Source organism: Rhinopithecus roxellana, chromosome 13, assembly GCF_007565055.1.
Source record: "Rhinopithecus roxellana isolate Shanxi Qingling chromosome 13, ASM756505v1, whole genome shotgun sequence".
Classification (NCBI taxonomy): domain Eukaryota; kingdom Metazoa; phylum Chordata; class Mammalia; order Primates; family Cercopithecidae; genus Rhinopithecus; species Rhinopithecus roxellana.
Window position 1 is genome coordinate 78,297,301 of NC_044561.1, and position 288,358 is coordinate 78,585,658.

The following is a 288,358-nucleotide window of genomic DNA, read 5'->3' on the forward strand; positions in this document are numbered from 1 at the left end:
CTGAGAGAGACTGTGCTGTTGTTGTACAGATGACAGTGGGTATATCATGTGCAGGGCTGTAAACCCAACATAGTTTTTGATATCAATTAAAAGATGTAATTCTTCCATATTACATTGTTACGGCTTTTTTACATTCCACATTACAAAATTACAAACCGAATACTGACCCTATGCCGTTTTCACTTTGTGCTCTTCGGAAACTACTTCCTGGCTGAGATGCATCTCCAGAGCATGACCCGAGACCTGATGACACCCAGATATGATCTTCTTCCTCACCTGCATGGTCAATTATTGCTATCAGCTCTGGCATCTGTCACTGTGCTGGTGTGGCGACCTGAACTCATGGTCAGCCATCAGCCCAGCCATCCTAAATTCCACGTCTCATCTCCACAAGGCCCATGCAGCCTCTGCTGGCAGTCTCCAAAAGAGGAATGTGGGCAGTGGGTTCTGGCCATGACTTTGCCAGGCACCTGGGAGGGGTGCCAGCCAGCACGTGAGTGTCCTGAGTAGCAAACCTTTGGGCTGGCTTTAGGCACATCTGGGTGATAGACCAGAGCCTAAGCCTCTCATCTTTCCAGGGCTTTTGTGTCAATGGCAACTGAGTTGGCTTGGGGACATCTAAAGTCACCCCCTGACCATCTCCAGTGGCACCTCCAAGCCTGGTGGCACCCATTCCCTTGCTGCCTGTCTCTTTGAGTCCTCCCATTCTCTGTGGTTGCTGGCCTGTCTGTTGGTTTGCCTGGTCGTTGTCTTCCCCCATGGAAGGAGCCTTGCCCTTACTGACACCGTAACCTCTGAGCTCAGAGCAGCTGGATCACTGGGCAGGTCTGCAACCACAATGCATGTGATAAGTGGTTAGCAGTCAACCCTGCATGGCCCTCTGCTGGGACTGAGTGGCCAGTGGGGCCTGATGCTAGAGGCTCTGGAATTTGGATTGGTCCTGGTTCCTGCAGGCTGGGGAAGTGTCAAAGAAGGCTTTCTGGAGCAGGTGGGTATCAGCTGGCCTTGAAATATAGGCAGGGTGTGGTCATGGGTCATGTATGGGCTGAGAAGGGGCTCCCACTACATCAGAGGCCAAGGTGCTTGGTCTGCCAGATGTCCATCTCCTGGCAGGGTGCTACTGGGAGGATTCAGAGTTGACCTTTGGCATTCCAGGGCAGCGGTACCCAGGGCGCTCCTCAGGGGTAGAAAACCTTAGTCTTATCAGATATGAGCCAGAAGAATGTGAGCCCTCTACTGGAAAGTTGAGTCTGGAAGGCCCTGAATGAATGCAAGAAAAGCCTCAGCTTGTGGGGGTGGGTGGGCAGAAACTATGGGAGCTGCACCGCTGTAGCCTTCTCTGCACCTGGGATCACGGCAGGAGGGCACCAAAAACACCCCTGGGCTGTGGAGAGAGCAGAAGCTGACCCCGAGAGCAGTCCAATTGCTCGAGACTTCTTTGTCATTTCATATTCTCCAGGGCCATTCTTCAGGAGCTGTGGCTTCAGTGTGAGTGGGAGATCTGGCCTGGTTCATCTTCCAAGAAGTTAAATTTGTTTCTGTAATATTCAAGCTAAGAAGTGTTTATTTTTCTCTTTGGTGCATAACTTAGAAGCAGCAAGTATTTTCTAGCTGCACTATCACAGTTCAGTTCTGCTCCTAGAACAACTGAGATGAGTCTTAGTTCCGAGGAGATCTGTTTCACAGGTGAGAGGCAAGTGAAGATTAAGAGAGTTTAATTGCACAGGAAATCACAGAATGAAAAACAGTATCACCTACCGTGGTGCTGTTCAAATGACGGTTCTGCAAACATTTACCCCAAACATTCACTATGACCTTCCTTGGAGGTTCTGCTAACAGGGGCCTTCTATAGACAAACACAGGCCACCTCTTTTTTGCAGAGGAGACAAAAGTTTGCACTGTGCTGAGAATTCCGAGTAAATTTTCTAAGCCTGTCAGACTTGTCTCCATCAAAATGAGTCCGTGTGGGCTGAAAACAGAGCTGCAGCTGCCACAGAGCAAAGTGTGCTTCTTTCCTTGCACCCTGCTTCATGAGCGCAGGGGCCTCTATGTCGGGAGGGATGAAGAGGATAGATGGATGCTGTGGAAGAATATGGTGGGTCCAGCAGGCAGGAGCCTAAGGGAACGCAAGGGCCCCGAGCCATGGAGCCAGTCACTGAAAAAGGCTGAGTCCGTCATATGGGAGAAGGGCTCAAAGTGAGCTGTGGCAAGGGGCTTCTCCAATTGAAAGATGGATTGTTGGTTTCAATGGTGCGGGAGTCACATGGGTTAGGCTGCAGCTGCTCATGGTTATCTTTTCATCTTTTCAAGATTGGGCTTCACCTTCCTAACACCTGAGTCCTAATCTCCCTGGACCTCACCCGGGGGAGGCAGGTGCAGGCAGGCTCTCCAGGGAGCAGCACCAAGGTGTGCAGTGGAGAGGCTTGTGGTGGGAGTGATGCCTGTGAACCAGCCGTGGAGACTGTGGGCTTGGGCAGGAGGAGCCTTCAGGATGCAGGGCAACCTCTGGGCACCTCTAAGCCCAGGGTGCTGGTGGGAAGAACTGGTCTGGGTGGGAAAGGCCAGACCTGTGCCTCTGATTGGCCTGGTTACTAGCTACAGGCCGCCCCAGGGAGAGCAGGCCGTGGCTCTAGCACCAAAGGCTGTCAGTGGTCATGCTTCTCACAGTGGGGCAGCCAGTCTAAGTGGGCTGCTTGTGGGACATGGGACTGTGGTAGCAGAAGCTGCACACACTTGGTTGACTCTTACCCTCAGGTAGGTTCAGGCAGGACTTCATCAGTCTGAAAATCTGCCTGTCAAATATCCCTGGCAGTTCCCTAGGGGCACCCCCCCAGTGTGTGTGAGCACATTCACCAATGCCATCCTTTCCAATGATCCTCTTTGCTCCCACCTTGGGGTCCCCCGTGTCCAGCCAGGCATCTTCACCTGGTCTAAGGTCCTTGTCCTGGCAGGCCCCACTGACTCCCACTTGACCGGTGCATGCCGGTTCCCAAGGAGTTCCTCGACACAGGGAAAGAGCCCCGGGGCTGAGTGGCGAAGCCTCTCTGGGTCTCTCTCACAACTCAGTCATGGCTGGGCTGCAGACAGGCAGGGTGGGGGGCGCACAGCCCCCAGCTGGGGAGCTCCTCATCGTAGAGGTCCTCTTGCCCTCTGCCTGCAGGATCCTGGCTGTGGGCAGTATCCCCAGCTCAGCCGACACTGCCAAGTCTGAATTCTGTGCAGATGCCAGCTGGGCTCTCTGTAGCCTTGGGAAGAAGGGGTCCACATACTGAACACCCACTGACCATATATGCACAGCTTGAACCCTTCATGGATCAAACACAGCACTGATGTGGGGCCCACAGATGTGGGCGGACAAACAGACAGACAGATGTGGGCGTGGCTGAGGGCAGCTCTCCTGGGTGGTGGTAAGGGGCTTGGCGGCATATCTGCACAAGAGAGTGGGAGGCCACAGGGATGGGAGATGCACTAGCTTGGACAGTGACTTGGGCTCTGTTGTGTCCCCTCAAAACTCATATGTTGGAGTCCTAATCCCCAGGCCTCAGAATGTGACTATTTGGAGACAGAATCCTTAAAGAGGTAGTTAAAATGAGGTCACTAGGGGTGGGCCTGATCCTAGATGGCTATGTCCTTATTAGAAGATTGGCATGTGTACGTGGGAAACTCAGGAAGAGGGCAGCTGCCCGCGAGCCAAGGAGAGACCTCGGAAGAACCCATCCTGCTGACATCTGATTTGGGACTTCCAGGCTCCAGAACAGTGGGAAGTACATTTCTGTTGTTTAAGCCACCCAGTCTGTGATGTTTGTTACGGCAGCCCGGGCAAAAAAATACAGGCAACTCCTCAAGAGGCCACTCTCCAGATGGGTGTGTTTTGGGTATTTGTCCTCTTGGGGAGCCACTTGGACCTGAACTTTGACTCTGGCCTGTTGTGGACCAGCTCTGTCATCAGGCAAAGTACTGGTTCTCTGAGCCTCAGTTTCCCCATCTGTAGAATGGGAAGGTTAGAGCCTATATCCCCCTTGAGGACTGTGGTGGGGCTTCAGAGGGAGGGCTTGTGACAGTGTCTGCTACATACTGGCAGTGTAGGGGCCTCCAGACACACGGGCTGCCCTCCCGTTCTTTTCTAGGACCAATCACCTTCCCCTCCAGAGAGAAGACCTGAGTTTCATTTTCCCAAGACCAAAATACAATCTGATTGATGTACCCAGGTGAGTGGTAGGTACCAGGAATCTCAATCAAGGGCAGTGGAGAGGGTGGACAAGGCCTTCTCAGTCCCAGAACCTCACACCTGGAAAACTGGGAAGGCTACACCTCCATTTCCTTTTCAGACTAGCAGCCAGCAAAGCTAATTATGCCAGAAGGCGCATGTTGAGAGTGGAGTGTGTAGCAGTTGAGACCACCAACCTGGGATTTGGGCGGAGCTGGAGCATAACTGAGATTTGTACCAGCTGTGTGACCTGGGATGATTTATTTCCTAACCTCTTTGAGCCTTGGCCTTCCCTCTGGGACATGGGGATCACAAGGATACAGAACCCTGAGACCATGGTACGGATGAAGATGACATCATAGAATGCTCCATGATTGGCAGAAGCCTCCCTCCGTGCCACACCGCTCTATCAGTGCCCCTCATCCTCAGTGTGAGGAAGGGGCATAACTGGGGACTGAAAAGGGAGAACCCCAGAATGAATCTTCTGCTGCCAGCACCCTATGGTCAAGATGACCTTCTCGGCCCATTAGAAACAAGGCCCTGCCTTACGTACCCTGCCACAGGCAATACTCAGCAGTGGCCATCTGAGTGACTGAAGGAGAGCACTGTGGCCGTTCACTGATCCCCTTTAGGAAGGGAGACCACCACCCAGGTGTGAGGGTCCTGGGGAGCACCACCTCCATCTCTCCCAAAGCTGACAGAGCTGGGCGGGTGGGAACCTGCCACCCACGCAAGCACCAGGGATATGTGCACATGGGGCCAGATGCAGCTTTTGTGAAGGGTTGATGGAAGCCTAAGAACTGGAAGAGTGTCCCAAGAAGCTGGAAGAATGAATGAAGCTCCCAGGAGAGTTGGAGTGGAAACCGAGTCTCCCTCGAGGTTGCTACTCCAGCCTGAGCAGCCTCTCCCACCACAAACGCATGCTGTTGGACTTGGGCGGTCTATGGCCTTGGTCCCTTCCCTAGGCCCCTGGCCTGTAGCCTTGGTTCTACCCCTGCACTGTCTCCAGTGAGGCTGTGTACTTCTCCAGCTCTGCCCCTTTCCTCGTCTTTGTTTCCCAAGGGCCCACTCTAACCCTTGTACACAGCAGGTGCTCAGCAGTGCTTGTCAAACTTCCCTGGCATTCGCGAGGGGGCATGGAATGCCTGCTCCATGCATTGCACCTCTGGCTTTATTCCACAGTGATGCTGAGTGACTGAGAATGAATAAACCTGCAGATAACTAAATTAAAGCCCAAACCTCCCCTGCAGACTCTGATAGGCCTTGTCCAACCTCTTTTCAAATGCAGTCCTCTCCTAATTCATGGGGAAGGAGTGGAAGGAACCATACTTTTTCTGTGAGCAGCCCTGCCCCATGGGTCTGATTTCTTGCCCAGAGCTTACACAGTGGAGAGCATGTGGTCCCCAGCCTCATCTAGACCACCATTCTGGAAAGGATGGCAAGGCTGCTGGTGATGCCTGTGCCCCACCTGGTTAGACCCTGATCCTCACACACAGTGGAATAGCTGGGGAAGGAGGCTCGGCCACCACCCAGCAGACTTGAGTCCCCACCTACCATGACCTGGCTGACTTGGGCTCATGCCCCTCCTGTGGGGCCCTGTCTCTGTCCTCTGTGGATGAAATCCACAGCCCTTTCTGGATCAGAGGATTTCTGGGAGTCAGTGATTGAGCGACACTGAAAGCTTTCTCTACAAAGCCCCAGGCCACCTCCAGTGGGCAGCTCTGGCTATTTCACTGCTCCCGTTTGACTGGAATTGGCGCACTGCTGATGACGGCAGGTGGAGGTGTGCACAGGGCAGCTGAAGCGATATTCGACTCCACAGGCTTCTTGCAGGGCTCAGAGGAGGGGTGGCTCCCTCGTTCCCTCTCTCTGCTTTCCCTTCCTCTCTTCAGCTAAACTATGATGGGGGCGTTCAGGGAAGCCCTTTCATAGGTCTGTGAGTGGATTCCAAGCGTACTTGGCAGGCTCCACCTGGGTGGTTCCTAATTCAGAGCCACTTTTCAAAATGTGAATGTTCGTGTTGCGAGTAACCAAGCCAGGTGGCATAGTGCAGGGTTTCTTAGCATTGCTGATGTTTGGGGTCGTCTAGCATTCTGTTGTGGGGGGTTGTCCTGGGCATTGTAGGATGTTGAGCAGCATCCCTGACTCTATCCATAAGAGGGGTAGTTGTGATAACCAAAAATGTCTCCCCAAACCTTCACAAGTATCTCCTGTGAGTGGGTACAAAGCTGACACCGGTTGCTGATTCCATTTGCTGTCAGACCTCGGTTATCCCTGACCGCAGGTGGCTCACCCAGGCCCCCGGCTTCATGTTCTCCTAGCCTGTGCCTTCCACATCAACCACTGCAATCATCACTTTCTTGTGAACTGGACTCAGATGAAGCCTTGGGGAGGGGGTTGTGGGGAGGTTCCTTTCATGTCTGAAAGGCTGCGCCTACTCCAGGGGAAGCCACACATTAGGGGAGGGCATTTGGAAGAAGCCTGACATTCCCAGCTTCTCTCCTGGTGCAAATCATCCTGGTGACACATATTCCCCAAAGAGGATGCTCAGTGCAAGGGGGAACAAAGCCAGGCACCCTCTGTGCTGGGGTCTCAGTGGGGTGAGACTCAGGGAGTGCTGTGGCCATCTTGCAACCGTGATTGTGGGGCACTGGCCTCACTGCCCCTTGGCTGAGCCCAAGGCAGGGTTTGTCACCCAGGGGTGTTGAGGAAAGCAGCCTTTTGAGTTGCATTTCAGATGCGGCACAGGACTGCTGAGAATATGAAGCAGACCAGTTTCCAATGCACTCTTCAAATTTAAGGTATGTATTATTTTTAAAGCACCTATTGTTTGAGAATCCACACACACCAGATGGAGAGTTGGTTTAGAACACCTGAACAGCTGGATTCTTCTCTTGGAGTAATAACAAAGCTTTACATTTAATTCCTTCCCATTATTCCATTGTGAACTAAAAGGAAGGGCAAGTGAGCCTAGTCTCTTTTCTACATTAAAGATTGTGGCGGGACAGTGACCATCCCTCATCGCTAATGACAGAAGAACGTCTTGAGAGAATAATGGAAGACTCACTCACTCACTGTGCTAAGCAGGAGAGGTCTCCCAGCTCCTCATCGGCCCTTTCGCCAACTCAGCCCTCAGCAAGTCGGAGCCCACCTTAGCAGATTCTTTCTACTTAGCAGGAACACTTCATCAGCCAATTCAGTAGAAAAACAGATGCTGCTTAAAATGTGCCAACTCTATCCAGGGAATGAAGACACTAGCTCAGGTGAGTTAGGGGAACTGAGACCATCTTGTTCCACCTGCAAATCTTGAACAGTTGGAACCCAAATATGGATGCTCTGGCATATATAGACAACAGATCCAAATCATTGTCCATTTTTTGGCTGAGTCATGAGTTGGACTCAGGTGTCCTAAGGTGTCATAAGCAAAGGTCGATGAGAATGGAGAGCGCTGGCTTAGAGCTGGAGGAGATGGTTCATATACCGTGATTTTGTGTCACCTCCCTGTCTCTTAAATGTCTTATTGCCATCTCTATGTATATTCAAATTTGCCCCCGAATGACCTGGTTTCAGTAAAAAGCAAAGCTCAGTCCCCTAGACGCAGTAGGAGGTGCAGGGGATATGCCCTCCAGGACCTATCTGGCACCTCCCAGAGCACCTCGTTTTCACTCAGCCTTGACTGACTTGAGTGTAGGCCCGGGTGCTGAATTCTCTCTGTCTGGGGCAAGCGCAGCCCTGGGCTCATTCTGTACTAGAGCAAAGGACATGAGGGTGATGGAGGAGACTGACAACATGCTCAGCTGAGGGGACACTTGTCTCGCAGTCTGGAGCCCAGATCCGCCACGTTGGCCCCTGCATTTTTGGGACGGGTGCAGTGGCACTGAGAAGCCAGGTCTGATGCCAGGGCAGCCACAGCACTTGTCTTGGATTGGAGCAGAGGCAGAAATCTCAAGAAGAGGTCAAGGCAAATATTCAGATCTAATCTGGGAACTGTGTGCCTGTGGCTCCTCGTTGTGATATTTGGACACAGCATGGTGACTGTAGGCACACATTAGGCAATGGAGTTGCCTGCAATGCAAGTCAGAGAGGGCCTTGGTCAGAATCAGGACAAAGACATTGTCCTTGTTGCTCCTAATGGCTTTAGCGCTGTGATGGAAAGGCCTGGAAGCGATGCTCCAGTTGTGCTGGAGTATGTGAGGAGCACACGAGCCTGCCCCAAGAGCCCTGGGAACCAGTCCGCCTTGGGAGCCCTGCACACCAGCCCGTCCTGGGACCCCACCCTGGGAACTCTGCACACTAGCCCACCCTCGCAGAAGCCCTGCGCAGGAGCCCACCCTGGGAGCTCTGCCCATGAACCCGCCCTGGGACCCCACCCTGGGAACCCTGTGCACGAGCCCGCCCTGGGACCCCACCCTGGGAGCCCTGTACACGAGCCTGCCCTGGGAACCCTGGGTACGAGCCTGCCCTGGGAGCCCAGCGAAGCTCTCCTGGATTCAGCCCTCAGCATTCCTCATTCTCTCCTGTGGAGCCTCTAGCATGTGCAGCTGTAGGCCCTGCGGTTGGTCTGTGGCCTCTGCTGGACAGAAGCGACCAGAGGCAGCTGTCAACAGTGCCTACAGGCCCTTCAGGTCGCCCTCGGGCCAGTGTGAGAGGCTCACAGTGGGCATCCTGGAGCGGGTGGGGGTCAGTGTCCTCAGTGTGAAGGCCAGGACTCAGCCCTGACTGCATGCTGTCGTCCTTGGGCCTTGAAAGCTTTCCTGAAGAAAGCTGTCCTACCCCATGGGCTTTCAAAACCAAACCAAACCAAACCAAACCAAACCAAACCAAACCAAACCAAACCAAACAGCAGCAGCAGGACCAGCAACAAAACCCAAAGGAACAAGCCCTTGACCTTTCTTCTAGAGTAGAGGCTGGTTTCGGCTCAAGCAAATACAGGTTTCCCTGCAGCATGAACTGGCCCTCTCCTGTTGTTTGGGTTTGGAAAGCCAAGCCCAGCCCCACCCACTGGGAATGTCTCCAGTCTGGTGCTTCTGCGTGGAGTCACCCACATTCACACCCATCTGCTTCTTTTCCACCTGGTAGATTTGGGCAAATCCTTAGAGCCCTCAGGGTCTTCCCCTGCCCGGTGGGGAGGGGTCATCCCGTTATGCATACCTGCCTGGAACTCCATCCCAGCCATCCCCATCTCCTCGTGCATGGGGCAGCTGTACTCAGTCTTCTCATTTCCCGGGACCCTGTTCTGGGGACCTTGTTCTGGGGACCCTGTTCTGAGGCCCCAGGCCATGCCCATCCCTCACTCCTGTGGGAAGGTGAAGTTGCCCCTGCGATCCTGAGTCCTGCTGCGCCTTAAATGCAGGGTCAGCAGATCCTGCCCCTTCTGCCCTCTCCCCACAGGGAGCTTTGACTCTTTCCTGTGAGGCTCAGGCGGTTGACAAATTCTTTACTCAGTGGACATGCTTGTTTGGCAGGGAGCCCACAGTCTGAAGACCTCCTGTGTCTTGGTCTAGCATCCACCGTTACTTTCAAAGATGAGCAGACTATTCAGACAACAGCATCAGGGGAGCAAAGCCCCCATCCCTTGGACAGCCAAGCTCACTCTGAAGAGCAGGGAAGAACTTCCAAGAGGTCATGGGGGTGGGGACAGCACAGCCACAGCCTGATGCCATTGATCCCAGTGTTATCAGCACAAAGCAGAGGCAGGGAGGCATCCCTAGATCGGAGGTGGGGTGGCTGTGATTTCCGAGGGTTCAGCCTCAGCTCAGGCTATGGAGGGACAGTTAATGGCCTATTGGCAAATTGGATCAACAGGTGTCAGCACGGATGGCAACTAATGCAGGTAGACTTTGAGCGGAAGAGGGAAGCACAAAAATGTCCTCATAAGGATAGGCGTTTCAGCCGGTCCACTAGGAGCCTCTGAGGGATGCTATAAACCTCAGGGGTCAGATCCTGAACTCAGGCCACGGCTCTGGAGGGCGGCTTTGGCCATGATCTCAGTGCAGGCTCCACTTGACATTGGTATCCAGGGCATGGGAGCGGCAATTGGTAAGCAGGAAGATTGCTCCACTGGTCATTTTAAATCCATAGGCTACTGCAGAGGGCAGGGCCATCTGTAGAGCTGGCTGAGTTTGAGGGAAGCCCTCTTCCAGCTCTGGAGGGGCTGGTCCTGGTGTCAGGGGGCCTGGTTCCTGGTTAGTTGTGTGGTCTGTCTGTGGCAGCTGCAGATGGCATGGTGACCAATGATGGGTCCTCCCCTACCATGTTCTCCTCAGAACTCATTGTAGTTCCCTGGGAATAGTTGGGGTATGACACCTGGTCAAGTCAGTTGGGACACTTGCTGAAGCTGGGGACGCCTGGGGAGGTGGGGGTACCTGGGGAAGTGGGGATGCCTTGGGAGGTGGGGTTACCTAGGGGAGTGGGGGTAGCTGGGGAGGTGGGGATGCCTGGGGAGGTGGGGACACCCAGGAAGGTGGAGGTACCTGGGGAGGTGAGGATGCCTGGGGAGGTGGGGGTACTTGGGGAGGCAGGGGTACTGGGGGAGGTGGGGATGCCTGGGGAGGCAGGGGTACCTGGGGAGGTTGGGATGCCTCGGGAGGTGGGGGTACCTGGGGAGGTGGGGGTACCTTGGGAGATGGGGATGCCTGGGGAAGGTGGGGGTACCTGGGAGGTGGGGGATGCCTGGGGAGGCAGGGCTACCTGGGGAAGGTGGGGGTACCTAGGGAGGTGGGGGTACCTGGGGAGATGGGGATGCCTGGGGAAGGTGGGGGTACCTGGGAGGTGGGGGATGCCTGGGGAGGCAGGGCTTCCTGGGGAAGGTGGGGGTACCTAGGGAGGTGGGGGTACCTGGGGAGATGGGGATGCCTGGGGAAGGTGTGGGTACCTGGGAGGCGGGGGATGCCTGGGGAGGCAGGGCTACCTGGGGAGGTGGGGATGCCTGGGGAGGTGTGGCTACCTGGAGAGGTGGGAGTACCTGGGATATAGGGATGCCTTGGGAGGTGGGGGGATGCCTGGGAAGGCAGGGACACCTGGGGAGGAGGTGGGGACACCTCCCTGCTGGGACTATTGGGAGGATGAGGCTAGGTCATGTGTGCCTGGCATAGCTGTGCTTAGTGGATGCCACGTGGGCCTAACAACAATGATGCAGGTTTAGGGAGGTGCAGGTTGCTCCAACACACTCGGAAGATGGCTCAGCTGACAGCAGTCACTAACACAGCCACTGAAGATGACCTTCAGTCACTTTCCCTGCCACCAAGGCCAAGCCAGTCGCAGGGCTGTCACACACTATGCCTAGCTGCCAGGTGAGCTGCTGGGCCCCATGGCTGCCTTCAGCTGGCCCTGTCCCCTGTGCCCACTATGACCATTTACACCCATAGGTAAAGCCCTTGAGAAAGACTCGGCAGAGCTTGACAACTTAGATAGGGCCAAACCCCTGGGAACTGAGGCTTTTCCATCTGGAAATACAGAGGCTGGAATAAGATGGGCAGTTGGTCTAGCAGAGGTAAAGTATCTGGCACTAAGGGCCTGGCTTAGGGTGACTGTGACAGTATAGACAGAAATGATGGGTGTGGATATACAGACAGGTTCTACTTCTTTACCACATCCAAAGGTATGCACCTTTAGGGAGCCTTTGAACTTAAAATGGATCATTTCAGGACAAGTACAAAGAAGCCCATTTGACACAATGGCTTGTGATAAATGAACCCTGAGAGATGGAGGGACACAGACCAGCCATGGGATAGCCCATCAAGGACATGATAGTAACTATGACCACCTGCTCCTGCCAGGAGCCATGGTCTGTGCCTAGTGCCTTCCCCAGCAACCCCACAAAATGGGCCTTATTGATTATCCTCTCCTAGAGACGTAGAGACGAAGCTCAGAGAGGTGTAGACTTTTTTTTTTTTTTTTTTTTTTTTTTACGAAGTCTTGCTCTGTCGGGCCCAGGTTGGAGTGCAGAGGTGCAATCTCGGCTCACTGTAACCTCCACCTCCCAGGTTCAAGTGATTCTCCTGCCTCAGCCTCCCGAGCAGCTGGGATTATAGGCATGCACCACCATGCCCGGCTAATTTTTTGTATATTTAGTAGAAACAGGGGTTTCACCATGCTGGTCAGGCTGGTCTCGAACTCCTGACCTCGTGATTCACCCAACTTGGCCTCCCAAAGTGCTGGGATTACAGGCGTGAGCCACTGTGCCCGACCGAGGTGAAAACCTTTACCCAAGATCACAGAGCTAGAAAGTAGCACAGCTGGATTCAATTCCAGGTTGGTTTGAACCTAAACCTATGCCCTCCATGGCAGGTGACTCTAACTCCTACAGGGGTGTGGGCTGGCTTCCCTATCTACTTCTTAGGGTTAAAATCCTATAGTCCCTGTGAACCATCCAGTGGAGACACATGCTAGATGGATCTCAAATTTGACCTGGGAAGACAGTGCTAATAATTTTCAGAATATTAAATGTTCAAGGTCAAGGAGGACAGTGTCAGGAAGAAGGATCAAACCCGTAGTCCTTATTCCAGGGCAGTGGTTCTCAACCTTGGCTTCACGTTGCAGTTACTAGGCCACATCTTGACCAATCTAGTCAGCCTGGGACTGACCCAGGCCTCAGGAATTTGCCAAGTGCTGCAGGCGGAGCCACTGTCCTGGAGAGGGGGGTCTCTGCGTCCACTGAGGGGATTAGGACGATCATATTTATTGGTGGAAACTGAAGCGGCAGGGACTTCGGTTCTCCTGGAGACCCCCCTACTATTTCATAGTGGAGGCCTGGGTGGCTCTGCAGTTCCTTAAACCACAGGGGAAAGTATAAATGAAACCCAACGACAGCTATTCATCAGAAAGAAAAGTCTTAAGCGAAAAAGCTAAAAGATAATTTTTTGTTAAGTAATGAACACTCGTAAAACAGCAATGAAATGGTATTAAAATGTCTGTGATTACTTATTTCTCAGCATTCGTCTGGTAACTTAAGCAGCATGAAGCAAGAGTTGCACTTTAAAAAATGACAAGAAAATAGCTATTCATTTAGTCGACAGAGTAAGGCCCATCTCGTTTCCAGGATCACTAGTTTCTGCTTATGACGGGGTGAGCATCCGCCAGCGCGGTGATTGGGAGGCGCCCCTGTGTCTTTACGCTGAGGCAGTGCCCACGGCTGCAGTGCCTCAAGTTTCTGGAGCAACCGCGGGGCTCTTTCTTGAGGAGTCTTGGGAGGGGCGGTGGCCTGCCTCCCCATCCTAGATCAGTGAGGTCCCAAGAGTGCGTATTGCTGCGGGGTAGCTGTGGAGTGTAGACACGTTCTGGAGTGGCTCGACATCTTGAGGCTGGGGTGGTGTGTAGGGAAAGGAACAGGGGCAGGTCCCGGGCTAGCTCTGCTTCCAGGGTCAGACCAATGGATCTGCAGAGCAGTGCAGCGGGGCTCCTGCCAGCCATGGTGTCACCTCTTTCTTCCCAGCCCCATTCTCATCTTGCAGGGAAGGCGTGTGGACTCAGAAGGGGCACAAAGGACTCCAGCAGGGCCACAGACAGAAGAGTGATGTGTCCCTTGTCCTCTGCCTATTGCACCGTGTTCCATAAAAAATAAACACTTTTTTGGACTGTTTGTATATTGCTCATGCGGTGGCACTCTGGGCACTGGCAGGCTGCAGAGAGCCACGTTGCCATTCATCCACCAGAATCCATCCAGAGACAGCCTTGCGGGCTGGGATCTTTGGAGCTTTCCTTTGGAAGCATTAGCAGTGCCCGTCTGTCTGGTGCTCTACACAGTGCTGTGAACATGAAATTAAAGGATAAAAACAAAAGAAATTCACGGGTAGGAAATCCCAGGGCTTCGCGGCGTCTTTTGGCAATCATTTGTACTGTACAGCGTCATGCGGTATGTCTGCTTCCTCCACGTCCACACAGACCTGGCCCCGGGCGCTCCCCCTCTGTTTGGAGGAAGCTCACAGGTGGTTGTTCTTGGAGAGGTAGGCGATAAGGGCCACGGCCACGCCCACATAGACGCCAGTCCCAATGGTGATGGACAGCACTGCCAGGAACAGGGCCCGCCGGGAGCTGGTGCTGGCCTGGTGCAAGTCCCCCTTGGCCACGGCTTTGTTGGTCTGCAGAGTTGGAGAAGAAAAAGGAAGTCATGGTAAGCAAGTTGGAACAAGCAGTGAATGGAGGGCTCATCTATGGCTGCTGATTCAGAAAAAGGCATTGTCGATGCAGAGAAGGCTGAGGGGGAAACTGTGCTCACACCTGCTATGACCAGGGCAGTTCTCTAACGGCAAGAAACGAATGTGGGGCTGGGATCTGCTGCTGTTCCCCCACAACTGCAGGGAAGACAGACTTCTTTTCTACTTGGCCCCAAGGGAATAAGAGAAAGCTGGGAGTAGCCCAACTGAGTTCCACCAGTGTGGGGTCTGGGATCTCCAGCACCAGTATTGAGGGATGGGCTAGATATGACTCCTCCAGTGCCGTTCTTTCTACCCAAGAATGGTGTGCTCATTTATTTGAATAACTCGTAATTTTCTAAAGCATATTTCTACCTATCTTGTTGAATCTCTGCTACCCACTGGAGGTGTGCAGAAGGCAATGACAGCTCTCATTTCCCCTAGAGAAACTCCGGCATAAGATCATGAAACCCACTGGAGAACGCCTGAGACCTTCCTCTTCAGCTGCCTTGCCTGCCGTGGCCATGAGTCATTCACTTCCTGACCGTCCCCACCCTGGACATGGCTGGCGTTAGTAAAATTCATCCATCAATAAAATCATTTGATATAAAACTAACAGCTATATTCCTTAGTGCTCAATGACATAACCAGGTGTTGGTGTAATCAAATTCATGATTCTTGGGGTCACGAGGAGATAGAAACATAGAGGTTTTGGAGGCCACCATGGAGGCACCACCGGAGTAAAATGGCTCATTTGGCAGATGGGGTGGGATGCTACCAAGGCACTGAGCCCTGGGAGCCCACGTGATGCTGAGGAGGGTTGACCCCAAGCCACCGGCGGGCCCCCTGTGGTCAGGACTACCCTGGCAGAATGTCCTAGCTCACTCTCATGGCTGTCTCCACAAAGCCAGATTTCTACCGGGTCCCATTTCCACCTAAGGTCAGTGACATTCCCAGGTTTTATAGGTGAGTATGGGAGTCTGCATGTCGTTCGTTCAAACACACCAGCTGAAACATACCAACACTTCTTCAGTGGACCAGAAAGGCTCACACTCAGAGATGACTCATGACATGAGCCTGCATCTTCCACGGTCTCTGAGCTCTGGAAGTCTGTGCCACGTGGGGAAGGGATGCCTGGCTTCCTTCTCACTCCCCTCGCTTTTGGATCCTAAAAGCTAGTTTTTGGTTTTTTTCCTCCCCAACTTTTTATCTTGGAACTGAGCTTGAGAGCTCACTGTGGACAATGCTGGAGGGAGCAGAGGTAAAGGGATGCAAAATGGAAGCCTCTCAGGACAATGAATGAATACATGAATGAATGAATGAACTTGCGATGAGCCCAGTCTGTTTCATGCAGCAGCGCTCCCACACAGGCCCACATCTTAGAACACAATTTCCTCTAATTGCCTTTCCTTAGCGCTAACTCAAAGAGCCATCGCTCATTAGGGTCATGGCTTTGTGTCCCTGCCATAATCACCAGCCTTAGTGCTATCTCCATGGCTACGCAAAGGGGTGTGGAGAGGAAGGCGGAGTCACTACAGCTGCCCGGGCACCTGCCAGCAGCATTCCCTGACCCCTGTGGGAACACCCATGCTGGGCTTCCTGAGCTCATGAGGGCTCACACATCTGAGTACCCACTTGTGGAATAGTTGCCTTCCTGCTCACTGGTAAGCTCCCCGAGGTAGAGCCCATGTCTCTCTTGTGTGTTGTGGTCTCCCTGGGGCCTGGGCTGGGCTCTGGGGGGATGGGAGGAATACGATACTTCTCTAACTGGGGCACAGTCCCAGTCTCTCTGGTGGTGTTGAGGAGGAAGGCAGTGGCATAGGGCTACCTGTTGACCTCAGTTCTGGCCCAACTCTGCAGGTTCTGCACACACACGCACCAGAGCTCTCATGCCCAAGCTGGCGTGTCTGCTTGAGAATCACATTTGTTCTTTATTCTCATTCTCCATGCTGGGGGAACTCAATCCACAGGTTTATATGTTTGGCTCTAACAAGAAACCTAGGGAATGTGGTGTGTTAGGGGCCGGATCGCTGGAGATGTCAGAAACAGCAAACAGATGCAGCCTTAGCAAGCAGGCTGCCTTCAGCAATGTCACTCGGCATCTGCGTGTCATAGAAGCCAGAGTTCCTGGGGTGCCCAATCCCACAAGGCAGAGACATCATTTACATCACAAAACACACAGCATGGTCTAATGAAGGTGATTACCTGACGTGAACCTTTTGTTTCAGAAAATGGATAACTGTGGCTGCGAAACAGCGTGCTCATTCCTTTGACAGGGTGCAAATGGGAAGACATGTTTCCATCCTGACGGCTGCTGGATGAAAGCTCCCGGCTCTTTGACAAGGGTTTTTGCTGTGCATGAGGGCAGGGCAACTTGACCTGAGTCCAAGAGTCTCTGAGCTGAAGGCAAGGCTTTGTGTGTAGGTGCAAAAAAGTTTGTCAAGATTGTTATTTCTTGTGGCTGGGCTTTTCCCTCCCTGCCCTCTTGCCGACAGGCTGCAAGTGAAGTTTGTGACTTTCTTTATTGGCCTTTCGTTGGAAAATAAGTGCAGGTGGTTAGAAAATGCAGGTGGTTGGGGAAGCCCCAAGTAGTGCCTGGTGCCTGCACCTTGTGCCAGCGGTGGGCTGGGGGTAGGGGCTCAGCAGGACCCAAAGACACTATTTCTGCACCATGAGGGCTCTTCAGAGAAAGCGTTTCAGCTCACAGCAGAGGCAGAGCCTTAACAGCCCAGGGCACAAGGGCTCATCATTGGGAACGCAGGAAGCAGCCAGGCTCCATCAGCAGGGCTGGCTGCAGGGCATCAGACACAGCCCCCAAGGGAGATGTCCTGCAACCTGAAACCCTCCAGGTGCTGAGCTCCTGCACAGCCTACATTGGAGCGTGATGTGTGCACTGCGGTTCTGGAATTGAAAGACCTGCTTTCTCTTCCCTAGTTGCAAAGATATGTAGAAGACCTGAATTTTAAATTGAAGAGCAAAAGGAAACATGTGCCATAGCAATGACAGTTACGGAAGCACCCCCTTCCAGTCCCTCAAGTGCAGTGCTGTTCACACTGAGGAAATAAAAGTTACAGAAGCAGAGGACAGACAGCCAGAACAAATGTGCTTTGGCTGAAGTTGTCACCATCTGAACTGAGGTCCAGCCACCTTGTACCACCTCTGGGTCACACATCCTTAGGTAGAATGGTCACTACCAAGTGGCCAAGTCAAAGGAACTGGTTGTCAAAGGACCAAGAGCTGTTGATCTACATGTAAAGGTCATGCTGCTCATGGTTTCGTGATGAGAAATGACCAGTTTGTGGAGGGACAAAGTCAATTTACGTTCCATAGGTGTTAGTGTTTAGTGCTGAAACCCCCTAGCAATTCTCTCTGGTGGAACCCCTGCCCTGCAGATTGGCCACATTTTGGGGAATGGTTTTATCTGAAGGGAGTGGCTTCTTGTGGAGGTGGCAGAGAGGTCTGGGAGTGGGTTCTAGGCCCTGCTTCCTTCTGATGCACCTGGTGGATCCAGGTCTTGCTCTAGTTGGGGGAGTGGCCAAGTTCCCTCGTGTCTCCCCTTCTCACGCCTACCTGAGGTCCCTGGTTTATCGAAGAATGTATCTTAGCACATGCTGGCATGCTGAAGGCCTGTCCCTCCCTCCCTCCTCCCTTCCTTCCTTTTTCCTCCTCTCCCTCCTTCCTCCCTCCCTCCTTCCTCCTTTTTTCCCTCCCTCCCTCTTTCCTCCCTTTTTTCTCCCTTCCTCCCTCTTCCCTCCCTCCTCCCTCCCTCCTTTCTACCTCCTCCCTTTCCTATCTCCTTCACTCTTTCCTCCCTCCTTCCTACCTCCTCTCTCTTTCCTCCCTCCTCCCTCCCTCTTCCCTCCCTCCTTCCTACCTCCCTTCCCTCCCTCCTTCCTCCATCTTTCCTCTCTCCTCCCTCCCTCTTCTCTCCCTCCTTCCTCCATCTTTCCTCCCTCCTTCCTCCCTCTTCCCTCACTCCTTCCTACTTCTTCCCTCTTTCCTCCTGCCTTCCTCCCTGTTCCCTCCCTCTTTCCTAACTCCTCCTTCTTTTCTCCCTCCTCCCTCCTTCCTTCCTACCTCTTCCCTCCCTCCCCCTTCCCTCCCTCCCTCCTTCCTCCATCTTCCCTCTCTCCTTCCTACTTCCTCCCTCTTTCCTCTCTTCTTCCTTCCTCTTCCCTCCCTCCTTCCTACCTCCTCCCTCTTTCCTCTCTCCCTCCTCGTTCGGTCTTCCCTCCCTCCTCTCTCCCTCCTTCCTCCCCTTTTCTTCCCTCCCTCCCCCTTCCTCCCTCCCTCCTTCTTTCTTCTGCTCACTTTCTCTGTAACAGGAGGTCCAGCTGGAAGCTCCACCCCAGGCTCCACATCAAAAGAGACACACCCTAGGATGGTGACAGGGACCTCCCCGCCCCCAACCCAGCAGCCTTTGCCTGTTTTCTAAATAAGAGAGCAGAACCAGCTTAGATGCCTCAAAGCCTGTGCCTTCACAAAGGGTTTGGAGGCTGAGAAGCATCTGGAAGGACTGACAGTTGCTCAGCCTGGGTTCCGTCCACAGAAGGCAGGCATTTGTTTTTCACTCAGCCTGCGGGGGTGCAGCTGCCACGGGACACTGTGGGCTCCATGCATGTCCAGCACTGCGGGCGGATGGCCAGCCGGTTCCTGCCTGGAGAGTCTGCAAGGCGAATGGCTGGCCAGCAGTCTCAGGGGTGGGGCCAGGAGGGTGCGGCTCTGTGGAGATGGCCAGGCCCTGGCTGGTCCAGGAACAAAGGCTGACGCGGTCCCTAGAGACCAGACATGGTCTTAGGTCCCGTCCAGTAGAGCCCAACTGAGGGGCAAGTGGAGGGACACACAGGGCCTGTGCAGCAGGCTGAAGCTGGGCATGTGAAGGTGAGTGTGGGCCTGAGAAGAACCTGCCAAATGCCCAGATGAGAAAGCAAGCTGTGTACGAGAGTACGAGCCTCCTGTGACAATCTGAGTTGGGGGCGACTGTGACGTCTCTGTCCCCTATCTGCTCCTGCCAACCACACCTTGTCCACAGGGCAGACACTGTGGCTGACAAGTGAGAAGGAGGAGGGGAAGAGAGGAGGCCCCTCCTCCTGAGGCCAGGCATGCTGTGTGTGCACACGTGCCCAACCCAGGATGCTTAGAACATGCATGGACCCTCCAGCAAGGCCAAGACACGGCCAACAGGCAATAGGAAGTGTCACGGAGAATGTGGGAAAACCAAAATTCCCCTGCACTTCTGGCGGGATGTAAATTCGTGCCATCACTTGGGGAAATGGTGAGCATTTCTTACAGCTGAACATATAGATACATTACACAACAACAATTCCACTCCAGTAAATGAGTGGACATTTATTTGTGTAAATACCCAACAACAATTATTCATGTGTTCACAAAACGCATCTGTAAGAATGTTCAAAGGAGTATGACTCATGGTTGCCCTGCCCTGGAAGCCCAATGAGTGCCAGTGATAGAAGGGCAAGCCGTCATGGCACCCAAATGGTCATGGAATAAATCTCAGAGTCACAGTGATGAACAAAAGAAGCCAGACTCGGCATCCTATTATCTACAGCACAAAACAGGCCCAAGTTGCATCTGTTGTTGGCGTGGAAACAGGTTCATGGATACTTCTGGGAAAGAACAGTAACTGGAAGAAAGCATAGTTGAAAAAAATCTACCTTACTTTAGAAATGAATTCTATCAATAATTAAATGAACAGATAAGAACCATCTACAGAGAATACAGAAACTCATTTTACAAAACTGGTAAAATCTTGATGCCAAAACCAGAGAAGAAAAGTCAGAGAAAGGGAAACGAGAGGCTGACTTCATCTCCAAACACAGATGCAAACGTAATTGTCAAGGGCAGGTGTTGCCCGGCTCCCTCTCCAGGCCTCTCCCCACCTCTCCCTGATTTTCACTTCGCTCTGGTTGTATTTGCAGTGGCCTTTTCATCACCCGTCACTGTTTTAACACTATTCATCTTCTGGGCCACAGCTTCTCCATGGTATCTTCCCAGCAGCCTTGCCAGGCAGCTGCTGAGGGAAAGGCTTCTGTCTGGGCCCTTGTGTCTCCACTCAGCACTCAGGCACTGCAGCGTTGATGCTAGCCTCTTTGCTGAATGCAGGACACATCACCCACACCTGGCAGTGCCCAGACAGGGCCCAGGGAGTGTCATTCATGACCACACGATGATGGGGACGGCAGGCTTTCCCCCTACCGTGTTCCCAAGGGTAACTCATGCTCTCCAGAAACATTTCCATGATGTGTAGAATCCCATGCAGGCAGGCCCCAAATCATGGCTGGCAGTCACTGGCTTTATGCAATCTACAAGCTACTAAGGAAGATAAAAATAGGCAAATCCAGAAAGGAATGAGTTATGTCCAATGCTTCTTTCTGTGGGCCGGTGACACCTATTAAAGGGAAGCCCTGTGGGCTCAACAGGGCATGGGGAGGACTTGGCTCCAGTTCTGGCAGTGTGTCACGCTCAGCAGGACAGCGTGGGAGGGATTGGCAGCTTCTTGGGTAACCCAGGAAAGGAGGGGGTGAGAGGAGCTGGAGACCGGGCAGTAGCTGGGGAGGGAAGGTCCACATCAGAGCCGTGCAGAGGCTCCTGGGGGACGGAGATGCTGCTTGACCGTGCCACCTGATAAGTCTACAGGGCTTGGCTCATGTTACTGCAGAACTGAATTTTAATATTATTTAATTTTAACTAATTTAAAAGTAAACAGTCGCCCGTGGCTGGGGGTCCCACACTGGACAGCATGGATCTGGGAGAAAGCAAGGCAGACAATCCCGCTGGGAGAAGAGCCTGTGGTGGTGCCCGAAATGAAGCTCCGGGCGTTTCCAGGCTGTGTGCTGGGCGGGCCTTCCCAGGCCCCTGGGAAACAGGCGTCACACCTGCATGCCTCGTGGGAATCTCTTTCACCTTCAGTGAGTCGCTGGGGTGGGGCCGGGGGGGTCATACTCCACACAGTTCAATGTCAGGGTGGACATAATGAAACAGCTGCAAGATGAAGGACATGGGGGTGACCGTGGGGGGGGGGAAGCCCCTTGAAACCTGCAGGTCACTGAGGGAGGGCTTTCGTCCTCGCAGGGCATGGCCAGAGCGCCTGTCCACTTCAGGGGTCCACAGTCTGCATGGAATCTGTCAAGGGAAGGGGCACCGGCCATGAGGGACCCAGTTCTCAGTGACCCCGCGGCAGAGTCCACTCCTCCAAGTTCCAGTCCCCTGCCACGTCACTACCTGCCTTTCCCTGAGACACCCTGGAGATGTCTGAAGTGCTGGACTCTGGGCTGTCTCAGACAGGCCAGGACCCACTGGCTGGCATTTCTCTTCCCTCTTCATGGAGTTTGCTTGTCCTTTGGCTAGAAATTATCCACTGTTGTTCGAGGTTTTGGAAAAATCATGATGTTTTCTGAGGGCTACCCAAGCTGCATTGTTTCTCCTGCAGTCAGTTTTTAGGAGCAAGGTCGATGTTTCCACAGTCTGCGTCGTCCATAGACCAGGGCCAGCACAGCTGGGGGTCCTCAGCAGTTACGCCCTCGCCAGACACCTGCCTCCCGAGATCTGGGACGGGCTTCTGCAAGACACTGGCTGGCTCCCGAACTATTTCTCTGGAAATGTATAGCATCACGGGTGTTTTATGGTTCATTTTCTTTCTAGTACCGACACCTGTCTGGCTGGATTACATTTCTTTGCATTATTGTAAAGGTTATTTCCATTATTTATCATCATCTAATGTTCGCCATGCAATGACAAAGTACTGAGAGCTGTACTCGACAAAGAGGCAGATTCAATATTCTTAATGCGGACAGTAAGAGAAACTGAACAGCAACTACAGGAATGGGAGGCTTCTCAGGCAAAGGGTCTTACACGCAGACCCCCCAACACACGTTTATTTCCTGCATGTTTTTAGGCCCAGGTCTATTTTTATGACCTCTCACCCTTGCCTTTTTAGTAACCCTTATATTTTAAGCCATAAAAAAATAAATCTTCTGATGTTAGTTAGGTCTAAATGGCAGGGAGGCGATGGACTGTGAAACCAAATGTACCGACTGTTGGTTACAACCCAACTCAAACACCAGAGGATGGCTGCGTCACCACCTGGGTGCTGGCACCGATCCTCTCCACCTCCTGCTGGTCTGAATCACTACATCCAAGGGAGGGGACTTCCTCACAGGGAGGCGTCTTGAGTGTCTTTGTCCTCAAGGCCAGTCCCTTCTGTGGATCTCAATTTAAAGACATCACCATATAACAACATCATAAACATAAACAGGAACTGCAGCCGCTGGGCCAGGCTGCTGCTGGACGGGGGAGCTGCTATCATTTACTCCATTTGCTGACTGTGTTCGGCCCTCCTTGCAATGCTATAAAGGAATACCTGAGGCTGATAACTTATAAAGAAAAGAGATTTAAGTAGCTCATCCTTCTGGAGGCTGTACAGGAAGCATGGCGCCAGCATCTACTCCGCTTCCGGGGAGGCCTCAGGGACTTTTCACTTATGGAGGAAGGAAAACTAGGAGCAAGCCTGTGACAGGGCCAGAGCAGGAGCATGACAGCAAGGGAGAGGAGGGGCCACACACTTTTACTCAACCAGATCTCAGAGCACTCAGTGTCTTGAGGACAGCACCAAGCCATGAGGGATCTGTCCCCGTGACCCAAACAGCCCCCACCAGGCCCCACCTCCAACACTGGGGGGTACATCTCAATATGAGATTCGGAGGGGATAAACATCCAAACGGTGTCACTGGCCTCTGGCCCTGGCCAGGGAGAAGCTGGCCTTCGTTTCTCACAGATTCAGGCTTAGTTTGCCTGAGAGGGAGGGGGCTGCGGGGCTGGCACTGCTCAAGTGAGAGCACGCAGAGCTCAGGAGGAAGCGAAGCAGAGATGGGAGCCCCTGAGGAGGGCGAGGGGCACTCGTGATCTGGTCCAAGAAGTGGATTTCTGTGTCTGGGTGGCTTCAGCTAGGTCCTACATCCTGGTGGCCTCTGAATGCTAACGGGGCTGCCCATGATGCTTCACCTTCCTCCAGGTGAGTAGCTGGATCCACCCCAGCAGCCCACCCTCTGCAAACGCCTCCTGGCCCTCCTCACCAGTGCCCCTCAGCACGCCTGCTTTCCTCAGGGCCCCACGGGGTCCAGCGTGCAGGCCGTTTAGGAATAGGAATGATCCTAAAATCATGAGATATTCTATTATTACATCAGAATTACAGCTAGAATCTGTGGGACTGACAACTGTCACTCTCCTTATTCGTCAGATCCAAATAGCAGTAAATGGTCACACACTTTATACTGGTTTTTCCTGTGCCCTTCATTCTTCTTTAAAATGTGATATGTATCTCCCATACGACTGTATACCATGTGGAACACTCATAGAGAAGTGCTCTGTGCATCAGTACACAGCTTGGGGAAGGCCCACCACATATGTAACCAGCATTGGCACTAAGAACAGCACCATATAACCCCCAAGGCCTTCCTGTGCCCCCTCACTGTCCCTCATCCTTAGCGGTTCCCACTTTGCTGAATTACAACAGTCCAGATTCTGTTTGTCTGCTTTGGTACGCCCTATAGGTCCCATAGTACACGCATGATGGTGTCTGACTCCTCTGCTCTGGGTGTGAGACTCACCCCTGTGCGTGCAGTGATGGACCATCCGTTCACTAGGCTCTTGTTGCAGGAATGCACTGCAGTCTATTCGTCCATTCCCCTGTGGAAAAGCATCTGAATAGTTTCTAGTTTTGGGCTATTATGGATAGCTCTGCTATGAACATTCTAGTCTTTTTTTTTTTTTTTTTTTGATGAGTATATAGATGTATTTCTGCTGGCTATATATAGCTAGGAGTAGAATTGCTGATAAGTGTATGTATATATTTAGTTTCTAAAATAATTTTTATTATCAAAGGAGTATGTTCACAGTGTTTGGTAAAATACATGGCACCAAAAGATGTACAAAATAAAACACCAGCAGCAATGTCTTTGGATACTTCTCTACCTCTGAGGCTCTTTCTCAAAGACACATTTTGAACTTTGTTAGTGGATCCATCTGGTATTTACTTCTTTCTTAAGGAGTTAAGCATATTTAATTTCTTGATTTATCAATTTGTCAGCTACCTATCACTGACCGACTATTGTGGTGGATGAAGAGTTCACTTTCTTGGAAACCTCTGTCCCCATCCCCTTTGTCACTTCTCCTTTCCTTCATCCCCTAATATGGTCATTATTTTGACTACGTACGTTATGTTCACTGCTAAGCCAAGTGCACTGGTTTATGCCTCTTTTCTTCTGGCTTCAGTTGCTGTGGTTTTTACCACATCCATTAACACCCTCTCAATACAATTTTTCAGGCTATAATCAAACATATCAGATGACCTATTAATTCCTTCTTATTTCCTGGGACCACACTCCTGGTGTTCTGCTCCATTGAAGTTGATTGCTCTTTAATGCCTCACCTTGGAAATTCCTTTTGCTTCCCTTTGACGTTACAGTTTTCATTTCCTAGATCTCAGGTCTTGTCTCAGGAAAACTTGTCCCTGCAACACACACCATGGAAGCTTTCGGAACATCAGTGCGTGGGAGGCAGTCTCTGCATGCCTGGAATGGCCATATTCTACTGCCACATTTGACTGACAGTTTGGAAAAGTATAGAATTCCACTTTGGAAATGATTTTTCCTTGGACTTCTGAAAGCCTTGCCCCATACTCTTCTCACTTCCAATACTGTCAACAGGTCTAGCATCATCTTTATATCCCTTCACTTCAACAGATCTAGCATCATCTTTATATCCCTTCACTGCTGCAGCTGCTGCTTCTCTCTAGAAGCTCTGATGGAGTCCCCTGCCACCTAGGTGTTCTAAAATGTTGATCTGAAGGGCTTTGATGTTCAATGAATTCTCTAACCCATGCTTGCTTCTCTCCTTCCTTCCTTCCTTCCTTCCTTCCTTCCTTCCTTCCTTCCTTCCTTCCTTCCTTCCTCCTTCGCTCCCTCCCTCCCTCCCTCCCTGTCTCCCTCCCTCCCTCCCTGTCCCTCTCCCTCCCTCTCTTCCTTCCCTTCTTTCTTTCTCTCTGTCTTCCCTTCTCTTGCTTGCTTTTGTCATTGTCCACCTCTTCCTTTTGTTGTACTTTATGGGACATTTCCTCAATCGTTCTCCAAGCCTTCTATGGGATAGTATTTGGGTATCATATTCCTTAATTTTCTTTTGTTTACTCTTTTTGTTTGTTTACTCTTTTTGTTCTCTCGCTTTTGCTTTTACACAACTTTCCTTTTTGGTTTCAGGAAGTTGATTTCATTCCTTATCTCTCTGAAAATATTAACTGTATAGATTTTTTGAAAGACACTTTCTACTTCCTGCATTGTCTCTCTATCAATCAGAATCCTTCCCTTGACCCTCACCCATTTGTTCAGGTCTCTCTCTCTTTTTTTTTTTTTTCATGGTACAGGTGTTCTCAAGTGTCAGGAAATCACTGGCTATTATTTAACATTGAGGATCACCAACAGGCTAATCAGATGCTCTGCATATATGGCACTGATTAACTGGTGAGATTTTCCATAGTATTGATTAGGCTGCAGGCTGTCTCTTAGATTTCTTTAGCTTCTGTACAACAGCATACATTGTACATTGGTCTTTTCTCTGGGGACTGTTATAGGCTGAATTTTGTTTCCCCAAAATTATATGGTGAAATCCTGGCCCCCAGTACCTCCGAATGTGACTGTATTTGGAGACAGGGTCTTTAAAGAGGTGATTAAGTGTAAATGGCATTGTTAGGAAATGGCATTGTTAGGACGGGCCCTCATCTGACATGCATGGTGTCCTTACAGGAAGAGATGACGTGGACACAGAGGGATGACCCCGTGAAGCCGTGACAAGAAGGCGGCCACGTGAAGAAGAGTGGCCTCAGGATAATACAGCCCTGCCAACCTCAGGCTTCCAGCCTCCAGAGGTGACAGAGTTAAATTTCTGTTGTTTAGTCACTCAGTCTGGCATTTTGTTATGGTGGCCCTAGAAGACTAACATAGAGACATTCACTTTCTCCAGGGATGAATCCCCCAGCCTCCTGCCTTGGGGAAAGACCCAGGGGGGCTAAGGAGCACTGTGGCCTGGGCATTGGAGTGGCCAGGCCCCACTGCTCACCACGCTGTGGACTGTGGTCTGCCTTCGCCCCCCTCGTGCCCCGAGTCACCGAGGCTGGAGGCATTCTGACTGGTCTCCTGCTGGGATGAAGAAATGTCTGCCACTGAGCCCTGAAGATGGGAGACAGGACTGGGTGCTTTACCAAGTACAACTTAGAAACGCACTGCTTTCAGGTGGATGTCTTCGCCACGTCTTGCCTCACACCTGGAGCTCCCCAGCCCTGCCTCCTCACGTTGATGGTGGAGTGGACTGGCTGATTCCTGCTGCTGTTGTCACAGGGGCTTGCAGACTCAGCCACACTGCACAATCACCACTCCTTTGTGAACTTTCGTCTTCCAAAATGTGCTTACATCTTTGTTTCCTGTTGCTCCACATCCTTTTTCTTTTCCTTCATGGTTTCACACCTTATTCTTTTACCGTAACTTAAGATTTTATGAAGGAGCTGACATAACACACATGTTCAAGTGCCACTAGAAACTGATCCCTTTGTTCTTAATGTCTTTCCAGCTTAAGCGGGGTCCAGAGGTGACTCTGAGACAAGGGTAGGAGGGCAAGCAGCTTCCTTGGAGGTGATCCCAGGAAGTGCCATTAAGAAGGTAGAGAGGTGAGATAGGGAGGCAGAGGAGCCGGTGCAGGGTGGGTGAATGAGCAGGGGGTGGCTGTGTCAGCCCCACTGCAGACATCTGGAAGAATATTCCCAGGGGCTCCCCTCTAGGAGCAAGGAGTCTGGAATACATAACCCTAGTCTCCTCCACCGTTGCTTGAGGGCTGCTCCCGTGTGTTCACCTCCCCACATTTTTGGCCCTCCCCTGCACATGGCCGGGCACCCTGGTGTGAGTGGAGAAAGCCTCCAACAGAGCCATGGTGGGTATTTGCAGTTAGAGCCATGAGTGCAAAGGGAATACGGGTACAGCGCGGGCGTCATCTGCTGTGTCTCAAACAATTGCTTTGTCATATTTCCATTTCTCCCATATCACAATCAGCTGAATGAAGAATCACATTGGGTCAGTTGGAAGCTGTTAAACTTACTGGAGTCACAGCCAACCACGAGCAGGCCAAGGGCTGGACCAGAGCCCGGGGTAGGACAGGCAGAAGCCTCTTCTGATGGTCCTTCTGACTTGGAGGTTACAGTGGAGGAGCTCATGTAAGTTTTGTGAATGTTCCTCAGTGAGGCATCCTGGGATAAGGGATGAATCCTGGTAGCTGAAAACAAAATTAGGAGGTTCCAGGAGGAAGAGAATTTTGAGCAGAGGCTAGAGACGGGTATGTCTTTGGCCGCACCTTGCATCTCACTTGTGGGGAGGAGCCTCAGCTTGTTAATGCTTCCCTTTCAATGCCTCTGCCTGGCTTTCCCATCAATCCCATTTCCAGGATGCAACCTGAGGGCTCATGCATCATTCCGCAAAGATGACCCCTCTGTGGGGGGCGGTGACTGTTCTAAATTATCTACTGCTGGAAACAAATGGTTCCAAAGCGTGGTGGCTTGAACAACAACATTTTCTTCTGTCTGATAATTTGTGGGTCAGAAATTCAGATCAGACCAGCTGGGTGACTCTTCTACTCCATAGGGCATTAACTGGGTCACCTGATGTAGGGTCACCGGTGTCTGGACTGCCCTGGGGTGCCTGAGACGGCTGCACTCACACCTGGTGCCTGGGCCTCTCCAGCACGGTGGCCACCGCTAGCTGAACTTGCTGTGTGGCAGCTCAGGGCTCTGGGTGAGTGTTGCAGGGGGAAGCTGCAAGTTTCTCCTGGTTATCAGCCACAGGAGACTCAGAACATCACTTCTGCTGTGTCCTACTGGTTATGAGTGACTCAGTGGGGTCAGCCCAGATTCAAGGGTCAAGGATGCAGGAAGCAGGTCAAGAAATGCGTGGTCATCTTTAGTGTACTGCAGTAACAGCCACTCTCCTCCAGTGACTCCTCTTTCACCTGGTGGCCTAGGATGGGAGGCTTTGCCTATGAAGAAGCGTCCTTAGCTCATTATGTATTAGACTTCTAATCTGCACAGCTAAGTAAATTTCCTTTGTTTTAAATATACGTCAAAACAACTGCAATGTGTGCTTTACTGATTCAATCACAAACTTGGCTCATATGTGGTCATTTATCTGCCTTTGCCACTCCTTCTGTAGCAGGACTGACTGCAACTTCAGGAAATTTGGATAGGCCCTTGGTGGGGAAGTTTATAGTGATTAACCCACAATCTCTTGCCTTATCCCCTTTTTGACCAAGAGATATCTTTGTGACTTTTTTGTGGCCTTTATCGGCAGTGAATGCAGTCTGTGGCCATGGTTCTAAGGCGATATTTGGGGAATGGTCCTGGTAAGGACCAATGCTTATAGTCAGTCTCTTTACAGGGAAGCAAAATAGATAAATTCAAGAGTGTTGGCCTTAAGAGTAAACACATGTGAACAAACACAAACAAGCTGAAGTGATAAGAAAACACAATAAAAACAAACACACATATGAATATAAGGAGGCCGAGGCAGATGGATTGCCTGAGCTCAGGAGTTTGAGACTACCCAGGGCGACATGGTGAAAACCCCATCTCCACTGAAAATACAAAAAATTAGAAGGACATGGTGGTGTACACCTGTAATCCCAGCTACTTGGGAAGCTGACTCAGGAGAATTGCTTGAGCCCCGGAGGTGGGGGTTGCAGTGAGCTGAGATCGCACCACTGCACTCCAGCCTGGGCTACAGAGTGAGACACTGTCTCAAAAAAAAAAAAAAAAAAAAAAAAAAGAAAGAAACAAGAAGAGTCATTGCGTGGTCCTTGGGAGCCCTTGGGAGCCAGAAGTGAGCTGTAAGAAGTACAAGATACATTGCATTTTCAAGAAACACACATTTGTTTTCATACGATGCAACAGTCCATTTCCACACATACTGCAGAACCATTACAGCTGGCAAGAGCACACAGGAAACGCTGTCCCAGTTGGGAGGCTGGGCTGGTGCACTGAATTTGGAGACCCAGTGCTTACGGTAAAGAGAGGGACATCTTTCTCACCTGGAGAATTTGTACAACATATAAGGTTGAATCTTCTTTAATTCAAGTGGGAAAAAAAAAAGGATGGAAGTGTTTCCACAATCGATTTGTTTCATTTGGCTCCATGGTGCTGCCCATGTACGTGATGCTGAGTGGGAGCACACAGGCAGATACACACCATGTGAACTGAGGATGGACAGCTCACTATGGTTGGAGGGCTCAGCACAAACTGGATGGACCATTTATTTCGAGCACAGCTGGCAAATTTGCAGATTTCTGTTTATAAACGTGGTGCCTCCTGGAAGGCAGACACAGCATTGTACAAATGCTACTTTCTAGCTGGGTCACTCTTTATGAGTTTGCTTTCACAACAGCCTTGGGGACTGGTCTAGATGACATGTTATAGATGAGACAATGAAGACTGAGAAAGTGTAAGCAACAGATGCACGCTCACAGAGTCGAACTTGCTTTCTGAACCACACCCAGTGCCCTGCTGCCTGCAAGCTACCCCTATTTTGGGTTAGTGGGTAACTGTGACCCAGGGCCTGGCTGACACAGGGGAGCTGTGTTTGTTGGCCCTCCCATGCCCATGCGATCCATCAGTTTGTTGCACAAAATGTATTAAAGATGAGTGTATGCCACAGGGAGCAATGGCTTCCTGCATTTTAATTCATTTTATTTGCATTTTCTATTTTAATATTTTCCTGTTTTAAATAAAGTCTTTTATATTTGGTACTGTCACTGGTGTTTATCTGTGAAGTATGACAGGTCTTGCATTCCAGCAAGATGGCCACCTGGGATGACATGGGTGACCCCTTTCACTGAGAAGGCGCAGAAACTATGTAGCCAATGGGTCAGGACTGGGGGTGTGTGGCTGAGTTTCTGATGCCCTGAGGGGAGAAAGGACATGGTGTTTGGTCCAGGGAGAACTCATGCATAAATCCCATAGCCTCAAAGAATTCTCTCCGTGACAGAGGACTAGAAATTCCCCAGTCTCCACCCCATGTTAATAAACCAGCGAGTAAGCTTTGTGTCTGTCCTGCACCGTAAGTGAGCAATCCAGACCTCAAGTCAGGATAACCATAGGCATGGGCCCTGAATTTATAGATACATATGTGCAAGAGCCCTGCTGAGAAGTTAAAACATAAATGGATCCAGCACTCAAGCCCAATAAAACACAAAGATTGTCTCTAAGGATGATGACAATTTCATAAATTAGAGCTCATAGATTTCTAGCAGGGGAAAAACAAATCCTAGATCTCAATGGAACCACCAAAGAAAATTATAAACTGAGTGAGGGGGGTAAACATAAAAATGATGGTCAGCTGATTGTCCACCCAAAGCAGAACTACTACTTCCAGGTGGCTCACCTTCAGCTGTAGGGCCCCCTGCCCACCACCTCAATAGGATGTCTCCAGATCTCACACAAACATTGAGTCCCTGGGGGAGGCTTTCTTGGTCCCTGGTTCAGGTCATGCTTCCCCGCACCATGCTTTCATACAACTTTGCATTCATGACACTTACTAAGTGAATGTTCATTTGCCCACTAGACTGTAAGCTCCAAGGGAGCATAGGTCGCCTTTTTGCCCACCTTTTTTCAACACTTAACATAGCACCTTGCACACGGATGACATGAATGAAGGATATATCCAGGATATAAGTGAATAATAAGAATCAGTACCTTTTCCAACAGAAACTCAAGCAGCATGCTGGTAACATGAATACAGCAATAGTGTCCTCTGCAGACGCTGGCCTCCACCAGCTGTTAGCATCCCAATGTTGACTGCTGAGATGGAATCTGGCTGCTGTGTCTTGGCCTCTATGTTGCTGCACCTGGCTTGGGCACTCATTTCTAACACTCAGCTCTTACTAAGAAGATGACTTGCTTAGCACAGTTGGATCTGAATTTCCGAAAACTGTTTGCCTCTGCAGCAGAGAAGCAGCCCTTGCCAGGCTGGTGCTGGTCTCATTGCTGGCCCTTCTGGCCTCTCCCTGGGGAGCCTCCCTGCTTTCAGACTGGATGCTAGCAACCAGGGATGTGCACTTCCTAGTTCCACTCCTTCAGGTTTTTATTTTCCTGCTGCAAGAGTTTCTGACATCCACTAACCCCAAATGTGTGATAATATAGTGAGACAAAGGAAATCAGACCTTGCAATTATTCTATAGTCAAGCGAAGTGAAGATTTGGTAGTCGGAGTGGACACACTGGGAAGGTGCCACATGCTCTGTATGTCCTCAGATCCTTGGTGACACCAAGACACACACTGTGGGGCAATGGCAGCAGATCATAAACCTCCACAAACCTCTTCTCTTAAAAGGAAAAGTGCCCACTTCAAGAGAGGGCCTTCAGTGAAGCTGAGTTTGTTTCTTCACTGCCCAGAGGCATGTCTGCGAGCCAAACTGCTATGGGCTGCATGTGTGTGTACCACCCCACCCCCCAACTTCATATATTGAAGCCCTAATTCCAACGAGATGGTATTAGAAGGTGGAGCCATTGGGAGGTGACTGGGTTTGGATGAGGTCATGAGGCTGAAACCCTCAGGATGGGATGGGTGCCTTTCTAAGAAGAGAAGACACAAGAGTTCTCTCTCTGCAAACCAGTGAGGACACAGGGAGAAGGTGGCCATCTGCAGCCTGGAAGACAGCCTTCCCCAGAACCTGACCACGCTAGTACCCTGATGTCAGATGTCCAGCCTCTAGAACTGTGAGAAACAGATGGCTGCTGTTTAAACCACTTAGTCCACCGTAACTTGTGACAGCAGCCCAGTCTGACTGATGTGCTGCTCAGTCTATCCCCAACTTTTCACAATACTCCCTTGCATGTATCTAATTGCTAGAAAAAAAATCCACCCATTTCCTGAGTTTTTTATCTCAAATGAAAAAGGGCACTTTCCTTTGGAAAACAGGTTCCAGCTTGGTGGGCCTTCTTAACTGGGATTATTCTCGGAATTGTGTTATGGTATCGCCTGCTCCATCTGGTTCCTTGCAAGCTGCCATTTCAGGGCTATCCTGATATTTCCATATGAAATTGACAAGTGCCTCTCCTTTTCCACAGATGCCTGTGAGCCCACATACCCTGCGCTGCACTTTGGGATATTCATCATCATTCCCCTTCCCAAAGAAAGTGTTTGGCTCAAAGAGGATGTTCATATCATACCGCTTTTTCTTTCCCTAGTGAGAAGAAACTTGCCTCTGAAGCGTGAATTGATGGCATATATACCCAAAACAGATTCCTCTGATTCTGTCGCATGCACTGCCCTGTGTCAACTCCAGGGAAGCAGATTTCAAGCCATCGAGAAAGTGCTGCCGTGTACCCTGCCCTGCCTGTGTGTTCATATGGCTCTCAACTGTTTAGTTCCTGGATTCTCTGATTGGGAGCAAGATGCAAAATTAAAAGTTTATCTACATCGACTTCTTTACTTAGACCTTCTAATGAAGTGCCAACTGTCAGGTGCAAGCTAACAAGAATCTGCTTCTTTGGAATGAATTCCAAAGGCAAGATAGGAAATTCTCTTGTACTGAACTCAAAAGAAAAAGATTCAAAAGACTACATGAGGGTCGCTGTCTTAGTCCATTTTGTGTTGCTATCACAGAATACCTGAGGCTGGATAGTTTATCAAGAAAACAGATTTCTTTGGCTCATAACTATGTAGGCTGGAAAATTCAAGACTGAGCATCAGCGGGGCGTGGTGGCTCATGCCTGCAATCTCAGCGGTCTGGGAGACTGAGGTGGGTGGATCACCTGAGGTCAGGAGTTTGAGGCTAGCCTGGCCAACATGGTGAAATTCCATCACTACCAAAAATACAAAAATTAGCCTGGAGTGTTGGTGCACACCTGTAGTCCCAGCTACTCAGGAGGCTGAGGCAGGAGAATCACTTAAACTCAGGAGGCAGACATTGCGGAGAGCCGAGATCATGCCACTGCACTCCAGCCTTGGCAACAGAGTGAGTGTGTCTCAAAAAACAAAACAAAACAAAACAAAACAAAACAAAAAACCAAGACTGAGCATCTGCATATGGTGAGGAGGACATCAGGCTGCTTCAACTCACTGCAAAAAGTGGAAGGAGAGCCTTGAAAGCAGTATGCACGCATAGAGATCATGTGGTGAGAGAGGAAGTGGGGTGTGCCAGACTCTTTCTAACAGGCAGCTATCGAAGGAGCTCATAGAGACAGAACTCCCTCACACCCAGGGGAGGGAATTCATCTACTCATGAGAGATCTGCCCCCTGGACCCAAACACTTTCCACCAGGTCCCATCTCCCAGTATTGCCACACTGGAGATCAAATTTTAGCATGAGGTTTGGAGGTGACAAACACCTAAGCCATAGCAGTCCCTGGAGCAGTCACTGGGAAATCACCGTTGTGTATAGGCAGTGTTGCTTACTGCAATGTGTGCACGTTCCCTGGTCTGTCCACAGTCCTCTAGGTATTGGAGGAACATGCATGGCTTCCTCAGAGCTGCATGTGGGGCTTCAAAATGAGATGCTGGACTTGAAAGGGCAGGTCTCTACCCTGACATAAAATCTGACTGAAGAGGGGCTCGTATGTGAACTGAGGACTTCCTGGGCAAGTGCATGCTCCAACTCTTCTCTCTCCAGGTGGATGGAGGCGGCTCTGTGTGGGACAAGGTTACATGACCACACTCCCATGGGAAGCACAAGCTTGGCTTCTATCCAGGTAAGAAGGGTGCCTTGACTCCTGCAAGCCATTGCTGGAGCTGGCCAGCACCAGGTGTTCTCTCTAGAGTCCACTATATGAGGGAGGAGACAACCAAGATTAGAATATTTTGGTTCTTAGGACTGTTGAGATGATATCAAATGAAGATTTGCTGAGCATTTTCAGCCTCTGAATAACCAGATGGTAGCCACATATACTGGTGGCATGAGGTTCCCCCTAGCCCAGCCTCTGCCTCTCTCAGCCCAGGTGTAGCCTGGGTGAAGACCTGCAGCTGGTGAAGTGAGGGGACAGCAGGATCATCTGCTGGTCCAGACAGTGTATTTGCCCAGAGGGCTCAAGGCTGAGAGCTCTCGGCACACACTGAGGCAGTCTCCCCCTCACTTCCCTCTTTCCCTCTCCATTGCCCTCTCTCCCTCTTTTCTCTGGAGCCCTGTGCCGGTTTTCTCTACTGAGCTGTTTCAGTGGGAGCCACAGCCACAGGAATAGATGGCACCAATATGGCCATCCGCATCCTACCTGGCAGTGTGGGCTCTCGTCTACTGGTTGGGAAACCAGCTATTTGGTCTGCTCATCGCGAGTTGTGGGTAAACGAGCTGCGTTCCTACTCAGATTATCTATGCCCAACTGGGTGCAGATGCTTCCCATTGAAATAATTATGAAAAAATTAATTAATGTGGGTGTTTTGCCTGGAATGTGGCAAGATCCTTAAAGACAGAATTAATGTGCAAAAATGACAAGCATTCTTATACACCAGTAGCAGACAAACAGAGAGCCAAATCAGGAATGAACTTCCATTCACAATTGCTTCAAAGAGAATAAAATACCTAGGAATCCAACTTACAAGGGATGTAAAGGACCTCTTCAAGGAGAACTACAAACCACTGCTCAGTGAAATAAAAGAGGACACAAACAAATGGAAGAACATACCATGCTCATGGATAGGAAGAATCAATATCGTGAAAATGGCCATACTGCCCAAGGTCATTTATAGATTCAATGCCATCCTCATCAAGCTACCAATGAGTTTCTTCACAGAATTCGAAAAAACTGCTTTAAAGTTCATATGGAACCAAAAAAGAGCCCGCATTGCCAAGACAATCCTAAGTCAAAAGAAGAAAGCTGGAGGCATCACGCTACCTGACTTCAAACTATACTACAAGGCTACAGTAACCAAAACAGCATGGTACTGGTACCAAAACAGAGATATAGACCAATGGAACAGAACAGAGTCCTCAGAAATAATACCACACATCTACAGCCATCTGATCTTTGATAAACATGAGAAAAACAAGAAATGGGGAAAGGATTCCCTATTTAATAAATGGTGCTGGGAAAATTGGCTAGCCATAAGTAGAAAGCTGAAACTGGATCCTTTCCTTACTCCTTATATGAAAATTAATTCAAGATGGATTAGAGACTTAAATGTTAGACCTAATACCATAAAAACCCTAGAAGAAAACCTAGGGAATACCATTCAGGACATAGGCATGGGCAAGGACTTCATGTCTAAAACACCAAAAGCAATGGCAACAAAAGCCAAAATTGACAAATGGGATCTAATTAAACTAAAGAGCTTCTGCACAGCAAAAGAAACTACCATCAGAGTGAACAGGCAACCTACAGAAAGGGAGAAAATTTTTGCAATCTACTCATCTGACAAAGGGCTAATATCCAGAACCTACAAAGAACTCAAACAAATTTACAAGAAAAAAAACAAACAACCCCATCAAAAAGTGGGCAAAGGATATGAACAGACATTTCTCAAAAGAAGACATTCATACAGCCAACAGACACATGAAAAAATGCTCATCATCACTGGCCATCAGAGAAATGCAAATCAAAACCACAGTGAGATACCATCTCACACCAGTTAGAATGGCAATCATTAAAAAGTCAGGAAACAAAAGGTGCTGGAGAGGATGTGGAGAAATAGGAACACTTTTACACTGTTGGTGGGATTGTAAACTAGTTCAACCATTATGGAAAACAGTATGGCGATTCCTCAAGGATCTAGAACTAGAAGTCCCATATGACCCAGCCATCCCATTACTGGGTATATACCCAAAGGATTACAAATCATGCTGCTATAAAGACACATGAACACGTATGTTTATTGCGGCACTATTCACAATAGCAAAGACTCGGAATCAACCCAAATGTCCATTAGTGACAGACTGGATTAAGAAAATGTGGCACATATACACCATGGAATACTATGCAGCCATAAAAAAGGATGAGTTTGAGTCCTTTGTAGGGACATGGATGCAGCTGGAAACCATCATTCTCAGCAAACTATCGCAAGAACAGAAAACCAGACACTGCATGTTCTCACTCATAGGTGGGAACTGAACAGTGAGATCACTGGGACTCGGGAAGGGGAACATCACACACCAGGGCCTATCACGGGGAGGGGGGAGGGGGGAGGGATTGCATTGGGAGTTATACCTGATGTAAATGACGAGTTGATGGGTGCTGACGAGTTGATGGGTGCAGCACACCCACATGGCACAAGTATACATATGTAACAAACCTGCACGTTATGCACATGTACCCTAGAACTTAAAGTATAATTAAAAAAAAAAAAAGACAGTTTGGCTTCCTCATTCTAACAGGAGGCTCATTTCACCACCAGGAGAGAACTGCATACCTCCACATCATTCATTTGGCTGCAGATGGATCCCAGAAGGCACGCTTGGTAACTTTAATTTCTCTAACAGTTCCTTCCCAAAGTGCCTCTCAAGCATTTTTGCTCATGTAAGAGCATTTTTTCAGGGTCAGACTGACCGGTTTCAAACCCATTGCTTCACTGTAGTGTGACTTTCTACGAGTTTCTTTCCTTCTCTGTGCTTCAATTTCCTCGTCTGTAAGCTGAAGATAATAAGTCACTGTGTCATGGGGTCTTTGAGAGTACTAGGGTGTTAACATACACCAGTCTTTAGAACAGTACCTAGGACACAGTAGTGAGTGTTCTGGTGATCTACTGCTCTGTGGCTAAGTACCCCAGTGGCTTAAGACAACCACCACTGGGTGCTTATGAATCCTAGGGTCAAGAATTCAGGCAGCACTCAGCTGGATAATGCGCTGGTCTGGAGGTCCAATGTAACTTCTCTTAGATATCTGGTTCTTGGGCTGAGATAACTCAGAGACTAAGCCTGTTGACCAGAACACCTACAAGTGGCCTTTCCATGTGACTTGGGCTTCCCCAAAGCATGGAGGTCTCAGGGAGGAAGACTTTTTACATTGCAGCTCAGGACTCCAAGAGCAAGTGTCCCAGTGAGTGAGGCAGAAGCAGCAAGGCTTTGATGATTCCTGGCTTCTGAGGTCACACACTGCACTCCACTGCGACAAGCAAGGCACTAAGTGCATCCCAGTGCTGTGCAAAGCACTAAGTCAAGAGGTGATTTGCCTTAATGGAGCAGGGGCAAGGCCACATTACAGAAGAGCATGTGTGCTAGGAAATGCTGTGGCCATCTTTGGGAGGTAAAATTTGCCACAGTGAACAAAACGTTTTAACTGTCATTTTAATTAACCTCTGCCTCATCATCTATGTGAGCAACAGAGGGCTGAAGATTAACAGTAGCGTTGCTCCATGGATGAGCACGTGGAGATTCAGTAGAGCAGACCAATTTGCTCGTAATCAGGCACCTAAATCAAAGTGTGTTTGGAAGCTGTCGTATCCTGGAATCCATTGATTTTCCTCCTTCCCTGGGAATAAGGTGTGGGTGTTTGCGTTAGCTAGTCTACATGATTCACTTTTTCTTCTTTGAAATAGAAAGTCTACTTCTTGCATTTCAAAATACATGAATCTGCAAGCTAATTTTTGCTAGGGCTCAGTTTTCTCTTTTTGATGATGTGCCTGTTTTTCTATTGAGAAATCTGGGGCCGAGTTGTGGGGCAAGAGGGAGAAGTCAGCATCACGTAAGTGGGTTGGAAATCACATATTTAAAGGCTCTTTCCACAAAGCTGTGTTTCTTCTTAGAGCATGTCTGAAACTATTCTGTATGACACTGTCATGGTAAATATGTGGCACTGTGCATTTGTCAAAACCCACAGGACTTTACAACACAAAGATGAAACCTTATTGTATTCAAATTAAAAAAATTGATTAGGAAGTCAGGGGATGCCAGGAGGGAATGCAGATTATGATGGATGAATCTAACTATATTACAAATTTATGCAACAACCTCACTGAAGGGGGTGAGGTGAGTGTTGACTGAAGTAACTCTGGAAATGAGACTATAGGACTAAAGGCAGAAAGAACTGCACATAAGCAAGGCACTCTAGCTGATAAAGTTACTTCCCATGAAGATACAGGTTGACAAATCTGACGCTATACACTTAGACTAGAAATGAACAACTAAGTAAGTGGATAGTGGATGGTTGGAGCCGGGTTTCTCATTGTTGGAGTAGGAGGGTACAGAGAAGTAAGGGAAGAAGGCTGCAGTGATGTGTGACAATGAGTTAGAGTTGGAGGCATCAGTATGAACTCACATTTAGCTTAATACAGATACAGATGGATGTATACATATATATGTACATAAATATACATATATAAATATTTCTACATTTTTAAAAAAATATTTCTACATATTTATACAAGTAGAAACACTCTACATATAGAAGTAATTAGATTGGTACAAAAGTAATTGCAGTTTTGCCATTAAAATGCAACTAACCTAATAGTGGGCATGAGGATACACACATTTATTTCCTAGCTTTGTCACTGAGATAGCCTAGATTCAATGACACCCCAGAAGCCACAAGCACACCCAGTGCCCAGATCTTGGTTTCAAACATCATTCTCTAATGAAGGAACCAGAGCTCCGTAGGAAAATAGTTGATTCTAGGACGTGGACAGGAAACATGCAAGATAAACCTGAAGCAGCATCTTGTAGTGCAAAAAAGTAAGAAAGTACTTCAAAAAACAAAAGGATGTCAAGTGGACACAGAAACCAATCTGAAAGAGCTCCCAAGGGTCAAAGCAGCAAATAAATTATGTAGTTTTGGATTAGAAACCAAAGTATAACATAAATATCCAAGGGTCCATACTGACACAAATAAATGGGTGAATGAATTAATGGAGAATAGACAAATCTCCTACATAGACAAATTCCAAAAAATTTGCCTAAGTGCTCCGCCCTTAAGGTGATAAAGCATTTTCCTCACTACCCTTCAAGTGTGGGCTGTGCGGTGAATTCCTATGACAGACGACAGCATGGGAAGGGGGAAAGAGTGACTCTGCAGTGGAGGCCCTGAGAATCGCTCTCTCACCAGGAGCAAGTTTAGCATCAATGGCAACAAATCACACCAATAGCAGGTGCCCCTGATGTGACCCCGTCTATAACCTCAGTCTAATCATGGTAAAGACATCAGACCAATCCCAACAGTGGGGCCTCTCATAATATATCTGACCAGTGCTCTGCAAAATTGCCAAGGCCATCAAAAACAAGGAAACTTATTTGAGAAACTGTCACAGCCAAGAAGAACTTAAGGAGACCTAACTACTAAATGCCATATGGTTTCTTGGATGGGACCTCGGAACAGAAAAAGGCCATTAGGTAAATCCTGAAGGAATCCATTATGGACTATGGTTCTTTTGTGTTTTGTTTTTGTTTGTTGTTCAACCATAGAACCTAGATAGTCCATGGAGTGTAGTTTTTGATAATGTGTTAATAGTGGCTGATTAATTGTGACAAATGTGTCACACCGTAAGATGTTAGGGAAAGGAGAAACCAGGTAAGGAATACATGGGAACTCTGTGTACTGTCTTAGTAAATTTTTTGTCAACCTAAAACTATTCTAAAATAAAAAGTTGACTTTAAAAACATCAGGGCATGGCATGGGACAAGGTGAGAGACCAGGAGCTGTGAGTCTGCAGACCCTGCTGCACACCCCATGCTCCATCCTTGGCTGCCTGGTGGCGAGGTTGGCAGGGCACAGCTTTGGGATAGGCTGGCCCGGCTCAAGTCTAGCATGAATGTTAACTAGTTTACGTCTTGTTACTATTTTATCTGAGTGTCTAGTTTCATTTTTCTCCCTAAAATAGAGTTATAACACCTATTTTGCTGGTTGTGACAAATATTAACAACAATAACACACTGACTTACAGCTTTATGTCGAACACCATACAGACAACACTTTACTTGCCTCATCTCGTTTCTTCCACTGCAAAACACCATCTAGTAGGTACCATTATCAATACTGTTTTCCTCAGCAATGTTTTATGTTAAGATATGGAAAAGTTAAAAGAAACTACAGTCAACACCCATATACTCACCACTTTGGTGTACCATTATCATTTTGCTATATTTATGTATCTACCCAACTCTCCATCCATCCATCCATCCATCCATCCATCCATCCATCCATCCATCCATCCATTATCATCTTTTTCAAAAATGTATTTCAACATAAGTTCTCCTAAACATGTCTGCATGTGAAACCATGCTACTTTAAAAATGGGGAGTTAAGGTTCAGGAAGGTGAACTTTATCCAAGATCACATTGCTAGTGAGTAACAGCTTCTAACTCTTGGATTGTAGTAAGTGCTCATGAATAGAAACTACTGTCATCAAAATCATTCTCTAAGCAAAAGTTCCTGGGAACAAATGAGGAGGTCTAAGGTTTTAAGAGCTATGAGAGGAAGGGCAGATCTTTCTTGTTAAACACCCATTGGGGATGAAGAGCAATTTTTAGCAACCAAAATGCATGGACATTGTGGAGTGACCAGCTGTGTGCATGCAGGCTGGCAGGCACCTGCCCATGTGCCCTCCGTGTGCACCCTCTCCCTGATACGTGGGTAGTGGCTGTTTTGTGCCTGTGAAATGCTATTGGGTTGCTAGTTTGGTGCCTCTAGAGGGTGTGTGGATCCATCCCATGCTATCTGCAGAAGCACCCCTAGGACTCCTGTGTTTTTGTGTCCAGCGAGCTTCTGCAAGTTTTGCTGTATTATGGGTGACATATTAGTCCTCTTGTTCTCATCTGAAATCTCCTCTTTCCAGTCAATTTCATAGAAAAGCAATTACATAGTAAAACAAAACACATTTGTTTACAAGGTCTTCCCACATTGGGGCCACTAGATAACCATGAAATCTAATGCTTTGATTATTTGAAGAGAAGCTCCTTCCTTCCTTCCTTTTTTTCTCCCTTCCTCTTTCTTTTCCTTCCCTCCTTCCTTCCTTCCTTCCTTCCTTCCTTCCTTCCTTCCTTCCTTCCTTCCTTCCTTCCTTCCTTCCTTCCTTCCTTCCTTCCTCTCTTTCTCTCTTTCTTTCTCTCTCTCCTCCTCTCCTCTCCTCTCCTCTCCTCTCCTTTCCTTTCCTTCATTCCTTCTTTCTTTTCTTTCTTTTTGAGACAGAGTTTCACTCTGTCACCCAGGCTGCAGAGCAGTGGCATGATCTCGGCTCACTACAAACTCTGCCTCCCAGATTCTCCTGCCTCAGCCTCCTGAGTAGCTGGTATTACAGGCGCTCCCCCACCACACCAAGCTAATTTTTGTATTTTCAGTAGAGATGGGGTTTTACTGTGTTGACCAGGCTAGTCTCCTGACCTCAAGTGATCCACCAACCTCGGCCTTCCAAAGTGCTGGGATTACAGACATGAGCCATTGCACCTGGCCAGAAAAGCTTATTTCTTAAGAAACAAGAATAAAGATTTAAGCAAAAAACTAAAAAAAATATGTAGTGTTGTTTATTAGAATGAAAATTAGGGGGGCAATCTAAATGCCTTAAAATTTATTTGTGAATAGTTAAATAATCATGTTGTGTCCATATGGTGAGATATCTGGTACTCACAGACAATTATGCTTATGAGACAGTGCTAATCACTTGGAAAATGCTCATGGTATTGATTACAAAAAGGCAGACTTTAAAATTTAATCTTACCTATATAGAGAATAATGTTTAGAAAACAGGGCCGGAAAGAAACAGGCTAAACTCGTTAGTGTAATTTCTTCTGATGTTTTTCCCGTTTTTTCATAGTTTATCACAATGTCCAAAATTTCCATTGTGTTAATGTTAACAACAACAACAAGCAAAACATACTGATACGGCAGGATGCCATTCTGTCCTGGTCAGCATCACGCTGACAACTCAATTTATTCCTCCAATTGAGCAGCCAGGGTGGTGGCAGTGTTCCCGTCACTCAGACTAGGGAGCTGAAGGGCAGGGACAGCAGGCTGTCTCCCAGCCCCAGAGATGCTGAGATGCCTTTTAGAATTCTGGGGCGCTGCTGTCAAAGCCTTCCTGTGTGGGGAACATGCCTTACCCTACTGTCCTCACTGGACTCTGATCTGCAGCAGCAGGGACTGCTGTCTCTGCAGGCTGATAAACCTTCATCATCACTGTCACATACGAAGCCCCCAGTAGCACTGGAGCCAGGGGGCACATGCATCTGGTCCATGCCCTGTTGAGATGTGTTTCCCCTATTGGCCATCTGACAACCCTTCCTTGAGCCTGTCACGTTCTCCCTGCCTGCGTCTTACCTCACCCTGGGTGCATTTCATGCCCTCTGTGTGCACCCCTCCAGTCTCCACATTTTAGGCTGCACACAGTGCTTTGTATTATAATAATGCGTGTGGCCTTTGTGGGTCTTGTCGTAGGGACAGCACCTCCTCAGCTCTGCTTCCTGGGCCCCCATGTCTGTCAGCTGCTGCTGATGTCAGCTGCACCCACCATGCTGGCAGGAAGGCCAAGCATGCTGCCTTCCAGTCCAGGCTGCCATCTCACCACAAGTCCTGCATGCCAGGCCTATGACCTTTGGCACCCCTGGGCTGCCCCTGTGTTTATTTCTTAAACAGTGCAGCGTGCTCACTCTTTAAGCCTGGAATCAGACGCCGTCACGTGCTCAAGCTGAGTCATGCACAGACTTTCAAATCAGAGCCCGAGCCTCTGCTTCCACATTTAATATGCCGTTTATCATGACAACGGCCATTCCCTTTTGTTTTCGGTAGCAATCACATTCACAGATATTCATCCAGTGACACATTTAAAAACATACAAATTCCAGGCTGAGTGTGGTGGTTCATGTAATCCCAGTCCTTTGGGAGGTCAAAGTGGGGGGATTGCTTGAGTCCGAGAGTTTGAGACCAGCCTAGGCAATGTTGTGAAACACTGTCTCTATTTTAAAAATACAAAAAATTCACCAGGCATGGTGGTACATGCTCGTAGTTCCAGCTGCTAGGGAAGGGGCTGGGATGAGGGGATCGCTTGAGCTCAGGAGGTGGAGGAGGCAGTTAGTCCTGATGGTGTCGCTGCCGTCCAGCCTGGGTGACAGAGTGAGACCCTCTGGAGACAGAGTCTCTAAATAAATAATAAATAAAACAATTTATATTTTTACCTGCCACCATATTGCTGTTCTTAATATATATGCAAACTTGTCAGTTTTAGTCTCTTCTTTCAAAAATCCAATTTTGTACCTGCAGCATCTGTCTTAGTTTTTCTATCCTTCTCAGCCCTGCACTGTCACTGGGGTGCCCAGCTTTGGTAGGAGTTGACAGTGCAGCTTTGTGCTGGCTGCTTTTCCTCTGTGAGTGACAGGTGATCAGTGCATGCTTTGCTTGGGTGACTCACTCACCTCCACTTTTTAGGACTGCGTGAGGCTAAGTGATGCAATGTTTGGAAGGAACACTCTCTCAGACACTGGATGACTGGATGTTAGTGCCAGCTTGGCCATTAACTAGCTGTGGTCTCGGTCAAGGCATTTAACCCCTCCAGGTCACAGCAGTTTCTAAGTTGCTTCTAAGACAGTCCTGGATTTCTTCCAAGAAGTCTCAACTACACAGAGGAGTCTACAGGTAGTTGAGGGGTGTTCTGGGGCTGGGGAGCCTCAAAGGGAGCCAGAGTGGTCTACGCCAGCCAGCTAGGTGGGTGCAGCCCACTGCCTCTACCCTGCTGTGGTGCCTGCGGCGCTTGGTGACACCTATACACCTTTTGCTGCTGGACCTTTGACCGGTGCCTGCTGGCAGAGCACCTGCTCTGCTCTTTGCCTGTTCTATTTCTGGCATTACCTGCCCCCTTCTCTTCTTGATTTGAATTTAGGACTTTAGTGACTTGCTCTGTATCACATCTAGGAATACCAGCATTTTAAAAGGGTCTTCTCTGTGGCAGAAGTCTGGAGAGCCCATATTTTGCTGGAGTTTTCTAGGTTAGCAAGAGGCTTCATGAAGAAGATCCGATGGCCAGGTGGGACCTCTGAGGGCTGACGTCTCTGAATGAGAGGGTTGTCTTTATGGGCCTATTCCTTTTGTCTCTCCGATGCCACTGCTTTTCACAGGGAAGAGGCTGTTAGAGTGGAGGGACGGAACGCAGAAGGGACTTGAGAAAAATGTTGCTCTGAAGGGAAGGAATCGTAAATTACCACGTGGCTTGTAATTACCACATGAGACACACCACAGAGTACTGGGTTTCTTGCTCATCGTTCACTTGTCTGTTCACTATGTAATTGGCATCTACGCTGCATGTAGCTCCATGTGGGATTCCGTAGGAGCTGTACCAAGACCCCTCTTCCTAGCCAGTGTCCCCTCCTCAGCTGCCGGGAGGGCAGGCTGCTGAGGATGCAGCAGCCCGCCCTCCCCGGGCCCTGCTTGTGGCTGCAGGGAACTGCCTTGCAGGATCCCCCACAGGGAAAGGGCCAAGCAGTGACTTCCCATGTGCAGGGGGAAATTCTTGCCCCTTGGATGGTCTGCAAGGCCTCAATTACAACTTGTGATTTCCTACTGCACCCCAGGCAGAACCTAGGTTTGTTTACATGATCAATATAGATTTTATCTTATAATAATGATATAGTAGTTAAAAAGAAATTCTTTAGGCAGATAGTGAGGGTAAGAGAGTCCTTGGTAAGGTTTTCCTTTTAATGAAAAGCAGCCCCCAAATCACTTCTTTTCTAACAAAGAGCAGACTGTAAAATTGAGCTGCAGACATAGATAAGCTGGAAGTTTGCATGAGTGAATGCCAGCAGCTGTGCCAACAGGAAAAGGCTACCTGGTGGCCAGGCAGGTTCAACATGGCACTCCATCATCTCCTTTCCTTGTCAACCATGTGCACAGTAAGGAGCAGACAACATGGCACTGGCCAGGTAGAGACCCCATCTGCATAGCAGAACATTAGGGAGAGGTGTCCAGCTTCGTGTGCTATGTAAATGGCACACCTGGTCCGACCAATCTTTGGGCCCTGTGTAAATCAGACACCGCTTCCTCAAACCAGTCTATAAAACCCCATGTACTCTGCCACACACCAGAAGACCCACTCAGGCACCCCTCTCTCTCTGCGGGAGAGAGAGCTATTCTCTTTTCTCTTTCTTTTGCCTATTAAACCTCCACTCTTTTTTTTTTTTTTTTTTTTTGAGACGGAGTCTCGCTCTGTCGCCCAGGCTGGAGTGCAGTGGCCGGATCTCAGCTCACTGCAAGCTCCGCCTCCCGGGTCTACACCATTCTCCTGCCTCAGCCTCCCGAGTAGCTGGGACTACAGGCGCCCGCCACCTCGCCCGGCTAGTTTTTTGTATTTTTTTTTTTTTTTTAGTAGAGATGGGGTTTCACAGTGTTAGCCAGGATGGTCTCGATCTTCTGACCTCGTGATCCGCCCGTCTCGGCCTCCCAAAGTGCTGGGATTACAGGCTTGAGCCACCGCGCCCGGCCTAAACCTCCACTCTTAAACACCCTTCTTGTGTGTCCATTTCCTGGATTCCCTTGGCATGAGACAATGAACCTCGGGTATTTACCCCAAACAACGATGCAGCTTCAATAATAGATGAAAATCACTTCCAAATGATGTATGATGAAAAGAAGTTAAGCTTTCTCATGAAAACTGAAGTATCCTATTTGCAGCCCAGTCTTATATACCAACAAACATGGATATAAACTTTCACCAAAAACTACATTTGATTAGAACATTGTTCATAGAACCCCTCAAAGCCCAGACAACAGTGAACATGCAGTGTTGGAAAGACAGCTGGGTCAACGACAGTCATCGTTATGCAGGTATTTCATGAATGCTAAAGACAATAACTACAAAATTTCCAGAATATTGGAAAGTATTGTCAGTGAAAACACTGAGATACAGAAAACGTGTTTAATCTCATGAGAATAAACCAGTGAGAGGGTCCCCCCAGTGGTAGGTGGCTTGGTGACCGGGTGCTAGATGTGTGTGCATATACAAATGGCTGAGTGTGGAGGAACCTGGAAGGGCAGTCGAGGTGGTTAACGTAGTTTACCTGTGTGGCCGTGAGATCCACCCTCAACACAGAGGGGGAGAACACGGTGCTCTGAAAAACAAGAGGCATGTGTGAATAACTGCGCTGCTGTAAAACCACGTGTTTTGTGATGTGAATGTAACAATAAAAAAAAGGTTATGAAAAGGTACTCCTTTAGTTGGCCTCCTCATCAAGAAAAGTCTCCAGTTTAGAAACTTAAGTATTTAATAAGAAAGATGAGAACTGGGGGCAAGACCCAAGCAGCACAGAGACCCGTGGTGTCCATGGGATAAGGTGCAATGTCCCTGAATCTGCAGAGCTTTTATCATAGGGACAGATTCTCTTCTTTAGAATCACGGGTGGGAAATTATGCAAGATGATCAGGAATGAAGAGCCTGTTCAGAAAGGCAGAAAGTTATAAAATCTGCAGATGATAAGAGGAAGCTGCCTTGGTCAGAGGCTCTGTGAAGCACGAGGAGATAGGTGTAGAAATAAAAGGTGAGCAGTGGATTTTGTGACAGGACGATGAGGCTCTTCACTGCACGATTTCTCCTCCTCTGCACACCCAATTCTTCGTGTGTTCATGAGTCACCACGGTGAAGCCAGCACCCGGGCCCACGGCCCAGCAGGAGACAAGTGAGGTCTTCACTGCCTTTCCTTCCCAAGTCTTGGAGGCTTCCCGCTAGCGGGGTGAGGAGTGGGCAGAAGCCCGTGCTGTCCCCAGCTGCGCCCCCTCAGAACAGGGGAGGAAAGCTGCTGAGTCACACAGCCAGGTTGCTCCTGGGACTACCGCGTGGGAGCTGCAGGATCCGATGGTGCCTGGGAGACACCAGCACAGGCTCTGTCTTCTGCTGAGTCACCGTGAGACGCCACAAGACCAATGCTCAGCAGCTGTAAAGAACTGGACCGTAGTGCCCTGGAAGCTTCCCCCCAGCAACCACTGAAGGTACTCCAGGACTCCTTTCTACAACAAATGGCACCACTGACAGCCAAGTCTGGCAGGAGGACATGTTTGCAATAAAGCTCACAAACAGCAGACTAAAAACTGTGTCAGAAAAATAAGGTCTACAAATTAATAAAATGTGAGAGCCCAATACAAAATGGTAAATGTAGAACTAGAAATTTATACAGGAAATAATAAAAACAGGAAAAAAATAGCACACATAAAGATGTTCAGCATTACAGTAACCAATGACATACAAACTGAAACTGACAGTATCTTTTATCTATCAGATTGTTGAAAATGGAACACTGAGCCCAGATGGGAAAGACAGGCATTGGCATTTTGTTAGTGGGAATGAAAACTGGTACAGACTTCTGGAGGAGAAGTTACAGTACGTAGCTACATTTACATGTGAACAACCTTTGACTTGCTGGAATTTCACTTGTGGATATTCTATATTTGCAAAAGGAGAAGTTGAAAACAATTGACATGTCCATTTTTAGGGAAAACATTCCTGTAATGAAATTATTGCAATTCCTACATCAAAACGCTACAAAATCATTAAAAATGTCAGTGCTGGTGTTTATATGCAGATATCAGAAGTATTTACATTATGTGAAAAAGCTGCAATGCACTTTGATGCTTTTCTATGTGTAAATCAAAACTGGCCACAAACACATTGATAAAGGCACAGAAAGACGGGGTCCCCCTGGAGGGGTGGCTTTGAGAAAGGGGCATGGAGGAGAGGTTCATTTTTTATGCTTTCTTTCTCCATTCTCTTCCTCCTCCTTCTGTTTTCCACACTGAGTACACTATATTTGAAAAGACAACGAATGAACAAATCCAGACGTATGCCTATGTGCTCCACTGATAATGAAGGGAACCCAGGCGGAGTTTGCCGGATGCAGGTGACCTGGGAGGGCAGGAGTGAAAAGGTGAGAGTGGCTGGTGAGGGTGTCATGTGCTGTGCCCACACCCCAACAACTCTGAACCATGGCCTCTTCTAGGTGCTGGGGTTCCTAACCAAGAGGAACATCAGGTCAGGCTGACTTCAGCATGTGCTAGCCCAGGAGTCTCCACAGCAACTTCAGAGGGGCATTCACACCCAGACTGCTAGCCCCGCCCCCAGAGCTTCTGAGCCAGCAGGCCTGGGGAGCTGAGGGGAGTTCACAATCTTAAAACGTTCCTAGATGACCCTCATGCTGCTTGTCCAGGGAACCAGCCCTTGAGAACTGGAGAAAAGGATGGAATAATTGAATGCTGTCATTCCTTCCAGGGTGATCAACTAGAATCAAAAGGGGGCCAAGTTAGAGGGGTTCTTCGGAACATTCCCCTCCGTGAACGTTACCGTTCATATTGATCTGTGTTTATTTCTGAGCTTCCCCTGCACCCATTCCCGTGCTGGGTCCTCTGCCAGGCACGTATAAACCAGGAGGGGCGCATCAGGGGCGTCACACACTCCACTGTGGGCCTTCCAGCTGGGTGGTGTCGGGGAGGAAGGCACGTGCCAGAGCGGTGGGCAGTGTGGCCCTGCAACCAGTGAGGGCTCAGACCCTACGTCTGTACTCAGGACAGTAACATGAGCCTGAACGATCCGGGCCAGGCCATTCTGGGTCTGGAGACACTCTGACCAGTGGGGCAGTTTCCAGGCAAGCCTCCTCACTCAGTGTTTAGCACGGCAGTAAGCTTGCCGCAGCAAGCCACGTCATATTCAGATTCGACACGGTCTGCCCATCGCCTCTGATTTTCCTCAGGGAAGGAGGTACAGAATGGAGCACAAAGAACCACTGGAAACTATGGGAAAGGTTATTCTGTGATATGAAAGCCTGTGGTAACTTTATTGACCAAAACGAAACAAAACAAAACAAAAAAAACTTCACATAATCCATGGCAGTATCCCTCTAGGGCCTTCATAAAATAAGTTCATTTCAAGTTCTGTTTCAGCTTCTTGCAAATTTATTCCAGAAGGGAGGAAAACAGCTTGTTATCCCTGTGTCTGGAAGCCCCTATGACTTTCCCTTGTTTCCTTGCAAAGCCACAATTGTTTACAGGTCTCTTTGTCCCTCCAGCTGGCACTAAATACCTGAAGGGAAGCAAGGCTTCCTGCTGTTTCCCTGCTCATGGCAGCAGGGCCATGTTATCATCTTGTTACCTGGACTCCTGACAAAGAACAAGAAAGGGGAACCCTGTGGTCCTGGGACCAGGAGTTTTGAAAAAATCTCATTGAAGTGAGGCAGCCTGCTTATTTTCACTGGTGTTATTATTATGTGTGAGATCTGGCCAGGCGTGGTGGCTCACGCCTGTAATCCCAGCACTTTTGGGAGGCCAAGATGGGCTGATCACCTAAGGTCAGGAGTTTGAGACCAGCCTGGCCAACATGGTGAAACCCCGTCTCTACTAAAAATACAAAATTTAGCCAGGCGTGATGGCACACACCTGTAATACCAGCTACTCAGGAGGCTGAGGCGCGAGAATCACTTGAACCTGAGAGGCAGAGTTTGAAGTGAGCTATGATCTCACCACTGCACTCCAGCCTGTGCAACAGAGTGAAACTCTGTTTAAAATAAAATAAATAAAATAAAATAAAATAAAATAAAATAAATAAGTGAATTAGGTGTGAAATCTAAGCAGCAGGGAATTCACAGAACTGGAAAGTTCTCAGATAGGCTGACTTCCAATTTCCTCCTTGCCCTCCCCTGGCACCGCCTTGGCCCACAGCCCCCACTTACACAGAAAGACATCTGGGAGATGCAGGAATCTAGTTCTGGTCTAGTCTGTGCCACCCTCTGAAGACAGGAGCAGAGGATGGAGCAGAGGATGAGGCTACAGGGATATGCCTAACTGGACAGAAGTGATGCTTTGCTCACATTTTTGAGTCTTGGTTGATGTAACTATAAGCAGTCTAAGCTCTTATCAAAATGTTGGATCCTTGGTTTCAAAAGTCACCAACACTGCAAATCTACTATTTAAAACAAAGCTAGGTGATAGTAGAGTATAGAACTAGCCACAGAAACTTATTTTATTGCAACTCTTTGAAAATAAAGCTAGCTTCATAGGATATGGTTCTGCATATAAGTGTATATACTTACTATATACACACACACATACCAAGAAGGGTGCTCTCAGCAGGAGCAATTTTTGCAATTTTTCCGCTGTGTTTGTTTCCAGGAGAGATTCCTCAATGCTCAGGTGCCTCAGCAGATTTTACGTGATAAAGCTCTGCTCCAGAAGTCCTTCCCAGTGTACCCCTAATAAACTACAAAGGTCCTCCTGATCCCAGATACAAAAATCTCACCTTTTTGTGAAAATAAAAGTTTTGGTAAATTGGTTCAAGAATGAGGAATGTTGAATTTGAGGCTGACAGTTCCTGATGTGTGGCTGACAGTATTGCTTTCTGGAGGAGATGACGAGGCTGCCGCGCCCACACATGGGGATGTGGTGGCTGACGAGGCCCTTCCACAGTCCTCAGAGGCCTCTGCTGCCTCCACCTGCCTGGAGCTCACCCTCATGCATGGTGATGCCCGCCGCAGGAACCAGCATTTCATCTTCTACTTCTACAGGTGGGCAGGGAAGATGCCAGGCCATGGTTTCCAACCTTGTCTGGGCCCACAGCTCCCAGGACATTCTATGAGCCTGTTCTCTAATTTCCTCAGACTTCACTTTGAAGCCTTCTAGGCCACAGCCTCTTCCTTGATTTCCATGGTTTCCCTTGTACGTCACAAAGTAGAGGCTCCCCAGCTGGGACTTTTGAGGCAGTGTTGATTTCTTGTCGTTGCCCTCCACAACAACACGCCCTGTGGACAATCCAAGGGCATCTATGACCACCTCAGTTAAATACCTTCTCCCTCATTTCCCATCAGCAGCCAAGCCAGCTCATCTTCCAGACCCAAATCATCACGTGACCCTGCTGTCCTCCTTTCTTTAGAGAGTGTTCTTTATTGCTCCGAACCCATTTGCCTTCACTTCTCTTTGTTCAGTATTAATCTCACCACTGACTACTTCAGTGTCACCTTCCCTCTGGACGGGACATTCTATAACTCGGGGTTCTTGTAGAGTGGCAGTGGCAGAGAGGCAGGGTTCCCAGCAGGGGCAGACCAAGGGTAGCCAGGTGACAATGGACCAAGCTCTGACGAGTCCTGAGGATGCAGCATGAGGGCTCCCAGGACCCAGGACCTCAGGAGTGTGGATGTTGCTGCAACCATGTAAGGGATTCTGCTGACTTTGAAACAGAGGGACTCAGGCCCGCCCCACCACATGGAGCTTCCTAGTGAACCATTCTGGATTCAAATGACCCTTGAGATAGACTCTGGCTGTTTCTCTACTCTCCTGGGTTGTTTTCAGTTTGGGGCCCTGATGAATAAAGTACCATGAACAATCCTGTATATCTCTTTTTGTGGACATTTCTGAGTTCGTTTCTCTTGGGAAAATAGCTAGGTGGGAATAAGGGAGATACATGTTTATGTTTCCAAGGAAACTTCAGATCATTTCCACAGTGTTTGGAGCATTTTACCCTCACACCAGCAGTGGGTGAGTGTCCCAGTCCCCTAGGTCCCAGCCAATCCCCAGGGGTCTCAGCATGTTGAATATGGACCACTCCGGTGGGTGTGTGCAGAGGCAGCTCATGAGGTTTCTGTTTGCACTCCTCTGATGATACACGATCATGGGTACCAACTCCTCTGATGATACACGAGCATGGGCACCATCTCTGTGCTTCTTGATTTTTGCGTGTCTGCTTTGTGAATTAACTATTCAGGTCTTTGTCTTTTTATCATCAAGTTCTGGCATTTTTCACCACCACCAGCAGAATCTCTCACTTTATAGATGACGCATCTCCTGTGCAGTCACATATGTGGTCCTTGCAGGGTTGGGCTTGGACTCGGCTCCTGACTCCAGGCACTTGTGCATGACCTCAAGGTATAGAATATCCTGAGTGGCAGCAGAAAGGCCACTTGGCAGTAGGAGGCAGAGACACACGACCACTTGACTGTCTTCAAGCAGTTATCTTGGCAGCTGATACTATCTCAGTTCTGGAAGCTGCCTGGGCTCCTCACTCTGGTCCACCCTCCCTGGCAATGGTGTTGTAAAATGATTTCACAAAACCTGCATTACATTTACTTCTCCTTGCTGGCGGTAAACCATGGCTAGCTTTGTAAATCACTTTCAGCTTTGAAGCCTCAGTGGTGTATAAACATGTGGAAGGGCCCCAATTCTCTGTGTTCGTACAGCACAGCATGGCACAGGCAGTGGTGGGCTTCCTTTCCTTGGTTTATTTATATGGTCTTGACACAACAGAGCTGCTGACTGCTGCGTGGGCTCAGGTGACTGCGAGTGCCTTTCTCTGTGGTCCTCATTTGGCTTCCTGTCAGTTTCCTTCCTCCTCTGCCTCCCTCCTTTCCTCTTCTTCCTGTCTTGATTTCTCTTTGGCATATTGTTTATTTAATTGCCATGACTCTTTGAAAGGCCCTGAAGTCAAAGCAGTCACTTTCGATTCTCTTGCGCAAGAATTTCCACCTAGGACCTTCCTCCATCCTAAGATGCTGCCGAGGAAGTCTCCCCAATGGCAGTAGTAAGATCAATCCGAGAACCCCAGAGGCACACTCGCCTCACTGTTGGGAGGCCACTCAGCATAAGCGGGGAGCCGACATGTTCACGTCTGTCACAGAGGAGTGTGTGGGTGGGCTCTGGGGCCTGCCCTTGGTGTGTCTTGTGTGTAGCAGGCCAGAGCCGGCCTTTCTGGCTTACATGTTCTATCTGCAGCCTCTCAGCTGAGCATCCATCTCCACTGTCCAAGCTCTGCATTCATTCTGCCTGAAACAAAGCCATTTGCATGGGGCTAACGTGGACAGATACAGAGTAGCTGTGGCTGCCTTTCTCATGAAGACCACTATGCCCTCAAAACCATCATCTTCCTGCCTTTCAGGGTCTAGATCTTAGAATCCATATGGGAGCTTTGGAAAGCCTACAGACTTGCTTGCCTTCCCTCCCACCCAACCTGCAAAGCGTGGAGACGGGAAAGCAAGGCTGACCTTCACTTCCTGTTCTGGAAGGATCAAGGGCAGGCAGAGGATGCAACTCCGGATAATGGTGACAGAGTCCTAGCGCGGTGTGTTTGGCAGAAGGGAAAGGGTGGAGCAGGGGTGTGTGCTTCCTGGGGACTGCCAGCTTGGCTGCAGCCAGACTCCCCTTCCCACGGGTCCTGCTGGCCCCGCTGCCATTCTCAATGTGTTTTGATTGGGTGAGGAGCAGAAAATACAAAAGAAATTTCAAGGTCCATCACTTAGAGGACAAACGTATATCATTATGCACTGATACAGCCTTTCCTGAAGTGGAAATTCTGCTCAGGGTCCATGCCAGGCCTTCTTCCAGTCAGTAATAATGACCTTCTTCACTTGGAAATCTTTTCATTTTCTCTGCTATGAAGCCCTTAGTGAGGCCACCTCAATTGATGGTCCACACACCAATAACTACATCAGAGGATGAATAAGCAGAGAGGCTGGCAGGATGGGGAGTACAGAGCTGTATAATGGAAGGTGTCAGAGCTGCTGACTGCAGAGAAGTGCTTTGCTGCAGATGTCCAAGTTCGCGGGGCTCCCCTGGTACTTGCTTCAGAAGAGTGTCGACTTAACGGACACGGGCTCTGGCAGTGCCAGGAAGCTTTCGACCTGCTTCCTGGCAGTGGTTACCAATTCTTTTCTTTTCTTCCCAGATAATTTTTACATAAGGAAGTAGGGGGCTGAGCATGCTGGGGATGCCCCGGAGAGCGAGCCGTGCCCGACAGCTTTCCAGTTTCCGCCTTCCTCTGTCCTAGCGGGGGACCATCCTTCTCTCCTCGAAGTGCCCTAATTACGAACGATCAAAAATGATTTAACACCCACGCTGCACACCAACGACATGAATAAAAGATGGAAAGATACTGCCACAGCTCAGAGAGCTTACTCTTCAGGTTTTCATCACCACGCTGCTCTCCGACCCGAGGATCTCCGCGGAGTGACTGAGCACTTGATTCTCCAACCTCGAGAGGCGACCCTGCTCCAGGGCAGCCTTAAGAAGTGCTGAAGAGGGGGCTGATTCTTAGGGTTCCCCCAGCCTTGTTCTCCACTTGACAGTGGGACCCTGTCGTCAAACAAGCTCAGAAAAGCGTTCCCTTTTATTTGGGTAGCAAAGCATTTTGTTGTTGCTGAGAATTGATTGAGGGGCATTTCTGAGACTGGGAATCCAACCAGTGCCAGTTCCAGTCCCGGGAACTGGGGAAGGCTTCATGTCTTTTAGCCTTTGAAAGAGGCACTATAGAGAATATTTTCTGAAGTGTAGGAAAAATATCCTTTTGTTCAAAGGACATCGGAATGCGGAGACTGCGGCATGATCCCTTTGGTAGGTCATCAGAATCAGGGGGGGAGTTCTCAAAACCAGAGCACCCAGGCCTCACCCCAGACCAATCACATAAAATTCACCAGCAGAAGGGCCCAGGCATCCAGGGTCCTTCAAGTTTTCCAGATTCCATAGGTAGATAAGACTGAGAACCATTGTTTTCATTGCGGTAGAGCAAACAGGTTATCCCCTTGCTCCTCAAGTGAGCTTTGTCATTTGTATTTTCAAGGGACTGGTCACTTTCATCTAAGTTACTGGATTTACAGGTACAGAGTTGTTCACAGCATTCTCTTAGTCTCCTTTCAATGTCCCAGGCATCAGGAGTGATGGCCCCTTTTGCATTCCTGATGTTGATAATTTGTGTTATCTTTATCTCCTGGTTAGCCTGGCTAGAGGTTTAATTGTGTTGATCTCTTCAAATTTTATGTTTTCTTTTCAAAGAACTAACATTTGGTTTTGTTGTTTTCTCTACATTTTTCCCGTTTATAATGTTATTCATTTCTTCTCTAATTGTAGTTATTTCCTTCCTTTTGTTTGATTTGTTATTTCTCTAGTGCCCTAAGATAGAAGTTTATAGATATTAAATCTTTCATTTTTTCTAAGACATGCATTTAATGCTATAAATTTCCCTTTAATCATTGCTTTAACTACATCTCCCAAATTTTAAATTATATTTCCATGTACACTTAGTTGAAATATTCTTAAGTTTTCCTTGAGATTTATTCTTTGACCACGCGTTATTGAGAAGGATTTTTTCCTAAGTTCCAAATATTTGACAAATAACCTGTATCTTTCTGTTATTTAGTTCTATCTTAATTATTTTGTTGTCTGTCACATACTTTTTATTTTTTCTACTGTTTTCAATCTTTTGAGGATTGTTTTGTGACCCAGAATATGGCCTATATTGTGACCACTTCATGTGCCCCTGAGAAGAATGTATATTATGCTGTTGTTGAATGAAATTTTCTTTTAGTGTTAATAAGGTCAAGCTGATTGACAGTGCTATTCAGGTCATCGTTTATGATTTATATCTTCACTAATTTTCTCTCTGCTTGATCTATCAATTACTGACAAATGGGCATGAAAATCTCTAACGACCATTGTATCTTCTTCTTCCATTTCTATCAGTTTTTTCCTCTCATATTTTGACTCTCTGTGGTTAGGAGCACACAGGTTTACGATTGTTGTATCTTCTTGGATACTTGAACCTTTCATCATATCCAATGAGCCTCTTTATCTATGATGATCTTTGTTGTTCTGAAGTCAGCTTTGTCTGAAATTAATATAGCCACTTCAGCTTTATTTTGATTAGTGTTAGCATAGTACATCTTTTTCCATTCCTTAATTTTTTTTTTTTTTTTTTTTTTTTTTTTTTTTTTTTTTTTTTTTTTTGAGATGGAGTCTCGCTCTGTCGCCCAGGCTGGAGTGCAGTGGCTGGATCTCAGCTCACTGCAAGCTCCGCCTCCCGGGTTCACGCCATTTTCCTGCCTCAGCCTCCCGAGTAGCTGGGACTACAGGCGCCCGCCACCTCCCCTGGCTAGTTTTTTGTACTTTTTTTTCAGTAGAGACGGGATTTCACCGTGTTAGCCAGGATGGTCTCGATCTCCTGACCGCATGATCCGCCCGTCTTGGCCTCCCAAAGTGCTGGGATTACAGGCTTGAGCCACCACGCCCGGCCCCATTCCTTAATTTTAATACATCTGTATCTTTATATTTAAAGTAGGTTTCGTATAAACAGCATTCAGTGGGGTCTCTTTTTTTTCCAGACAGAGTCTTGCTGTGTCGCCCAGGCTGGAGTGCAGTGGTGGGATCTCGGCTCATGGCAAGCTCCACCTCCCGGGTTCCCACCATTCTCCTGCCTCAGCCTCCCCGGTAGCTGGGACTACAGGCGCCCGCCACTACACACAGCTAATTTTTTTTGCATTTTTAGTAGAGACGAGATTTTACCGTGTTCACCAGGATGGTCTCCATCTCCTGACTTCGTGATCCGCCTGCCTCGGCCTCCCAAAGTGCTGGGATTACAGGTGTGAACCACCGCATCCTGCCAGTTGGGTCTCATTTTTAAAACTCCAGTTTGACAATCTGTCTTTTAACTGTCATATATAACTGATAATACAGTGAGATTAATGGCTGCCATCTTTGTATGGTTGTTGCATTTGTTCTGTTTTTTCCCCCCTCTTTTTCAGCCCCCTCTAGTTTCAACTGAACATTTTACATGATTCCATGTAAAATGGAATCTATTGACTTATTATTGACTTATATTATCCTCTATTGACTCATTATTTATACTTCTTTTTGAATGTATAGTTTAGTGCCCAGGGTTCAGAGTATACATCTTAAACGAATCTAAATTTACCCTTGAATAATACCTTACTGCTCCATGTGTCATGCGGGTACCTCACAACAGAGTTTTTGCGGATGCTATTCTCATTTCTTGGGATGCTGTTTTCATTTTTCACTTGAACACATGCTATAATCACCAAAGGCAGTGTCACTATTTTTGCTTTAAATGGATCTTTTAGATAAATTATGAACAAGTAAAACAAAATATTTTATTTCACTTCTAGTTATTCCTTTATTGCTGTACTTTTTTTCTTTATGTAGATCCAAATTTCTGACCTGTAACATTTTCCTTCTGTTTGAAGAATTTCCTTGCTATTTCTTATAGACTTCAGCCCTGCTGGCAATGAATTCCCTCAGCTATTTATCTGAGATAGTTTTTACTTTATCCTTGACTTCTGAGGGATACTCTTACTGGATATGCAATTCTAACTTGCCAGTATTTTTTCTTTATTTGTTTCTTCAAATCTTTAAAGATTGCAGTAAGCTGCATTCTTAGTTGCACAGTCTCTTTTTTCTTTTCTTTTCTTTTCTTTTTTTTTTGAGGGAGTCTTGCTCTGTTGCCCAAGCTGGAGTGCAGGGGCATGATCTCAGCCCACCATAACCTCTGCCTCCCGGGTTCAAGTGGTTCTCCTGCCTCAGCCTTCCGAGTAGCTGGGATTACAGAGTCACACAGTTTCTGATAAATCTGCTGTAGTTTTAATCTTTGTTTCTCTAAAGAGAATGTCTTCATTCTTTTCAGATGTATTCAAGATTTTCTCTTTGGTTTCAATTTTCCATGGTTTTAACAGGATATATCTCAGTTACTTTTGGTTGTTGTTGGTTTGTTTTTGTTTTTTGTTCTAATTCTGCTTGATGTTTTCTCAGCTTCTTAGGACTGTGGCTTCGTGTCTATGACTAATATTGGAATATTCTTGGCCATGATTTTAAAAAATATTTCTTGTGTCTTTTTCTGGTATTCCAATTTTCATATGTTACACTAGTGGCTGCCAACCTTTTTGGCACCAGGGACCAGTTTTGTGGAAAACTATTTTTCCACAGATCAGTGCAGAGGGGATGATTTCGGGATGAAACCGTTCCATCTCAGGTCATCAGGCATTAGATTCTTTTAAGGAGCGTGCAACCTAGATCCCTCACATGTGCAGTTCATAATACGGTTTGTACTCCTATGAGAATCTAATGCCACCAGTGATCTGACAGGAGGCAGAGCTCAGCTGGTAATGCTTGCTCACCAGCCACTTACCTCCTGCTGTGTGGCCCAGTTTCTAACAGGCCACAAACCAGTACTGGTCCACGGCCTGGGGGTTGGAGACCCCTGTGTTACACCATTTCATATTGTTCCACATTCTTGGACTTTCTGTCCTGCTCTGCTTCATTTTCCATTCTTTTTTCTCAATGTGTTTCAGTTTGGGTCATTTCTTTTCACCTACCCTCAAGGTCACTGATTCTTTCTTCAGCCATGTCAAATCTATGTATGAGCCCAATAAAAAAGTATTTGTTTGTCTTTTTTGTATTACTGGCATTTCTTTTCATATTTCTGCTGACATCCATTTTCTTATGTGTTGTCTACCTCTTCCATCAAAGTCTTTCACATATTGATCATAATTGTTTTAAATTACATGTCTGACAATTCCAACATCTGAGTCATATTTGAGTTTGGTTCTGATGATTATTTTGTTTCATCAGTGTTTTCTTGACTTTTGGCCTGCCTTGTAATATTTTGTTGAAATATAGACATATGGTATAGGGCAGAAGATACTGAGTTAAATAAGACTTTCAAGTGAGAATGGATGTTAATTTGGCCAAGAGTTGAAGTGTATTAGATATTTGGTATAGATTTATGTGTCAGAAACTTCTAATGTCCTTATTTTTGCCTCCTCTCTTGGCATTCGGGCTCCCCTATATGTGGCACCTAAGTCAGAATACATGTCTTGTGGTTTCTCAAGCTCAACTCATGGTTATTTTCATATGTTACACTAGTGGTTGCCAACCTTTTATGCTCATTCACATGGTCGTGGGGCACAGGGAAGGAAATGTTCTCTGATTTGATCAAGTATCATTCTTTGGAGTGCATAGTTGGCCTGGGGTGCACTCCAGAAGAAGGCATGACTTTAAAATCTTTCTGTTTCTTCAAAGGGTAGAGTTTCCCCCATAACAAAAGCATACCACTGCTTCAGGTACTAATACAGGGGAAGAAATGAGACCCGGCAGACATATCAGCACATGGGTTTGGGACTAAATGGCAAAAGAGTTATTTAAAAATATGAATAAGCAGAGTGTAAACTTAGAAATGCAGTATTACAGCAAATCTGAAATAAGACATTTTGCAAATGGCCACTTAACAAGAGAGAATGCCAAATTGTGCTAAGCCAACTAACTGAAACCTTCAAAGTGCTATGCACTTATGATGTGATAAATTATTTACTTAAGTAGCAAAAGTAAATAGAGAAGCTTTCCCAACACTTTTAGAATAACAAGTGAGATGCATGTGGAAAATTAGCAAATGCTTTAAGGTTGCTCTCTTTTGTTGAGACAGTTTCTATTCCTTTCTTGTACACATACAAAACATCAGGCTGCACATATTTGATGGAATATGCTAACTTAGCTTATTTTTTAACACTCTCAAAATATTTAATGCTATCATTCAGCGTTATCAACATAATGCTGTTTGCTTTGCTCATTGAAGATTCACAAGATTCTTAGCCCTTTTATCTCCATCAGGTAATGTGTTAATCATCATTGCTATGTATGCCAATGGGCATCTGCCATGTATAATAGCATCTCAGTCAAAATGCCTTTTACCTTTTACTGAAATAATGCCATGAACTTACAAGAACTGACAGAAGGCATTTTAGGTCAAAGATATTTTGTTAATTTGATATATTGTTTTTGAAAAAAGTATTTAGGAAAATAATTGTTCTGTCATTATTCATTTTCCTGTGGATGTATTAATACAAACACGTTATGTGTATAATTTTCTTTCATCCTTGGAAATACAGCTGTGGCGGACTATATAGTCCCAAAATAGCAGCTGCAATTTTCCCCATCCTTTATAATCTTCTGGAGCCTTGACATCTATGTCTTCTCCCATGAATGCCTTGACCAGTAGAGTCCAGCAGAAGTGATGCTGCCTGGCTTTGAAGGTTGGATGATAACCAGATCTTGTGTTCCACCTTGATGTAGGACGTTTGCTTGAGGAACCCAGCTGCTGTGTTGTGAGAAAGCTCAAATTAGCTCATGTGCAGAGACCACACGGAAAGGCACTGAGATGGGCCTCCTATGGATAGCTGGTTTAAAGTACGAGCCAACAGCCATCACTGATGACCAAATGTGGGAGTAAAGACATCTCCAGATGTTTGCAGACCGTAGCAGTCTGGTCACCCCCAGCTTTGGGTCTTCCTAGCTGAGGTCCCAGACATCATGTTGCAAAGACAAACCATCCTCATGGTGCCTCTTGAACTCTCAATCACAGGAATCATGAGCATAATGAAAAAGTTGTTTATGCCACCATGTATGGGTAGCAGCAATAAATATATCAGTGTCATAAATAAAATTTTGAGATTTATCAGAAAACGGGAAGCCAGAGTTGTGTATGAAATACTTTCCTTTGAAACCGATAAGAATCACATAGACTGTGGCTTGAAGGTTGCAGCAACTGATACAAGGTTATCCTGAAGAAGAATTTACCTTCTCCTGTAGATTCTTAGGGAAGCTCTCCAGGGCAGCCAGGATTTTGAACCTCTTTAGTTGAGTCCATATTTAAATTCCCAGGGCCTCAGTTTCCTCATGTGCAGAACTCCACAACATGCTTTGCTTCATGCAGGGTCTGAACCTGGAAGCCTCTGCTTCCCCCTTTCTCTCCCTCAATGCCACTCAAATGGAAGACACCGAATCCTGATTTTGCACATGAAAGTTAGGCTGGGTCATACCACATGGGGTCTGTGATACACTATGTTCTGGTCACTAAAAGATGACTTTTCTTTAATGGCTGGAGCTTTGTTGTCTAATAGCATCATGAAGATAATGTAGTCAGTCTGGGCTATGCTATTATATAGTGGCAACACGACATTTATCTTAATTATAAACGTTAAAAATAAATACAATGTAGAAGCAAGGTTCTTGAATTATGTGTGTGCGTGCACTTGCAAATGCATGCTCTTGTTTATGTCACATAAATACCAGCTCCCCTGACAGTCATCTACGAACAGGAACACGAAGATGGCAGACTTGTCTCTCTTATCACTTCGCAAATATTGAGAAGTGAAACAATACTGAATTAGTGTTGTACAAATAATTGGCTACCCTCCAGCTCCTTTCATAACAGCAACATTTAAAGAGAACAGACTTGATGATGACAATGACCACTGGGCCCAGGAGGAATGGCCCTGGGTCCCCACTCTTCAGAGCAGCTACAGCAAAGGCCTTAGGAGCTTATGTGTACACACTGCGCAGCCAGTCCAGACCCTCGTTACGCACTCGATTAAAGGATCCTTGAGGTGTAACACCAGCCAAGTTTGGCTGAGGGCTGAGGGTTCCACTAAGTCAGACTCACAGGCCTATCATAGGCATTTTCATTTTTCCAGCATTTAGAACAGTGAGATAGACCCAAGACCACAGCTTCTCTTTAACCCTTTTGGCAGTTTTAAATTCCAGGAGGCTTCAACACGTCCACCCTGCAAAGGAGACTGCAAACCTCAGTCTTCGCATATAAGAGCGGGAGGTTCTGCAGAGGCCATACCTGGAAGAAAACAGGTGCGTTTTGTCTCCCTGTATATTATTTGATGGTATCATTTGTTGTTGCAATTAAGGAAATACAAACCCTAATGCCCTGGTCACTTGGCTACAGTAGTTACATATCTGAAATAACAACCACCACCACAAAATAAATAAATTAAAAAACAAAGAAAGGAAAAAGGAAAAAGAGTCACATGGAGGGGAAGAAGTAAGAGAGGAAAAAAATAAGAGACTCAGCCAAAAGAAGAAAAGGTCACAGCGGCTATTCTCAGTGTGTAAAATATTCCATTAGCTTTAATATGTGGAGGACATTAGCATTATGCACAGTGGGAAGGAACATTTTTAACACAGAACCTCTTCTTCCAGCTTCAAAAGATGAGAGGAAAATATAAAGCGAATGAAGCTGCTGTTGGGATGATGTCTTTTTCTCCTCGGAGTGTAGAGGAGAATACTCCTCTGGGTTGGCAGAATAGCAGGCTCGTCAGGACCCAATTTGCCTGGTCAGAAATGACTCCACAAGAGAAGGAGAGGCTGAGCCCCATGGTGCCCAGGAGGACAGGTGCTCTGCCTCCCAGAGATGGTAAAGAACCCCCCTCCCTGGGTCCTTCCCAGCGACCCCCTTCCCCAGGCTCTCCCCCATCCCCGGGCTCTCCCTCCTCCCCGGGCTCTCCCCCTTCCCCAGGCTCTTCCTCAGGACACCCCTCCCCAGACTCTATCCACCTCCGGTCTCTCCCCCCTCCCCGGGCTCTCTCAGGATCCCCCTCCTTGGACTCTCTTCCGTCCCTGGGCTCTCCCCACTCCCCAGGCTCTCCCCCTTTCCCGGGCTCTTACCCCTCTCCAGGCTCTTCCCCTTCCCCAGGGTCTCCCCTTTCCCTGGGCACTCCCCACTCCCTGGGCTCTGCCTCAGGACCCCCTTCTCTGGGCTCTTCCTGCTTCCCAGGCTCTCCCCTCTCCCCAGGCTCTCTCTCAGCATCCCCCTTCCCCAGGCTCTCCCCACTCCCTGGGATTCCCCCTCCACCACGCCAGGGGTCTGCCCCTCCCCAGGCTCTCTCCCATCCCTGCGCTCTCCCTCTTCTCCAAGTTCTCCCTGCTCCCCGGGCTCTAACCCCTCCCCAGCCTCTCTCCCCTCCCAGACCCTCCCTCAGGACCCCCTTCCCAGTCTCTGCCCTCTCCCAGACCCTCCCCGCAGGATCCCCCTTCCTGAGCTCTCCCTCAGCCTCCTCTGGGCTCTCCTTGACCAGGAGCCCAGCGGGGAAGGTCTTGGGTTCGCCCGCCCTTTTGAGGGGCTTCCTTGTGGTAAATCTCAGAGGGCAAAATGCACCCCCGGGCCTTGCTGTGTTGGCCGGGGAGTCTGAGGGTAAAATGGGTTGCCTATGTCTGGGATCTTTTCGGAGAAGGAGGTGGCTCTTATAAAGTCGAGTTCTCAGGAGCACCAGGCAGGCAGTGTCTAGAAGCTCATTAAAGGTCTCGTCTTACAGGCATTGCTGCTGCACCTCCAAAGGGTGCAGCTGTGACTGTGAGGAAGGCATGCAAGTCCATTCCCAGCTTTCCTGGGTTCAGAGTAGTGCCATGTCCCCTTTTGTGCCCCAGTCAACCGGTTGGGAGGTGACAGGGCAGCAGAGAGGAGGGTGTCCTGATGGGGCAGTTGGTGACTGAGTTTAGGAGGTGAGGGAGAGGAAGGATGCGGGCCAGGAGCACGGAGGTTCGGTGGGGATGGCTGGAGGGTGAGCAGCCCCGTGCAGAGCCATGCGATGGGGTGCAGGCCCCGTGCTGCGGGAGAACCCTGGGGACAGCATCCAGGCGGCCACCTCTTCTCGGACCACCTATCACACCGGGTAAATTTTCTATGTCTGTTATGTAAACCTCCTGAGTGACCTAAGCAGCTACAGGAGGAGGGGGAGGCCTGAGAGTACATGGATGCCGCAGAGGGCCGTGGAAGGGGACAGATACCTCCAGAAGCCGCCAAAGCCACCTCTTTGGCCCACACTCTGAAGGTCAGCACCCTGAAGGTAGCAGGCTGGGGCTCTGCTACCTGACCTGGTATTTCAAACCCTACAAGGACGGGGCCTTGGTCCTGCTCTGTGCTGTGTCCCCAGTGCCAGCACCCTGTGTGGCGACAGTAGCTCAGTGAAGGGTTGGGAAGTGCACACCCTATGAGCAGCAGCTGGGCATCACAGCAGCAGCAAACAGCGAAGCTAGCAGGCGATTTTCTCTCCTCCAGGCTCAGCCAGTTGCTGTCCAGGTGTGAAGGTTGAAGCCCTGTCCAGCTGCCTCAGCCCTGTGCAGCTGCCTCACCCCCTGCACCTGCTCCTTTCTGCTCCGCCTTGCCGGGGCCTCCTTGCACCTTCTCCTGGGAGCTGCTGCTGCTCCCCACAAATCAGATTCTGCGCTTTCTCCTGGTGAACCCGGAAACCTGGGCCCTGAGGTGGCTGAGAGTGCAGAAGGCAGGCCTGAGGGAAGGCAGGTTGGCCCACCCTTGTACTGGCAACATGAACTCAGCCCTGTCTGGAATGGGAGCTTCAGTTTCCTTCGAATTAAAATCCCCAAAGGCGGAGCTGGGGGGATGTTGGTGGAGGAGGGGCGCGAGCCCCTGGAAAGGCTTTGGTGAAAGGCCTTGAGCTGGGTGGGGAGGAGGTGCTGGCCAGATGGACAATATGTCGCAATGCCAGGTAGGGAACCTCACCTTCTTAGAGCCACAGCCCCTGTCTCGGAATAGTGTTCTTAAATGTATACAATAAAATACAGAGGCTTAAAAGATGAACCAAATATATTGAAATAGAGCTTTGGAAATATTAAAAGTCATAATCAATATAGAAATATATGGGCTACTTTAAGACATTAAATAGTAACTAACATTTGGGTTTGCATTTTTAAAGTAGTGATGAGCATAAACAATATTTTAAGATACCATCAACAGCTGTTATGTGATGTGAAGACATCTGTGCTTTCTCCTGGTACAAAGTCACAACAAACTCTGCCGTGTGTTGCTTACACTCCTAATTGGAGGAAGTGCTAAATTTCAGCTAGAGGTTGATGAAAATGATGTAACTCATTTTCCACCCAGGCTCATGGATGTGCTAAATGACTTCCCTGGCCCTCTTAGGGGTCCTTCTTCTAGAGGGGAGAGGGGAAGAATCCCACGTTCTCTGAGCTGCAGAAGGACATTAAAAACTTTGGGCAGCAGCGAACTGAGAGGAGGTGGAAGATGAAAGACTCTGCAGACTTTCCACTGGGCGCCTGTTTCAGGGACAGCAGTGTGGGGTAAACTGAGTACCTGTGTCCCCTCTGAAAATGTGCCTGTGAGGAGAGACCACCTGGAGGGGAAACTGGGTGAGTTCTTGACCCTGAAAAAGCCTGCCTAGCCCTGGGGAGGATGAAGTGGGTGCAGCATGGGCTCCTTGTGCTCCCACAAAGCTCGACAGTCTTCACTGAGGGGCCTAGCAGTTAGAGAGAGGTGGCCTCTCTTGCTGGGTCAGGAGCTTGGTTCTGGAAGGGTGCTAAAGGAGCTGTAAGAGAGCAGAACCTGGGGTCGGAAGATCCAGGCTGAACCCAGGTCTTGCCCATCACCCCCTTAGGGATTTCAGGTGGCTGGTGCGGTTCTGATTCTCAGAGTCCCTGTTTCCTGCAACATTGGAGCAACACCCCTCCCTGGGTCCATTTCATTTCACATGGGTGTTGGGGTGTGAGGATCTTTAGAAGACCATCACACAAGGAAAGGCAAGCTATTAGGGTGGACAAAACGCTGTGTGGACCAACTACATGGATGTTCAAATGTTAGCAAGGAAGCTGCCTAACCTACTTAAGATACTAACGTCCTTAAGAATTTCAATAAACATGTACAAATTGGTTGTTAATTTCAAATATTAGCTTTCACTTATTGGCCCCTGAAATAACTCCTTTGAAACATAAACTTGTTAATTGCAAGGTAACAGAAGTGCTTGAAAGCAATAATGCTGCTTCAAAATATTTGACAAGTCAGACATTTGAGAACATTTCCCCACACCTGGTCCAAACTACAAGGTATTGTTAAGTTCTGTTCATTTCATTCTCCACTCACCAATTACATTAATTTATGCACATAAACATTCTAAGTATAGCCTAAGCATTTAAATAGGCGAAGCAGGACTTCTCCTTGACAACAATTTGTCAATAATTAGCACTTTAATAGTATTTGTGTTTTATTTATACCCTGACAACTTCCAAAAAGGATCTGTGTGGAGGGTTAGCTCATTCTTCCCATGTGACTCCCTCTCGCCCTCCTTCCCTCCCCTTCCCTCCCTCCCTCCCTGCCTCCCTCCCTTCCTTCCTTCTTTTGATTTTCCTAGTCCCAGTTTCTAAGATCTAATTTAATATATTGCTGTGATCACTCCAGAGTCTTAAATTAGCAACTTGAGGTTAGTTCCCCTCAGATTCTGTTTTCACTGGAGAGTGGGAGGTTTGGGGAAAGTGCTCTGATGAACCAGTTCCCTTTATTCTTGGTTGTTGCCTCCCTACTTCACTCTTTACAGCAACCAGTCAAACAAACAAACAAACAAGTATATTTATTATATTCCTTTACCAAGCCACAGATTACATGAATACTAAAAAGTCTAATCATGCACATTAATATCTCAGAGTGAGGCTCGCTGCAGTGGCTCATGCCTGTAATCCCAGCACTTTGGGAGGCTGAGGTGGGAGGATCATTTAAGCCCAAGAGTTCAAGACCAGCCTGAGCAACATAGTGAGGCCCCATCTCTACAAAAAATTTAAAAATTAGCCAGGTGTGGTGGGCATGGTGGTGTGTGCCTATAGTCCCACCTACTTGGGAGGCTGAGGCAGGAGGATCAATGGAGCCCCGGAGGTCAAGGCTGCTATGAGCCGTGATAGTGCCATTGCACTCTAACCTGGGCAGCAGAGAGAGATACTGTCAAAAAAAAGAAAAGAAAAGATCTGACTGCGATGCCCAACCCTGCTGGCGATCAGGGTGCTCTCCATGGTCTGCCTCACCCAGCACTGGTAACAGCCTCTCTCCCCTACCTGGGAGGCGGCATGGCCTCTCCATTCACGTTATCCCCCAAAGCCCTAGATTACCATCCTCTTCTGTCTCCAGACACTAAGAATTCAGGTTCCAAATCCCATTTATGCCATTTATGCCCTTGTCCTTTGGGTGTCATGATTTAAGCTGGGAATGTTCCTTAAAGTCCCCACTGTAGCTGGAGAAGAGCTGCAGGGGCACGGCCGTCAGTCTAGAAGGGCTCTGGGAGACGCCGCAGGAGCTGGCTCTGTGTGGGCTGAGCAGGAGTTCCTGGCACAGGGTCAGGAGGGCAAGCATGAAGGGAGAGCCTCTGTGTGGAGGTGTTGAGGCAGGGGGTGGGGGTGGCTTTAGGATCCGCAATGGGGGACACAGGAAGCTCGGGGTCTGGCTAGGCACAATGGGCACGGTGAGGGCAAATTCTTCCCCAGTCCTAGCTCTGTGCTGGGGTCCATGGGCAGGTCTGTGTCATGGAAGGCTGATGGTGAGGCCAGCAAGGAGACTGCACCAGGCCTGGGCATGCAGCTCTGTCCAGGGAGATGGCAGGACAGGGAGCGGCTGTCCAGGTGCAGACGGTGCTGTCCCTCTGATTTGCAGAGTAAGCTTGCTTGCTCCCATACAGCACACACAGCAGCTGTCAGCCTCACCACATCTTGTCTTATCTTATCTCAGAGGCCCTGAGATAGGGAGTAACTTGGCCAGGGTCACATAGCTGGGACTGGCCGTCACCAGAATGCTTTCCAAACTTCCAACCCCAAGCACCCAGACCCTTTATCTAAGTAACAGGGAGGTCTGGTATCTTCCAGGTTGCCTTGGAGGTGGGCAGTTTAGCCAAGCATTTGGAGGGTCTGCTCTGATACCCTGCCTTCACCCCATCCCATGGTGCCATCTCCCAGAGACTCAATCTCCTCATCCATAAAGCATTCCTTCCCATTTCATCATTGTTGTGGAGGCACGCATGTGACAGAGCTCATGGAGCACTCAGCATGGTGCCTGGCACATGGAAAAGCTCAGGATGTGACAGCCTGTGGTTGAGATGGGCACGCAGGATGTGTCCCATTGTTGGGGTGGATACCCTCTGGGGTTTGTCCCTGCTCCTGAGTGGCTGCCAGTGATGTGTCTAGATCCAGGAGCCTCCCAACCCTGAGTTCTTGACTCCTGCAACCATTTGTTTATGGACCACCAAGAGCCGGAACCCTTCATGCACACTTTTTGAAGATGAAGAGCTGTTATAATTCTATGCTGGGACCAAGGGGGAATATTTCTGAGTTAAGATATATTTAGAAACATATCTAAGGTTGACTTTCCTTTAAGCCTTTTCTGCTAGCTTTTGAATTCTGTTAAGTTACTGGGAAACAAAATTAATCTTTTGCAGGTTAATGAAAGGTTGTGCCAAGATCAGTTTTAAGTCCTGTTGCCAAAGCCATTCTTTAGTTTTATGGCTTGGGATGCCACGTGTCATGAATAATAGCGCAGGCTGCTTTCTTCTCCTGCTTTAAGACAAAGGCACAAGGATGTTTATGTCAACAGGGACCATCACAAATATTCCCAAGTAGACTCAGGACTCAGGGGCACTTGATGTCTGTCCTGGCACCAAAGGGTTAAGCCCTGTCCAAAAATTAAAGGTATCTTCCCAGGCCTTTCAGCTAAGGTCAGACTGTTCCTATCTAAATAAAAAAGATGAATTATTTGGAGAAAAGAAAAATCTTGGGTGGCCTCCGCGCTCCTAAGTGGTGACGAGGATTAATGAAGAATTTGCAGAAAGAATCGGCCTTTCTCATGAAAGGCACACAGTGGTGGCAGTTTGAATTGTTTGCCTCAAACCACGCAGACCCTTAGAGAACTTGATACATAAACTATGTGATATTCCCTGGGGCAATATTTTTCTTGCTCTTGCCATTAAGTGGCTATGTCCCTGTCAGCACAGCTATGCAATGGAACTGGATATGTCAAGAACACTCTCGTTAAGACATGCAATTACAGGAAGCAGTGCAGGGTTTGGTGCTCCCTGTATTTTATTTTAGAACACCTGAATTACAGGATTATCCCATTCTTGGGGATCACATGTGACAGCAACAAGAGGGCTCTGGCCAGATTTGCTATGATTCTTGAACTTAGAATGCTCAAGAGAGACCAACACCATGGGCTAAAACTGAACAGCAGAGCCACGCTGCATGAGGAGGGGCCTGGGAGAGGCACCTGGCCCATTTCCTGTGGAGGAAGTGCAAGCTTGTGGGTAGAAGGCCTCCAGGTACAGGCTGAGGAAGGGCTCCTGGAGGGGTGGCATGGGAGGACAGGCCATGAAAGGTGGGGGTGGCAAGGGCACACCAGGGTACGGAAGGCAGGATAGAGTGGGAGGGGGAGGATGTGGCCCTGCCAAGACCCTGTGGGCAGTATGATCCAGGTGTGAGTAGGAGGGGGGTGTGGAAGTAGAGCCCTAAGCTGAGTTGTGAGAGCCACCAGCCTCCAGCAAAGGTGCTCTGAGTGAGCTCTGCAGAGCATCAGGAACTGCTGAAGCCTGGGCTGGGGACAGGCACCAGCTTACCCGCCTTAGGAGCATTAACTTGGGGACTTTGGCTGACACAAGAGAAAAGAGAGGTACGAAAACAGGGTCATAAACTGGAAGAATAGTCTAACGGTTCCAAAAAGTGGCAGGCCATGAGAACCAGAGTAGAGTAAAGGGACAGCAGAGAGGAATGGAGAGGCCAGGAGCCTTCGTAGAGAGAGAATGCTTGGGATTCACAACTTGGAGAATGTGATGAGGTGAGGGGAGGGAGCCGTAGGCTGCGGTTTGGAGCCATGGATGTGGGCAGACAGTAGTTCCAGCAGCAGAAATAAGGCGAACACTCAGAGGCAATATCCTGAGCATCGCGCGGTTCAGCTAGGGGAGCAGATTTGAGAGAATCTGCCAGGAAGCGTGCCGGGGAGCTGGCTGAAGACAGAAGATGCCCCTCTGACTAAGGAAATAAGATGCCAGTTCAACTCATTTCCTGTCATTGCAGCAGGGCAAAGCCCTCAAAGAAGATGCAGCCCTTCTTGACAAGGCAAAGGCGCCGACAGTGGCCTGGCTTCCTCCTGTGGACCCATCTCCCTCTCCCTGGGCAGCACCAAAGCACAGCTCTGGGCAAAGAACATTTACATGCACCTGGGCAAATACACAGTGCCTGGGCCAGGCAGGGAGAAGGTCAGGTGGCTTCGTGAAGGGCTCTGCCTCCCTCCAGACTCATCAGCTCATCAGCCAATTTGGGGCAACTCCCTTTCTCGAGATTCAACTTTCATGCATAATAAATTGTGCCCTGCTGAGAGTGTTACTTGCAAGATACCTTTCCAATTACCTAAAACCCAGCTTAAGGACCAGAACAATCAGGCAATGCATAAATCTGAGCTTCTTTTGTGGGTGGTGTGCGTGACTCAGAAGCCCTGCTGTGGAATCAGAGATGGGGATAGTATATTCATTCTGGCTGGTTAGCACTCGGCATAAACATGCTTAAACATGCATAAACCTCATGCATAAACATGCTTCCGAGTGCCCACGGCGGGTGATTCGGAATCGTTGCATGGACACAGGTGGCTCTGGAATGAAGAATCACCACTTATAATCTCCTCTTTGTTTCTCACACCCCGTATGACATCCCCAAAGGAATGCAAAGCATTCTATACACCTATGAAGAGCAGGGCAAAATTTTTCAAAATTATCACAGGAATGCAGAGAATCATTTTAAAACTGAGCTTGGAGAGCCTCAAGATACCCTGTCTGTCCACCCACCAGTGTCAGTCTAAAATTAGCTGGGTGAGAGCTGTAATTTCCATGTTTTCACCTGTGTTTAGGATTCCTGGCAGGCAGCACCACAAAGTATTGCCCACCTGCTCTTTGTGTTTTCTGTGCCTGAAGACCTTTCCAGGATGGCCTGGAAGCTCCCGTGCTTTTCCTTTTGACCAAAAAGAGATGATCAGAGGCCCCATGTGGTGGTGGTGGGTAGTGTTGCACGTGGGATGGACCTGGGAGCATAGGGAAGTGGCAAGGAAGATAATGGCAGAACGGGGGTAATGGGGAAGCCTTGGGGTGCAGACATGTCTGGAAAACACAAGCTCAGATTGGGTGGAGTGGGCTCTTGAGGGGTGATACTGTCCAGATAGAGGTTGGGCCTTGCACGGTGAGCTGAGACATGAATGTTCAAGTGGCCCCAAACCATGGAGCTTCTGGAGAATCAGTTGTGCTTGTGACTTGGTTATAAACTCATTCTTCCAATTTCCTATACTCTAGTGCAGGGCTGGCTCTCAAAGGCACCTCTCTCTGCCTGTCTGTTTTGCTATTTCCAAGTCCCCTGAGCAGTCTGTAGTCCTGCTGCATCATCATTTATTTCCGAATTCACCGAGGCATCCATCCCTTCCAGCTCCCAGCAGAGTCCGGGGGCTCACCATCCTCTGCTCCTGCGTGTGCTTGAGCGCTGCCACAATGCAAAGCTTCCAGGGACATACATATAGACTGATACAAGTGAATGCTGCAGCTGTGCTTCAGAGACCCTTTACTACTTTATACACCGTCTAGACAGGTTAAAAATAAAGAGTGCCCCGTCTAAAAGGAAGGACAGAAAAAGAAAAGCAAAGGGCATCCCACATCCGCCTTCCACGTCAAAGCACAAGATCGAGGTAATTTTTTCAGCTCTAAATTGGGCATTTGCTATGCTCTCTGTCTGGGATTCTTACAACTCCCTAAGCACCAGAAAGTGCTAAAGCTAAGCAAAGAGGCAAGGAAAAGGGGACAATGCCGAGAGCTGCTACCTCCGGAGTCATGAAGCATGGGTCCTGTCCTCTTGCTATGCCATTCTTTTACAGCAGAGGTGCAGATGGTAATGTGATGGGCACCTTTAAAATGCCCATGACACTGAGATGAACCTAAAATAGCCCTGAATTCCCATGAAAATCTATAAATGTGCTGATCAACCAATGACTCATTTGTCACCCCTCATTTGAATCTATAGGTTTGGCTTGCACCAACATACATACGAGTCCGAGTCCAGACATACAAAATTACTGTCCTCCACACAAAGCACTACTGTATGCTGTCTTTCTGAACATCATCTTAGCTTTAATTCTAGAATGCAAGGGTTGGCCAAGAGAACTGAGCTTATATTATCAATATCATTCACATGATTCCCTCCATCTACATTTCTCAGCCCCATCCTTACTGATGGGCATCGGGCGGTCTGAGAGGTACTTATTGCCTTATTTGTGGCTGAAACCTTTCCCTTACCAACCGGAAAGGTAGTTTCAGTCACTTTTTAATTATTGTCTCATCTATGAGATCAGCATACATAATACCTTGTGTATTCCTCCTGAGTATTTTGCTATGTGCACACGTTTCATGTTCCTGTGTGCAGAGGTCTGGACACAGGGGTCCTGCGGTGCTGTCACTTGAAGTGGGTCAGTTGGCTGGTGATAGATTGTCACCTTTAAGATTTTATTGGCGGGGCGCGGTGACTCACGCCTGTAATCCCAGCACTTTGGGAGGCCGAAGTGGGCAAATCACCTGAGCTCAGGAGTTTGAGAACAGCCTGGCCAACATGGTGAAACCCCATCTCTACTAAAAGTACTAAAAGTAGCCGGGCACGATGGCAGGTGCCTGTAGTCCCAGCTACTCAGGAGGCTGAGGCAGGATAATCGCTTGAACACAGGAGGCAAGTGAGCTGAGATCACGCTACTGCACTCCAGCCTGGACGACAGAGTGAGACTGTCTCAAAGAAAAAAAAAATACTTAGAAGATAATATTGCCAAAATTTAAAATAATTTCTGCATTATTTGTCGTGGGTTTATACTCTAGAAAGCATTGATAGATCATATATTTATAATTAAAATATCTTTTCTTAGGTATACAACTGGAAGGACACACTAAAATTCAGCATTGGAGACTAGGGGGTTTAGCTGCCAAAGATGTTTTCAATGTACTCTAACATCTTGTTTCTTAAGAAGATCTCATCCTGGAAAAGTCTCTAAAATAGATTTCTGTATAAACCTGTATTTTAAATATACTTGAAGTAAATTGCAAGACATTATGTTAATGCATTAATGTTACCTTCAGGTATTTGTGATGCACATAACTGCCCTTGACTTACCCATTGTAAGTATTGGGAGTTTTAAAAGATTAGGTTTTCATCAAATGGAGTATACCTAAAAAGTCTACAAAAAGGGAAGAAAGTAATTAATAGAAGGTTCTCTAGCTGTGGCCAACTCAAGTCCCAGTGTGCCAGTGAGAGAGCAGTTGGGCTTCCCTGTCCCCACAGCTGCCTGTGAATTTCGGCCCTTGAAGCAGGGAGAGGTGGAGCCCGAGGCCATCTCTACTGTGAATGTGGCCCATGGTGACTGGCTCGCTCTTGAGGAGAAAGTCACAGCCAGGCAGCAGGAGGGGCGAACATTCGTCATGGGCCAAGGCTCTTCCTAGCCCCACTTTCCATTCCAGCAGCCCGGGTGAATCAGGCATTGAGGACAGCCCTTTGGCCAGAACCACAGTGCCCAAGTGGGACTCTCATCAGCCCGAATGAGGTGGAGTTTTCTTTCTTTTCTTTTCCTTTTTTTTTTTTTTTAGACAGAGTCTGGCTGTTTCCCAGTCTGGAGTGCGGTGGCACAATCTCAGCTCACTGCAAGCTCCGCCTCCCGGGTTCACGCCATTCTCCTGCCTCAGCCTCCTGAGTAGCTGGGACTACAGGCGCCCGCCACCATGCCGGGTAATTTTTTTTTTTTTTTTGTATTTTTAGTAGAGACAGGGTTTCACTTTGTTAGCCAGGATGGTCTCCATCTCCTGACCTCGTGATCCACCTGTCTCGGCCTCCTAAAGTGCTGGGATTACAGGTGTGAGCCACCGTGCCCGGCCTTTTTTTTTTTTTTTGAGACAGAGTCTTGCTCTGTTGCCCAGGATGGAGTGCAGTGGCGTGATCGTGGCTTATTGCAACCTGTGCCTCCTGGGTTCAAGCGATTCTCCTGCCTCAGCCCCCACTAGTAGCTGCAATTACAGGTGCGCACCACCATGCCCAGCTAATTTTTATATTTTTGGTAGAGATAGGGTTTTGCCATGTTGGCCAGGCTGGTCTCGAACTTCTGACCTCAGGTGATTCAACTGCCTCAGCCTCACAGAGTGCTGGGATTACAGGCATGAGCCACAGTGCCCGGCCAAGGTGGAGTTTTCAAAAAGAACTTTCACCAGGTCATCAGTGGCAAACAAAGCCCAAATGAGTGGAAAGAAAGAGGTTCATTCATATAACACATGATTCTTGCAAACTCCTTATTTCAAACCCTTTATTGACAGTACTGCCTAAACTGCCCAGGGCAGCTTCAAAACGAAGATCCCAGAATCATCCTCCAAACACTGCTTCTTCTCCTGCTTGTCAGTGTCCACTTTCCAAGTCAGCATCCAGGGGAAAGCATTCTGACGAATACAGGAGCACACGGTCTTCTGCTGACTGCAATCCTCTTGCTTGGCAGCCCCTGGCCCCCACTGATCCTGCATGCTCCTCTACATTACCCCAGGGGTGGGCATGTGTGCTGCGCTCTGCTCACCTGTAGCACAGAGTCTAAACTCCGGATCTCTACTTCCAGAAAACCCTTACAGTAAGGATTAACTGGGCTACAGTAAGTTTCCTAAATCTATTCGAGGTAGCATCCGGATGGACATTTCTAATTCAGATTTGTTCTCTTTTTCTAGTAACTTTTTCAATAATATAATATTCAATTACATAATAACCTAAGGTTTTACCTTAAAATGCAATTCGTGCTTTTGATTTAGCGTGAGGTCAACAGAACCTAAGATTTGGGGACAAAGTGAAATCTGGGGTAATTGTCTGCTAGATATCTATTAGAATTCAGTGAAATAGTTTCCCAGAGACAATTGTTCATGAGTTGTCACTCATGGCAAGAGGGTCAGTCCTCAACCATCAGCTGTTTAGGAGGCAGGGACATTCCACTAACCACTGCCTCGTAGCCACGTCCCCTGACACAGGCAGAGCTTCGAGACTTGGCTTGAGGCCATCTGAGGACAGCACTGGCTGCCCACATGGCTGTGCTGAAGACACTTGTAACGATGCTCCAGTACCTCTGAGATCAGCCAGCACATTGTTGGATTGTCTCAGCCTCTGTCCAGGTTGACCTAGCAGTCACAGAAATGGCCACAGATAGTGACCAGAAGCCAAGGGACACCACACAAAACCATAATTCTGTAGGACCTGCACAGAAGACCTCAATCTTAAAAGAGATGCAAAAGAAACGTGTGAACAGCTTTGCTGTTGGAGGCACGCTAAATTCTAAAAGCTTCAGGCACATCATTTAAAGAAAAATGATCACATGTGGGAAATGTAATTGGAGGTGAGCCCTGAGTCCAAAGGGAAGAGTGCACAGCTTACAACGTATTGCATTGCGATGTCAACCCTGGATCCCACACGTCACAGGTTTGCAGACTCTGCCCTTGGACAATCAGCATGCATATTTTCTCTGCTACAGACAAATAATCACAAAATCAAGATGCTAATTACCAAGACAATGCATCACCTATCAGTGGAAAAAAACATCTATCCAATCCACTGCAAGGAGCAAAGCAGACATGATGTATTTGTTCATTTATACATCAAAACAAGTTAAAATCAGTAACTAACTGCAGCATGGATTCCAGAGGAAAAAAATAGATAAGAAACCTGATTTGTCTTGGCTGCACCAGATCATTAATATTTATATGGAATTCTTTAAATCCAGAAGTTCCAAAACAGCTCTCAGAAGCTACAATCAGCATATTAAATACGCATATTGAGACAGAGATACAGACCGGGGGAGGGAGAGAGAGAGGAAAGATGCCACTTGACTGCTTAACTGCCCTCACACATTTCCCTGATACAAGTTAAAATAAACCCATATGGTAATATTGGAGCCATCCTCTAGCAATGTTTTTCAAAGCATTTGTCTGCAAAGCCAATGTTACACTTGTGTCTGGCTGGGCTCTTATAGCCCTCATTGCAACCTTCGTTTACATGTCACTCACTCAGGGAGGCAGATGTGGGCCCACTGCAAACTCTTCCCACCCATCTGTCCCTGGGTAGCATTTTCTTTCTGTGTGGCTCCATCACTCCTGCTTGGTTGGGACGCCCTTTGTCAGGACTTTCTCCTGGACCCCAGCACAGGTTTCATGTCTTTACCCAGATGTCCCCCGACTACCTGCCCATGACCTTGGATGCCCTGTGACTCTCAAGGGAAAACTTGGCTCTTGTGCTGATTCTGAATCTACCAGAGCCTAACAGACGCATTCATTAGATGGGATTCAATTTACTTTAAATTTGGGGACGTTAAAAAATAAGGAACTTGAGGATAAAACTGGAATCTGGTGGGGTGCATGGAACATTATCCCAGAGTCACTGCAAAGGAGTTCCGATCCAGACCTCAAGAGAGGATTCTTGGACCTCATGCCAGAAAGAATTCGAGGTGGGTCCATAGAGTCAAGTGAAAGCAAGATTATTAAGAAAGTAAAGGAATAAAAGAATGGCCACTCCACAGGCACAGCAGCCCCAAGGGAGGGCTGCTGGTTGGCTCTTTTTACGCTTATTTCTTGATTATATGCTAAACAAAGGGTGGATTTTTCATGATTTTTTCTGGGAAAAGGGTGAGCAATTGCCAGAACTGAGGGTCCCTCCCCTTTTTGGACCATATAGGGTAACTTCCTGACATTGCCATGGCATTGTAAACTGTCATGGCGCTGGTGGGAGTGTCTTTTAGCATATCATCAGCAGTGAGGAAGACCAGAGGTCAGTTTCGTCTCTATCTTGGTTTTGGTGGGTTTTGGCCGGCTTCTTTACTGCCTCCGTTTATCAGCAAGGTCTTTATGACCTGTATCTTGTGCCAACCTCCTGTCTCATCCTGTGACTTAGAATACTTAACCTGGGAATGCAGCCCAGCAGGTCTCAGCGACACCTTAACCAGCCCCTGTTCAAGATGGAGTCACTCTGGTTCAAATGCCTCTGATACCCACACTTATGGATAATTATGAACAGCACCATCGAGGTGTGGAATCCGTGGAGCTCCAGTTCCACACAATGCACATGTTCTAAGCACACAACTTTGAAAAAAAAAAAAAAAAAAGAATAATAGACATTTCAAAAGAAGTCTGCCTTTATGACAGGGTTTAGAGAGAACATGAAAATGTTGTTTGTTTTGGTGAGATAAATGATTAGAAAGATGGATAGGTGACAGCTTCTGAGAACACCCAGGGCATTTTGTTTCAGATGTTTGGGAAAGTCCCAGTTCATTTACTGTGTCAGGCAAAGGTCGACTGTGACTGTGCTCCTGGTTGGGGGCAATTGAAGGGAGGAAAATGAACTCCCCTGGCCTTCCTCCAGATATTCTTCTCCCCATCTGTCTGTAGGAGCAGGTATCCACTGTGACCCCACAGTGCCGGACGAATGTCTCTGCTCATTTCCTTGTGAAGAAAATTCTTCTGGGCTAAGGATGGGTTGTTTTCCAAACACACCGTTTCTATACGCTGCTTTCTGACAACTCCTCCTGATGGTCTACTCCACTCTCAATGCAATGCTTCCTCGCTGAGAATGCCCTGTCAGTGGACAGACCCTGCTTTGCACTCAGGGCTTTTGGCCCTCCACTGCCATCCCAGGCTTGTGTCCAGGTCTCCCTTCTGCTGCATACAGCTGAAGTCCTGCGATTTACTTCCTCCCTGAGGCCGTGTCCTACTCAGGGCACCTCTGTCATTATTGTATCCATCTACCGTGCAGGAACAAGCCAGAAAGACCAGGGAATTAACACCTCTTGTGAACAGCTCTCACCTATGGGCACCTCCAGCCCTCACCTCCCTGCTCAGTGGCAGAGCTTGGAGGACTAGGAATGAAGCTTCCCCCAGAAGTCCCCATGGGTTAGGGAAACTTGTCCACAGTCCTGCCAAAGGCATGTGCTCACAGGATGTGGCAGCATGATTTGATCTTAGCCCTGGACAATCTCTCCCAACTCTGGACACTCTTTGGTAATGCTGCATTTATAAACCACATGGTTCATCTTTATGAAATGCCCAAGCAGAACACAGGTGTGCACATCTTTGCATCAGACACAAACACAACCGGTATTTAAGTGAACATCTACAATGTGGCAGATTCCACCCCCAGTGGCTCTTTGTAGCATTTAAATAAAGATTGTTTCTTCATTTGCATTGGAGTGAGCTGTATGGGCTTCTTCCCATGTCCTTACACTCCTCATTAGCCTTGATAGCATTGTGTTGGTTACTCATGCAGTGCAAAGAGCCAGTTCGAATTTCAGTCAGCACCAGAAGAAATGGGAATTCAAGTGACAGATAATCTAGGTCCGTAAACCAAGCTTCCAATTTTGTAATTTAAAATATTGCTGTTATAAAAAATAATATATTCTCTGTACAAACAATTAAGGAAACAGAAATGTAGATTTCTGCTTCTAATAATGCCAGACTAGTAACCCTTCTACAGAAGACAGCTAAAAAACATTAAAGAAACATCAAAGAAAATCTTTTGTAAAGCATTAAAGAGATAAGATGAGGGATTATCCAGTCAAGACCAGAGAGAGGACAATAATTCAGAAGGGTGGACCAGTCACATGGGGACACATATGCCCTAGGGATGTTTGCTGACCATAAGAGGTGTCTGAGAGGGTGAGTTTTGGGTTACTTTGTGCGATGGTGGGAATCCAAGTTGGGGTTCAGAGCCCAGCAAAGAGGGAGATCCTGTAAACCAGCCATAGGATGGAGCACCAAAGAGCTAAGCTGTGGGAGAAAAGGTGAAATGAAAGTACACCAGCCCCTCATGGGCTACAGCCCAGCTCTGCTTCACCTCAGAGCTTGAGTGTGGACTAAGATGGTCTTGAATTTTTTGTGCCCTATGTCCTGGAAAAAAGCAAAGAAATAACCTATCTGAAGAAAGGTGTCATCTTCCTAATCTTCAAAATATTACTATGAATACTTTGTCAAAAATAATGAGCAGCATAAAATCAGTAACATCTGAGAAAATATACCATGAGTGAAGAACAAGGAAAAACAACAAACATCCAGACTCACAGGGATCCCAGGTATCATAATGATCAGGCGTAGACTAAAATACCTCTGCTTACTATGTTCCAGGAAATAGAACGAAACTGGGAAGTGTTGGCAGGTGATTGAAATATACAAGAAGGGTTGTAGGTGATCTGAAAAAGAAGACACATGGGAATTATAGAACTGGAAAATTACAAAAAAAAAAAAAAAACAACAACAACATTATAACTCAGCGAATGGGTTTGGCAGGAGTTGAGACACAACTAACAACTACAGAGGAAACTGTGGAGCAGAATTCTATACCCAATGAACATACACCTGCAAGAATAAATGTGATAAAAAGACATTTCCAACGACACAAAACAGAGAGTGTTCACCAGAAGAAAAGCCATTCTAAAGGAAATTCTAAAGGATGTTCTTTAGGCAGAAGGGTATCATTCAAGCTGGACAATAAAAAATTTAGGAAGAAATGAGGAGCAAAGTAGTGGAATATAAGGATTTCTACAGTAAAACATCACCCGTGTAAAACAATAACATTGTCATTTTGAAGTATTTCTTTCTGTGTCCATCCATCCCTAGAAAAGATAATCTTCTCTTTAGTTCTTAAAGTCCAAATTCATGTTTTTAAAATATTATTAAAATTGATTATTTTGATGAAACTGACAAAATCCTAGAAAAATGTAACTTGCCATAACTAATACGAGAAACAACAGAAAGCCTAATCAGAGATATCAGTATTAAAGAAAATAAATCACCAATTTAAAATCTTCCTATGATGAGAAATCCAGGCTCAAAGAGCTCCACCAATGACTGCCACCAAAGATTTGAAAAATAGATAATTTCAGTTTTAAATAAATGTTCAGAGAACAGAAAAAGGGAACTCTTCACAACTGGAGAAACATTGATATCAAAACTTAATGAAATTACCACAAAGGATAATACACATCAATCTCTCTCATGAACAGAAACACAAAAATGTTAAGCAAAACAGAAGCAAAAAATTCAGCAACATATACAAATTATGATCAATTAGGGTTTATTTTAGGAATGCAAGGTTGGTTTAACATTTCAAATCAATGTAATTTATATTAGTAGATTAAAGGAAAATATTCATATAACTGTTTTTCATTTGCGCAAAATGCTTTTGGTAAATCCAACATCCATTAATGATTTAAAAATGAGTTATCTAAAGATCCTACTTAACAGTGAAATGTTGGAAATTTTTCTGTTGAGACCAGAGACAAGATAAGAGTGCCACTCAGATGCAATGTGGCTTTTGCAAGTACAGTAAGGAAAGACAAAGACATGCGCTGGGCATGGAGGCTCACACCTGTAATCCCAGTACTTTGGGAGGCAGAGGCAGGCAGATAGCCTGAGGTCAGGAGTTCAAGACCAGCCTGGCCAACATGGTGAAACCCTGTCTCTAAGAATATAAAAATTAGCTGGTTGTGGTGGCGGGCACCTGTAATCCCAGCTACTCAGGAGGCTGAGATAGGAGAATTGCTTGAACCTGGGAGGCGGACGTTGCAGTGAGCCAAGATCATGCCATTGCACCATTGCACTCTGGTCCAGGTGACAAGAGCAAAACTCCATCTCAAAAAAAGTAAAAAATAAAAAATAAAAAAAAGAAAGAGGCCGGGCGCGGTGGCTCACGCCTGTAATCCCAGCACTTTGGGAGGCCGAGACGGGCAGGATCACGAGGTCAGGAGATCGAGACCATCCTGACTAACACGGTGAAACCCTGTCTCTACTAAAAATACAAAAATTAGCCAGGTGCAGTGGCGGGTGCCTGTAGTCCCAGCTACACGGGAGACTGAGGCAGGAGAATGGCGTGAACCCACGAGGCGGAGCTTGCAGTGAGTGGAGATCGCGCCACCGCACTCCAGCCTAGGCGACGGAGCAAGACTCCGTCTCAAAAAAAAAAAAAAAAAAAAAAAAAAAAAAAAAAAAAAAAAAAAAGATGAAGACATGAAGGTTGAGGAACTCAATCTTAGGTGGTAAAATAATAAAAATGTGCAAGAAAAGCGTGTCCTGTGGAGGTCATTCCAGTGGTCACTGGGTGGGGAGGAAGGAGAGCGGTAAGGAGGAAAGATGGCTGGAAGGTGCCAGTCCTTCTGCCCTGGGGGTCCCAGGGACATTCTTGACCTGGGTGATAGTGACTGGGCCACTTGCTTTAAAATAATTTGTTAAGCTATACAATTATGCTTCTATTCTGACTGTTATTTTCAAACTAGGAAAGGTTTGACAATCCCATTCACATTAATGGTGCTAAAACAAACAAATAAATAAACACAAAGACACATGCAGGAAAGAAGAGAAAAACCAACCATTGCCTACAGATGGAGTGATTTTCTTCCAGTCTCTTTTTCTTTTTCCTAATTTCCAAAAATGTGTAATAATATATTGCATATGTGGAAAACTCAATTTTTTTGTGATGAAGACATATGAAATAAACCACTTGATTCTTCTGACAAATGACTGTATACTGTAGCGTAACTTTAAAAAAAATTGTACAAATGTATGAGATACCTGTGAAATTGTGTTAGATGTATACAATGTGTAGTGATCAAGTCAGAGTATTTAAGGTGTCATCTTCTGACTGTAATACAGCTTTGTTTAACTATAGTCACCCTACACTGTTACCAACCATTGAATGCATTCCTTTCACTTAACTGTACATTTGTACCCTGTAACCCACTTCACTTCATCCTCCCCCAGCTACTCACCCTTTCCAGTCTCTGTTATCTATCTTTCCACTCTCTGCCTCCATGTGATCAGACTTTTTAGTTTTTATGTTTATAAGTGAAAGCAGGTAGTATTTGCCTTTTTGTGCCCAAATAATCTCCAGTTCCACCCGTGATGCTGAAAATGGCATTATTCCATTCTTTGTTATGGCCAAATCATATTCCATTGTGTATCTATACCACATTTTCTTTATCCATTTGTCCACTGATGGGCACTTGGGTTGATTCCATATTTTTGCCATTGTGAACAGTGCTTCAATAACTATAAGAGTGTAGGTATTTATTTGATATAGTTATTTCTTTTTCTTTGGGTAGATACCCGGTAGTGGGATTGCTAGGTCAAAGGTATTCTATTTTTAATTTTTTGAGAAATCTCCATACTGCTTTCTATAGTGGTTGTACTAGTTTGCATTCTTACCAACAGCGTATAAGAGTTCCCATTTCTCTGCATACTTAGCAACATCTGTTATTTTGTCTTTTTAATAATAGCCATTCTGACTGCGGTAAGATGATGACATCTCATTGGGATTTTGATTTGCATTTTTCTGATGATTAGTGGTGTTCAGCATTTTTTCATACATCTGTTAGCAGTTTGTCTTATTTTGAGAAATTTATACAAATCCTTTGCCCACTTTTTAATGGGATTATTTGTAGCGTTTTCTTCCTGTTGTTTGAATTTCTTGTATATTCTGGATATTATCCCTTGTGAGATGTATAATTTGCAAATATTTCTTCCATTTTGCAAGCTGTCTATCGATTATTTCTTTTGCTGTGCAGAAGCTTTTTTGTTTAATTAAGTCCTGTTTGTCTATTTTTGTTTTGGTTGCCTGTGCTTTTGAGGTCCTAGCTATTAATTTTTCGCCTAGACCAATATCTAGGAGAGATTTCCCTAGGTTTTTGTTAGTAGTTTTATAGTTTTTGGTCTTATGTTTAAGTATTAAACTCATTGTGAGTTGATTTTAGCATATGATGAAAGATAAAGGTCTACATAGTGTATATTTTAAAATCACAAAACTGACCCTTTGTTGATGGGATAAGTGGAGAATAACTGATAAGACATAAAGAAAAAATGTTTCCATGGGAAAAGTAGTAAACCAAAACCAAGCAGTGTTAAACTGAAAAGCAAATGAGGTCATGAATGAGATTGGACTAGAATCTGTAGGAGCCAATCCTGAGCACCTAGAGGTGCTTGTGGATTTCCTCACAGTTTCACCCACTGTGGGCCCCAGTCCTGGCGTGCAGCCAACCTGCTGTGTGATCCTGAACACCTTAAACAGCCTTGCTGGGCGCTGACTTCCTCACTTGCTAGGTACAATAGAATGTGCCTATTTCAGGAGTCTCTTGAACATGAAATAAAAGTCACTGTAAACTTGCTGTGAAACAGTGGCTCTGGGTATATCTGAAAGATTTTAAAACAGCACAGACCCTGATTTGTACAGACATGGATTCCAATTTATAAAATTTATTGTCTGTAAAATGGGGATAATACTAGTATTAATTTCACGGGGCTGCTGTGGGAATTAGGTGCAATTGTGCATCTAAAGTGCTTTGCCCTTGCTGCCATTCTTGTTTCGTGAGTGCGTGGCAGTAAGCCCTCCACTCCATACCCTGCACAGTGCCTGTCTGCAGCAGCACAGTTCTTGGCTCAACAGAGAACTGGAACTGTGGCCAGGGAAGATTTGCTGTTGACACTCAAGCAGGTCTCTGCTGTACTCAAAACAGGGCTGTCCTGGTGAGAATTACCCTCTTTAATGTGGGTTTGAATTTGGCTAACACAGGTTGCACTCTGAAAAACGGATTGATGTCAGCTTATTACATAACCCAAATTGTCATTTGATGTGAGGTGGTGTGGACCAGAATGCACCTCTATGTTGCAGTTTTGACCTCCTTGAGTCCTAGGAGGAAAGGCAGTCTTCTATGCTTTCCGCATCCTCAATCTCCCTCAGTCCCTTTCAGATTGATTCATTGGCCATCGACTGGACATCTGCCATGTTCGCATGTTTAGTCTCATTGGATTCAATGGATATCACTGGTCACAAAGCATCCTCCTTGCTCAGGCATTTGCAGCCTGTGCAGATGGTAAAGGGGGGCACAACCTTTGCTGCCGGGATGCAAAGAGCCTCTGAATGCTGAGGAGGGGGAAATGTAGTACCCTGGGTGTGCTGGGCACCAAAGGCTACGGAGGGGCTAAGGTGCTGCTCTGATTCTTGCATGCTGAGGTGACTCTCAGTTGGTGCTTTTGCTTCCAGAGGGAGAAATATCAGACTCACCTCGTGTGTCTCAGTGTCCCTCAGCCTTGCTGTCTCTCAAGCTCACAAATTGCTTGCTCTGCCCTGGCCTTTCCAATGGCTAACTTTATGCAGGCCACATCAGTCTACTGCCTGGGGTCTCTGGCTCTTCCCACCACCACCAGCTTGATGAACTCTAGCCCAGGCTCCCAGATTCTGGCCTCCACAGCAGCTCTGGAGGAAGCACGGTCTGGAACTTGTTAGTGTAGGGAGGTTCATTCCTAGTGGGGCAGACTTTAACACTGGGAGCTACACTGTTACTTTCCTCTCCAGTTGCCCTCTGCTGTCTCAGTAAAGCCTACCCAGAGACCTGCTAAGAAGCAGAGGCCAGAGGGGAAGGCACTACCCTATGTTGCCCCACCTCTTTCCACACCTCCTTTCCATTTCCCTCATGTTCACTGGTCTGGAATCGCACTTCCAGATAAGGCCACAGAACTCCAACCTTGCTGCAGATTCTGTGTTCTAGGGAGCCCAGTTGAGTTGATGGACTCAGCTATTTCTGTCCAAGGCTCACCACACTGAATGCATCACATAGCTGTCATGTTAGGGATCTCAGAGCCTCCAGGAAACACAGTGGCCAGAATTCCAGCCCTGATCCACCACAGACTCACCCAGTGGGTCTGTGTAAATGCAGCCACCTCCCAGCCTTAGCATCCCTTCCAGAAAAAGGAAAAAAGTGGAAGAAATGCTGTACTCTTTAACATCTTTAGCTCTTTGGAAAACAGACACAAGATGGGATAAGGCAGCCAATGGGGAAACAAACTGTGTCCTGAAATCAATTAGAGCAGGAACAAGGGAAAGTACACACAGCCATTTCCATAACACAAAGCCAGAATCTCTTCTGCACTCTCTATTTCTTCCCTCCCAAACTGCACTTTTATGTGCCGACAAATGGACAATGGACATCCGTTATCTGTCTCCTGGGGAGAGCTTCTGGGGCAGTTCTTCCAAATGTGTTCTGGAAGAGGACCATGGAAAAAGGACACGAGGTGAAGGAAGGAGGAGGGAATTCAAAGAGAAATCTGTCCATGGGCTCCCAGGGGAGGACAGGGTGAGACGGCCTCCAGCACACCCAGGGTACTGCATTCCCCGCTCCTCAGCACTCAGAGGCTCTTTGTGTCCCAGCAGCAAGGGTTGTGCCCCCTTTTACCATCTGCACAGGCTGCAAATGTCTGAGCAAGGAGGATGCTTTGTGACCAGTGATATCCATTGAATCCAATGAGACTAAACATGCGAACGTGGCAGGTGTCCAGTCGATGGCCAATGAATCAATCTGAAAGGGACTGGGGGAGATTGAGGATGCAGAGCTTATATGTCCCGGCACTGACTGCTCAAGAATTCTGAGTGCAGGGGAAGGGCTCCAAGTGGGGTGAGGATGAGAAACAACCTGTAGGTAAAACACCATGAGTGAGGAGTGTAAGAAAAGGTTTGGAGGCCAGGCCCGGTGGCTCACACCTGTAATTCCAGCAGTTTGGGAGGCCGAGGCGGTCAGATTAATTGAGGTCAGGAGTTCGAGACTAGCCTAGCCAACATGGCGAAACTCTATCTCTACTAAAAATACAAAAATTAGCCAGGCATGGTGGCGGGCGCCTGTAGTCCCAGCTACTTGGGAGGCTGAGACAATAGAATTGCTTGAACCCGGGAGAGGAAGGTTGCAGTGAGCCGAGATCACACCATTGTACTCCAGTCTGGGTGACAGAGTGAGACTCCAGCTCAAAAGAAAAAAAAGGTTTAGAGACTTCACATTTAATTATCTCTTAAATGAGTAATTGGCAAAATAAACACATAAATACACATTAAAAATCGGAATTGTTTTAAAAAAATCAATATAAAGAAAATCACTCAAAACCATACACTTATATGGAAATTAAGCAATCTGCTCCTGAATGACTTTTGGGTAAACAATAAAATTAGGGCAGAAATCAAGGAATTCTTTGAAACTAATGAGAACAAAGATACAATATATCAGAATCTCTGGGACACAGCTAAAGCAGTGGGAAGTCTCCCCCACCTAAAGAGGGAAGCTTATGGTGCTAAATGCCCACATCAAAAAGCTAGATCTCAAGTTAACAACTTAACATTACACCTAGAAGAACTAGAGAAACAAGAGCGCACCAACCCCAAAGCTAACAGAAGACAAGAAGTAAGCAGAATCAGAGGTGAACTGAAGAAAACTGAGGAGTGAAAAACCATACAAGAGATAAACAAATCCAGAAGTTTGTTCTTTGAAAGAATAAATAAGCTTGATAGACAACTAGCTAGACTAATGAAGAAGAAAGGAGAGAAGATCCAAATAAACACAATCATAAATACAAAAACCCTCAGAGACTACCAGGAACACTTCTATGCACACCATCTGTAACACTTAGAAGAAATGGATACATTTCTGGAAACACAACATCTCCCAAGATTGAACCAGGAAGAAACTGAACACCTGAAAAGGCCAATAATCAGTTCCAAAATTGAATCAGAAATAGAAAGCCTACCAACCAGAAAAAGCCCAGGACCACATGACTTCACGGCCGAATTCCACCAGATGTATAAAGAAGAGCTGGTATCATTCCTACTGAAACTATTTCAAAAAAGTTGAGGAGGAGGGACTTCTACCTAACACATCCTATAAGATCAGTATCATCCCGATACCAAAACCTGGCAAAGACTTAACAGAAAAAGAAAACTTCAGGCCAATATACTAAATAAACATAGATGTAAAAATTTTCAGCAAAAACCAGAAGCACATTAAAAAGCTAATCCACCACAATCAAGTGGGTTTTATCCCTGGGATGCAAGGTTGGTTCAACATATGCAAACAAATAAATGTAATTCATTACATAAAGAGAAATAAAAACAAAAACCACCTGATCATCTCAATAGATGCAGAAAAGACTTTTGATAAAGTTCAGCATCCTTTCATGTTAAAAACCATTAATAAACTAGGCATTGAAGGAGCATACTCAAAATAATAAGAGCCATTTATCACAAACCCAAAGCCAATTTCATACTGAATGGCAAAAGTTGGAAGCAATCCCTTTGAGAACTGGAACAAGACAAGGACGTCCACTCTCACCACTCCTGTTCGACAAAGTACTGGAAGTCCTAGCCAGAACAATCAGTCAAGAGAAAGAAATAAAAGGCATCCAAATAGAAAGAGAAGTGAAACTATCTCTGTTGGCAGATCATATGATTCTATACCTAGAAAACCCCATAGTTTCTACCCGAAAGCTCCTAGATCTGATAAACAACTTCAGCAAAGTTGTGCAAAAATCAGTAGCATTCCTATATACCAACAACACCCAAGATTCACGAAAGCAATTCCATTCACAATAGCCACAAATGGAATAAAATACTTAGGAATACAGCTAACAGGGAGGCAAAAGATCTCTACGATGAGAATTATAAAATGCTGCTCAAAGAAATCAGAGATGACACAGTCAACCAAAAAAATATTTCCTGCTCATGGATAGGAAGAATCAATATTGTTAAAAGGGCCATACTGCCTAAAGCACTTAAAGATCTAGCACTATTCCTATCAAGTTACCAATGACATTTTTCACAGAATCAGAAAAAAGTTATTTTATAACTCATGTGGAACCAAAAAAGAGCTCAAATAGCCAAGGTAATCCTAAGTGGAAAGAATAAAGCTGGAGGCATCATGTTACCTGACTTCAAACCATATTAGAAGGCTACAATAACCAAAACAGCATGGTACTAGCACAAAAACAGACATATAGACCAATGAAACAGAATAGAGAACCCAGAAATAAAGCCATACACCTGATCTTCGACAAAGTCGACAACAACAAACAATGGAGGAAGAACTCCCTATTCAATAAATGGTGATAGGATAACTGGCTAGCCATATGCAGAAAGTGGAAGCTGTATCCCTTCCTTACACTGTATACACAAATGAATTCAAGATCGAGTAAAGACTTAAATGTGAAATCTACAATTATAAAAACCCTGGAAGATAACCTAGGAAATAGCATCCTGGACATAGGCCTTGGCAAAGATTTCACAGTGGAGACATCAAAAGCAATAGAAACAAACCAAAAATTGATAAACTGTACCAATTAAACTAAAGAGCTTCTGCACAGCAAAAGAAATGTTCAACAGAGTAAACAACCTACAGAATGGGATAAAATATTTGCAAACTATTCATCCAACAAAGGTCTAATATCCAGAATCCATAAAGAACTTAAACAAATTAACAAGCAAGGAAGAACTCCATTAAAAAGTGGGCAAAGGACATGACAGATTTTTTCCAAAAGAAAACATACAGGCAGCCAACCACCATAGGAAAAAAATGTTCAACATCACTAATCAGTAGAGAAATATGAATCAAAAGCACAATGAGAAACTCTCACACAGTCAAAACGGCTATTATTAAAATGTCAAAAAATAACAGACGCTAGCAAGGTTGTGGAGAAAAGGGAAGGCTTTTACATTGCTGGTGGGAGTGTAAAGTAGTTCAGCCATTTTGGAAAGCAGTGTGGCAATTTCTCAAATAACTTAAAAGAGAATTACCATTTGACTCAGCAATCCCATCACTGGGTATATACCCAAAGGAATATAAATCATTCCACTATAAAGACGTATGTGTGCATATGTTCATCACAGCACTATTCCCAATAGCAAAGACATGGAACCAACTAAATGCCTGTGAGTGGTAGACTGGATAAAGAAAATGTGGTACATATATACCATGAAATACTACATAGCTACAAACAAAAGGAGATCATGTCCTTTGCAGCAACATGAATGGAGCTGGAGGCCATAATCCTAAATGAACTGACACAGGAACAGAAAACCAAATACTGCATGTTCTGACTTACAAGTGGAACCTAAACATTGAGAACACATGAACACAAAGAAAAGGAACAACAAGACAACGGGGCCGACTTGAGGAAGGAGGATAGGAGGAGGGAGAGGATCCAAAAATTATGTATCAGGTATTTACCTGGGTGATGCTTATTACCTGGGTGATGAAATAATCTGTACATCAAACTCCCATGACATGCAATTGACCTATGTAACAAACCTCCACATGTACCCTTTAACTTTAAAGAAAGACAAACTGAGTTTTTCCAGCAGCAGCAGGGGGCCAGAGGTGTGGACAATGAGCTGAAGTCCTCAGGATTTCCTGATTTCTCCCTACTTTCAGATGCTCTTACTGACCTCAACTCTTTCCTTGGGCAAATCAGCTTGTTCTTTTCATATTAAAAACTGGGGGCCACAGAGCAGTGGCTCACACCTGTAATCTCAGCACTTTGGGAGGCTGAAGCAGGAGAATCATTTGAGCCCAGGAGTTTGAGACCAGCCTGGAAAACAAAGAGAGATCCCCATCTCTACAAAATACTAAAATTAGCCAGGTGTGGTGATAGGCACCTGTATTCCCAGCTACTTGGGAGGCTGAGGTGTGAGAATAGCTTGAGTTCAGGAGGCTGAGGATGCAGTGAGCCAGGATCGTACCACGGCACTCCAGCCTGGGCAGCAGAGTGATACCCTGACTCAAAAATTAAATAATTGATTTTAAAAACCTAGAAAGTGGGGGCAAATCATCCAAGTCTGATTATGATGGCCTTGTTGATTAGTTCATCAACAGCCTGGCAGCTCAAGAACACAACTAAGAAAGCAAATTGCAACTCCTGGCATTGTTTGGATCTCTGGGAGGAACACGTGTCCCCACACTCTCTGAGCAATGACTTGAGGGTGGTTACAGGAAGGTTTAGGCTCTTTCTGGGAAAGTGACAGAAAACATTGCATCCTACACACCAGCCATAAAGAATTAGAATTAATATTCAGAGTAAGATTGAGAAGGGAAACACTTCATTCCTGTTGGAACGATGATGATGTTGTGTCCCTTAATGTCCTACAAGGGCTTACTTGAGTGATAAGTTTTCATATCCAAATCCCGCAATTGTTCCCTCCACCTTTGCAGAATTTGCAGAGCATCTTATTCAGAGGAGAAAGAACAGCCTGTACTTGACTTATATTTCTACTCTGCTGGAGAGCATCAAATTCAAGAGAAAAAATAAGTACCTTTAGTACATATCATTACCCAAGATTGCTTGGTTCTCTCCCATAATTTAATATAATCCAGTTTTAGTGGAGTCAGAGGGAGAAGGACAGACATATCCCCGGGACCTACAAGCAGGGCTGCTATTTTACTGAAAACAAGAGGCAAGGATATCAGACTCCTATAACTCTTCCCTATGTGGGTATTTGCAATGTTAAAAGCAAGACTGTGATTTCCTCTAACACTTGGGCAGTATTTGGTGGAATCTGTCACTAAGTACAGTAATCACTTATCACTGACCCAGAAGTGGGCAGTGATGGTGGGGGCACCGAATCCTGGCTCTACCCTTGGAAGCGTGACCTGGGAACAGGTATATGACTCTCATAGCCTAATGCCTCATGTGCATCTGCCCCAAGAAGTGTGTAATGCCATGTATGTGCAAGGTGCTTGGTGCACAGGGTTTTTTTATTGCTCCCCTAACTGTCCCCCCATTCTCCTTCCCACCGTATTTCACAACATTTATTTTTCTCTCTTTTGGGTCATTTTCATCATGAACAAGTATGCTATCATTTCTCCCACTTAAAAGCAAAAACAAAAACAAAAACAGAACACTCTTGACATGACCTCATTAAATAGCACCCCATTTCTCACTCTCTGTTTACAGCAAAACTCTTCAAAAAAAGATAACTAGATATACTATGTCCAATTTCTCTCTTTGCATATCCATATGTATATTTACAAACAAGGTCCCATTCTGTCACTCAGGCTTGAGTGCAGTGGTGGGATCATAGATCACAGCAGCCTTGAACTCCTGGGCTCAAGTGATCTTCCCACCTCAGCCTCATGAGTAGCTGTGACCACAGGTACGAGCCACCACGCTCAGTTAATTTTTAAATTTTTGTATACATGGGTTCTGTTGCACAGGCTGGCTTTGAACCCATTGGCCTCAAGCAGTTCCTCTCCCTAGGCCTCCCAAATACGTGCATTTTCTAAATGTTTTAATTGAAGTATAGTATTCTTAGGGAAAACGGAAATGTGTACACACACACACACAAAGTGTAAATAAAGCTCAAAGAGTTTCCAGAAACATACGGCCAGCACCCAGGTCAGGAAAGGGAATGTCCCCAGCACCCACAAGTCCCTCCGCGCCCCTCTGGTGTGCCTGCTGATCCAAGTCCCAGCAGTGCAGCTCTGCTTCGCTGGATGGTTCCCTTCCTCTCGCTGTGGAGTCTGCTCCTGGGGCTGTCCCTCCTTGCACGCCTGAAGCTGCTCATCAGTGGTCAATGCTCCCACGGGCCCCTCATCACCGGGCCGGTACTTGACCCCCAGCTCAGGACTCACACTCCTACCCTCGGCCCAGACGTCTCCCTGGAGCCCCCGTGGTTCAGTGCCTCCATGCAGAGGCGGACAGCTCTGGGACTTGAGAGGCCCCGCTGCAGGTGCTGCCTACCCGTCTGCAGGAAACCCCTGGTCCAGGGCATCCCTCCCTTCCCTCTTCCTTTCACACTGCAACCCAAGCCCAGGGGTCATTCATCCAGAAGACACCCCGCAGCTCCCCACTGCTTATGAAATTGCCAGCCACCCCTGCAGCGCAGGTCTCAGGGTGACAGCTGCCGCCGCCCTGCGCCTCCCACTCCGCTCTGTCCTCTGAAGGCTCCTGGGAGCATGTGACCATAGGGGCTTCTCCTCCACTCAAGCCCCGGAGACTTCTTATCCCAAAGTGGAAGCCCCGCTCAGTCACAGCCTAAAGAGTCTCGGGGTCTGCCCATGTTGGTCCCGCCTTGTTAGTTACCCCCTACCCCCATTCCTCGCTCCACACCCGCGACTCCCCGCTCGGCCAGCCGGCCCCACCTGCCCCACGTGTGCCCCCCAGGGCCTCGGCACTGCAGGCCTCTGTCTGGAAGCTCCTCCCCAAGGGCTCCCCCTAGCTCAGCCCAAGGCTTCATCATAAGACACCATCCTTTCCGCGAGCCCCGCCACGGCCACCCTGTTTAAAACGTTTCTCCCAGCTCCACACTCCCCATGTCCATCCGCAGCTAATAGCCAGTGAGTAAAAAGTAAAGCTGACGTTGCAAGGAAGAGAGGCAGGCGACGAGCACGTTAGCTCTGAGAAGAGGGATTTGGTTTGCTCTGTTCACTGCTGCATGCGCGGCACTTACTGAACACGTGGGAGGTGTTCACTTATCAGTGGGTAAATGAATGGATTCCAAGGGGCTTTGCTACTAGCTAGGTTGCACTCTTGTTCTAGATTTTCAGTACCATAAAAAGATTCTCTTTTTTCCCCTAATTTGCCCAATTCCCTTTGCTGGTACTATTCATAAAATTCATAATCTGCTTCCTAATACCCTTTTCTCATTTAATTATTGTTATAATGTTGCAGTTAGTAAAGGAAAGAAACATTTTATGAAATGAAATTAGATCAAGACATAATAAATGCTTGGATGCAAAGACGTCTGCCAGCAGAGTCAACACAGGAACCCTGGGGCCTGCCCTGCGCAGGTCCAGGCCCAGTGCCCTCTTTGGGGCAGGGCTCTGGCTTCAGTCCCTGGCTGCCCCCATCGCATGGGATGGAGTGAAGTGCCATGAGGACCAATGCCACGCCATGCTCAGACAGGCTTTCCTCCCCTGCCAGCCTTTCCAAACAGGGTGGGGGGATGGTGAATTTAGAAGCAAGGACTGTGGTTCTATTTTTGTTTGCGAACAGATAAAAGTCAAAGCTATATTGCAAAAAATATAGCTTTAAGGGTTAGAAATATTAATATTTCCCTCATGTGCCCATACTTGCTACCTCTGTGGTATCTGTTACTTATTAAATCCCTTGAAACTTCAGTTGTGTTCATCTGTAAACTGGAGGTAATAATTTTCCACCTTCCGGACTCACTGCAAAGATTAAATAAGATAAAGTGTGTGCATTAACTAGCTGACAGCAGCCACTCAGCCACTTATGGGATTCATGTCTATCCTCAGTATCATTCACAAATGTCAGTTCCTAGATGAAGCCACACCACCATAATCACACACACCCACACCCTCCTCTGTATGAACTGGTTTACAAAGTGTGCTTGCAATGGGGACCGGATGGAACATTGTTGGGCAAAACAAAGTTGTAGACAACATGCTGCCCTCATCTGCCCACCCACCCCAACCCCACAGCTTAGGGATAAGCCAGATGCCTCCCCCAGAGAAGGCAGGTGCCTCGAAGCCCACACATCCTGCTAGCTCCGGCTGACTGCTCACCAATGTTGGCTTTAGGCTAATCACTCAACCTCACTGAACCCTGATTTCAGCACCCATGTCATGGAGCTCCTATGAGATCATGCATGTAAGACAGCACTACTCACACCCGAACAACATCAGAACCCAGGGCATCCCTCCCTTCCCTCTTCCTTTCACACCACAACCAAAGCCTGGGGGTCATTTCTTCCAAAAGACATCCTGCAGCTTCCCACTGCTTATTAGATTCCCAGCCATGACTGCAGCGCAGGTCACCACGGCCCCTCCCAGGTGACAGCAACAGCATCCACGAGGAGCTGGAGGCCTCCTCAAAATGCAGATTCCTGGGCTTTGCCCCAGAGACTCTGACTGAGCAGGTCTGTGGTGGAACAGACAGTGTGCATTTCTAGCAAGTGCGTAGGGGGTCCAGGACCACACCCTGGAAGCAAGGATGCATGGCCACAATGCTGAAGCTGGCGCACAGTAGGTGGTCAGCCAATGTTACCCACCTCACTAACACTTGGATTACTACTGTTATGCTAGTTCATGAACATATTTTTAGAATCAGCAAAATCTCCTGGGAAAGCTGTGTCTGTGTCTTTCCAGGCATCCCTTGGCCTCTGGACCCCCAGCACCTGGGGAACTCAGGTTTCCAGCAGGGCACGACCAGCAGCAGTTGCTCTGCAGGTGCCTCCTGGGGACTTTCACTGGACTTACATCTCTAACCCTCAGCTAACCGCACACCCTGGAAATCATGTTAACATCATTGTATGCGTCAGGAAACAGAGGCATGGGAGAGCTGCCTGCTAAATGGGACCAGACTACAACAGGACAGAACAACATATCGGAGGCGCATAATTCTAGAGATGGCTTCCCTCATTTTCTCCACTGCCCAGTTTAATCAAACTACCATAAGATGTTGTTTTGTTTTTCTGTAATGGCTTGGCATGTTCCTTTGACTTCACTGAACAGTTATTTTGACAATGAGCAGATACAGCCTGACTGTCAGAGTACACTGTGATATGATCTGAGATAAAATGGAAAGAAAACCCAAAGTCACACTTAGATGTCAAAGATTTCCTCGTTAATGGCACTGTGGGCCTGGAGAGCCTCGGCTCCACCAACATGCTCTTCGCCCAGGTGCATCATCCCCTTGACCCAACAAGGCGGCAGGAGGTGCTGGCCACTGCGGCAGAGAGGGTTACGGGCTTCCCTCTCTCCAGTCCTGGGCTTCACACTCCCAGGTGGCCTCGCTTAGGAAAGCACTGATTTAATTTAGTGCAAGGATTCTCAGATTGCATCTGTTCTATTCTGTGCCACACTCTCTCTCCTTGGCAGCTGCTGGCTTCCCCACGATGGCCTGCTGGAGACCACACATCTGCAGTGTGGGCTGTAAACGGAATGCTCAGCAGCCTGGTAGCCGGCTGAGGCATCCTGTGCAGGGCTGCTTGTTTCCAGGATCTGCAGCAGCACCCGGAACCACCACTGCAGACTAAGGGGAGCTGCCTGGGAAGGGAGTTCTGATTGGAAAGGGATGCGGATACAGGCCCTGCAAAGGGGACTCACCTCCACAGGTATCTTTATAAAAGTGTCAGCACCTCTTCTCTGTTGTGGTTCTACCACAGGGAAATCCATTCTCAAAGCGCAATGAAAAGGGAGGGTGCAGCCAATGGCCCTGAAAGCTCCTCTCTACACCCATAGTGAAGGCAACACCTACATCCACTGCCCAAAATGTTTCCACTTCATCTCCAAAAAAGTGATCAGAAGCCGCTATAGAAACTGCATTTCCCATTTGCAGCTAAACAAGTAATAGAAATCCTCTTCACTGTCTAACGTATCAAACACCATGAGTTCTCAGACCCAAGCCTGAGAGGCTCTTACTGTGTTCAGAATAAAATTACTTTCTGAGAAAGACTCTAGACACAGTCTCTGCAGTTGTAGCCTTGCTCTTTATTATAATGATGATCTTTTGAATAGAGATGCTGTCCATACCTTGCCCTGCACCAGAGACTGGGGCTTCAATCCGAACACACGAAGCAGCAGAGACCACGGACACCACAAAGGACTGGTCTCTCCTCTGGCCATGTAGCAGCCTCTCCCTGCGGCCCCTTGCCATCTCTCCAGGACTTCCATCCACCCAGCACTCTGTGGCACTTTTACATGGATGTCTCAGCGGCTGGGCCCCATGAAGGTGGGTGTGTCCCTATTCTTCCCCATATGGAGATGACGCAGGGCTGGGGTGTACAAAGGAGGCTTCAGGGTTGCGTTTGATGTCACCTGTCCAGCTCCTGGGCCCAATCTGTCCCCTTGCAAGACTGCTCTTATCTATTGGCAGCATCAGGGTGCAGTTTATGTGGCACAGCAGGCTCTGCCCACCATGGGCCTGTGCCCACACCCATTTCTCCAGCTCCTGTGTGTCCCAGTCTGGGACCTCATCCTGCAGCAGGGTTCACTCATGTCTGCCTCCACTCCACAGCCACCAGGCCCTGCCAGACCCAGGAGTCAGGCTCCCCATCCCATGCTTGTGCTGATGGAGAAGGGGTTCTGTGGCATTCGTGGGACGAAGTCATAAGAGAAGCTCGGACAGACCCTCAAGATCAAAGCTGGATCTAGAACAACTGCTCAGCCTAGCCCCAGCAGATAAAGATTTCCGCACTGTGCCCCTCCGGCTACACCCCTGCCTGCAAAGGCTGCCCAACTTCTCGTGCCCTGTCAGGAAGCACTTGCCCTCAGGAGGACCACAGGCCACCCACCACTCTCCCCTGCTCCTCCTTGGATGTCAGAAAGAGGGGCCAGTCACCACTCGAGATGTGCAGGGGAAAACAGAAACCCCATAAGGCCAGGGCGGATTCTCCTCTCACTCGTCCAACAAACCCAACCAATACAGAAGCCATCAAGAAGCAACTGCTGGGCTCAGCCAGGCAATCTGTTTCAGACGAAGGACCTGCCAGGCTCCGTTGTGTGCAGCCCTGGTCCCGAACCCTAGAAGCTGGAGAGGGACCCTCTGTACCTTCGAGGCATCTTCAGCCCTCCCTGAAAACACCCCACGGGCGCCCGGCTCCACCCCCACCCCGGGCCAGCAGAGGAGTGCCCTTTCTCCCTGTTTTGGTTGGGCAGATAGCAGCGGGCCATGGTAATGCCGTCAGCTCACTCTGTAATTGGCAAGTAGAAATGTCTTTCTCTGATTAATAAAAATGTGAATATAGCTGATTTCTGAATGAATACTCTGCACTTGCTAGAGAAAAATATTTCCAATATTTTCAAAATGTAGGTTGCATAAGGGGCACAGGATGCTCTGTAGTGAAAAAGGCTGGGAATCGAAACCTTTAGAAGCCTTATGTTGGGGAGGAACGGCAGATGTCATACTGAGATGTGCCATTTCCACAAGCAGGGCGTTCACTTGGGGCAGGTACACGGGGGCTGCTGTGGAACTGGAATCTATTTTACAGGAAGGATTCTTTAGCAAGGAAATCAAAACCCTTCTTTTCTCCTCTCTCATTAAGTTAAATGTAGCCCACCTGGGCCTGGTGTTTCCCGGCACTGGGGTCACCCCACGCACACAACCCCAGCACCTAAATGAAGGACAGCCTCCCAAAGGCCATGTGCCTTCTACCCAGCAGACACTCGCTTCGGTCGTGCAGCCTCTTCAGAAGGCAGTCCCGCCTCTGCGAGGACGCAGCAGCATCTGCGGTGAGGCAGCCCGAATGCCTCCACCCGGCCCCCAGGGCGCCCTGACTCTGACTCCTCCCAGCCTATCCTCCAACTGGGCAAGGGCTGACCCAGCTGTAGCAGGAGCTGTCTGGGCTTCCTCGCTTCCCCTCTTCCTCAGCTGGGATTGTCGCCCTCACCCCTGCCCTGTCAACACCTGCACACCACGTGCGACAGACCGAGGAGGCCTTACCTCATGGGACAAGTAGAAGGCTGCGATGCCCAGAGGCCAGAAGCAGCAGAGCATGGAGAAGACACTGAGGCCCAGGTGGTCCCGCGGGGGCATCATGAGGAAATTGTCCTCACTCTCTGTGTCGCTCGAGTAGTCGCTCTGCAAGAGAGAACCAGCAGGACAGGACAGGAGAAAAGATTAATAAAGGAGTCATCCTGGGGTGTCCAGGGATGTGGGATGATGCCTGGCAGGTGCAGGCCCTCCCCAGGAGGCAGCTGCAGTTGCTGATGTTGTTTGAGCCATCGTTACTGCTCCAAGTACACAGCCTCCCAGGAAGGGTGGCCCGGCCAAGGAAATGCTTGCTAAGAACAGGAAGATAATAATGCCAAGTACGGGGCTCTTGGGTCATTCAGTTGCAGAAGAAATCCTACAGAAAGCAGTATTTCTAAGATCACTGGGATGTGAGTGCCTGGATGGTAGGGACAAAGGATGGGACTGGGGACTTCGCAGGGACTGCCTGTAGGGACTGCCTGCCTGGAAGCCACGTGCAGAACTGGGCCTGTTGTCACCATGCACTGTCAGTGTGTTCTGACGATGGACTGGAGACTCTCAGAAGGCATAGCCCGGGCGTGTTTTTCTTTGTATTCCTAGACTTCTCACTAGCGGACAAGGACGAGGCAAGGCTGATGTGGATCGACAGAGAACACTGTCCCCTGAATCTCTCTTTTAAGTTTCCCTTGACTCTGAACTGAGTCAAGACATAGGTGGGGCCTGATTTCCACCTGGAGCATGAGGGCAGCTTCCTGAGGAGCAGAGGACAGCCCAGTGAGCCTCAGCTGTGCCCTTCTGCTCTGCGGCCTGGTGGCAGGGGCTGAGGGAGACTCTCCTAGGGGTTCTGATGGAGAAGGTGTGTGCTGGGAGCAGGGAATCAGGGTGAAGCTGAGTACAGGAATTTACTTTTTAATTGTATATCTTTTTAAACTTTTTTTTTAGATTCAGGGGTATGCGTGCAGGTTTGTTTTATAGGTAAACTCATGTCATGGGGGTTTGGTGCACAGATTATTTCATCACCCAGGTATAAGCCTAGTCTGCAGGAGTTATTCTTTCTGCTCCTTTCCCTCCTTCTACCCTCCAACCTCTGGTAGGCCCTAGTATCTACTCTCTTTGCGTCCATGGGTCCTCATCATTCAGCTCCCACTTGCAAGTGAGAACATGGGGTATGTGGTTTGTGATTCCACAGTAATTTTTGTGTTTGTTTGTTTGAGATGGAGTCTCGCTCTGTCGCCCAGGCTGGAGTGCAGTGGCGCGATCTCGGCTCATTGCACGCTCTGCCTCCCAGGTTCACTCCGTTCTCCTGCCTCAGCCTCCCAAGTAGCTGGGACTACAGGCGCCTGCCACCACGCCCGGCTAATTTTTTGTGTTTTTAGTAGCGACGGGGTTTCACCAAGTTAGCCAGGATGGTCTCAATTTCCCGATCTTGTAAGCCGCCTGCCTCAGCCTCCCAAAGTGCTCGGATTACAGGCATGAGCCACTGCATCTGGCCAATTCCACAGTAATTTTTAAAAAGCAGCTCAGATGATTCCAATGCTGACCTAGCAAAGAGAACCATTGCCCCACCCTCCCCACAAAGAGCACACGGGTCCTCCAGGAGGCTGACTGGCTGGGCCCTGCCTTGGTGTTTGTGCAGAGGGTGCCTCCTGGCTGTCATTCCACTGGCTGGGCTCTTTCCTCATCAAAATACGAAGCGCTCACACCAACTCCTCCAAACGCCAGGGCCACCCTGCCTAGGCATTTGTCCTATACAAAGTTGAAGCCCATCTTACTCCAGATATTGTTTCCTAGAAGAGTAGTGGCTCGTTTCTTCTTGGAGGAGGCCCTGGCTTCCTAGCTCTCTGCCAGCTGCCCAAGGTTGTTGAGCAGGGGCCTCCTGCTGCAAGCTGGAGTGCTTTGAGAACGCAGTGGCAGTGTAAGGCAGTGACAGGGCCATTTCTTTAGGGGGCTTCTGGACAGACCCTGTGAAGCCAGACAGAAGTGCAGGTGGGCCCACCCTGTGAGTGCAGCACTTGAGTGGATGCCAGCCCACTGCTCACCACTGGTGTCTGAGCACCCCCAGACATTCCTCCTTACTAATAGACTCTAAGAAGGCCCACAAGTGACCACGGCCCCCTTTCCTATTTCTGTTAATTAAACACAGGTAAAAACTGCCAGTCAGAGCCTCTAATCACTGTGCAGCCAGCCATAGTGCTGCAGTGAGACCTGAGGCTCCCTGGTACACTGCATTTCCATAGGCTCAGTCCAACAATAAGGACTTTCCAGGTGGCCTCTCCTGGAGCTTGGGCTCACTGTTTACTCGCCCCCCAACAAGCCTGCAGGGCAGGGATCTGAAGTGCCACTCCACCAGCAGGGCAAGTGACTTGCTCAGGCTACAGGGCCAGCTTCTGGCCTCGCCCCTCCTGCCAAGCACAGGTCGAGGAGTCACTGCATCTACTGTGGTGGCTGCTTCACGAGTCTGGGGCTGCAAAGCCTCTGTCCACAGAGCCATGCTTGTGAGATTTCTCTTCTTTTTATTCTGCACATTGGCCCCCATATGGTTTCTGAATAGAAAGGGGATATGAAAGTTGCCATCATTATGGCTAAGGGGGAAGAAAAGTGGAACAGCCCACAGGGATGCATAATTCATGGGGGAGTTGTGAGGCCCCAGGCTGCCCAGGTGGAGCTACTCACTTCCCAGCCTCGGGTGCTGGAGTCTGGAATCTGTAAGAAGGACGAGTGGTGGGTGGGAAGGATAAGCAGTGGGGAGGGTGTGCCGCGTGGAGGATGTGGAGGAGTGAGGACGTGCAGGGGTGAGGACGCAAAGGGGGAAGGACGTAAAGGGGTGAGGATGTGCAGGGGGAAGGATGTGTAGCGGGGAGAGCATGCAGTGGGGAGGACATGAAGTGGGGAGGACGTGTGGGGGGAGGACATGCAGGGGGAGGATGTGCAGTGGGGAGGACATGCAGAGGGGAGGGCATGAGGGGGGAGGTCATGCGGGGGGAGGTCATGCAAGGGGAGACCATGCAGGGGGGAGGCTGTGCAGTGGGGAGAGCATGCATAGGGGAGGACGTGCAATGGGGAGGATGTGAAGGGAGGAGGCCATGCAGTGGGAAGTATGTGAAGGGGGGAGGAGGTGTAGTGGGGAGGACGTGCAGTGGGGAGGATGTGCAGGGGTGGACGTGCAGCAGGGAGGACTTGTAACGCAAAGGAAGTGGGAAGGGAGTGCAGCAGGGAGGATGTGAAGGGGGAGGACATGCAGTGGGGAGGATGTTCGGGGGGAGGACATGAAGGAGGGAGGCCATGCAGTGCAGAGGATGTGAAGGAGGGAGGCCATGCAGTGTGGAGGATGTGAAGGAGGGAGGCCGTGAAGCAGGGAGGATGTACAGGGAGTGGGGCATGCAATATGGAGACTGTGCAGCAGGGAGGATGTGCAGCAGGGAGGATGTACAGCAGGGAGGACAAGCAGGTGGGAGGATGTGCAGTGGGGAGGACGTACAGGTGGAAGGACGTGCAGTGGGGAGGATGTGAAGGGAGGAGGCTATGCACTTGGGAGGACTTGCAGGGGTGAAGACTTGCAGTGGGGAGGATGCACAGGGGTAAGGACCTGCAGTGGGGAGGATGTGCAGGTGGGAGGACGTGCAGTGGGGAGGATGTCCAGGTGGGAGAATGTGCAACATGGAGCACGTGCAACATGGAGGAAATGCAGTGGAGAGGATGTGCAGGGGGGAGGACATGCAGCATGGAGGCTGTGCAGTGTGGAGGATGTCCAGGGGGAAGCACGTGCAGTATGAATGACATGCAGCGTGGAGGCTGTGCGGTGGAGAGGGTGTGCAGTATGAATTGCACGCAGCATGAAGGCTGTGCAGTGTGGAAGGCGTGCCGCATGGAATCTGGGTATCTGCCCAGCTGCACCTCATCACACATGGCCCTGTTGACTCCACTCTCCATCCCTCACTGAAAACATGTGGCTTTGGGGGGTCAGGGAGCTGATTTTGGAACTGCTGAGCTTTAGAAGGGGCTGTCTCTGCAGGAGATGCTCAGGAAGTTCAACCTGTGGCAAACTAACCCATGTCCAAGACCCGAAAGCAGCAGAGCCAGGCTGAGGAACGGCCATTTCTCCAGTGCACAGCTCAGCCCTTGACCACAGGGAGCGCAGCAGCCATGGGTCCCGATGTATCCTTGCACAAAACCAAAAAGTCTGCCTGTGTTTATTTATTTTTTAGTTTCTTTATTTTTAGTTTACAAATGGTGTTATTACTATCTTTATTGTCATTGTCATTTCTGTTTTACAAAGGACAAAGCTGAGGCTCCAAGAGGTTAAAACACGTCCACTCACAAATCATCCTGTGAGTGGCTTCTGGAGTCTGGAATCTCTGATGCCAACTGCTCACCTAGGGCTCTGAGCTGTGTGCTAGGTTTGCACATGGCTGCTTTGGCTGCACACAAACCCCACTTTGCCTCCATTGCTTCTCATGAGAAGATGAGTTGTCTTCTTCCCCTCTCCCTGCCAGGGACTCTGATGATTCTGTTTCTTGCTAAGTCTGTCTCATGGTGGTGATGGAAAGAGGCCTGTGGCAACAGTGAGGTTTTCCCGATCTTAGTCAATGCTTGGGGAACCATTGCCCCGGACCATATAGGCACATGGAAGCATTGCCTTCCATCTTTGGAAATAGCTTTAGCATTACCCCAAGAAGCAAAGATTTAGCTTTCAGGGCACTCCCCCAAAATCTTCACAGATTTTAATTTAGAAGCATAAAAGAATCACACTCTGTAAATTACCAAGCTGAGGCTAGATGACACCAAAATAATTTGTCAACTTTGATTGAAATAGATTTTAAAAACTCAGGGCTGGGCATGGTGGTTCACACCTGTTATCTCAGCACTCTGGGAGGCTGAGGTGGAAGGATCACTTGAGGTCAGTTCAAGACCCACCTGGCCAACATGGTGAAACCCTGTCTCCACTAAAAAAAAAAAAAAAAAAAAAAAAAAGCAGAGCTTCGTGGTGCGTGCCTGTAGTCTCGGTTACTTGGGAGGCTAAGGCAGAAGATTGCTTGAACCCAGGAAGTGGAGGTTGCAGTGAGCCAAGATCGCATCACTGCACTCCAGTCTGGGTGACAGAGTGAGGCTCCATCTCAAAAAACAACCAACCAACCAACCAAACAACCAAACTCAGAAAAATTATAGGGTAGACAAAAACACCCCAGCTCTTTTCTTTGTTCCCTCTTCTGCCAGGAGTGTCCTGGGGTATAAGTGGTCGTGGACATCATGCCACCCGAGAGAAAGGAGAGGAGATGAGGCTGGCCTAGGAGAGGCCACATGGATACCAACAAGCCAAGCAGAGAAATACACACAATCCCCAACACCAAGAAAGACTTATCATGCACTGCAGCTGTTTTAAAGAATCCTCTTCATGGGTCATTTAATCGGTACATCTGCGGACTGAAAACATTCCAAAGGAGTATGCAATTCATGCAGAGGTCCCACATTTTTGAGCTAAAGCCAAGGCAGAGAAAGGTGGGTGCCCTCCAGGGCCACCCATTCTACCGCGTTGCCTGCCTGTTCTAGCCCTGTTTTCCTTACCTCCACAGAGAGAGGACTCTCAGTCCCCTCGGGGTTTTCTTCCTGGGGATATTTTAACAAAATAATCATAGTGCAGGGCATGACACCAAATGTTTGCATATCACAATGTTCAGCATTCCTGGCAGCTTTGTGAGCAAGAGTGTGAGGCGCTTGTTTCAGGAGTAGGAAGTTAAACCCCACCCATGGCCCACTTCTCTGTGCTCACCGACTCTGGTGAGCATCTCAGGCACTATCCAAGGGTGGCGGTCCCAGTGGCCACATCTGCCCTGAGGAGCCCAGCAGCCATTGGCCACGTGGAGCTGTGTCCGCTTAAAGTGCTCCCAAGTACACACAACCAACACTAGTCCCTCGGTGACACCACATGCTCAGAAGCCACGTGAGTCCCATGCCTGTCACATGGGACAGCACAGATGCAGAACGTTTCCACCACCTCAGAAGGTCCTATTGGACTGTGCTGTTGTATAGAGCACCTTTGACATTAGTGACTCCATCATAGAAAAAGACTCCATCTTATATTTCATAGGGCACCTTTTCAACAGAGACCATAGGTTTTTTGCCTGATCAATAAAGGCTGCACCCAACCAGACAAGGATTTAACCAAGCACATTCTGCACTATTAGTCCTCACAAGAGGACTCTGCAGCCATAAAAAGAGTAAGACTTCAGCAGCTCAAAAACAGTCATTTTAACAGACACCAACTTGCCATCACTTGTGATAAGGGGCCCAGTATCTGCCGTTGAAGGCTCTGCCCACAGCAAAGACTCTTCCTTAAAAGACACTGACCACTGGCAGAGCCCCCGGGCCAGGCCAGCATATTCTTTTCATTCTCGTCACTCTCCCTGGACTGGCACACGAACTCCTTTTCCTATCCCTTTTCTCTTGACGTTAAATGTCACTTAGTTTGTTGTGGAATGTTTAATCTATAACATTAATTTGTTGATTAAATATACTGTGACGTATAGCTTGCAATACTGACTGACGGGTAGCTCGGCTCAAGCCTGCGTGCCTGCCACTCTCACGCTCGAGGCAAGGGGAAGCACTAAGGAGAATGCCTCCTGGGAACTCCAGGGAGCTTGTGGCCTTTATGATGGAGAATGCAGCATCAATAAAATGCCTGACACTGTGGAAAGGCACAAACATGAGGATCTGGTGATCTCTGACCTTGCACCGACAGCTGTCTCATGGGATCTGGCCCTCTTTACTCTGGGCTTGGTGTCTTCCACCTGCAGGGAGCTCCCTGCTGCTCTTCCCACGTGCGTGTGTGCGTGTGTGCCCTGCCTGCGTCAGAGCCTGTGCACTTGCCGTCTGCTAAGCCAGGATGCACATGTGCCTAGCTTGCCCACTTCATTTGGGGCTTTTGCTCAAATGCCACTTCTCATCAGAGCCTTCCCTACATAGCTGCAAAGCTGCCACCACCTTCCCAGTCCCTCTATCCCCAGCCTGCTAGGGGCTTCTCTGCACTCATGTGATACTGATTTGTCTACTTTCTGACTCCTTTCTTTTTTCTTTTCTTTTTTTTTTTTTTGAGACAGAGTCTTACACTGTCTCCCAGCTGGAGTGCAGTGGTGCGACTGGGACTCACTGTAACCTCTGCCCCCCTGGTTCAAGTGATTCTCCTGCCTCAGCCTCCGGAGTAGCTGGGATTACAGGTGTGCGCCATCATGCCTGGCTAATTTTTGTATTTTTAGTAGAGATGGGGTTTCACCATGTTAGCCAGGCTGGTCTCGAACTCCTGACCTCAAGTGATCTGCTTGCCTGGGCCTCCCAAAGTGTTGGGATTATAGGCGTGAGCCACGGTGCGCGGTCCCTGACTCCCTTCCTCTAAGCACCAGGAGGGCAAAAATCTGCACATTGTATCCAAAGCTGTATTCTAAGTGCCCAGAACAGTGCCTGGCACATAGTAGGACTTATGCACATTTGCCAAATGAATGAGGGATTCGCCTATGGCCTGAGCCAATATGAACAACACTAACTAAAATGGTAAGCCCCTACAATTTGTACAGAGGACAGTGGAGTCACCAGCAGCTCCACCTTCCTGGGCCTATCATTGCCCAAGAAGACTCTGCATTCAGCCCGGCTGCCTGACCTCTGATCCTGTCTTCACCCTCTGAAATGCCTTCCTACGCTCTCCAGGGTGTACATTTCACCATCATTTACATGTGCCCACCGAGAAGCCTTTCAAGGTTGGGTGAGAATGAGGACTTGGCCACGGTCAAGGCTGTCTTATTTATGGTGGCTCCAGGGCAACTGAGGAGAGAGCCAAGGACCGCACCTGGGAAAGCTGTAGGTGGATGACACAGCTCAAGCCCCCTGCATCTACGGAAGGTGCACTCATGTTCTCTGGTCTTGGCAGACAGCTTGGAGCGAGACACCCTCGGTCCACATCACAGGTGTGTGGAAGTGGACCCGGCTGCCTTTGAGGCCTTCAGGCAAGAGCTTCCACTCCCACAGAAGGGAATGACTCTTCGTGAGCCACATGGGTGAGGCCGGTGTCTGAGATGTGAGCCATGGAGACCTTGCAGGGCCAGTGCTGGGCCATCTTCCTGCACCTGCACCATCGGGGCAAGCCCCAGAGGTCCATTTGGGTCCACTCAGGGGTTTTCCGTGGGCTGCCTGGCTGTAGAAGACTGATGCTTCTGCCCATGTCAAACCATCCTCTCTGCACCAGCCTTCTTCAACATCTTGAGGCCTCCTATTCTCTCCTTTACTCGAAGTCAGGTCACGGAAAAACCACAGACATCTCCTGAGGACGCCTGATGTGCGATGCACACAGGGCTCACAAGTACACAGCTGTATGGAGATCTGGGGCTTTCAGAGTGCAGAGCCCTAGGAAGCCGTGTTTTCATGTCTGAACACACATTGCCCTAAATTACTGACCAATTATTCTGGGTATATGCTGTCTGTCATACTTTAGTTTTTTCTACTAGATAGATAGTAGTTTTTTTTTTTTGTGGAAAGAGGATATTTCACATACTGGCGTGAAACAAGCAAGAGTAAACTGACAAAACCCTGCCACTTTCAAACTGCCTTTTACAAAGCATGTCTGCTGAGCAGGTTGTTTCATCTGGATGGGTCAGGCGGAGAACTGGGGAAGGGGCTGGGAAGGGATCCATGGCTTTCCCAACAGCAGTGAGGATTTAGGAATCCTTAGGGATGTCTGTGCTGGATTGCTGAAAGAGAGATGGGATGGGGAGGAGGAGACAGGGAGCCACAGAGGTGTCAGGGCCTGAAGCACTGCTATGGGTTGGGAGCGAGTGCCTAGCTTGGGGGCAGGGCTGGAGAGTCCAGGGACTGGGGTGATCATTACTCTTCAGCACATGGCTAGAGTTCATGTCTGTGACTCCCTTCCCATCTGCGCCCAGTGCTCAGATGCCATCTGTGAGTTCACAACTCAGGAGTCAACCATGACAAAGGGCAAAGCAGATCTCAGAGCCCCGCCTTGACCCAGCCCCTTCCAGGTATGTGACGCCAGGGGCATGTGACCCCCGATCAACTGTCTTCCATCACACATCGCAACAGCCCAAAGCAGAAACGCTCAACAACCATCAGCCCCAAACTAGAGCTTGGAATCATAGTAAAAAAATGAAACCATGGGTAGTGTCGTTAAAATATCAACTGTACTTCACTCTTTATTCTAATTCCTAAAATCGGAGAATTCAGTTATTCTTTGTTAATCAGATCTTCATTAACCAGATAATTCAACCAATAAGAACACCAGATTTTCTAGTAAATATGTATTTCGAATTGCAACATATTTGATTTTGCTGTTGTCACAAGGATATATGTACCCTCTGTGCCCCTGAAAATGGGGAAAACATGCCCTCTGCCATCAGTGGTGGGCCTGGTCTAGCCATTTGGTCTCCATTTGGTTTTTGAGGGATGTCACGGAGCACAAGACAATGTGGGTGGAGATGCCATGTGTCACTGAAGGAGAGGGACTTTCATTCTGTCGCCGATGCAGTGGTTTCTCACTGTGCTCTTCAGGGCCTGGGGCCTCTGTGAAGGGGCAAGTGGTGGTGGGGGGTGTGGCATGGATGCCTCAGAGTCCCTGAACCTGCCCAGGCCCAGGCAGCTCAGACTTTTCCTGTTTTCCATGCTGGCTTCCCAGGCAATATTTTCTAAAACAAATGGATCTCAGCTAAAATAAATAAATTAATGTATAATGTTCAAAAATGAGCAAGTCAATGCATCATTCAGAAGTAAACAGATTTTTCCTCCTAGTAGTATCTAGCCCAATATTCCTAAATCATTTTATATTCTTTGAGGAGGGAGGTATTTTTAGAAGAAAATAATCCAGTTAGGTGCATAAAACATGAAACTTTTCTGTACAGAAAAATATATTAATCTCGCAAGAGAAATCAAATAAAACCCAAGTGCCTTGCATGTCCTAGAAGAAATGAGATGAAGTTCCATTGTGCACATTTGGGGCTGTCTGCTGTAAATGAGGTGTGCACTGCGCTGCAGCCCTTAGAGGCCAGGACCTTTTCTCTTTTGGAGGCCCCCAGTTTGATTCTGGGGCCAGAGTAGATGCCTGCAAACATTTGAAGGAGATTATTTGCAAACAGACTCTCTGGAAATAAATGAGCGTTCAGTGTGTATGGGCAGAACGGTTGAAGCTGAGCCGGCCTGCCTTAATGGATCACCTCCATTCTACTTCTTTAAATTGCGTTTTCTTCCTTTGGGATGGGTGCTTTAGGTCTTAGCTCCTAGCACATCCCCATGAAGACTCAATTCCCATGATCAATAGACTTGCTTAGTGGGAGACCTGAACTCCCTTTCAAAAATGTTCGGCCCTTTGAGGCAGGGATGGGGTCCTGGAAGGCAAACTTTGGCAACAAGGCCCTTGTAAGGCTGCATTCTGCATTCACTTGTGTCAGATAAAAACCTCAGCAGAAGTGATGGGATGAGGCTGGGGAGGTATATCCAGGGTTTCCCTGGCAATATGTGCCATGCTCCAGGAAGACAAGCGTTCATTCACAAAGGGAAGTTATCAAAAGAGAACTGTCTCTGTTAATGGCTATTTGTTCTGGGTAAAGCGCAAATGTATTTCTTCTCTGAGAAGTTCCTGATTAGCACCTAACGATGGCCCTAGGGATCTGTAATGTTCTGGAAGCAGGAGCCGAATGAAGTGAAATTCATTAAGATTCACCTCTGTGTGTAGCTCCTGGTTTGTCTTTGTGAAGGTGATGGCGTTGTACACTGGACTTCAGGTTTTATGATGTGATAAGACATATCATTATATTAGAGGACTGGTTTTCTATATTCCTGCATTAACGAAATAGTTGTCTTTTAACTAGCTATAGGCATTTAATCCAATGGTTAGAGTAGGACAAGAAGTTCCTTCACTGAGTTCACCCGTCAGGCTAAGTTCTTCCTGTGGCCTGGAAGTGCTCAGTGGCCTGGGAGGGCAACTTTAGCAAACGCACTATATTTATTTATCTTTTATTTTAGAGACGGAGTCCAGCTCTGTTGCTCATGCTGGAATGCAGTGGCGCGATCATGGCTCACTGTAACCTCCACCTCCAGGGTTGAAGCAATTCTCTTGCTTCAGCCTCCTGACGAGCTGGGACTACAGGTGCATGCCGCCATGCCTGGATAATTTTTTTTTTTGTATTTTTTAGTAGAGACAGGGTTTCACCATGTTACCCAGGGTGGTCTCAAACTCCCGAGCTCAGGCAATCTGCCCGCCTCGGCCTCTCAAGGTGCTAGGATTACAGGTGTGAGCCACCGCACCTGGCCTAGCAAATGCATTCTTGGGACCTGTCTTAGTTTAGGTACTCCCAGAAGCAAAGCTTGAGTAAAGGATTCAGGTGCAATTGCTTTCTTGGGAGGTGATCTCAGCAAAGACGACGGAGAAGAGGAGAAGTGGGAGCCTGGAGGCTGCTCCTGCTGGGACCTCGAGGAAATCGATGTAAGATGCATTCTGAGTTATCCCTCTGGAATAAACTGACCCTGGTCTCCTGAGGGCAGAGATTCTCCCACTCTTTGCAGGGCAGACTTCAGGTCTTCACAGAAAGTTCAGGCCCAGGGGTGTCTCAGGCAAGGGTCATCCCTGAGAAGGTATGGGGTAAGGGGAACTGAGAGCACCTGCTGCAGAGCCTGTGGAGGAACTGGGGGTTGCTGGATGCCCCAATACTGCCCTGGGGCAGCCCTATGTGGAACACAACCATGAGACTCTGGGACACTTGAGAGGGGATGAGAAGACAAAGACACATGACGAATACGTCATGCAGGATGAGGAACCTCATCACCGCTGCCAAACAGATGGGTGCAACGAACAGTTACATACCCTGGCCTTCAATGACAGGATGGGCCAAAGCTTTCCAAGACTTGGTGTGAAAGATCACTGGGTGATTCACGTCAAAGTGACCAGGATGCAGCAGGCCATCAGTGTAAGCTGGCGACGATACTGCTTTTTCATTCTCATACGTTTTTGTTTTCACAGCGTGGATATAATTTGTCTTGTACACTGGCCTTCAGATTTTGTGAAGAAGGGTCTGGCGGCCGCTGACTCGGTAAAGGACTTGGGTGCAGGGAGAGCAGCTCAGGCAAAACTGGGGTTGGGGAGTGAGCAACACACACACAGGACTGTGGAGAGCCAGAGAGCATGGCTTGAGTGTGACAGAGAGGTGCCCACAGCCAGACCACTTCTCCCTGCTTGAACAAAACAGAGCTCATCCCACATCAACCTACATGACTGGGAAATAAACAGGGATGCAGACTTCTATGACCCATCCAGAAGGGCTGGTTTCACAGCTGAATGTCAAGTTATCACTGCCTATTGATCCAGTTACTAAATGAGTACCTCTGCTTACAATGTACGTTGTTTGCATGGGTAATTCATGCAAACAACATACAGAAGAGCGACATACAGTATATTATTGCCTAAGACAATGGTTGTCATTTTAGATCTTCTTATCTCCACTTTGTTTTTCTGAAGAACTCAGCACATAACCCACCATGGCTTTTACTGTTTTCAGATGCACACTCCAAGCTAGTTTTTAGCAGCGTGGATTTGGGCTGGCTTAAAGGTAAAAATGGGAATGAGGACACCTACTCTCATCCAGGCCTCTTCATTATCAGCTGTCTCACTCCCAGTGCCATGCAGGGACACAGCCAGTGCCAAAGCCTGGGCACTGCCTTACATTTCATGTCCCGTGTGCTCTGCTTGTCTCTCCTGTGTCCAGGTGGAAATACTGCCTGACCTCACATATCCTTAGAGCGAGGAAAATGAAAACTACACTAAGTCACCATTTCTCACCGATCAAGTCAAAATTAATGATACTATTAAGTGAGACTTCAGGGAAACAAGGTGATGGGAATGCAAATTGGTGCAGTCTCTGGGGAAAAATTGTCAATATATAACAACATTACCAACATGTGTTTTTGGTTTAGCTATCCTAGTTCTAGTAATTTCTCCTGAAGATTCACATCCAAAAAATATAAAAACACATATGTACAAGGTTATAATTCACTGCAGCATTATAGGTAACTGGGAAATAGTGGAAACAACTTAAATGTTCATTCAAAGGAGACTGGTTAAATAAACTGGTATGTCCACACAATGGAATGCAATGCAACTTAAACAAGAATGAGAGACACCAATATGAACTGACTGGATTGGAACTGAATACGGATAGATATCATTTCTATAGACAGAAAAATACAAATGTGTTGTTTTCTATATATATGGAATTTATGCATACATACTTTTCCACTTACAGTCTGCTAAGAAGGCCTAAAAACAATGAATCCCAAGTAGCAATGAGCACACCTAGCACCCAGTTTGTGTTTGCTAAATACCATTGTCCAATGAAAGAAACCAGGGATCCTTGGAGAAACAGCTGATTTCAAGGCTGGGGCTGACAATGAACAAGATGCACCTGGAACAGTTGTGCCAGGAAATGATAATAAAAGGCAACTGAAGAATGATGTGCTATGTCCAAAAGACACCGAACCCAACTTGAAGGGACTTTTGTGGTCAAATCTGGAACAGGGTGAGCATCATAAACACTCAATAAATACTCTCAGTTACTCCCTGAATAAATAAAAAGCAATGGTCCAACCTGAAATAAAGTAATACATGATAAAAATAAATAAATACAGGAGAAGGAAAAACTCTTCCTCATAGTGGAATGTTAACTAATAAACATAGAGGGAACTATGGGTGACAATTGTCAAAGAATGCTAAAATGAGTTGGTGAATGACTAATGAAAAGAAAGATTTTCACATGGTCTCACTGTACTTCCCTACAAGGTGCTCATTAATTACAAAGCAAAATTGTCACTTGGGCAGTGAGAAACTTTCCAGACACCAAATCAAATGATCAAAGCTACTGTCACCAGTAATGGATACCATGGGCCCCCTGACCCAATGTACTAAAAGAGCACAGAGTCACTTCTGGGTGTTTCTGTGAAAAATGCATAACTGGAACCCAATCATAAGGAATCCTCCAACAAATTCAAATTGACAGATTGCCCTGTACTCTGCAAAGACACCAGTCATGAAAAACAAGGAGAGACAGAGAGATTGTTCCAGACTAAAGAAGACTAAAGAGGCATGACAAGAAAATGCAATGTGGAATCTTAAAATCTTGGATTTGAATGTCTTTTTCTTTGGGTTTAAAGGACAACATTGAAAGAACAGTGAGGCCGGGCGCGGTGGCTCACGCCTGTAATCCCAGCAATTTGGGAGGCTGAGGCGGGCAGATTATCTGAGGTCAGGCCAACCCCGGCCAACATGGTGAAACCCCGTTTCTACTAAAAATACAAAAATTAGTCAGGCGTGATGGCATAAGCCTGTAATCCCAGCTTCTCGGGAAGCTGAGGCAGGAAGATTGCTTGAGCCTGGGAGGCGCAGGTTGCAGTGAGCTGAGATTGCACCACTGAACTCCAGCCTGGCCGACAGAGCAAGACTCTGTCTCAAAAAAAAAAAAAAAAAAAAAAAAAAAAAAAGAAAAGAAAAAGAAAAAAAAAGAAAGAACAGGCAAAATTTGAGTAAGGTCTATAGAAGATAATATTGCAACAATGACCATGTTAATTTCTTGACTTTCATAGTTGAACTTGTTATTAGAAAATACACGTAGTTCATTTAGGCATAAAAGAACATTATGCCTGTAACATACTTGCAAATTTCTCAGAAAAAAAGATACGTGTATCGAGAGAGATGTGTAAAGCAAGTATTGTAAACTCTTAAGATTGAGGGGAACTGGAGACAAGTATCCAGGAATTCTCTGCACTATCTTGCAATGTTTGTGTAAGTCTGAAATTATTTCAAAAATAAAAACTCTCATTTGGCAAAATATTCAATATTGGTAAGCTGGGCAAAGGGTACCTGGGAGTTCTTTGGACCATTTTTGCAACTTTTCTGTCAGTATGAAATTATTTCAGAAAAAAAGAAAAGATATTAGTGTCCATTTATATATTTAAAAGTCTTGACTATAAACATTTGCTAAAGTCATGGCTATATCCTAATCTGAAAGAAAAAATTGCCATCTGTCTAGAATAAATTACTTGTGTTAAGCAGACTACAAAAATAAATAAACAAAAAGTCGAGAAACCCCTCACAAAGTGTGGCATTTTAGTGAAAAAATTATACTTTGATTATTTTTCCTTTGGGGATTAAGTGTTGCACACATTTTTTTTCCCTTTCTTTGATTGAGCTTTAATGGAAATACCATGGGCATTACTGGAAAAAGCAAAAAACCCATATTGAATTCACTTTTTTGTGACACATGAATAATTCATTTAGCATTGCAATTTGGTGTCTCATCGTGTTTGTCCTTTTCATATTCTCACAGAGAAGCGACTTAGTGGCGTCTGGTATCACACACCTGCCCCAGAAACACAGCACGTCAAACACTGCCAACAGATGTGCTGGAGCCCAGCAGGCTGAAGACAGCTTCCAGCCTCCCCTCTCAGAACGGGGACCCTGTATAGTCAGAGGCGACTTCTTAGAGGATGAGGCAGCCCAGTGCCCACTGCCAGGCACCCTCAGAGCAACCGGCTCCTGGGCAGATCTGGCAGAGGAGGGCGGCTCACTTGCGCCACAGGAATGCACTTCACAGGATGCCCACTCTCAAAAGCAGAACAGACCCACTGCCAGGACCCGGAAGGAACTTACAGCATAGCAGTGGGTAAAATTTCAAACTGATGAGGGTCAGGACTGGGGCCGGGAGGTGGAGGAGGCTGGTAGAGTGCCAATCCTCCCAGGAACAAAGTGCAAGCTTGGAGGAACCTGACATCCATCCATCCACACTATCCATCTACCCAGTAAATCGTCTCTGAGCTTCTTGTGAGCACCAGGAATGATTCCCCCATTTTCCCTCTATATATCTCACCCTTCCTCCATCCTTAACCCCTGGCAGCCACTGCACTATCAGTTGTTACAGTTTCATCTTTTCAAACATGGCTTGGGAATGGAAAGATAAAGCATAAAACATTTTGAGTCTGGCCTTTTCCACTCTTGAGATCCATACAGCTTGCTCTGGGAAGGGGTGCAGATGAACGCCACCGTATCACTTCCTTTAAGAGGCCAGTGGCCATCTCTACTCCCCATATCTTGCCCAACTGTGTCCTCCATGCAAGGGCACCAGAAGCTTCTTCTGCTTGAGTGAGAACCACCTGTCTTACTCCAGAGTGGGAAGAATGTGGGTCTCCCACCTGATCAGTCTGCTGTCTCCTCCATGCTCTCGAGTTCCAGGCAGTGGCCAAAGTCACCAGACCTCTGCAGTTTGAGAGCCTTAAATCTGCATCTCCCACCTCTGCAACAAGAAGAGCCAGCTGCAAAAGGCGTGGGCTAGGAGAGTCCTGAGTTCAGGGGATTCCAGGAGCCTCCCGCCCAGTCTCTCTGAGCCCTCCTGGCTGGCCCCCTGGCTACAGCCCCACACGCCAGGAAGTACCTGTGGTTCAGCTGGGCTGCCTAGATTGCAAGGATTTGAGTATTTTCTAAACCAAAGTCTTACTGAAACACCAGGGGTTAGGTCTAGGTCCTGCTGCTCACCACACAGAAAGCCAATGACTGACACAAGGAGTATTGCCAAGGAAGAAGGCTTTAATTCAGTGCTACAGCTGAGGTGATGGGAGCTCAGTCTTTAATCCATCTCCCTGACTCACTAAAATTAGGGTTTTATACAGCAGAGAAGATGTAACAATGTGTAAGAAAATAGTAACCAGGGAGGCTTAAGGAAGCAATCTTGATGAATGAGGGGTCTGGCCTCTCCCTCTCTGGATGCAGTGATCTGGTAAGTTTCCGTACTTTGATACCTTTTTTTGGGTTGAAAGGCCTGAGGGTCCTTTCTTGAAGAAGGAACTCAGATAAAACAAATGTAAGTTTCAAGCTTTAAGATCAGAAGGGTCAATGTCTATGTTTCTAAAAGAAACTGTCGGCCGGGCGCGGTGGCTCAAGCCTGTAATCCCAGCACTTTGGGAGGCCGAGACGGGTGGATCACGAGGTCAGGAGATCGAGACCATCCTGGCTAACACTGTGAAACCCTGTCTCTACTAAAAAATACAAAAAACTAGCCGGGCGAGGTGGCGGGCGCCTGTAGTCCCAGCTACTCGGGAGGCTGAGGCAGGAGAATGGCGTGAACCCGGGAGGCGGAGCTTGCAGTGAGCTGAGATCCGGCCACTGCACTCCAGCCCCGGCGACAGAGTGAGACTCCGTCTCAAAAAAAAAAAAGAAAAGAAACTGTCTATGGGTCAATTTCAAAAGGTTGCCTCTATGTAAAACAGAATTATAGTAAATCTCTGGTTATTTATCAAGGGATGGGCTGGGGTGTTCTAGGTAATTGGATATCAGCCACTTTTAATAATCATTAATTTCCTTTTTTTCTTCACTATTCTAAAGTGTTCTGCTTTGCTGAAAGAAAAGCATGCATTTAAGTGATATTTTTAGTCACAGTTTGAAGACTACAGAAAGAATATTTGAATTCATTAAACATGACTTCATACAATATAAATGTATTTATATGTGTATATATGTATAAGTTATATATATATATATATATATATATACTTTGAAATATTGTGTGTGTGTATATATATATGCACTTTGAAATAATTTTGGACTTACATAAAAATTTCAAAAATAGAACAGAGTTCCTGTAGGAACTGCAAAGATAGAACAGAGAGTTCCCATATACCCTTGCTTGCCTCTTACATAACCATAATGCAATGATCAAAACCCAGAAAATGACATTGGTATAACACTCCTGATTAAACCACAAACCTTAATCGGATTTCACCAGTGTATCTGTCCCTCACTCTTGTGTGTGTGTGTTGGCAGTGTATAGTTCTATGGATTTTGTTGCATGTATAGATTTATGCAATCACTCCAACAGCCAAGATACAGAAAGGCTTCATCACCTCCAAAGAACTCCCTCATTTTTCCTTTTCATATTTCACCTTTCCCCGTCCTTAACCCCTTGCAATCACTGCACTGCTGTTGGTTGTTACAGTTTCGTCTTTTTGAGCAGGCATAGGAATGGAAACATACAGTGTATAACCTTTTGAGGCTGACCATTTCTACTGGCACAATACCCTCGAGATCTAGGTTGCTGGGTATATCCACAGTTCATTCATTTTTTTTCCTGAGTAGTTACTTCCATAATAAGTAACACGATGTGTTTAATCCATTCATCCAAAAATGAAGAACATTTGCTCTTCCAATTGTGAGTTATTAGAAATACATGTTATAGACATATATGTACGGGTTTTTGTGGGAATGTAAGGTTTTATTTCCTTAGCATAAACACCTCGGAGTAGGATTGCTGGGTCATATGGTATTTGTTTAAGTTTAGAAGAAACTGACAGTGTTTTCCAGAGTTGCTCTTCCAGTTTGCATTCCCACCGACAATGTATGAGTTCCAGTTACTCTGCATCCCTGCCAGTACCTGGTAGTTTCAATATTTTGGATTTTAGCTACTCTGAGGTGTGCAGTGGCATATAATCATGGTTGTAGTCTGCATTTCCCTGTTGGCTAATGATGTCAAATATCTTTCTGTGTGCTTTTTTGCCATGTACATATTGCCTTTCATGAAGTATCTGTTCAAATATTTTCCCTATTTTAAAATTAGATGGTTTGATTTCTTACATTTAAATTTAGAGATAATTTTTCTGTATTCTGGATACAAACTGTCAGATATGCAATTTACAAATATTTTTTTTCCCAGTGTGTAGCTTGTCTTTCCATCATTTGACAGTGTCTTTTGCAGAGCAAAAGTTTTTAATTTTGATGAGCAAAATTTGTCTATTCTTTCTTTTATAGATTGTTTTTCTGATGTCATAGCTAAGAACTCTTCACCTTACCCTGGGTTACAGAGATTTTCTGTTTTCTTCTAAAAGCTTTACAGCTAAGCACTTCATTTAAATGGGATGGCCCATATATTTTCGGAGCAGTGTTGCTACACATTTGTTAAGTAAAAATTAACTCTGCCAGAAGAATATTTTGCCTGTCCATATAAACTCCATAATGTTATAAAATACAATACTGAAATTGGTATATGACCATTTTTAAACAGCAGATTAAAAGTATTTTAGTCAACAAATGGTGCAAAGAAGACATCTTTTTTATTCCTTGCATCAACCTGCACTTCAAATAGATATGAAAGAACAACTTAAAAGAATTATCTAGTGAATGCTCACGTATTCATCACTTACGTTGTACAATTAGCATCTTTACCGCACCAGCTTTATCATTATGCCTGCATCTGTTCATCCTCCTATCCACCCATCGCTTCATCTTATCTTTTTTGATGCGTTTCAGAGTGAGTTACACACAGCAGGACACTCCCACTAAACACTTCGGCATCATACCATTAACTGCGGTTCAGTATTTTTTTGTTCTTTTTTTTCTGGGGTAAACTTTACAAAAATTGATTTTTTAATAGAAAGCTGGCGTTTTTGGTTTTGATTTAGACAATTTGGATCCACTTGACCTTAAGATACAGGTTAGTCAGTATAACAGAACAGAAAAAGCATGAGATTTGGAGTTAAATTTTGACCCACCCCTTCCTAGCTGAGACCCTTGGGCAGGTCCTTGGGGTGGGCTGCCTCTGGGGCTCACTCAGGGGCTTCAACACTTCTGAGGCCCAGGTCCCTGATGCTCTCTCTGGGCATGCGGAATCTTATAAGTGAATTAATCATATGTGATTCTAACGTAAGACAAGATGGAAAACAAGCAGCTGGAACCTCAGATTCATCACATGTAAAACAAGGATGCCAACCCGTTTGAGCTAGGACAAGCGCTAGACATGGACACACGAGTCACTCTCCTGTCACACACTGCCTGGATGTGAATATTTTCTTCTTGCCTTTTTGGTCACATATAGAAATTCTCCTCCTGTGGTCAAATCACGGTAAAGGCTAAGGGGGGGAATAGTTTTCAGTTTGCAGAAATTCCAGCAGTCCCTGACTGATGATTTATTGAGCTTGTATTTCCGACACCAAAGGGTGTCATGTCACTTGCAGTGGGCGGGTATTCGAGGGACACGTGCACTTTCTGTCTCCTCACATAGGGTGAGAAAATTTCCTCAGGTCAGTGTGATGAGCCAGCAGATGTGAATTCCGCCATGTCCCCAGAGTCCCTCAGGCCTTCAGAATTGGTTATGGACATGCATAATCTCTGAGAAGCCCAGCTGATGAGTGGCGGTGGTGACATGTATGAACAGGGGGCACAGGACCACCTTCGGTTCAGGTGAACACATTTATGCAGAAGTGAATCTTCCAAAAGAGGACTGCAAGAAAATGCTGCCTGCTGCCTTTCTTCAGCCGGAATTGCTTTTTTTTTTTTGAGACGGAGTCTCGCTCTGTCTCCCAGGCTGGAGTGCAGTGGCCGGATCTCAGCTCACTGCAAGCTCCGCCTCCCGGGTTTATGCCATTCTCCTGCCTCAGCCTCCTGAGCAGCTGGGACCACAGGCGTCCGCCACCTCGCCTAGCTAGTTTTTTGTATTTTTTAGTAGAGATAGGGTTTCACCGTGTTAGCCCGGATGGTCTCGATCTCCTGACCTCGTGATCCACCCGTCTCGGCCTCCCAAAGTGCTGGGATTACAGGCTTGAGCCACCGCGCCCGGCCGGAATTGTTACGTCAAATGCTGTGACTACCTCTTGCCTTTGACCTCAGATAGCACATTTTGAATACTTATGGGAATATATAAAGTCCTCATTCCTCATATTTTGGAAATCCTGTCGGCTGCTTACAGATCCACAGAGGTGATCAGGACAATGTGCGTCATGCCTCTCATTGGTTTGGCCACTGGCTCTTTCAAAACGCTCCTCAAGATTAGCGTCATTCTTATCTCAGTTTCTGATCCCCCAGACACTGAAGTCCTGCGTGGTCAGACTAGACTCCAGGTGTTATGAGAAGGGAGTAGAAATGACTGGATGAGAGACACCTCCCGAGGTCACCAGCCCTAGGAGTCCAGTATTCTCACACCCCTCCCCAGCCCACACTCACGACAGACAGATAGGGCTGCTACAAGGGGACAACTCCACCTGAAACAAAGTGGTCCATTCTGCTAACCAAGGAACGGGATAGGGACAGAGAAAAGAACAGTCCCTTTTATGAGCACATTCATTTCTTTCCGGTCATTACCTGAAGCAAAAAGAAAGCACATGCCTCCAGCAGCTGCAGTGCAATGATGTCTCCTACTTCTCCCACAAAACTGGACCAGCTGCTGCATTTCTTTTTCTTTCTTTCTTTTTTGCTTTTTTGAGACAGACTCTCCCTCTGTCGCCCAGGCTGGAGTGCAGTGGTGCAGCCTCGACTCACTGCAACCTCTGCCTCCCGGATTCAAGCGATTCTCCTGCCTCAGCCTCCAGAGTAGCTGGGATTACAGGCGCCTGCCATCACGCCTGGCTAATTTCTGTATTTTAGTAGAGACGGGGTTTCACCATGTTGGCCAGGTTGGTCTTTCAAACCCCTGATCTCAGGGGATCCACCTGCCTCAGCCTCCCAAATTACTGGGATTACAGAAGTGAACCACCATGCCCAGCCCAGCTGCTACATTTCTAGCAGCTACAGACACAGTGGAGAGGATGGTGCCCCCATCATACACATATCACATGGGCCAAGTGGGAAGCCCAGTGTGGCTCTCCTTCCCTCCCTCCCATCCTGGAAGGAGCCTTCTGAGATTTCAGGGAGGCAGTAGGCAGATGCCACCAGGTGGGCACAGGCCCTTCTGGATGGACTCCACATGGGGCAGAAGTTAGAGGGGTGGTGCTTGGAAGCTGAGACTTGCAGGGAAGTCTCCAGAAAGGAGGAGGCTGGAGGCTCTGCTCCACACCACACAGGTCAGAGCACCTCTGGGCTCTCCATTCCTAGGCTCTTTTCAAGAGGGCCCCGGAGTGATGGGGGACCCAGGAGAGTGGCATACCATCCTGGGGAGAGTGGAGATGCTGGGGGTGTCCTTCAGAGCAGGGCGCGCTTGGGCAGGAAGTGCAGGTGTGAGAGTTGTCTTCACTGGACGGGCCATCCTTAGAATGAGACAGGTGGGTAGGGGCCCTGGAAAAACTCCAACTGGCCTGCGCACTGGGAAGAGTGTGCACTGACGTGGAGCCACAGAGGTTTGCACTGTTTACTCTGTCTGTGTGGAACCTGGGATTCAAACTGCCAGGCGGGAAGCACTCTAGCAGGGACTCTGGGCTTATGGAGAGTCCTTGTTTCCTCCTTTTCTTCCTTTTCACTCAATAAAGCCCTGCTTTACTCACCCTTCAAATTGTCTGCAAGCCTGAATTTTCGTCGCTGTGAGACAGACAAGGACCCCGTCTTTAGCTGACCTAAGGAAAAGTCGTGCAACAAGAAGAGGGCAGGTGTGATCTTCGGGCTTCCACAAGGGGCTACAAGGGGTCAGGCCGTGTGGCTAGAGAAGGGCTATGCTCCCAGGAAAGGTCGGTCTTGTGCCTCCTCTGTCCCTGAAGTGGTCAGAGAACATGCATTTGGTCCTTCATCCAGGAAAGTTCACGTCCTTCCTGCTCAGGGTGGGGCCCCCAGCAGCTGTAGGAATGCAGACTCTCAGGCCCGCCCTGACCTGCCCTGGGACCTGCACTTTAACCAGACCCAGGTAATTCATGCACAGGCTGAAGCTTGACAGACTCGGGAGAGGGCTTTGGACAGGCATCACTCAGGGTGGCTCCTTCACTCAGCTTCTTTCCCCTAGAGCACATCAGGAGCCTGGACCTCACTGTCAAATCTCCACCTCAGCAGTGAGGATGACAAACTGTCTGCTGCCTCCTTCATTCTTTGTTCTGAGTTCAGAGTCCCTGCATCTTCTGGTCTGCACGGGCACTGGGATCGTCAGCTGCCTTCCCACAGATGGGACAGTCCTCTCCAGGTGACAGCAGCCTTTCTGAGCCTGTCCAAGGAAAGCACACTCTGACTCTGCTCCTGTGACTTGAGGCCAGGTCCTTTTCAGTGGCACTGGCACAGCTGTTATCTGGTACTTTGCTCTCTTTCTCCCCCGCAGCACAGAACCTGCCAGCTGGGGCACAATGAGGTCAGGAGTGTTTCCCCAAGTCCACCCGGTGACGCACTCATTCAGAAAGTCAAAATGATGGTCTTTTGGAACAAAAAGATGCAAGGCCAGATTAATTCACGAGTCACAGGGTTGAAGTCAAACAGGTGGGCTCTGCCTGGCTATAATGTGTGGGACTCGTGGGGCTCTGACTTTCTAGTGAGTGCTATGAGTTTTCAGAGATGGGGACAGGTATTCAGTGCTGCCAGACCAGTTTTCTTTCTGTGAGATGAGTGTTCCATGGAGTACACGTTAAGGGATGTGTGCAGTGATTAGTGATTGCAGCCAAATGTATTCAGAACAGGCTCAGCCCTTTATACAATAAGCTGACTGCTTCAGTGATTATGATCACGGTGTACACCAGCGCCTTAGACCCACGCTTCTGCAATCAGGATCACCCGCAGGACTTTACGAAAAATACTGACCCCAGAAGTTTTGATATGATTGGTTTTAGGTGGGACCTCTGCAGCAATGTGTTTAAAAAACACCAGGCTGAGGATGCGGGCTCTGGCTGCGGGCAGGGCCCAGGAGAGCAGTGCGGACCTGGCCACTGGCTGCCTTTCACCTGCCCCTGTTTGTCTTCTGCTCTATTGCTTTAGGGCTCACAAAGTAAGCACTTTCTGGCTAGAATGATTGGGGGGTTTCTGTTTTACTAAGATACTAATGGCAGGTCATTCATAATACTCATGTCATGCTTTTATTCCTTATTTAAAGTCTGTCTTCATTTTGTGATTCGTGGAAAACATATTCTCCTCTTGGGTCTCAGCATGATGCTGGATGTTGCTTGAGAACAACATTAGATGTATTAACCATGTCATCCCTGAGACAGAAGATCGATGCCTGCCACTGCACAGGCCTAAGAAGCCAACTATGTACCAGGAGGCCTGAGTTCCATTCCTGCTTCTTGCATTTCACACAAGGTGACTTTTTAAAGCATTCAGCAAATTCAAGGTCACCTAAGATTTGCACTCAGAGGACTATCAAGGGCTTGGGTGCTCACACAGAGTTTGGCTTCATTCCTATCTTTAACACATACGAGATTTACCTTGGAGTTCTCCTCTGATAGTTTCACTTATTTCTTAGATGAATTGACCAAATATTAATTATAATTATGTGCCTACTGTGTGCGAGCTCTGGGCTAGGATCTGGAGACTCGTCTAGGAGTTGACTTCTCTGTTCTTCAGGGAGCCTGTGGCTGCTCGCTGCACAGCTCCCTGGTGGTGGCAGCCAGCTGGTCTTCGACCATCACAGCCATCACCTTCACGGCAGAGTCCCCTGCAGGTCAGGCTGAGATTCCCTGTGTGGGACTCTGGCTGAGACGGCTCCCCTGCATGAATTCCCCACTCACTCGCTGCTCCTCCCTAGGAGGAATCTCTTCGAAAATCACTTGTTCATGGCTCCCACATCAGTGTCTGCTTCTGGGAAATGTGACCTAAGACAACTGTGTCCAGCAAGACAGAAAATAAACACACACACACACACACACACACACACAAATAATGGCATTTAAATGGAGATCGGGAGGGTGATAAGAAGCCAGCCAAGTGAAGGGCAAGAGAAAGAACATTCTAGGCAGAAGGAAGGGCTGCAAGGACCCCTGAGACAGGAAAGCCCATGGAGTGATTGAGAAGTTCAAAGAGGGGCTGAGACTCAGGGCTGTGAGGCGGGGGAAGGAGAAGGTGGGAGCTGGGGCTCCTGGGAGGTCCCCTGCAGAGAGTCTGGGTTTACTGAGCTGTTGGGTGATCTGCTGCCCAGGGGCATTTTTAAAGGGCTAAAGCAAAGCATTAGAGGAAGAGACACAACAGTGGACTAATCTGTCCCAGTGGCTTGCTTTTTCCTCTATTTTCTAGAAGAAACAAATTCCATAGCATCTACCACATTGAGAAACACCCGAACATCACCCAGCCTGGGCCAGAAGAACACTACATGCTTTGCTGGGAGAATGGCCGTCTGCTGGGACCTCAAGTTACAGATGCCCCGTCCCCCATGGCGTCTCAGCACCCTCCACCACCAGGCCTCCTTGAAGCACCACTGTTATCTTGGCTGAATGAGTCCTGAAGCTGTATTTTACAGTCTTGGCCTGTGTGTGTCATGTCTTATGTAAGATTATAGGACTCCAAGCTATACATTCCATTTCTAAAGAAACTTCTTGTATTGTAACTGACGAGTGTTCCTTCCTTCACATATTCTTGTTTCAGGGTGGCACAGACTTCCACCATATCCCCGGTGGTTCTCACCTTTCCAAAAATGGGATTTCTAATTACTTGTCCCCTAACATATGGCATCACTGAAGCTGGCTTACTTTTTGCCTACACATTAATTTGAGGTGCAATGAAAACTTACTGACGATTCAGATGAACCGTATTAAGGGGGTGTTTTTTAATGAACACCAGTGAACAACAGCAGGTACCTCTTTCTCTAAAGATTTATTCTTTAAGCTGGGCAGAGGCTGTTTTCATTAACACAGTCTCGTGTTCTTCCGGGGTCTGGTGCATGGGGCACAATGCGGGCTTCATTACCCAGAAGGAAAACATCTTTTCTTCTGGGATCTTCAGCCAGTTGCAAGTTCCAGGACAGCACAGTAGCAGTTTTTCCTCTTTCCTCGACTTGTGAATGAGAACACATTCTTTGCTACAGATGAGCCCAGGCAAGAATCATTCAGCACGCTTTGCACAGTGGGGGCCTCCTTCTCACCTCCTTCCACTGCTGCTTCTTCCAGATGAATCAGAGTGCCAGCCACGTGTACCGTTTGCACCGAGAGCACCAAAGATCGATATGTTTGTTCTTCATCCATAAGGACAGACTATCGTCACCCTTCTAATCATTTTTAGAGCCACAACATCTCCAACAAACGATATGCCTCTTTGTATTATTTTGGAGATCTACCTTTTAACAACACAGCATGAGAATCAGTACAGCTGCATGGCCTGTAACCTGTTACAGTTTCTTTCTACGTATGAGAGCTTGTGATGCATCCCAAACTACCAGTGGTTCAGACGTGGGTTCTTATGTTTTTAGGAAATACTGTGAAACTGTTTGCTAGAGAAAAAAGAAATATATTGGTTGAAATAAAGGCTGGGCTCATCTTTGGATGTTAATGATGCACTCTGCCTGCTGTGTAGCATGATTAATACATATCTGAGCTGTACTGTAATACAAAGACTGTTTCTCTGTACTCTTTTAAATCAACACACTGTCATCACCAATACCTTGAATTCAAATAATGTGTTTCTTCTATTTAATTTTAATGTTTATCATCACTTTTTTCCTTATAATATTATGGTATGATAAGTAGGAATGCTATTTTTATCTACATTGGTCAGGTTGAAAGGAATTCTCAAGGCCTTGTTACTGAAATGCTAGAGGTTTGGTCACAGGCCTGCTGCTCACTGCACAGAAAGTCCCTCACTGAGACCATGAGGACTGCCAGGGAGAAGGCTTTAACTGGGTGTTGCAGCCACAAAGATGGGAGATCAGCCTCAAATCTGTCTCCCCAACCAACTAAAATTACAGATTTCGCCAGGTGCAGTGGCTTATGCCTGTAATCCCAGTACTTGGGGGAGGCCAAGACAGAAAGATCACTTGAGTCCAAAAGTGTGAGATCAGCCTGAGTAACACAGACCCTCTCTCTACAAAAAACAACCACAAAAATTAGTTGGGCATGGTGGTGAGCACCTGTAATCTGAGCTACTCAGAAGGCTGTGGCAGAAGGACTGCTTGAGCCTGGGAGGTCAAGGCTTAAGTGAGCCAAGATTGTGCCATTGCACTCCAGCCTGGGTGACAGAGCAAGACCCTGTCTCTAAATAAATAAATTTAATTAGGAGTTTATATAACAGGAAAGAAATTTAACCATGTGTGGGAAAACAGGAATTAGGGAGGGATAAGGATGAGGGGTTGGTCAACAGGCAGCATGTGGTCATTTAGGCAATTGTGATGGGTGAGGGGTCTCCTGTCTCATCCTCCAGATGTGATTTGGTGAGTTTCAGTTCCTGTGCTCTTTGGGAGGCCTGATGGTTGATTTCCTGAGAAAGGAACTCAGATAAGACAAAGGTAACTTTCTCAAGTTTTAGGGTTGGGAGGATCAATTTCTGTTTATTCAAAGAAACCATAAATATCAGTTCTATGGGACAATTGGGCCAGTTTCAGCCTCAAGGCTAATCACTGCAGAAACAGACTTTAGACACATATTAGAGAGTTACCAAAGTGCTGAAGACAGAGGCAGGCCCATCGAGAGAGATGTTTTAATAAGCCCTCGAGCACATCTACATTACAGGGCATTCTGAAGGATCCTTTTTATTGGTACTGGATTTTGTTTCAGTGAGTACTATTTGAGACAAGGGGGCCTTCAGCCAAGTTTGGGACAACTTTATTAAACTACAATTTCATTTAGAATCAACATTTTACTACTACTTGTTCAAAACCGAGTGTGGAAGAGGTTCATGAATTATCAGCCTCTTAACTACTCTTCAAACTACATTTGTCACAATGACCCGTGTCAAAAGGTATTTCTCTCACAGCTCCATGTAAATACAGAAAGCTGGATTTCATTATAATAATTATAGCCTTATAGTAACAAAAGATTACAATTCTTTGGCCATTGTTCCCTTTAAAAAGGCAGCCACAGATGGAACAGGTCTCTACTCACCCACAATTTTCCCTAGTGGCACGGAAGCCACATCAAGAGATATGATCAGCACAAGTCTGAAAAATTTAAAAGATTTTATCTTCTCAGCACATACATTTGGATAGATGCCCACATCCCTTTTCTTATGTTGTTTTAGAGGAAAATGAAGAATGATCCCCTTGTATTATTATCTGGGAGATTCTTTCCTTCTCACCGAATGACTACATTTCACACCCCAATGCCTTTTATTGATACGCATAAGACGAGATATCTAAGATAATAATGTAAAGACATTGATTTTTATTTTTTGAGAAATATGCCTTGAGTGTCACATTTAAATGAGTTATTAATATTTTTGATATAGAAAATCAAAACATTAGATGCCATGCTACTATTCGAATCATGCTCATATTTTTTATTTTATTTTTGAAAATTTTAAGTATTTGGCATGCCCTCAATGGTGGCACATATTTGCTTCATGAAGGAAATTCAATTTCTAGGATGAGCCAAATTTCTTCATGCTGGTGGCTCTTCACAGAATAAGGTGGTTGCTGCAATTTGGGCAGCACAAGATGAGATGCAACTATAAGGAGGCAAAACTGATTCCTTTTTGTGAGTGATCTACACACAGATCTGAAAGAATCTGGAATATGTAAATGTATTTCTCTATTTAGGGACTGCTCCAAGGGAGGGAAATGAGTAATTTAATCTTCTAATGCCATAAGTAAATATATATCATATTATTGAAAGATATTTAATTTGATTAAAATTCTCAACCTAACCACAAGCCATGTGTGGGCATCAACACATTCTTTGTCCATATTTACTGCATGTTGGGAAATGCACGTCCAGTGCTTCAGATAGTATCCTGGCACTGCTTCTGCTAGGGCAGTCAGGAGGCAGGCCAATCTCGTGCCTAGGAAACAAGTGGACAAAACTGTCAAACACAGCCATAGCCAGGCTCTCAAACTGACCAGCAGCCAACAATATATTGAAAGGTGTTATTTACTAAAAACTGCTAAATTTTGAGTAGCAACAGTGGGAGTCTGTGGTGTTCTTGCCCTGGGCTGCTCCAAGTCATTCACCAGCTTGGTCCATGAAGTGCTTCTACTAGAATGGGGTTAGCCGTGGAAACCAGGAACCTCACTGCTGGAAAGGGTTGAGTTGCTTGAGAGCAGAGGGTGGAAAAGCATGCCCAGCTGCCAGTGGAGGTGCTTCCAGCTCTCCTAGTCTAAGGCTATAACTCTGGTTGGGTCAAATGGCAAACTGGAGGACAACCAGGAATTTAACGGGGAGCTCCTGGAAATGAGGGAAGCATCAAGGGGCTGGGTAAGCTCTCCTCACATCCCGAGTGGACCTGGTGGCAATGGAAATGTGCAGAGCGGGCAGAAGAGAGCCAGACAGGAGCAGGGGCTGGAGCAGACTGGAAAATTGCCTGAACCTTGAATGCACTGTCCAAACCACACATGGAGCTATCGGCAGACGGAGAAACCTTATCTGCTTGAGGTATCTGAGCCCAACCTCTACCCAATAATTACCTGTCTGACCTCTAAGCGATGCAGACCCAGGAATGAATCCCAGGAAGTCAGGCTTAACAATTAAAAAAAGAGTTAAAAAAAAAAAAAGAAAAGAAAAGCTGAGGAAAGACGTCAGTGACTGAACACTGCAGAGGAGAAAGACTCTGCATATTTAGTCCAGACAGATAAGTCACTAGAAAAACTAAAACAAGACACACAAAACAACAGTTTTTTTTTGTTGTTGTTTTTGTCTTTTTTTTTTAAGAAACACCAAGTAACAATCATAACCTTAGGGGTAAAAATCAGAATCCTGTGTTGCTATCCTGTATCATTCAAGTCGTCTAGTTTAGTTTTCACTCACATCAAAAATTACTAGCCAGGTATAGAAACGGGAAAGCATGACCCATACCCAGTTTTTTATTTAAAAAAATTTTTTTTTAATTTTTATTTTTTTAAAAAAGCAGCCAATAGAAACTATCTCAGAGTAGGGGGCACAGTTGAAAAGCAGTCAATAGAAACTATTTCGGAGTAGGGGGCACAGTTGTTGGATTTAGTGAAAAAAAAAAAAAGACTTCAACGCAACAGTGACAAATATGTTCACAGACTAAAGAAATCCATATTTAGCTGGGCGCGGTGGCTCAAGCCTGTAATCCCAGCACTTTGGGAGGCCGAGACGGGCGGATCACGAGGTCAGCAGATCGAGACCATCCTGGCTAACACAGTGAAACCCCGTCTCTACTAAAAAATACAAAAAAAAAAAACTAGCCGGGTGAGGTGGCGGGCGCCTGTAGTCCCAGCTACTCAGGAGGCTGAGGCAGGAGAATGGCGTGAACCCGGGAGGTGGAGCTTGCAGTGAGCTGAGATCCGGCCACTGCACTCCAGCCTGGGCAACAGAGTGAGACTCCGTCTCAAAAGAGAAAAAAAAAAGAAATCCATATTTAATAATAAAAGGAAAAGGTGATGACAATGACTCAATGTAAGAAAAGGCATAGAACCCATAAGAAGTAACTGGATGGAAATGAACACACAATATGAAATGAAAATTCACAAGAAGGGCTCAACAGCAGATTTGTTATGACCGAGGGAACTACACATTTGAAAGATCAATTATCCAAGCTGAAGAACAGAAAGAAAAACGTTAAGGGAAAAGGAACAGAATCTCAAATATCTGTGGGAAAATATCAAGCATAACAATGTATTTGCAATGGGAGTTTGAAAAGGAGAGGAGAGTCCAGCTTGGCCAACATAGTGAAAGCCTGTCTCTACTAAAAAAATACAAAAATTAGCTGAGCATGGTGGCATGTGCCTGTAATCCCAGCTACTCAGGAGGCTGAGGCAGGAGAATTACTTGAATGCAGGAGGCGGAGGATGCAGTGAGCCGAGATCGCACAAATGCACTCTAGCCTGGGTGACAGAGCAAGACTGCATTAAGGAAAAAAAAAAAAAAAACCAAAGGAGGAGAGGAGACAAATGTTTTTTTAAAAAGTTGAAGAAATAATGGCCGAAAACTTCCCAAATATAAAGAAAAAAGTTGTAGATTCAAGCTTAGTGAACTTCAAATAGGAAAAGACCAACACCAAGACACGGCAATTACATTATTGAAAAACAGGGAAAATCTTGAAAGCAAGAGAAAAAAACCACAGAAGACTCATCCTGAACAGGAAATCAGGACAACTGATGTCTGATTTATATGAAACAGTGGAGGCCAGAAGACAACAGAGTGACATGTTACAAGTGAAAAAAACTTCCAAACAAGAATTCAATATCCAACAAAACTACCTCTCCAAAAATGAGAGCAAAAGAAAGACATTCCCAGGTAAATAAAGGCTGAATGAATTTGTTCCTATCAGACCTGTCTTTCAAGAAACAGTGAAAGAAGTCTTCAGGCTGGAAGTAGATGACGTAGATGGCAATTTGAATTCACAGGAAGAGACGGAGAGCCCTGGGAACAGTAAATATGAGTGAGGGTAACTATGTAATACTGTATAAATACATTTTTATTCTCCTGTGATCCTGAGTGGTTCATTGCTTGTTTAAGGATTATAGATCTTTCTTCCTTTTTATTTGTAAACATTTATGGAGTACATGTGCAATTTTATGACATGTATAAATTGCATAGTGGTCAGGTCAGGGCTTTTTAGAATATTCATCACCCAAATTACATACCTTGTACCCATTAACCAATTTATCATCATCCTCCCCACTCCCACTCTCTCACCCTTCTGAGTTTCCTTATCTATCATTTCATTCTCTACATCCATATGAACACATTTTTTAGCACTCACTTACGAGGTGAACATGTGATGTTTGTCTTCCTGTGCCTGGCTTGTTTCATTCAAGATAACGGCCTCAAGTTGAATCCATGTTGCTGCAACTGACGTAATTTCATTCTTTTTTAAGGATGAAGAGTATTACATTGTATGTATATACCACGTTTTTAAATCCAATTATCCATTAATAGACACGTTGATTGTGAAGTGTCACTATTCACAACAGTGCTATTGTGAATAGTGCTGCAATAAACATATGAGTGCAGGCATCTTTTTGATATATTGATTTCTGATACTGCTGGATCAAATGGTAGTTCTATCTTTAGTTCTTTGAGACATCTCCAAACTGTTTTTCCCTGTTATAATTTTTTTTTTTTTTTTTGAGACGGAGTCTCAGTTGCCCAGGTTGGAGTGCAGTGGCGCGATCCCAGCTCACTGCAAGCTCCGCCTCCCGGGTTCACGCCATTCTCCTGCCTCAGCCTCCCAAGTAGCTGGGACTACAAGCGCTCGCCGCCACGCCCGGCTAATTTTTTTGCATTTTTTAGTAGATACGGGGTTTCACCGTGTTAGCCAGGATGGTCTCGATCTCCTGACCTTGTGATCCGCCCGTCTCGGCCTCCCAAAGTGCTGGGATTACAGGCTTGAGCCACCGCGCCCGGCCCCCTGTTATAATTTTTAAAAGACATAATTGTATAAATTAACAGTTGTTTAACACTACTGTTGGATTTATAACATGACTATGAAATATATACACGACAGTATGAGCAAAAAATCGGGACAATCGGGCTGTACTGGAGTGTGGTTTCTATATTTTACCGGAATGAAGTTAGCACTACCTTGAAGAAACCTGGATAAATTGAGATGCTTATTGTAATTTGCAGAGACAATACTAAGGAAATAACAGTACAGTTAAAAAGCAACAGAGAAACTAAGATGGTATTCTAAACATATTTACTTAACACATAAAAACAGAAGTAAGAAGAAATAGAGAAACAGTAGCAATTACTAAACCAGGATACATGCAGAAAACAAGAATCAAAATGGCAGACATTATTCCAATCATACCGAAATTACGGTTAATGCCAATGGGCTAAACACTCCAATCAAAAGACAGAGATTCTAAGGTTTATTTCAAAAACGTGATTCAGGTATGTCCCTTCTATTTGAGACAAACTTTAAATTCAGAAACAAAAATCAATTGTAAGCAAAAGGATAGGAGAAGATATATCACAAAAACAATAATAGTTGAGATAGAATGACTATGTTAATATCAGACAAGACAGTTTAAGACAAAAAATATTATTAGACACAAAGAGGGACATGAAACCGACTCAATAGTCCAGTAGATAATTTTTTTTGGATAAACATAGAAACGGACACTTCTGGTCTTAAAGATTGAAACTTAAAATTGTTTTATCTGAGTTCCTTCCTCAGAAAAGTGTCCCCAGGCCTCTCAAAAAGTATCAAAGAACTGAAACTCACCAAATCACTGCATCCAGACAATGAGACACTAAGGCCCTCATTCATCATGATTGCTTCCTTGTTCCTCCAGAGTTCCTGTTTTCCTATACATTGTTACACTTCTTCCCTGCTACATAAACCCCTAACTTCAGTCAGCAGGGAGATGGATTTGAGACTGAACTCCCATCTCCTTGGCTGCAGCACCTGATTAAAGCCCTCTTCCTTGGCAATACTCATCTCAGTGATTGGCTTTCTGTGACGGGAGCAGCAGGTTCTAGATGGAATCCCTGGTGTTTCAGTGACAGAAGCTTTATAATAAAATGGCCAACAGTTCAGCAAGATGTAACAATTATAAAGGTATGCACACTTAACAACGGAGCCCCAAAACACATGAAGTAAACACTGACAAAATAAAAGAAAGAAATAGGCAATTCCCTAAAAGTAAGTATTTCTGATTCTCCACTCCTAATTGTGACAACTAGGCAGACAAACACCAAGAACAGGAGACACAAACAGCACAATTAACCCACCTGACTTTGCAAACCTGTATAAAACACTTTGCACAACAGAACACTCATTCTTTCCTTATTCACATGGCATATTCCACAGAACACATCAGACACTAAGCCATATATCAAGTATCAATCAATTTAAAAGAGAAATTATACAAACTATGTCCTTCAACCTCAATGAGATTTACTTAAGAATAAATAATAGGAAAGAACAAAATCCCTGAATATTTGGAAATTAAACAACACATTAATAAATAACTCATTAGAAAAATGTAAAATCACAATGGCTATAGAAATATTTTCAAGTAAATAAAAATTAAAACACAACAAATCAAAATTTTTAGGACACAGTTAAAACAGTGTTTGAAAGAACGTTATAGCCTAGAATACATACATTATAAGAATAAAAAAATGTCAAATAATTAACCCCAGCTCATGCCTAAACAAAATACATAAAAAAGAGCAAATGTAAGTCAAAGGAAACAGAGGGCAGGATGTCATAAATATCTGAGTAAAAATTAATAAAATGGAAGCCTAAATAAAGACAGAAAAATCAATGGAACCAGAAGTCAGCTATTTGAAAAGATCCAAAAAATGATCAATTTCTATCTAGACTGACCAAGAAAGAAATAGAGAAACTTAAATTACTAAAATGAGGCATCAAAGAGTAAATATTATTACCAACCATACAGAAACTAAAAGGATTTAAATGGAATATGATGAACAACTTCATGCCAACAAATTAGACATCACAATACTAAAACTGAGACAAGAATAAAGGACAACCTTCAGATTTTCTTTAAAACAAGAGACTGGCCGGGTGCGGAGGCTCACGCCTGTAATCCCAGCACTTTGGGAGGCCGAGGCAGGCGAATCAAGAGGTCAGGAGATCGAGACCATCCTGGCTAACACGGTGAAACCCCGTCTCTACTAAAAATACAAAAAAACTACCTAGGTGTGGTGGCGGGTGCCTGTAGTCCCAGCTACTCCAGAGGCTGACGCAGGAGAATGGCATGAACCCAGGAGGCAGAGCTTGCAGTGAGCTGAGATTGCGCCACTGCACTCCAGTCTGGGCGACAGAGCGAGGCTCCATCTCAAAAAAACCAAAAAACAAAAACAAGAGACTTAAACCGGTAAGGTAATAGAATCAGTTCAGTAATTGAAACTCTTCCCACAAAGAAAAGGCCAGGCCCAAATGGCTTCACTGGTGACTTCTAACAAACACTTGAAAAGGAATCATACCAATACTAAACAGAATCTTTCAGAAAATAAAGAAAGGAATAATTTCCAACTTATTCTGTGCAGTCAATATTACCCTCATACCAGAGTCCGGGAAAGATGGCACAAGAAGAGAAAACTGTGGGCCAACATCCCTCGTGAATATAGGCAAAGAAATCCTCATGCAAGGATTAGAAAATAAGATCCAGTGACACTTAAAGAGGCTTATAAACCAAGACAAAGTGGGATTTACCTCCCAATGCAAGGATGGTCTATTATCTGCAAAGTAGTTAATGCAATATACCACATGATTAAAGGATGAAAAAATAAAGGACAATAAAGAAACACCATATATGATTACATAAGTAGTACCTGATGAATTGAATGTCCATATGCAGGTTCCTCAAAAAACTACAAATAGAACTACCATACCATCCAGCAACCCCACTACTTGGCATTTATCCAAAGGAAAGGAAATCAGTACATTAGAGAGACACCTACACGTCACTTGTTTGTTGAAGTGCTATTCACAATATCCAAGATAGGGAATTAACCTAGGTGTCCAACAACAAACAGATAAATGGATAAAGAAAATGGGGTAGTTGTATACTGATAGGACAGGAAACGGAAATACTGGGTAGAAGAGGGCAGTTTCCTGGCAAAGCCCCACCCTCAAGCCCAGATACCTGTGGCCCTAAGTGAGAAAGGGCATTCCTGGTTTTGTGCCCAAAAAGTTGTCTTTTAGCCCACATGCCTGCATCCATATAAACCCCGGACCCCAGGACCCAGAAGCAGACCAGCAAGCCAGCAGACCAGCAAACAGACAAATGGCAGAACAACATGGCAGAGAAAGGGAGAAGAGGAGGAACATCTGAACGCTGAGAGGAGTTCGGCTGGGGGTGGTCAGAGAGGAGTCCAGCCACTGGACAGCCCAAGTCCAGGGGAGGATCACCTTCCCACTCCAGTCTCCATCCCAGCTCCACATCCATCCCACTGAAAACCACCTATACCACTCAATAAAACCTCGCATTCATCCTTCAAGCCCATGTGTGACCTGATTTTTCCAGGATGCTGGGCAACAGCTCTGGATCTAGCCCTCTGTCCTTGCGAAAAGGCAGAGGGTCCATTGAGCCTGTTAGCATTCAAGTCGTCTGTGGACAGCAAAGCTGAAAGAGCTTTGTAACACTAGGGTTGCAGGCACCCACCCCTAGACACTACTGCTGGTTCGGAGCACAAAGCACTCACCCCAGCCTCTGCACCTGCCTTTCTGCATGCTCCAGTCCCACAATGGGTTTGAGCAGCAACAGAACAGGGGAGCCACACTCATCAAACATCCTGCAAGGGGAATCAGGGAACTCTCCCATTTCAGCACCACAGGATACTATTCAGCCATAAAAAATAATGAAATTATGTCATTTGCAGCAAACATGGATGAAACTGGAGGACATTATGTTAAATGAAGTAAGTCAGGAGGGAAAGCTTAGCACTGCATGTTCCACCCGTGGAAACTAAAAGGAGTTGATTTCAAAGAAGTAAGAGTAGAAGGAAGAATAGTAGAGGGTGGGCAGAGTAGGAGGAAGGGAGAGGTAAGAAGAGATGTATTAAAACATACAAAATTCCTGCTAGATATGAGTAAGTTCCTGTGTTCTACAGCACTGTAGCATGAAAACAGTTAAAAATATATTATACAGTTGCAAATAGTTATTGCAAAGGAGGTTATTGAATGTTCTCAACAGAAAGCAATGATCAATGTTTGAGTTAATGAATATGCTAATTACCTCGATCTGATCACCAAGTTGTATGTACCAAAACATCACTATATATCCCACAAATATGAATATCCCATTTATTGTCAATTAAAAATAAAATAAAATAAAAATAAAATAAAAAATCTTCTTCAACAAAGAAGTGACAAAGGGAACTTCCTATACCTGATTAACAGTGTCGATAAAGAACTACAACAAGCACCATCTTTCATCATGAAAGCTAACAGCTTCCCCCTAAGATCAGGAGCAAGGCAAGAATGTTCGTTCGCTTACACTCAACAACGTGTTTGAGGTTCTGGCCAGTGCTATGAGGTAAACAAACAAATGAGCAAAACACAACCACCAAATTTTCCTCTACCCAAATCAGCATCTCAAATCTCTCTGGAGATACTAAAAATAATTTTCACAACGTTGTCTATTATTTTCTGAATTCTTTCTGTTTCCTCTGGGTCAATTGTTCTATTTGTTGTTGTTCTGTCTCATTCATGCTTTTGGGTTTTCTTCAAATGAGTGCTGAGTCCTCGCCCCTCTTTCCATGCTTATGAATGAGGTATATGTAAATGCTCTATTGCAGTTACAGAATTCTGTGTTCTCCAACACTTTCGAGTTTTTACATGAGAAGACAGACTGGAAGGCCTTGGAAAGCTTGATGGCGAGTTCCCAGACGTGAGGTCCTGGTGCCGTCTCTTCCAGCTTTGTCCGTGGACTCTGGCACAATGCTGAAACAGAAGTTTACTGGAACACAGTTTTCCCCCTAATGTAGAAAGAACAGCATCGTGAGGAGACAGAGTCTAAAGTGAGCAGATCTGTCTCAGATCCAAGAGCTGACAACAGAGCCATGTGTGTGATCCTGGAAACACCACAAGTTTCTGTCTCCCCACAGGTAGGACGAGGACAGCACTATGACCCGTCCCCAAGTGCTTTGAGGACTCGATGGCCGAGTGCACTCGCAGGGCCTGGCAGAAAAGTTGCTCCACTGATGAGCGTTCCCTTCTCCCTCCTTCCTTCAGTGAAGAAAAGGCACAGCCCCTGTGGGCACTGCTTCTAGGGGGTGACTGCCACGTACTCCGGGTCTGAAAGGTTTAAGGTTTTGCATTGCCACAGGTAAGTGCCATTCAACATCTGGTCACCATCTCTAAGGGAAGGAGGGTGGTCAGGCCTCTGCACCCGGACTCCAGTCACTTCATTTCATGGCCGTAAACTCAAACTGTGTATTTTGTAGCCCTGCTTCATTACTTGTCTCTGAAATCTCTCTGAGTTTATCTGTGTGAAAGGAGAAGTCGTTTCCCACTGCCGATATTCCCTGAGACAGCAGTTTTTAGCTACTGGCTGGGAAGTGGATGAAGCAGTGTTCACAGACCTGGGAAGAGGCCTGGGCTGTGGGACCTCAGGCCCAATTATCACTACCCAGAGTGTCCTGAGGGCACCCCCACAGGATGCCTGTCTTGTCACCCTGAGCGCAGTGGGAGTCGATAATGAGCGGCACCTCTGCACTCCCGCAAAGCCCCAGAGGTGCCCCTACATCTCCCTGTCTAATGTCAAGCCATGTTCTACTTTGTGACTTAAAGTGGAGCAGGACAGATCATAAACACTTGCTGAATGGTTGAGAACCTCCCATAAATATTCTCAAAGTTAGTCATAGAACCTGTTCCTGGTACTATCACAACCTTGAAGGTAAACTGAACGTTTCCCATGCCCTTGCAAACCATGTGTCAGACAGGCCGACCTCTTTGGACCTAGGGAGTCTCCTTCATAAATGCCAGGGATGCACCTGTCTTAAGAAAGTGATTGGGGAAAACACAGCCAGCCACCCAGTGCCCAGGAGCTCCAGCAAGGGAAGCCCCGCTCAGAACCAGGGCAACGAGGGGGCCCTGCTGCGACCCAGGACAATGAGAAGGCCCCACTCCGAACCAGGGCAGTGGCTTTCTGAAAACGGCACTCTCTGGGAAACAGCATCCATTCGCTATAAACCAAGTGAAGCCATGTAATACTCAAAGAAGTTAAAAATCACATTTTTTTCTTTTTTTTCTGAGTAGAACTGCCTTCTAGAAAGAGCTCAGATCAATATTCACTGTTCTATTGTTTCAGTAGTTGTCATTCTGTTCAATTAGATGATCTGAAAAAAAAATGATGCCAAAAGTCTACGGTTTTTGGCTCTGTGGTTGTAGTACTGGCACCCAATTTGTTATCACTTCCCTGTATCGTGACCTTAAGCAGTCCTTCCCACACTGACTGAGCTTGGCTGTGTGACTTGCTCTGGTCAATGAGATAGTAACATGCAGGACACAGGCACATACTTGACAAGCCCTTGCACAGTGGGCTCCACCTCTCTGGCTGCCACACGATGAAGCCTGGGACAGGATGGGTGACTGCTGGGTGATGCAGTCACCTCTGTTACTGCAGCCAGCAGCCTCTGGCTACCCAGCCCATCACAGCTAGCTATGGAAAAGTGAGTGGGCCCAGGTGAGACCAGCAGAACAATCACCCAGCTGAGCCCAGCTCAATTGTCTACCCTCAGAAATCATAAGCTAAAGAAAGAGTTGTTAAGGCACTGTGTTGTGGGGGTGATTTGTTATGCAGCAAATGCTTACCAATACATGACCCTTTATTATTTAGTGGAATGGAGAAAAGAGTAAACCAAAGAACAGCTACTGCATGTTCAATGACACTTCCAACCAGTCATTAGTATTTTGTTATTTACAGAAGAATGGAATAAAAAGCACCATAGCTATATTGTAAGAATGTTTCTAAGAAAATATCTTTGTTTTCAGAGAAAAGGGACCAAGTTAACCACTGTGGTGAGGCTCTGAAATCCTCCTCGGCATCCTGAACCGCATATAGAAGCAACAGCAGCTGTAATGTGTCTCCATCCCTTCCGCTCAGAGCCTGTGGGAGGGCCATTTCTTGGTCCAGGTGAGCTCCTTGGATGTCGACCGGAAAGTCTCACTAAAGTGCCTAAGAAGCAGCTCGATTTGTAAACAACTGGCTGTTCCATCGATGTTACTTTAGGAGTGCCTTTTGTGGCCAAGGTATAAATGCCAACATGCTCCATCTTACGTTATAGTCAAAAGTCACTAGAAATATTAATACAGAGTAGGCACCATTATTATGACTAAAGATTCTTATTACTGTATTATTAAAAGAATTCTTTTTGATGGGCTTCCACTTTTGCTGCTAGATCAGAGGAGCGGGACTGGGTGGGAAAGTTACCTCCCAAGAAGTATACTATATACTACTTGTCAGAGCCTTGGACCTACTAAGGCAGATAAGTCTGTGTCTGCCTCCACCCACTTCCTAGCTTTTATTTAAGACATTGTCTCTGAGTAGATTTCAGACCGTTATAGGGTTCCAAAACCACATCTATTACCTGCTGAAGCCACTGTGTGAAAAATCATTGCAATAAAATGGATTCAGTAATTGATTGACAAAAAAGTGGATTCAGATATACTATAAATTTTTTAAAAATTACATGAAAATATTGGTTGTGTTTATGTGCAAGCTCCATCAGAAGCCCATGTGAGTTTTCAAGAAGGATAAACAATTCTTTTGAATGTAGTCCATTGTGAAGTACCAGGAGGGAGGCTAACTGAGGACTAAGAAGATTTGCTGCTCACCTGCTCTCCTCCCACCTGCTCCCCTCCCACCTGCTCCCCTCCCACCTGCTCTCCTCCCACCTGTTCCCCTCTCACCTGCTCACCTGCCACCTGCTCCTCTCTCATCTGCTCCCCTCCCACTTGCTACCCTCCCACCTGTTCCCCCCCATCTGCTCTCCTCCCAGCTGCATGAATGCAATCGGGGTGGGGCGGAACCCACAGGGGTGAGAAAGAAATGATGGAGACATCCAAATGTCTTTTTCAATCTAGTTGGTTTCAATCAACCATCCCAAGCCTTCTATCACTGGGGCATATTGTGTCCTGGAGGGGATTTTCCAAAAACCCTTAAGAAAGCTGAAAATCCTCTGCCAGCCAGTTTGGCCCCCTGGGGGCTTGGGAACATCTCTGATCCCTTCCTTTCTACCCTCTCATCTCCATTAAGGACAAATTTCACCTTTTAGATATTTCTTCACCATTTCTAATGCTGTCCTTATTCTCTCTCACCTGCCCTTATGACAAGTCCCCCAAAAGAGGCAGGGGGCACATCCGGTTTAGTCCTAGCACCAGGCTGCCTCCCCTCTTGCCTCCATCTCCTCTAGATCCTTGTCCCACTCTTGGCCAGAGCAGCTCCTGAAAACACAGATCAAGATCTGACCACAGCCCTTCTGCATGAGACCCTTCCATGGACCTGCATGGTCACGTGCAGGTGCCAAGGCCTCCTCCTGTGATTCCGAGGTCCTCCACATGACATCCTGCTCACTTTGTGTTGTCTTGTGGATTAAATGTTGGCGCATTCTGGCTCTTGGTTACTCTAACAAATCTATTCAGGCTCCCCAGCAACATGGCCTGTGTGGTGGGGCACAGCAGTGACCCTGAAGCAGAGGGGACAGATGCTCTGGGTGGGGCCTGGCTCTCCAGGCTCCAGGCCCACCCCTCCAAGGGCTCCTTCTTGACTCTTTGGTGGGTCCCTTCTGTCTTACATGTATCTGAGTTTGTGACTCTGCATAAATCCAGTCTCCCTTAGGTTGCTGATAAGGTGCTGGCTGATGGGACCCCCCTCCCTCTCCAGCCTGTCTCCTCCCCGTCCTCCCCATTGACCTCCGCATTTCTGACCAGTTCCTCTTCCCTGCAGATCTCTGGAACTGCTGCCTCTGTGCTCCCCAGGTCCTCTTGGACTGGAATTTCTCTGCCAGCTCCCCTCAAGCCTCCTCTTACTAATCCTCAAGATATAGCCGGGGGAGGGCTCCTGCCTGTGTGATGACTTCTGAACCCTGCATTGAGCTCAGGGCCCTAGCCCCTCTTCAGAGCTGATGGGGTATTCCGTCCCCATAACTCCTGGGGCTGCGTTTTCGTGCATTCGCTTCGCTAATTCCACTCCATGCGGGTCGGGCAGTATTTATTTATACTTTGTTGTCAGCAAAGCCCTCAGATCTTGGAAAACAGTAGACAGGGGCAGAGGCTTCTGAACAGAAGCCAAGCATGCTCCCAACTTTCCACAGCTGCATCATGAACACCCTCCCTTCACAGGTGTCACCAGAGGGCATTAGGACCTCCGCAGGTGCCCAGGCATCACGTCTTGGTCCTCTTCCATGCTACGACTCTCCACTCCCTGCCAGTGGGCTTCCCAGGCTCCACTGGCTGGGGCTGCACTGAAGTTTCCCTCTCCATTTCTGATCCTCCCTCCTGACTAAAGCCGGATCTCTTGGCTCCTGGTTCTCACTGAGGTCTCCAATCCTGATCCTCTGGTCTCCTTGGCCTGTCACTCCCTTGCAATTTCTCCAGCCTTTCTATCAAGCATGGGTCCCATGGTTGTGGGTCTGATTCGGCTCCAGACTTCCTCTCTCTTGCTTTCTCCTGCCTCCTCCACCTTCCAGGCAGAGTACACCTTGCCAAGAGAGCCTCACCTGCTAAAGATGGTCCCACATGGCTGGAGAAAGTCACAGAGCCCTGGGTCTGACCAGATCTTCACACGAACTCATACTGCAGCTGGGCAGTTTCTCCAGGAGTCTTTTCTAGAATGGGCACTTCCCCCAGTTCACTGCTCTAGACTGTCTGCAATCTCCTCACACCCCAAGAGCTTCTCTGGCTGTGCTGATACTCAGCCAACACGAACCCCTCCTTTCCTTCCTCTTCAACCCAGAGTGCTTGAAAGTTTCCCTTACCCCACCCTTCTCTTCTCTCCCAGGCCAGCATGCGGACTTCTTCTGAGAGGCCAGCTCTCACACATACGTGCTTGGAGTACAGCTCCTGCCTCCCCAAGACCACTCTCCAGCCGCCGGCCGTGATCCTGAATTTTCCACTCTGAACATTTCCTCTCTACTTACAAAAATGTTCTCACCTACCTTAGTGAAAAACAGACATCCCCTCCCCCTTTGGCCACACACTGCCTCTGAAGGTCAGACCTGTTCGGCGGTTTCCTCCCCCACCAAACTGACGGAAAGCCTGGCCCAAGTCTCCCTGACATCGTGTCCTGGGAAAACATCCCTGGCCTCACTGCAGCAGAAAGTCTTGGAGTACATGGGCAGCAAACCGCTAGTCCATGGCCTGCAGCAGCTGCTCTCACCCTGTCACCCAGTGCTGCCCTGGGGGCCCAGTGTGCCACATACTCAGCAACCACTGTGCCTACCATGCTATATCCAATGTGCAATGTGCACATCTCTGTGCATGTAATTCAAATGCTGTCACCTGCCCTCCAGTCCTCTAAAAAAGTCAGCTTATCTTCCCTTTAGGCTATCAGTACCTACACTTTCTTCCAGCTTGGTTCAGCTCTAACAATCTCTCAGTAGTAACCGTGGAATGCAAAGTCAAGGAACCACAGGTGACAGCAGAAACACCTCCCAAAGTGTCTCCCATCCAGTACATTTCCAGCCTCATGTGGCTCTGGGATCAAGCATTCCTCCCTCCTCTTGTCAATGACCTCTCTGTCTCATGGGATGAGGGACAGCAGGGAAAACTGATGTACCCACCAGCACTGCCTTCTGCAGCCCCATCTGACAGCCATTACCTGGGGTCATCTCATACCAGAATCACTGCTGAAGTGTCCCTGGCTTTCTGTTAATCTAAGTCTTTCCTCTCCTTCTATCTTCCACAAGCATTCAAGAGTGAAGGGCACCAAGACTGCCTTTGGTTTCTGCATTTTTGCACACTAGCTTCATTCCCTAATTTCCGGGCTACAGTGTATAGGCATTCATGGCTCCTGCCCACCCTGGAATCCCCGTCACGCATTCCTAGAGGGCCTCTGACAAACACATCCTCTAACCTCCAGCTCCTGGAACTCCTCCTCCTCCTCCACATCGTAGGACAGGGTATGGATTTTTATGTCATCAGCTGAGAGGTCGATGAACTTCCCATCGGGGTACTCGAGGCTGTCTTTGGTGGGTGACCGGTCCTCGATGAAGGTGGTCTCACAGCAGTCGGTGGCCACACCGTCCCCCCAGGAACGCAGCACGCCCTCTGAATACAGGATGATGTTGGGCCTGTAGCGGGACTCCACCGACTGCTGCAGGGTGTTGGGGTCCAGCAGCTGCTGCACCGGCTCACTCCTGGTGCTGTCCAGGCTGGCCGGCACTGGGCTGGCCCCCACCCGGTGGCTCTGGTACTGGGGCGCTGGGTAAACAGATACCAGACCATCTCTGCTCTCGGCCATCAAGTTTCTGGTGTTAATTAAGCCATTCCTCTTGCCAGCATCACTGATTTTACTGTGCACCAGCATGCTCTTCTGTTCAATGATGCCATCCATGGTCCTCTCTCTCTGGCTAGGCGTCAGGCTGGTGGGCTGGGCACGTAGGTCACACTTGTCTCAGGGAACCCATTTCTCCTGGAGGAGGAGAAAACAGAGATGAGACAAGAAAATCGCACTTAAAAACAAGCTAATCACCCAGACCCACATTGTTTCAGACTGTACCAATCAGCTGATAAACACATAGTAACTGTGAGAGATAGACAAAATGCAGTCCTACCTATTCAGTGAATGTTAAAAAGGATCTGTTGGGGTAGCTAGCCAGAGGTAGCAGAAATTGATTACCTGAATCTCTACAAAGTCTCTGCTTCCAAATGAAGGAGACTGCAGGAGCTGGCTCCCTTGCAGCCTAGAGGAACCTTTGATTGCTAGCAGACATCCTGAAACCCACGGGTAAACGCAATCACATTAGCATCCGACAAGTCCATAGGAAAACAGAACTGCAAATCTGTAATGGGGATTAGCTCTTCCCAGGTACATGGCTATTCATTCAAGCAGGAAATTATGTGATTGCAATAATCCCTACTTAGTGGTGATCTTGAGGCGTCAAGTCCCAAACACGAATCCGCTACTGAGGCATCTTGAGATAGGCACAGCTTGGTCTCTTAGGGTGCTCTCTACAGTTTGCCACTCAGAATTTGCTGAGAACCGGCAGCATCAGCACCAGCTGGGAGCTTGTTGGAAATGCAGAATCTTGAGTAGCACCTGCATCTACTAAATCAGAATCTGCATTTTAACATGATCCCAGCTGATGAGTCTGCACATTAAAGCTGAGGAGGTGCTGGGCTACAGTGTATAGTGCAAGTTTTGGCCTGCTGAACAAGTTGGCTTGATTTTACAACCGATTATTTACTAAATTTTAAAATGTACTCAAATTGTATCAAACTGTTTTTTACAGAACAACTTTTTTCATATTGAAGTGAATTTTTTTCAACTTTGAGTACCATAAATTATGATACGTATGAATGAAAGGTATCAAAATTAGTGAAATTTTATTTCTGTCATTGCCACATCCTTCGATATCTCTTTCAACACAGGCTGGTTTGTCATATATATTGTCTTTGCTTCCTAATTCCCATTAACTCATTTCCTTCCATGTTTGCTGGTACCCACTCCCACCTGCTTAAAGCGTTTCCCTGGGCCTCAGTTCATCCACTCAGAGATGAAACTGGGTTGATGGGAGGAGACAGAATGCCTCTGATGAGGCTGCCATCTGGGGTTATCCACATGGCTCTGCACCAATGCACTCTGGAGTCTTGCCCCAGAACGGTGCTACTGTTCTTCCAATTCCCTTTATAACTTTTGTGGGATTTTTAAAAAATTTTTTCTCAGTTGACGATATTCAGAACCAGTACCTACAGAGATGAAAGCCTCCTGCCTGACCCTTTATTTCTGCATAAGCAGTCTCTACTATGTCTAAGATGCTCCCTTCTCTTGACCAAATGTTTTCTGGGCTGCATCAACCACTGAGTTCCCCGTGTCATCTTCTTATAAGACTTGGAGTCTGGTTTTGAGCTTGGCAGAGCTTTAAATGCATCACTGGCCAATCATGCCCCACCTGCTTCTTTATCGAGGAAGGGAGCTAGAGGAGGAGACAAGATGAAGAGGGGCCTCTGTGGCCTTGCATTTGAGTTCCTAGTTCTTAGTCTCTTTATCACCATTGTAAGAACTCTGCTGGGGAGTTACTAACATGCACACCTAACCATGAGTTGGGGTGAATATCAGGTGAATGGGAAAATTGAGGCATTGTGAAAGGAAAATAAAAGTCAGAAAGTAGGTATGCAACATATTCTATACAAATTTTATGTTATATATATATATATATATATATACATATACTTTTTTTTTTTTTTACTTGGAGACTGTCACGGTATAAAGAACACTTTTAAGAGTCAGGAGGCCGGGGATTCAGCCCTAGTTTTGCTACTAAATATCTGACTGTGGGCAAGTGGCTTATGAAAGTGGAATTATTAATAGGGTGCTTGAGCAAGAAAAGCTTTCAGGTCCCTTTCAGCTCTATGATTTTTTACGTCTTAGTCCAAGAGTTCTGGGGTTTTATGGTAATAGATAAGAGATTTTTCACAAAATGGCTTCAGTGGTGAATTGTAGCAAACACTTAAAGAACTAATACCAGTCCTTCTCAAACTTTTCCAAAAAAACTGAAGAGGAGAGAACACTTCCTAAGTCATTCCATGAGATCAGCATTACCGATACCAAAGCCAGACAAGACACCAGAGGAGCATTACAGACTCATATCCCTTATGAACACTGATGTAAAATGCCCAACAAAAATACTACTAAACTGAATTAAGTGGCATATTAAAGGAATCATATACCATGATCAAGTGAGATTTATTTCTGGAATGCAAGGAGGGTTAAAATTATGAAAATCAATCACTGTAATACACCACATTAACAGAACGGGAGACAAAGATATATGATTATCTCAACTGACATAGAAAAAGAATTTAATGCTTTTCTACTAAGCATTTCTGGAAAAGCATTGATGCTTTTCTCTTTCATGGTAAAAACATGAAACAAACTAGGAATAGAAAGAAATTACCTCAACAAAATAAAAGCTATATTTGAAGTATTTGAAGAAATCCACAGTGAACATCATACTCAATGGTGAAAGCACCCATAAGATCAAGAACAAGGCAAAGATGCTCACTTTTCTCACTTTTATTGAACACTGTACTAAAAGTTGTAGCCAGAGAAATTAGGCAAGAACAAAAAATAAAAGGCACCTAATTGGAAAGGAAGAAGTATGATCTCATATATAGAAAACCCTAAAGATTCCACAAAAAATCTGTTAGAACTAATAAATGAAGTGAGCAAAGTAGCAGGATAAATGTTAATACACAAAAATCAGCTGCATTTCTATACACTAACAATGAAGAATCTGAAAAGAAAATTTTAAAGAATTTTAAAATTCATTTACAATGGCACCAAAAAGAACACAATACTTCAGAATTAATTGAACCAACGAGGTGAAAGACTGGTACAATGAAGTCATCAAAACATTGCCGAGGCAGGGGGTGGTGGGTCATGCCTGTAATCCCAGCTCTTTGGGAGGCTGAAGTGGGCGGATCACTTGAGATCAGGATTTCAAAACCAGCCTGGCCAACATCATGGTGAAACCCTATCTCTACTAAAAATACAAAAATTAGCTGGGTGTGGTGCCAGGCGCCTGTAATCCCAGCTACTCATGAGGCTGAGGCAGAAGAATTTCTTGAACACAGGAGGCAGAGGATGCAGTGAGCTGAGATCATGCCACTGCACTCCAGCCTGGGTGACAGAGCAAGACTCCATCTCAAAAAAAAAAAAAAAAACTGCTGAAAGAAATTAAGGAAGACATGAATAAATGGGAAGAGATTCCATATTCATGCATTGGGAACCTTGATTTTGCTAGGATGTCAATACTACCCAAAGTTATCAATAGATTCAGTGTGATCAATAGCAAAATCCCAACAATGTTGTCTGCAGAAACAGAAAAACCCATTCTAACATTCACATGGAATCTCAAGGAGCACAGGCTGGACTTAGAACAAAGTAGGAGTACTCACACCTCCTGATTTTAAGACTTACTACAATGGCACTAGAATCAAAACAGTGTGATATGGCATAAATACACATATATGGACCAAGTGAATAAAATAGAGAGCCCAGAAATAAACCCTTGCTTATACAATCAAATGATTTTTGACAAGGGTGCCAATACCATTCAATAGGGAAAGGACATGTTTTTCAACAAATGGTGCTAAAAACTTGGATATCCACATGCAAAAGAATGAAGTTGAACGCTTACCTAATACCATATTCAAAAACCAATCCCAAATAAATCAGTCACCTAAATGTAAAATCTAAAACCATAAAACTCTTAGATGGAAACAGGGCAAAAGCTTCATGACGTTGGACTTGTCAGTGATCTCTCGGACGTGACACCAAAAGCAGAGGTAACAAAAGAAAAAACAAGTTGGACTTCATAACAATTTAGAAATTTTTGTGCATCAATAGACAATATCAACAGAGTAAGAAAGTAAGCCACAGAATGGGAGAACACATTTGCAAATCATGTATCTAATAAGGCATTAACACCCAGGATATATAGAGAACGGCTAAAACTCAACAACAACAAAATCTGATTCAAAAATTGGCAAAGGACTTGAATAGACATTTCTCCAAAGAAGATATACAGAGGGACATGGATGCAGCTGGAAACCATCATTCTTAGCAAACTATCACAAGAACAGAAAACCAAACACCGCATGTTCTCACTCATAGGTGGGAACTGAACAATGAGATCACTTGGACTCGGGAAGGGGAACATCACACACTGGGGCCTATCATGGGGAGGCGGGAGGGGAGAGGGATTGCACTGGGAGTTATACATGATATAAATGATGAATTGATGGGTGCTGACGAGTTGATGGGTGCAGCACACCAACATGGCACAAGTATACATATGTAACAAACCTGCACGTTATGCACATGTACCCTAGAACTTAAAGTATAATAAAAAATAAATAAATAAATAAATAAATAAATAAAAGATGCTCAACATCACTAATAATGGGAAATGAAAATCAAAACTGCATATGAGATATGACCTCATACTCACTGGGATGGCTACTGTCTTTTAAAAAAACAGAAAATAACAAGTGTTGGTGAGGATGTGAAAAAACTGGAATCCTCGTGCACTGCTGGTGGGAATGAAAAATAGTTCAGTAGCTTTGGAAAACAGTATGGCAGTTCCTCAAATAATTAAAAATAGAATTACCATATGGTCCAGAAATTCCACTTCTGGATATATACCAGAAGGAGTTGAAAACAGGGGCTTGAGGAGATATTTGCATGCCATGTTCATAGCAGTATTATTCATAATAGTTGAAATGTGAAAGCATCCCAAGTGTCTGCGGATGAATGGATAAGCAAAATGTGCTATCTACATTCAATGGAGTATTGCTCAGCCTTAAAAAGGGAAGGGAATTATGATATAAGCCACAGCATGGATGGACCTTGAAGACATTATTCTAAGTGAAATAAGCTACTCACATAAAGACATATGCTGTAAGATTCCATCAATATGAGGTACTTAGAGTCATCAAAAGTACTCAAAAGTCATCAAAAGTGTGGTTTCCAGGGGGTGGGAGTGGTGTGAGGAGTTATTTAATAGGTGTGGAAGGAAAAGGGATATAGAGATAGATGGTGGTGATGGTTACACATTGTAAGTGTACTTAATGCCACCAAACTGTACACTTAAAAAATTGTTAAGATGGTAAATTTTATGCTAACATAATAAAAAATTAGAAAAACTCAATTAAACGGAACTAAAATCAAACATAAAAAGAAGAGCTATCTATGTGGAGATTCATGCTAAAGTATTTACAGATGAAATAAAAGATGCACAGTCTGGGACTTGTTTAAAATCATCTGGATTGGAAGGAGAAGTGCACACCATACCAAGAAAACAAGACTGTGGGCTGACCACTGATCATCTCAGTTGGAATTCTCATCTGAAATTCCGTGACAGCAGAAAGTCAAGGAATCACAGGTGACGGCAGAAACACCTCCTAAAGTCTCCCCCCCAAGTACATTTCCAGCCTCATATGGCTCTAGGATCACGCATCCCTCTTTTATCTTGCCAATGACCTCTCTGTCTCATGGGATGCGGGACAGCAGGGATCCCCGACGAACCCACCAGCACTGCCATCTGGAGCCCCATCTGACAGCCATTACCTGGGGTCATCTCTGACCATCTTTGATCACTGAAGGAGGAGTGTATACCATACTGAGAAAACAAGACTGGCAGCAGGAGTGATGAATGAAGGTATGTTGTATACCATACTGAGAAAACAAGACTGGCTGTGGGCTGACCACTGAAGGAGAAGTGTATACCATACAGGGAAAACAAGGCTGGCTGTGGGTTGACCACTGAAGGAGGAGTGTATACCATACAGGGAAAACAAGACTGGCTGTGGGCTGACTACTGAAGGAGGAATGTATACCATACTGAGAAAACAAGGCTGGCTGTGGGCTGACCACTGAAGGAGGAGTGTATCATACTGAGAAAACAAGGCTGGCTGTGGGCTGACCACTGAAGGAGGAATGTATACCATACTGAGAAAACAAGACTGGCTGTGGGCTGACCACTGAAGGAGGAGTGTATCATACTGAGAAAACAAGGCTGGCTGTGGGCTGACCACTGAAGGAGGAATGTATACCATACTGAGAAAACAAGACTGGCTGTGGGCTGACCACTGAAGGAGGAGTGTATCATACTGAGAAAACAAGGCTGGCTGTAAGCTGACCACCAAAGTTGGCTGATGGGTGCACATGATCCACTATACAATCCTCTCTCCTTTCATGTGTGTTTGAAATTTTCTGTAATAGAGAGGTTTGAAGAAATCGGCAGGCTAAGCTGTGCAGGGGAAGTGTTCCAGGCAGAGGCAGCAGCGTAGGTAGTGTTTGGGAAGCAGAGGAGGAGACCAGAGAGATAAAGTTAGGAGGGTGGGTCTCATTTAGAGGCTCTTAGTAAGCAACAGGCTTGTGGAAGAAAGGCTTAAGTGGGATGTGATTATCAGAGAGGCAGTTCAGGCAGATGGATGTGTGAGGAGCATGAAGAATGGGTACAAGGAGAAGCACAATAAGCACTGGCGATGTGGACAACTGACAAACATGGTGGTCCTCTACTGCTCAACAGGCTTTCAGGCAATAAGAAGGGTGTGATGCCCCACAGGAAACTTTGGGGTCCATGATCCAAGAGAGCCCCAATGATGGTTCCCTGCTTTGTGTATTGTATTTGAAAAATGGGTCATGAAGGACAAAATGTGTAGCCTCATCCCACAGCTGGAGGATTCCATATTCAGCAGCTCACACCACAGGGTCCTCCCTGCGGGACATGGGGGGCCTGCGACTGCGCTGGCAGTAGGAGTGGCGAATGAAAGTGCGCTGGGGCTCTCACTTGCCCCTCTCAGGTACAGCCACTCCTCCAGGCTGTGTGTGGAATGCTGTTCAGCTTGGCTCACCTGAGTAAGCAGCAAGCACCTTGAAAACCCAGAGGATATTTAGGAAGGGCATACCCGGTTTCTAACACAGAGGTGGCTGTGGTGCCTGAGGCTATCTCCAATATGCCTAGGGAGAGCTCCCGGCCACACAGATGGGGTGCTTCTTAGTGCCTTGAAGGAGCTGGCCCAGGGAGGCGGGTCTCCTGAGAGGGGTGGCATGGACACATTCAGCGGGGTCTTTCTTGCTTAGAGAGTGTTTGAGGAACACAGCAAGACTCAGGATGCCCAACTCCTCCCTGCCTCTGGAGACAAATGTCCATTCAGAATTGGCCTCTGAGTGCACTGACACCCACAGGGATGTGGCTGCCCAGTAATTTCACTCGTGGCCACACTCAGACATCGCCTCTTTTTGGAGCAGAGTTGGTCATCCGGGCTCCCATGCTGCCCAGCTCAGGCCTGGGTGACAGCACGGCCATGCCCCTCTGGTTCTGCTGGGGACAAGGCATCGCGGCTGCACTGCAGGCTCTCCCATCACAGCCATGATCTCAACCATCCTTGCAGTTCTGACCATGCGTCCTGTGCAATTCACCTGTTCCACTAGCACTTGATGACTAACGAAGTGATGTTTTGCTAACACCAGCCACAAATGAATCCTAAAATGTGTGTGTCAAGAACTTCATTGATGAAAACAAAACATGACTCTTCATCAATGAAGAAAAATTACTTGTTTAAGTCAGTACCCCAGTGAAAGTTGTCAGAATCAAAATGGAGTCAGTAACGTTAAGAAAACCCTGACAAATAGAGCCAGGGGAGGCCATGAAGAGCGGGTTCTCATGCTTGTATGCTTAATAACAAAACAAGACTACAAAACCCACAGCATTTTACACAAAAAAACACTTCTGCAAGGACATCTGCCCAGCAACTGCCCGCCCAGCCTCAGAGTGGTGTCCTCCATGTTATTAATCTTTGTAGCCAAGGATAATTATTTCAAAACAACTGCGTAATCTTCATCATCTTTTTTTCATGAAAAACCTTTGTCTTCCTTTACCTCCCTGAATGTGCACATGGTTTACTATGGCATGTGTGTTCCCATTGCAAAGCTTTATGCCCAGATAAACATCTTTTCTTTTAGAGAGCTTCTCTCTGTTTATGATTTAAGGTTGACACCTAGAGAGATGTGTAATTTAAAAACCCATCCATCTTGGACTAAGTTATTAAACCCTAGTAGCTTTTCTTGATTTATAAATAAACCTTTCATTTAGGAAGGAACTATTCTAGCCAGAAATTCAGCAGCACTTAGGAGGAAAGCACATTGCTGTACATTTAGTGATGAGGTTTGGATTTTCATCAAGCAATTTCCCAGAACTTCCCTTTGACATGAAGAGCTACCCCTGTGCTCTCACCAGGAGGTATCTGCACACAAGCCAGCAGAAAACATCAGCAAATAACTATGGTCCTGCTTCAGAACTGGCAAGGGTTCCCATCTCATCCCTATCTTAACTCAAGGTAATGGCCTACTGAAACCAAGACCAGAACATCTAAAGAGCCACTGTTTCCTTACGGCTCTGCATGTTGAAAGCTTCCTAAACTTAAACCAGCAAACACCACCCCGCACACCAAGTGACAATCATCTCTCAACGCAAGTGAAAACCATCCAGGGGTTGGTGACAAAAATACTCCAGCTGGGCAAAAGCCAACTCTTCAGAGCAGAGGTGGCCTCAAGTCCTAATGCAATGTCACCAATAAAAGTTTCAAAACACAACTCCCTCTCTCAAACCCAGGGAAGAAAGGAAGCCCGTCCGTGTCCAGCCCCTACCACACCACGCATCCACCTGACAGGCACTTACTGGGCACCTACCGTGTGCAGGCAGTGTGTAGTGCATTGAGTGCGGGGGTGTCACTGGGGACCTAGGTGACCACCAGCAGGGACCCTGCACGCAGCACAGGAGAAAGAATTTTTTGAACGAGCACCAACGTGTGACCAGTGGGCAAGACAAAGCTGCCTTGAGGGGACAAACACAGGGCACAATCACTTGTGAGGACCCAATGATGGCAACCCCTGAACGGGTGAGGAGTTAGCCAGGGCCAGACTGAGGGACAGTGTTCCGGCTGGGGAAATCCCCGCCCAGCACACTGGGCCTTGAGGCAAAGGCCAGCAGAGGTACCTGTGCAGAGGCTCAGGAAAGAGGAGAGGGAGGGCACAGGCCCAGGCGGAAGCCCTGGGGCTTGTCCTGACAACCTCAGGTGTTGCGGGAAGTCAGGGACCCTGAACGGAGGGGCCAGCTGAAGCCGTGGCAGAAGAACATAAATTGTGAAGATTTCATGGACATTTATGAGTTCCCCAAATTAATACTTTTATAATTTCTTATGCCTGTTTTTACTGCATTTCTTATGCCTGTATTTACTGCAATCTCTGAACATAAATTGTGAAGATTTCATGGACACTTGTCACTTCCCCAATCAATAATTTCCTATGCCTGCCTTTAATCTCTTAATCCCATCATCTTCTTCGTAAACTGAGGAGGATGAATGTTGCTTCAGGACCCTGTGATTGTGTCAACTGCACAAATTGTTTGTAGAGCATGTGTGTTTGAACAATATGAAATCTGGGCATCTTAAAAAAAGAACAGGATAACAGTGATGCTCAGAGAACAAGAGAGGTAACTCTGAACTGGCCACCGGTGAGACGGACGGAACAGAGCTATATTTCTCCTCTTTCAAAAGCAAATAGGAGAAATATCGCTGAATTCTTTTTCTCAGCTAGGAACATCCCTGAGAAAGAGAATGCGCCCTGAAGGTAGGCTTATAGATGGCCCCTTTTAACATGTGCAGTCTTTCATGGTCAAAGCCGAAGGGATGAAATAAGCCCCCGTCTCCTGTAGCACTCCCAGGCTTATTAGGAGGAGGAAAATTTCCTCCTAATAAATTGTGGTCAGACAGGTTGTCTGCTCTCAAGCCCTGTTTCCTGATAAGATGTTATCAACGACAATGTGGGCCGAAACTTCATTAGCAATTTTAATTTCACCTCATCCGGTGGTCCCGTGATCTCGCCCTGCCTCCATTTGCTTTGTGATACTGTATTACCTTGTGAAGTATGTGATCTCTGTGATCCACACCCTATTCGTGCACTCCCTCCCCTTTTGAAAATCGCTAATAAAAACTTGCTGGTTTTACGGCTCAGGGAACATCATGGATCCTGCCGACATGTGATATCTCCCCCGGACACCCAGTTTTAAATTTCTCTCTCTTGTGCTCTTTTCGTTTATTTCTCAACCCAGCCGAGGCACTTAGGAAATAGCAAAGAACCCACGTTAACCATCAGGAGCAGGTTTTCCCGATACTCAGGAGTCCAGGTGGGATCTACAGGCTCCAGGGCCTTCCCTGAGTGCCTGACAAGGGAGGGGAGGGTTGGAGGCTATGAGGAGGGAGCCCTTGTGCTTCTAGCTTAGGCCCTCGGATTTAGAGAAAGGGATGATGATAAAGTCACATCAACCAGGGGGCTGATACAGTTTGGATGTCTGTGGGTTCCAAATCTCAGGTTGAAATGTGATCCCTTGTGTTGGAGGTGGGGCCGGGAGTGAGGTGCCCTCCCTAGGGAAATGAGTTCCCGTAAGAGCTGGTTGTTGAAGAGACTGGGACCCCCTCCTCTTTCTCTTGCTCCACCTTCATCGTGTGATTTGCCTGCTTCCCTTCACCTTCTGCCATGAATAAAAACCTCCTGAGGCCTCACCAGAAGCTGAGCAGATGCCAGTGCTGTGCCTTGTACAGCCTGCAGAACCATGAGCCCAAACAAACTTCCTTTAAAAATAAATCATACAGGCTTGGGTATTCCTTTATAGCCATGCGAAATGGACTAACACAGGGGCTGAATCTGTGGGTGCCCCACCCCGTGCCCTGGCTCCCATCATCCCAGGAACTGATGGTGCCATCATGGCTCACATATAGGTCAGGCCAGGCCAAAGGGGTTATGGCGCCTGGTGCAGCCTCAGTCAGTGACAGTGAGAAGCTGATGGATCAGCACCCAGCACCTTTGTCCTGGGGTGGGACGGCTCGGAGGCTAGTGTTTCACACTCCCCCAGCGCCCCCGAGAGATCAACTTGCTGTATAACACAGCATTTGTCTAAGGACTTCCCTCCCTGGTCCTTGATTGGTGTTTCCTGGGATCCCCCCCTCTCCCACATTCTCATCCCCAGGCTTGTTTCTTGGGGACAAACCCAAGGCATCAGACTATTGTCAACAAGCCTGCGAGGTGTTATCACAACTTCCGTATGGACAAGAAAGCTAAGCAGGCCAACTTGTATGTCTGTAAACCCACAGCTCTGTAAATATTACTAGATGACTGCAATTCGTTTCTGTGGTCAGAACTGGAGAAGGTGGTAAATATCTGCCTTCACAGATCCAAGCAGAAACCACCAGAAAGAGCTGGAAGCCCTCCAAGCCTGCAAGGAGGAAGGTAATGTGCCTACATGGACAAACACTTCTTACAACAAAAATTAGAAACAGGCCAGGACAGTTAATTCTTTCTGCAAACATATAAGCTGCCTGATTGCAGGGAGAGCACGTCTTGGTGTCCTCAGCTCTCTGGAGATACTCCTCAGTACTCACTGGCATTCTGGTTCTCCAGAGCAGTCTCAGAAGGTGGAGTAATCTAAGTCTGCCCCTGAAAGATGGATTCTCTCCCATGTGCTGGGGAACAGTTAGCTTTCCTGGCTTCTGAGGCCCAGGAGAAGGAAGACTCAGACCCACCAACCCCTTCCCAAGAAAATGACTGCCCCAACAACCTCCAGGATGCGCCCTGGTGGTGTCTTTTGGATTCCACAAGGTCCTAAATTCTAACAGTGGTTGATCTAAATGCAGATAAAAAAGATGCAAAGAGAAATAGGTGGAGATTGAGTCCAGGCGTTTCTGACTCCAAGCCTTATAGTCCTCATGAAGCAGAAGACCCCAGGTCTCTGTTGGAAAGCTGGGGAAACAGCTCAGGCTGCGAAGCTGTGCATGGACGCTCATGGCTGAAAGGCTGGGAGTGCAGGAAGATCCCAACTCTGTTGCTTTCTTTAACTTTGATTAGTATTTTCATTCATTTTTTAAAATAATTGCTTTAGTGGGATATCATTTGCCTGCCATGAAATTCATCCAAATTTAAAGATGTATAATTGAGTGAGGTTTAGTATATTCACAAAGTTGTGCAACCCTCATCACTGTCTGATTCCAGAACATTCCTGTCACCCCATGCCCATGATGTGGTTCCTTTCCCCAGCCCCTGGCAAACACTGATCTACCTTCTGTCTCCATGGATTTGCCTATTCTGGACATTTCATGTAACTGGAATCATACACTATGTGGTCTCTCATGACTGCCTTCTTTCACTTGACATGATGTGTTTGAGGTCATTTCTTCTCATGGTGGGATAATACTCCACAGTATGGAAGCACTGCATTGTGTTTACCTTCACTGTGCTTTCATTTTGCGGGGAAATGGTGGTTGCTATCCTTTAGCTCTTGTATAATATGGGGCTAATTATGATTACAGCTCTTTGGCTGAATGGTTGATAAGACAGTGTGTTCTTTTTCTGGCAGGTATATAGTGAGAATAAAACTATCTTAAAAACAAAGCCCTCAGTGGGTACCTCTGGGATGAGAGAATGGCATTTTGTGTATGGCCTGGAACACAAACACATAGTAGATGTTCTGGAAGCAGAGGCAGGGTCTCAGAAACATTAGATGGACCAGACAAATCCCGTTGGAGGCAGCCTCTGTTACCCACTGATGGAAGAAAACGCTGCAGGCTGGGCCTGCTTACTCACTGCGAAATAGAAAAACTCAGTCCCCTAAACACAGCAGATGCTCTTGCATGCTGAGCGTCCCATCAGAATAAGCCAGCACACGCAGAGGCCACCTTCCCCACCAGAAATGGGATCTGATAAATTTCATGCTCAGCCTGCATGCAGTACACACAGCACACACCTTCTGTGAAGAAGCCCAGCCTGCTCCAGGGGGAATTACGCATTGTAAAAGTGACAGAGTTATACATGGACCTATCCATGAAGAAATTAGGATTATTCATTACAGGTAGCATTTTTTTTTTCAAACTTGTCTCTAATGTTTAATAGATGGTTTTGCTCTGAGGAATTGGCTAGAAAAAAATCCAGTGAATGTTTTGGGAACCAGTATTGCAAGTGCAATTATTTTCAAACAAATGCATGAATAAAGAAATACAGAAAAACTGGAGTACCAAAACTTTCTCTTATTAGTTTTCCTTTTTATCTGAACCTGCGAATAAGTCTAGATTTTTTAAAAAGTCTATGTCTTGCCCACCCTACCACCCACCCATCTCCCTTTCTTAAATATACCTACTCCTTTCACAGAATGACTTAAAGATCTGCACTGTTGGTTTACGATTTGTTACTGTATGGAGCGGAAGGAACTTCACAACATAGTATTCCATGTCCATCCCTGTGTTGCTAATTAGAAACCTCAAATGCCAATTATATTGTGCAGTATCAGTCACATTTAACATATAAGACCACCTGTGTAGCAGCCTCTCCAAGTAGAAACAGAATGAAGTTGGCTATCTATGCAACTGAAGGAGAAAATAAAACTAATTGAAGGCCAGGCATGGTGGCTCACACCTGTAATCCTAGCACTTTGGGAGGCTGAGGCAGGAGGACTGCCTGAGCTCAGGAGTTCAAGACCAGTCTGGACAACATGGTGAAACCCCATCTCTACTAAAATACAAAAAGAATAGCTGGGCGTGGTGGCACGCGCCCATAGTCTCAGCTACTCTGGAGCCTGAGGCAGGAGAATCGCTTGAACTCAGGAGGCAGAAGTTGCAGTGAGCAGAGATTGCACCACTGCACTCCAGCCTGGGCGACAGAACAAGACTTCCGTCTCCAGAAACAAAAACAATGCAAAAAACAAACAAAACCCCCCACAAAACTAATTGTAGTTTCATTTAGCCAGAGTGTTTGGCATGTTTGACAGGTATGGCTGCTCTTGACCCTTCTTATACAGCTCAATTTGGCAAGGCATTAGGAAGGCACCGGGGGCTGGGTCTTTCCCAAACCCTAACACTGTTAGAAGTCTTTTGTGTAAATAGCGAAACTTCCCTACTGCTAAGCGAATGATACATGTAATTCACCAAGGCCCAAGTGTAGAGAGAAAAGAGCTGCTTGCAAATCCTCATTAAAACAATTAAAATTTGCCTTTAGCACAAACACACAGAAAAGCCTGTGATTTGGCAGTGGAGAGAGTTAATGAAGCATTTGGGACTAGATCAGTTATTACTATTTAGCATTTAAATGGCACATTACAATTGCAAAATGCTATATCACCCTATATATCATTTTTGGTGGCCTGGGACTTCCTGTTCACAAAGCCAACCCAAACTTCTGCTGGTGAGTGATGCTTTGCCATAGCACAGCACCACTGGGACACAGTCCACAGGAACTCCAAATCTGATTTATAAGCACTCAGACATGTATAGCAGATATGATGTGATTTTGGAAACAAGGAAACCTTTCAGGCCATTGCTGCTTTTAAAAGTTGTGCCAACTCCCTGTAGCTTTGTGAGTCTCTGCTTCCTTTTTACGGATAATGTGGAGGGAGGCAGCTTCTTCCCCTGTGACGCTGCCATGTCCACCATTACCAACTCCACCACCCTCACCATGACCACCATCTCCATTATCTCCACCATCACCACCACAAGCATCACTACCTTCACTACCCCATCACCTCCAGAACTTCAATCCCCATAGCAATCAGCATCACTGCCACAGCCATTGCCATAATCACCACCACCAGGAGTACTGTCATCATCATCACCACTCTCCCCACCACTGACACCATAACCAGGAATACTACCATCACCACCACCATCATCATCCCCACCACTGACACCATCACTGTGAGTACTACCATCACAACTACCATCACCATCCCCAACACTGACACCATCACCACCATCACCATCCCACCGACACCATCAACAGGAATACTACCATCACCATCTCCACCACCGACACCATCACAAGGAATACTACCATCACCATCCCCATCACTGACACCATCACCACCACCATCACCATCCCCACCACTGACACCATCACCGGGAGTACTACCATCACCACCACCATCACCATCCCCACCACTGACAGCATCACTGGGAGTACTACCATCACCACCACCATCACCATCCCCACCACTGACACCATCACCGAGAGTACTACCATCACAACTACCATCACCATCCCCAACACTGACACCATCACCACCACCATCACCATCCCACCACTGACACCATCACCAGGAATACTACCATCACCATCCCACCACTGACACCATCACCAGGAATACTACCATCACCATCCCCACCACTGACACCATCACTGGGAGTACTACCATCACCACCACCATCAACATCCCCAACATTGACACCATCACCACCACCATCACCATCCCACCACTGACACCATCACCGGGAGTACTACCATCACCACCACCATCACCATTCCCACCACTGACACCATCACCAGGAATACTACCATCACCATCCTCACCACTGACACCATCACTGGGAGTACTACCATCACCAACCCCACCACTGACACCATCACTGGGAGTACTACCATCACCACCACCATCACCATCCCCACCACTGACACCATCACCGGGAGTACTACCATCACCACCACCATCAACATCCCCATTACTGACAACATCACCGGGAGTACTACCATCACCACCATCAACATCCACATCACTGACACCATCACCAGGAATACTACCATCACCATTCCCACCACTGACACCATCACCGGGAGTACTACCATCACCACCACCATCACTGTCATCATCTCCACCACTGAAACCATCACCGGGAGTACTAGCATCACCACCACCATCACCATCCCCACCACTGACACCATCACCAGGAGTACTACCATCACCACCACCATCACCATTCCCACCACTGACACCATCACTGGGAGTACTAGCATCACCACCACCATCACCATCCCCACCACTGACACCATCACCAGGAGTACTGCCATCACCACCACCATCACCATTCCCACCACTGACACCATCACCAGGAATACTACCATCACCACCATCACCATTCCCACCACTGACACCATCACTGGGAGTACTAGCATCACCACCACCATCACCGGGAGTACTACCATCACCACCATCATCACCATCCCTACCACTGACACCATCACCGGGAGTACTGCCATCACCACCACTATCACCATCCCCACCACTGACACCATCACTGGGAGTACTACCATCACCACCACCATCACCATTCCTACCACTGACACCATCACTAGGAATACTACCATCACCATCCCTACCACTGACACCATCACCAGGAGTACTGCCATCACCACCACTATCACCATCTCCACCACTGACACCATCACTGGGAGTACAAGCATCATCACCACCATCACCATCCCCACCACTGACACCATCACCAGGAGTACTACTATCACCACCACCATCACTGTCATCATCTCCACCACTGAAACCATTACCGGGGTATTGCCACGATCACCACCACCATCACCATAATTATCCCCACCACTGACACCGTCACCACCACCATCACCATACTATTCCCAACATTGACACCATCACCATTATTATCCCCACCATTGATACCATCACCAGGTGTACTACCATCACCCTTACCACCATCACCATCATCATCCCCACCACTGACACTGTCAATAGGATTACCATCAGCATTACCACCATCATCCCCACTGCTGACACCACTGCCAGGATTTGAGAAACTAAGGCCACAGGGCAAACACATCTAACACCTGCATTTGTACAGCCCACAAGCTAAGAATGGCTTTCACATTTTTAAGTGGTTGAAGAAAATAGGAATATTCCATGACACACCAAAATTATGTGAAATTCAAATGTCAGTGTCCATAAATAAAGTTTTATTGGACTACACCCACAACCATTCATGCACATATGTCTATGGCTTCTTCTTCACAACAAGGGAAGAGTTGAGCAGTTGTGACAGAGACCATATTGTCCATGAAGTTTAAAATATTATCTGACTCTTTACAGAAAAATTTTACTGATTCCTAGCCATCATTCCTTCCATACCACCACTACCACCATCGCTACCAGAAATCAGACCCACAACCACCATTATATCACCACCACCACTACTACTACTACTAACATCACTGTTGGTACAAGTAATGTCACCAGTACCATTGTCATCATTACCATCAACACCAGTGACGCCCTCTCACACACACAGTCCATGGTTTAGAGATGCAGAGGCTCCCATGTGACCAAAGATTTAAGTGATAAGATTGTGAATGTGGACACAGCCTCAGCCAAGACGTCTTCCTCTCCACCCACTGAAGGAGAGAAAGAGAAAGCCTTGAAAGCATTCTCATCTCTAAAATTATTTTGGGTAAAACTGTTTTTTTCTTTGGAGGAGGGCCAGAGGGGCTTCATCTCTGAGAATTTCTAACCACAAGCCCGCACTCACACTCTCTCAGATTTCACACTCTTAATGTGCCTTAAAAAACACAGTTGAACACTTAGTTTGTAGTGTTTGGGGCTGGGAATCCACCACTGTGATTCTTGGCAGAAGCAAATGCAAATGTCCTCTAGGATAATGTATGTTAAAGACAGGCCTAGAAAATGCCCATGGATAGTCTCAGAAAGCAGACTGAGTTTGGGATTTAAGGGAGGGAAATGAGCACTGCTAATCGTTTGGATGCATGTGTCCCTTTGCAATTAATATGTGGGAACTATATTCCTGAGGTGATGGAATTAAGAGGTGGAGCCCTTGGAGGTGATTAAGCCCCCACCCATAGGAATAGTGCCTGTATAAAAGGGCTTGAGGAGGGAGAGTTAGCCCCTTCTTTCGCTTCTGCCATGTGAGCACACAGTGCTCATCCACTCCAGAGGACACGCAACAAGGTGCTATCTTAGAAGAAGACAGTGAGTCCCTATCAGACACTGAATCTGTCAGCACTTCAATGTTGGACTTCCCAGGCTTCAGAACTGTGTGAAATACATTTCTATTATTGATAAATTGCACTGTGTGGTATTTTGTTGTAACAGGAGAAGCGAACTAAGGCAAGCACTAAACACAGGAAGAAATAAGCAAGGGTGAGCAGAAATATCACAAATCTGGTTCACAGTGAATGTAGGTATTAACACTTTCAGATGAAGATTATAAAATAACCATACTTAGGATACTTTACAAATGAAATATTTAGGACTTTTAGAAATAAAAACACATCAGTGAAATTAAAAGTCAATGGACAAACTGTTATTTCTGGCATTAAAATTGACTAGATGCTCTGAGAGGTTCCCTTGTTACAAAATTAGATGCAGGATTGGAACACACTTTGCGACATTACTGATTGTGAAGGAAAATCTCCAAATATCACCACTCTTCCATAGAAGATTACTTGAAGGGGCAGATTTAGGATTGATTTAGGATTGATTAGGATTGGTTGATTTAGGATTTAGGATTGATTTAGGATTCAACAGTAACAGTGATAGTAAGTTTTATAGCCTTGTAGAAAGACAAGATAGAGAAGTTGAGGCTGAACTTTATTCTAAGCTAAGATTCTTTATGGATGTGGTCTCAGATTTAAGCATGCATTTGAATCACCTGAAAGGCATATTAAACCCCAGATTGCCAGGCTGTAGAGTTCCTTACTCAGTGTGGAAAGGGATACCCAAGTTTCCACTTCTAAGAAGCTCACAGGTGATGCTGCTGCAGCTGATCCAGGGACCACACTCTGAGAACCACTGTTCTGTTGATTGCAATAGAGCGATTCAGTGACGACCCCTCACTACAGGCAGAAATAGAAACAAACATCTCTAAGAGAACCCCTTCCACCAAATTTAACCACAAAATAAGGTCAAATAACGAGCTGAAAAAGATCATCATGCATGAAAGACTACATGCCACCATGAGTATCTGTAGAGAAAGAGAGAAAAACTCTGGACCATCAAGAACTTTACATATTTTTATAGTGAGAAGAAAGTACAGAACAATTGTTCATGAAACACTTACATAAATAAAACACAAGAAGGAAAGAAAGTACAGAACAATTGTTCATGAAACACTTACATAAATAAAACACAAGAAGGAGCAATTGACAAGTGACTATGAGAATAAACGGAAAAATGAAACGTGAATTTCAAAAAGCAAAACATATTTTTGTTGAAGTAAAAAGCACAACAGAAGATTTGGAATCTAAACAGCAGAATAGACACAGCTAAGAAAAAAAATGTAATCCAGAAGACAGATCTGAGAAAAAAACCCCAAATGCCTCACGAATAGAAAAAAAAGATAGGAAACAGCAATGAGCAGCAAAGAGCCTGGCAGGTAGAATGAGAAAGATCAGTCTCTTCTAATGGGAGTCTCGGAAATGGAGAAAGAACGCCTGGGAGAGGAGAAGCCACACTTCAAAGGACGCTACCTAAGAAATGTTCAGCACTGATGAGAAACACAAATTCACTGATCCAGGAGATACCACATTGACACACTACGTGCAACTGCTGAAGATTAAGTGGAAAGGTCTTAAAAGCAGTCAAAGGAAAATAGTGGATAATCTACATAGCAACAAAAACTAGAATGGCAAGACACATATCAAGCAACAACGGAAGCCAAAGGACCAGGGACTAATATCTTCAATATATTGACAGATACTAACTCTCAACTTTGAACTGGACATAATGAAATTATCTTTCAAGAGCCAAGTGAAAAATCCATTTGCAAATAAATAAGAAAACTACTTAGAGATTTAAACTAAAAGGAATTCTAAAGGATGCACTTTAGGAAGAAGAAAAATAATGCTGGATGACGACCTGAGATGCAAGGACTTATGAGCACACAAACTCATAACATATTTATAAATCCAAACAAACATTGACTCTCTCTCTCTCTCTCTCTCTATATATATATAAATGTAAATCATTAGGTTTATTCTTAAAACTCTAAACACAGGAAAACAATAGCATGCAAATCAGGAGGTGAGTGATTCTAAGATTCTTTTGATATTCCAGAAGTGTGTTAACATGTTCAGTTTTAGACTTAAATATACATAGGCAAATGTCAAGGATAACTACCAAATGAATGGAAACATTTCTAATCATTCTAAACCAGGGGAGAGAAGTACATGAGTAAGACTGAAAAAAATAGTAAAACCTCAATCAAACAGAAAGAGGTAAGAAAAAAATGAAACAGAAAAAAAGTAGGCCAAATTCCAAATGCAAAACTAGGATAATAGCAAATCCAAACATATCAGTATTCACAATAGGTACAAATTAATTTAAATTGTCAATTAAAATAAATTGTTAGTTTGGATTTAAAATAATATCCAGACGTATGTTATTTATAAGAGATAGATCTAAAGCATATGGACATGGAAGCGCTAAAAGTAAAAGGATGGAAAACATATATACATGGAAAATCCTAGGCAACAAATAAGAAATTTGGCATGGTGTAATGAATACAAAACAAAGCGGACATTAAGGAGCAGAAAGTATTATTATATAGTAACATAGTTACACAGAGAGCGGTCCAATTAACCATATACAATAATTCTCAACTTCTGTGTACACAATCCATTTATATCACATTATATAAAGCAAAATCTACAGAATTATGGGGATAATGTAATATCTTCACTATCACAACAGGAGACTGCAAAGTATGCTCTCAATTATGCTGAGAAATAAAGGGGCCCAAATTAAGAAAAACAGAATATTTGAATAATAATTTTGATCAAAAATGCATGTATAAAACTTGGCATCCAACAGGGAATACAAATTCTTCTAGGCATACGTGTTCTCTTTCTCTCTCATTCTCTGTCTCTCTTGCTCTCTCTCCATTCTTCTCTCTCTTTCTTCCTTTCAAAAATTGATCAAGTATTAGGCCATGAAGTATGCTGGGCATGGTGGCTCACGCCTGTAATCCCAGCACTTTGGGAGGCCGAGGCGGGTAGATCACCTGAGGTCAGGAGTTTGAGACCAGCCTGGCCAACAGGGCAAAACCCCGTCTCTACTAAAAATACAAAAACCAGCCAGGCATGGTGGCATGTGCCTGTAATTCCAACTACTCAGGAGGTGGACACAGGAGAATTGCTTGAACCCGGGAGGTGGAGGTTGCAGTGAGCCAAGATGATGCCACTGCACTCCAGCTTGGGTGACAGAGTGAGACTCTGTCAAAAAAAAAAAAAGAAAAAAGAAGATGTATGGATAAAAAATTAATATCTCACAGATCACTTTCTTTAACCACAATGCAATTCACATAAAAGTTTATACAATTGATAAAAACTACGTTCCTTTAGAAATGAATAAAAAGGAATGCTTTCTTAATAACCATTTGATCAAAAAGGAATCATAACAAAATATAAAAATACCTAGGACAGAATCATTGAAAAACTAAATTATTGAAATCTAGGGATGCAGGAGAAGAGGGAAATACGTAGCCTTAAATGCATATATTATTTTTAAACGGTTAAAAATTAATGAGCCCTCATCTAAATTAATAAATTCACCAAAATAATAATAATAAAGGCAAAGAATATATGAGAAGAGGTAACAAGGTAAGAGCAGAAGGTAGTGAATCAGAAAGCAAAGATACCACATAGGATCCACAAGGCCAAGTCTTTTCCCTGCAAAGACAACTGTCTGATGAGGCTGTGTAAAGAGAGAATCAGGGAGCCTGCTTCTGGGCTAGACGAAGAAGTGAACATACATCACTCTTCCCCTCTCTCCAAGACCCCGTTAAAATGTTAGTGAAAGAGCAAGAAGAATCTTAATGGAAGAGAAAATGGAAAAAATCATCCTTAACAAGATAAATAATTTTAAAGCATAACAGCAGATGAGGCATCTAACCAAAGGCGAGAAGAAGGAGTGTGGGCAGAAGCTGCAGCTAGGAATTCATGTTTGGAGCCTGCAGGTGGCCAAGAGGACACAGGAACACGGGTTGGCAGAAGACCATTTATCAAAACTGTGTACATGGACAAGCAATGGGACAGCACCTTCGAAGTTGAGAGAAAAACCTTTAAAGTATGTACTCCATCAAGCACTCCTCCAAGGATGAGTAAAAACAAAAAGGAGACAAAACACGGATGACCATAAATATTTTCAAGAATCAGAAAATGTGTCTCACAGCAGCCTGTCTGAATAAGTAACTTAAAGATTTACTCCAGAAACAAATGGCAGTGAAAACCATGGATGTGGATAATAGAAGATAAGGAGAAAGTAGTGAATAGCTTAAATGAATAAAAAGCAATCTTTGCATGGCAGCTGGCCAGCAGCAATCTGTCCCATTTATAATAAACACCGTGGGCTTCACAAAGACCATCTTTGTGAGCAAGAATGGCAGCACACACGCACAGCTGGAAGTTAAGACGGATGCTGTGAGGAAGGCGCAAGTTTCTTTCCTCAATGTGAAAAGAATGTCATTTAGAAACTCCAGAAAAACACACACAGCCAGAAAAGGTGTACAGGAACTCCATGGGTCCAAATATAAAGCCAAACAAAATTTCCCGTCATTTTACACAGCTGTGAAATTTAAAATGACAGAATCCATTTGACCTGGACTCTATATTTTCCTTTATCTGGCACGGGGATTATGGTGCTGGAGCTGAATCCAGAGGCAACATTAACTTATAACCAAAACCCGGGTTTATAGCCATAACATCACATTGGCCAAGAGTTCGGCTTCTCTTAAATCCCAAGCATCGTGCTAAACTTTTAATAAGGACTATCCTGTTTAATTTTTATAGCAACCCCATAAGTAGGTATAGCTATTATCCTCGCTTTTGCAGATGTGGAAACTGAGGCATCAAAAACTGAAGCAATCTGTTTAAGGTCCTTCACCTACAAGCTGCAGAGCTGGATTTCACAGCCGGGAAGCCTGGCTTTAGGGTCTGACTCATAGCCAGTAAGCTGGACTCACTCTCATGTAAAATTGACGACACAACCAACCTCAATAGGAAGGTGATACAGTTTGCACGTGTGTCCCCTCCAAATCTCTTATTGAAGTGTGATCACCAGTGTTGAAGGCAGGCCTAACAGGAGGTGTATGGGTCATGGGGGTGAATTCCTCATGAAGGGCTTGGTGCCATCCTTGTGGCAAGGAGTGAGTTCTTGCTCTGTTAGTTTACATGCGAGCTGCTTGTTTAAAAGACCCTGACTTCTCTCTCTTGCTCCCTCTCACCATGTGACGCTTTGGCTGCCACTTCCCCTTCTGCCATGATTAAAAGCTTCCTGAAGCTTCCCCAGAAGCCAAGCAGATGCTGGCACCATGCTTGTACAGCCTACAGAACCATGAGCCAAATAAGCCTCTTTTCTTTACAAATGCCCCAGCCTCTGTTATTCCCTTATAGCAACACAAAACAGACTAATACAGAAGGCCAATGGGAAAGAGAGAAGCAGTGTGGGTAAGCTTGCTAACCACAGCCTCATCCTACAGAGTGAGGAGATGAATACGACAGTAACCAAGGCAAGGACTCAAAATAATACATCCCTAAGAAGTTGGGAGAAGTGGGGAGGAGATGGGCAGTAGTGTAAGTGAACTAAATTCTAACCTTAAGCGAACTAATCTCTACCTTTTCAAAGCAGGGAGTCCACTGGTAGAATTTAAAGCTAATGGATCAAGAAATAACTTGATGTGGACAGGTACATGGGCTCATGCCTATAATCCCAGTACACTGGGAGGCAGAGGTGGAAGGATCGCTTGGAGCTGGAGTTGGAGACCAGCCTGGGTAACATAATGAGACCCCATTTCTACAAAAAATTTTTAAAACTGGCCAGGCATATGCACCTATAGTCCTAGCTACAGGTGGGAGACTAAGGCAGGAAGCTGAGGCTGATGCCGGAGGATCACTTGAGCCCAGGGGTTTGAGGCTGCAGTGAGCTGTGATCATGCCACTGCACTCTAGCCTAGATGACAGAGCAAGACTCCATCTCTATAAAGAAAAAAGATAGAACAGGATGAACACAGTTGTCAGGGTATGGCAATAACAGTCAAAACAGGAAGGTGGGCAGGAGCTGCCTCTGAGGAGTGTCTGGGCATATGAAGTGATATGTTAGGGGCCACGGGGAAAGGTTTGTAACGTTCATTACTATTTTGGGGTACTACTTAATTTATTATTATTATTATTTTTGAGAGGAAGTCTCGCTTTTTCGCCCATGCTGGAGTGCAGTGGCACGATCTTGGCTCACTACAACCTGCCCTTCCTGGGTTCAAGCGATTCTCCTGCGTCAGCCTCCCGAGTAGCTGGGATTACAGCCATGCACCACCACATCCAGCTAATATTTTTGTATTTTTAGTAGTGACGGGATTTTGCCCTGTTGGCCAGGCTGGTCTCCAACTCCTGACCTCAGGGGATCCACCCGCCTCGGTCTCCCAAAGTGCTAGGATTACAGGCGTAAGTCACCGTGCCTGGCAAGGTACTACTTAATTTGTAAATATGCCTTTATTATCCTAGCCAGAATAACCATATGAAAATAGCCTTTAAAATTCATATTATTGTGGAGAAATTGGAACCCTGTGCATTGCCAGTGGAAATGTCAAATGGAGCAGCCACTGTGGAAGACAAGATGGTGGCTCCTCAAAGATTCAACGCTGAGTTACTATATAGCAGCCATTCCACTGCTGAGTATACACTCCCCAAAGTGGAAAGCAGGTGTGACTGTGTCACTGCACTCCAGGCCTGGGCAACAGAGTAAAGCTCTGTCTCTTAAAAAAAATTGAAAGCAATGGCTCCAACACAGATTTGAGGACACTGAAGTGCACAGCATCATGATGCAGCAGTAGTCAGAGGTGTTTGAAACAATGAAGACGCCCATTGACAGAGGAATGGATATGCAAAATATGGCTATGCTACCCTGGATTATTAGTCAGCCTTCAAAATGAAGGAAACTTTCCTCATTGCTATAGCATGGATGACCCTTGAAGACAATACGCTAAGTGAAATACACCAGTCACAAAAGGTCAAATACTGTATGATTCCACTTACATGAGGTACCTAGAGCAGTGACACTCACAGATAGAACACAGCTGCAGGGGCTGCAGAAGGGAGGGAATGGAGAGTTACTGCTTAATGGGGACAAGGTCTCGGTTTAGGATGATGGTAAGTTCTGCAGATGGACGGTGGTGATGGCTGCACAGCAATGTGCATGGATTTAACGCCACTGAATTGTACATTTAAAAAGGAAAAAAACGGTATATTTTATATGTATTTACTACAATAAAAAAGCACTTTTCTCAAAAAAATAAGAAGGAACAATGTTGGTGTACAAGACAACATCGTTGCGTACAAGTATACAAAGGCACAAGTATAGTATCTTTGAAGTTACTGGAATTTTTTTTTTCTTTTATTTTGAGACAGTTTCTCTCTTGTTACCCAGGCTGGAGTGCACTGGCGTGATCTCAGCTCACTGCAACCTCTGGCTCCCTGGTTCAAGCGATTCTCCTGCCTCGGCCTCCTGAGCAGCTGGGATTACAGGTGCACACCACAATGTCCAGCTGAGTTTTGTATTTTTAGTAGAGACAGGGTTTCGCCATGTTGCCCAGGCTGACCCAAACTCTTGAGGTCAAAGTGCCTCCCAAAGTGCTGGGATTATAGGCGTGAGCCACCGCACCTGGCCTGAAATTACTGGAATTTCATTTAAGTTAGTTCTTCACTTTCTGGAAAATATAAGAACCTCAAACATATTCATTCTGATTACAATCTACCAATTTAGTACTGTAGTACTATTGTTGGCTTTATTTTAAATTATATATAATACACATTTACTATTATGTAAGATATAAAAACACATAAAATTATATATTCAACATATATAAGCACCACAATATTTTGTTAGTGTTTTTTTATTCAGTCAATATTCACTTAGATTTACCTATATACATAAAAGCATGCTCAGGGAAAAGCCTTGTCAGACTCCATCAAGGGTCAGAAGCCACTGACTGTGAGGCACATCACTGTTTCAGAATTTCAGAAATAGGAACAAGTGAAAAGAAAGGCATGTGCATCCTAGAATTGGAGAAATGTAATATTAAATAGAAAACAAACCAAGAGAGAAAGAACCAGACTGCAACACTACTTGGAAAATTCCTTAGCATGGGTTAGTTTCTAAATGAGTTTAATCTACAGCGATGGCATTCTGTGTTTTTTTATGGTGGCGGTGGTGGGGTGTGCGTGTGTGTGTGTGTATGTGTGCATGCACATGCGTGTGTCTGTCTGTGTAAAGGAGAGAGAGAGGGGGAGAAGGAGAAGGAGGAGAAAGAGAAAGAGAAAAATCCACTATGCACTGAGGGTTTTCAGCAGACCCAGAGTTGCATGAGTAATACAAATTTACCAAAAGCTCAAAGGAGCCACATGGCTGCCATTCCCTGTATCAACCGTGAAGGCATGTGGTGGAGAACTGGGATGTGGATTGGCTGTTGCCAGGATCCATTTTGTGGAAGAGGGTAAAAAAGAAACTTGAAGAATACTGTGCTTCTAATCTTCCCAAGTTCACAGAAGTGAACCCAGAAGTGACCATATGGCCAGCTCATTATTCACATCATAAATGATCTATTTAAAAATCCTTAGGGTGCAACATGAGATCTTAAGTACCCCCAGAAACAAAATGGTGGAGTGCCTCGCTTTTTCCTGGGCCATTGGTTTTTACTAAACCTCAGATTTGCTGAAATAAACCAAAAGCATAAAAACAAAAAGTGACTCTTTCTCACATTTTTCCTTTAACTAAGTGCTTCTTCAGTATGGAAGCACAGTTTCTTTATTACAAAGGTTCAGAAATGACTACACAGTCTCTTGGACAGTATCATGGTCCATCTTCCAATTAATTAACATCATAAACTCTCAGACTACCTCCTGGACATGTGTATGAGAAACAGAGCAACAGCTCAGTCTGGGAAACATAAAAAATATCAGTAGCTGAAATTAGTTCATCAGCATGCTGACTGATGAGAAAATGAGTCACATTTCAATCCAGCATTCCCATGCTAATATCTCAAGTTTATTCCTGGGGCCATTTGCTCTTAAGTTATTCTCTGCCAGCTAGTCGTGGGCTGTGCGAACCTAGCGAGGTCAAGAAACCCAAATCGGAAGAGTGTTCTCACTCCAGAGACCCTGCGGAGGCACGCTGCTTCTTCGGGGGTGTCTGCGGTTGCCGGAAGACAGGTAGTGGCGGTCCTCGTTGTTGTCACCAGGATGCCAACAGACAGAAACTGGTTTCTCCTGGTAAATCATTTTATGTTCTGAAGACCATGCTTTCACAAGTGAAAACATGGAGCTGGGAGACATGCTCAAGCGGTGAATATGGAGATGAGTCTTCCGTGACAGCCTCAGGGCCCTTGTGAGTCAGAACCAGCAGGAAGCCAGAGGCTGGGACATGAGCAGGGCCACCCAGAAAGCTGCTCCCAGCACCTTCTGCCCAGAAGTGAGCTTTGTTTTGGAACAAGGAATTTCTCTTGGACAAAAATACTTTTCTGAAAGATTAGCTGAACCCCCAGACAGGAAGTGCAATTTAGCCCTGCTGGTCACATAGTGTTGCCAACAGGACAAGGACAATGACCATAAACTGTGTTTCTGCAGCAGAACCCTCCTGCAGCTGCAAAGCTGCCCTCGATCCCTGCTTCTGAGCCATGCCCTTTCTCACAGCGACAGTCCCAGCCCTGACAGCTCCTCCACTGTCTGTACAGAGACTGTAAAGATTCCCCATTGCTAGGTGTCGATGCTTCTCCCTAGTACCAGTCCAGAGCCGGCCCCTCCCCTGCTTGCTCCTGAGAATATGATTTAGCACAGGCCCCCATTCTTGAAGAACCTTCTCCTACTGAAGGTGCTCGCAAGATTCCATGTAGTCCATTTTCTTGCTGCAGCAGCTAAATTCAACCAATTTCATTTGACTGTAAGTGTGCTTCCATTGGTCTTTGGCCAGTGGGCTTCAACGGAAGTCAGTTTCGAAGTCCTAAAAAATAGCACTATGGGAGGCCAAGGTGGGTGGATCATGAGGTCAAGAGATCAAGACCATCCTGGCTAACACAGTGAAACCCCATTTCTACTAAAAATACAAAAAATTAGCCGGGCGTGGTGGTGGACGCCTGTAGTCCCAGCTACTTAGGAGACTGAGGCAGGAGAATGGAGTGAACCCTGGAGGCGGAGTTTGCAGTGGGCCGAGACTGCGCCACTGCACTCCAGCCTGGGTGACAGAGCAAGACTCCCTCTCAAAAAAAAAAAAAAAAAAAAAAAAAAAAAAAAAATATATATATATATATATATATATATATATATATACACACACACACATATTTATTTAAAATATATATATTTAAAAAATATATATTTTTGTTGTTTCAAAAGACCAATGGCGCCACATGACTGCCATTCTCCTTTATCAGTAGTAAAGGCTTGTGGTACAGAACTGGGATATGAACTGGATGCTGTTAGGATCCATTTCATGGAAAAGGGTAAAAGATGGAATATATTATGCTGAATCATAAATATCTACACAGGAGTCAAAATAATATTACAGGTGATAAGTTAGAGACTGAACAGAGAGTACATGCCCCCTGCCACTCAAGTTTCTAGCGAATTTTAGTCCTGCTGAAGACAGATGTCATATTGCCAGATCTTCAAATTTCTCAGCAGAAACTGGTTATAAACATGGTGCCAGATTCACTTCAAACACTTCCTGCAACAAAGCATGTAAGTACACTGCATAATATAGCATTTTTTTATAAGCCACAGCTAAGGTCATAGGAAAGCAAGGGAAATCTTCAGGGGCTGGAATTAAGGAGGAAAGCTGGATATGAAGCCTTAGCCCAAGCTGATGCTACCTCATCATGGGGAGACAGGACAGTCCTGGCAACAGGGCATGTGTTTAGTGGCGGGAGCAGAGGAGACAGGGCCTGGGTCTCCTCAAGAAGGGAGTGGAAACCAGACCCCCAAACAAAGATGGGAAGCTCAGAGAATAATGTATCCAGTGAAAACTCTGAATCCAGAATCACTCTTCCCATCAGTTCAGTGAGGGAAAACATGGAGTTGTCCCATTGGCCTGGTGCTGGGAAAGTTCTATGCTGAAAACACAGCACCATGTGGATCAGGGGTTTGGGATTATATTATTTGTGCAGCTAGGAAACCCCTACACTGAGGAACTAACATAAAAAGTGGTGACATGTCAGTGATTTGGAGGGGTACCTGGTACTGCATCCTCATTTCAGGAAATGCATAATGACAGTTTTCAATTAAAGTGCTGTAGGGAAAGGTCAACATTCAAAATTTTAAAATTTACCAAGAAATGGTCTGCCCTGAGCCTCAGTCAGCAGAGACAGCAGCCTTCCAAGAATTTCAAGTGACAGATAAAATAAGTCTCTTTTAAGATATTCTAGCACACAAGGAGAAACCAAATCCACGTGGGGAAAAATACATTATCAAAAGAGAGAAGGCAAATTGGAATTTCCTGAAATAAAAATAAATACTGAATTTAAGACATGATGGATGAGTTAATAAGCAAACTTGAAATATCTGATGAGGGACTTGAACTGGAATATGGAACTGATGATACTACCTAGAATTCAGCATAATCTGGAAACTATGGAAGACACATTAAAAAGTGGGAAGATAAAAATGAGAAGGTCTCCCAATCTGCTAACAGAAAATCTAGATGAATAGCCTGGGAATTTCAGACTGAGAGAACATTGAGAATGGGGAAGAGGCAATATCTGAAGATATTTGAGAATTTCTCAGAACTAATAAAAGATGTGAATTTGCAGGTTCAGATATATATAATACAAGGTAAATTAAAGCTATCCCACACTAAATATAGTAACTACACAAAAGTAAAAAATATGGTATCAACCTCTTTTCTTGTCTTTTGTTTTGAGATGGAGTTTTGCTCTTGTTGCCCAGATTGAAGTGCAATGGCACGATCTCGTCTCACTGCAACCTCTGCCCCCCAGGTTCAAGTGATTCTCCTGTCTCAGCCTCCCTAGTAGCTGGGATTACAGGTGCTCACCACCATGCCCAACTGATTTTATTTTTATTTTTTTTAATCTTTTAAGTAGAGATGGGGTTTCACCATATTGGCCAGGCTGGTCTTGAACTACTGACCTCAGGTGATCCGCCTGCCTTGACCTCCCAAAATGCTGGGATTACAGGCGTGAGTCACTGTGCCCAGCCCAGAGAAAATAATTTCAAATTCCTATAGGAAAAAAAGCAAACCAAGGTTTCTCAACAAGAGCAACAGAAAGTGCATTAGGCCATTCTAGCATTGCTATAAAGAAATACCAGGCAATTTATAAAGAAGTGAGGTGTATTTGGTTCATGGTTTGGTTTTGCAGGCTGTACAGGAAGCATGGTGCTGGAATTTGTTCAGCTTCTGGGGAGGCCTCAGGAAGCTTCCAATCATGGTGGAAAGAAAAGAGGAGCAGGCAGGTCACCTGGCCAAAGCAGGAACAAGAGTGAGCGGGGAGGTGGCACACACCTTTAAGCCAGCAGATCTCACGAGAACTCACTCATTATGGTGAGAGCAGCACCAAGGGGCCAGAGCTAAACCGTTCATGAACAAACCAGTCCCACGATCCAATCACCTCCCACAAGGCCCTACCTCCAACATTGGGGATTACATCTCAACATGAGATTTGGACTGGGGACACACATCCAAACTATACTAGAAACCATAAGGAAATCAAAAATAATTTCAGTGTTTGTGAGAGAGAACAGTTTATCCTAGAATTCTATACCTATTTAAACTACCATTCACAAATGAGAACATAAGGCCTTTGTACAAAGACTGAATGGACTACTAACAGCTCTTCATGAAGGCTACTAAAGCATATTCTCCAGAAAAAATAAAACTGATCAGACAAAGTAAAAATGAGATGCAAGGTGGGAAGTAAATAAAGAACACGAGCAATATTTAATGGGCATTGACCATAGAAAACAACAGCAAAACTAACCACACTCAGGATGGTTAATTCTGCTGGAACAAAATTTAGAAGGAACTGAAATACAGAACAATAACGTAAGAAAGCAGGGGGATTCTAAACTCCTTGTATTATTAGGAAGAAAGATGGACAGTATTAACTCTAGAATTTGCACATTAAGAAATGCATATTAAGAATTTAAGGGTAACATCTAATGATAAAAATAAAATATAAGCCAGTAGATGGAAAAGAAAAACAGTTCAGAGAAACTGGAGCTCCAGAATTACTTTATAATCACAAATAATTGAAATACACACACACATATACATACATAGTGGCGGGATTTAGCCACACACATGTGTGTGTACACTAAATCCCTCAAGGGGCTAAATAAAACATGCCCATAACCCATCAGGTTGTAAACTCACACTAAGGTGTCTGCATCAGGGGTTTCTGCTAAAATTACAGGGACCAAGGGACGTGAAACAGTAAACCAATGCTCATTGCAGGGAGGTTTATGCTTAAAGCCTGTGGGATTCTTCACATTTTTTACTGATGGTCTTTTGACTCCATGTTACTTTCTTAAATCACCATGAACGTGTTGGGTTGTGGGACCTGGCATCTGGGCAATTGGGTTTTTATTTCTTGCTGACCTGGTAGTAACACCCTCAATTTCATCTTCAGCTTCCCGCTTCCACCTCTATTTATTACCCTTTTCTTCAGTTCTCACGTGACTCCAGCCTGCGCCTGCAGGGGAATGGAGTGGGAGCTGGTGCACATTCATGGTTTTTATCAGTTTGAAGAACTATTTTTATTGCTCTTCCAGCCCCTAGCCTGGTTTTAACTTTTACCTGTTCATTTTGTTTTTATTTTTACTTTAAAATTTCATCTTCAACTTCTAGGCTTTCCTCTGAATTTTGTTGGCTCTAGTTTTTTTGGTTTGTTCGTTTAAACATTTATTTTAAAATCTCTTTTATTTCACCTTTTTCTTCACTGGGGCTTTGAAATTATCTGACATTTAAATATTATCCTCCTGGGCAGGGCATGGTGGCTCACGCCTGTAATCCCAGCACTTTGGGAGGCTGAGGGGGGCAGATCACTTGAGGTCAGGAGTTTGAGACCAGCCTGGCCAACATGGTGAAACTCTGTCTCTACTGAAAATACAAAAATTGGCCGGGTGTGGTGGCTCATGCCTGTAATCCCAGCACTTTGGGAGGCCGAGGCAGGCCGATCACAAGGTCAGGAGATCAAGACCATCCTGGCTAACACGGTGAAACCCCGTCTCTACTAAAAATACAAAGATTAGCCTGGCATGGTGGTGGGCACCAGCTACTCTGTAGCCCCAGCTACTCTGGAGGCTGAGGCAGGAGAATGGCGTGCACCTGGGAGGCGGGCGCCTGTAGTCCCAGTTGCTCGGGAGGCTGAGGCAGGAGAATGGCGTAAACCCGGGAGGTGGAGCTTGCAGTGAGCCAAGATTGAGCCACTGCACTCCAGCATGGGCGACAGAGCGAGACTCCATCTCAAAAAGAAAGAAAAAAAAATACAAAGATTAGCTGGGCATGGTGGTGCACGCCTGTAATCTCAGCTACTCGGGAAGCTGAAGCAGGAGAACTGCTTGAACCTGGGAGGTAGAGGTGGCAGTGAACCAAGATCATGCCACTGCACTCAAGCCTGGGCTATAGAGTGAGACTCTGTCTCAAGAAAAAAAAAAAAAAGATCCTCCTTAATTTTAATTTTTCACTTACCCCATGGTTAACATTTTTGTGTTAATCTCTTAACCTTCTCACCGTTTTTATCTATGTTTTATCTTCTATTTTCCTCAGGTATTTTCTTTTCATTTCTTTTTTTATTGGTTTATGCTTTTCAGACCACATTAGGTACCTGGGGAGATCCAAAACACTTGGTAGTTTGGCCTGCAGTGGTCCTCCTGGGCCCCAGGCTCTTCTGAGAGGTCACTGTTGTACCCACTGAGGCTGCTTCCCTGCAGGAAGGCAGCTTCCCTGCGGAGGGTGCCTGGGTTGTGGAATAGCTCACCTCCTGGCTGTCCCACCAGCCATTCTCGGAGATGAGCTCCTTGGGTGGGACCCATGGATTCTGGGCAAGTGGTGCCCATTAGCATGTCCTGGACAGGAGGAAACAGATGGCTGCAGGAGGCCCCTGCTGCCTGCTTCTCTTCTGGTCAAATGGGGGAGGAGCCTCAGCCTAGCTCAGATGCCTTGCTCACACCCGCTCCTGCTCAGTTTCTTTCTTTTTTTCTTTTTTTTTTTTTTTTTTGAGACGGAGTCTGGCTGTGTCGCCCAGGCTGGAGTGCAGTGGCCGGATCTCAGCTCACTGCAAGCTCCGCCTCCCGGGTTCACGCCATTCTCCTGCCTCAGCCTCCGAGTAGCTGGGACTACAGGCACCCGCCACCACGTCCGGCTAATTTTTTTGTATTTTTAGTAGAGACGAGGTTTCACCATGTTAGCCAGGATGGTCTTGATCTCCTGACCTCGTGATCCACCCGCCTCGGCCTCCCGAAGTGCTGGGATTACAGGCTTGCGCCACCGCGCCCGGCCTCTCTAGCAGGGAAGGCTCCCCCACACACATAGACCTTCAGCAGCCAAAGGAGGAAGCTGCCGCCTTCCTGCTGAGCAGGTGCGGGCAAGGGGCCTCTTCTGCGGGCCACACTCCCGGCTCCCGGGCGCAGCAGAGTGCGGCAAGGGCTGGGTTCCTGGAGCTGGAGAGGGATGGGCTAGGAACAGGGCTTCCAACAAAGGAGGGGCTTTGTGTTGAGCTCATCACAGCTCCTTCCAGAAAAGCCTTGGTTCTTACCAGCCGGGGATAAATTGGTATTGAGTCTTATTTGTTCCTCCTTCAGGAACCACGCGGGAATACAGATGATAAATCAGAAAGGTTCAGGCATTCCTGGTGCCTGGCTGTGTGTCTCAGCTCTCATCCCTGGGCAAGCCCTGGCAGCATCCTCCGGCCAGCACGCAGCACGCTCCTGTGGGCCACAGGCTTGGCAGGCTGTAGGGGGAGGTCAGTGCCCAGGAACAGTCACAGCCTTGACAGGCTGAGGTGGAGAATGGACCACCAGTAACTCCGAGGAGGTCCTATTCCACCTGCCGTGGTCACCAGCAGGACTGGGGCCCATTGCCCAGCTGGGAACTGCTGATGACGAATTGGGTGTTGGGCAGCCTCTCTGAACGCTCACTTCCCACTTGACTTCCAGTGCTTTCTGGCATCACTTCCCATGCAAGCTACATGCACCCAAATTCTTATCTCAGGGGACTCTGGGGAGCCCATCTAAGATACCTGGGCCCTCTTGCCAAATCCTTCCTTTATTCTAGAATCCCTTCATGACTAAATGAGCTCCTGGGCTTCCTTGCCCACTGCCCAGCTTCTCTGCCCATGTGAGTGACTCAAACCTGCCCCTCACATGCGACTGGGTCCCACGGGGCTCAGGTATGCCTGACTTTGGGAACCGATGTGGGACTGCCTGGGACCACACTAACATGGCTTGCCAGGTCCTGGAGGAGCCACTGCCCTGGACACCACAGCATCAGCAAATTTGAAATAAACAAGAGGGAACCCACAGGAGCTTTTATTTTAGATGTGGCCCCATCCCAGATTAGGCCCACAGGGCCACAGTTCCATCCCAGCAGCAGGACCAGGCTGGGGCTTCTACAGAAGGACCTTTTCTGGTGGACCTTAATAGGACTTCAAGAGAAACTTCAGAGTCTGAGATCTTATTGCTTCAGTTTTCGAAGAAAAAAATAATAGCACCAATACCTCAAAGCACTGGCCACCCTCAGCTCAGCCCCTGGTGGCACCAGGGGCATTGTGGCCATGCTCTCCCTCTCTTTGGCGCTTGGGGGAATTTCTGTCTCCTAAACCTGGAGTAGTTTCCTGACAACTCAGACGTGGCATCACAGTCACGCTTTCCCTTTTTGGGTATGTGGGTGTGCTGCCGCCTGGCACATGGCATGGTTAGATAGAGGTTTCCACCTCATCTTATTCCACGTGCCCCTTGTCTTATAACTTGCTAAGGATATGGATGCCTGGACAGACAGACCTTTACCTGGGCAATGGGTATGGTCCCAGCTGCAGCTGCATGCTTCATGGAAATTTCTCTCTGAGGTTATTTATGAACCAGACCTGGTGGTGCTAAATTAAAGCACTTACGATAAACTGGGGCCAGGGTTTGAGAGTTGGTGGGAGCTAAGTCGTACTTTTGGGGTCGGCACTGGAGGGTCAGCATTTGCTATGGCCCCTCTCTGATTCCTGCCATCCTGGCACCGATGTTCTGGATCAGTTACAAAGAAAGCATTTCCCCTTAGCAGTGCTGTTTTCATGACTGCATCTAGCTACTACCAAGCCACAGAATTTGGCAGAATAGGAAGACTGAGACAACTGAAAATGCTGCAACTCTTTTAATGGCATGTTTCTAGCTTCAGGATTTTTTGCAACTTTGCTTTAAGTGCTGCAAAGGGAAAGTCTAGCATCTCACTTTCTATATTTGGATTTCTGATCTTCTAAAATAAGTCCCAGCCCCACTGTGTCCTGATGTCCGGGACTTGGTCTCCTAAGGAGAACACTGAGAGGCATCCAGACAGCACAAACACCTGACCCGGGCGAGTGGAGTAAACATGGAAACAGCAAATATGGGGGGAAGCGAGGATCCAGTCTGCTCTGCAATTTAAATTTTATTAAAAATGTTGCAGTGCCATTTACAAAAACCCCAGAAGAGAACAATCCATGCGGATTCCTAAAATCCACCCCAATTTAGCTGCTAGGTTGAGTAAGGGGGCAGATCTGGGGTTTGGTTATGTAGGAGCCACTCTGAGCCCCCCTCTTCCCTGCTGAGGGGGTCCTAAACGTCAGTGAGCCCACAGAATGGCTGCCTCTCCCTACCAGGCCCGACCTCGGACAAACATGACACCCTGGGCAGCTTCCTTCTTGAGAGAATTTCCCCGGGGCTCCCCTGGCTGCGTGTCCTCGGCTGGTTTTCCTGCTCCCCCACCAGGTCTTCCCAATGGCTCTTTTCCAGGTCCTCTGTTCAGCCTTTTCCAGCTCATCTCCCTGTAGGCCGTGGTGCCACCTACCTGCCCTGTGCCAATGACCACTCGGCTAGCAAGCTGGACATGCACAGACCCTCTGCTGGCTCCTCACCCACCACGTCTGTGAACAGCCTTGCCGCTGCTCACCTGGCCTTGCCCCACACCTGGGATCTGTTCACCACCTCCTCCATGAAAATCAAAGCATCAACAAGTCCTACTGATTCCTCTCCCTCGTCACCCTGGACCAAGCTACCATCCTCTCACCCAGGCCACTTCAACGATCTCCTAGTTGCTTCCCCACATCCTTACTGGGCTAGTGCAGCAATCACAGGGTCTTTCAGAAGGGGAACTGGTTCTGTGACAGCTCTGCAGGAATTCTTCAGTGACACAGCTCCAGGGGCACAGACCAAAGGCTCATGAGGGCCAGCATATGCCAATCCCCGTTTATGTTCCCGCGTCACTGTTCTTCTTTGAAGCAGAAGCTGTTCTTCATGAGCTACAGATTTTAAAGTTTGTATCCGATTCATTCTGAAGAAAACTGAAAACTAAGAATATCCATGTTCCACCACAGGGACAATTCAGCCCCAGGTCCCAGCGCCCAGGTAGCCTCTGAGCCACAGACGGAGACCTAGAGCCAGGGTGAGGGTGGCATCCAGAGAGGGCCGGGGGAGCTCAGTCGGGCTTGCTTGGGCTTGGGTTTCTTTCACTGTGTCTCGGTCCTGTCTTTCCCTGTTTTCTTTCCAGGGGCTCCTTTAAGCTTTTGCTATGCATAGGGTCTCTTTATTATGTACGACTTCATTGCTCCCTGGGCTACCTATGCCACAATGTACACTGCAGTGAAACAAGCCATCAGAGAGCCACACCAATGAACGTCCGCAAAGCATAAAACTGCTCTCACTGGGTCCCACAGATCTGCTTTGTAAGCAGCAATCCCCACGAAATGTCTTCAATCCAGTCATTCAATAAATCATGCCCAGCTACCCACCCTGCAGGAGGCACTGCTCTCGGTGCTGGGGGTGTCCGGGAAGCAGTCAGAAGAAGCCTATGTTCTTGTGAAGCTCACCCTTGACCTAAAGATGAGAGGCGGATCATGAGCTCAATGAGTGAGTTCTGCAGATAAGAGCTGTAGAAAAGTGAGCACAGGGTCAGGGGGATTGAAGCGCCAAGGGACTGAGATCATGAGCTCAATAAATGAGGTCTGCAAATAAGAGCGGTGGAAAGTTAGCATAGGGTCGGGGCACTGGAGCGCTGGGGGGCTCGGGAGGCATTCCCAGTGGGGGATTTTGGGGGATGACACTCATTGCTTCTATGAGAACTCTGCATCCCATATCAGAGCAAAAGTAGACGAGCTTCTCCTGAGCCCCTGGTCTATTTTTACCGCGTGGACACTGTGAGTCATGCTGCTGACTGTGTCTCCCTCTCAGCACTGCTGCTGAGCATACAGCCAGCTCTAGACACCAAAATATATTTGGGGTACTCACCTCCCTCTTGGTGTGATCTCATTTTTCCTAATCTTTTTCCTCCACCTTGTTAGGATCACCTGTGCATTTAGTTAGCTGGTTAGCCAATCTTGTTATATTGCCACCTGCCCGCCCTGCCTCATGTGATAAGTACCGTGCAGAAGCAATGCATCCCCAGCTTTATTTCCAGGCATCACAAGCTGCCTTCTGGCAGGGGACGGCTGCCTTCCCCCACAGTCCTCAGGAAGGAGCAATGGAGAAGAAAGAATGAGGGCACAGTCTGCTTCCCAAGCTCAGCTGAAGATCACAAAGCTTCTGAGACCCTGACCATGAATCTGTCCATTCATGCATCCCAGATAAAGGGCCCTTGAAACTTGGAAGTGTGATGGGCTTCATGCTATGGCATCTTGAATGATCACGGAACATAACTGTGCTAAGCTCATATCCACTTAATTTACCAGAGTGTAAAGCAGAATTAACATAAATCCAAAGACAAAACTCCCATGTCAGCGCTCTGCTCTCCAGACACATCAGCAGGCACTGTATGAATCAGTGCTGGTACTCTTCTCTTCTTCAGTGACCTTTGTGTTTTATTTCCTTTAACAGAGAGGACAGCCCCAAGGCCTTCACACCATCCTACCAGAAGCCAAATGGCAATGCACTTGGAGGATGTGCATTTGATCCAGAAAAGCAAACTAGCATGTTCTTAACAAAGATTTGAATGGGATATCCATGGAATGACACTAACTTTTAAAAGTCACTAAAAAAGCTTGCTTAAAAGTCATTGAAATAGCTTCCAGGGTCAAATAAATAATTGCTTCAAAGACATTCTTTCCCAGCACTCTGCAGGGAAGATTCAGTGGTAAGGATTCTGAGAGATTCTGTCTCCCTGACATTCGTTCCTGTCTGTGCCCGGGGTATGATTCATCCTGGAGAGGCCAGGACGATGCTCTGTGAATCAGAGCAGCATCAATGCACAGGCAGAGCTGCTTCCCAAGAGGCACTGCCTCCCACGTGATACACCAAGCCCTGCTCACCACTTGTCCTGGAAAGGATTCACTTAGTGATGGGGAGAAAGCAGATGATGCAGAACAGGCCTGCCGCTTCCACAAGGCTATGACTCCTGCATCCAGGATGATGCCCAAGACCTCCCAGAAGCTGGCCCTGTGACGAGGATCTGAGTACACACAGTACATTTGGGAGATGGTTCCAGAAAGCACTGGGTAAAGGCAAAGTAGAGAACAGAAAGAAGGTGAGAGGTATGTGCGGTTAAGCCAGTTGCTGCTGCCAGCAGCTGGAGCTCAGCCCTGTGGGAACGTCTGGGGGACTGTGTAGGACATTCACTCAGAGCTATCAGGACAGGGGCATCTGCCCAGCAACTTCCTGCCCGCCACTGGGCAAGGACGGCTCGTGGGCCATTCATTCTTGGCCCTTAGCTTGCCCTGGCATGGGCAGAGCAGTCTCCCTTTGTTGGAAAAGAATCCCCAGGAAGAAGCCCATAGGTGTCAGTCAGAAGCAGCTTGGGGCCTGCAGAGGTGAGTGCCCAGTGGGTATACCTGGGGCACTGGCCTTACTTGCTCTGATGCATAAATCTCTCCTGGATGAGACACCACAAGTGGGTGCTTCTTTAACTCTGTAAGACAGAGGCTAGTGCATGACAGATAAACACTATCAGAAGCACAGGGGCCAAGCACCTCACCATGAAATACGTCACAACTCCCTGTGACATGGATATTATATTACTACCCCCATTTCCAGAAGAGGGAACAGAGGTACAGAGAGGCAAAGTATGTCACTGACAGTCACACAACTAATAAGTGGCAAGACTGGAATCTGAACCTAGCTGGTGTGGCCTTGGGACCTCTGTCCCCAGTCCCTACTCTATACAGCTTCCCATCAGAAATGCAGCCATATAAACGGCTGGGCACAGCACAGCTTAGGGCCTGAAATAAGCTTGAAGGGTGATCAACGATATCTGTGAACTGGATTCGCAGATTCGATCCATGGAATCCACTCCTACTGCTCAGAGCACATCACACGTGCTATCTTCGCTATCATCCGGGGCTACTGCCCTGTGTATGCTGCAGAGGATATGGAGGCTACAGGTACATCTAGGTCCCAGCAGAATCGCCATTGTCAAGAGTTTTAGTAGATTATAAGCAGAAGTACAATGTGCAAAGCAAAGCACACGCTACATATGTAAAGTACAAAATAAACTTTACATACACAAAAATAGATGGAATATGTAAATATGCTGTCTACATAGGTAGAGGATATCTACATAGGTAGATAAGTAGATGGATACGCAGATTTCTTTTCCTAAAAGCTTTAAATTATTTTAGTATGCTTGCCAGTTTGAGGAAATATCTTTTTCAAGTTTCATTTCTTGTGTTTTTTAGTGTTTACATGGTAGAATTGGTCAGCTACCCCACTTCTGTTTTCAATATTTCTTCACTAATTAGAAAACTTTCCCTCAGGGCTCCCCCAGAGTTGTGCATACACCTTGTCAGCCTAAGATCGTAAATGCAACTTATTTTGCTTTACGGGGAATGAATCTTCCACAGCACATGCTTCCAAATATAAATCCCACACTCTATAGTGTCCTCCTTGGTCAGGCAGGTTGCTGATGTTCCAATGGACATGGCTGACAGGACCATCATTTTAAAAGCTGAGCTTTAACTAAGCACATTGTGGAGCCAGACAGGAGGCCAAGTCTAAAGAAGGATCTGTGGTGTCTGCACACAGCAGTGCACTTGCATTTTATTATCTGTAGCATCATGGCACACATCACTTGAATTAAGACAGAGGGAAGGAAGGAAGGAAGGAAGGAAGGAAGGAAGGAAGGAAGGAAGGAAGGAAGGAAGGAAGGAAGGAAGGAAGGAAGGAAGGAAGGAAGGAGAAAGAAGGAAAGAAGGAAGGAAGAACAGACAGAAAGAGAGAGAAAGAGAGAGAGAGAGGGAGGGAGGGAGGGAGAGGGAGGGAGGGAGGAAGGGAGAGGGAGGGAGGGAGGGAAAGAAAAAGCCAGCAAGCAAGCAAGCAAGCAAGAAAGAAAGAAAGAAAGGAGGGAGAGAGGGAGGGACGGAGGGAGGGAAAGAAAGAGAGAGAGAGAGAGAGAGAGAGAGAGAGAGAGAGAGAGAGAGAGAGAGAGAAAGGGAAGGGAAGGGAAAGGGAAGGGAAAGGGAAAGGGAAAGGGAAAGGGAAAGGGAAGGGAAAGGGGAAGGGGAAGGGGAAGGGGAAGGGGAAGGGGAAGGGGAAGGGGAAGGGGAAGGGGAAGGGGAAGGGGAAGGGGAAGGGAAGGGAAAGGATCTGCTTTTGTTTTCCAAGTCTCTAAGTTGATACTGAAATGCCTGAACAGCCCATTGTTTTGTGGAAACTCGTGGAAAAAGGATGAAAACAGCACTTGATAGAAAGGTACTCCACCCTTTCTTTGGCAGCATAGAAGGTATTTGTATTTTTTCTGCCATTTTCTATCAACGACACCTGTGAAATGCATTTACTCACTTTTAAAGAAACATAGGAGTCACATTTGGCATCATTTAAAATGCCATTTGAGGTATACACATGCATAAATCAAACATCACCATCACCGAGAGGACCAAGGATGCTAGCAAGTTCTGGTGCTTTTGTCAACAAGGATGCACAGAAACTGAGTCTGGAGTCTTTGGCAGCAAACCCACAACCCGGAAGTGGCTGGCTAGCTGGCTTTGGCCTTTTTTGGGTTCCCTTTCCTGATGCCCACCTTTGGGTCATTTAACTTCTCACCAAATCCGGGGAGATGAGTGGGTACGGAGTGAGTGGTGATGGCACTTCTCAGTGCAGCTATTTGCATTAGAATAGTGAAAATTACTGGCATGACTTATAAGGCATCTATTATCCCCACTCCCTTGGCTGATAATCAGGAATCAGCTTTACATATATTGATATCAACTTTGTATAAAGATTTTCATTGTGTTGTATAGAATTTTTACGTGATGGGAGAGTGCTCACACCTTGCCTTATCAACAGTGCTTCTGCTTTCTTGCTTTCTCGCCCACCAGTGAGCAGCCTCTGCCCAGGAAGGGTATAGAGAATTGCTGTTTGGACAGTTAGGTTCTTGGCAAAGCCAGTGAATCTGGACAGGTACTGACTCAGTCCATACATGTCAATTCTAGTCCACATTAGTTGCTGTAAGTGTTTATGCCATCATAGGTTGGCACATGTTGGTAGTTCTCTCGTGTTCATAGGTAAACACCCTGTCATTTATGGATGCATGCGGTGCAGCCTTGCCTGGGTAGCAGAGGAGGGTGGTGGTGAATATGAGTTAATTATCCTTCGACACTGCTGGAAACAACTGTGCCACTGGGCCTGAGAATGAGAACACAAAGCCTCATGTCCTGTTCCTCTTCTGACCACTCGTGGCTGAACTGGATCAGGAAAGACTCCCATCTTTCACTAAGCTGGGTGCAGTGGCTCACGCCTGTAATCTCAGCACTCTGGGAGGCTGAGGCGGTCGGATCACTTGGGATCAGGAGTTCGAAACAAGCCTAGCCAACACGGTGAAACCCCGTGACTACTAAAAATACAAAAATTAGCTGGGCATGATGCTGCCCACCTGTAATCCCAGCTACTCGGGAGGCTGAGGCAGGAGAATTGCTTGAACATGGGAGGCAGACATTGCAGTGAGCCGAGATCGCGCCACTGCACTCCAGCCTGCACTCATGACACAGCGAGACTCTGTCTCAAACAAACAAACAAAACAGGAGACACTAGTGCCTACTGAGAGTCTACTGACTGGTATAGCCCCTGGGGAAAACAGTTCCTCAAAAAATGGAAACTCGGACTACCCTATGACCTGGCAATCCTGCTTCTTCTTGTACATCTGGATGCCACACACCCGTGTTCTCTGCAGCATTCTTCATAACAGCCAAGGCATGGAAGCAGCCTAAGGGCCTACTGATAGACAAATGAAGGAAAAAAAGGTGGTGTGCACACCATGGGACACTGGTCAACCTTACCAAAGAGGGAAATCCTGACATCTGTGACATGGACAAGACTGAAGGACATTATGCTAAGCGGAACACGGCCGACACACGAGGACACATCTACATATATGATATGAGGAATCTAACATAGTTAAACTAACAGCAACAGAGAGTGGAATGGTGGCTGCCAGGGCCAAGAAATGGGAGATGGGAATGGGAAGGTGTTGGTCAAGAGGCACAGTTTTGGTTATACAAAATGACAAAGTCCTAGCACGCTACTGTGCAGCTCAGCACCTATGGCTAATGTAGACATTTAAAGTACCAAATTTTAAGTACTATATAATATATACTTACAATTTTGCTAAGAGGGTAGACCCTATGTTAAGTTTTCTTGTCACAAATAATACGACTACTAATAATAAATAAAGAGGGTGGAAGGAAGCTTTTGGAAGTGATGAATAGGTTTATGGCACAGAGTATGCTGATGGCTTCCGGGGGTGTACACTGAGGTCCAAACTCCTCGAGTTGCATACATTAAACATGCACAGCTTTTTGTGTGTCAACCAAACTTCAGTAAAGTCAGCTGATTTGTTTTTGTTTAAAGAGTCTGCTGATTGGACACCTCTTCCGGGCCCGGGTTGTGAGATCAGCATGTGGGAAACTGCCCTGGAATGAAGGCTGTGAGACTATGGTGTTTATTTAAATAACCTGCCAGTGCCTTTGGCTAATGGCCAAGTCTGCTCTATATGACAGCCTGTGTTGAGATTCCAGTGTAAGATCATAGATCTGGACAATCCAGGTTGAAAAAGTTGTTTACTGGCCGGGTGCAGTGGCTCAAGCCTGTAATCCCAGCACTTTGGGAGGCCGAGACGGGTGGATCACAAGGTCAGGAGATCGAGACCATCCTGGCTAACATGGTGAAACCCTGTCTCTACTAAAAAAAAAAAAAAAAAAAAAATACCCGGACGAGATGGCGGGTGCCTGTAGTCCCAGCTACTCAGGAGGCTGAGGCAGGAGAATGGCGTATACCTGGGAGGCGGAGCTTGCAGTTAGCTGAGATCCAGCCACTGCACTCCAGCCTGGGCAGCAGAGCGAGACTACGTCTCAAAAAAAAGAAAAAGCTGTTTACTGTCAGCACTTAGCCATTGTTTTCCATCTTGTTCAGGCAGAAATGGATCCACAGATCACATATGAAATCAGAATAGTGCATGATCTTCAAATACACCCTGGGACCATGAACTAAACTCTGCTCTTCAGCCCCTGTAGCTGACATTCTTCACCAGCTCCTGGTTTTCCTTTTTAACAGCAATGGGCCTCAGGGTTGCCTAGAAGCCCTTGTATCCATTTAACTTTAGGCAGAGACCCCAGGTTCCTGAAGAAATGCTGCTTTTCTATCTGTTCTTACCTTCCCTCTGTATGGCACAGGCAGTGCAGTGCACATGGAAGACTAGTCCAATCCCTTCCAAGACCCCAACTGTCCTGAAATCTAAGAAGCCCACTTGTGATTTAAAAGAAAACAAATACTAAATTAAGAGAAACCGAGGCCAGGCAGAGTGGCTCACACCTGTAATCCCAGCCCTTTGGGAGGCTGACGTGGGCACATCACTTGAGGCCAGGAGTTCAAGACCAGCCTGACCAGCATGGTGAAACCCCATCTCTACTAAAAATACAAAAATTAGCCAGGCTTGGTGGCACACACCTGTAGTCCCAGCTACTCAGGTGGCTGAGGCACCAGAATTGCTTGAACTGGGAGGCGAAGGTTGCAGTGAGCTGAGGTTGCACCACTGCACTCAGCCTGGGCAACACAGAGAGACCCTGTCTCAAAAAAGAAAGAAAAGAAAAGAAAAGAAAAGAAAGAAAGAAAGAGAGAGAGAGAGAGAGAGAGGGAGGGAGAGGGAGGGAGGGAGGGAGGGAGGAAGGAAGGGAAAAGAAAAGAAAAGAAAAGAAAAGAAAAGAAAAGAAAAGAAAAGAAAAGAAAAGAAAAGAAAAGAAAAGAAAAGAAAAGAAAAGGAGAGAAGCAGAAGAAACGTACTTGATTCACAGGACCTGGACATCAGTCATCTCATTTCAAATACATAAGAACAGAAGAATAAAATTCTGATAAAATTCTGTCTCCTAAGAAAATACGAGCTAGCAATGAAATACTTAATTAAGCAAATGGTATTAGTGCTACTATGAAGATATAAAACTCTAATAAGCCTACTAAGGCTGGATCTAGAAACTCAAAGGTACCAGGAGGATTTTGGGGGGAGGGGTAGAAATTGAGAATTAGAAATAGATAAAAATTACATCACTAAAGAAAAAATAAGGGTAAGAAAAATCTTAAATATTTAAAGAACAAAAGTGAAAGCAAACATCTTTTTTTCTCCCCCGACTCTGGGGATATTGTGTCAGGTGATACTGTGCTTTGGTGTCGGGATAGGGATAAGGTGTTACATGTGAAAAAAATAATAGCTTTACTGTAGATCTGAAAGGAAACTAGTATTTACCACACTGTGCTGCTGTGCTGTGTATTTTCTTTCTTTTCCTTCCTCCCTCCTTCCCTCCCTTGTTATCTCTTTCCCTTTCTTTCTTTCTTTCCTTTCTTTCTTTCTTTGTTTCTTTCTTTCTCTTTCTTTCTTTCTTTCTTTCTTTCTTTCTTTCTTTCTTTCTTTCTTTCTTTCTTTCTTTCTTTCTTTCTTTTTCTTTCTTTCTCTTTCTTTCTTTCTTTCTCTTTCTTTCTTTCTCTCTCTCTCTCTCTCTTTCTCTCTCTCTCTCTCTCTTTCCCTCCCTCCCTCCCTCCCTCTCTCTCTCTCTCTCTCTTTCTTTCTTTCTTTCTTTTTGACAGAGTCTCGCTGTCGCCCAGGCTGGAGTGCAGTGGCGCGATCTCGGCTCACTGCAAGCTCCGCCTCCCAGGTTCACACCATTCTCCTGCCTCAGCCTCCTGAGTAGCTGGGACTACAGGTGCCGCCACCACCCCTGGGTAATTTTTTGTATTTTTAGTAGAGACGGGGTTTCACCGTGTTAGCCAGGATGGTCTCAATCTCCTGACCTCGTGATCCTCCTGCCTCGGCCTCCCAAAGTGCTGGGATTACAGGCGTGAGCCATCGCGCCTGGCCCATGCTGTGTGTTTTCATATACATTATCCCAAGTGATCATCTCACTAAGCCAAGTAGAAATAAATTATGATGCCCATTTTATAGATGAGGAAACAGATGTCCAGAAAAAAACAAAATAAAACAAAACAAAACAGTATCTTGCCCTGCCTTACAAACCTGGTCAGTGAGAGTTACACCCAGGTGTGACCAATGCCAAAAACCCCGTTTATTCCACTATATAAACTCGTGCTTTTAGAATCAAAAAGGACAAAATATTAAGGAATTCAATTTAACAAAAGAAATGAAACATTTGTATGCTGAGAGCCACAAGACATCTCATTGGAAGAAATCACAGAAGACCTAAATATATGGAGAGATATCCACGTTCACGAACTGGATGACTGAGTATCACTAGATGGCAACACTTTTCAAACTCAGCCATTGCTTCAGTGCGGTCCCATCAGCGCCACAGCTGGCAGAATGGACAAGTGCATCCTCACGTTAACATTCACAGGGAAAAGCGAAGGATGGGTTCCCTCTCTTGCTGCTCCTGAAACATGGTGTTAACCTCAGTTTTTGAAACAGAAATAATAACTACCTCCATTTCCCAGGCAGCTCTCTCTGCCCAATATTTGGCCAGGGGCTTGGCCCACCTCACCAGTGTGATCACATGTGAGTCCCGTCAACTTTAGAACTCAATTACTCTCGTTTTGTGCATGAAGAAAGTGAAGTCCTAATCCTAGGACTTGATCCTTGTTCTGTCCGAATAAAACCCCGAGGCACTTTTATAAGGGTATGTTCTCTGGTGTCTTCGTTCCAGCTGTGCCCACCGTTGGAGGCTGGGTTGTGCGTCGGTGTCTCAGGGGAAGGTGGAAGGTGGACCATGTGGTCCCAGACCACAGGCCACATTCCCAGCCTCGCTGCCATTGCATGACAGAGAATCTTTCAGCTCGGGGAACTGGACAAGGCAGGCTGGGACCATAACTGTGGTGATGCCTGAGGAATAAACTGGGGTGGGGGTGGCAATAAAGGATAAGTGTTATGTGCAGTGAATGGGGAGGTGACCCTCTAGAAGTGGCCAAGTGGCTGGCCTCCAGCAAGCCAGGGGCAGACCGGAGGGCAAGTCAGAAGTGAGCTGAGGGCCTGAAGGGTAGTCCTGTCTTCTGAAACAGCTGACAGGAAATCCACCCTCCCTGGGGATGCCCCTTGTGTGCCCCTGAGAATGTCATAAAAGTGGGTCACAAAGTTTAAGTGGTAAATCCCACCCTAGTAGAGGAACATGGCCATTGTACCGCGTCGTATCCTTGTCTTAGTTTAAATTGACAGTGTTAAGCGTAATGAATACAGCTGTCAATGACCATGACTACCGCAGATGCATTCGTGACTCTTCTTGTAACTGGGTTCTACCTTTTTAACTGACCAGGGCATGGTTTTAAAAGGAATGAGAACCCAGGACCTGGACTTAGGCAGCGGGAGTCACTCCTGACAGAGGCTCCTATAACAATGCAAAAACTCAGAGGGCTGAGGAGGCCCTGCACCCTGCCAGGGCACCAAGGGCATTTCTGGGCCTCTCTCAGAGGGGAAGAGGGCCACCAGGTACTCTCTTGGGACATGGGGAAGGCTGGAGGTGTCTGTCACATCTGAGGTCCCCGAAGCCAGCACAGTAGGGGTTCCTCTGGGCAGTCAGGCCAGCCTTCTGCAGGGCAAAGGGACAGGGTGAGTAGGGTGGCTCCTCAGGGCCCTGGTCCCTGCTGCCGCCAGTCCTGCCCACCCTCCCCAGCCACCTGCACCCTTCCCGAGGGGGCCTGTTCCCTGTATCCTGTTCATCCTCATCCCTCGGGGCTCAATTTCACAGATGTTTGGTGGCACCAGTCCTCCAAGAACGAGTGCTGTCAACACCAGGCGCCCCGTCCCTTCACCCACCACTGCCTACGCCACTCTCTGTGACTTCAATGCCCGCCCAACGTGCTAGCTTCTCGAGCTCCTCACGCCCCACTTCTATGATCTCTCCCGCTGCTCCCCCTGAGTCGTCCACTCCCACAGTCACCCTCGGACCCGCCACCTCCTCCATCTGCATGGTTCTGAGGCTGCTCTTCTCAGCATCCCTCCCTGCTCACGCCCCCAGCAGCTTCCCTGACACTGTGCGCTCAATCCTCCATTCTTCACTGCCTTCCCCCACACCACGAGTCCCACACACGCTGCCCTGCCGTGCTGCTCAGTCTGCACTCAGTGATCCAGTCCTCGGCCGTGCACGCCGCCCCAAGTCCTCTTCCCTGCTCTTGTACTTTGCTGGTGAAGCCTCTGCTGCGTTCAAACCCAGTTCTCTCCCAGATCCTCCCACCCCATACCCAGCGAGCGGGGGTGTGGCCGGGATGCACCCGGCTCAGCTGCCAGAGCCAGGAATCTCAAAAGGCCAGTGTCCGCAGCTCTGTCACCAGCTTCCAGGGCTGGGTCTCCTCCTCTAGGCCTCCACATGTTGGGATGAATCCAAGACCCTTCCTTCATCTGTTCTTCCTTCTCTCTCTACCCACTGAGCTTGGCCAGCCTGGGGGCTCAGTGCTCTTCCAATGCTGGTGGTGCCCGCAGCACCTGGCCACGCCTCCCCTCTGAGCCTGCCGCTGCCCAAAGGTCCCCTGAGGGTGGGAGTAAAGATCCTCGCACTACAGTGTCGAGACAGAGCTCTGCTCCTCCTCCACCACCCTCCACTACTCACCAACTCCACTGAGCATTCGAGCACCTTCTTCTAGGTGCCAGATTTCAGGCCCAGTTGACAGAGCAGTGACAAAACCAGACAAAAACTCCCTCATGGAGCCTGCAGCTCAAAACCCTCAAGGATATTTAATATTGGTGAAGATGTAGTTAAAACAAATCTACTTAAACCAGGAAGCAAACTTCACCACAGTGTGTGTGCACCTGCATGTGTGCATGTCCATGTGTGCATGTGGATGTGTGTGCCCATGCATGTATGTGCCAGTGCACGTCTATGTGCCCACACGTGTGTGCATGCATGTGTGTGTCCATGCCTGTGTGTGGATGTGTGTGCACGTGCACGCGTGTGTGCCCATGCATGTGTGTGTGTGCACACGAGGGCCAGTTCAGCTTCACGCCAATAAAGGAAACCCACGACTAGGAAAGTGAGTTCATTTAGCTTCTAACATGACTTGGGTTATAATTATAAGTACGTGCTAATTGTTGAAGTGAAAAATGATCAAGTGTCGTTTAGGTTTCTTGCTTGTGTAATTTTTCCAACGAAACTGACTTTGACAGAAACAGGAAAGAGAATGACTTATGCAGAAATATTCAAAGGCTTCCCTAAATTTTCTGAGGGCATCTCAATATTTTGATGGCCTTGAATTTCAATATCCCTTACCTGCTTGAAGCCTTGTAGATTTTCTCTTCTCCAGTCATTAGTGAAATTAGCACAGCAGGATCATCCCCACCAACGCTTCAATCTCACACAAAGCCATGCCCAGCATCGTGTGCATCAGCACCTTGAATTCCTGCCACTTTTGCTTAGAGGATTTGGCTTTCAGGTAGAAGGGCAGAGTGGGACTTTGGCCGGATGCAAGGAGAGGCAAGGTAAGGGGGAAGGAGGAGGGAGAAAGGGGGCTGGATGTGCAGGTGGTAAGCTGGGTGCTGGGCCCCTCCCCTGGGCAGCCCTTTGGCCATGGAGGCCTCTCACACTCCAGCAATGTAACAGGGAAGGAGAGGTGGAGGGGACGGTTGGGGGGAACTGCACTAAGGATGTAAGGATCCCACCTGAAGCTGCTCTTACACTCTCTGTCCAGCTCAGGGCTGGGCGGGGGATTATGCAAACCTGGCTCAAGCCAGCCTCTGAAGAAAACAGAAGGCCGTGCTTTATCCTGCAGGGGAGCCACTGTGAGGTTTTGTTTTTCCTTTGAAACTTGGAGGTTTACCAAAGTCTTTCCCAAGATAGATGACAATGCACATGTCCCCTGCGGTGGCCAGCAGCTGATCTCCAACCAGAAAGCAGAAGCCGCGGGGCTGAGCCTACCCTCCTCATCTGCTAGTCATCCCTTAGCAACTCTCATTGAAGGCCAGGCTCAAGGGCTGCTTTCTGTGTTCACTGTGGCTACTTGGCGGAGCCCCAACCCTGACAAGAACCCAAAAGCCCACCAGAACAGTGAAAAGGGGTGGGCACATTCCAAGGGGGTGTGGATGGAGAAGGTTCTCCCCAGCGTCCCTGCGGTGCCTGGAGTTTCACTGTGGACACAGACACAACAGGATGGGAAGATTTGCTCACACGCAGCCGGCTGGGAGCCTCTGGGCTGGGTCACCTGTTGGTGGGGTCCTCTCAGCAGGTGTGTGCCTTGCTCTGCCTAGGGCACGTGCCTGCTTCAGGCCTATTTTCATTCCTTCCACCTGTCTTCAGCATTTCTTGTTCTTGTATTTTTTATCGTTTTTGTTTTGTTTTGCTTTTGTTTCCAAAGAGTACTTGCATTGAAGGAAACTATCAGCTTCCTGAAGGAAGGTCCCCATTTTCCATTATATTTTCTTCCCAGAAAGTGCACGACACAAATTTTGATATGCCCAGGAGCCCAGAGACTTGTGACTCAATGAAACCTCTTTGAGCATAACCATACTTTTAATTTCCTCCAGATACTCCAAAGTGCTGTCAAGCTAGTGTCCTTTGCTGATGTTATGGTTGGATTTTCTACTTTGCATTTGACTGTAAGGTCAGTGTCAGTGTTGAGTCTGCACCTGGAAGCCACTGAGGGATGTACATGTCACATCCCCTGGCATCAGGAACGTGACGAACCTTGTCCTGGGTCTGCTATGGGGATGGTGACAAGGCAACTCCCTCCTGCAGCAGGGCATGCTGCTAACCCTGTGTGCGGCTGTGCCCTGGGCCAGGCCCTGCGCTGTCAGAATCAGGAGCTAATAACATCAAGGCAATAGCATCTGAGGCTCGCCACTCTTTCATCTGCTGCACCTGTCAACCTATGGCAAGTGAACTGGTGTTGTCTGGACATGACTGGCCCTGCAAAAATACTCCAGCATCCTGTCCTCTCCTGGCTGCTCTCCCTGCCTGTACAGACCTCTGTTCTCCAGGGGCAACCCTTAACTTTGCTTTATTAAGTATTCCATGAGTCACCATTTGTGCCTTCAAAGAATTCCCAAAATGGATTGCGGCTGACCTCACACTCACTGGAGCCAACTGGTTAGCATCTTAAGGACCGAGGCAGCAGTGCTTGCTATTGAAACATTATTTTCCGTATGTTTTACTATCAGTCCCATAGGGGTTGTTGCACACCATGGTGCCTGTCCTTTCCTGGCCTTGGACCTCAATGGCCAACCCTTACCTGCCACAGCAACCAGATGCACGAGGAGCTCCAGGGGCCATGACTCCATGGCACCTCCATACGTGGGCTCAGTACTGCTGCTGGGCTCTAAAATGTTGGCCTAGGCCTTCTCCTCCGGGATTTACTTCCTCCCTGGCTCCACTTCCACTCAGACTGGTGCAAATTTCCAGACTGTGTGGCTTGGATTGCTGATTGGCATCTGCCTGCCCTCCTCTGTGTTGCCCTGGAGCCTGGCACTTCCAGGTTCCTAGCAGAGCTTCACCTGCCACATACGATGGGCTCCAATCAGCTCATTCCCTGGTGCTAGCCTTGGCTGAGGCCCCACATAAGGAGTCCTAGCCACAGCTGTCATGCCCGCCCCTGCTTCATGCCAATTCTGCTGAGCACTACACATCTTTCATCCAGGTAACTGCCCTGACGACACCATGGAGGTGCATGTAACTGGTGTGCTCTCTTCATTCATAAGGAAACTGAGGCACAGAGAGGTTAAATGATCTCCCAAAGGCTAGGGGCAAGCCAGGATCCAAGCCTGGGCACACTGGCAGCAGAGCCCCAGGCATAGCCTCCTTTATGCCCAGCTCCTTCCACTGCCTGCAGCAGCCCCAAACCACCTTTCCCATGAGGACTGTGACTTGGTTTCCCCTCCTCTAAGCCTCTCTTCACTTCCAAACTTCCACAAGCAAATCCCATCCTCGTGGGCTCATAGGCAAGGCGTAACTGCTATTTTAGGTGAAATAGCTCTCTATAAATAAAAATCAAGAAGCCGCAAAGACGAGCTTTACATAAAGTACTCTGGAAACTGTGATCTGCGTGTTCCTCTTTCAGGCATGGAAACACACTGATTCCTCCACAACACATCAGACCCCACAGAGGCACTCCCCTGGGCCTTCTGCCCTGCCCCGTCACTGCCCAGAGCGTGCGAATAGAACAGGAAAGGGTGCAGGGCTCCAAAGGTATCCTGCAGGGCCTCTCTGGTCCCTGTCCCTGGCTGTGCACCCCCTGCCTCTCTCTTCTGTTTTTTTGTGAGAGCAGATGTGGTGGATTCAGCTCGGGGCCACACACAGATGGCACGCCTCACCCTCACCAGATGAACCCAGGCGCCGATGCACTGCAGCCGCTGGCGGCCAGGCCTGCTGGGTGATGACACAAAACAGCCCACGGGGCTTCTTAACGCACTCCAGTGGCTGTGGTCGGAACTTCTCGTTCTTGACTTGGTGCTTGAGTCTGTCCTTGAACCACACACTGTCCTTTGACTTGAGGCCCCTGGTTCCCCAGTGGCAACTGCCTCCTCCCTCCATGCTGCAGTGACAGTCACAGAGGTGGGCAGTTACTGTTCAGGGGATGAGTGTGTCTGTGTGTGCATTTCTGTGTCCATGTATGTGTGTGGTGAATGCATGTCCGTTTAAGCATGTGCGGGTGCATTCATATATGTCTGTGTATGGTCATGTGACTATGATGTGTGCCTGTGTCTGTGCCTGTCCCTGTGAGCATATGTGAGCATATGCGTCTCTGTGTGCATGTATCTGTGTCTATGTGTCCACGTGTCTGTGCGTCCTTCCATGTGTACGTGCATGTGTCTATGTGCATGCATCTCTGTGTGTGCATGTATCTATGTGTCTGTGTGTCTATGTGTCTGTGTGGTCATGTGACTATGGCATGTGCCCATATCTGTGCCTGTCCCTGTGAGCATATGTGTGTCTGTGTGTGTGCATGTATCTGTGTCTATGCGTGTGTGCATCCATCCATGTGTACTTGCATCTATCTGTGTGCATGCGTCTCTGTGTGTGCATGTGTCTATGTGTCTGTGTGTCCATGTGTCTGTGTGTGCATGTATCTGTATCTTGTGTCCACATGTCTGTGTATGCATACATGCGTCTGTTTGTGTGCGCATGCATCTATATCTACGTGCCCATGTGTCTGTGTGTGCCTGCATGTGACTGTGCTTGTCCCTGTGAGCATGTGTGTGCATGCATGTCTGTGTCTGTGTGTGCGTGTGTATCTAGGTGGCAGTGTGCATACAAGTGTCTGTGTCCATGTGAGTGTATGTGTGCATGCATACAGATGGGAACGTGGCCTCCACATTTCTAGAACACTGCCTTCTAAAAGAAGCTGGATGTTCAGTTCTGGGTCAGGACACTTGCGGGAATCTCAGCCTCCACAGGGGCTTAGACTTGCCAAGACCAAGGGACAGGGCTCAGCCACAGCGGGGAAATGATGACTAACAGGGGAAGAGGCTTTTCACATCGAACAGGAGGAAAATCCTGACCCCAGGACCGATGCCCCATTCCAGAGCTGTGCAGCGAGGCGTGTCCCTTTCCTCCGAGCACCCAGGGATGCTCTGGCACCAGGCCTGGCATTAAAGGCATCAGCAGATACCGCAGAGGTATTTCAGCTGAGAGTCCAGGCAGGAAGAGTCTTCCATATTTAACTTCTGTCCTGTGAAACACTCACACCTTGGTCCCACTTAGCTCATCCATGAGACACCGTGGGCCTCCTGCGGCATAGAGTTCTTGGCAAAGGCTGAACAAACAGGGACTCACCTTTCTTGGGCAGGAGCCAATGTGATGCCCGGGGACGGCTCCTCCGGTGTTCACACCCACTGGCTCCGGCAGGACAAAAGAATTCTGTCCTTCATCAGTTTGTGCCTGCAGCCTGCAGAAGGGCTTGAAGTGGATGAACTGTTCCCTCTGCTCCCCACTCTGGGGCTTGTCCAGCTGGTCTCCCACTGTTCTCGGCACACCACCAGGTAGTGAGAGCTAACTGAGTTACGAACAGACGTGGAGTGCTGAAGAGAAGCGGGGGCACCCCACAAGGCACTGTGTGAAGCACTTTGTATGCATGCACAAATGGGAAATGTCTGTTTGGCTCCCATGTCTGGTTCATTGTGAATGCAGTGCCTCGAATGGTGCCTTGCCTTTTACCAGGGCCAGGATCCCGGCTGAATTATTTCTCACATTTCCTCTCTGCAGGAGCAATAAATGACCAGCTGAATTCCCTTCCAACATTTACTCAAGGGCTATATTGTTGAGTTGAGTGTAAATATAGAGTATTATGCAGAGATATTTCTAGCTCATTTTTTTCTAGCTATGTGTTATTACTTGCCGTGCAACCAACCACCCTAAGAGTTGGTGGCTTAAAATGGAGTCATCTTATTTTCTGGGTTGGCAAGCGAAGCTGCACTGGGATGCTTGACTCTTGGTCACTGATGAAGCCGCAGTCAGCTGGAGTAGATCGGCACACTACAGCCTCATCGACGTGTCTGGCGGTGAGTGACAGCTGCTGGCTGCACTACCTCAGAAAGGGTCCATTGCCACTTTCGCTTCCTTATAGTGCTCCAAGACTGTTATGGGTTCAGTCCAGACCCAGATCCCAGGACCTCCTCTTCTTGACGGGAGCTGTGGCAATGTCACTGTGTCAAGGGCTGTGTGCAGCAGGATGAGAGGAAGTGTTGCAGCCCCTGTTACAAACACATCACATGGGGCCAAATATTCCAGAAGGAAGGAAGATTAGCATGTGTCGACGCATACTTATACACACACATACACTTGTACACATACACACCTGTGTGCGTTTTCATGTGGACATGGGTTCATTTATTTAGTCCCACTGTATGAAAAAAGTACATTGGACCCTTTGCAAGGCATTACTCACATTCTTGAGATAACAGCACTCATCTCTCACTTAGAGATGGAGGAACCAGAGCAGATAACTCAGCATGGCCATGGGGCTGTAAGGGACAGAGCTGGCATCTGGACCCTCATCCCCTGTGAGCCTGGGCTCTTGCTGTGTCTCTTGCAACACTCACCTCAGTAAACCTAGAAGCATAGCAGTTGCCAACTACAGCACTGATTTGCTACCTCCAAATGTTTAAATAAAAGGATGGTAAAAATTTGTTTTTTATTATATTGTTACATAAGACAAAGTTTAAGCATTATATTTCTTGACCCAAAATCCAGGTTATATAAGTTTACTTAAGGCAAATTAAACCATAAGTGAAAGTCTGCAAGCTCTGTGTTGCTAGCTTCTCCAGCTGAAGCCATTTCTTCCCTCCCGTGGCCCAGCCAGGGACAACTACTCCCAAACCCCCACCCCACACCCACCGACCCTCTCCCCCAACCTTGGCCGGTGATTCCCTGGCTGCTCAAAGCGTGTCCTGTGGGAAAGCAGCACTGTCATCACTGGCACTTGTTAGAAATGCAGACTGTCGGCTGGGCGTGGCGGCTTATGCCTGTAATCCCAGAACTTTGGGAGGCCGAGGCAGGTGGATCACGAGGTCAGGAGATCGAGACAATCCTGGCCAACATGGTGAAACCCGGTCTCTACTAAAAAAAACAAAAAATAGCTGAGCGTGGTTGGCACGCACCTGTAGTCCCAGACACTCAGGAGGCTGAGGCAGGAGAATCGCTTGAACCCCGGAGGTGGAGGTTTCAGGGAACCGAGATCGTGCCACTGCACTCCAGTCTGGTGTCAGAGAGAGACTCCATCTCAAAAAAAAATTAAATAAATAAATAAATACATGAAAGAAAAAAAGAAATGCAGACTCTCGGGTTCCAGCAACCCACTGGACCAGAGCTCTCATGCCTGCAAATCCCCAGGTGTTGTGTGCGTGCATTAGAGTTTGAGGAATGGTGCTTGAACAGATATTTCAGTAAGCAAAACTGATTCAGGCGCTTCTTTAATATTATAGACTAAACTCAATGTTTGGTCTTTACATTATTTGTATATCAACCAATTGTTAAATATCCCCAGGTGAATCTAACATGCAGCGAAACTTGAGAACCACTCTGGACTCGTGCTACTCAAAGTCTATGGATCAGCAGCAATGGCATCAGCCCAGGGCCTCCACCTGGCTACCCAGCCCAGGCAGGGGGTTGCTGCCTCTCCAGCACCCACCCTGCCCTCTCTTGTGCCATCCTGCCCACACACCATACCCAACTTCACACCCACCAGCAAACCACTGACTGTTCTTTTGATTTCATAAATATACCCAGTCTTCCCTTCCCACACCTACCCTGTGATGTGGCCTTGGCATGCCTGTCACTGAGACCTGGGGTGACACTCCCTGGCTGAGTGGAGGACCCACTGCTGAATGTCAGTGCTTCACCCTGCCCACCTTCACCTGGAGGCTGGAAGAGTTAAGTTCTCATTAAATCCTCACGTGTACCCCATACTTTATTACCAAGGGTGGCCATGAGACACAGCTTGGGCCAAAGATGTCTCCTGGGGGATCTCTGTCCACCTTTTTCACTTCTTGCCTTGACCTCATATGTGATATCGGGGGCAGTAGCAGCCATCTGGGAGCCAGGAAAGACCACAAGGACTATAGAGATCCAGCTCCAACCACACTGAGCTGCTGAGTCAGTAGCTCCTGCTTCCAGACTCTTCCAGGTATGGAAAACTCCATTGTTCAGCTCCTAAATAACACTCAGCCATGTTCAGTCTTCTGTCATTTGTTGTGGTACCATTTCTATGTTGTATACACACACTTGCTAAAAGAGCTCTTTCTTTAAAGGAGATATTACTGTACGAAATAAAGAAAACAAGAAGGCAATAAAAAAACTGTATCCAAATTATATCAAAATTAGCTTTGCCACTGATTTCTGCTTAAATCTGGAGAAGTCACTGATCTACAAGGACCTGAAACTTCCAAAATTTTCCCACTTTTCCTTTCTGTCTTTTTGGTGAGAACGTTGGAGAGAGACGGAATTGAACAAAATTCCGAAGACCTATAATTCCCTTATGTAATGACGAACGCGTCCATCTAACGGACAAAGTTGGTGCTATAAATCTATGTCCCAGGTTCTGCATTATGGACTCAAGTATGGTACCACACTCTAGAATATACTTTTAAAGAACAAGTTGACACACTAAGAATGTATACAGACAGTGGAAAATAATTAAGACTATGTGTCTTACTCTGTTTTGTGTTGCTGTAACAGAATACCTGAGACTGAGTAATTTATAAAGGCAAGAGGTTTATTTAGCTCAGTTCAAGGCCATGGCCCTGGCTTCTGGTAAGGGCTTTTGTGCTGCATCATAACATGGCGGAGATGGTCCAAAGGGAAGTGTAAACGCAGGGAAAGAGACCAAACAGAAGGAGGAACCCTCTTTATAACAACCTGCTCTGGCTGGAGCGCTAATCCAGTCTCAAGGAAGAAAGAACCCACCACTTCAAGAATAGCACCAAGCCATTCATGAGGAATCTGCCCCCATGACCCGAACACCTCCCACTGGGCCCCACCTCCAAACACTGCCACACGGGGGATCAAATTTCAGCATGAGTTTTGGTGGGAATAAATAATTCATACTCAAACCACAGCACTCTAGAAAATCCATGTATTAAACAAATAGATCTAGATGAATTTCTAGTAAGAAAAGGCTCTACTTTTCATTATTTTGTGATCTAAAGACCTACTGTGTGTAGAGCAAGTAATTGGAGTATTTTGTTTTTCAGTATCTGCATCAGATCATCTTTTCTAAAGGTGGACACAACACTACTTCCCATCCCACATCTATTCCTGGATATGGCCCCAATACTCCTCTCAGTGAAACGTGGGGTCTCTGCTCCTTCCCATTGAACCCAGGTAGATTTGAGACTCACCCTGATTAGAAGGAGTGTGACATGACCTGACCTCTGAGGCTAGGTCAGAAAAGATCATGCAACCTGTCTTCTACTAGAACACTCAAACCGGAGCCTTGACCTTCCTCTTACGAAGCTTAATACCTCAAGGCTGCCATGCTGTGAGAAAGGCCAATGTCGTTCATGTGGGGAGACCACGTGCAGCACGCCAGAGTTTACAGTTACCCGGCTGACCCCCAGTCGTCCCAGGCCCCCACTCTTCTGGCTCCAGATACACTCTGACAGCACCTGCCTGAGAGAATGGGGCTGGACGCGCCCAGCCGACCCCTCCAAAATTCCCAACCCTCAGTAGTTTTCATGCTATACATTCTGGGGCAATCTGGGCAGCAACAGGTAGCCAGGACTGTACTTGAATTCGTCTGATGCCATCTGTTGTTTCTCGTGTAGGCACCTGGATCTCAGCAAACCCCACTGGTGCAGACTGAATTCTGAAGCCACATCCAACTTCCACCTTCTAGGTGCACGGATGCCTCCGTGACCTCTGCCCTATCTTGCACCCTCTGCCGAGAAGACCCCTTCTTTCTACTCTTCCAGGCTAGTCACTTTCGCATTCTGAGTCTTGGCTGCATCTTGCCACAGCATCCCTGCTCCTGCAGTCCCGGTGCCTGCCTGTATCGCCATTTTGCACCGTGTCAAGCAAAGTGAGGCTTCGCACACTAGGCAGGGCCTCTGAACGCCCTTCTTCCATGAGGGACCACAGCCTTTCATCTCTGTCCCTGGGGTCTGCCACAAGGTCAAGCAAATGGCAAGTCCTCAATACATGGTGAATGAACTACTCTTGAAAACGTGTCCACTGTCGTAGGGCTTAGAGCCAAGACTACCAGCCACAGGCAGGAGCATGCACACGCATGCTCAGAGGAGAGGGGCCTCCTCAGACTGGGAGTCCTATGGGGGGAATGCAGAGCACGCTCTTTCAAGAGGCAGGGAGGTGCCCAGGCGAAGGCCGGGAAGAGTAAACATTGGCTGAGCACATCATGTGTGCTAGGCTCTGGGCACAGGACGTGGGAACATAAAATACGATTAAGAAACAGATTTTCAGTCAAATGAGAGACAACAAAATAATTTCTAAACTTTTGTTTTTTTTCCAAATCAAAACAGTAATCAAGGATCAAGTTGAAAATCAGAAAAGTACATAACATAGAAAATGAAATCCACATCTAACTCCATGCCTGGAGCTACTCATGGTGGTACTGGCATCTCCTGCAGTCCCTTCCCACACATGCACACCTTTCTCTGCATGCGTGTGAGTGCCCACGGCTTGGATTCCCGCTGCATCACACTGCAACCACAGCGTGCATTGCATGCTTGACACAGACACCCTTCACTCAACTCTAGGAGGCTCCAGGCTTTCCACCTCCCCCAATCAGGTATGAATGTGGACGTGTAGCCAAACCACTATATCCAGACCTCTGATTACTTCCGAAGGATAGATGTGTGTTTAAACAGGTTTTTTTAAGTGGCAAAAACAACATGTTTATGTTTATGAATTCAAATCATACCAATGCATAGAAAATTAAAACTATGGAAGTTCCTATTTCCATTCTACTCCTCATGACTACATACCATTAACAATGTGGAGAACAGCTTCAAGAATTATCTGAATAAATATTTAAACTTCACTCCCAGAGAATAACATATTCACACAAATGTTTAACATATTTTCCTCTAGCTTTCCATCCTTAGTAGTTTACCACGGACATTGATCCACGTAAATACATATCTAGCACAGCCCTGGCCAATGGGCCAGGGATTTAAAATAATGGAATCATTATTTTAAGAACATCATGATAGCTGCATCATATTTAACCATCCCCTTTTGACAGACATTTAGTTTTCTTCTGACAGTTCATTACTTGAAGTCAAGATGCACATACTCTGCGTGTATCTTAGAAATGTTTTAGTGGTTCTTTTATGGGGCCAAGGATATAAGGGAAGGACCTCAGTGAACCTTTCAGTGAGACTTTTAAGACAAGAGATTCAACCTCCCCAGAGATCCCAAGGGCTGCCTCAGGTGCCTTTACTGAGCAACTGGAATCTTTGAGGCTGGGCAGTCATTTTGGAAAGAAGTGTCTTCCCTAACTTCAATGTGCATTTTCATCATTACAAGTAAAGATGCACAGCCGGGCATGGTGACTCACGCCTGTAATCCCAGCAGTTTGGGAGGCTGAGGCAGGTGCATCACAAGGTCAGGCATTTGAGACTAGCCTGGCCAACATGGTGAAACCCCATCTCTGCTGAAAATGAAAAAATTAGCCGGGTGTGGTGGCATGCACCTGTAATCTCAGCTACCCAGGAGGCTGAGGCAGGAGAATCACTTGAATCTGGGAGGCAGAGGTTGCCGTGAGCAGAAATCACGCCACAGCACTCCAGCCTGGTTGACAGACTGAAGCTCCATTTCAGAAAAAACAACAACGACAAAGACCAAAAAACAAGAAAAGATGCACGTATGTTTTTCCATGTATTTGTTTCTTAGTTATTTCCACTTCTTCCCACCTTTTTCTCCATTGCAGGAACTCAGTTTTTAATAAGGTTGTTTGTGTTTTCTTCTTTGCTCTGGGAGGATTATTAAGCATTTAATTTGTTGCAAATGTTTGTTTCCAGATTATTATATGCTTTCCAATTTTGTTTACAGTGCCTGTTGTATAGAATGTGTACATATATTTAATCTTTATCAATTATTTTTCTCTTGGGATTACTGATAAGATGTTCAGGCTGAATTTATTCATGCTTTTAAAATATTTATTTAGCAATGCTTTTAAAATACATTCAGAACTTTTTATGAAATGGGGAGGTATAAATTGACTTTATAGCCCACCTACCTACTTCCAAAGTGCTCCACACTGACTAATTCAGCTCTCCCCGCCGGCTCCCACACATTCACTAGGCTCTTGGGGCTGGCATCCGTGTCAGAGTTCTCTGTCTGACCTACTTGTCTGCATGGCAGATTGAATGTATGGTTCATAAATTCTTCATACACCTCCCTTCAAAAGTGAGTCTAACTTGCCTCCTTGATTCTGGGCTGGCTTAGAAACTTGCCTATAATCAACAGAATCCTGTGGCACTGACCCAGAATGGCTGTGGAGATGGGGCAGGAGAGCGTGCAGCCTTGACCGTGTTCACATTCACTTTTGGAGCAGAAGCCTCGGCATGTGAAGTCTGGCCACCCTGACACCATGCTGGGAGGAAACCCAGGGAGAGGTCACGTGTAGGTGCTCCTGGTCCAGGCTTTGAGTGAGCCCAGCCCAGGCAAGGACTCCAGTCCCAACCATGTGAGTCTTCTCAGCTGAGGTCACGGGAGCCATGGAGCAGAGATAAGCCGTCCCCACTGTGCCCTTTCAAATTCCTGACCCACAGATCCATGAACTCTAAGTTTTGGGGGCAGTCTGTTATGCAACAGTAGAAAATCAGAATAGCCTGTTAACTACATGCCAGTAACTAGAATCTTACATTTCCAATTAATGCAGTTTTTTTTATTGTGGCAACACACACACACATACACACACCCCATAAAATTTACATAATCTTAACCATTTCTTAGTGTATAGTTCAGTAGTGCTAAGTATATTCACATTGCTATGCAAGGGTTCTCCAGAACTTTTTCATTTTGCACTTATGCAACTCTACACCCTTTAAACGATAACTCCCATCTCCCCTTCCCCAGACCCTGACAACCACCATTGTACTTTCTGCCTCTGAGTTTGAGAACTCTCATTACATCACATAAGTGATATTATACCGTGTGAGCCTTTTGGCTCTGGTTTATTTCACTAAGCTTAGTGTCCTCAAGGTTCATCATGTTGTAGCCTATGACAGAATTTCTTTTCTTTGTAAGGCTGAACAATATTTCACTGTATGTGTTTAGCACATTTTGCTTATCTACTCATTTGCTGATAGACACTTGGCTTGCTTCCACATTTGACCTATGGTGAATAATGTTACTATCAAAACGGGCATGTGCCTATCTTTTCAAGACTCTGCTTTCAATTATTTTGGATATATACCCAGAAGTGGGACTACTGGATCATATGGCAAATCTATGTTTAGTGTTTTTGAGGAACCTCCACACTATTTTCCCTAGCAACTACATCCTCTCACAGTTCCCCAAGTAGTGCACATGGGTTCCAATTTCTAAACATCCTTACCAATCCTTGTTATTTTCTGTGATTTTTTTGACAGTAGCCATACTAATGGATTTGAGGTCAATTAATGTAATTTGAACACTTCGTTTTATTATCTGGTAGGACATTTCTTCACTGAAAAAAATTTAGTACTGTAGCCTGATTATTCTTTCATGAACTTTTGAATAATTCTGTCAAGCTCAAAAGGCAATATAATATTGGCATTCTGATGGAAATAGCATTATATAGGTCTTAAACATTTCTTGACAGTTTTTTGTAGATATTTCATCTTTGGTTGTTCTGCTAACACCACACCAGTGTTGGTGTGGGCCCAGGTGCCAAGGACACCTAGAAGCAGGAATGCTGAAATTGGAGGAAGGATGCTGGGAAGAGGTGATGATCAAGCTAAGCCTTTGAACCTCAGAGGAGATTAGCAAGAGGCAAGAGGCAGCCAACTGCAGGTGGGGGAGGTGTGGGACTATGTGATGTGTGTGTGTGTGTGTGCACATGTGGGACCATGGCGTGTGTGTGTGTGCAGGCATTTGTGTGTGCACATGTACTTGTGCACGGCAGGGGCAGGAGTAACTTGGTGTTCTGGGCACCTAGAGAAATGGGGATGAGGCTGGAGGGTGAACAGGGACTGACAGGACAGCCTTGCCTTGTATCTTTCCCAGGCAGCCTGTTCTGTGCCAGTAGTGGGCTTTGAGAGGAGGGCCCCAGAGGCGGATCTGCACTTCAGACAGCTCACTCTCCTGGCAGTCCTGGAGGCAAGAGGCACAATGCAGCAGGCAGGGAGAGCTTGCAGGAAGCTACTGAGATGATCCAGCAAGAGATGAGTGTGCTTTCGGGGCCAAGGGTGGAAAAGATGCAAGAGAGAGGCAGGAAATACTTAGATCTAGTGATGAGGAAGAGGAAGGAGCACAGGGGCTGAGGGAGTTTCTGGTGTGGATTCCTGGGTTACTAAGTATCATTATCAGAGGACGGGGCATGGAAAGGGAAGTCCGAGGGGCTGGAGGGAGCAGACAGAGAATGGGTTCACTGCGGCTGCTGCCCCAGAGAACATCCCAGAGATGACGTTGGGTAAGGGGTAGGAACAGGAAAATACACAGGGCAGCCAGTTGTGAACATAGGAAAGCTCAGTTGGTAGCGGTGAGTCCTGTCCCTGGGGCCATTCCATTCTGACAGAGAAGGTCTGGTGGGCGGAATCCAAGGAGGCTGAGGGCTAGGGGAGAAGGTCTCAGAAGAGAGGGAAGAACCTGTCAAGATGGGGCTCCCAAGTCACTCTCCAGGGCTGGACCAGGCTCTGGTGGAGACAGAGACCCTCTGATTTGGGTCCCCAAGAAACAATTTGCATCCTTGTTTTTACTCTAATTAGGCACCAACTTAGCCTTCAGGAGTGACTGAAACAGTTGGCAGAGCCCAACTCACCAAATATACATTTCTGTAATATTTCAAGCTCTCAATAGAAATTCCAGGAAGATCAGCATTTCTGGGCAGTGTCTAAAGAGAAAGAACATTTCCATCTTCCGGGAAAAGCCTTATGCTGAGAGCAAGACAAGAACACAGTGCCCACGAGGTCTAAAAGTTGACCTGCTGTCCTGCGGAGTTCAATATGATGTTCTCTCTAAATGTCTGGGCCTCTGGCATTACAAGAATGCGACTTCCCCTCTGCCTGCCTGGGAGTTCTGTGGGAGGCTTCTGTTCTCCTAGACTTTTCTAGGTGCATGACTCCTGGCCTGGCCTAGGACCTGGGCCTCCCCTAGCCCATGGTGCCCCTGAATGGCTGTGGTGCTCTCCTCCCAGGAAATCACCGAAAAGCACAGATGGAGAAACGTCCTCATCATGTTGTGTCCTACTTGGGGCTTGCTGGAAGCCAGAGCTGTCTGCATCTATTTGTCTACAGTGCACGGGGTCTGTCATTGTCCCAAACAGTATTCTGGGTTTCAGCAATGCCAAGAAAACTGAGCACGGTGGGTGAGAAAAAAAATGCACTTTAGAGACAAATACAAAAGCAAACAAGCCCTAGCAACTTGGGTCCCTGTGCCCTGGCTCTGCATCTGGCAGATGCAGAGGCTGGATGGCATGTTGGGGAAGCCCTCTGGGTCCCTTCTTTCCACCAAGTGTCAAACAGGCATCTGGGGAGCTTGCCGAGGGAGTCACACGGAATAGCAGACAAAGCTGAGTCTTGACCCTTCCCTCCTTGGGTTCCTCCCTGCCCTGCCTGGCGCTGCCACTCTGGTCCTTGAGAGAGACACTGAAGCAACAAGTCACCAATAGCTAAAGCTGGTGGGGTCTTCCTCAATCACCTTCATGACAACATCCAGACAGGCCCTGCCAGCTTTAATCTGACCCTTTGGGTTTGAGCTCCCTTTATTTCCCCACAATTGTTTAGCTCACCTCTATTTCATCCAGATCTGAAGAGCAGGGCCACCCTTTTAGAGCAGCCAGGTGGCTCCGTGGTGAGGCATAGGGCTTACCTGGTTCTACCAAGAAAGGATGCTTGGCCACTGGCAGGGTGGAGTTCTTGTCCAGCCCAGAGCCAAATCCTGAGGTCAGTAGTGCTGGAAGCCCACGTCTGTGTCGTAGGTCGAGACAGGTCAGAAACGCCTGGAGTTTGGAATATCTATAACCGTGTAGAAGAGCTAGTGACTGAGGTCCATCCTTTGACCAATGTTGGGCTCTCCATCAGCCCCTCCATCGCACTCCATCACACCCCAGCCTCAGTCTCCCCCAAAGGGCAAATATCTCCCAGAGCCATGGCTCTCCCTACCCTACTTCCTTGCGCTGACCTGGCCCTCTGCATAATGTCCAGGACACACTGGAGCCAGGGGCAGTGGGGTGCAGTGTACCCCACCCCCTCAGCAACCTCTGCAGGTATCCAGGACATTGCAATCGCTGGAGGACAAGATGATGGGGAGGCAGGGCAGTCACAGATAGTTTACAGCTTGGCTCTCTGATCCAGAGACCATCAGGAAGCCCTTTGCTCCCACTGTCTATGAGTCTGGGTGCTACAGTCCCAGGTGCACCTGGAGCAAGGCTGAAGTAGTAGAACAGACTAGCTGGTGACTGCAGTGCCAGACTCTGGGTGGGACAGATGGGTGACTGCAGGACAATCAATGGGATGCAGGAGAGCTTAGGGAGGAGGGAGGTGCCCATGTGGCCCTGCTCTGGTAAAAAAAAAAAAAAAAAAGTTTGAGGACAGGCTATGGCCCAACACCAATGGTGAGATGGTAGGGCCACCTGGTCACTGCAGCACTCACTGAGCAGCCCTGTACTACTTTGCCCTGTAGGCATGTGAAAAGCAACAGACAGAACCGTTGCTGGGATTACGGATGCAAACTCATTTTTGTGTCCCAAGAGTGTGACGCATGTTTTTCCTGGAAAGGTATGTGGCAAATCAGAAATTTGAGGTCTAGCAATAGGCAAGGAAGGAAGCTACAGAATTCTGCACATATTGAGTCAACAGATACATTTCATCTCTATGGTTCTAAAATAGACTGTGATGTCCTCAAATACATCCAGGGCTCCGATTCACAGCTAATACAGCTACACCCAGAACATTCAGATTAGCAAGTGTACCAATGAATGTTACACAAGAGGACCCACACGAGCAGGGCCACAGCGGATGAGTGGATGGCAGAAGGACAGAAATGCAGCTGGACAAATGACCCTCCTTGCTCCAGGCCACATGAGTGGGATAGACAGCTATGCTGCAGGCTGTATGGTCCTTACCAAGTCCAGAGCAGTTAGGAGAGGCTTCCAGTTAGTGATCTCATTGTGAACAAAGTGAAAACAATGGACTGTGTGAAGCTGTGATACTTAATATAATATCCACAGCATTTTTCTTTTTTTTTTTTTGAGATGGAGTCTCGCTCTGTCACCCAGGCTGGAGTGTAGTGGCATGATCTCGGCTCACCGCAAACTCCGCTTCCCGGGTTCACGCCATTCTCCTGCCTCAGCCTCCTGAGTAGCTGGGACTAGGGGTGCCCGCCACCACGCCCAGCTAATTTTTTGTTATTTTTAGTAGAGACGGGGTTTCACCGTGTTAGTCAGATTGGTCTTGAACTCCTGCGTGAGACACCGCACCCGGCCAATATCCACAGCTTTTAAAGGTCAGGATAAGAATGAAGGGCAGAGAATAAACTTAGAAATAACAAAGAAGATTATTTCCCTTGACTCAAAGTTAGCTTTCAACAAAAACCTGTTTTTGTGAGGGAATTTAGAGCACTAAACTATTATTAGAGTACTGAAATGAATGAGCTATATCTCTGGGTTTAGTATATAAGAAAAAAACTGTTAAGATACTATGCACATTAAGCTGGGCACAGTGGTTCATGCCTGCAATTCCAGCTCTTTGGGAGGCTAAGAGGGCAGATCACTTAAGGTCAGTAGTTCAAGACCAGCCTGGCCAACATGGTGAAACCCCGTCTCTACTAAAAATAGAAAAATTAGCCAGGTATGGTGGAGTGCACCTGTAGTCCCAGATACTTGGGAGGTTGAGGCAGAAGAATCGCTTGAACCCGGGAGGCGGAGGTTGCAGTAAGCTGAGATCGTGCCACTGCACTCCAGCCTGGGTGACAGCGTGAGATGCCATTTCAAAAAAAAAAAAAAAAAAAAAAAAAGACACTATGCACATTAATCAGCTCATAGTTCTTTGTTGTGGAGCCACTTGTCACAAAGGCACTATGGAAACGGTGAGGAATTGGGAGAGAAAAGTAAAGCCAAAAGAGGCAAGAGATATCTGAAAGCATTCCAAGACTGGGTTAGGATTGGTGGGACTGCCTGGTGCAGGGTCCTCTCCAAGGTCCTCATAAATACAGAGTTTCCACAGGAGATCTGCAGCAGATGAGTGCCTCTTACAGTCAATCTGTGACAGTCAATCATCTATGCCTACCAGCCCAGGCCAGTCCCTGCACTTAGACAGCATCTCAGAAACCACGCACACCACCTATCACATCTCGACTCTTTCGACTGCCCTACTCGTGCTGTGCCATCATCCCATGGGGCACTCAACGGAACGACAAAGTTTCTTATAAAGGAGACACATGGGTGATGGGCTGAGGCTGAGATGTCAGACATGAAGGTTGGCTACAGAAACACATAGGCTTTATTAAATGCACTTTTAGAAACCGCAAATAATTAACAGTGGAATTGGTACCAATCTTTTGTAGGATGAATTGGGCTTCCCCAGGGTCTACCCTAAAGCTAATGCCTCACGCTACCCACCAGCATGGCTACTGGGTTTCCACTGGGAAACTGTCCCAGGACTTAATCCCATTAGGATCTTCAGGGATAAACTCTTGTGTCTCAGACCCACGCCAGCTGAGGGTCTGTACCACCAACATGTGAGAACCAAGATTATAGGAGGAAGTTAAAAACTGACTATTGTACGCATGACAGAAGAGTGAGTTTCTACAACACTTCATTGATTTGCTTTTCTAAGCAGGGGCGTGGGAGGTGGTTCCAAATGTATTTGAGGTAAGATTACTGTATCTCCCTTTCAGAAAGATCTGTAGTTTAAAGTTGAGGCAATGGAATAAAACTTTTCTGGTTCGACTTATCTGAAATGTGTTTGCTTTTTGGTTTTGTTTTGGGCACTGAAGTTTTCTGAAAGAGAGGAAACCTAAGGAAGTAACAGATGGAGGTAACATCTGAAAGTGCCTGACCAGTGAGGTCAAGTGATAGATAACAACTGAACTTGTTGGAGACCTAAGAATTGTTCAAAATAGAAATTTACCCTAAGTGAGCCCTTTTTGAAACACCCAGTTTAAAATCCACACAAGTACTCTCTCCTTCAGGGTCATTCTCTAAATGCCACCCCAGTATTTAAAAATGAATTTTATTGACCCAAAATTCAGTTAAGAACTAAAAACCAAGCAAAAAGTGTTTTCACACTGAACACTGATCGCAACTTCCGGAGCAAAAGGCCCATGCCTCTGAAAGAATGCTAACTGAACTCTTAAATTCTTTTTACGGAACTAAGCAGGCAAACTTATCCCCTGGGCTGTGCCTTTGGAAGCAGCTTTTATTTTTATTATTTTCTACCTGTGTATAATGTTTCCTGGTTCTGTTATTTTTGGTTCTAACAGTTATTTTTGATCCCGAAGCTTATCTGTTGTTGTTCTTTAGAATTTCTATTTTTCTTTGTTTTTGGTAATTTAACAGGTCATTTATCCTACAATAGTTTAAGAAGATTTACATTTTGTTATCTGAGCCATGCTTCCATCTTGAATCATCACATATTATAAATGGAGGGTGGTGGTTTGCTGGTAATCTGTTTTAAAAATGTTTCCATCTTAGAGAATGCATCATCTAAGTTTATAAGGTAATATGAATCTAAATTTAGTTATGTTAAGGATAAATTTCATAAGCTATTGCTCACATGCCTTTCCTATACATTCTCATAAATCTTTAGCCCACATGGCTATGCATGCACCCTGGGCACATTCCTGTGCATGTGTCCGTCCACCCCAAGTGAGTGCAAACGCACTGTCCCAATCCTCACTCTTGCCAACGACAGGTTGTAGGCTCCAGACTCTGGGCTCTGCTGCTTGCTATCTGAATGATGTTAGACAAACCACATCACTTTTCTGAGATCGTTTCTTTTCAACCATATTCTTTCCAGGATTTTGAAAACCAAGAGTTAATGTTGCCACAGTTTGTTAAATGAAAAAAGACACTGGATTGAGGACATTTCATTGTCTCAAAGTTTCTCTGGGTAAAGTTTGTATTCACATGGCATTCTGAGAAAACAAATGGGACCTTCCAGATTCTGGAGCCTACGTCTGCTCATGGCACTCGGGGAAGGCCCAAGGGGAAAGAGGGAGCAGCCTGGGGACAGGAGACACTCTGCACACCTGTGTCCCCAGCACATCCCTCCTCCACTCTCCGCACAATCCAATATGCTGCCTGGATGTAAGCAACGCAGTCACAAGGGCACTGAATCATAGCTGGGGCCCAGGTTACTTCAGCTGCTCTCTGAACACAAGTTTAGGATCTCTTAGGAATCATTCAAAATGGGCATCTTGCATAGAGAATGCTGAGAAACCACATTTTTCAAACCTCCCACTGCCAACTTCATTAATCTAATTCTGGTGACGTGGTTAGAGACCTGGTCAGCCTATCTCTAATGTTTTCAGTATTGCTTTGTAGAGATTTTGACACCATGCCTCTAGTGTAGTGATGCTGCGTCAAGAGCTATGGCTCCAAAAACTTCTATCAATGCACTGCCCCAAAATGACCTTATGCAACTTTCCACTGATACAACAGGCTGTTCTGCTAGTCGCTTACCTCCCGTGTTTTGCTGGTGTTGTCAAATTAACACCCCATACTTCAGTCCTTGCCACTTTACCCACTCATTCAAAGAATTTTGCTGATAATGTGACATCTGTTCAAACTATAGGCCACAGCAGTGCATTCACTCTGAGATGGAACCTGCATTTTCCAGTGTGCATGAGGATCTGAAAAGCCAATGTGAGGGGCACAGGCCAAGCTGGAGTCATGAAAAGACAAGGTTTATTTGGGGATGGGGTGACAGGACATAAAACTGCTCACCTACAAGATGGTTATTCATCTTACAAAAGGTTAACTAAGGACGCCTTTCAATAGTGCACTTTATAAAGGTACTCAAAAGTCTGACTGACTCCTCTAAGAACGTCATTGACAATTTTTAGGAACTGCTTTTATATAAAGGAAAGCACAGAGGTGTGCAGGATGGGAGGGGGCTGGTGGAGGGAGGGCATCCTCTCCCACTGCCTCCAGTGCCTCCCTGTATGCCACACCTCTCCAGCCAGTAAAAGTCACACTGGACATCACATCTCAGCAAGCCCAGAGCCTCTTCAGAGGGCAGAGCAGGTGTGACCTGGAGGACGACCAAACATTTTCTAATTAAACAATGAAAAGTTCAGTACGCTCCATGAACCTCAGAATAGCACCGACTAGTGCCTCAGATAGAAATCTTACATAAGAAAATAACTTTCTATTCTTTGATAATAGTAATAACTCCCTAGAAAATATGATTTAAAATTAATGAGAAAAATAAGTCTGGTAGAGGACCTTTATCTCAATGTTAAATGTGGAAGAAATTAATTGCTTATAATATTTGAACTGAGTTTTAAAGTTTTTATCAAAATAATTATGTTGCCTATCATGGCTCAACCAGAATCATGTTTACGCCTTACATGAATTAGGATAAGTCTGGTCCTATTGCTAACATGTCTCTCTTCCAGAAATCTAGACTTGTCTTTCCTTCAATATCTCGCCCCTGTACGCCTTAAGGAGAGTTAACAGGTTTTCCTTTTCTACCCTAAAATGGGAATGGAGGGGGCCTTCATTTTTATTTTAATATCACCTATACTCTAATGGGGTTATTACAAACTGACATTTCTGATAGTTAGGTAACATAAAATGAAATGTCATCAGCTGGAGATACAGAGGGATGTGTTTAGAGGTGAGGTGAGTTTGGAATTTTTTTTTTTTTTTGAAGTTTATATCAAAGTAATTTTGTATTTTTAATGAATTAGTTTCTTTTATCAGACATTAACAAATTATAATTGCATATGTTTATGGGGTACAAAGTGATGCTGTGATATGCGTATACAATGTGTCATGGCTGAATGGAACTAATTAACATACTATCCAATACTTAGCATTTTGGAATGAGTTTTGAAATACTTCATCAAATAAGGCTTCCAAAACTCCACAAAAGGTAACTGCAGGTGGTGACTGGGTGGGGGGTACACAAAGCTTCAGTGCACTATTCTCTGTCTGCCACTGTGCACCACTGAAATTTTCCATAATAAAAAAGTTTAAAAATAGGTTTCTCCATCTTTTCTTTGCTTTTTTTTTTAACAAGGCCCTCTTGATTATGAGGATTCTGTTTTCATGCAGGATACGGGGGCACGGTGAGAGAGGGCGCCGATCAGCTACTAAGTCAGGCTTGCTCCTCGCAAAGAAAGGGGCGGGCGGTGGAGAGATGGAGAGAGAGGGGAGGGAGGAAACAAGGGGAGGGCGCTTCCTCAGGGCTCACAGGCCTCACACCTGTGGTGTGGACTTCCAAAAGAACGGGCCACACCACCGCCAAACACAGCACGCAATTCATCTAAAAATTCGACTTCAGTTTCTTCCCATCCGCGCCAGAACGGACATCAGACTGCCCACCGCCCGCCTCCTGGCAGCTCTTTTCATTTCGGCTGCTGCTAGGACTTCGAGACCCAGACCCCTCTTTGAAGACCACTTCCAATCCCCGACGCAGCGGCCCCTCAGGTCGCAGCCTAGCACTGAGAAGTTGGCCGGCTCTGGGGGCTGTTATGAGGCTGCTCACCCCACAGGCGCAGGTCTACGCAGCACACACACCACCTCCTTCTTTGGACTCAGACCAAACACGCTGGGCTGTAGGAGGGGATGGGACAGATACACAGACGCGCGCGAGCACGCCCCACCAACTGATTCCAACCAGAAAACGGAGCCACTGTGTAATGCCCAGCCATCCCCTCCACGACACCCCCCATCAGCCAAGCCTTCGGCCGGTGTCTGCTGCACTAAACACCAGGACATGGCCAGGGACGTCGCAGGCATCGGTCCGAGCCAGGAGCGCCGCGGCGCCAGCGCATCTGATGTCGCAGGAGGACTGTGCGCACCTGAAGTCGGGGTGCCAAGCGCCCAAACCTCTGCGTGCAAGGAAACCCCCAAAGGAAAACAGGACTACCAGAAGACTCCTTCCTCTCGTCTTTCAGAGATGTCAAACGGTCCCTCTGGCCGCCTCCTCAAAGCTCGGCTGCCAGGGCCACTCTACTAGGGTCTTGCAAAAAGCGCAAAGGGACCAAAGCCCCTTCCCTAAGAAAAGTGCCCAACTCATCCAGTGAGCCATTCTTCCCTCCCCACTGCCCAGAGAGCGCACACGAAGAGGCAGAAATCACGACTAGGAAAAAGCGAGATTCAAACTGGAACTAAAAGAGCGTATGTGCTCTCTCCCATCTCGGCGCCTGGGCTGTGGCTCCCAGGGCTGCAGGCTGTCGCGGCTGCCAGGGGCCAGACAGCTTTCGAAGGCAGGTCTTGTGCTGGCTAGAGGAAGGAGGCTCCCGGAGTCCCTGCTTCTGCCCTGGTCGCCCGTCGGGATTCCCCATCCCAAGCGCGCTTGCACCTTGCCTGCCGGCTCCGCTCGGAGGATTAGTCTGTTTCCCTTCCTACTCCCAAACAGACCTAGGTCCCCAGCTCCGCGGCCGCCCGGCTCACCAGCCCCGGCTGGTCTCCTTCGGGTCACTCCGAGGGGTAGCGCGGACCCGCAGAGCCTTGGCCCGCCGCGCGCCCCCATGGCCCTGCTGGGCAGCCTGGCTCCACTACGCTCCCAGTTCTCGGTCTCAGCAGCTCCCATCGACTTCGCACAGCAGCCCCTTCGCGTCTCCCGGGGTGGCAAGGCACCGAGGTGCAGCCCGGGCCAGCACCGACCCTTTCCTCAGCATCTTCTCCGCCGGCTCAGCTCTCCCTCCCGCCCGCGGACCCCGTGTCTCCCAAGTCTCGTCCCGGCGACCACCCGGACTTACCGCGGGCGCCACGCCGCCGCCAGGTCTGCGCGCTCTGAGGCGGAGCCAGGACTAGGACACCCGCCAGTGCCTGGCAGCCTCCCGCTCCGGCAGCCAGCTCGCTGCCCCCGCCGCGACCCCGCCCACTGCGGGCCCCTCCGCCTGCCCCCGCGGCCGAGAGGTCCGGACTTACCTCCGGGACAAGGTGACCCGGCAAGTGCGCCCAAGCGGCCGCCCGCGAGTCTGCCCAGCGAGCGAGCATGCGGGGCGGTGCGGCGCCCGCCTCTGCTCCTCCGCTCCCAGGCTCTCTCCTCCTCTGCCCTCCCTTCCGCGCCGCTCAGCTCCCCCCGCCGCTCCCCGCCCTGCGCTAGCCGCCAGCGCCCCCGGCTGCCCCGAGCGCCGGGCGCGGGGCAGCGGCTGCAGCCCGAGCGGCAGGGAGTCGGGAGCTGCGGCGCCGGGGCGGAGCCCAGTCCTCTCGGGAGAGGAAGGGGTGCTGGGAGACTATCGTCGCACGCGCCTGGCCGGTAGGCTGGGCTAGGGGCGCCTTGAGGCTAGCCGCTCAGCTAAGCTTGCGGAGCCTGGCAACGCGTGTGCTGGAGGCGGCGGGCGCGGGCTCCGGGGGAGGAGGGCAGCGAAGAGGAGGAAGGCGCAGCCCGCGCGAAGGTGGCCACCAACTTTGCCCCAGACCAGGGAGGCCCTAGCGGGGGATCCGGTCCAGAGGGTGGCCCGGGGCTGGTGTCTGACAATGTGAGGGCCACAGAGGCTGGGGGCGGGGGGATAACTGCGGGGGACTAGGAGGACAGGAATTTGCTGCCCGACTAGAGGAAGGGATGGCTCCCCTTGGTCCTAAAGGCCTCCCCAGGCTCCGGTTCGGTTTTGAGGTTCAAAATGACCCAATTTATGGGTCCGGCAAATGTTCAAGTCCTGACCAGCTAAGCCATGGAGAAGCAAGCGGGCGCGGAGTTCAGACTCCAGAGACCCCCTCAGCCCTGAGCTAGCCTGCTGTTGGCCTATGGCGGGCCAGCCCCAGTTGGAATTGGAAGGAAACTAGGGCGGTGGTAAGCTAGTCTGCGTTCTAGGAGGGGAGGAGGTGTTTGCAGTCTAGATTTCATAGAGAATCAACTATGAAAAAAAGATTTACCAGAAAGGGGGTCAAAAGTCATCCCCATCTTCATGTCTGCAGCCCCGCTAGACATGCCTGATGTTTCTTCCTTTAGGTCCCCAGAGCTGCAAGGCTGTAGTCTGGAACACTCAGAAACGGGCACTGTTCATTTCTCCCATCTAGCGGAACTTCTCAACTTGGAAGAACATGCCACCACACTTTAGTAAAGCAGCTTACTGTTCCGGAGCCCTTTCCTCAATAAAGCAGTTTCCCATCTAAGCCATTAGGTTGAGCAGATACTGTTAGACCCATTTGAGGTGGAGCGTCATTGATCCCATTTATCAGATGAAGAAATTGAAGTTTAAAAAGGGTAATTACGATTCCGTAGTGACCCAATGTGCAGGAGTAGTCTCAAGCTCGGTTCTCTGCCTCTAAGTCACTGCTCTTTCACTTGCCCAGTCTCTGAATTGACTTTTGAGGCAGGTTTTGTTTTGACAAGAGAACACCTGACTGGGCTGCAGCCAGGACTCGCCTTTGTCTCCTGGGTGCAGTTTGAATTTGAAAGTGGACTCTTCCTAATATAGCAAGCAGGCACCTTGTTGAGTGCAGCCTAACCCGTGGGGCCCCAGGTCACCTGGCTGTGTTCCCTCCAAAAGTGAGGGTTGCAGAAATTAAAGGAAGAAAATACTTTTGCAGTTGTGTCCTGTATTGAGTTCTTCTGGACTCTTTATACCCTCGATTCTTTGAAAGTTTTCAGGCTTCAGAACTTTACACACAGGCTTTCCCAGCTGATGTGTTGAGCATGGATACTTTTTTTTTTTTTTTTTTCCTGTTTTTACATTGTTTCTCTGTTTTGGAATGAACATGTAACTCCTCTTTTCCAGTTGCAGGGTGGGCTCCCTTGTTTTATACTTGCACATCTCTTTGCCTGGGTACATCCCAAGTGCTGAACAAATACCTAGCAGCTGATAGTTACTGAAAACAAACCACATCGGATTGTGGTGTCAAGAAATTGATGTCTATTGAAGAAAGAGTAGTTTGAGAGAAAAAGGAAGAAAATTCATGAAATCAATGTAGTGGATTTTAAAATATACTATTGTTTTTATTTGTCCCATGCTGCTCACTTAGCTGCAAGATCCCCAGGTGTCTTGTCGGTTGTCTTTTCTTGACACCCCCCAACACACACACACACACACACACACACACACACACACACACACACACACCCCTTAGTGTTTCTGCAGTTCAAATGGGCCTTACACTTCATTGCAAAAGAAACTCACAGGGCCGGGACGTGTATGTAAAGAGACGGATGTCACCCACTCCTGGCAGATGCAGCAGCTCAGAAGGGCTCCTGGTGGGAACCTCAGTGGCCCAGCACACGATGGGCAGTTTCTCTTACCTGTGATTCCCTTATTGTGGCTTGAAATATTATCTAGTATGCTGTGATATAGCATTGAAATAGAGACTTTCAAGAAAGTCAGTGAGGAACTGTCACATACTAGGCAATGGGACACAGTAGAAATTGCCAAGTCTCTTGGAAATTGGGGTAACCTCAACAATGCTTATCTCAGAGGAGGTTACAGAACTTTCAGAGTTAAGAGAGGTCTGTGGACCTCCTCCTGTCCTGGGAAGAACTGTCACTCAGGCACCGAGCAAGCTGCCACACCTTCCAGCCAACATTTTTTTTTTAACTCTCAACTTTTAAGTTCAGGGGTACATGTGCAGGATGTGCAGTTTTGTTACGTAGGTAAATGTGTTTTTTGAAACAGAGTGTTGTGCTGTGGCCCAGGCTGCAGTGCACTGGCACAGTTGTGGCTCACTGCAGCCTCAACTTCCTGGACTCTAGTGATCCTTTCATCTCAGCCTCCTGAGTAGTTGGGACTACAGATACAGCACCATGCCCGGCAAATTTTTGTATTTTTTCTCTTTTTGTGTGGAGACATGGGTTTTGCCATGTTACCCAAGCTGGTTTCAAACTTCTCAAGTGCTCCTCTTGCCTCAGCCTCCCAAAGTAAAGGGTCAAGTGCACGTCTGGGTCTGCTCAGTTCCAGCATCAGCAGTGTTGCCCATGCATTCGTTACAGCACTTTGGAAAGAAACAAGGAGGAGAGAAAGATACTATGTTTTAAGCAACTTCTATAGTGCTGGTGTATCAGTTATCTGTTGCTGCTGAACAAACTACTCCGAAAATCAGTGGCTTAAAATGATAATCACTGATTTGCTCACAGTGCTGTGGGTTGATGATATGGGCTGAGCCATCTGGGATGGATTGCCTCTGCCTCACACAGTGCTGTCTGGGCTCACTCAGGCATCTGCGGTCAGCTGGCAGCCAAAGACCTTACATTTCTGGGAGTAGGCTGGCTATGGGCCATGTCTCTCCTTTTCCTGTAGGCTGGCTCAGAGTTCTTCACCCAGTGGTGGCTCCGGGGTGCCCAATAGCAATGAGGGAAGGCAAGCCTCAATGTGCATGACTCTTCAGGGTGACGTCACATCATCTCATTGACCGAAGCAGATCAAGTGGCCCAGGCCAGATTCAGGAGTTGGGGAGATAATCCTGTACTGTGGCTATAAAGTCACATTGGAAATGGGCTTGCAATGAGTGACAGGAGGAATCTGTGGCCTTTTTTTTCAATTGACCATGTCTAGAAATAAGATAAGTTCTTTATAAATATAACCCCATTGAATCTTGAGCTCCATGGGGCCATTCGGAATGATCCCAGGAAGACGAAGAAGCTGAATTTTGAGAACAGAGTGGCTCTCCTGCCTTCACATTGCTTGTGAGAAGTGGGGTGGGGTCCCCAGTAACCAACATTAATAGGGATTGTCTGTCAGGCATCAGCTGAATGCTTCCCTGCGAGAGTAGAAGCTCACACCTCAGAGCCAGCCAAGCCTGGGCTGGAGGCAAGTGTCTGCTGCTCTCATTCACACTCTATCCTGATTAATAGCACCTGGATTTCCTCACCTCTGAAATGAGCTTATTCTATGTGCTGCCTAGCATTGTAGGAGGCAAGGTCGGGCTCAGAGTGCTGGCAGTGCCTTCCTGAGTGGAGCTGGCTGGTCACCGTTCTTAAAGATGGTTGGCAAGACAAGAGCTGCTGGTGCTTTTTCTGAGAAGTTGAGAGAAATGGCAAAGTCTAGATGCTTGGCACAAAGTCGATGCTGATGTGAAGACCCTCAGAACCTAAGACCATGAATGATGTCTCTCCCTCAGCTGGGGACCTCCTTGTTTCAAGGGGGCAGAGGCTGAGCGCAGCAGACACTGTTGTGTCTGGATCAGATGCCCCAGATCTCAGTGGCTGATTCCATCTGGCTGCCCCTAGCTCCTGTGGACTTTGTTACTCAATGGCTCACACCAAAAATGTCTTGAGTATTATGCTTAGTCCTTGGACAGCTTTAGTTTCTCTTCTGAGAGTATGAAAATGTGGGCTCCTGAAGAGCCACCCAGGCCTATCTAAGAGGGTGGGCAGTGCAGCATGATATGGTGGAGAGGATGCCAGCCTCAGAGGCAGGCCAGGTGAGTTTAACTCCCTCACATCAGACCTTTACTTGCTTACATTCAACAAGCTCCTCATCTTCTTGAAATGTCAGTTTCTCCATCTAGAAAGTGGGCATACTGGCATTGAGCATGGAAGGCGTGTCCGGGGCACTGACAGCCGTGGGCACACAGAAGAGGAACTGTCTTCGCCATGGGCATATCTGGGGCACTGACAACCATGAGTACACAGAAGAGGAACTGTGATCGCCATGGGCATGTCTGGGGCACTGACAGACATGAGCACACAGGAGAGGAACTGTGGTCGCCATGGGCATGTCTGGGGCACTGACAGCCGTGGGCACACAGAAGAGGAACTGTGGTCGCCACGGGCACGGCGCAGCACTGTGCTTGTCAGCAGACGCTTCTAAGACCCATCTTCTTTGCTCAATACCCCATGGAAGCCAAAATAGCAGCTTTTACTACCTATTATCTGGTGTTCTTATGCCCATCCTTTGCTGGAATAGTTTCCCTCAGTCAAGTTCACAATTTCGCAAACCTTAGTTGGATAAATTGGATAAGATTTGTCACACCTCAGTAAACCAGAGGTGCTAAAATACCCAGAAAGAATGTGACGTTTGGCCTGTGTCTCCCTTCCCAAAACCAGGGCTGGAGAGCTCAGTCAGGACGTTTGTTTGGAAAATAATCCCAGGACAAAGGGGTAAGGGGCCAGTGGGTGGCCAGCAGGGTGGGAGGGGAGTCAGATGGCAGAGGAATCCCTGAGCTGGTCACCACTGCAGGCAGCAGCCACTCTCCAACCCTTTGGAAGGAAGAGAGTGTTTCTCAGAATCACCCAGCCGGGGGATGAAGAGGAGATGCACCTCCATCAGCCTCTGCCCTCCGGGGAGGAGGAGGCATCACCCGTATTGCTGAGTGGTACCTGAGTGTGTGAAGTGGGTTCCCTCTAGCAGAAAAGAGATGTCAAAATAGGATCCTGGGAAATCTTGCTGTGTCGTTTAAGATGTGGAATTCCTGCATCACCCGAGCCTACATTAGAGATCTCGATTTCAATTCAAGACTTTAGGTGTCCAGTTGATCTTTTTTCTAAATATGAGCCTGTGTGGAGCCTGGGCCATAAGGCTGCTTATAGCAGATAGTCGCACAGGTAGGTTTTGTTTATGCTGTCCAGTGGGGAGAGATCGTAAACCATCACCAGCGAGCAGCCCATTCACACACCAGACAGCTAGAAATCAGGTACGACAGAACAAAGTTCAAGCCCCCCACGTGCCCATAAGGACGTGGTGGCTCTTTCTTTTGCTGTCCTGTATGGCTGGCCCTGCAGTTGTTCTGCTGTCTCCTGACCTCTGTCTTCCACTTCTTGTTCTTAGATTGTCACTTGACCTGAACACACACTTGGCCTTACATTCTCCTGGGCATTTCCAGCTACCATGGGTAATGACCCAGCCTGTCCACACCAGAGCCTGCATCCTCATTGTGTCACCAACTTGGCTGTCCTCATGTCCCCCAGAAACCTGCCTCACCCCTGTCCTGCCTGAGCAGGTGGCTTCTTTTTGAATTTTATCTAGTTAATAATTTCTACGATCCAGTTAATTGTCCCATAATACATACCTATTATTATGACTGAATGTGGTATCAGCAGCTTCAGTATTTTTAAGAAAATTGTAGTTCAGCTGAAAGCTGGAAAACACGATTGTTCTCAGGACCATTAGAGATTAAACAAAGAAAAAAGAAAAAGAAAAAGCTTTACAAAGCTTTGCTACAGGATGACCTGTGAGGCCAGAATTTGTAGCATATGCTCAAAAACTCGAGCTTCCAAAAATGGACACAGACATCGACTTCAATCCAGGCACCCAGTGAACAGTGCAATGCACCTCTCACTAAGATAAAGGAAGACTGTATTTTTCTTGCTGTACAAGTGTAGCTCTAACGTCAAGAAAAACTAAGAGGTTGGGATTCTTGAAAACATTGCTGGTGCAGAACTAAGCATTTAAACATGTCATTAATTATTAGCATGGTTGCTGGCACTTTCTAAAAGGCCTAAGAACTTGTTTTTTGGCTCAAGAAAACGTATTTCTTGCTGCATTTGCTTTTTTACTGTGAGCGAAAAAAAGTTCTTTTGCAAAAATAACCACTTCTGTAATTCTGCAGCATGTGGAACTGGAGGAAGGAAACACAAAGGTAAGCAATTTCATTTTTGTGATTCTCAGTTTATCACTCATATTTTAAGAAAAGAATGCCTTTTAAACAAAGGAACTCACTCAGGCAAGTGCCTGAACCAAAGGCAGCTCTCTGCTGCATCCTGGCTTGTGTTCCCTGGGCAGTTGTCATGCAGATCAGCACCAGCCCACAAAGAACCCTTACTCTGCTTCTGCACAGCTGGCCGGGCAGCTGGTCCTTGGGGCATTCCTTTGATGCAGTTTGCTTGCTGTCAGGCACCCGGGTCCCACAAGGGTCTCCTCCCATAGCACATATTAAGCATGGCCTCACAGAATCTATCCAATTTGGGGGTACAGGACACATTTGCCCTGGCCAGCAGCAGAAAAAAGAGCTCCTTCTGTTCAAGAGCCACCTGAAAATACAGAATTGATTGAAAGAGGACTCACCAGCTAAGATAGACCTTGCCGAATGTACATAAAGCTTTTCTCACCCTCAGCCATGGTGAAAAAATAGCAAAACAAAGTGATTTAACCAAGAACAAAGAAGCTGTTGTATCCACAGTGGTGGAGTCACACTGCTTTGGGAGGCCCAGCCCCCAGGTGTGTTCTTTCCTTGCCTATGTGTTTGCCACTTGGCTTGGTGAGTGTTGGTTGGTGTCTGCTACTGGACGGGTACAGAGCAGCTGTTGGGGGCACAGGAGCAGGTGAGCCTGGCAGGTATGGCCCAAAAGGACAAGTAAACAGCAGTGACTGTGCCAAGTGATGACTGCTCCAAAGGGGTGAGGAAGGGGTCCTGGGGGAGCAGAGTGGGAGGGGGGCCCATGAAGACAGGGAGTAATCAAGAGAGCTGAGACCTGGACGAGGAGCAGGGGCTGCCTGCGTGTGGGTGCTTGTGACCCTGGGGGTGGGGGAAGGCAGTGTTCCCGGGGCAGTTTTGCTCTTCCTGGTTTTTGAGTTTGATGAAGCATGGAGCACGAGTGTAGGATGCATAAGATAAGACCGGAAAGGTGGGTAGTGGTCTCATCATTAAAGGCCTCATACCAGGTTTTAGGGGATTGGGCCTCATCCTGGGCTGTGAGCATCCTGTGAATAGAGTGATAGAATCGGATTGGATTGGTATAGGTAAGCTGTGAGTGATCTTCCCCAGACAGCAGAGAATGGTGATGAACTTTGATTCTTCACGTCACTTTGAAATAGTCACACTGATGTTTCTCACACTCTTTGGAATGCATTTTCCTTGGACAAACACCTGAAGGCATGTGCCATGACTCCCTGTTAGGGTGGCCCCTTGAATTCCCATTTCCTATCCCCCTCTCCTGGCTGCACAGCCAAGCCACCCTGGAAGGAAGGTCCATTGACTACATCCCACTTCCTGGGAACATGGCAGCGGGCCTGCCCCACTCTCTGTGGGCCGCACCCTCTCCTGTCTGGAGCTTTGTTATTTATTTACCTTTTGTGCTTCACTTACTGGACTGGAGGCTTTTCCAGCATATGTGTTGCACAAGTGTGTGTCCCAGTGTGCAGGTGCATGTGTACGTATGAAGGCGGGTGTAGGGGGAGTGTCTTCATCTACCTCCAGACTCCCAGCAGCATCACCCTGAGCATGGCTGCTCCGGGTAAGAGCTAAAGAGCTTCGGAGAGCTGAACGGGGCACCACATGAATGTTTCAGGATATTTGCACTGCAACAGTGCTTATTTCTTACAATTCATAGATATTTTGTGGCTTTTCCCCTCTATACAAATATATTTGGCAATTAATAACTTGCATTATCTCTAATAATAATGTACTTTGTCCTGTCAAGAAACTCTGTTTAGGCTCCCCAAAAGCAAACAAATAGAAAAATACATTCCTAAAAAACAGTACACATTTATTTCTCATAATTCTGGAGGCTGGGAGGTCCATGCTCAGCATGCTGATAGGCAAGGACTCTCCTCCTGGTGGAGGACGGCTGCCGTGTCACTGCGTCCTCACTCGGAGCAAGAAGAGGTCAATCTCTTTCTCATCTTACAAGCACACTAATGTCATCACGGACGCCCATCCTTATGACCTCCTCTAGCCCTAAGGACCTCCCACAGGCCCCAACTCCTAATACCATCACATTGGGGTTTAGGGCTACAGCGTATACATTTTGGGGAGAGACACAGACATTCTGTTCATAACATAGCGTAAACAAATAACAACTGCTAGTCATGTGCTGTGGCACACACCTGTAGTCCCAGCTACTCAGGAAGCTGAAACGGGAGAATCTCTTTAGCCCAAGAGTTCAAGGCCAGCCTGGACTACATAGCAAGATCTCATCTCAAAAAAAAAAAAAAAAAAAAAACCCAATTGCTGCACTGAAAATTTTATTTATTTTTGTAAAAAAGTCTCGCTATGCTGCCCAGGCTGGTCTCAAAATCCTGGCCTCAAGCAATCCTCTTACTTCAGTCTCTCAAAATGCTGGAATTATAGTTGTGAGCCACCGTGCCCAGCCTGAAAACAGAATTTTCAACAGCAACATGTCTTTTTCCTGCAAACCACCTAACTGTCCCCTAGTTATCAAGGTAAAGGCAGAGTCCCGAGAAGTAAACAGGGCGCCTGCAACTTTGTGGGGGTGGCTCCTTGAGGCCTACCTCTGACTTACCTGCCTCTCAGAAGGCACGCTGGTGGAGAGAGTTGCAGGGGCAGGGCTTTGAGCCTGCACCTGCAGTGGTCTCACAGCACATAATGTGCAGCCCACCAGGGTGGGTGCAGAGTTCAGGGCCTCATCCTGCAGGGACAAAGCTGCAGAGCCACTCTGTAGGTGGGCAGGCTCCCTGGCTCACTGACCTCCCCACCTTAGCCTCACTCTACTAAGCCAGCAGCCCTTTGTGCTTAGACAGTGGGTTCTGATCTGTCTCCCTCTGGAATTTCCACTGATTACTTCTGCCTCAGTTCTTTCTCCGTTCAGCCTCTCCAGATCAACTGGACCCAATTCCCTCCTGCAGAGTCAAAGGGAATGTGCAAAGGGAAAAGTCAGGACATGCCCAGCAGCTTGAGTGCTCCGAGGTGACAGGGCAGGCTGAACCTCCCAGATGAGTGGGCTAGAAGTTTAAAGGAGCAATACCGGCAATCCTTTTTTGCTGAAGAAGAAAGGATGTCACATCTTCCCTTTATTCTAGCCCACTGGGGAGTTGACACCCATGGGCAGTTACTGACACAGAAATAGCCTGTTAACAAAACCAGAGCAGTGAAATAAGAAGGATCCAATTTCTACTATAATTGTAAAAGAAGGTTCTGCTGGAGATCCCTTGGCAGCCTTCACTTTCCTCCTAGATCAGGACAGGACCGGGATGGCGGCAAGGCGGCAGCATGGAGACCAGGAGTGAGAGTGTGGCCAGGCTGCGGCTCCCTTTGGCTGCAAGGTCTGCGGTGGAGCGACCCTGGGTGGATCTCTTCCCTCTTGGGCCCCCGGTGTGGCATCATTGCAAAGAGTAAAAGAATCAACATAGGTAAGAAATGTGGCACAGCCAAGGTTTTCAGTGTGTGCCCATTTGCTGTTGATGGTGAGGAAGAGGCCTTGGCTGACTGTGGAATGAGTAGGGGAATGTCTGACATTTAGGATCCATCTGAGGTCATCACGGAGCCACCCGTGATCTGAGCTCAGCACTGACCAGAGGCTCCTTCACATAAATTCTCTTCTACTCCAAAGGAGATGCCTCTTCCACAGGTACGATGACCCCTTTTGCAGATGAGGCCGCAAGGCTCCTGGGGTGGTGCTGCTGTTCCAGAGAGGCACTAGCTCACACTCACAGACGGGGGCTCACTCTGAAGCACAGTCTGAAACCTGACGTTGCCCCTAATTCCTTTGGCATTGACTTCCCCAGCTGCTATCTAGCCCTCTGCTTCCCCTTCCTTGGTCTTTGGACTTGACATCATTCTCCTGTGTCAGACACAGCGTCTCCCAACAACAGTCTGGAGCATGATCCTCACTGTCCTGCTTTGGACAGCCTCCCCTCTCGGTTGAGAATAGGACTCTGTTCAGTATAATCAGGAGGAGGAGCAGCACTCAGGGCTCACCACGACCTTTGGAACCCAGAGCCAGGCACCCAAAGTCAGATTTGGAAACTGGAAGAAATACTCCCTGCATCCAGGCCCCCTGACTCCCAGTTTTCTTCCCGTCCACAGCTTGTCCCTCATCCACTGACCTTGGAGGGCTCCATCTGTGGGCGGTGCATAAGAGTGAACAGATGACAATTCCCCGGCAGGCATCTCCCAGGCTTGGAACCAGTGAGCCGATCGGATGGATGGGGATGTGCACAGCCTGCTTTGCGCTTTTCCTTCTCTGCTCCTGGGGCAGTGCCCGGGTTGTGTAAATCAGGGATCCAGTGTCAGATTCTGCCGGAAGGAACCCCATCCCTTCTGAAATTTCCATACCTTTTCTGTACGCTCCTTTGTCACTCCTATCAAAGAAAGATTCATTCATTTTTTACAAAAAGGAAAGAAAGAAATATCAGAGCAGGGAGAAGGATAAAGCACCTTGACATCTAGGCTAGTAGAGCAGGAACTTGAGCTTGCAAGGAAGAAGACAGGAGATAGAAACTGCTTTTGCTCCAGATTCAGTGAGTCGCAGCTTAATCTGTTTTCAGTTATTTTGTATTTGCAAAATGGGGATTCTAATTTCCAGATTTTACCTAACACGGAAGGACATGGGGAGAATGAATGAGCTTGTGTTTCTGCAGAGTATGTGTGCTAGAAGGTTCTGTGTCAATAACTGGAAGAAACAGAAATAATATGAGCTGGATATGTGGGACACATTGGGTGTCCCTTGATGGTTCTGTGTTGACTCAAATTCTGCTTGAGCAGAAGAGTGTTTTGAATCCTTTGAAGCAGCAGTGAATGCCACCTTTCCACCAGGCTTGGGCATACATTTCACATGTGGAGACCCATTCTAGTTGACACTTCATTATTTTGTTCCCAGCTCTGTAGCAAGAGCTCTGAGTGTGTCTGCACCCATTGATCACAGCTCAGTGAGGCAGGGACAGTATCACTGCCATTGTTCACATGAGAGATGGATTCTATAAGAGGTTCCATACTGCCTAGGAGTCAGTATGGAGCTTCTGGGCTGGAGAGGGCCCTCCCTACAGCATTCTGATGCTAGGTTCAGGCTTCTAAGGGTTGACCTGCCTCAACTCCCCCAACATAGGGTCAAGGGCAGTGTTGAAGATCTGCTCATCCTGGTCTTCTCATCCTCATTTTCATGTACTTTATGAACTTCTGCTTCCAAACCCTCCCACATAAGAGACATGCAGGAAATATTCCTGGTTGTCGTGCTTTATCTGTTCAGAGTAAATTATTTCAGAGGGACCCTGTGTAATCCTGCAAGACGGATGCTGGGCATGTGGACCATGTACCCTTCCTTACAGTCTTCTGGGGCTTCCCTTCCTTGTCAGGCTGGGGTTTCCTTTGTGCAGTAGGAGCCCTTCTGTATGTGCAGTATGTCAATTATTCTACTTCTGCAGTCCTTGAATCAGCCATCATTTTTTGGTAAGAAGTCTTCATGTACTTGTGTAGTCACTGGCTTACTATTTAGTCTTCTCTGGAGGTGAAATACTCTAATTGTGTCAACTTTCCTTCAAAACCTACTTTCTAATCCCCTTAATCGATTTCATCTCCCAAATCCCCAGACCTTCTGATGAGGTCATGGAGGCTCCAGTCACAGACACAGCTCTGGCCCCGCATGGGGCATTGTACTAGTGACTGGGGCCGAGTATCCTGGATCCTGGTGGTCTCCACTCAGATGCCCTGCAATGCCCGCGTCTGATCTGTATGCCAACTCTGCAGTTTCTGCATGCTTTTCTTCTAACTGCAGCCCATGCTCTTTCTTCGGGGACTTGGGCCACGGGAGCTGCTTAGCCTCGCTGTTCAGAGAATTGCAAGGGCCTGTGGGTGCATGTCCTTCCTAGTGGTCAGTAACTCATGACTGACAGGCAGGAGTGGGAAAGTCCAGCTTCCCTGCTTCAAGGCAGGACAAATTCAGAGGCCTTGCTTGCCCTCCAGAGGCCTCTTCAAGATCAGGCTGAAGATCTCCCTACAAGACTGTTCTTGAGATTGTGCCTGGCTTGACTTTCCCCCCACCACCCTCCTTTCCTGCTCCCTCCCTGACCTCCCTTGGCGCCTCTCCCTTCATCAGTCACTTGCCTGTGGATTCTCAACAGAAGTCTGATTCTGGAAGAACCTGCCTAGGACATTTGGATCTTGTGACTTGCTCAAGGTCTCAGAGGCTATCTGGATAATCTCCCTGTGGCCCAAGCTTGTTGTTCACCCACCCTTGTGCTTGGTTTCTCACTTAAGCTAGTGCCTCTGCCAGTTCTAACTTCCTGAGACTACAGCTAAGACACATAAAGGGAAGATGCTCTAGGGAGACAGCAGGACATCCTGCTGAGGGGTCAGAGTGCTTGGGGCCAAAAGGCTGCTCTGACACTTACAAGAGTGTGCATGTGTGTGACTGTGTGTGTGTGTGTGTGAGAGAGAGAGAAAGAGCGAGAGAGAGATGAACCCTGGGCAGCTCACTTAGTCTGAAACTGAAATGGAGTCATCAACAGCATCTCTTTATCATGGATCAGCTGTGGGGGGTTCCATGACATCATGCATATAATGTCTCGGTATGGAGGCGACGTTTGCATTCGGTATACACTAATTGTCACCATGCATTAAATACTCTGCTGTCTACGCTTTTTCTGTGTACAATGTAGCCCTAAAGGCAATTGGGAATGTGGTTAGGAGAATTGTATCCCAATCAGGGATTTAAGAGGCCCTTCTCCTGTTGCTTAGGGGATGGGAACAGGCAGAGGGACTCAAACAGTAGGAGATAGTGTCCTTGACATTCTGAAAAGAGGACAGTGGAAGCTAGAATACACACAGACTGCTTCTGAGGAGAAGGGAGGCAGGCATCCGAATTCACGGGCTGTGGGGTTCACAGAGTGGTGAGCACAAGAATCCGCACCCCCCTCTGCAAAAGGTCAACGTGGATGGCTTTGGCTCCCCAGGGGACAAGAAGACATTCGTCTCTGGAGTCAATGGTACAAACAAAAGTGGAATAATTTACTCTTCCCTTTGGCTCATGCAGCAAGTGATGCTTTATAATTAGAGGATTTTTCCAGGGAGGGAACATAAGGAGTTGATGGCGCCAGTGCCTGCTTATTGGATGCCCACACATCAGAGGAAAAAGGACAAAACGCTTAGGGAAATAAGAAGCCATTTAGAAAATAAATCCCCAGGGAATCCTTTGAATTTCAATGGACCGAGGACAACTGCTATTTTTCTACTATATTCTTCTTTCTTGCAGACCATACTTTTCCAGGGCTGGCTGAGCCTGGCTGTTCATGAGCAGACACTCCTGAGCGGTCCTGGAAAAAGGAGATCTGAGTTTACGGGGAACAGCTCACCCTCAGATAAGCAGGCAGTCAAGAGACACAGTTCACTCAGCAAACACTCAGTAACTTCAGGGTGTCGTCTTAGATGTTACGGTAGAAGATGATTCAAACTCAGCTTCTGCCTGACAAGGGCTTGTGGTCTAGGAGTGGGGAAGAGACGAAGCCAAGAACATCCAAAGCAAAGGGAGGAACTGCTGTGAAGGAATGTAAAATGAGGGACTGGGGTTCAAATAAGGGAAATTGTGTCTGGAGCCCAGGGTGAAGGCCAGGCACAGCCTCCACCCCGTGGGGCTGAGCCTCCAGCCCAGCCAGCTGGGGTGGGGTCCTGGGGTCATCCCACTGGTCTCCCAACAAGAATCTTGTTATGCACTTTGGGAGGCCGAGACAGGCGGATCACGAGGTCAGGAGATTGAGACCATCCTGGCTAACACAGTGAAACCCCGTCTCTACTAAAAAAAAAAAAAAAAAATACAAAAAAACTAACCGGGCGAGGTGGCGGGCGCCTGTAGTCCCAGCTACTTGGGAGGCTAGAGACTTGAGGCAGGAGAATGGCGTGAACCCGGGAGCTTGCAGTGAGCTGAGATCCGGCCGCTGCACTCTAGCCTGGGCGACAGAGCAAGACTCCATCTCAAAAAAAAAAAAAAAAAAAAAAAAAAAAAAAAAAAAAAAAAAAGAATCTTGTTATGAAGAATTTGATCTAAAAAAACATTAAAATGATATATACTTGCAGACATTGTGTTTTATTGTATTTCACTTAGCTTTGTGATCAGTTTAAATATTTTCATGATTTAAAACATCTTCCCAGAAAGAAAATTCTATTTTATTACCTTGTGAATAGGGAAATTAAGGATCTAAATCAAGATGGTTTGCTTTGGCATCTAAGTTCAATGAAGTGGTTAGTTAGTTGTCTTTGTGGCTTGGAGTGGAGAGAGCGTCTACCAGAAATTTTCTGATCAGCTACTGAGCCATGCCGTCACAACCAGATCTTTGTAGATGGAGCACAGGTGGCTGCTGATGGTCCCTCCTCAAGTGCACCTCTCTTTGTATCTTGGTGAAGCACTCATCTAAACAACTTACTATGTGCTTTCCTAGCCAACTATCTTCTACATGTTTAACAAAATCAATATACTTTTTGTGATGGTCTCTAATTAGGTTCCTGATTTTAATTTCTAACTGGATGCAGCATCATTATGTTACATTTTTTAAGAATAAATCATTTGTTTCACTAATACATTCATATTCTTAATCTTTCACTCCTTGCAAAAATATTAGGTTGATTTATTAAACTGTGCTTAATAGATTGGGTTATATTATTAATCATGCAATAGTTTTATGTTAAAATAAAAATTAGTAGTTAATTCAGAAAACTTTCAGACTCTGCTTCCCCATTGACTGTGGAGGCAATGGCATAGTGCTTGATTTTTTTCTTTCCTCTTGACCATATGGATTTTCATTTACTCTTTCTGAATATTCAGAAACTTCTGTTTGCGTGGATTCAAACTTGCTTCTAAGCTTTCCTTCTGATTAATATTGAGAGCAGAAACCAACAGGAATTCCTGTTCATGTGTTAAGCAGTATTGGGACGAAGCAAAAACAAACCTCCAAAGAAGCAAACATAGCAAGAAGTTGGGAGACTGCTCCACAGAGTCCATCTTCTTGGAACATAAGGCTCAACTCAAGAGTCTGTTCACCAACACCTCCTTTGAGACCCTCCCTTTGCTGTGCCCTTTAATCCTAAACTGTGTTGTCAGACTCTGCCAGTTCCAACCAATTCCTCACTTTTTAGGACTTGCCTTAACAATCACTGAGCTCAGGCCCTGAAACCAATACATAGGGTCCCCTGACTTTGCCCTTTTGAGAACTCCTAATACCATCAAGATGGAGGTTTTTCTTTTTGCAGTAGGTCTTTTTCTAGGGTCCTTTCAAGGAGTGGAGAGGACAGTATCCGGATCATGACAACTTTTCTCCAGGCTGAAAGCTACATTCCAGTTGATTCCCAGTCTTGGAAGCACATCTGATTCACATTAGTAGTTTTAACAAATCCTGATACCCAGGCTTTTCTCCAGAACCATGAAGTCAGAAATTCAAGGTTTGAGGGGGGCCTTGGCATTTGTATTTTTAAAGCTCATTTGTGAATCTTATGTGCCTCCAAGGTTGAGAACCACAGATGGAGAAGGTGGGCATTTGTCAATCAATTATGTAATCATTCACTTTTGACAAATGTTTTTTGACTGCCTTATCCATGGCAGGCACTTCTTGGCACTGGAAGTAAGATATGTACAAGACTGGCTTGGTCCCTGTACTCAGGGAACTCATGTTTCATTGGGGGAAGAAAGAAAGGAATCCCAAGATGATGCCAAGTATTGTGAGACAATAGAGACAGGGTGATGGGCAGGTGCAGTTCCTGGGAGTGTGGGGGAGTGCCCCACTGCATGGGAGACCTGCCACCTGAGACCCCAGGACGGGGAGAAGTAGCCGTGGGAGCGTCCTGGAGAGAACACACCAGGTAGAGGGAAGGGCAGGGGCTCAGGCCCTAAGTCTGAGTGGCCTAGGATTATTTGAAGAACAGAAAGCAGGTCAGTGCAGCCAGATTGCATTGGGACCAGAGGAGAGTGGCCTCAAATGCAGCTGAAGAGTGAGTGCTGGCAGCTGGTGCTGAGCTTTGCAGGCCGTGATTAGCATTTGGGTGCTCCTGCGAGCACACAGGGAGCCTTGGCTAGGGTGCAGGCTCAGGGAGGGCCCTCAACAGGGAAGGCAGGCAGATCTTAGCTATCCAGCAATACCACCTTGGGCTGGGCTGCTGCTGAGAGAATATCCCGCAGGGAGCAGGGCAGGACCTGGGCAAGCAGTCCAGAGATGACTGCACAGTCCAAGAGTGAGGTGATGGTAACAGACTGAGGGCAGGGGGAACAGGACATATCTGACACGGGTCAGAGGCAGAGCCAGGAGAACTTTCTGGTGGGTGAAGAAGGGCTGGAGGGAAAGGGTGCCACCAAAAGTGGCTCCTTGGTGTGTAGCAGAAGCTGCCTGGTTCCACCTGTGGCCGTGGCCGTCAGCCCTGGGGCAGAGGGAACTGTGGTATGGTGGGTGGAGATCACTGGAGGTGGAGCAGGAGTTCCAGTGGCTGTTCCATGGCAGGAGAATGAGGCAGGAGTTGGAGCCAGAGATTGGGATCTGGGAGGTCTAGGAGTCTTTGACATTTGGACCCACTGACAGATGTACAGCATGATGACACTGCTTGGGTTAGGAGTAATGAGAGAACAGAAAAGGGCCTGGCCAGGTGCTGGAACACAGCCACATGTCCCTTGGGAGACAGCGAAGTAGAGATCCGCAAAGCCAGTGGCCATGGAGCAGATATGGAGGGGGTGCCATCCTCACAATCAGGGACCAGACTTGTGGGACACCTGAACACCCTAAGGCAGACAGGAGGCCCTGCATTACAGGGATACAGCCAGCTCCGGCCTCGCCCAGTCCCACCAGCTGCCATCACACCTCAAGGTCATATCTCCCTAGTGACAGAGCCACCCTGAGGGCTTCGAAGAAGTCACTGGGGGCCTGGGCTACAGCGGGTTCTGTGCAGGGGTATGGCTGGAGGACAAGTGGAGTGAGTGAGCAGAGAACAGCCTCTCTCTGAAACGAAACGAGGGCATCTCCCAAGTGTAGCCAGAGCCATGCCCTATATAAAAGCAATGATTCCCACCTCGACTGCCCTTGGAAAGTGGGTTAGGCATCGGACTCTTTTCAAGGTAAATCAGGAATGAGGCTTGGCAGAGAGGATTTGCATCAGCGGATAAAGGGCAGGTAGCAGAGAAAGTTGAGAATGAGAACATGAGTGAGGGGGCCAAGGGAGTGCCTGCGGAGCAGTGCCTGCTGCCCGTCAGGAGGGGTGGGAGTGTGTATGAGTGACAGAGTGAGTGTGTATATGTGAGTGTATGCCTGTGAGTGCATGTAAGTATGCGAGTGTGTGAGAGAGTGTATGTGAGTGCCTGCAAGCGTGTGTGTGCTAGTGTGTGTGAGCGTGTATGTGTGAGTGTATGCATGTAAGTGCATGCAAGCATGTGAGTGCCTGTCAGTGCATGCAGGAGTGTGTACGTGTGTGTGTGTCTGTGTGTGCGGGCAGTGGCAGTGGTGAATGGCTGAGCTGGCAGGAAGGTGCTCTTTGGCACCAGGCTGCAGGCTCGGCCATGGGTCTACCGAGGCCATCATTTTTACTGACATGAGTCAAGATCCTCATATTTAGGCACGAGCACAAATTCTTGGCATGGAGGAACCAGAATGCATTGCTGATTTTTACTATAAACTTGCAAAAATAAAAATGCTATTGAGAAGCCAGGAGTCAGCACCAAATTGAGAAGAGAAATTGACCAGGAGAAGCCTGGCTGCTCTTTTGAAAGGGACATGAAAAGGAGAGCCCCTGTGAGGAGGACAGCGGACACAGGAAGGATGCCTGGCTGTGTACTGGGGGGAGTGGAGCACGACCTGGAGGTTCAGCCCCCAATAGGGAGGCAGTAAGGAGAGCAGGACTAGGCATTCACACATGTGAGCATTTGGGGTGCAGATAAGTCCCAGGAGCCTCTGGCGGAAACGGAACTGCTGGTGTCTGTGGGGAAGAGCCCAGAGCTCCTGGGGAAGCCCCACCAGTGCCCAGAACGGCTGCGGGACCAGCCCTCAGTGGCCAGAGCAGCTACCCTGGTGCTGAGTGGGTTGCCATCTGCACTTGGGCCCTTTCCGCTCAGAGACTGGGACCTGCCATGCTCTACGTCCACCGTGCCCCTTTGTGTTGGACATGCATGTTGTTGGCAGTGCCTAATGCATACAGAAAGCTCTCTACAGCATGTTCAAGTGCATTCTGCCAAGGATCTCATTACTTTTGCTGCAGTAGAAGCTACATGGCCTTAGAGCACCACCGGGAGCTCAAGGGGGACATTTTCAGCAGCTGACGAGCTGGACTGCTGCCCACCTTCCTCTGAGGAATATCAGCCTCATAACAGTGCAACTGTCATTTCTGTCTAGTTAATTCCCGTTAAAAGCATCACAAACCACAATGAAAATAAATAAAAAGTCTAATTTGTCCAATTAAAAACACACTGAGATCTGGGGTATCTCCCAGGAAATGTCATAGAAAGATGAAAGCTTACTACTTCCTATCTGACACACCCCAGTGTTGGAAGGGCAAGTAAGATGGGTAATAAGAGGAATACCAGATGACTAGGAAATGCTAACATGTCACTAAACAAGGTGGTTATGGAATTGCAAAGGCCCAAGTGTGTGTGCTGCAGAAACAGCGAATGGGCAGGGCTTTCCTAAGCCCGGTAGCAGGTATGGGAATGTACTAGATTTCAAAGGTCTCAAAAGCATAGAGAATAATAGGACACCAAAAAGTGCAGGCAACAAGAGAAAAACCAGGGAAATAAAACTTCACCAGAATTAAATACTTTTGTGCATCAAAGGACACTATTGACAAAGTGACAAGGCAGCCAAGCCATGAAATGGGAAACAATATTTGCAAATTATATATCTGATAAAGGGTTACTATTTAAAATAGGCCAGGCGCAGTGGCTCATGCCTGTAATCCCAGCACTTTGGGAGGCCGAGGCAGGTGCATCACTTGAGGTCAAGCACTTGAGACCAGCCTGACCAACATGGTGAAATCCTGTCTCTACTAAAAATACAAAAATTAGCCAGGCATGGTGGTGTGTGCCTGTAATCCCAGCTACTCAGGAGGCTGAGGCAGGAGAATTGCTTGAACTCTGGAGGTGGAGTTTGCAGTGAGCTGAGATTGCGCCATTGCTCTCCAGCCTGGGCAACAGAGCAAGACTCTGTCTAAAATATATATATATATGAAGGGCCCTTATGACTCAACAACAAGACAACGAACAACCTGATTTAAAAATGACAAATATAGACATTTCGTCATTGATGATAACCAAATGGCCAATAAGCTTGTGTGCTCAACATCATTAATAATCAGGAAAATGCAAACCAAAACCACAATGAGATACCAATTCACAGTCACTAGAATGGCTATTACAAACAAAACAAAACAGAAAATCACACGTGACTGAGGATGTGAAGTTGAAACTGGAACCCTTGTGCAGTGCTGGAGGGAATGTCAAACCGCTGTGGTAAATGGTATGGCCATCCCTCGAAAAATTAAAAATAGAATCACCATATGATCCAACAATTCCGCTCCTGGGTATCTCCCCCAAATAACTGAAATATGAGACTTTAACAGATATTTGCACACCCGTAATCACAGCAGCATTATTCACAGTAGCAAAAGGTAGGAGCAAACCAACTGCCCATCAGCAGCTGAACAGATATGCAAAATGTGGTGAATACATCAAATAGAATATATTCCGCCTTACAAACGGATAAAGTACTGATGTGCTAGGACACATGGTGAACTGGGAAGACATTATGCTAAGTGAAATAAGCGAGACAAAAAAGGTCAAATACTGTGTGGTTCCACTTATGTGAGGTCCCTGGAGTTTTCAAATTCATGGAGAGAGAAAGCAGAAGGGTGAGTGCAGGAGCTCGGGGGAGCATGGAGACAGGGAGTGACTGTTTAATGGGTATGAAGCTTCAGTTTGGGAAACTGAAAAGGTTCTTGAGATGGACATTGGTGATGGCTGAACAATAATGTGAATGTACTTAATGTCACTCAGCTGTGCACTTAAAAGTGATTAGAATGGTAAAGTTTATGTTATGTGTATTTCACCACAATAAAAAATAGGATAGAAGCTGCAGAACTTCAAATGTGTGAAAGAATGTGATGTAGATGAGGCTCTTTTCCTTGTGAATGTGATGTGTTTTCCCTTTTGAAGTTGCAGTCACAGCTGGGAGATGAACAAGTCCCCACGCCAGCCCGCTTTCCTGGGTGCTCGGGGTCCCAGCTGCCAGTCCACACTGAATCATGACTGACTCCATGTGCAGCCCTTCCCTGGGGCAGTTATGTTTTACATTGGCACAAAGAAAAATGAAAATGAACAAGCTGGGGGAAGACTACCTTGCTGACTATGAGTGGTCACCGACAGGAACTGCCCCTCAGTCCCACAGGACTGTCAGTGGCCAGAGGCTGGAGGCATGTTCTGGGTGCCAGCTGGAAGCCTCTCGGCCCCAGGAGTGGCCTCTTGCTCTGGAGACACCTCTGGCTTTTACCTTTGTTTTATCACCCTCTGCGCACCTGCCCCCACACCCAGCCTATGAGCTCAGGTGCAGCCTCCAGCCCACTGTCTTATCTCTACCCCCATCTTGAGGCGGGGCAGTTCCAGCAGTCACCCTCTCTCCAGGCTTTGACTCTGCTCTGCACCCACTGCTTCCATGTTTACTAAAGCTTACGGCTCATCAGACCTGATGCCACAGCCTAAGACCTCAGACTGTAACCAAGTATCCCATTTTCCTAAAAATCATCTTTACCTTTTCTCTTTTTCCCTGTGTGTTCACTTTTTACTTAGCTCTTTAGGAATGCAACTATAACCATTCCTTTCTCTCCACCAGGCACTCCCTGCACTGCAAACTTATCTCACTATATGTTTGCTTGGAAATTCAGAGGACCAAATGTTGAACCAAACCAGGCACCCTGGGGATTTCAGCCCCACCAGGAGATTGCCTCGAGACCATGGTCAACTTATGACCTAGCTCTGCCCACGATAGCACCAGCCAGACCACCCAATGGATAAGATATTGAAATAAGTCATGCAGACCCCACCATCTCCTCCCCAGTCCCCTGCATGCCTTTCATGCCAAGTTCCCCTTTAAAGCTTCTGCTTTCTGCTTGTACAGGTGAAGCTGTTCCCTTACGGCAGAAGCCTGTATCTTCTTCCCCTCAGCCAAGCTCTGGAATGGTCACCTTCTCTCTGTCTGACCTCACTCTTGTTAACTGGACTCTGCAAGCAGTGAGCAGCAGGCCCTGCATTCATTCCAAGCCCCTCGCAATCCACTGCTCCAGGTATGGCGACCCTAATAGGCTTCTGAAGCCGAATGAGTGACAGGAGAACTTGGAGACAAGCACGACTCCTCTCCTCCCTTCAGACCCACCCAGGTGGAAAACAACTCATTTTCCCCATTGCAACAGCGATCCGCATCGGAATGTGCGCCTGTGAAGGCAGGGAGCTCAGGGCAAACAGGCAGCCCGAGGGGCTCTGCTGCTGGGTACAGGGTGCATGACACCTTCCAGCCTCATCACAGAAGCCAGCCCGGAGTCTCCCACCTCCACCTGCCATGAGGTGGCCCACTATTTAGGGAGCAATTTCCAGCTCTGAAGTTCCTGTTGAATTCACCTTGCAGGAAAGGAAGGAGCGCTGTGGGTAGGGCAGTGGTGTAACCTTTGCTGTGTCAGACACAGGTTGAGGTCAGTGGGGAAGGAGTGTGTTCACACAGCCCAAGGTGGGTTGTCCCCTAAACTGTACCTTCCAGGCAAGAAGCAGCCAAGTTTCTGAAGAGAGTGATGTTAATTAGGTAGTATTAGACTTGGATGAGAAGAGTGGAGCTGAGAGGTTTGGGGTAACAGATGAGAGGAGGGCTGAAGTCAAGGGCAGCGGCTTGGACAGAAAGACAGGAAGTGAATGTGAGGGCTGCTGGGACAAGGAGGGGAAGCAGCACGCCTGAATGGAGGACACCTGGCCCTGGGGGGTCCTGGCAATTGAGACTCATCTCCCACAAAGCTGCCCCCTGAGCTAGGAAGGGCTGGCCTTTTCAAGGTCATTCTCGCTACAAGGGCAAAGGGATTCGTGTGGGATTTAATGTCGTTGTTGTTAATCCTTCCAGATAGAGCAAAACCCAAAATAAAAAGACCATCAATACATGTGGCAGAAAATCCCCTCTTGGGAGTAGCAGTGTATGGGAATCTACATGGAAAATGCATGACGAAATGGCATTTGTCGTCCCTAGGGTTTAGTCATTTAAAGACAATTTAGTTGAGTTCCCTACAAGAAGTTCCTTCTTTTTCACTGCAGCTGAAAACATGAACTTGACAATGTGGTGTGACGCCAGGGGCAGCTCGCAGTTACTCTCAAGTGTGTGCCCACTCCCTCCTCGCCATCAGAGCATGCCACTGCACTGCTTCCCGCTGTGCAGGCTAGAGAGGTCAGTACAGACAGCACCAACGGTGCAGGGCACAGCAGGGCTCTGGAAGCCCTACCACTGCCTCAAGGGCCTGATGCGAGAGCCTACTGCAGAATAGGAGACCATCAGTTATTGGGAGGTGGAGTTGCTAGAGGCCAGGACTCTCATTGGCTGAGGGCCTCTCTCTTCCTCTCATGTCACTCCTGGGGCTGGTGGTCCAGGGCTCTTGTGTTCTGGAGGCCATGAGGACTGTGAGGTCCACAAAGAGGCTGCTGTGGCCAAATGCTTTATCGTGCCAGGGAATGGGCTGGATAAAGGGATCACTGAGAGCAGTGCCAGCCCAAGACCAAGGCTGGGGGAGTGGGTGTGTGCTACTGTTCAAGTCCCAGAAGACAACCTGTTCTTAGGGAAGCAAGAGTCTCAGTAGGGGTCTCTGGCACCCACTGAGTCATTGTGGGTGTCATTGTGTTTGGTACATTTCTCCAGACAAGTGGGTCAGCTCAGTGGCAGGCACAGTGGGTATGGAGGCACAGAAGACTGTGCCAGTGAGCATCCCATTCAGTTCAGGGATGGTCTTCCCTGCTGCCTTGGCATTTGAGCAGCTCCATGTCCACCTTGCTGCCACAGTTAGCCACAGAGTCTTCTGGAGGGCAGGATGCTGTAGACTGTGGTCCCAAGCCTCTCCGTGATGCCAATATTGCTAAAGTTGCTCGAGGGCAGGGAAGACAAGTGACTCATGGTGCAGGAGGTGTTACTGAGTCTGGGGGCAGCTCTGCTCTCATTCCTGACTCCCATGACAAACACAGACTTCAAAGAAGTGGCAAACACACTGACCCTGCGGCTCCACCATTGAAGGGAGCCCAGCTTCTCTAAGGCACTGACAGCTCTGGTGGTCTCTGCTGCTCATCACCGTTGCAGGCAGGGGAGGGGCATTGGGAGGGGGGCTGCTCACAGAGGACAGATAGGTCCTTGGTCACAGGCTTCCTGCCCTCTGTTTGAAGGAGCTCTTGAACTTGCCTTGGTAGGACTGCACTAGAGCATGCAGACCATGTAGTTAAAGTCAATGCCGGGGTCCTTGATAGCTCTACTATCCACTTTGTCAGAGCTGGAAGCAGCCCTGGGTAGCAGGTGCCCAATCTGAGCCCCACACGCCACAGCCACCTTTCCAGTCTCGGGGAGCTCTAAACTTCCCTCCTGTCTGGTCTACACTGCACTGGCCTTCTAGAAAACAAAAAGAAGGTGTGGTTGTCTTTTGGGTGCCTAGAAACTGCTGTTTCAGCTCAGTAGCAGAAATCCTCCCCCTTTCACACCCAGCCCAGATGAGGAACACCCAGTCTGGCTACCTTCTTGGGAGCAGGTAGGAAGAGGGAAGGGGGCTACTAGCAATCAGAGTAAGATAGGAGTTTGTGTCAGTAACATTTCAGCTCACTAGGTGTATATCAAGTCCTTTGAGTGGGTAGAATTATTAATAATGACCTTGTGTCACTCGGCCCCAGGAAGCCCAGCCTCCGGTCCCGTTAGGTAGCTGAGTACGGACCAGCCCCTCTGGGGGCAGTGGTCTCAGATGTGGGTGGTGGTGTCCACTTTGACTGTTGAAACGCTGGCCACCCAGTGAAGATGTGGCCTACATGGCTAAAGAAATGGAAAACCTGGGCTCAAATGTAACCTGGCCTTTACACTTTTCCAGGTTTCCTTTGGATGCAGCAGAACCACTTGTTGCTTTGTACATATTGCCATTAGTGCGGAGACACAGCAGGGACCGCTCTTAGCGGGGGGCCATCCCCCAGCTCCTAAGTGTGGAAATAAAGGAAAATCTTGAGTGCCTTCAAGGGAAATTCCAAACACCCAGCTAGCTCTGAGAAGTAAATGAACAACTTGATAAGCAATAAGGTAATAGTAACTTAAAACAGTAGCCAAGGAAGTTAAAGTCATAGGGTGTTTGCTTCCCTATAGAAACTAAAGATACCATGCTAACATATGACTCTGAGTTGTTTTTCAGGAACCCACACCCCCCAACAAATGGACCTGCTGGCACATGGACCCCAGATAAGGGGGACTGAGGAGTGAGCTCTGCCTGCCTTTCCTTGCTCTCAATTTCTTCTTGAGGAGCCTGGAGGTCATGCCCACAGGCCAGAGCTAACACTCTTTTCTGCTGACCCCCAGTCTAGACAAACTTTCCTTCCTTAACCTATTGCAAATCAGAACATCTTTGACTCCACCTACGACCTGTGGATCCCCACTTGGAGATGTTCTGCCTGTTTTGGGTCATTGATTGATGACTTGGCCTGTGACGTCTGCCTCCCTGCCTTTAAAAACCCTTACCTGCAAGGGCAGCTTTAGTCCCAAGCCTGAGCTGCCTGATTCTCCTTGCGTGGTGTTCTGCCAAAAATGCCTGGCTTTCTGTTGCTTCAGTCCTGATGTCAGTGTTTGCTTTTGCTGCACAGGGCAGGAGGACCCGAGTTCGGTTTGGTGACAGGATGTATGGACTCTTAGCCCCTGTCATTTGTGTATCCGCCTGTCTCTGTGGGGAGTCGTGGGCTATTGAGGGCAGGGGCATCTCTCCGAACCTGGCTCAGCAATGTTTGCTGACTGGCTAAATGCTATGTCCACTGGTAACTCTAGGATCCCCTTCTGTTAACTCCCAATGCTATGATGCAGATGGAACGTGCTGCCATTTCCACGAGTAGTTGCTCATGCTTATTAGCAAGGTATTATGTAAGTATCAGCTGTTGTTACTCATCTTCTGGATGAGTACTAATTTCTACATTTCTCTCCCTGGATCCTTTGTTTCCTTGGGTGGCATCCTTAATCCGTGGTAGCCCCAGATCCAGGCTGCCTGATGGGGGCTCGAAGATCCCTCCTGAGAGCCTCCTTGCTGAGTGCTGCTTTTCATTGCCCATCTAGCAACGTCTCCAGGTGCAAAGGCTGCTTCCAGTCATTTCCAGATGAGGTGTAGAGGGAAACATGCCCCCAAGGAGTAGCCTGCTAGAAGGCAGATAGCCTGCTTGACACTAGAATCCCCTGGGTCTAGGAATCTGCATTTGAAAGGGGAACTGTGGCTTCACTGGAGGCAGGCTTAGGCTGGGGTGCACTTGGAAATCCTAGGCTACTGCAAAGACGTACCTTACAATCTAAGTTTCTCATAGGGAAAAATGTGACTTGATGCCTTTCCTTCACTTTACCAATACTTCTTGAAGTGACTTTGGGTGCTGTGACTGATGGAATTCTAAGTTGGCACCAAGAGTCCTGCTCATCTTCCCTCAGTCACTCAATGAAACATGAATTGAGGTTGGGCCATCAAGGAATTCCACAGAAGTAATGAAGTTCTCAGGTGAGTTGGTTGTAAGTTGGGGAGATTATCCAGCAGGCCTGACTCAGCCACAGGAGCCCTTTCAATCTGTCTGCAAGTCACAGCCAGGAAGGTCAGGTCATAGCTTGAAGTGAATTCAGCAGCGGTGGGGTTCTCCACTGGAGATGGATGGGCCACATGGCAGGAAGCTGGGGTGTGGCCTCTAGAGGCTAAGAGTGGTCACTGGGATCAGCTGGAAAACAGGACTTCAGTCCTGGACTGCAAGGCTGAATTCAGCCAAGAACCCAATGACCCTGGAGGCAGATTCCTCCCAGACAGGCTGGCTAACACCTTGTTTTCAGCCTTGCAAGACCCCAAGCAGAAAAATCCAGCCACCTGCCCAACCTCTGACCAACAGAAATAGGAACTATAAAATGCATGCTGTTTTGAGTTACTTGATTTGTGGTAGTTTGTTATGCAGCAAAGGTAAATGGTTGCAAGTGTCACTCACAGGGTTCTGATCCGCTGGCAATCAACAGTTTATTCTACCTGAAAGGCCTGGAAAGTCTAGGGGAAAAGAGAGACCAGCAAAAAATGATTTCAAGGTTTTGCGGAAATTGCTGTAACAGAGACAGAGCAATGCGACTGAGGAGCGAATTAGGTGCTTAGAAAACGGAATCAAAAGGAAACAGCCAAGGCCACTGATGAACAGTTTGGCAGCTTAATACAGCACTTAGCTGCCCAGTGTAGCACCCATACTGCAGTGTGGAATTTAGGTTCCTGCACTTGCTCTTCTTACAAGCATAGACTTCAGTATGTGACAAAGGAAATAGATGGAACTTTCTAGGAAGTTCTATCACATCCAGGACTCATGCTCTAGAAAGATTGCTCTACTTTGAGCAAGTATAGCTTTTCTCCTCCAAGTAAAGAAGCAGTTCACCTGCCATACAGCAGTTAAAATGGCTCCCAAATGTACCTGGTTGGCAAAATGGTAAGCCAGCCGTTATTGACATTATGTTTGCATTACACTTCTAATTACAACTGCTTTCCCAAACCATCCCACACACGTGTGATCCCTTTCGTGTTTATAAATTCCTTGAGAGGAAGTGACTATTGAAAACTGCATTTGTAGTTGTGGACTGGAGGATCAGCTCAATTCATTCACCCAAGATTGCACAGCTGCTCTGGTAGAGAAATGGGCTCAAGTGTAGTGACCCTGGCATCACCCCCTAATGCTCTCTTCTTTGGTCAGCCAGTACCTCTTGGATAGAATACCTTCCCCAGATCCCTTGGTGTTCCACGCTCTCACCAGCCCCCATTAGTCCAGGCAAGACAGAAGATTTCTTCATTAACATGCCATGAATACACAGCATATGGACACAGAGGCAGCCGAGGCTGTGTCAGTGCACACAGTCATTGCTTTAGCTCCTAGCAGATGGAAGAGGCCCCCGCCTTCCCACACAGAGCAAGAGCTGCCCACAGGCACCAGGCGCATTGATGCAGGGCCTGATTACGAGGGCACCCTGCCACGTTCACTGCAATTGAGGCACTCAGTGTTAGTGTATGATTGGTTTTCGGGGCGAACAATTGCCACCTGGTCTCACAAAGTCAGCTCTGTGACTTGCTTAAGATTGGCATGAAAAAGAGAAAAGATGAGAAAGACACTGCTCTGATTCACAGAAGGGACTCTTTGACCTAAAATATGGGCGTGGGTGGAGGGGATAGGCAGCCAATGAGAGGGTGTTTGCAATGCTAGAGTGACAACAGGAAGAATAGACATTTAGAACTTAGTTATTTTCCATACCCTCTTCCTTCATGGATGGTAATGAGCTTCAGAATACTCGTGATTGGGTATCTTAAAAGCACAGCTTTTGCTACCCAGATGGGAATTTTCAACTATTGAGTCCTTGCCTTCAAAATGAATGTTGTTTACCATGTTTCTAAACTTTCATAGAAAACAGCTTTCAATGACCATGTTACTAGCACCTGTGAATTTTCAGGGCGACACTTTGGTCCCAGTTTGGAAATAGGTGGGTGGCATAGTGGGTCTTCTATGAGATGAGGAGCCCTGAGTGTTTCCAGTGAGGGATACTGTGCAGTCTGGGGAAAAGAATGCCAATAGCAGGTGCAATAGGAAGAGATTGGTGAGATATCTTCTAGGATTCACAGTTAAATTCATCCCTGGGGACCCCATACAGCATAAGTGATATCAAAGCCTTCACCGAGTCCCTCCACAGTGAAGTGTGGAAACTTTGAGCGATTTAAACAATTCCTCAGTAGTGAGCACCACACCGGCCAAATGGTTCCCGCACTGGGGGCATGGGAGCCTTTCCTGATGGGGAGAGACAATGCATTTTCTTTTTTTGTAATGTTCTTTCTGTTGTCAGCTAGCTCATTGAACAGACTACAAGTTTAACACTTAATGGAAGTGAGGTTGAATCCTGGTGGTCTGTACATGACCCTGGGCAATGGCTAATCTTTTCCTGTCTTAGTTTCTACATCCACAGAGCAGGGGCACTAATTTAAAGGTTGCTATGAGAATAACCAGGGTAGCCACCAGGCCTGGAACCACACAACGCATGGTTTATTGATACTATATTATAGTAGGTGATAAAATAATAGTCTGTCTGTTTTCAGACTTTATTGTCACACTACACTCTTTTTGGTTGAGTAGAGAAACAAAAATCACCATGAATCCGTTTTAATGAATGACATTGTGTCCAAAGCATCAGTGAAGAGGTTCAGCCTCTGCAGATGGTTTATGGGACTAAGGTCAGGGACCCACACCCACTAACTAGCAAATGGCCTGGTCTTTCTCCAGAGTCTGAGGTCCTAGCCTCCCACCTGAGCTGCATAAAGGCTTGAGAGAAAGGGATGTGAAGCCTCCTGGTCCCCAACAGCCACACATACCCCAGCCACAAAGGACAAGCTGCCCTAACTGTTACGTGACACCAGCATTCCTTGTCTCCCCAGCTAAGACCAGAACCACATGTCAGCTCTCCTCTTATTAAACTACTCTGACATCTTTCAACAGCACAGCTGAGGAGCAGCCAACTCTGTACCATGGGGCCTGCAGGAAAGTCTCTGAGCTGCTGTGGCAGATTGGATTCTCGTAAGCTGGCTGCACCAGCTTTTTTCCCATGCCCTGCCCTGTGCACAGCATGATGCTCACACTCCTCCCTTTGAATCTGGGTGGGACCATGACTCCCAGGAGGTGAGACTGTGGAACCGAAGGCAAAATCCTAAGAGGTGGTGCAGCATCTGCCTGGACACTTGCATACTCAATCATGGAGCAGCCACTCTGCACTGAGGAGGCCGAGCAGCCACATGGAGAGGTCACATGCAGGTGCTCCAGCCACAGCCTCAGCCAGTGTCCAGCTCGCTTCAACCACCAGATGGGTGAGGGGGCCAGCCATCGGGTGAGGGGGCCAGCTGTCAGGTGATTTCATCCCCAACCTTCGAGCTGTCCCAGCTGATATGGTGTGGAAGCAAACAGACTCATCACACCCTGTGCAAATTGCAGATTGATGAACAACATGAATGTGTTAACCTCTGCTACGTTTTGAGGAGGCGTGTTCTTCAGCAACACGACTGGGACACCTGCCCTTGATAAGGTACTGCCAGTTATGAACTACACAGACATCAGCCTTCACTGATCTTCGGAGGACATGCTAGGTATGCAGAAGATGCTCCCCGACTATTTGTTGAATGAATGGACAAATAAGCGTATGCATGGCAGCTGCCCACCCTAGCCACATGCACACACATACTTATCACATCCTGTCTCCCAGACTTCCCCCAGCTTGTAACAATGGCTGTGGTTCAGAGAGGACAGGGAGTAGCTATTCCAAGTAAGTTGGCTTACAGGGCAAAGAATAATGATGGACTATTACTAAACACATTGTTACCTAACCTAAAAACTGTGACACCTTAGAAGACATTACTGTGCTGCTTTTAAAAGACACACTTTGTAGGTTTGCGGAAAAAAATGTGGGTTTTGGGAGTAACTAGAGAGGGAGTGAAATCACAAGCTGGTGGTCAGCTGCTTCACCTCTGTCCTTCTAGCCTCCTTCTCTATAAAACACAGAGGGATGTGGGTGAAGGTTGGAGCATAGCTCTGGCTTAAGATAAATTCTCAGCAAATGCTAGTTTTCAGTGCGAACTGACTGTAGCGCACATTCTTGATGATAATACGGACAGATAGAGACAGCATTTTCGCCTCAGCAGTTCTCTTGTGACACCATTGCCCAAGGAGCACTAGAGGCTTTCTGCTGTCTGACAGAAATGGTTCTGTTGGATCATGGGGGTAAATCAGTGCTCTCTGTTCTTGTGGTGATTTCATCCCAAATGTGTGTGGCTCAGAATCTTTCTGTCCACTAATTGGCTCCCAAATAGCATTTTCTTCCTGAATGTGGGCAATACTTATTTATAAGTTCTGACCTGCTCGCTCCTGTCTAACTTGGGGTTGCTAAAGAGTCTCTTGTTGTTATATTCTGCTGGCATTGCTTTATCAAATATCATTATTATGTATTCAAAGTAAAGAGTTGTTTTGAAAATAAAAAACAAACAGGAAAAATGGCCAACTGAATCATCTTGGATGGTTGGTTTTCAAGGTGTGGTGATGGTGAGTACATCCTGTCTCAGAATGTTGAAAGCCTCAGCTGACGGACTAAGACTTGTGCATTCATGCCAAGGACTGACTCTCCTCTGAGACTATGCCAAATCAGTGGCCTCAATTCCAAATAGAGAAGAGATTTGGGAATTGGCACCTCACGATGTGCAACACCAAATGACCTCTGTAGCAATTTGAGTCAAAACTCCTCTTCTATATGATGGAAAAGTCCTTTGGTTCAAATGTTGAATGAAAAGGAGTACAAAAGACATATGCAATATATATGCAAATGATGCCTGGAAAAAAACAAATGGCCAGGAGGGTAACAGGAAGATTGAAAGTGGATCAGCATGTAACTGGTTGTTTTGGATCGTGAGACACCGGCGGCTAAATCTATTTTCTTACTTTGTTTGTGTGTTGTCATGTTTGTTGTTGCTTTCCTTATCTGAGCAGAAGTCAGATTTCTCTCATGTTACATCAGGCTGCTCACACTCTTAAACTTATACTGGGGAATGGCTACATCCCACAATTGCCTGTGCTGGTTTTGCCTTAGCTCTTGATGTCTGGATATGTCACAGACATTTCTTTATTGCTAGAGAACATGTTACTCTCAGCCTAACAGTGACTGCTTCAAATGGCAGGACTGGAGGAGTGAGAGATGACTCCATGAGGCTTCCATGGTGAAGTGCTTGTCTTGTGACCTCATGGTCTCTTCTTATGAAATGAGCTCATCTCTGCAATAAGAGCCACTTCCAGGCTCTGAAATTCCCTCTAGCTCTGGAGATTATATGTAACCCACATAATCAGCAGTTGTTTTGTAAATCTTGCAGCAGGACTTTGGCCAAAAGCAATAAAAGTCTCACGTAAAAAAGTAACCAACATTCAGAGGGAAGGGGATCCTTATTTTTACTACAATCATTAGAAGAAGTTGGATGAAAAGGAATAAGTGAGGCTTGGGCGAGGATGGGACAGAGCATCAGTGCATCCATGCTGGGTGGGAGCCTGGACTTGGGACCCCATCATCTGGCAAGGAGCCCTGTCCTTTCAGAGAAATGGACAGAGATGACACAAAACACACTGAAGAGGTTGCCTGGGCTCCACCTGCAAGGATGTGATTGGCCACTTCCTATGATCACTGCGTTTGTCTGCACCCCAGCAACTAGAAAACCACCTTGAAAACACTCTGAACAGAGTTTCCATGTCAATGACACCACAAAGGCAGACATCAAAGACCCAACTTAGAAGGAGGGTTCCCAGGTTCCTTATCCGGGGCTCTGTTTCCACCTGGATGGTGACGTCTAGACCCAGGTCGGTCAATCTGGTAGAGAGCACTGGTTGGCCTCCCAAACCCCTTCTCAGCTTTCTTATCTGCCATGAGACTGAAAACAAGCAAGCAAGCCAACAAACAACCTGGACTCATTTCCCAGCATCTATGGCAGCTCAGAGGCATCGCCATGAGTCAGTTTGGGCCAAGAAAAGGTAATGTGAAAGTCAGCTGCAGAATTTCTGGGGAAAAAAATAATCCTCCCCAGTAAATGGAGAGAGTTCAGGATGAAGAGCATTTATTTTTCTTGCCGCCACTCCCCTCCCAACACCTCCAATACAAGTCCTGTCCCTGGACATGGCTGTCTGGAGCTGACCAGGAGACAAAAAGATATTGGAATGACATCCCAGACCCAAGGATGGCTTAGCAGAAGGATAAAAAGAACTAGGATCATTGGTGACACCATATAACCATCAGACAACCAAGCCACCTGATGTCTATAAAGTGAGGTGAATCATGAAGGTACCGTTTGAACCGCGTTTAGTTACAAATTGTATTCCTTGCAACCAACAGATCCCATTTGATAGGATATGCCTTAACTAAAACTTCCCTTTTAAGACTATGTTAAAAGAATCTGGGTCTTCTAATAAAAGATGCATGAAATATAAAACATATGGAAATTCAGCTTATTATCACATATGGATAAGCTCTTATGGAAAAAGATTTAAATGAAGTTAAAACTATAATTAGTAACAGAAGTATAAAGAAGGCCCTTCTTCACAAATGAACATGTGTAATTAGTAACAATATTCCTTCTTTACATGTCTAATCATTTTGCAAAGCTCACAGGAGAGCAGGCGGTAGAGATGGTAACCCACTACACAGTCCAGGAATTTTTTCCGTAAAGGACCAGAGAGAAAAGATTTCAGGCTTTTGTGGGCTGGACGGTCTTTGTTACAAATATTCAGCTCCGCTGCCATTGAGGAGAAAAACAGCCACAGACAATACATAAACAAGTTAGTCTGGCTGTGTTCCAACGACATTTTATTTACAAAAACAGGTGGTGTGCTGAATTTAACCCTCAGGCTGCAGTTTGCTAATTCCAGAGATAGATTCTAGGAAAGAGAAGACAACAGACCTTCGTCAAGGGTTAGGCATCATATAAAGTTTTACATATATTTCTCTTAGTCCTCCCAGCAACTCCAAGAAATAGATAACCGAGGTTCAAGGAATTAAACAAACTGTCCAAGGCTACTTGCTTAGCAACTGCAGAGCTGCAATTCAAACCCAAAGCTATATATACAGCACATTTTGTGCTCATTTTGGAGAATCCATGTACTCTCTCCTCAACTCCAGAAGTGATAAAATACGACCAATAAAATATTTAGGGCAGAAACCTAAAAACTATTATGCTTCATAATTTATTTTAAGATGGACTTTGATGTTTGTCTTCCTCCCACATACCTGCTAAAACAATTGCTTGGTTTGAAGGGAGTTCTTTTGTGCTACGAAGGAAGGAATACTTGTAAGTGGGTGTAGGGAACTGCACACCTGGCATCTGCTATAAGCACCTGCAATTTTGCACCTGAGTGTGGTTCAAGGCATGGTGGAGGCAGTCTCCATCAGCCTCTGCATGGTGCCCAAAGAAAGCATGCACAAGCACATGTGCACACACACGTACACGCCACAGTATCTAATGGGATGGGCTGGGTAATAATTCATGGTGCCCACAGGAAGCATGCACACACACACATACATATACCCCATAGTATCTAATGGGATGGGCTGAAAGTAATAATGCATCATGCCCACAGGAAGCATGCACATGCACACACACACACACCCCATAGTGTCTAATGGGATGGGCTGAGTAATAATGCATGGTGCCCACAGGAAGCATGCACACCCCCCCACACACACACATATACACACCAACCCCCGCCCCCACACACACTGTAGTATCTGATGGGATAGGCTGAATAATAATGCATAGTGCCCACAGGAAGCACACACACACACGCACACACACACACACATACACACTATTCACATCTAATGAGATGGGCTGAGTAATGATGTATTCAGCCAGCACCGTGTCAGTGATCATTTAATCATTTCCAATTTCTGAGTTTTTGTTATAAACCAAGCTGCAGTAACATTCTTGTGCATATATCTTTCTTTCCTTGTGGAGTGCCTAGGGCCCAAGCACCCTCCAAAATGTTAGCCCCATTTATACTGCTTGGGAGAATGTTTCTCTTTATTGAGGGTGTAGATGGTAGAAGCCAGGCTCAGCTCCAATATTTACCTGAGTTCTTTTATAGGACTAAGACTCTGCACTCCTGGAAAAAGAATATCATAAGCAATGCCTCAAATTAATCAAATTGAGGCATGATTTTCTCCCACCCTTAAAGTCCCTTCAGATCTCCCCAAGGAAAGAAAAAGGGCCAAAGCGGAGTGTTACCACCAGCAGCAGGGAGGATTCGCCAGTGACGGAGGCCAAGGCAGGAAGGCTTCGGCGAGAATGCGAAGACCTCGCCTCTCAGATGGGCTTGAGTCTGTAAAGGTGGGCAGGTTGGCACTGAATTCCAGAAATAGCAGAATGAGGCAAGGGACACCTGACTTTCTGTCTCTGGGTTTGAGTTTCTCCGGCTCTCAGCTCAGTTGTTCTGATATATACGTGTGTGTGTGCACATGTTTATCTTGTGTAATAAAAGAAAAAAAGAAAAAAAAAGTTAGGGTGGAGTCAATCGTGGTATAAGTTACATACAAGAAGGTTTTGCTTTATTTTATTTGATTTTCATAAATTTGCACACCATGTATGAAAAGAGAAAAGTCTGTATGTTATGTTCAGTCAATGACTGTTGTCAATATTTGAAAGGTTTGCCTGTCTGATGAGAGAAGCCTCATATTAGCTTCACTGCCACTGCCCAGATTTCTTTTTTTTTTTTTTTTTTTCACGTGTTTCCCAGTCATTCGAATTGCTTATTCTGGAAATTTCCTGCCCTTATGCTGTGTACCTTTTTTCTCTCCAGTTATTGTTATTTTTCTTGCTTGTTTTAGTACCTGTTTTATATGGTAACAATAGTATCATTGTGTCAATTACATATGTTCAAAATATTCTTCCTCAGTCTGTTTTTACTTTTTATTTTGTTTATGCTTTTATTTCCTTCAGAAAATGCTAATAGTTTGGAGATCACATTTATCCATCTTTTTTTTTTTCGTTGTTTCTGGGTTGTATGTGTTGCCTAGAGGGCCTTCTGCACTTTAAATGTGTATGTCCATTCTACTCAAGCTTCTTCTGTCTCCCCTACCCTCTTACAAATGGTGTGTGTGTATGTGTGTGTGTGTGTGTTACTGTCTAACTCAGTGTTTCGTTGTATTTTGCTGAATAATCTGAAATTTAAAAATATATTTTAAAGGTATTTAAAGGTATTTTTAAGGTAAAATCCTACTTTTTCTTCTTCAGAGTTATATCACTTTCCTATTGCTGCTGTCAACAATTACCAAAAACTTTGTAGCTTAAATCAATGAGAAGTTATTCTATCACAGTTCTGTGCATCACAAGTCTAACAAGGTCTCACTGGACTAAGCTTGAGGTGTTGGAGGCTGTTAGGCAAGGGTCTGTATTTTTGTTTTTCCTGATTTCTGGAGGCCTCCTGTGTTCCCTGTCTCGCTGTCCACCCTCAATGCCAGCAACACATCTTCCCCTGACCCTTCCTCAAAGTCCCTATCACTGACTATGGCCAGGAAAGCCTCTCTGCTTTTAAGAACTCCTGTGATTAGTTGGGCCCACCTGGTCATCTGGAATAATCTCACTATATGAAGATCCATACCCTTAATTGCATCTGCAAAGTACCTTTTGCCATTTAAAGGAATATATTATAGGGATTGAGTGTGCACATCTTTGGAGTCTACTAAGGTGCATACCACAAAATAGAGTGGGATTTTCTCAATAAACTTGTTGAATAATGCATCTTTCCCTCACTGTTTCCAAATATCACATGTCATTACATGTGAATCTGTTCCTGAACTGTCTGTTCTCTCCCAGGAGTCTGCTTCACTTTATATTGATACCATACAGATTTAATTACTATATTTTCATAGTTTGCTTTCATATCTGGTAGGGCAAGTATCTCATTAGTACTACTATTTTTAAAAAAAAAACTCCTGACTTTATTCTACATTTTATCTCCCATATCAACTTTATAGATACCTTGCTGAAGTTTATCACAAATTATCACAGGATTATGCTACAGATTATTTGCATGTATGAATTAATTCATGAGCATTTACATTTTTCTAGTACCAGGACCTCCCTTTTGGGAACAAGACACATTCTGTATCTCTTCCTTTGTTCTAGGGCATTCTGTAAAGGCGTTAGTGTAATAGCTCTGTGTGAGTATGGATGTCTAAACCTTCAGGCTGTGCATTTCCTAATTTGTTTGTTCCTGGGTGTTCTTTTCATCACGTTGTTACTCTTTCGACTGAGATTTCCTTTTTCCTGATCATTGCTGATGAATAGAACGACCAGTTCTTACAGACTGAGTTGTTATCAAGTGCCCTGCTCCATTGCCTTATTAGTTCTAGTACTTGGTTGGTTGATTCTACTGGAGCTTTTAAGTAGATAAATATTTGGAGTTAGAATTTCAGAAACACAAATTAAGGTTGTTAATCATTTCCTTTCCATTAAACAGTTTTTTCCTAAGGCTCTTTCACAGTGAGTTGGAAAAGCAAAGTTAAATAATTTTTTTGAAGGAATGTGTATTTACCCTGTTGCCAATTTATCAAAAAATGAAACAAGAAAGGGCGCAGAGTTTGGCTGGCAGGCTGGGAAGGGGACTTTGGACTGGGAGGCTGTAGTTTGTCTGGAAGGCTGTGGGGGTACTTTTGTCTGGAAGGCTGTGGGGGGAGTTTGGTCTGGAAGGTTGTAGGGGGAGTTTTGACTGGAAGGCTGTTGGGGAGTTTTAGCTGGCAGGCTGGGAAGGGACTTTGGACTGGAAGGCTGTGGGGGAGTTTGGGCTAGAAGGCTGTTGGGGGAGTTTGCCTGGGAGCCTGTAGGGGGAGTTTGGTCTGGAAGATTGTTGGGAGGAGTTTGGGAGGCTGTGGGGAGTTTGGTCTGGGAGGCTGAGGGGGTAGTTTGGTTTAGAAAGTTGTGGGGTAGTTTTGGCTGGAAGGCTGTTGGGGGAGTTTTGACTGGAAGGCTGTGGGAGCAATTATGTTTGGGAGGCTGTTGGGGGAAGTTTGTCTGGAAGTTTGTGGGGGAGTTTGGTCCGGAAGGTTGTTGGGGGAGTTCTGCCTGGGAGGCTGTGGGGGCAGTTTGGTCTGGAAGGTTGCGGGGGAGTTTTGTCTGGGAAGCTGTGGGGGGAGTTTGGTCTGGAAGGTTGTGGGGAAGTTTTGTCTGGGAGGCTGTGGGGGGAGTTTGGGAGGTTGTGGGGGAGTTTTGTCTGGGAGGCTGTGGGGGGAGTTTGGGAGGTTGTGGGGGAGTTTTGTCTGGGAGGCTGTGGCGGGAGTTTGGAAGGTTGTGGGGGGAGTTTGTCTGGAAAGCTGTTGGGGGAGTTTGTCTGGAAGGCTGTGGAGGGAGTTTGGGAGGCTGTGGGGGGAGTTTGTCTGGAAGGCTGTGAAGGGAGTTTGGGAGGCTGTGGGGGGAGTTTGTCTGGAAGACTGTGGAGGGAGTTTGTCTGAGAGACTGTGGGCTGGGGAGGAGTTTGTCTGGAAGGCTGTGGGGGAGTTTGTCTGGAAGGCTGTAGGGGGAGTTTGTCTGGAAGACTGTGGGCTGGGGAGGAGTTTGTGTGGAAGGCTGTGGAGGATTTTGTCTGGAAGACTGTGGGCTGGGGAGGAGTTTGTCTGGAAGGCTTTGGAGGAGTTCGTCTGGAAGGCTGTAGGGGGAATTTATCTGGAAGGCTGTGGAGGGAATTTGTCTGGGACGCTGTTGGGGGAGTTTGGGCCGGAAGGCTGTTGGGGGAGTTTGGACTCGAAGGCTGTTGGGGGATTTTGTCTGGAAGGCTGTGGGGGGAGTTTGGACTGGAAAGTTGTGGGGGGAGTTTGGTTTGGGAGGTTGTGGGGGGAGTTTGGGCTGGAAGGTTGTTGGGGGATTTTGTCTGGCTGGCTGTGGGGGGAGTTTGTCTGGGAGGCTGTGGGGGGAGTTTGTCTGGGAGGCTGTGTGGGGAGTTCTATCTGGGAGGTTGTAGGGGAAGTTTGTCTGGAAGGCTGTGGAGGAAATTTATCTGGGAGGCTGTGGGGGGAGTTTGGGAGCCTGTGGGGGGAGTTTGTCTGGCAGCTGTGGAGGAAATCTATCTGGGACATTGTGGGGGCAGTTTGGGTTAGAAGGCTATGGGGTAATTTGACTGGAAGGCTGTGGGGGGAGTTTGTCTGGGAGGCTGTGGGGGGAGTTTGTCTGGGAGGCTGTGGGGGGAGTTTGTCTGGGAGGCTGTTGGGGGAAATTTATCTGGGAGGCTGTGGGGGGAGTTTGTCTGGCAGCTGTGGAGGAAATCTATCTGGGACATTGTGGGGGCAGTTTGGGTTAGAAGGCTATGGGGGGAATTTGACTGGAAGGCTGTCGGGGGAGTTTGTCTGGGAGGCTGTGGGGGGAGTTTGTCTGGGAGGTTGTGGGGGGAGTTTGGACTGGAAGGCTCTGGGGGGAGTTTGTCTGGGAGGCTGTCGGGGGAGTTTGGGCTGGAAAACTGTGCGGGGAGTTTGGGCTGGAAGGGTGTGGGGGAGTGTGTCTGGAAGGCCGTGTGGGAGCTTGTCTGGAAGGTTGTCTGGGAGTTTGTCTGGAAGGCTATCTGGGAGTTTGTCTGGAAGGCTGTAGGAGAGTTTGGGCTGGAAGCCCACAATGAGCTTGAGCAAGTGCTGGTGCTACTAGGCATTGGATACTCCTGTTACTCAGGGACTTCTAAGGGGACATTCCAGGAAAGAGCCCTTCTGTGGGGCGATTTGTCCACAGTTGTTGTCTCCCCAGGTATCCTCGTCCTCTTCTTAGGAGCCTAGAACATTTGTCCCAGCTTGGGGTGCTTGGAGAATATCCACCCTCACAGGGTGCAGTTCTCCTCTCGTTGTCTTTCCACATCTTTGTGCTCTCCTCCCTCTTCTTGGGTAACTATGAAAAATATGGAGACCATTATTGTACTGTGTATTGTAACATCATACCAAGAACCCATGTATTCCAAGTTCATCTGTATGTCCCCATGTGGTAGCCTTCCTATATCTTATCATGTAAACCATGGTGCTGTTACGTGTCTTAGGGTCAAGTGGTCAGCATTGTGATGTTTGCGCTCAGCAAACCCGTAGAGAAGAAAAGTCAGCCAGATGGCCTTGAGAGGAAGGAGTAAGACAGACTTTCTCAAGAGCTACCTGGATATACATACGGGGCAAGATCTGTGGTCTGAATCAGACACACTCATCTATTGACCATGGAAACACATCTCTCATTTCGCTGTTCTTTCCAGAAGAGCTTGCTGTTTGTGTCTGCATGACTCAATCTCTTGCATTCTGCTCTTCCATGCATGCATGTGCGCATGCATGTGCACATGCATGTGTATAACCATAGCAATGATGTTTTAGGTTCTCTCATCCTCTTTCTTGTTCTCTGGATGCTTTCTTTCCTTATCAGCCTGTTCTTGTTTCATGGATGCAATGTCTTTATTATTCTCACTGCTAATTACCAGTGAGATGTGTTTTAACCCATTTATGCCTGGTGTTCCCTTATTGGAGCAGTAAGCTTATGGGAGTTATTTATATCCTACTGCTCAAGGTCATTGCCAAGGTCTGATTTTTCACAGAAAAAAATGTGCAACCTCCAGAACAGATGGATTAAGCTGACCTGTCCCTACATTTAACGTAATTTCAGCAGGTCTGTTTGCTTCAGGTTGATTCCTCTCTTTGAGAAACTAGGTCTTATGTTTCATACATTCTCTTATGTATAATACAGATTATAATTATATATACATATATATGCATATATAACTGTATGGTATGTGCTATTATGTTTATAGGAATTTATAACTTATATTTATAAATATAAATATATAAGTCTATGGCTTTAAATATATTACTATGCTATACTTATCTATCATAACCAATTATACTAATTTGTTCATTTTATTATTGGCTTCTATATTTTTTATTTCTCTTTCTTTTTCCTAGTCAGTTTCTTTTGAATCAATTAGTGTTGTCTACTATCATTTTATTTTTATGTGGTTGTTCTAGGAATTTCAATATGCACTTTAATTTCCTATAGTTTACAAATAATGAACATTTTATCACTTCATATAAAATGTTCAAATATTACAGGAGAATTTCTCTTATCTCACATAATTCATACTTTTACAATATATATTCTTGTAAATATGATATAACCCCAACATCATGCTATTATGTATTTTTTAAACAATCTTTTAAGGGTGCTATAAGAAAAATAAATATAATCTTTTATCTTTTCCCACTTACTTGACATTTCCTGTGCTTCTTTTCCTTCCTGTAGATTCATTTATCCATCTGGCTATCAGTTCCCTTCAGCCTGAAGGAATTCTTTTAGCATTTATTGTTATGGAGGTCTGTGGGTGACAACTTTTCTCAACTTTCATTGATCTGTAAATGTTTTTATTTCATCCTCATATTATAAGAATATTTTTGCAATACATAGGCTATGGAATAACACCTTTTTCCTTCTAACACCTAGAAGCTGCCGTCTGCCTGTCTTTTGATCCATTGCTTATGAGAAGTACACTGTTATTTGTATGGTTGCTCCCCAGAGACCACGCATCTTTTTTCCTCTAGATACTTTCACAATGTGTCTGAGTCTGGTGATTTCATTGTGTTTATTCTGATTGAGATTTGTTAATATTCCTTTATCTGTAAGTTGATGTTTTTCTCCATTTATGAAAAAAAATTCAGAAATTATTTCTTCACATATTTTGTTATCAAATTCTCATTATCCTTGTCTACTGAAATTCCAGTTACCCAGATGACATTATGCCATGGGTGATTTATGCTCTTTTCAAATTTTCCAAACTTTTTTTTCTCTCTAACCTCCAGGTTGCCTAATTTCTGTTGGCCTGTGATTGAGAGGGACCTTTTATGTACTGTAATTTTTGGTTCTAGATTTCCCATTTGGTTCTTTTGTAATTTTCATTTTTTTTGCCTGCCAAGATTCTCCATCTGTTCATTCATTACATTCAACTTTTCCTTTAAGTCTTTGAACACAATTATACGTGCCACATAAATGCTAATTTCTATATCTGAATCAGCTTTGGGTATGTTTCTATTGACTACTTAAAAACAAACAAACAAACAAAAAAACACTGTATTGTTTTAGGGCAGTTTTAGGTTCATGGCAAAGTTGAGAGAAAAGTACAGGAATACCCATACAATCCATGATCCACACGTGCCCAGCTTCCCCCATTGTTAATACCCCACCCCACAGTGGTGGACTTTTTACAATCAATGAGCCTACATTGACATATCATTACCATCTAAAGCCCATAGTTTATATTAGGGTTCAATCTTGATAGTGTATATTCTGAGTTTGGACAAAGATATGTGGACATATATTTACCATTATGGTACCATACAGAGTATTTTTACTACCCCAAAAATCCTCTGTGCTCTGCCTATTCATCCCTCCCTGACCCCTAGCCCATGGCACCTTCTTAACCCCTAGCCTTTTCCAGAATGTCATGTATTTGGAATAAAAGCTACATACAGAATGTAGTCTTTTTCAGATAGGCTTCTTTCACTCAGTAATATGTACTTAAGTTTCCTTCATGTCTTTTAATGGCTTGGTAGCTTATTTCTTTTTAGTGCTGAATAATATTGGCTGGATGTATCACAGCTTATTTATCTGCTTATCTACTGAAGAACATCTTGATTGCTTCCAAGTTTTGGCAATTTTGAATAAAGCTGCTATAATGATCTGTGCAGATTTTCCATCTCTCTGTTTACATTTCTCTTCTATCTATTTTATCCATTAGAGCCCTTAGCATATTGGTCATAGTTGTTTTAATTCCCTGTCGGATAATCTCAATATCCCTGCCATGTCTGATTCTTGTTCTGGCACTTCAAACTGTCCCTTTTTTTGCCTTTCAGTATGCCTTGTAAATTTTTTGTTGTTATTTCAAAAAGATGGGTATGATGTGCTGGGTAAAAGGAACTGCTGTATCTAGGCCTTTAGTACCATAGTTGTAGGGCATCTGGGGGGGGAAGTAGTCTGTAGCCACATAATCAAGCATCATCCTTTCTGGGAGACGGTGCCTCTGGACTGTGAACTTTACAAGTGTTTTTTAGTTTTTTTCTTGCCTATGTTCTTTTCCCTAGATTATATGTAATAACTTTCTGGTTTTTTATATGTCTAGTAATTTTTAATCACATTCTAGATATTGTGGATTATATATTACAGGGAATCTGGGTTATAGCTCCTACTCTGAAAGATGCTGGGCTTTGTTTTGACAAGGAGTTAAATTATTGACACAGCCTATGGAATCTGTTGACCTTGGTTTTAGTGTTTTTTGTCCTCTCTGTTCAATATTTTCCTCAGACTTAGAGCATGAACCTTTATCTGGGACATGGTTCTATTAATAAGGAATGTCTTTTCTAGATTTTGACCTAAATTAATTTTTACCAAAGGCAAACATTTGGACTGGCTGTGGGTGCTAGCTTGAGAGGTTATTTTTAATTTATTACTTTTTGGGTATGTTTTAACCATGTGAATATAATCTAAAAACACATGAAAATTGTATAGTTAATTCTATGTAATAATTACACTATTTAATGTGTTATATTCTTTTACTAAGTATGCTACATGCAATATCATAAATTCCTGATGGTTTGCAAATGAAAATGGTTTTCTTTTAAATAAATTAAAATACTTGGTTTTAGCTTAAAAAGTATCCCAAGGAACTCAATGCCAGGCAACCAGTAAGAAATTAAATAATATTTTCAAATGAAAAGTCAATATACTTGCCTTAAAGTCTGCAGATGAAAGCAACAGAAATGCAGAAAATTGAACCTGCAAATGCTACCAATATACTAGAAGGAACAATATCTAAAAATCAAATTGAATCTTCTAGCTCATGTTAAGGAGAAATCTTGATGGCTAGAAAGATCATGGACTGAAAAGGCATCACTTTACAAGAAGGAATCCCACAGAATTATTCAATGGCATGGCATTTATTCTAAATATTAGAGTCACATCACAAATAAAGAAATCAAATTAATACTCTCTCTGTCACCTGATTTCTAGAGAGGCCAACACCACATTTAGAAGTCCCTTTGTCCGGAGCCATGAGGCCCGGAATTAGCCGACCTCTGTTGCTTGATCTCCGCAAAGCGGAGACAAGAGGGCGCATTCCCGGGTTCTTTATTTATAAACCCTTCCCGCGCGCGCCCAAAGTTTCTCCCGCGCGCGCCTAAGTTTCTCCCGCGCGCGCCTAAGTTTCTCCCGCGCGCGCCAAAACTGTTCCCGCGCGCCAACCTTTCCCGCGCGCGCCAACCTTTCCCGCGCGCGCGCAAACATTTTCCCGCCCAGGAAGATATGCAGCCCAGGGCGCAGGTGCGATCCCGCGCCCGGGAAAAGTACAAACCCACGGCGCATGCGCGATTGTAATTTGAGAAGATCCGGCCCCTATCACCGCCCTGGCCCAACCTCTTCCCCTGCCAGCCTATATAAGGCATGACCCTACACTCAATAAACGAGACTTGATCAGGCTGTTTGTCTTGTCTCCATTTCTTGTGTTTTCTTGTCTCCTCCATTCCCACTCCCCCTTCCAGGGCCCGTTCGACTGTCCTGCAGGTCGGGACATCCCTTTGCTGTCAACAGTAGTTGGCATGAAAACAAAGGGAACTATTTATCATGAATGCTTTTCATCACAGGATTAAAAACTCTTTGATCAGAATAACTTTTCAGAAAATCTATTTACATATATCAAGATACCAAGTGAAACTAATAGAGGATGGTTAATTGGAGAACAAAAAAAAAACCTAATTTGAGGTACAAATCTCGAATGTATTAATAGTGCAGCTTTAAGAGAGTCATTTAACAATTTTGAGCCTCAGTTTTCCAAATGTTTAAAAAGAACAAGAATAATACCCTTAAGACCCAGCATGTGGCCTGGAATATAGCGGGTGCTCAATAAAAGTTTGCTGAAGTAAATATTGGTTAAGACACACTCAATGCTTGCCTTAGTCTATTTTAAAGAAATGTCTGAGGCTGGGTAATTCATAAAGAAAAGGGATTTATCTGGCTCATGATTCTTATCTCTGGAAAAGTTCCCGATTGCCATCTGCATCTGCATTTGTTTAGGGTTTCAGGCTGCTTCCACTCATGGCAGAGAGTGAAGGAGAGTTAGTTTATGGAGACCACATGGTGAGAGAGAGGAAAGAGAGAGGAAGCAAGACAGAGAGCCAGGCTCTTTCTAACAACCAGGTATGGAGGGAACTAACAGAGCAAGTACTCACTCACCCCAAGGGAGGGCATTCATCTATTCATGAGGGATCCACCAATGACCCAAACACCCCACCAGGCCCCACCCCCACAACACTGAACCATAGGGGATCCAATTTCAACATGAGATTTGGTGGGGACAAACAAACTGTATATAAACGATAGCAATGCTATTTTACCTGCACACATTTTCTGTTTCTGGGTACAGAGGAGGGCTTTGCCTTGTTGCCTCCTCTTGGTCAGAACTTAGTTTGTTAGTGTGCTATATTTTGATTATTCATTATGTCGTGGTATCTCAGTTCTGTTTTACTTCACATTTCCCTGAAGGCATATGATGTGGACCATCTTTTCATACGCTTTGTGCCATCTATATATCTTCTTTGGTGAGGTATATGCTATGCTTTAGTGCCTTTTTATCATCAGGTTGTTTGGGTAGGGGACTTGTGACTGACTTCCGACCCAGAAGGTGTGAGCAACAGCAAAGAAAACCTTCTAGAACTGGCCCCTAAAGCCATCTCCACTATGATCCTCCAGCTTCTCCCTTACTGTGCTGTCCTTGGGGTCACAGTCTCGGGATTGTGTAGCTACCAGATGGACATGACAACACAGCCTGCACCAGACTGCGATATGGCTAAACCATTGAAAGACCGGGGTTTACTGGTTCCCACAGTAAAGCCTATCCTACCGTGCCTTAATGTCATGATCTTATAAGTTATTCTGAGAATTAAAAGAAACAATGCATTTGAAAGCCATTTGGAAACTGTCCAGCACTGTTAAAAAATACAGTGATAAAATCAATATATTTACATTAATTTATATTCTCATGGAGGGCATTCCCTTTGATTTGGAAAATCCAGCTTAGCACAGCATAGGTAAAGATGTCCCATGGGAACTTTTCATTGAAAGCACAATTGGTTGTTGCTACCTAGATACTCAGTGTCATGAATATCTATAAATATTTCAAAGCACAACCAAAAATTCATCATAAAGCATTGTGATTTTGATTATAACTCTTTATAACTCCCTAGAGTAATGACAGTTTTCATAGGCTTTGCCTGACCTTGCCTGGAAGGCACATTTGTTGTGGGGAAGGAGGGCATGTGCCATTTACCTATTAGCCTTCCTTCAGGAATCTTCCAACATTTCAGTTAGATAGAATAAGTTCAAGAGATCTATTGTATAGCACAATGACTATAGTTATTAGCAAGGTATTGTATTCTTGAAAATTGCTGCAGGAGATCTTAAGTGTTCTCACTACAAAACATGCTAAGTATGTGAGGTAATACGTATGTTAATTAGCTCAATTTAGCGAGTCCAAAATGTCTATCAATAAGCTCTTCAGAACATCATGGAATACATGATAAATACATACAATTGTTATTTGTCAATTTAAAAATTCATAATAATAACAAAGACTCTTACAGAGGATGGTTCCATTCATTCCCTAAGGTGAGTTTGTTTGTTTTTGTCTTTTGTTTTTGGTTGTGATTTTTGAGACAGGGTCTTGCTCTGTTGCCCAGATTAAAGTGCATTGGCACAATCACAGTTCACTACAGCCTTGACTTTCCTGGCTCAGACTATCCTCCCACCTCACCACCTCAGCATCCTGAGTAGCTGGAACTACAGGCATGCGCCACCACACCCAGTGAATCTGAGTTTGAATTTTAACTATGAGAGTAAGAGACTCAGTTAAGAGGACCTTTGCAACTCTGACTACTTACCCTGAGATTCAGGTCAGAGTGAAGGAGCATGTTGCATGCAAATTCCATGCTAGGGTTGTCTTGGGAGGGGTCTTGCAGCCTTTGCCCTCACCTGACCTAAGACCATTCCTGACATGAACAGCAGGGCTTTGATTTAAAGCTAATGGGACTTTCTGGGGGATCACCAATGAAAATACAGCCTGCAATTGGCCAGCCTTGAAATCTGGTGATCCTGAATGAAATGTTAATTTCCATCATTTACATTCTTTTACATTTTGCACAAAAACATGAGTGATTTCCATATTATTTCAGGGTTGCATGATTTAAATTTGCATAGCAAAAGTGCACAGTGCGGTAAGGATGTGAACATGAGGGAGTGGGAGAAAGCATTGCAAAGCAAAGCAAAGCAAAGTGCAGTCTGGTCTAAGGGCTTCATATACGCACAGCTTTTCTCCCCTGCTGACAAAGCCTAAATAATGAACGGTGTCTGCAGGACCTCTGGGAGGGCCTCAGAGTGACAGCTTCTTTCTCTAGGAACATCAGGACGCATTTCCTCAAGAGCAGTCACAGCGTTCGTGAGGTGGAGGCATTGCAGGAGTGTTTAAAATCCGAATTCCTCAAGGATCTAGAACTAAATGTACCATATGACCCAACCATCCCACTACTGGGTATATACCCAAAGGATTATAAATTATTCTACTACAAAGACACATGCACACGTATGTTTATTGCCGCACTATTCACAATAGCAAAGACTTGGAATCAACCCAAATGTCCATCTGTGACAGACTGGATTAAGAAAATGTGGCACATATACACCATGGAATACTATGCAGCCATAAAAAAGGATGAGTTTGCGTCCTTTGTAGGGACATGGATGCAGCTGGAAACCATCATTCTTAGCAAACTATCACAAGAAGAGAAAACCAAACACCGCATGTTCTCATTCATAGGTGGGAACTGAACAATGAGATCACTTGGACTCGGGAAGGGGAACATCACACACTGGGGCCTATCATGGGGAGGGGGGAGGAGGGAGGGATTGCAGTGGGGAGTTATACATGATATAAATGATGAATTGATGGGTGCTGACGAGTTGATGGGTGCAGCACACCAACATGGCATAAGTATACATATGTAACAAACCTGCACGTTATGCACATGTACCCTAGAACTTAAAGTATAATAAAAAAAAAAAAAATCCGAACATCAGAGGGAAATGCCCAGTGCCAAGCGCTCACTGGTGCTCAAGCCTGTGGTTTCCTCTGTCCCTTCACCAACCTCTCAGCTCAGGCTCCAACTGCAGAATGACATTGGTAAGGGGCTGCTTTTGAGATTCTGCAGTCATCATGTATGTCTTTTTTCTTGCCCAGGCTGAAGTACAGTGGTGTGATCATAGCTCACTGCAGCCTCCAGCCCTAGAGCTCAAGTGATTCTCCTACCTTAGCCTCCAAAGCAGCTGGGACTACAGGTACATGCCACAATTCTCTAGGAAATTTTTAAAAAAATGTTTTGTAGGGACAGGGTCTTCCTATGTTGTCCAGGCTGGTCTGGGACTTCTAGCCTCAAGCAGTCCTCCCACCTTGGCCTCCCAAAGCCACCATGCCCAGCCACCCATGCATGTCATATTGTGGAAAATAATCTTTATCAATTAGATTGATTTATTTTGATTCCTGTCTGTTGTGCTTTTCCTTTGATTTGGTCTTGAGGTGTCTTTCTGGAGAATGTCTGTAAATTCTAACCCTGCCCTGATGGGAACCCAAGGGATGTGAGTGTGGACAGTTGCAGCATTTGCCTTGCATGGGATACTCGTTATCCTGGTAAACTCCCTAACGCCTAAGTGAAGGACCTGTCACCAAGTGTCCTTCTCAAAAGGAAATATTTTTAAACTGGCAGACACCCTTGTGGCTCTTGTCTGACACATGTCCAGTTTATTCCTACCCAGACAACCACTCCCTAGGAGGGCCCAAACAGGAGGAGAGTTGGGTTGGGGTGTGGGTTGGGGGAGACACAGGAGGCAGCACAAGAAGACACAGGAAGCAACAGAAGCACCGTGTCACTTACAGATCCCAGGGAGAGGGCAGCGCGCCCCATGGTGCCAGCAGAAAGTGGGGAGCCATTTGGATCATGAACGCTCACCTGGAGGGGGGTGAAGGCAGAGAGAGGGACCTGAGGCCTAAGCCCTTTTTGGGGTCCAGGGCGTTTCCCAAATGGGTTTCCCACGGGGACTTCTCACTGGTGGGTTTAGAGCAACCAGACACGGACTCCATGGGGTCCCTGTGGCTAAGAGGTGGGCATGGCAGCATGTCTGGGAAGTCCCTGTGGGGTGTGGAGTCAGTGCGGCCGTCGAGTGGGCTGTATCTGCCTGTCCCACAGGGAGGTGGTCACCAGGAGGTGGGTGTACAAGGCAGATATCTGGGTCAGTCACAGTGAGGAACCAGGAGTGGGTGGAGCCCTGGACACCGTGTCAAGGGTGACTAAGCCCTGCTTCTGGTAGGAGAAGGTCCAAATTAGATTCAAAATGGATGCTGAGGCAACGCACAACTGTAAGAATTCACTACACTGACTTTCTGTCAGAACTTTTGTTCCAAATCCGAGAGTGTATTTAAGACACACAGCAAATGCTAAGTATATAAACATCCCTCCTTTCCATCTCTTCCTTCCTGTACCCTCTCCCCAGTCCCTCATCCACCACCCCAGCCTGTCTGTAAATGTGATGTTTATGAAAAATAACAATAAAAATTAATTCAAGCAAAAAACTGAGGGGATCCCTGAAGAATCACCAATGACCATCCTATCTTGAGCCCCAGTTTCTAATCCTGATTCCTTTCTTCCTACTGTGTCTGGGAGTCCCTAAGCACAACAGAAGACGAACTTCTGAGTTTTATTTTAATGCTGCATCTCCAGAGCCCGACATGATGAGAGCACACAGCAGGTACACTGATGAAATGCTTTTGTCATCCTCTGCAGGTGGAAGCCAAAATTCTTAATTTTTTTATTTTGCAAAAAGAAAAAAAATTAAGAAAAAAGGAGGAAAAAGTATGAGGAAGGAAAGACAAAATGGAGGAAAAAGGGATGAAATAAAGAAAAAAAGGAAGAAAAGGAAGGAAGGAAGGAAGGAAGGAAGGAAGGAAGGCAGGAAGGAAGGAAGGAAGGAAGGAAAGCTAAAGTTCCCAAGGAGGAAAATATATCTTCAATTTATGTGATGCCTGCATTCCGCACTTTTACTCATACTTACGGCCCCATCTACTTTAAAACTTTATGTCAGAAATATAATTTTTATTAATTTAATTTATGTTTTGAGGCAGAAAAGTAAAGGTCCAGTAGGGCAGAAACTGCATCCCGCCTTGGGCAGCAGAGCCCGGTTCCTGCCCCGCCTGCCAGCGCTGGGGAAGGCTCCCCACTTCATGGCCCAGGCTCGGGGCAGTGTCCCGTGGCGAGGGAGAGTGCTCCTTGCAAGCCAGCGTCACATGTGTCACAGTGACAAACAATGAAGAATCTGCCACTCTGTGGGGTCAGGTGCAATACTAGATGAGGACACAGCTTCCCTCCTAAGCAGGATCATTTACCAGCTTGACTGCCTCCTTGGTCTGGTCTCAGCAGAGACTGAGGTTCCCTGCTTGCAGAAGATGTGCTGACTGCCCTCTGGCAATGGAAGCCAGGCAGAGCTGCCCACCTGACATCGGTGACTCCGGTAAACACACGCAGAATCCCCAGAGAGGCTGTCATCAATAGGAAGCGGGCTTTCCCCTTGTTTAAAAGCCATTTCCAGGAAAATCAGTGGAGACCCCACATGCACAGAAGGGGTCTTAGACATGTCCCCCAAACCCAGCCCACCAGATCTCTCTCCTTTTGCTCGATGGTTTTTTGCTGGATGATGGCCCGACTTCCCCACAGCTCTTCCCTGCTCAGTTCTGTCCTAATTGAGTCGGAGAGCTGGGATGATTGGGCATGGAGTCAACATCCTGGCACAGGCCAGTTTGAATTTGTGGCCAGTCCCGGCCTGGGCCTATGCTGCGTTTCTGCAGTTGGCATCTCCATTGTGGCCCAGGTGCATGGGCTGGGGCCTGCCTAGCAACGCTTCTGCTCTCTCAGAATAGTACCGCTGCTGAGGGGGCCTTCCCTTCATGAAGTTTGGGAAGCCATTGTCAGCACCCTGCACGATGTGACAGAATGCTGCTGGAAGCCAGGACTCTGTGGGTCTGCTAGGTACTGGGAGCCCACCTGAGAAGAGAAGTCAAAGTGGAGACTCCGGGGCTCAGTGACTCTGGAAGGGCAGGAGGTTTGCCTGCAGGCGTGACCTCTTCTGCCAAAGCTTCTATCCATCACTGGGCGTGAGGGGAGGGAGTGTGGCCCTGTGACACTACCAGAAAGTGTCTTCCCCGAATTGACCTTGGGGACATCCTGCCCCTAGACTGCTGGGCATTACTGGGCCAATAACATACCTGAGATGTGACCCAGACAACTGTCTGGCCCTCTCTGCCACTCCTGACCCCCAAAAGTCCAGAGGATCCTGTCACTGGCAGCACAGTTCAGCTGCTGTTGAACGCAGATCCCGTCACATGCTTCCCTGGCCTTCATCTGCGAGTCCCTGGAGCAGAGCTGGCAATGTCACAGGAGTCCTGGCTTACATGCAGGTCCTGCTACCTTCCCTTATCTGCAATTGCTCAGGGGTTCCCTGAAGTTCATCAATTATGGGCCAGATGGCCAGTGGGGCCTAGACCTGGACCTGCCTGCCCTGCCTGTCCCCTGCCATCACAGGACAGGCTTTTGCCCACACACTGGGTGGTCCCTCTCTCTGTCCTGCCTCGGGGCCTTTGCATGCATCATCGTTCCTGCTCTTGCTCTCCCCCACCTCACTTGGAACCTTTTGCTGAGTTCCATGTCACAGACAAGACCCCACAGGAAGGTTCCTCTGTCTCCCTGCCTTCCTCAACTAGGTCTGGTGCATATGTCTTACCCTTCACATGTATTTTTGCTTGGCAGTCATCATAAAATTTCTCTGGCTTCTTGATTAGTGTCTAGCTTCCCCACTGGATTATAAACTCCATGAGGCCAGGGCCATGTTTGTCTTCACCCTGCATCCCAGTACCTGGCAGAGTCACCACCAGCTGAATAAGCTTAATTAATTCATAGCAAATGAAAGATCCACACAGCTGTCATTTCTGAGGACTGAATGTGAACTGGGTACCCTACTTCCCAGGTTCCTTCTTTTAGGGCAGAGTCCTTGCCAGGGCACTGTGATGGTCACTTGCGGCCACCCTCCATGGCATTATGACAGGCACAGACCAACTTCCGAGCCAGGTTAGGATCTGTGCCTGGAGGACAGCCTTAAACTCACAAGAGAACCACACTTGGATTGAGGCCCCAGCATGTGGGGCTCTGGTTTCTCCAGGTGGGAGGGAACAGGGGAGGTTGCTGGGGCCCTGGGGCAGTAGCCTTGATGTCAGCCTGGCCGAGCTCCTGCTGCCCCCGTCCCACTGACAAAGTGCAGCTCCATCCAATCCCCGGAATCACTTTCGGAGTATCTAGGGACACTCTGATGAGTGAGGACAGGAAAATTGAAGGCAAAGCTTGATGCTCTGGCCCAGAAATTCAGGAAAAAGAGGAAGAAAACTGTTAACTGAATCCCAGATTGGGTCTTAGTTCAGGAACCCCCAAAAAAGCAAACGGTGATTCCATGAAAAAATTCACTTAAATGGAGATTACAGAATTCTAATTCCCTGACAGATAGAACAATATTTTTCACTCTTGCAAAGCCTAAAACAAAGGGTTTCAGAACATTGAAAGAATGTGCTTTCAGATAGAACAATATTTTTCACTCTTGCAAAGCCTAAAACAAAGGGTTTCAGAACTTTGAAGGAATGTGCTTTATCTGATTTGATTCTCCCCCAGTCAAGCATCATGATATTCATCTGACTAACAGCCCAAGGGAGGCTGAGAAGGTTAAGGAGTTTCCTAAAATAACACAGTCAAAGGAGGAGGTCGTGAAGGCCCAGGCCCCTGTCTCTGTGCATATTGCTTATGTCTGTCCGACAATTTTCAGGCAATACCCCATGTTGCACATGAACGAGAGGAGATGGTATTTTTTAAGTCTAAATTTCAAGATTTTAATCTCTATAACAGGCACCACTTCTATCATATTTTTAAAATTTATTTATTAACCAGAAAATATGCTTATTGTAAAATTTTTGATAAATGCTGAAAAAATATAATGAAGAAAATAAAAACCACTTGTAACCCCACTCATTATTCATATAATAACCATTATTCACAGTTTGGTTTAACTCCTCCCAGTACTTGGTAGAGGGAAGTTAAATCTACACTTTGCCATCGTATTTGTAATAAAGTAAGAGTTTTCAGATAGTATTGAGTAGAGGTTGGCAAAATACGGCCTGTGGGGCAAATCCAGCCCACATCCTGTGCGCCTGTATTGCCTGCAAGCTAAGAATGGTTTTACATTTTTATTTTTATTTATTTATTTATTTATTTTGAGACGGAGTCTCGCTGTGTCGCCCAGGCTGGAGTGCAGTGGCCGGATCTCAGCTCACTGCAAGCTCCGCCTCCCGGGTTCACGCCATTCTCCCGCCTCAGCCTCCGAGTAGCTGGGACTACAGGCACCCGCCACCTCGCCCGGCTAGGTTTTTGTATTTTTAGTAGAGACGGGGTTTCACCATGTTAGCCAGGATGGTCTCAATCTCCTGACCTCGTGATCCACCCGCCTCGGCCTCCCAAAGTGCTGGGATTACAGGCTTGGTTTTACATTTTTAAATGGTTGAAAAATCAAAAAGATAACATTTCATGACATGTGAAAATTACATAAGATTCAAATCACTGTTCGTAAATAAAGTTTTGTTGGAACACAGTTGTATGCATTTACTTATGTATTGTCTACAGCTGGTTTTGTGCCACAGTGGTAGAACTGAGTAGTTGTGGCAGAGACTATAGCACTCTAAAGCCTCAAATATTGACTACTGGGCCCTTTAAATAAAGTTTGTCAACATTTGGTTTAGAGCAAGCATTTTCCAATACCCTTAAATGCTTTTTATAAATAGACAGCAAAAATCATTCTTTATATAGTTTTGTGGAATGAATTCTACTCTTCTTCTCACTCATTCTCTTGCTCTTAAAATATTTTTTTCAATGGTCTTAAAAAATTCTATCCTATTTTAGGTATCAATGAACTCTCCTCTAGAAAAGTGATGCTCTAATTTAGGATGGACAAGGGGCCCCAAAAGACCTGGGTAGCAATGCAGCTTCCTAGGCCTCATCTCAGAAACTGGTTGGTGGTGGGCCTGCATGCAGATGAGATATTTATGATGAACTGAGTGAGTTTCCATTAGAAGCTGCTGGTGCGCTGCTCCTCTGTCCCCCGAACATATAAATCAGCGTGGAGTGCCACTCCAGAAACACTGAACACGAATGTCCCTGGCTCTGGAGATAAATGTGCTTGGGTTCTGACGCCTGGGACAGACAATAAAGGATGGAAGCCCTGGGAGCTCGGTTCCTGATAATTCTCAGAGCATGCTACACATCAGTGTTTCACGCACAGAAAAAAATTCACGCCTTGCACCTGTGTCTTCAGAGTCCACATTTGCAGTCTTGCTTGCTGAATGATCACCTTCTCTGTTCATCTGACTCCCAGGGCGTTATAGAAGTCTCAATGTTTCTCTCTGTGCCCCTGGGACACTTGAATTATTTTAGTGAGAGCTTGTTGCTCTAATATTATAATATGCAGAAGTATGATTTTTGTACTTCTGTTAATATCAAAAGGAGTTGTGAGCAACGGAGACTTTAAAACACGATCCACTCTGATGCATAACCAGCTTCCTTCCAAAGAACTAACAGTTCAAACTGGGAGACAAGACATCGTGTAGTGAGCTGAATTCAAGTCCTCACTGTAGGAATTTGGGCAAATTGCCTAATCAGTCATAATGATAATAATTAGCACCATATGTGTATGCATCCATCTCATTGCAATGATAAAATGAGGCATTTCAGTGAAGTGTTTAGCAATCGTCCTAGGTCAGGTTCCCTGGAAGCAGAGCCTGAGTCATGATTTATGGAGGCAGAGCTCTCAGGAGAGAGCCACAGGGGAGTGAGGGACACATGCCAGGGAAGGGGAGCAGCGGAGTGAAGATGTGGAATGTCAGTTTCATCCCATGTCCATGGGGGCTCCGGACTGTGAATGATCCCACAGTAGTTGCCCGTCCAGAAGCAAAGGGGGCTGAGTTATCAACCCTTGTGTCAGTCTGTTGTTGGCTTCGGGTCCCTCCTGGGGAGGATAACTTTCCTGCATCTCTAGGAGAAGGGGTTCAGGTTAGCAAGGGCAGCCCTGCAGGGAAGTTTGCCTACCCTGCAACAGCTCGCCAGGGGTGCTTGAGCCCAGTAAAAGTTCCCCAGTGACATCTGCTAAAACAGTCAGTGGTATAAAGGCAGGGTTTAATAACCATGAGATTAAAAATGGGAACAACAACACCAAGGAATGGTTGACCCAGGAGGCTGAGATGATCGCAGGTCCTAAGTTAGCATATTAGCGAGAACGGTATTAGCAAATTTTTCCAAATGCATTTCAATTTGAGTTACCTGCTGATGAATACAAACAGCTTAAGTTACCTGCAGGTGAATAAAAATAGTCCTCTTGCATTTGTGTCATGCTTCAAAGTTGATGAAGTACTTTTTAAAGCTCATTTATTAGGACAGCAAAGCATAGCGCATCATACAATTTTTTTTTCTGAGAAATGTGAAACTGAGGAAGGCTGAAGGGAAGGAACTCAAACTGGAAAGGTGAAGGGGTTATGATTCCCTGAGTCTCTTTTCTGGCTCCTTGGCCAGACTCTCCCCATCCTTCAAGGTCTGACTTTTGTCACCTCACTTATAAGGTCTTTCCAGTGGCCCCAGCTGAGTTTAGCTATCTCACCCGAGTCTCCGTGCACAGCTGTAGCCTGGAATGGTCCACTTTATTTGGCCATGAACTCTCTGTCTTGCCCAGCTTTTAAAAATAAACTGCGGATGCAAGGTGGAATGTCTTTGTTGGCTCTGCATCCTCAGCCGAGCAGACTGATGCCATCCAGAGATATGGTAGAGAAATCCAAGGAATGAAAGCTCCCCTCCCAAGCCTGGTCCCACAATCTTTGCCATGAGAGTCCCAGTGCCCAGGACCCGGCGTGACCCTGACATCAGAGTTGGCAGAAGTGCAGTAAATCCTGAGGAACGCAGGTGTCGCCAAGGGCTGGATGCAGTTCCAACCAATCTTTATTAATCAATGCCCAAATTCAGTTAAGATTTTTAAGATACCCTAATTGCTCTTCCATTTGTATGGTCATTTGAGGACCTTTCTTCCGTAAAGCTCCCAAATAGGTCTGCATCCATGATAAGGGCTCACCAGCATTGGATTCTGGGGCCCCTGGAGCCTCCCTGTTAAGCCTTGTAACATCAGCAACATCCAGAAGCTCTCCAAGAACACAGAATCTCAACTCCACCCAGACCTGCATCTCAACCTGCCCTTGAGCCAGACGCCTAGGAGAGTCACATGCTCATCCACCTTTAGAAGCTCTGCCCTGTGTCAGAGGTTTTCCATTTTCTTTATTGATGAATATATTTGGCCACACAGCATTTTCTTCAAATAGAACCTCAGAGTGCAAGGTGAATATGTAGGGTAGATGAAAGTAGAGATGCCTTGGTAGGAACGCATCCCCTCTTGTTTCACAGGGACATGGAGAGGCCCCTGCAGAATCTCAGTAGGACGCTGAATTCCAGTAGGATTGGTTTTATTTCTCTAGAATTGTCAGAGCACCCTACAACTGCTATTCAGTCCTCAGTGTTGATAGCAGTGCTATCAGGCTGGACATAAAGCCAGACTTCATGGAGACCATCTTCATCAGAATTGGTCTTTGGAGCTATCAAGAAAACTACTGAACTTGGCTTTGTCCTCCTGAGGTCAGCCTCACCTAGAATGGAGCTGGACTTCAGCTAAAAGACATAAGGAAGCAAGCCCAGCCCCTCCCCGTTGGTTAGTTGGTGTGCAGCGTCCCAGCGGGGAGCTCTTCACTGTGGTGAAGATGAGAAGCTGATCCTGAGTGTGACGGGTACTCCGTGAATCACAGAATTACATTTCAGAGGTGCCTGACACTGTGTCACGGGCATTACGGGATGCTTCTGATTTAACCATCACAACCACTGCAGATAAACTCTGTCATGCTCTCCATTTACCAATGAAGACACCACTGCTTGGAGAGGGTAGGTCACCTGCCCAGGGTTGTACAGTCCATGCAAGCCAGAGGCAACTTCAAACTTAAGTCTGACTTCAGAGCCCAGGCTCAAAACCAGCTTCTGGATGATTTAGACCTAGACACGTTCAAAGACCTAAATCTTATTTTTTTTAAATTAAAAAAGCTTTAAATTGTTACACTTTTTTAGACTTGGAGTCTCGCTCTGCTGCCCAGGTTGGAGTGCAGTGGAGTGATCAGAGTTCACTGTAGCCTCCAACTCCTGGGTTCAAATGGTCCTCTTGCCTCAGCCTCCCAAGTGGCTGGGACTACTGATGTGAATCACCATGCTCAGCTTAAATACCTAGAATGTGAAATAGGCATTTATGAGGCAGGAGTGTTGCAGGGGTATTCTATTCCTGTGCTATGAATAGATTCTGAGTTGGAGAAATTCCAGAGACTTGCATTGGTTTGAGGCAGATGATGAAGGAACCTCAGAATCAAGCCGCATCACCATCCCCGGGAGGGAACTCAGCAGTGAGAAGAGATGATGTCCTCTGGGCAGGGTGTGGGTGGACCTGGACCAGTAATGACCACAGGGCAGGCTTGGCAACCAGCCTGAGTCAGGCTGTGGAGAACCCTCCAAAATCCCCAAGGAACTTGTGATTAGGTAAGTGACAGAATTTTGAGAACTGTTCACCACAAGCAGCAATGCTGGTGTAGAGCTCAGCGTGAGCTTTGGGGTCCCTCAGGAGCCCTTGCTCCAACTGGAGATAGGTTCATATGTCCCCGCTCCACAGGAGTCACAAGCAGCTCATCCTTGGGTGGGAGCCAGTGGCAGAGGCAGAGGCAGAAGGGACTTGTGCTAATCCTTGCATTTTGGAGGTGAGTGTAGAGAGGGCACAGTGGTGAGAACACACCTAAGACCCAAGCTTTCCAGTGGCAGAGCTGGACTTGAACTCAGGTCTCTTGACTCCTAACCCCATGAGCCTCCCAGGGCATCAAGTAGTCCCTAAAAGATGATCCCATGGACTCAGCCCTAGGCTGTGGTGCTACTGGTGTTAGTAAGAAGTGCCCTTGGAAGTACGTGAGGTCATCGCACTGCATCCTGGAATGTGAACTTGATGTGCTTCAAAATGAGAAAATGGAGGAAAAAGAGGGAGATGTCCCCACATCTTGAATCTTATGTTTCCCTTGGGCCATGATTCTCAACCTTGACACCATATTAAAATCAGCTGGGGAGTTTTTAAACTCCCAAACCCAGACCACTCCCCAGGACCATGACCTGAGGATCTCTGGCAGTGAGGTCCAGGCATCGGGAGTTTTTAAAGCTCTCCAGGTGGTTCCAATCGGCCACCAGGGCTGAAATCACCAGCCCTTGCAGGATTCGCCTTTCCTTTCCATCTCGATGTGATGTCAGTGTGACGGGAGATGGATGCCCACTTTGGTGCTATACTGCAGACTCTGGGTGGCCTTTTTATCCTGTCTAGGCATTGGCAGGGCACGAGAATATCAGCCAAGCTAGACTGGAAGGTAGGGTTCAGGCAAAAAGACAAGCAGTATGGCAGGGTGACATTTTTGGCCACAGTGAGACCGTTGTGTGAGAAGAACACACACGGGCCAATGCAGGTCCAGGTCAGTGCATTCAGAGCAGGTCCAAGGGAACTCGTGCAGTGGTTTAGGGCCAGATCCTGAAGCCCAGATGTGTTGAGGGCAGTTCCTTGACATGAGCAGGAGAAACCGAGCTGCACTGTTGGGTGTAGCTCCCAGCTGTCCTGCCTGCCCGCCTTGAGACATCTCATCTGATGGAGCCTCTAACCTTTCAGGGAGTCCTGGGGTTGAGCTCACACCCAGACCCACCATGGTCTCCCTGCTCTGTTGACCCAAGACAAAACCTCCACAGGTATCCTGGTAGCTGGGAACCTGGCCAGGGGTCTTGGAGTCCCGGAGTGCTGTTTGTTCCTCCATTGCTGCATACAATTTTACTTTTGCCTGTCACTTTTGACTCAAAGGTCAGTTTTGGTCAACCATGTCTGAAGAAGTATATTTCAACAGAAAGAGCTTGAGTTCCTTGTACATGAACCTATTCCCCAAAATAGATAGTTAACGTTTCAGTTTTAAAAATTAGAACAGCCAAGTAGAGTTGCCAAAAATAATGAATATTCTGGTTTGAAGACTAGCAGGAAAATCCCTTACTGCATGCAGAGCAGAGGGACTCAAATTTAATTTTTTTGGCATAAAAATTATTTTTCAGCTTGGAGAGTATAGCTCAGGGCAGAACTCTTCTGTCACCTGTCACATGTAAACGTGAGGAAGGCTCTCTCTTTCTGGCACAGAGTTGCAAGCTGGTATTTTTTCTGGTGTGATATTTAATGTTGGTAACTAAAGTGAGGAGTAGACTTGGGTGCTGTCTGGGGCTACAGATGCTTTCTGAACAAATATATACACGCTGAGTAAAGGCTCAGGAAGCGCGGTGCCAGCTTGCTTTATTTGTTCCGGAGTGATATGGTCCATGCGGTGGGACGCGCGAGCGTGGGTGAATTTTCTTCACCGTATGGCTTCAGCAGCATCAATGGGCGTTTCCAGTCCAAGCTGTGTGTGTGCTTTGGGTGGGAATGTGTGTGCCTGTTAGCACTGGGGGTATTCAGGTGAGAGGCTTGTGGTAGACGCAGCGAGCCCATCCCACGTCCATTGTCTCATCTCTGAGTCTACCTGTAACTGCAGGGGTGGACAGCACCTCACCTTTGCCTGCATCCCTGCTTGAGGAATGTCTTTTTTGTGGGGGGGGGGTATAATATATTTTGTAGGTATATATACAAATGATATATCATTTTATTTATTAAAATTTATTAAAATGATATATCATTTTAGGCTTTTTAAGGTACACCATTAAGCAGCTTTAAGTACATTCACAATGCTTCGCAATCATCACCACCATCTAATTCTAGAACATTTTCATCATCCCCAAAGGAAACCATGTGCCTACGAAGGAGTCATCTCCATTGCCCCTTCCCTCAGACCCAGAAAACCTCTAATCTATTTTCTGTCTCTATGGATTTGCCAGTACTGGATATTTCATATAAATAGGATTGTACTATATGTGATCTTCCCTGACTGGCTTCTTTCACTTGGAATTATGTTTCCAAGTTTCATGAATATAATATCTTTCTGAGAAAACAAAAGAAACCATATTTAAATGGTCTGATGTACACAGGTAAGGCTGAGTAGCTAACTTCATATTCCGTCGTCTGCACTCTCTGCCTGAGGGATCTCTGCAGCATCGTGGCAGCTTGCTCAGCCACTGGTAGGACATCCTAGAAATGCCAAGGATTTAATAACCCAGGGGCCCTCCTAACTAATGAAGGACAGAGGCATTTCACAAATATCCCAGGTACCCCTTCCCCCAGAAAGGCAATTCTGAGGATTTTATCCAGGGCCCCTGGCAGGACGGAGCCTCAGTTGCCTGCACTGTAACTCTTATTAGCCCCTTCATCAGCTTTCAAACCTTCCTTCTCCCTCGCTTTGCCTCCCCCCTTGTCGGACTCTTTGGGATCCCTTCCCAAATAAACTATGCAGCATCTGCTTTTGAAGGGAGCCTTCAACTAAGAATGAGCTTGACCTGGAACTGAGGAAAAAACGAGAAAACTGGGTAACTGTTATGTGAGGGCCAATTGGAAACCCGGGTATTTGAAGGCCACGCTTAGGATGGAATTTATGATCCAACTGCCTTATTGTTGAAAGTGGAGAAAATTGGTTAAATCTCCCTCATCTCTAGTAAAGAACCAACAGCGAAGAAGTTAAGAGCTGTTCTCTCCTTGTGGTTGATTAAAAGATGAATCAGGGATTCTCGGTTTTAGTGAAAGACTCAATGGAGCTGGACCTCACAGGCAAAAAGCAAGGCATGATGTGGTCTAGAAAGGGCCAGTGCCGCAAAGTCATTCTCATGCACTGCCTGTCTCACAGGCGTCGCTGGGGAGTGGGCTGCAGGACCCCTACTTGTTGCTGAAAAGAAAAGTTTTCAGGTTTAACATCAGTTCATGATTTATTCTGAAACCTGCACATGTGTTCTAGAGGACTGTTTCCAAGGTATTGGAAGTATTTAATGCCTGTAATTCTTCAGGAAGCTCCCTCCGAGGAGTGCACCTGATCTTCTCCTGCAGTCACTGGGTATGGAACATTGATGCTGTCACATCTCAGACACTGCTGGCCTTTTGGATGACTTTTCTCACATTATGAAATGGACTGAGGAAAGGGAGAGAGCTGCTCCTTAGATGCATTTATCAAGTGCTTCCTGTGTAAACTGCTGGCTGCAGGACTCCAGAACCATGTGACCATCACAGTGCTGTTAGGATCCTGTTCGTTATAGATCTTTAACGGCAATGCTAATATTATGAAATGGACCAAGGAAAGAAAGAGAGATGCTCCTTAGGAAAAGTCAGTGAAGTGCAGGCAAAGAGCAGGAGCTGGGATTTGGGAGGTTTTTTTTTTTCTTTTTCTTTTTTTCTTTTTTGAGACGGAGTCTCTCTTTGTTGCCAGGCTGGAGTGCAATGGCACGATCTCGGCTCACTGCAACCTCCACCTCCTGGGTTCAAGCAATTCCCCTGCCTTAGATTCTCCTGCCTCAGCCTCCTGAGTAGCTGGGACTACAGGCACACACCACCACACCCAGCTAATTTTTGTATTTTTAGTAGAGACGGGGTTTCATCATGTTAACCAAGATGGTCTCGATCTCTTGACCTCATGATTCGCCTGCCTTGGCCTCCCAAATTTCTGGGATTACAGGATGAGCCACCACGCCTGGCCAATTTGAAGCATTTGTGACCTTTAAACTCACCGTAATTTATAAAGCTGAGGAGAATTAAGCATGGTGTCTGTCTATGCCAAAAAGGAGGTGTCCGTCTGTGTATGCCAATGGTTCATCCTGGGCAAGAACAGAGTGAGGACTCCGGGAGCCCACTTCTGGCAAAGTAGAAGACCGCGCATTGTGTCCTGTGCAAAATACACTCTGTCTGGATTTTCTGGGACAGGTCACAGATCTCTCAGTTACAAAATTAATTATTAAAATCATGGTTAAATGTGATTTAACTGATATAACTTCACAATTGTTTTACTAATGCATGCATCTCATACATTACTAATATAACATCCACATATTTACTAACATCTCTACTAATTTGACCCAAACACATGTTCTTTTAAAACTTTTTATTGATGTGCTATATGTTATATGTACATTCAAATATATGCAGAGAATGAACAGATCATGAATGGATGGCCTGATGAATTTTCACGAGGAGAACACAACTGTGTTATGAGCACTCCAGTCGAGAAACAGGACCCAGGAGCCCCCTTTGTCTCCTCTTCCAGACTCTTCCCTGCTCCCAGCCAGTCTCCTGACTTAGCACAAATTCATTTTTATATAAATGGAATCATATAGTATGTACTTGACAATCTTACAATGTGTACTCATTTTTATTTAGCTTATTTTACTGAGTGTTCAGTATTTTCTGGGTTAGAAAATGCATTTACTGCCCCCAAATCCTACTGATTCTTAACAAGTAGGGTGGGGCTCTCTCCTCCATACCCTGGAATCACAGGGTGAAGGAGGGTAAACTGGGCCTTCCTCTTTAGGTGGGCAGCATCAAGGAGGCTCCCTGTGAAGGTCTGGACTGACTATTTCTATTGGCAGCAAAGGAGGGATGCCTGATGCAGGTTGGGGGGTTGCTTCACAAACTCCATGTTTCTTGCTGGGATGTTAGGGCCAGCAGGTCCTCAGTGAGCATTTACCAATACTTCTTGTGTGAACTGCTGGCTGCAGGACTCCAGAATCACGTGACCATCATGGTGCTGTTAGGAACCTGTTCATCATAAATCTTTAACAGCAAAGCAAATACTAATAATAAGCAGAATGATAATAGTAATACACAAAGTACTAAAATGGCAATTGTGCATTGAGCACATGTGAGATACTGTGCTAACAACTTTCCATACCTTGCCTTATCAATCCTCATAAGAACTCCCTGAGCAGAGTTCTTACCCGCATTTTGTTAGCCATGACATGCAGACTGCTGTGACAGACAGTCCCCCTCAGGGACATAGCTCGAGGGGTGTTTGCTGCCACACAGGTCACATTTGAATGCAATGGCATTAGTAGGGAGGCTTGTGACATTGCTGTCTTGCAACACTGTCTCTCTCAATCTATGGTTCACAAAGTTGTGCTAGAATGCAAAAACAGACACAATTCTTTGCAACTTGTTCCATTGGCAGGTAGAAATGATTTCTCCACCTCTGGAGTGTGGGCTGGGCTTGGTACTTGCTTTGGCCAGCACACGGTGAGAAAGGAATGTTGCTGGAATCCTGACATGGAGCTTTAGGGAATTCTGAGATGGAGCCTTAGAGGACCTTGGAAAATTCTGCTACCACTCTGCAAGCCCTGTCACTGCTGTGTGCAAGGGCACAGGCTCACCTGCTGAATGGTCAGTGACACCTGGTCGATCACCTCTGTCACCTCAGCTGGCAGCAAGACAGCCACCAGTCATGAAAATGACACCATCCTAGACCAGCCAGCCCTTGGCTGGTCGCTAGCTGACTCCAGAAACTTGGCCTACATCAGTAAAGACGCCAGTAGACCCATGGACACATAAGCAAACATGAATGTGTGCTGCTTTGCAGCACTGAGGTTAGGGGTGCTTTGTTATTCGGTAAAAGCTGACTGATATGGTTGTGGGTGGGAAAGAACAAGTGTAGATATCTTAAAGGAGAGGAAATGGCCAGGGCTGGAAGCACCCTATATCACCTCCCAGAAGTATCCTATGGTCAGGGCTGGAAGTATCCTATATCACCTGCTGTGGCTCCAACACAACTGCGAGGAAGGGTAGGAAACGGAGCTTTATCATGAGCCTATGAGGAAGGTGGAACTGGGCTCTGAATTGTGGCACTACCACTGCCACATCTGTTTCATAGATGAATAAACTTAGGGTCAGATAAGTCAAATGATTTGTGCAAGATCACACAAAGAGAAGTGGCAGATTTAGGATATGAACCATGTTCTGTGTGACCCCAGCCCTGAGTGGTTATCATGACGCATTTACCTTCCACACTCCCTCCTTTTCCCCTCCTCCCAGCTCTCCATTGCTGTGTGGAGAAAGACACAAATTCATCACTCAGTGAACCTGCTACAAATGAGATTAGGAGATGTTCTACAGATGTTATGTAAGGCCACCAGATTCGACCCTTTCTTTGCAATGTAATTAGAATATTTCATGGCTACCATATTTACGTTACACAGTGTAACCCATGAAGCTTAGAGGCATTGCCTTCTTCTGTCTGTGAGGTTGTTGTGATTATTTTGTCATTAAACTGATGAGGAAACTGACGTTCGGAAAAGCCCCAGCTAGTAAGGGGTGGAAGAGGACGGGGACTCATGCTGTACAAGCAAAGATTCAAACCTCTTTCCATTAAAAACAAACAAAAAGTCAGCTGTTGGACAGCTTGTTTTGTGTGCCCTCCAACATAAACATGCTGGATGGGGAAGCTGTCCAACATGTTTTGCGTAGAGGGCACACAATAGATTGTTTACCTCTTTGCAAGGATCTCTAGATAGAGATCTGTGAACAGGAAGGATATAGTGTATTGTAAAATCTTCTTTAAAAATTGTTTAGAGCCTGTAATACAAGTTCAGATAAGAGAAATGTCAGAGAAATAAGTTCCAGGGAAGAGTTCTTGACCAACAGGGACGTGAGGTTTTTTAGAAGAGGAGTCAGATCCAGATGGGTAGAGAGACTGGGCTGGACAAGACTGGCAGGCAGATGTCCGAGGGAGATCGTGTGTTCTGCAGACCGCAAGGTGGTCTCCACTTGGGGCGAGACCTGTCCTGTGGAGTGACAGAGATGTGGCTCCATCCAGGGGTACAGTGTCCCCTGCTCTCACCCAATCACGCATACTCATGACTCACCTCCAAGGAGTTCAAAGATCTCAGACTCTTGCTCTCTTTTTCGCTCTCATTTCCCGTCTCTGTTTCTCTCTGTCAATCTCTTTCCCCACCCAAGCTTCAGTCCTCAGCTGATCTGCAGGGAGAAGTGATGAGAGGGAAATGAAAATTCTCACTGTTATTACATTTTATTATCACAGTGAAAGCCAACGCAATAAAAAGCAACTCAGTTCAACTACTAGACAGAGATAATATGGAAAATAAGCAAATCAGGCTCATAGCTGTGATGAATTAATAATTGATGTGCTTAATAAACCTCCAGCTGCCTCTTGTGTGAAACTTCAAATGTCCCATAAAATGAATGAATGGTTTTTGCTACCAAAGCTTAGTTATTGAATTATATTCATAATATATTTCCACACATCAGTGGACATATCGTACAAAGGAAAAGAAAGCAAACTCACCACAAATAGAAAGAGGCCTATGAACTCAGAAAGAGGCACTAGTGTCAGACATTTGCAAGACTTGGGAGGCACCTCACACACACCCTGTTGCTGGCTCCTCTGCACAGCAACCCAGGGAGGCATGGTGGGGTTGATAAAAATCAGGAAAAAAAAATCTCATGTTTCTCATGGATGATTATTTATTAATTTCATGTTGTTCCTCAAGGTTTAATCATCTTCATGCCAATTTATAATGGAAAATGTAATTATCATGTGACTTTCTTCTGTGAAAATAGAGTTGACGCCTATTGGATTGAATTGATGGAGACTTGGAGTCCTCCTGTCCATTCTTGTGACCGAGGGTTCTGGAAGGTTCTTCATGCTGTCACTGTGCAACAAATGAACATTAAATAATCACAGAGGAGACCACAGGGAGAGGACAAAGAGAGGAAGGGGGATGTTCAAAAAGTAAATACACACTTGCAGAGCTAAGCAAAGTATGACTCATTAGATCAGAAAGGCCCACTGACTGCTGTGGTGGGACATGAAATAAGATCCAGTGGAAGGGACTTTAGAAAACTAAGAAGGGAGTGACATCCTAAGAGTTTCCAGGTGGGCTGGTAGTAAGGAGACGAATGAATGAGAATCCAGTTGACAGCAGGATCCTTCTCATTGACAAGGAAACGATGGAAACATGTATTCAAATGTTGTCTGGCATAGAAAAAAAGAGAAGACTGTTAACCTGAAATTCCGTAGCCAGATGAAGCCTTTTTTCTAATAGAAGGGTTAAATACATATTTTTTTAAATAAAAAACTCAGAAAATGTATCACCCCTTTGAAAAACTGCTTTAAAAGGCCTCTTTAAAAGAAAAAAATTTTTTAAAAATCACTAAAAGACCTCTAGAAAGAGAAAAATCAAACTCAATACTTAAAAAGGGGCATAGGAACAAGAATAAATACATAGACATGGCCTGGAGCAGTGGCTCACGCCTATAATCCCAGCACTTTGGGAGGCCGAGGCAGGCTGATCACTTGAGGCCAGGAGTTTGAGACCAGCCTGGCCAATATAGTGAAATGCCATCTCTACTAAAAATACAAAAATATTAACCAGGTGTGGTGGTGCACACCTGTAATCCCAGGTGCACAGATGGCTGAGACACGAGAATCATTTGAACCAGGGAGGGGAAGGTTGCAGTGAGCCGAGATCGCCCAGGCAACAGAGCAAGACTCTGTCTCAAAACAAGAAAAAGAAACAAGAAAAAGAAAAAAATAGACACTGCAATTTTTGGTATACTTTATATAAATTTTGTTATAAAAAGATAAAAAAGCTAACAATAATTTTATGATTAAAATGAATAAGGAAAACACAGAAGGGAATTTTCTCAATTGAATAGAGGACATCTATAAAAACCCTGCAATTAACATGATACTTAATCTTGTTAACTTTCCTCTTATGATCAGGGACAAGACAAAGATATCCACTCTCAGCATGTTTTTCAACATTATATTGGAGGTCCAAGACAGTGCAACCAGGGAAGAAAAAAGCAAGATAAACAAAAAACAGAAAAAGAAACAAAGGAGATACAGAATGAAAAGAGGTGAAACTGTCTTTATCTGCAGCTAAGATGATCACATGCATAGAGAAAATTCTAAGGAATCCACACACATTAAAAAACCTGACTAGAACCAATAAATGAGTTTAGCAAGTTTTCAGGATACAAGATAAATATACATAATTCAATTGTGTTTCTGTATACTAGCCATGAACAATCCAAAATGCAATTATGTAAACAACTCTATTCACAATTGCGACAAAGTAATAAAATAGGTAGAAATATATTTAACAAAAAAGTACAGGATTTGTATAGGAAACTATAAAATATTATTAAGAAAAAATTAAAAAGTTTTAAATAAATTGAGATACATTCCATGTTTGTGCGTGGGATGACTCAATATTGTTAAGATGACAATTTTTATCTAATTGAGCAATAGAGTCAATGCAATTATTTTAAAAATCCCAGCAGGTTTTTGCAGAAATTGACAAGATGATCCTAAAATGTATAAAGAAATGCAGAGGACCCAACATAGCCAAAACAATTTTTAAAAGATAAATAAAATTGGAGGACTTAAAGTCCTCCATTTCAAAACTTATTATAAAGGTAAGAAAATCTAGACAGTGTGAAACTGATATGAGGATAGACATATCAATGGAACAGACTTGACAGTCCAAAACTAAAGCCCTACATTCATGGTCTACTGATTTTTGACAATGGGGGAAAGAATAGTCTTCTTAACAAATTGTTTTGGGAAAATTAAAAATCCACATGTTAAAAAATGAGTTTAGATCATTACATCACAATATGGATTAATAAAACAACTCAAAATGAGTCATAGACAAAATGTAAGAGTTAAAAGTATAAAACTTTTGGAAGAAAACAGAGGAGAAAATCTTCATGACATTTTGTTTGGCAAAAAGTTTTTACCTATAATGCCAAAAGAGTGATCCAGAAATAAAAGTTTGATGAATTGGACTTCTGCAAATTAAAAACTATTTTCCTTCAAAAGACACCATTAGGGAAATGAAAAGACAAGACCAGACTGTCTTTTTGGCAAATCATATATCTTATGAAGGGTTTTATATCCAGTATATATAAAGAACTCTTACAACTCATTTCTAAGAGAACAAACAATCCAATAAAAATGGACAAAATATTTGAACAAACTTCACCAGAGAAGATGTAGGAATGGCAAAGAAGCACAAGGAAAGATTCTTACCATCATCAATCATTGCAGAAACTCATATTGAAACTGTGGTTGGTTGGCTATAACGAAAAAGACTGACAGTAACAAGTCCTGACAGGGATGTTAGAGTGCTGGAAGCCTCATCCATTGTCAGTAAGAATATGGAAAGCAGTTTGGCAGTTTCTTAAGAAGTTAAACATAAATTTACCATGTGGCCCAGTGATTCTACCACTAAGTGTCTACTCAAGAGAAGTGAAAACATGTATCTGCACAAAGGTATGTATGCAAATGTTTAAGCTGCATTATTCATAATAGACAAACATTGGAAATGATCCAAATGTCCATTAACTGGTGAATGGTTGAACAATAGTGTGGTCTATCCATGTAAGGGAATATTACTGGGCAATAAAAAATAATGAAATACTGATATAGGCTCCAGATGGATGCACCTTGAAAACATTACTCTAAGTGAAAGAAGTCAAACTGAATGACTACATATGGTAGGATTTAATTTATGTGAAATGTCCAGAAAGGGCAGATTAGTGACTGCCTGGGCCTGGGGGCTGACTGAAAATGGTCATGACTATTCTTTTCATGGTTGTGGTGAGGAAATGTTCTAAAAACTGGATTGTGGTGATGACCGCAAAACTCTGAAAATTTATTAAAAATCATTGAGTTGTACTTTTACTAGGGGTGAATTTTATGGTATGTAAATTGTAACTCAAAAAGTGTTAAAAATAAAGAAAAGTGCTATCTGTAAAAAATACTTGCAGCGCATACAGCAGACAGTATTATTCCTAAAATATAAATACCTAAAAATTGGTACAAGAAAGAAAATCAACGTACTAAAAAAACACATGCAAATGATATCAACAGGAGAAACACACAAAATGGCTGAGAAACATATGGGAATATCCTCAACTTTGCAATAATCAGAAAATAACAGCAGCACTGAGGTATCATGAATGAATGAGGTATGAGAACGGCTAACCATGAGATGAATGAGAGTCAATTCTGAGAAGTGGGTGCCCTTATTCACTGTCAGTGGAATGGTGTGTGTTTAAAGACACACACACATACACACACACGCACATGCACAGACCTACACGCACTGTCATACACAATTAAAAGAGGGGGCTTTACAGAGGGAAGCAGCCAGCAGAAGACCCCTGGCAGGAATGCTGTCCTGGGCATCTCTTCCTCTCACAGTTCCCACAAAGGGCAAATGGCTGGCACCTGCCACCATCCATGGCTTGGTTCCTGTGCCAAAGCAAACCTGCTGGGACCATACGTGGAGTCCCAAGTCTTGGGACTTCAAGTGTGCAGACTGCTGACACAATTGTGTTTATGCTGTCATAACAGATGTGAAAACAGGATTCTCCCCGTGCCAAGGCTGACAGAGTGCCAGTAGACATATTAGAACGTAACACGGCTGGTTAGTTGGCATACTGGATTCTAATTGCTAAAAGCACCCCGTTCTATGAGTTGAAGGCCATGCATGCAAGAGGCAGGCTGTCCATGCTGGCTGTCTGAAGACTTGGTCTAGAGGCCTGAACACCGACACATTGGTGGTATTTGTTTTGCTCTACTTATTACAGGAGGTGCACTTGTTTTTTTGGCACTGTGAATTACTTTTTGTTAAAAATGATCTAATTGAAAAAATTAAAGGATGATATGATAAAGATATTGCATTCATAAGAGTAACAGAATTATAAAATGTTAGTACTACAGATAGAAAGAATGCATAAATCTTATAGGTATAGAACTACTAAACTTTGCTGGACAATATTCAAGAAGGCCTGAAAAAAGATGAAGTCATTTAGTATGTGCTTGGATAAAAAGACTCAAAATTTTCATGAGGTCATTTCTTCCAAAATTAGTGGTGGCATTGGTGGTATAATGGTGAGCATAACTGGCTTCCAAAATTAGTTTATAAATTCATTGCAATCCTAATGAAAATCACAATAGTAACTATCAACTTGGCAAGCTAATTCTAGAATTCATACGGAAAGAAAAGGCACAAGAATATTCGAAACAATTTTCAAATTATACACAATGAATGTGGACTTGACCTACTAAACTTTATAAGAATAATGTTGGGATAATTGGCTTCTGTTTTGCTACAGTCCTACTTAACATGACTTGTAAAAACAAATACCAGGTGCACTAAAAATCTGTAAGTAAAAACAAATGAAACAAATCTAACCCCATCTCTAAACAAATGCAAACCAGTAAAGAGAGAGAACATTTATAACACTGGGGCTAAAGAAAGCTGTTTTTTTTTTTTTTTAAAGTACACTTAACTAAATTGCTATGAAAGGAAAATTAATAAATTTGATTGCATCAAAATTAATGTTTTCTCTAGAACTAAAATCTATATTAGAAATAATCCTAAAAGTTGAGAGGCAGGGAGAAAAATCTTTGTGACGTATATCACAAAATATTAATGGCTAGAATGTAGAAAGAAATCATGTAAATTCATTTGAGGAAGAGAATCTCATAGAGCAGATAATAATGAACAATTCAAAGAAGGAAAAATGGGAAACTAACAAATCTGTCAGCTGAGAGGGTCCATACGGACTGCTGGAGAGCTATTCCGAGAAGGCATAGGCAGTTGCTTAAAAGAGTGTGTAGGTCTTTATATAGCAATTAATAGTTAAATGAAAAAGACACAGTGAAAAATAGTAAGTTGCTTGTGATACCAATTACTGAAATGAAAGGAAAAAAGCAAAAGAACAGATGTAAAGCTACAGAAAAATGCCTAGGAGAATAGTCAACAAATCAGATACAGTAGTGAATTCCTGGTTTTCCCTTTCGTAATTTGACAAAATTGAAAACGGTGCTGTTCAGATCTCTTGGCAGAAACTCTACAAGCCAGAAGAGAGTGGGAGCCAATATTCAACATTCTTAAAGAATTTTCAATGCAGAATTTTATATCCAGCCAAACTAATCTTCATAAGTAAAGGAGAAATAAAATCCTTTACAGACAAGCAAATGCTGAGAGATTTTGTCACCACCAGGCCTGCCTTACAAGAGCTCCTGAAGGAAGCACTAAACATGGAAAGAAGAAACCAGTACCAGCCACTGCAAAAACATGCCAAATTGTAAAGACCATTGATGCTAGGAAGAAACTGCATCAACTAATGGGTAAGATAACCAGCTAATATCATAATGACAGGATCAAATTCATACATAACAATATTAACCTTAAATGTAAATGGGATAAATGCTCCAATTAAAAGATGCAGACTAGCAAATTGGATAAAGAGTCAAGACCCACCAGTGTACTGTATTCAGGAGACCCATCTCATGTGCAGAGACACACATAGGCTCAAAATAAAGGGATGGAGGAAGAGCTACCAAGCAAATGGAAGGCAAAAAAAAAAAAAAAAAAAAAAAAAAAAAAAAAAAAAAAAAAGGAGGGGTTGCAATTCTAGTTTCTGATAAAACAGACTTTAAACCAACAAAGATCAAAAGAGACAAAGAAGGCCATTATATAATTGCAAAGGGATCAATTCAACAAGAAGAGCTAACTATCCTAAATATATATGCACCCAATACCAGAGCACACAGATTCATTAGGCAAGCCCTCAGAGATCTACAAAGAGACTTAGACTCCCACACAATAATAATGAGAGAATTTAACACCCTACAGTCAATATTAGACAGATCAATGAGACAGAAGGTTAACAAGGATATCCAGGACTTGACCTCAGCTCTGCACCAAGCAGACCTAATAGACATCTACAGAATTCTCAACCCCAAATCAACAGAATATACATTCTTCTAAGCACCACATCACACTCATTCCAAAACTGACCATGTAGTTGGAAGTAAGGACTCCTCAGCAAATGTACAAGAACAGAAATCACAACAAACTGTCTCTCAGAACACAGTGCCATCAAATTAGAGCTCAGGATTAAGAAACTCACTCAAAACCACACAACTACATGGAAACTGAAGAACCTGCTCTTGAATGACTACTGGGTAAATAATGAAATGAAGGCAGAAATAAAGATGTTCTTTGAAACCTATGAGAACAAACACACAATGTACCAGAATCTCTGGGACACATTTAAAGCAGTGTGTAGAGTGAAATGTATAGCACTAAATACCCACAAGAGAAAGCAGGAAAGATCTAAAAACGACACCCTAACATCACAATGAAAAGAACTAGAGAAGCAAGAGCAAACACATTCAAAAGCTAGCAGAAGGCAAGAAATAAGTAAGATCAGAGCAGAACTGAAGGACATAGAAACACAAAAACCCTTCAAAAAATCAATGAATCCAGGAGCTGGTTTTTTTGAAAAGATCGACAAAATTGATATACCTCTAGCCAGATTAATAAAGAAGAAAAGAGAGAAGAATCAAATAGACTCAAAAAATGATAAAGGGGATATCACAGAAATATAAACTACCATCAGAGAATACTATAAAAATCTTGATGCAGGCTGGGCGCGGTGGCTCAAGCCTGTAATCCCAGCACTTTGGGAGGCCGAGACGGGTGGATCACGAGGTCAGGAGATCGAGACCATCCTGGTCTACACGGTGAAACCCCGTCTCTACTAAAAAATACAAAAAAAAACTAGCCAAGCGAGATGGCGGGCGCCTGTAGTCCCAGCTACTCGGGAGGCTGAGGCAGGAGAATGGCGTAAACCCGGGAGGCGGAGCTTGCAGTGAGCCCAGATCGCGCCACTGCACTCCAGCCTGTGCGACAGAGCTAGACTCCATCTCAAAAAAAAAAAAAAAAAAAAAAAAAAAAAAAATCTTGATGCAAATAAACTAGAAAATCTAGAAGAAATAGATAAATTCCTGGACACATACACCTTCCCAAGACTAAACCATGAAAAAGTTGAATCCATGAATAGACCAAAAGTAGGCTCTGAAATTGAGGCAATAATTAATAGCCTACCAATCAAAAAAATTCCAGGACCAGACGGATTCACAGCCAAATTATACCAGAGGTACAAAGAGGAGCTGGTACCATTCCTTCTGAAACTATTCCAATCAACAGAAAAAGAGGGAATCCTCCCTAACTCATTTTATGAGGCCCAGCATCATCCTGATACCAAAGCCTGGCAGAGACACAACAAAAAAAGAGAATTTTAGACCAATATCCCTGATGAAATTCAATGCAAAAATCCTCAGTAAAATACTGGCAAACCGAATCCAGCAGCACATCAAAAAGCTTATCCACCAAGATCAAGTTGGCTTCATCCCTGGGATGCAAGGCTGGTTCAACATTTGCAAATCAATAAATGTAATCCACCATATAAACAGAACCAAAGACAAAAAACCACATGATTATCTCAATAGATGCAGAAAAGGCTTTCGACAACATTCAACAGCGCTTCATACTAAAAACTCTCAGTAAAGTAGGTATTGATGGAACATATCTCAAAATAATAAGAGCTATTTATGACAAACCCACAGCCAATATCATACTGAATGGGCAAAAACTGGAAGCATTTCCTTTGAAAACTGGCAAAAGACAGGGATACCCTCTCTTATCACTCCTATTCCACATAGTGTTAGAAGTTCTGTTCAGGGCAACCAGGCAAGAGAAAGAAATAAAGGGTATTCAATGAGGAAAAGAGGAAGTCAAGTTGACCCTGTTTGCAGATGACATGATGGTGTATTTAGAAAATCCTGTCATCTCAGCCCAAAATCTCCTTAAGCTGATAAGCAACTTCAGCAAAGTCTCAGGATACAAAATCAATGTGCAAAAATCATAAAGCATTCCTATACACCAGTAACAGACAAACAGAGAGCCAAATCATGAGTGAACTTCCATTCACAATTGCTACAAAGAGAATAAAATACCCAGGAATACAACTTACAAGGCATGTGAAGGACATCTTTAAGGAGAACTACAAACCACTGCTCAATGAAATAAAAGAGGACACAAACAAATGGAAGAACATTCCATGCTCATGGATAGGAAGAATCAATATCATGAAAACGGCCATACCACTCAAGGTAATTTATAGATTCAATGCCATCCCCATTAAGCTACCAATGACTTTCTTCACAGAATTCGAAAAAACTACTTTAAAGTTCATATGGAACCAAAAAAGAGCCCACATTGCCAAGACAATCCTAAGCAAAAAGAATAAAGCTGGAGGCATCATGCTACCTGACTTCAAATTATTCTACAAGGCTACAGTAACCAAAACAGCATGGTACTGGTACCAAAACATATATATAGACCAATGGAATAGAACAGAGCCCTCGGAAATAACACCACATATCTATAACCATCTGATCTTTGACAAACCTGACAAAAACAAGAAATGGGGAAAGGATTCCCTATTTAATAAATGGTGCTGGGAAAACTGGCTAGCCATATGCAGAAAGCTGAAACTGGATTTCTTCCTTACACCTTATGCAAAAATTAATTCAAGATGGATTAAAGACTTAAATGTTAGATCTAAAACCAAAACAACCCTGGAAGAAAACCTAGGCAATACGGTTCAGGACATAGGCATGGGGAAAGACTTCATGACTAAAACACCAAAAGCAATGGCAACAAAAGCCAAAATAGACAAATGGGATCTAATTAAACTAAAGAGCTTCTGCACAGCAAAAGAAACTACCATCAGAGTGAACAGGCAACCTACAGAACGGGACACAATTTTTGCAATCTACCCATCTGACAAAGAATCTACAAAAAACTTAAACAGATTTATAAGAAAAAATCAAACAACCCCATCAAAAAGTGGGCAAAGGATATGAACAGACACTCAAAAGATGACAATTTATGCATCCAATAGACACATGAAAAAATGCTCATCATCACTGGTCATCAGAGAAATGCAAATCAAAACCATCTCACAGCAGTTAGAATGGCGATCTTTAAAAAGTCAGGAAACAACAGATGCTGGAGAGGACATGGAGAAAAAGGAACGCTTTTACACTGTTTGTGGGAGTGTAAACTAGTTCAACCATTGAGGAAGACAGTATGGGGATTCCTCAGGGATCTAGAACTAGAAATACCATTTGACCCAGGGATCCCATTACTGGGTACATACCCAAAAGATTATAAATCATGCTATTGTAAAGACACATGCACACGTGTGTTTATTGTGCCAGTATTGACAATAGCAAAGACTTGGAACCAACCCAAATGTCCATCAAGGATAGACTGGATTAAGAAATGTGGCATATATACACCCTGAAATACTGTGCAACCATATAAAATGATGAGTTCATGTCCTTTTTAGGGACATGGACGAAGCTGGAAACCATCATTCTGAGCAAACTATCGCAAGAACAGAAAACCAAACACCACATGTTCTCACTCATAGGTGGGAACTGAACAATGAGCACACTTGGACATAGGACGGGGAATATCACACACCGAGGCCTGTCATGGGGTGGGGGGAGGGAGGAGGGATAGGGTTAGGAGATATACCTAATGTAAATGACGAGTTAAAGGGTGCAGCAAACCTACATGGCACATGTATACATAGGTAACAAACCTGCACGTTGTGCACATGTACCCTAGAACTTAAAGTATAATAATAATGAAAAAGTGCTGTTTTCAAGTTACTGCGTCTGATGAGAGGGAGAGGAACGTTAGTGATCCACACCTGTCTTCTCACCTGTTCAAGGCAGGCACCACACTCACTTTGCCTTCATGAGGGAAATATTGTGAAAAGCTACTCTAAGAAAACTTTTCTCAAACATTAATTTCCGTGATCATCCAATCAGCC

At 46.4% G+C, this 288,358-nt stretch overlaps 1 protein-coding gene across 4 annotated transcripts; it reads right to left on the reverse strand.

Annotated features, from left to right (window-relative positions):
• Window positions 1-13,100: 13,100 nt before the first annotated feature.
• SYNDIG1 (synapse differentiation inducing 1) lies at window positions 13,101-213,546 on the reverse strand. 4 transcript variants are annotated; one of them, XR_004052917.1, is made up of 5 exons: window positions 212,519-212,791; window positions 140,225-140,782; window positions 96,903-97,040; window positions 16,546-17,175; window positions 13,101-14,286 (listed from the first exon to the last, which is right to left on the reverse strand). XR_004052917.1 is itself a non-coding variant. In XM_030915892.1 (4 exons), the coding sequence occupies exons 2-4, from the start codon at window positions 140,702-140,704 to the stop codon at window positions 14,128-14,130; spliced, it is 777 nt and encodes a 258-aa protein (XP_030771752.1). In that variant the 5' UTR covers window positions 140,705-140,782; window positions 212,999-213,546; the 3' UTR covers window positions 13,101-14,127. The 4 variants fall into 4 exon arrangements, 3 of the variants coding, with proteins under 3 accessions (XP_030771752.1, XP_010360003.1, XP_030771754.1); XM_030915892.1 differs by lacking the exons at window positions 16,546-17,175; window positions 212,519-212,791 and adding an exon at window positions 212,999-213,546; XM_010361701.1 differs by lacking the exons at window positions 16,546-17,175; window positions 212,519-212,791 and adding an exon at window positions 212,827-212,946.
• Window positions 213,547-288,358: the final 74,812 nt, after the last annotated feature.

Coding starts and splice junctions, on each gene's coding strand:
- SYNDIG1 (XM_030915892.1), bottom strand. CDS start 140,704: ATGGATGGCATCATTGAACAGAAGAGCATGCTGGTGCACAGTAAAATC. Junction 97,041..140,224: donor AGGAGTTCCAGGAGCTGGAG/GTTAGAGGATGT, acceptor TCTCTCTTGCAG/AGCGACTACTCGAGCGACAC. Junction 14,287..96,902: donor CCTTCTACTTGTCCCATGAG/GTAAGGCCTCCT, acceptor CCAACTCTGCAG/ACCAACAAAGCCGTGGCCAA.